The 244,878-nt window shown below is 46.5% G+C and overlaps 10 protein-coding genes across 38 annotated transcripts; 5 read left to right on the forward strand and 5 right to left on the reverse strand.

Annotated features, from left to right (window-relative positions):
• Positions 1-3,656: 3,656 nt before the first annotated feature.
• On the reverse strand, positions 3,657-35,514 carry GAPVD1 (GTPase activating protein and VPS9 domains 1). 8 transcript variants are annotated; one of them, XM_080401391.1, is made up of 28 exons: positions 35,125-35,216; positions 34,884-34,956; positions 34,568-34,696; positions 28,450-28,665; positions 27,202-28,045; positions 25,888-25,974; positions 24,771-24,905; positions 24,460-24,649; positions 22,700-22,860; positions 21,678-21,807; positions 20,640-20,765; positions 19,607-19,780; positions 19,190-19,330; positions 18,459-18,593; positions 17,770-17,889; positions 17,210-17,287; positions 16,711-17,084; positions 16,101-16,188; positions 14,933-15,013; positions 14,141-14,263; positions 13,509-13,638; positions 12,994-13,103; positions 12,204-12,363; positions 11,537-11,724; positions 9,966-10,179; positions 9,303-9,375; positions 8,223-8,420; positions 3,657-7,524 (listed from the first exon to the last, which is right to left on the reverse strand). In XM_080401391.1, exons 4-28 carry the CDS (start codon positions 28,632-28,634, stop codon positions 7,384-7,386), a joined length of 4,386 nt encoding a protein of 1,461 aa, XP_080257517.1. In that variant the 5' UTR covers positions 28,635-28,665; positions 34,568-34,696; positions 34,884-34,956; positions 35,125-35,216; the 3' UTR covers positions 3,657-7,383. The 8 variants fall into 8 exon arrangements, with proteins under 8 accessions (XP_080257517.1, XP_080257520.1, XP_080257515.1 ...); XM_080401394.1 differs by lacking the exons at positions 34,568-34,696; positions 34,884-34,956 and adding an exon at positions 23,462-23,542 and having other exon boundaries at positions 35,125-35,486; XM_080401389.1 differs by lacking the exons at positions 34,568-34,696; positions 34,884-34,956 and having other exon boundaries at positions 19,190-19,252; positions 35,125-35,484.
• Positions 35,515-38,560: 3,046 nt separating this feature from the next.
• Positions 38,561-42,801, forward strand: HSPA5 (heat shock protein family A (Hsp70) member 5). Its single transcript, XM_080401420.1, has 9 exons — positions 38,561-38,628; positions 38,718-38,848; positions 39,217-39,448; positions 39,748-39,885; positions 40,086-40,198; positions 40,282-40,672; positions 40,967-41,204; positions 41,385-41,552; positions 41,914-42,801. The coding sequence occupies exons 2-9, from the start codon at positions 38,733-38,735 to the stop codon at positions 42,471-42,473; spliced, it is 1,956 nt and encodes a 651-aa protein (XP_080257546.1). The 5' UTR covers positions 38,561-38,628; positions 38,718-38,732; the 3' UTR covers positions 42,474-42,801.
• An 870-nt stretch (positions 42,802-43,671) lies between these two features.
• On the reverse strand, positions 43,672-46,355 carry RABEPK (Rab9 effector protein with kelch motifs). Of its 2 annotated transcripts, XM_080401435.1 has the most exons (7): positions 46,196-46,355; positions 45,955-46,103; positions 45,724-45,876; positions 45,335-45,496; positions 44,610-44,759; positions 44,280-44,429; positions 43,672-44,061 (listed from the first exon to the last, which is right to left on the reverse strand). In XM_080401435.1, exons 1-7 carry the CDS (start codon positions 46,252-46,254, stop codon positions 43,769-43,771), a joined length of 1,116 nt encoding a protein of 371 aa, XP_080257561.1. In that variant the 5' UTR covers positions 46,255-46,355; the 3' UTR covers positions 43,672-43,768. The 2 variants fall into 2 exon arrangements, with proteins under 2 accessions (XP_080257561.1, XP_080257562.1); XM_080401436.1 differs by lacking the exon at positions 45,724-45,876.
• A 6-nt stretch (positions 46,356-46,361) lies between these two features.
• On the forward strand, positions 46,362-50,625 carry PPP6C (protein phosphatase 6 catalytic subunit). Its single transcript, XM_080401440.1, has 7 exons — positions 46,362-46,500; positions 46,618-46,713; positions 46,829-46,894; positions 47,393-47,534; positions 48,645-48,724; positions 48,876-49,085; positions 49,799-50,625. The coding sequence occupies exons 1-7, from the start codon at positions 46,426-46,428 to the stop codon at positions 50,045-50,047; spliced, it is 918 nt and encodes a 305-aa protein (XP_080257566.1). The 5' UTR covers positions 46,362-46,425; the 3' UTR covers positions 50,048-50,625.
• Positions 50,626-50,630: 5 nt separating this feature from the next.
• On the forward strand, positions 50,631-54,606 carry ARPC5L (actin related protein 2/3 complex subunit 5 like). 2 transcript variants are annotated; one of them, XM_080401442.1, is made up of 4 exons: positions 50,631-50,933; positions 51,114-51,189; positions 51,424-51,600; positions 54,043-54,606. In XM_080401442.1, the coding sequence occupies exons 1-4, from the start codon at positions 50,794-50,796 to the stop codon at positions 54,103-54,105; spliced, it is 456 nt and encodes a 151-aa protein (XP_080257568.1). In that variant the 5' UTR covers positions 50,631-50,793; the 3' UTR covers positions 54,106-54,606. The 2 variants fall into 2 exon arrangements, with proteins under 2 accessions (XP_080257568.1, XP_080257569.1); XM_080401443.1 differs by having other exon boundaries at positions 51,117-51,189.
• Positions 54,607-55,434: 828 nt separating this feature from the next.
• On the reverse strand, positions 55,435-75,139 carry GOLGA1 (golgin A1). Of its 3 annotated transcripts, none has more exons than XM_080401415.1 (23): positions 75,102-75,139; positions 74,363-74,670; positions 72,704-72,794; positions 71,319-71,393; positions 70,734-70,831; positions 70,217-70,249; positions 69,371-69,499; positions 68,897-69,054; positions 68,362-68,473; positions 68,142-68,237; positions 67,791-67,916; positions 66,550-66,645; positions 66,035-66,130; positions 65,629-65,781; positions 65,307-65,402; positions 64,469-64,558; positions 63,138-63,240; positions 62,072-62,229; positions 61,423-61,584; positions 60,860-60,919; positions 59,869-60,039; positions 58,816-58,902; positions 55,435-57,957 (listed from the first exon to the last, which is right to left on the reverse strand). In XM_080401415.1, the coding sequence occupies exons 2-23, from the start codon at positions 74,495-74,497 to the stop codon at positions 57,877-57,879; spliced, it is 2,406 nt and encodes an 801-aa protein (XP_080257541.1). In that variant the 5' UTR covers positions 74,498-74,670; positions 75,102-75,139; the 3' UTR covers positions 55,435-57,876. The 3 variants fall into 3 exon arrangements, with proteins under 3 accessions (XP_080257541.1, XP_080257540.1, XP_080257542.1); XM_080401414.1 differs by having other exon boundaries at positions 68,897-69,066; XM_080401416.1 differs by lacking the exons at positions 70,734-70,831; positions 72,704-72,794; positions 74,363-74,670; positions 75,102-75,139 and having other exon boundaries at positions 68,897-69,066; positions 71,319-71,348.
• Positions 75,140-75,142: 3 nt separating this feature from the next.
• On the reverse strand, positions 75,143-124,932 carry SCAI (suppressor of cancer cell invasion). 16 transcript variants are annotated; one of them, XM_080401410.1, is made up of 20 exons: positions 124,593-124,932; positions 123,904-123,948; positions 114,838-114,899; positions 110,488-110,589; positions 108,667-108,798; positions 101,074-101,169; positions 100,373-100,459; positions 99,699-99,797; positions 98,265-98,361; positions 96,613-96,711; positions 95,355-95,507; positions 94,408-94,509; positions 93,521-93,622; positions 91,892-91,970; positions 89,680-89,779; positions 89,129-89,210; positions 84,226-84,298; positions 82,503-82,676; positions 82,175-82,275; positions 75,143-81,076 (listed from the first exon to the last, which is right to left on the reverse strand). In XM_080401410.1, the coding sequence occupies exons 1-20, from the start codon at positions 124,929-124,931 to the stop codon at positions 80,927-80,929; spliced, it is 2,274 nt and encodes a 757-aa protein (XP_080257536.1). In that variant the 5' UTR covers position 124,932; the 3' UTR covers positions 75,143-80,926. The 16 variants fall into 16 exon arrangements, with proteins under 16 accessions (XP_080257536.1, XP_080257532.1, XP_080257524.1 ...); XM_080401406.1 differs by having other exon boundaries at positions 75,143-81,073; positions 124,095-124,932; XM_080401398.1 differs by having other exon boundaries at positions 124,095-124,932.
• RPL35 (ribosomal protein L35) lies at positions 124,801-126,662 on the forward strand. Its single transcript, XM_080401444.1, has 4 exons — positions 124,801-124,932; positions 125,162-125,298; positions 125,692-125,773; positions 126,442-126,662. Exons 1-4 carry the CDS (start codon positions 124,930-124,932, stop codon positions 126,589-126,591), a joined length of 372 nt encoding a protein of 123 aa, XP_080257570.1. The 5' UTR covers positions 124,801-124,929; the 3' UTR covers positions 126,592-126,662.
• Positions 126,663-135,634: 8,972 nt separating this feature from the next.
• On the reverse strand, positions 135,635-144,079 carry OLFML2A (olfactomedin like 2A). The gene is made up of 8 exons (XM_080401421.1): positions 143,947-144,079; positions 139,230-139,493; positions 138,820-138,927; positions 138,520-138,705; positions 138,055-138,316; positions 137,706-137,939; positions 137,347-137,532; positions 135,635-137,115 (listed from the first exon to the last, which is right to left on the reverse strand). Exons 1-8 carry the CDS (start codon positions 144,025-144,027, stop codon positions 136,514-136,516), a joined length of 1,923 nt encoding a protein of 640 aa, XP_080257547.1. The 5' UTR covers positions 144,028-144,079; the 3' UTR covers positions 135,635-136,513.
• NR6A1 (nuclear receptor subfamily 6 group A member 1) lies at positions 144,026-243,000 on the forward strand (the record flags this gene model as incomplete). Of its 3 annotated transcripts, none has more annotated exons than XM_080401417.1 (10): positions 144,026-144,917; positions 164,240-164,299; positions 218,570-218,800; positions 223,502-223,557; positions 225,669-225,826; positions 226,713-226,940; positions 227,650-227,904; positions 232,563-232,684; positions 234,938-235,090; positions 236,079-243,000. In XM_080401417.1, the coding sequence occupies 10 exons, from the start codon at positions 144,026-144,028 to the stop codon at positions 236,165-236,167; spliced, it is 2,244 nt and encodes a 747-aa protein (XP_080257543.1). In that variant the 3' UTR covers positions 236,168-243,000. The 3 variants fall into 3 exon arrangements, with proteins under 3 accessions (XP_080257543.1, XP_080257544.1, XP_080257545.1); XM_080401418.1 differs by having other exon boundaries at positions 226,716-226,940; XM_080401419.1 differs by lacking the exons at positions 144,026-144,917; positions 164,240-164,299 and adding an exon at positions 210,592-210,878.
• Between the last annotated feature and the right edge of the window lie 1,878 nt (positions 243,001-244,878).

The raw sequence follows: 244,878 nt of genomic DNA on the forward strand, positions 1-244,878 counted from the left end.
CATATCTGCTGGCCCTGGGCCACCGAACCAAGCAGCAGCTCAGCGAGCGCTTCACTTCGCTCTGGACTGGCACTCACCGGCAGCCGCCCAGCAGTGGACGGCACGGCCAGCGTCTCCTCCATCCCAAGCTCAGCTTGCCGCTGCTCGGTGCTGGGCACCCACAGAGGCTGGGCACCGGCTGAGGGTGAGTCCCTGGAGCTTCACAGTCCTTGGGTGAAGCCACAGCCTCTGCCATGGGTGACTGCTGGTGGTGGGGGACAGATCCCAGGGGCTCTGCCGTGCCGCAGCGCACAGGGAGCTGTGGTGACGCCAAACGCAGTGCCCGAGGTTATCAAATCCCCACTGCTCAGGGCGATCCTCCTCTCCTGCAGGCAGCACGGCAGGAACGGACCCTGACACCACTCACCATCCTCTCTCCTGCTGTGAGCTGCAGTTTCAGGTACCATCCCCCTGCAGCAACCGGGCACCAGTACCTGCTCCCGCCAGCCCCGCTCGCTGGGAAGCATGCCATTAGATCCCCGGTAACTGTAAATATTGCAAGTGCTCGAGTCAGCAGTCTTGCTGAATTTTGCTTTCAACATCTGCAGCCCAATAAATCTTTTGTCTCCTTCAGGTGAACTGTGCTCTCGGCTCGGGCTCCAATTTACATCCCTCAGCACCATCACGGCGGCGGTGGCAGCCCCAGCGGGGTCCCACCACCAGCCCCGGTGGGTGCCCGGCGGGGCCGTGGCTGCAGGGAGAGCAGGGGGCCCATGGGCAGCCCCGACCCCGCCAGCGAGCGGCTGCACCACGATGGGCCCCGCGGCCACCGCCACCATTTGCTTTGTGCCAAAACCCTTCTACTCACCAGACCTTCACTGGGCTGGTTTTTTTTTTTTTAATTGTTTTCAAAACAGATTTCATGTGGTCCCAAAATGAGACCATGATTGTAAATTAAAGTGTAATTAGCCTTTACGCTTTTATATTCATTAACTCTTCTCTGTTAATGATGCAGAGGCTGGAGCACAAACCCAGCATTATGAAACCACATCCAGGAAATAAAATAGTGATTTAGATAATGGCCAGAATGTATTGCTACTTACACATAATTAAACAAATGCTCAATTTACACTTGGAAACATGAATGAATGTTGATTAACCCCAGCCCAACGACTCTGCTGGCGGTGTGGTTAAGTGGCTGCGCTGCCGGCGGGGCTGGCGGCAGTGGGCAGCGGCAGGCAGGGCAGGGCACCCACTGCCCGCAACGCACCTGCCCAGCCCAGGTGCTGCCCACAGCCGCGCTGCATGGCTGCCCCTGCCCAGACCCACAGCCATGGCCACCCGGGCGGCTCCGGCTCCTTGCCCACAGCTGCAACATCCCCCTCGCTGCAGGGACTGGTGTCACTGCCACGGGGGCCATATCCAGCTCCTGGCAGAGCCGCGCGGCCGGTGCAGGTGCTGCACTGGCGCCAGCAGGGCCCGAAGTGGCGTCGCCTTCACTCCTGGCCAAGCAGCACCATGTGCCGGAGGGGTGCCCCGTGGGCTGTGCCATGGGGTCTGCCCACTGCTCCTGCACAAGCTTTGTCTCCATCCCCCTGCCCTGCACCTCTGCCCTCCAAATGTGCCAGTCACTATGGAGATGCCGCCTCTTCAGCGCAGGAGGAGCCTGGTGAAGTCCACTTGTGCAGGGCAGCACTGTTTTCTGCTGCAGATCTGGTGGCGAAGAGCCTGGGCAGGGGGGCAGGTGCCAACCCCCCGGCTCCCTGTGCCCAATGCCTGCGGTGCCAAGAGCCGTGGCTCCCACAGTCCTCGCCCTGGTTACTCCCTGTCCTGCGGGGTCGGGGGTGCCACCCACGGTGGGCTCTGCTGCCTGGCCCTAAGCTGACCCAAGGAACAGAGCTGTTCACAGGGATGGCTCAGGCACCCCTGTAAGGAGCTGCTGGATCCAGAGCCCGATCTGGTGCCAAGCGGGACCCCCATGGTGTTTCCCGAGGAGGTTGGCCATGGGCTCCCAGTCAGGGGCTCTCACCAGCAGCGTGTGACTGACATGGCCCCACAACGGTGTCTCCCCTCGCTGTGGTCACAGGGGAGCGGTGCAGAGGCAGAGCAACCCCTGGGGAACCCTGGGGTCTGGCAGGGCTGTTCCCCTACCCCTGCTCGGCTCCAGCCTCCCCGCTGGGCTCCACAGGGCAACAAAAGCAGGACATGGCGGCTGGCAGCACCTGCACTGCCCCCGCTCCCCACATCCATCCCTGCCCCGGCCCTGCACACCCCTCAGCCCTGCAGGACAGACAGGACGGCACTGGTGTGGCTGTGGAGACCTCTGCTCGCAGGGTTCATGGATCGTTGACTCAACAGGCCATAATGGCTCCATCTATCGGGGTCAATACGGGTGCCTTTGACACATGATAGACAATAATTGCTCCTGCTTAGAGACTTTTTAGTTCATGGATCATTGACCTGATGGGCTGTAACAGCTTTGAAGGAGGCTGCACACCCCTGCGCTTAAAACGCCCTCAGGAGCAAGCGGCTGTGTAAAGCCAGGGCTTGGGCATGGGGCCGCGCAAAACATGCTCTCTTGAAAAACACGCTCCCCAGCACAGGTTACCGAAGGCCCCGGCGCTCTGGAAGCCCTGCGGGTAGCACGGCCACGGAGGAGAGGCCGCAGCAGGAGGCGCAGGATTCTGGGAGGAAAGGCCAGCGTGCCCCAGCATCCCTCAAACACCAGGGGATAGGACCAGGGTGCACAAGGAGGGGCTCACCTCCCGCGGTCTGCAGGCTGGAGCTTCCCTCTCTGACGGCAACTTCCAGGTATATGATTTAATGAAAGGCACAATAAGAAGTGAAACAATTAGAATTTCTGCCTCATTATCATGGTAATCTTATCAGTCGGATAATGAGGTATTAATGGAGATTTAATGTGCCTCTCATAACAGAATCCCTTGGAGAAAACACATAAGGAAATTGCTGTAAATCCACTTAATGATGGAAAGGTCCCCAAACACCATATTCCAGAGGATGAAAAATGCTGGATGCAAATGAGAGAGAATCAAGGTCAATAACACTGTGGGGACCGAGCTCATGGCAGCACTGTGCCGCTGCCGCCCAGCCGCCCCAGTCCCGCCACCTCCCCAGCCTGCCCTGTTCAGGTGGGTGAAGCGGCCGGATTGGGGTGGATACACGGCAGCTGCCAAGATCCTACTGTGTCATAGGCAATGTGAATATTTCTTAAGAAATAAGATGACCTGAACAGAGTATTTTTGGACTTGACTGCTCCCATCAAGGCACTGAACAGCACACAGCAGAGGAACAGACAGGGTCCTGGTGCCTGTCCCCAGGTGAGCCACCTCTCAGTGCTCTGGCAGCAGGTAGTTATTTTTTCCCCTCAAGCTATTAGGACAGCCAAGCTGCACGATTAAAAAGAAAAATAACTGGAAAGCTCTGTGTTAAGCAGCCAACTCAGCAGCACATCCTTTCCCATTACCTGGATCTTGTTCCTTTTTTGCCACTGTCCGCTCCCCACGAGCGGTCGGTGCACACGAGAAAGGAGGTCTGAGGTGCCACGCAGCAGTGCTGCCGAGCGGGAGCCCGCGCCAGCTTTGCGGCAAGTTGCTCACACTTGCAATGCCATCTCCAGCAAGCCGCTGATTGCGTTGGAACAAGGCAGAAACATGAAATCCAGGCGTTAAACTGCTCTCCTTTTAATCAGTTTTTACAGAATAATACATTAATAATCACGTTAGAGACAAGATGGGGTTCCTGTATACAAGATTGTGCAAGCTCATTAATTTAGATTTATAAAGGCTTTACCAGTTTCAAAGAGGAGAGGCAGTACAAAGCTTTTAAATAGAGGTAAAGCACAATTAAAAGGTACAGAACACACACTACTAACTCAGCAGAGATTAATTCTCAAGTAATACAGGCTCAACCAAGTCACCAGCTGTTACCCAAACAGGGGTATCCTTCCCCCTCCTTCTCCACTGCTTCCTGCTGCTCCAGCTCTCCCGCCACGCTGCCAGCCAAAGGCTGCACGGTCCGTACTGCAGCACGGCCACACAGGTTACACCCATGCCAAACACACATGCTCCACTTGCCCGAAGCTTTGCTGTGGAACAGACCTGCCTCCTCCCGCTGCTCCTGCTCTAACCCCCTTCCTCCCCCACTACTCAGCACTAACGTGGCAGTGGGTCCTCAAACTTCTGTGAGAATTTGGCTTAACAGAACATTTGACGTTTTCAAGCGATATGAACCAACACTGTGCTCACCAGAAACTCACCTATAGGAAACAGGATCACGTTCGTGGCTTTTTTTCCTGAAATTTATGGCAGTTACATTCAGCATTTGGTAGTATAAGGTCTTCAAAACAAAAACTTTTAAACTCAAATACTTAATAGGCCGTACACATTCCAATTCTCCTTAAAGAGGGTTTAAAAAAGGTTTAAAGAGAAATTTCACTTAGGTTTAAGAGCAAAAAGAATCTCACAGGGATGAAAAAACCCAGCCCTTTCCTCTCCCTTATCTACCCAAAAAAGGAAAATACCACCTCTGAAATATTAACGGGCATAGCCATGCCATCGGTTAATTTGGCAGTTCCTCCAAACATGCCAACAACCAGCGCCAAAGTCAACAACCGAGCCTTAAGTCCGTGGCTGCAATCTGCTACTACTGACCTCTCCCCGCTCCCCTTTCCCCAAAACGTTCCATTCATCCTCCAGCAGCTGAAGTAATTTAACTAACAGAAAGCACCGAGTTTACAGCAACAGTGACACGGTTGGCTGGCACCTTTTGGCAGCAGTTCTGTTACTTTTGGTCCTTTATGCACTGTCTTTTCACCTTTACTATTGCACACCAAAACCTAACAACATCACTCCCTATACATGTAATTTATTGTTTTAAAACAAAATGTTACGGGACACCAGGGGAAAATAGTAAGAGGACATTATGGGAAGGGTTTTAATTCTTTGGAAAGCCTAATTCTCTAACTACACCTATCAAGACTATATAAAAGACTTTCAGAGTAGATTGAAAAAGAAGAAGCAAAGGACCAAAGGACCATCTTACTATGAAAACTCAGTTCATCTGGGGCTCATTGAAACACTTCCTGGTTTTAAAATAACTAACATTAAAAAAACCCCAAAACAACTCCAGTTCTTTTAAGTTGTTTTTCTACGCAGAAAAACAAAGTGATAACAACTGTGAAGGAAATGGTTCTTGCCCCTTCCATAAAGGAGAGGAAATCTGAAAGATCTGATGGTGCTGATCAAACCCTGCTTGCCGAGTTTGCAAACAGACGCGATGTGCGGCCTAATCACCAACCCAAGTGTCTTTGTGCCTTCTTTAAGGATTGTACAAATACTCTCCTCGACTAAAACTCAAAACTGCAGGACTAAAAGAACTTTCACACATTGGTCTTAACATCTCAGATATTCAAGTAATAATTAAATATTACAGGACACTTCAATAAATTTATATTGCTTTTAGATATGATCTGGCCATATCTTCAAGGGCATATTTGTGCTTCGCTGCTGAGTGTTATTGGTCAGGGCTGTGCTTGCAATATTAAGTTACGTGTTCAGCACCAAAAACCCATCAAGGCTAAATAACTAGAATATTGCAATGCTACACAGACTGAGTTACCACAGTAAGGCAGATCAGAAGAATTCTGTTTCTAGAGTATTGCTCCTCCACACAAGCAAGTCTCTAATAGAGGAGAAAGACTATAAATAAAAGAAAAAAGATACCATCCCACCCTCTCACCTGTGATTAGTTATGCTATACTGAATTACATATTAGAGTCCTAGATAGTAAGTTTCTTTAATTATGCCTTGACAAGTAGCACAGCCAAATCAAGCACTTGATACTTTACATAAATTGCTCTAATTTCAATTAACCAAATTATTTACCCAAGCTCTAGCTGCTTACAGGTTTTAATCATCAAAATGCACACGTGTGCGTGCACACACAGAAAAAATAAATTGTATTTTGAAAAGAATGCAAGATTTTGTTGTCTTTACCACTCACAGACACCAAGTCTTAACAAATCCCTCTGTCAGAAGTGCAATGAACACTCTGGAAAGAGCAAGAAATAATACTGACATGAAAAAGTTAAATGCTCGCTGTCCTTTTTCACTGTAATTCTAGCTAAAAAAGAACAGCAAGTGCTTATATACAAATAACAACCACTGGCCATCACTCAGACCATTTCACTCATGAAAAATCCATGTGGTGGTGTGCATAAAAACTTCTTTAAATTGGTAACTGTCAGTTTAAGGGAAAGGTGGGGTGAGAAATCTATAAAACACCCTGAACTGATGTCATGATATGTTTCATAAAGAACAGTGTTGTATTTTAAAATATTTCATATGAACAGTAAAACTTGCACTGCTGCATAGCAGACAACACGAAGAACATTTAGTAAAAACATTCACTGAAACCCCGGCATATGTATTTAATGTCACTAATCAAAATATATATTACAGTCCAAGGTTCTGTAAGGATCTCTGTTTGGGGTTTGTACAGTATACACAATATATCAGAAAAAATATTACAGTAAGGTATTTTATTTCTCCTTTTTTATATTAGACTTCTCTATTGTAACTTACAGTCCCTCTCCTCTATATATCCAAACCTTTATAACACCCTAATGCCCTAGCCAAAAAGTGTTTAGCTATCTAATAAGCCCTGTCTATTATAAATTCCAGTTTTAGAAATTTCAGTAATCTTAATTACATTTCAATAAATAGTTCAGTTTGCCCTTTTTTAATCTTAGCTTTTCGAGGAAGTCCTTTCATTACCAAAACACAGTATGTCATAACCTGTTAAGAGGTCAGAGAGGCTTTTGCTTGTTTATTCAAAGGATGATGAGTCCAAAGATAATTGCAATGCATTAAATATAGTTATATAATATTTACAGTGTCCTCTCAGATTTTAAATTTAGGTGAAATATAACTGATAACTAATGTCAGCTACTACAGACTTTCAATGTGGCTGGTGTCTTATTAATAAAAGGTGTATTAAGCTAGAAAGTATACTAAGTGGTTGCCCTGATTCTTCTTGTTTCAGTTTTCTATTAGAAATTAAATGAAGTGAATTATTCACGTGAGTAAGAATTCAGGAAAAGAGGTGGTGGAAAAAGCGTGAAGAATTTTCTGCATGTTTTGAGATTCCAAAATACCTGAAAACTGTGGTCCCTTTTGCAGTGCCAGTATCTATAGGGGAGAAAAACACAACCAAAAGAGAAGAGGAAAATCTGTTAAATTAATTTGATTAGTAAAGGTGTTTTAAAATACCTCAATTCTGTACAGTATTATACAAGAAAAGTCTCTTCTTCAGCTTTTGCAGCTGTTGTACATTCTTATATCCTCCTCTTCTACTAACAGTCTGCCCGTACACATGGTGGCCAAGTTACTTGCGATCGTCAATAGTTTTAATGAATTCAACTGCTGCCGTGAACTGCATCCACCAGTATGATTCTTCTCCAGATAAACAGTTGGCATAGAAACTACTAATGTACTGAACAGTGGACAGCAAGCAAGGTGGATTTGCCTGAGGGTTAAAGAAGAAAGAGATACTCACAGCTTGTTTGCAAAGCTAAATGTAAAACACTACAAGATACAGAACAGAAATACAATTCTATTTGTGCAGTGATCCTTGCACATTCGTAATACATGATTCTGTAACATATCTGTAGGGTAGCGATGGTTAATCCAGACAACCCCTATTTCACAGACTCAGAAAGCATCAGACTTCATGATAGGAGCATTTTTCCAACAAGGAAAAACAACTTGTGGGCCAAGAGAAAGAAGGGTAAGACTGGCCGAGTCTATAGAAGTCATCAAGGATTTAAACACATGGAAAAGCCTATTGTTTTAGCATCTTATACGTGACAGACATTTATCCAAACACTTATATGTCAAAAAAGGTCAGCCACATAAGTCAGTGCTAGTGTGGATCTTGGTCCTGAAAGAGGACAGCATTAAGCAGGCACAGATGATAGACACTGGTGGACATACCTCAAAAAAACCCACTCCATTACAACATCTGCACCCCAGTTTCCTTGATTCCAAATGCAAAGTTTGCTTGGATTCAAAACCATAACTGTGACCACATTTCTGATGTTTGTATTTAAACCAGCTGAACTAGATCTAGGTTTGAGTCTACACTCAGTTACTCAAACGCATTCTTTTTCTTCCTAAAATTTGCAAGAATTAGGTGGGGTTTGTGATCTTTCCAAAATAACTCACCTTTATGAGGACAAATACCAGAACAGGAACAAAATCATCTGCCCCAGGTACCGAATCTTCATTTGCCAGACTAAGCAGGTTCATGATGGTTGAACACATTCGCAGGATACACTGTACTTTATCTCGGGGGGTTTTATAAGCACTTATTGTGCGGATTTCAGACTGTGCAGATGGCCATGGTGCCTCCCGTAGATATACCTAGGAAAAAAACCAACATGCTGCCAGTTTTTGTTTGTCCAAACTACTGCTGTGCACCACAGAGGATCTGAAGTACAAGAGACCTGCAGGCAGGAGCAAAGCTCCAGAGAAATGGGAAGCTTTAAGCCAAGATGGTTACATTACACTCACAACGATGGTGGCTTCCTGCTGTGTTATAATAAAAAACTACAAGGAGCCAGTACTCTAAGCGCAACTAACTGACATAATTAGTCTGTACTTCTTTGCGACTTCTCCAGTACATCATTTCAAATAAAGGTAGAGCTGTATGTCGGAGTCTTCCATATCAGCAGCTTTATGAACACTCACTGTTTTGAATCACAGAGTTCAAGAGCTGAATTGAGAACTAGGAAAGCTGCTAACATCCAGCCTCTGACAGACTTCTTAAGCCTGCCAACCTGCTTTTAGTTATCTTAGTAACCATGAGAAAAGTGAAAGCACTGGGCAAATTCACGGATCTGCAAGGTTCCATTAATTCTGGCTAGTTCAGAAAGTTAACTTGACAGCTGTAAACCACAGCTGTGGCACATGAATCACATTAGAAGCATACAGAATTCAAACATTGCCTTTTGAAGCAAATTATCAGGAAGTTACTGCATCGTAGTGCAGCGTAGCATTAGTTCTTAAATTTTACTATCAGGACAGAGGTGGTAAAATCAGAAAAAAATTAGTTTGGAAGGATCAGTCAGTGGAAAATACGAAAGCATGGGTATAGCATGTTTTTCCTGCAGGATATTTCACCTGTCACAGATAGAAAAGCAATGGTTCTAAGTGTAAAACAAAAACAACCCTCTCCCCATCCCAAACACAATCTAAACCACGTGCCCCGACACACAAAAGAAAGTGAAGGAAAGGAGAAGTTACCTCCGGTATCTGAAGTGCTTTGTGGTTTGCAGTCACTACTTTAGATAACCTCTGTATGTGTTCATGCAGGACCCTGAAAACAAACACAAAAAATAAAAGTGAAAAGTAAGCAGCAGCCAGCCAGTAGTCTCCTGGGTATCACACTAGTTATAAGTTGGATACTGCAAGAGAGATGTTCAGGAATGCAGATAGTCATGATGGTCCTACAGCTAACGGACTCTAGGTCAGTAGGAGATGCAGAGCATATTGTCATGTGATCAAATACAACCACACAGCCAGTAGAGCAGTCAAACAGCGTATGTTCTAAAACACAAAAACCCAAAACTCCAAATGCATGGAAAACACTGTACCAAAACAGAATATGAAAGGAGTCCTGAGGTAGATTTTGATTATTCTCTCAACATACAGACTTTCAGATCTGAAAGTCTATAGCCCAAGCTGTTAGACTTACAATTTTATTCTACTCTGGCAGTTTGTTCCAAACACAAACTTTTGCACATGATGCTAAAGCACTTCCTTGTTCTTTCACAAAACATTCTAAATGAAAACACGAGTTCATATGGCGTGGCTGACTTAGTCAAGTCTGTCACATGAAGACTGCACAGCCTCCATCTGCACCAACTGCAAAAGAGAAACTAAGTGCTTGAAATTACATTGACTTACTGGTCACGCAAAATATCTCCATCCTGATTAGGATAGAACGCAAGTTTGAAAATACGATTCATCACACTGCGTTCTATAGCTAATTGTGCATCCTGAAGTTGTTCTTCGCTGGCATTCTGCCAAATAGCATCCTGAGCCATAGCCCCATATAAGAACTGAAGAAAATCCTCAACTTGGGCTGTTTTATCATCTGCCGCTGTGAGTTTCTGGAAATCTGTTAAAAAGAGAGAGAACATTCAGTTAAGTAAAAAACATTATTTCTATTAAATGTTCCTGGAGAGAGAAGCCCAGAATCCACTTCAGATGTCTTTCCAGGCAGCACTGAGGCTGTTTTGCCCATGCCCCAGTAAGGGAAATATGAGCAGGAACACTTGAAGTAAATGGAGTCATTAAAGGAAAAGCACATAGAACACATTTAGCAAAGCATATGGTCAAAATACTCTACTTGATTCTGTGTTAATCACCTACTCTGCAGTACCAGTTCTCATACCTTCTTCCCAGCCACCGACAGAGATAACACCCAGAACATCACTAGAAGAGCCGCTGGTAAGAACCAGCACATACAAAGTTGTTAGATGCTGAAAGGGGGAGTAGCAGAAGATACCAGGAAAAACAATCTGTACCATTTCCTACCCCTACCTTTATCAAGTATGCATAGCTGCACCACTCATATTCATCTACAAACTACAGAATGAGTGTTGACCTAATCACTGGTATTCATCGGCTTCATATTTATAGCACTCTGCACTAGAAGACAACTGCCACTCACAGATGCCAGCAGCCTGAACGCCACAGTTGCCAATTTCTCTTTGGTATCATCCAGAAATAGCTGTCTCCCCTCCGTCCATAGAAAGGCCTTTAACTCTTTCCTGGGTCACTGAATCTTTTTACCAGAAATTGAATCCCAGCATATACAAGTTCTCATATTAATTACAGCCTATTCAGGCACATTTAATATCCAGCACTATATGCTCTGGGAGCAAGAACTGACTCCAAATTTCTTATGTACTTCATTAAGTCAGCTATGTATATAGAGAACAAAGAAACAGTTTGTTTTAATGACTCTGCTTTGAGACGTTGTCCTCCTGGTGCTGCTGTCCCTTATGCTATGGTATTTTTGAATCTTTTGATTTTTTAATCATTTGATTCACACTACTATTATTCCCCATATCTTCTAAGGTGCAACCACAAGCTCCATACTGAGGACTGAGTGCTGCGACTTAACTTATCATTTATCAGTAGATCTAAAATAATTAATGTTATTCATGCTTCTTCCATGGGGCAGATGCTAGACAATATGATTTAGCATAACTTTTTAGGCCAAGTGAGGTCAAATTACCTTCATTCTCTTACTCCATGAAAAATGCAGACAGTTACCATGGCTCAGCTGCCACAACACACTGTTAAGTCACAGAAATCTGTCTATTTGAGCCATTAATTCACCAGCTGAAATGAAAGCCTATTTAGGAATCTGCTCCTTAGACCAGAAGTTGCATTAAAACATAACCCAAGGCAGCATTTAAATATGGAGTAGAAGAATATAAACATTACACAGTCTGCATTAATCTTACCTTGAATAAATTCCCTTATTTTCTTTTCTTTGCTTTCCAGCAGTAGCCTCACACATACTGTAGTGAAGTATCTGTTTGCCACTTCTTTATCTCGCAGAACTCTCTGCAACAGCCTTTCCAAGTGTGCTTGTGTTGTTTGCAGGCCTTGGCGACATCGAGTTAAATAAGCGATATACGGAGCTCTTTTCCTAAAATAAAGAGTACTTTACACTAGATTCATAATAAAGATAGAGACTAAGAGCTTCACATACAGTTAAGTTGTAGTGTCAGAGGAATCTTCAACCTGTTGTTTGTAAAGCAAAGATAATGCCTGAATTAGGAAGTTCTGCCTTACACAGATTTCTCTAACTGAATTCACTGCCCTTGCAGCACTCCTGAATGCCAGACTAAAGCAAGTTCCACACAGCATCTCTTGTGTGTTAGAATTGAACATTACCCACAAATTTATTTAACCCGAGTTTGTTACTATCTGGACCGACTTAAGGTCCAAGCTTTTTTAAGCCATTTTCAGATAGATGAGACAATTCCATCATTTTGTGGGGAAGCAGAGATGTAATAACCTGATTTGGTAAAGCACGATTTAAACCAAAAGGGATCTTCCCAATCTACTAGTGAATAAATATATGCATTTGGAAACCCATTAACAGTAAGATACTGAACAAACTACCTATAGTCCTCTGCAATAGATGCCAGCAGCTTTCGACAGGTCCTGTTATCAAAGCGGCTTACACATCGCATTGTCTCCTGCAGCTGGGCCATCAAGTTCTTGTCCTGGAGGTTAATAGCTTCAGCTAGCTGAACTTTCAAGAAGCACACAATTTCATTATCTAATAAAGAACAAAGGAAAATTATTATGGAAAAGAGATGTAGGCATTGGTTTTAAATATAGGAAACATGTAACAGTTCAAAACAAAACTTCTGTACCTTAGGTAACAAATGTTATTTTAAAAACAGTTTAGTAAGTCTTTTTGAATTTTCCAGCTATCAAGGGATACGTTTTCACACCAATATCTTATTTAGAACCATTCTAAAACGTGAAGAGGACCAGGTAAGGTGACAAATTCACTTGTCCGCAAATAAACCTAGAAGGAATGCAGGGATGCAAACGCAAGACATATACTAAGTCAACATAAAGACTCAGTAAATCATTGAAGTTACTCTATTAGTACTGTAGCACAACTCCCAACAGTACAAGCATTTTAGAAGTCTATTCTATAGTTACAGGCTATACCTGCACTATATCCAAGATACTTCATTACAAAAAAATTAGACCAGATTTTGTTGGCAGGTTTGTTCATGAAGAAAGAAAACATACTGGGGGGCAAAAGGCAGCCTATGCCTTCTGTATCTATGCGAACAGAAGTTTCCCATAAATGGTGCAGTAAGAGTGCCATTAGATGGGGGAAAAGAAAAGCCACACACAATACAAAATATCTGTATGTATAAAGAACATTTACCTTCAGGGTCTGTGTGGTCTGGTAGACCATTCCTTGTTGAATGTGTCAGCATCGGGAAGGCAACAGAATCTGCTGAACAAAGAGCCAATCTCAATTTCTTCTTCGCATCCCTTAAAGAGGAAAAATATTTTCTTAACAGTTGCTGCAAGGGCTGCTTCTTCAATAAGCAGTCTTTGGTATTTGTTTCTTTGGTTTTGTTTTTTTAAATACTGTGTAAAAGTTATTTAACATTATTTTAATATACCAGTGTTGTTGTGACTTCAGAATATCAGTTCTCTTGATATAGCACCTAGACCAGTTTCACAGGAATTTTCCTAAACACTGAACTGCTCTGTCCTCTCAGGTTACAAAATTCCCCCTTTACCAGTGGAAATACAACAGTTTGAGATGCTTAAGACTAAAAGCATGTAAAAGTTTACAATTGACCCATATTAAGATTTTTGTGGGAGCTAATCACATGGCTTCAGCTTTTAATTCTACTTTGTGGGTAAGATTAAACCTGCAAATATATTTACCTATAGGAGAAAGCAGAACTTTGTGGCTGTGCTACTTGACTTGCAGAGTCTGGGAGATCGTCTGCAGACATGTTTTGTAAAGCCTCATCACGTGGAGAGTCATGCATACTCTCACCATCCCCAATAGCCTCTATGGAAATGAAAAAAACAACATTACGCTTGAAGAGAGGAGTCAGAAGAAAAAAACTAGACTAATATTCTCTCTGCTTTTCTGGTTATTCTAAGGTCAGGGAGGGAACGGAGACAGCAAATAAAACTTGTTCTGGATAAGTGAAAAAAGTGTATTAAAAATACACAATCTACAAGTCACAAAGAAGAAACTGCATCAGTTTTGGAAGATAATATACTTCTTCAGTATCCATTAAAAAAAAAAACCAACACAAAAAAAGGTAAGTGATGTGCTATTAACAAACAGCCACCTCAACGGCAATATGAAAGAGCTGTCCTTGGGAATACTGATTTAATTCCCAGCCTCTGAGGGATTGTTCCACAGATTATTTGACACAATGTCCCTGGTTTAGAGCTCACATTGTTCAGCTGTTAGTAATAACATTGGTCTAGAATACTGAAGTGGTTTTATCTTTAAGGAGGAGAAACTATGCTGGTGATGGCTACAAAAGCCGGGTTCTCACCTGCACTGTCATAGTTTACTATGGCTCCTTCACTAGGACTGGTTCGCTTAATTGCATTCCTGTATTTGTCCAGAATGTCCTCTGCAGCTTGCGCCTGTGCATTGAGCCTTGGGCTGGGATCATCTGAAAAGGCCATTAAAAACAACAGGAGTTAACCTTGTATTGTGCCAACTGAATGCAAACACAAAAATTTAGACGTACACATTTGGACTCTGTTTTTAGCTGCATCAAACAAATAGCTGCTTGTGTTCCATGCAGCCACAATTCAAACATATTTATAAAGTCTGAAGCAAAAGCAGAAAGAAAAAAACAGCACAGTTTAAGTGAACAAATAAAGCCAGATCCTTAGCATATTTATACTGTATACACAAATGGTTCTTGTATATTTGAAGACTTCTAGAAATTATTAAGCAAACAGAAAACTAAACACCCAGGTTCAAATCATGTTTAACTTAGCACTTAAGCAATTATTACAGGAACGTGCCTGCAGCTATCCTAACAGCTCAGCTGTGATAAGGACATGAGCTTTATCATGAGAAAGAAAAAAAAAAAAAAAAGTGAAGACTTGAGTAGAGAATCCAGTACTACACATATTGACAGAAGCATGACAATTTAAAAACAGTCTTTTAAGTCAAGAAAAAAGTCTTCACCCACTTTCATATTCAGAAAGCCAGTTGGGAACACTAACTACAACAGCATATACCTTTCTGTAAATAGATACCTGGTGGGCACTCTGGAACTCTAGAGGGCATGTTATGAGAGAAGATTACTATGATGGTATTATTCACATACCTTGAAGTGCTGAGTACCTGTCAGGCACCATGTCATCTTTGTCCTTTTCTTGTTTTTCTTTCTTTCTAAATGGAATAGGAGCTGAAAATGCAAGGTATCCGATCAAAGACTATTCTGAGATAATGGCCAGATTGAAGAAACTTTAAGAAACTGGCTAATACAGAAGCTTGTCATCAAATAAACTTCAATAAAAGCATAACCAATCTATGGGGTGGAACAGCACTGTACTGTCATCATATGTAGTAAGCTCTACCTTTAACAGACATGCCACCATGAGCCAGGCAGAACAGTTTTGCTTCCAGGTACAGTACACTCTAGGCAACTACTAGCCAAGGGAGTCAGGTAGCCTCCCGTTTTTATTTACATATTTATCTATACTTTAGTTTAGACAATAGCCCTAACTCAAATATTGGTCACAAGGACACAGATCTTTTCAGGCCACTCATTCCCTCTAGTAAGCTCAGGAAGAAGATGCAAAGACAGCACCTTGTGAAATGGAAAAGCAAAGTGGTATTAAAATATGATAACACTATCTAAAGTCACACAGAGACTGCAAGGGTTACATTCGTTCTTTTCTAACTGAAAGTCTCTTTTAAAAATAGGCAAGAATATCTAATATTGCACCCATTGTTCCATCCTCAGTTGACATTATTCACAGCATGAAAGCCAAGTATCTTGAACAAGCTTTACTTCATAAATAGCCAAAGTCTAATTCCACTCATGCCGTGTAACAAAAGATATCCTAAGTTATCAATATCCTTCAACTAGCACACTACCATCCGTCGGGAATTAAGACTAGCTTGCTATGAAGCTGCGATGAAGTCAATACCATAAAACTATGAAATGACTAGCCTTACCTAAGGATTCCAAAGTTAACAAATGCTTAAGATAACATAACGCCTAATCAAATTCCTTTCAGCTTACACACCTCTTTATAGGCACTGCATATTTTGTATTTCAGTAATTCTCTCTTTACTGCAACACTTGAATTTTATAGATAAGAAACCTTTAGTTCTTAAAAGGAGAGCTGTTACCCTGTAACAGATTTAAGTCAGTCCGGTCTTTTCAAAGTGAAACTGTAAACATTTTCCATAGAAGTGCCTAAAGATACAATAAAGGCAGCATGCACTCTTACTAAAGTACTGCAACCAGACAGACATGACCCTACCTTTGGGCATGGCAGACACAAAACGTTTCCTCCACCAGGGCTTGTTTCTGTCAGACTTCTCATCATCACTGTCTTTCCGTTCCTCAATCTGTAGAATGGCAGTCTACATTTGAGCATTTACCATATCAAGTGTAAAGTCAAAATTTCTCCTTCATGTCAGGTTTTGCTACATTGACTGTAAAAACAGAACTACAGCAGAGCACAGAAAGCCACAGCAGATTAAATTAGAAATACCCCTCCTGAAGAGGGCAAGCCTGTAAATGCAACACCTGAAGAAACTTAAGACGTCACTTATTTCTTTTTTAAAGAAAATTGCTTTTCAGGATGGGATGCTGCAGTATGTTAAATTTGAGCACTATAACAAATTTATTTCTGCAGTCCCACCAAATCAAATAAAGCTCATCCAGTAAACTTAAGAAAAGCCAGAATAATTTAAGCCACTCTGACCATCTGTAGCTTTAGCTTGTAAAACATTACTGGCCAACATTTAAAAGGTAAATAGAAGTGCACCGTAATTCCTTGGCTAAACACATTTAATACCAGCTTCCTGGCATAGTGAGCACGCTAGGAAAAGAAAAAAAAAAAAAAAAAAAATTGATAGAAGCCTTACCTCTCCCCTAGAGGAGTCTTTGCTGGGAGATGAGGATGATGACTGAGATGCAGCCACCAGAACAGCTGCTCCAGTGTTGGTGGTCGGCATAGGAAGCTCCCTCTCCTCATTGCCAGGACGTCTGTTCCACCCAGGATCACTCATAGGTCTCCGAACTGATGATACTATATCTGAACTCCTACTGCGGACTAGCCTCTCTGGATAAGAATGCCTCTGCTTGAATGCTTCTAAATCAGTTGGAATTAAACTGTGAGACCCAAAGTTTGGTAATCGGGCCTCATTACCCCCCATAGCTCCTTCCAAGATTGGTGGATCTGGTGGTGGATGAGAGGGTCTGGCGTAGTGTACTTTAGGCCTTACTACAGCCAATACACCTGCGGTCACAAGCATAAAAGAAGCCACACACGTTTCTTTAAAGATTCTTCAAAATTAGCTGGTACTAACATAGAAGCATTGAAAATGCTCATTTACTAAAAAAAGCTTATTCTTTACAACTTACCATCATTTGATGACAGCGGGTCAAACAATGCAAGCAACGAATCTGTCTGAGAAGGAGGAGATGTCAAGTGACTGGCTCCTGAAATATGGGGAGGAGGGGAAACATTTAGTACTCTATCAAGAACTACCTACAACGTAAGGGACATTGGAAAAACAGCCTTCAGCAACAAAAGTTTACAAAACACAAATTGCAAAATATTTTTAAAGATACTCTTACACAGAAAGTTCTCTGTAATATGCCGAAATGATAAAAGAATTGCATCACAAAAAGTGGGAAAACATGAGCAGCAGACCAATTCCAAAATGTAAGAGGATGATCAATGTACTCAAAGTGAAGTAGGAAAAGGGGATCTTAGATCTAGTACTGAAGTTCCAGTACTATAAAGTACTCGAGTCTCTTTGTCAAACAGATACAGTGCTAGCAAATAAGGAAAATGTTAAGCTTAGCCACCAGAAATTTGAAATTGGGAGAAACTGTACAATATAAGGATTCTACAAATGTCATTTGTGAAACTTCAGTTATCAGAGATTCTAATTCTCATTCACAGGTAATTTACTTACCGTGGGCCGTTTCATCCATGTCAGGACTTGTCACAGAATCTTTTCCCCCAAAGTCAGAGCTACATTCGGACCTCAGATCCTCAATCTTATTAGGAATATCTTCAGATGTTGCACTAATACCTTACACACAACAAAAGAAGCATCTGTAATAGTCTTTCAGAGAAAAAGGAAGCAAAATGCTGAAGCTGTTAAAACATTTGGTGAACACTGTAAGAATCTGTCTTAACTCACAGTAGCACCTAGAGACATTACGAATTTATGTACTCCTAAAATAACATTTCTGCTCTACATCTTCGACTGTTTTAACATAGTCATAATACGCTTTAACAATGGGCATCAGAAAGACACTCCACTCTGTTAAATACTTTGCAGAAAACTACAACCTAAAGTAGATATATGCTGGTTTGCTTAAAAAAGAAGTTGTGATAATAAAACTGAATGTTAGGAGTTTCTTCCAAATCAGTACTCCACTGCTAACAATTGCTACTGCAGCATGGAGTATTCAACGCTCTGCCACCTTTTTTATTTTTTCTGTAAGATGAACAAAGTATTACTGCTTTAAAAATTCCAGAACAAGTGCAGAAAGTTATTATATGAGTGGAACGATGTGTAACTACAGCAAGTGCAGCAAAGCAGATGTTGATCATGTTCTAATAGAGCAGAGTGTTTTCAGAGACAATCAAACACACCTGATACAACGCTGAGGCCTGGTGTACTGGGTCGAGAACTGACCTCCCTTACATCTGTGTCATCAGATGTGCTACCCAGCCCAGAACAGCTTTCCAGTTCTTGTAGTCTTTCCTCCTGTTTTAAGTCTGGGGCCTCTACAAAAGGGAGACAATGGAGAGTAGAGAGAAAAAGTATCATTACTCAATGCCACGCTCCCTTAATATTCACATACAGAAGGAAGTGGGGCATGTGTTGATTCAGTGCATTAAGTTCTAAGCTAACTCAAACACTTCAGCAAGATTTTTCTTATATTCTTTTATACAGAATGCAGGACTCTGCACAGGTAGCAATGTTCTATCTGCACGGGCATTCTAAGAAGTTTTTACTTTTTTAAGTACTGTATTTCTTAAACGCAACAGTATCCAGTCAAACCTTCACTAACCAAAGTAAACTGTGCTCCTAGATAGCCCTACTTAGTATCACAGGGAAGGAAAGCAAACAGAAGTCTGCTTTGCAATCCCTTCTCTCCCTTTTTGGCACTTAAGAATTTCTCAAGTAACAGTATGTCTCTCAACTTCTCTCTGCTTCAGAACAGTTTGTCCTTTTAATATTGGAAGTATTCACAAACACTAACTTAACCCTAAGAAAATAATCTCTCAAAGAAAGGAAGAGGCTGTGGTTTTGCATTATATGCCTCTGGAAGAGTCTTGTTTCACGCTAAAGAAATAAGCAAAACCTGCACAATTCTGACCTGAATCACTTGGCAATACTTCCACACTCCATGCCTCACTTGTGGTTTCTGATATGGTTGAACCTGTGCAGGGATCAAGCAACACGGATCCTGAACCTGGTAAACACAGCAAGCTGCCTAGCATGTTCTCTGCAGCTGCACCTGCAAAAGTAAAGCCGAGGCATATAGCTAGATATAGGCTTCCTGAAAAATATGATCACATTTGAAGCGTCCTTAATAAAGCAATCATGAAAGGCAATGTTGAAAAGATAGAAATGAGCAACTAAATACAATCCAGGTCATGCACACAAAATCCTCCTACAGAAAAGTTCCAGTTTAATCAATGAAAAAACATTTAGAGACAGGAGGGCTCTGCGGCCTCATTATTTTAATGCAAGCGTGAAGCATTTTAACATACCAGATGTACCACCGAGTTACCTGCTATTTCTTGCAAACGATCTTCATCGATATTTGGATCAAAGTCACTTCCCAAGACATCTGTACTCCAAGTTTCGCTCACAGTTTCTGATATATCTCTGTCATCAGTCAAGCCCATCATATCACGGATTTCAAATTTACGGAGCTTGTCATCAAGATTATCCTGAGTTGTGGCTATATAAAAATTAAAAAATTCTCAATTTTTTGAAGGGCTTCTCCAATTACTTTGGATTGAAAATCTGTAAGAGTACATTACAGGGGAAAAAACCCAAACAAACAGAACAACCCCCTAATTCTGTCAGATAAGAGTGTTTTCAAGTAAGGCCCGTAAAGCACCAGTACACTATTCAAGAGATGTGCCTTAAAACAGTTTTTAAGCGTATTTGAGACATAAGAAGTAAAATCTTAAAATACACATGGTGACCTATCAACCAAATTGACAGACAAAATGAAGAAAACTTAGCTCACTATTGAGAAAATCATACAACTCCTGTAAGAAGAACTTATCACAGAAAAGCTGAGGCCTCCAGAGATCATTCAAGCCCAAACCCCCTGCACAGAACAGGGTCGATGATAGCAGGTTGCTCATGGTTATGCCCACTCATGCTTTGAATATCTGCAGGCTGGCAACACCACAACATCTTTGGGCAACCTATTCCAGCATTTGACAAATATATATTAAACAGGAAGATACCCAGATGCTTTAAGACTACTCTAATCCAGACCACCCTATTCCCTGAAGGAAAAAACTTGGTATCAAGCAAAACATCATGAGCAGTTTCCTATAAAGGACTTAAGCCTCAAAATCCCACGTGATTTCTTTTCTAACAACTGAATTGTACAAGAAATATTTTTGGGGAAAAAAAAATCCAAACAACAAACCAAAACCATAAATAAATGCAAGAGTGGTTGCACAAGGAAAACTTTTACTTATTTTTTTCTGAACTAGTCAATTTTTCAACTTTTTTCCACAGGACTTCAGGTTTATCATCTACAGCACCTCAGGCACTTGTATCGGAGAATTTGCACCTGCCTTGTTCGTGCTCTAACAGTTGCAGAGCTTCAACACCATTGCTCCCAGAGGGGCCTGCGCCAAGCTCTGACACAGACTCCCCTTCTAAATCCAAAGATGACACAGAGTTGGAGCGATTTGAAGGACCTGTGAAAACAGATTTTACTGTAAATCTGATTTGAATAATAGTTCCTAAATAAAGAGCATTAACAACACAGGACACAATTATCAGAAAGATGAAAAGAAACAAAGTAGCAGTTCCAATATAAAATACTAATTGATGAGCTAATGCGCATTTTCTCTATTCTTGATCCCTATTCTGCAGATACTTAACCTGCACTGTGAATTGCTCTTCTCATGTTTAACAGTACTATACTAATTATAATAATCTACAAATACATTACCAGAAATGACTGGAATTTCACCATTACCATATTTTAATGTAACTAAAACATCAATAAAGTCTTTGCCAGTAATTTGTTTACTTGTCTATTAATTTGTTTTCTTATTTTGAGGAGAGAGCGAGCAAAAACTAAGTTATGGAAGTTATACAAAATAATGCATGCTGAGCGATCTGTACAAATCTCTCCAATACCACACATGAACCTGTGCTTTGTTGTGTCTGAGGTTCATATAAAGGAGTTGTCCAGAGTCAGGAATTATTCTGAGATATGTAATAGCTTATTAAAACACGATGAAAAATAAGTCTGAGAAGTCGAAGTTTAGAGTTATGTTAGATTATCTTAGTAATTAGTGCTGCACATAAGTTTTAAAAAAAGTTTTTAAAAAATAAAACAAAATCCCTCTGTCTTTCTAAATACACTTAGGTTTTTCACTCCTAATTCTCAGACTCAGTTAGGCCTTTGCAGGTCAAAATTTAGCTCCAGACTTTTTTCTTTGAATGGCTAAGAGGAAAGACAGGCTCTCAGGGTAAAATAGCACAGTCTCCAAAATGCCAAAGATGACATGCTCTATTTACCAGAAGTTCCTTTTATAAAAGGGGGGAAAAAAGGAGGGGGGGAAGCACAAAACTTCTTCAAGACTTAAGTAGCCCTTCACCTTCAGATATTCCTTCCAGATTATCACTGCAGAGGGAAAAGCGCAAGGTTTTATCAGGTTTACCATGGAGTTTGTTTTCATCAACAGGGACATCTCCTTGCCCACCATCCGCAAGCTGCATATTTAAGACCTGGGGAGCAGGAGAAAGAAACAAGTCTTCCTTAAAATAGTCTATTTTTCGTATAATTAAATAGCCAACAAAACACTGGACACATTTTTTGCGCTGCTTTCACTAGAAGTTAATGGCACAATCAAATATCTAGCACTCCACTTGAAAAAAAGACAGCTATGTCCAAAGTCAGAGGCTGGAGAAAATGTAACCAAGACGTGAACATAAGGCAAGTCCTGATAATAATGGAGCCACCAGCTCTCTCTTCACCCCAGCAGACTAATATAACATGGAAACTGGTCGTTACGAGGCTGCAAAAGGAGATAATCCAAACTATCAGGCAAGGCACCAAAGATGAAAGCAGAAGCTGTGCTACAGCTGGTGAAAGAAGAGGCTGCCTTACCCTAAGCAACGTAAGTCTGAAAACATTCACGGCAACGTGACCACAGCTCCACCCTCACAAGAGGCTGGGCCTGTGCGTTTCAAGTCTGAGCTGCCAAAAACATCGGGATCAGTGTTCCAGTTCTGTCATTCACCTGCACCACTTGATCCAAAGGACAAAATATGCAGAGAGATAATTGAGTCAGCTTCTTCAGGCTCAGAAACAACAGCCCAGGTTTGCTCTGAGGCGTGCTAGATGACAAAGCCTCTTCATAAATCTGCCAGGTTCATTTTTCCTGTCTTAATACACTGCTTTTCACACCTTGCAGATATACAAAGTGAGGAAAAAAAAATCTAACAAAACAAAATTTGAAAGTTACAAGCCTCAAGTTCAGTAAAATAAGGCAAGGATTTTCATTCCCGTGCTAGATTTATTACCAAAACTTAGCATCACAAATTCATTGTTCTGTTATTAGAGGACACAGAGGCTGTACTTTTCAAAATATCTGTACTTTTCAAAATTTCTGCATACCTCATTTTCTGACATCATTCCTGGAGTAATCTGTGGACCTGTTCCCAAAGAAATCACCAGCACTTCTTCTGGCTGAACTTCTGGGATAGTCTCCTGGGAGGATCCTTCATGATCTCCGTGCTGATCCATTAGAATATTTGATCTACTTCTGCTGCGAGTTGCTAAGAAAATATTTTGAAATACCAACATTAGAAAGCTTTTCCTTGTTTAAGGAGGAAAAAAAGATAATACAATGCAAATACAGAACCGCAATGTTTTGAATTAGGAATGTGCATACTAAATAAACTTACAAAATGCAGACATATTGAACATTGACAGATGGAACTGCTGTTTAAATTTGAGTACTACACTGTGAAAAAGCAAACTTTCAACATAAAAGTTTAGAGAAACAAGGTATACTATGTCCTGTGTGCATACACAAGTTCAGTGTACTCCAATCACAGAAAGACCTTTAATAAATTATATGAGAAAATTAAGAGGTTTGTTACCGATTAAAAAAGTCTAGGTTTCTGTGGTTTAAAACTCTTAATTCATTTAGAATTTTTTTTTCTCCTAAAAAGCAGGAAAATCTTATTCTAACAGATGTCTCAAACCCCAGACACACAATTCAACATCAGGTGGTTTACTTTGATGATTTTGCAACCCTTTATTAGTCTTTTCAAGTAGCCTCATATTCCCCTGATTGCCAAAGTAAACCAAAGGCATGCTTAAGTCATGTGTTACACATTTCACAGAGAAGAATGGAAAGAGGGCATTACCCACCAAAAGGGGTTACTAGAGTTATATGAGCTGAAAGATTGGTTGCAGAAGTATCCCAGGCAGTAATGGCTGCCAATTGCTGTCCTGGATTTCGAAAGCATTAAAATGAAACAAAAGAAATAAAAAATTTGAGCAAAACCTACTTTGTATCATAAAATAAATGCTGTTGTGCCACTACTTCATAGGCATAAGACCAGAACCATTCAGAAGCAGAGTTAAAACAACATGGGATAGGTTTGGTTTGGGGTTAGTTTTGTGGGGGTTTTTGCCACTTAGTGAGCTCTACATATTTTCACCCTGTTGCACACTAACACCAAATCTCTCAAACAAACAAAAATATCCCCTGTGGTCACATTCATGTAAACATACGCCAAAGGAGTGTACCACACTTCCTATTTAAAAAAAAAATATTACTGAAATGGACAAGTTCAAGACCTGGAAATCCTCTTCAAAAAAAGGACAAAACTGCAAACAACATCAAACTGCAGTACGATACACTAACAATTGGAATTAGACTGGGCAAGTAATGGAGAAAGAAGAAAGCTCTTCTTCTCAGCACATATTCTAAAAGTTCTGCTCTTCCTTTTTCATCCTCTTCTGCATTTGCTCTCTTCCAAGACACAACAATTTAAAACTTACTCTATCCCACTAATTAAATGTCATCACTTCTATCTTACCACTTTTCTAAACAATCTTCCCTCCTTGATCTGCTTCCCATCTTCAAATTTTCCCTTTATCACCACTGCAAGTAACGTGGCTACCAAACACTCCAGCATTTTTCTCAAGTTCAACAGAGAGTGATGAAGCTCACCATACTTGCATCAGAAAGTAAGGAAGCTACCTGGCTTTCTATGCAAAAGAAAATCCTCCACCACCTACAGAGAAAAAGTAGGAACTGAAGGTGTAGTCCAAGAATAGCCCCAAGAGACGACTGAAATAACAGCACAGAAAATCTACCAAGGTATCAGAAATCATGCAAGAAGTCTGCTTGCTCTCCTTACCTATTGGTAATCGATTTTTTTTGTTAGCTGGAGTAGTTGCAGGAGAAAGTTGTGGGGTATTATATGGAGTCATTTCAAGGCTGCTGCTTTTCCCTGGTTTGTTCTGGGGTAAGTTTGCCAGCAAGTTTTCCAAAGCCATCCGATCTTCCTTAAGTTGATCACTTGACATTACATTCCGCATAAAGCCAACCTAAAAATGTACAATTAGTGTTGGTAAGAATGGCAGGGTAAACTATCAGCTGTGTTTACCCTATCTGTAAACATATGGCGTCAAGTTTATACTACTTCTTTTTAAGACCTCATGATATTACCAGAGTAGTTAGCTGGCTGTATGTCATGTAAACCACTGTTCTGCTCAATCCCTCCAGCAGGTTAACAGAAGACATTGGAGGAGTTTCAACTGCACGCCCATCAATAACTACGTCCAGGAAAGCAGCAACACAGCTCTGCAAAGAGAATAAACAGTTTTTGAATGACAGACCATCTACTAGAAGTTACAACAAGAGTTAAGTAGCTTACATAACAATATCAGTTTTGCTTCCTACTTTTAAAATCTTAAGATAAAATACCATGTATCATTAAAATCACTGAAGAACAAGCAAGGAAAGCATGCAGTTAGTTTTAGTGTTTCCTTCGTTCCTTTTCTGCATTCAAAAGTGTTACTTACTTAAGTGACGCCTTACAATTTTTAAAAAAATGAAAGTGTTTTATGGCAATTAAACTGCCCCTTGCTGAAGAATCTGGTGAGTGCAGACTAAAAGTGAAACAGGGAAGCAACACACAATACCACTTTCTAACCTGATTTAATGTTACTTATATAATAAACATGTAACTTTGTATGATGACTGTGTAATAATTATAATCATCAGAAACCTGGAAGTTACACAAGCAAATCAGCAGGTTTTTAAACATAAGATAATACATCACAGATCATTAGCTTCACTGTTCCTCTGATGAAGCTAATTTCAGTATTGCTATGGACTATTCATACTAACAAAGGAAAAGCTGAACAAAAAAAGCAAAACTACGCAAAAAAGGAAAACAAGTTACTTGTACTAACAAATTACCTGGTGTTAAACCAGATTTCATACAAAAGTTGTCTTCAGATCAAAGTGTTTTCTTTTGGTTCAGCGGAAAAAAACAGAGATGGTAATTCAGCATTTCAGTTTAAAAGGTAACTTCCTTCAATTTCTTTTTTGTAAATTTCTTTTAAGAAGTGTTATGTAAGGGTGAAGCAAGAATCCCTGACCCTTAATTCTAGTACTTAAGATTTTGTTCCCAGCTTTGTGCAGGATTTAATCTGCTTTTCAGTACATATAACTTGGAAGTTAAACACTTAGTAAGTCCTTTGCAATGTCTGAAAAAAAGAGCCTGCAAAAGAATGAAGTACACACAGGAGCCATAGCTTTTTTTAGCCTGGATTCTTACCTTGTCAAATTTAGCAAGGTTGCTCTTCATGCGTGGATCTCCCTCTTCAGAACCTGTCATTGCCAATTGCTGCAGAAGTCTCCCAACCTGAAATGAAAAAGAAGTATGAAGAATAAGCATTTCAAACCAACATCATGATAGACCTGATTATAAAAAAAAATAGTTAAAAAAACTCCTCGGTTCTTATTCTTTTCCTAATTAATACTCCAATAAATACTTTTGATTGAATGGACAGAGTCTTGTACTTGCTTTCAGGGCAGAAAAAAATGCAAGAAACTTTATCAAAAAAAGTAGTCATTGCATTTAACAAGAAAATCTGCACACCTAATATGCTATGAGCATCCATACTTCCCTCCTTCCCAGGAACAAAGTGTGTTTTGTTTTTACAGTACACCAGAATTGAGTTGAATCTAGGTCATCTTAAACTCAGAGATTTTTAAAGGCTGTATGTATTTTACTAAGAATATGCTGGAGGAAAAAAAATAGCGAGAGGGTTAACCCTTTTTTCAGAGTATATAATCCTTATTAATCTTCAACTGCACAACAACTTTCAGTTTTAAAGAGTCACCATCTGCAAGCTCTGCTACAACATGCAGGCAGTGATACAGGAGAGGATTGCTAACGTATTTCAGAAAAACACTGGCAAGTCACTAGAATGATTATACTGTGAGAAACACTCACTGTCCTCACTGTCCAGTTTATAGACAACATTAAAAAGTAGGCTTTTGTTACTTGTGCGGGGAATATTCTCAGACAGGTGTTGCTTAATACCTTCAGACTACACGTCTACATACTGTCATTAAATTGCCCAAGTACTTGCACAAAGACAAAAATTTGCCATGAGGACTGGGGAATACTCTAAGGTTTAATGAAAGGGCAGATAGCCACCCACCAGAAACACTGGTCATTACTGCCAGGCAACAAGGTTCTTTCAGCAAAATATTTCATTATTTTGTGCAACACCTGACATAATATTTAACACAAGCGAGAACAGCACAACATTCCTTTTCACACATTCCAGTATTCATCTTACAATCACTTTTAGACTTCAGTTTCCATCCCTTATAATAGCTTTTAAAATACATTCGCAACTCCTCTAAGAGATAAAGGAATATGCGCTATCAATTTTTAAGCCAATATTTTAAGCAAACAAACTTTAGAGCATGCTTTTTCAACAACGATTAACACAAATATTTTGTTAGCATTCACCTTTAGGTAAGAGGGACAGTACCTTTACTGTAGCAACATCCACTAGAAAGTGGAAAAAAAAGGTCAAGAACATTTCTCGTAAGACTACTTTAAAGTGAGTCATACCTGCATCAGATTAAATCTTGCCACCTCATTTATAGGAGCATCAGAAATTATCCCATACTGTTCTGGGTTAACAATTGCAGGACAGATGAAACACGCTAGAAGAAGATCTGTGCACATTGCTCTGACCTCCCCAACCTCCAGCCTGTCTACACACGACAGCGTTTTGTACATTTGTGACACAATCCATCTCAAGCTGTGAGGAAAACAGTACGTGTTTTGTTTGAGATAGCCAATGAATTTGTTCACCAAGGTCACCAGCTTGGCCTCATTAGAGTCAACCATCTCTTGGACTCTTTGCTTGAACTTTTCTGTGCCTTTTTCTCCAAACAACTTTTCCTGTTGTACTGGGGAGAATCTCTCAATTAATTTGTTTGGATCAGTTTCCAAGTGGTCTTCATCTTCGACCAGAAGCTGCATGATTGGCTCATGTAAAGTTGCAGTAAGAAAAAGTTTTGCAGAAAAGAGTCCTTCAGAGAAGAGTTTGAATAAGATGCTGAATGCACAGGTGCCTCGTCTCAACAGCCGCCTAGGGTTGTCACTTTCCTTGAGTTCAAATTCAATCAAGTACCGGAGGACCTGGAGGAGGTAGCTCTCATCCTCCTGCATGATGCAGTTGCCATAAATGGAGGTGAAGACCGTGTGAATGACGCTCTGAGTGTTGTCCTGGTTGAGCTTCTCTCCAGCAACCAGACAGGATGCAATAAGCCTAGGGTTCTCTCTCAATCTGTTTAGGAATTCTCCATAAGCAGTCTCCTGAAATCCCAACTGCTTATATCCGTCCACAAACTGCGTGTCCTCCAAGATTTTAGCATGCTGGCAACATTCAGCAGGAGAAGCTTCAGCACTTTAAAGAAAAACATTGAAACAGTTTAAGTAAATCTCAAGCAAACTTCATAAAAGATGTTACGTGGTCAATCTATTAACAAGACTACCACCAAGGAAAAAAGTCTTTACATACAGTTAATAAAAATGATTTGCAAATTCAGGAATAAGAAGAGTTTGTTCCCATAAATGACAAACAGAAGCCAAACACATATATGAAAAAAAAAGGTAGCTTAAACAGCCAACAAATAACTTTCAGGTGAGTCAGATCCCCTAGTTGAGATTTGCTTTAAAACCTTACTATTTTTATGATTAGTACAGCAAAGGACTTCAGATACTAAGTGTAAAAAATCTGATGGATTTGCTGCAATTCACAGAGGTTTAGGAGCTTGTTCTTCCCAGGACCACCCCACCCTCCCAAGTCACCTTGTTATGATAAGTCTGTCCAAGTTAATCCTTTGCTGCTTGGAAATCCATGCCGTGCGGTACAGCTTTTCAGCTGTCTTCAATACATCTGCATTGAGCCTTTGAATAAGTTGCTTTTCTGAGTTTACATACAGCCGTTCCTGCTTGAGGTGATGAGCCAGCGTGTGTATATCTAGCTTCACCATCTTGGGCAGCGAGTGGGTTACACAGTACTCACTAAAAAGAAGAAAGAAAAAGAAACAGGTGAATTTCAACAGGTAGGGAATAAGTTCTGCCAGCCCCAATGAAGCAATAAGCAGTTCATAAACTCACACTTAGCAGTAAATACTGCTGATGCCCCTTCCATGTCAGCATAGTAATACCTTCTCTCAAATCCACAGCCCACCCACTTAATGACTGAGCCACTCTTTCTTAATGCAAAGTTTCCTAATTACCAACTTCATTAACCCCTTGTTCTGTCAGCACATCAGGGACACCTGCAAATGGTATTTTCAACTCACACTCATGAACTGAAATAGTAATACAGTACAGCGCTACAGAACTCCTGCACCATGCCTCCAATACACAAGGTAAGAAACTGGCTATTACTTGGAGAGATGTGGCCCTGGCTACAGCTTAGGTGACCAGCTCAGGGAGATGAAGAGGAGTCCCATTCCAACTCACTGTCTTGTGAATTGGCAAAAAGATTTCTGTACTTAATACTTTGCCTGAAAGCATGTCCACATAACACAGCCCTATCCAAGTACAGTTATCTCTGGCCTGTTAAAACAAATGCCCTCTCTAACCTGTGCATAAAAAACACCAAGCTCCCAATATTGGTCTTTTCTGCTAAGAAAAATAAAAATAATAATATTACCGATTTTAAAAGATATTATAAAATCAAGACTTATCAACACCCAGATAAGGCAGAAGTTGGAAATATAGCTGAAGACTTTGCTCAACAGTAGAATTCATTCAGAAAAAAAATCCTCAAATATTTCAATTCAGAAGAATATTTCTTTGGACTATGCTCAAAAAATATTGTTTTAAAGACAGAAAATCTGAAACAACTGTGGGCTTTCATAGCACATCAGGAACGAAAATCTACACAAACTACTGTTATGTCTCAATCTAACATCAGCTCTAACTTCATAATTAGAAAACATCTTGGTTACCAGTTAGATAAACTAAGAGTACCACACCATTCAAAACAAGTTCAAGGAGCTAATCCATCTAAAAATTAACTCTACAGAAGAAAAAAAAAACATCAACTGTGTTAATGGTAACAAGGGAAGGGGCAGAATCATGCAGATCAGATTGTTTCCATGGAATTAATGATAAACTGCTTTATGTCTTCTTCCCCACCAGAACTAACAGTCATACTAGTTAATTTGGGAAGAAAAAGGGTTTGATCCAGATATTGTCTATAACAGCTGTCTATCAGTTATATTGGTAATGGACACAGGTCAGAGCTGTCACAGGATCTGGCAATGAACCCCTCAAAGCCATACTACAGTTAAATGTAAAACTTACTTCCCACAACCTGTAGCAACTCCAGAGAAGCCTTGCTTCACAAAACCATTTAATCCATCCTTGAGAAACCACAAATAATGTATCATACACCAGCCTAATGCTCTGCCCTTTAGTGTTTTAAAGATCTGTGGTTCACTGCCCAGCCTAGCAGGAGATGATCTTCTCTGAAGAATACAGATTAGCTCCCTAATTAGGCACAGGTTTTACATTTGTTGGGTTTTTTTCAGTGTGTGGAGAAAGCCTGATAACCAGGTGCACTGACAGCCATCACTGCTCCTTGTGCGTGTTAAGTTCTTTCATCTGTAGTTTTAACCCCACAACCAAAACCCTAGCAGAGACGAAAAGAGATGCTGTCACAAGTCTTTATGCATGAAATATTGCAGTCTTATTACACCTGATGGTTTAAAGACCATTCCTAGCAGATACAGACAACTGTGTATCTAATGCTCTCTCAAAAACAAAACCCAAAACCCCAAAAACAACACACTCAAAAAAACCAACCCAAAACCCAAACAAAAAAATCCAGCAACTCTAATCAGTGGCTACAGCTCATACATCCAAAGATGAGATCAAGCAAGGAACTTGAAGGATACACTGATTTAGACATTTTTAACTGGGACAGTCTCAGAGAAATGATTAGAAAAAGAAACACTGACATTACTGCCAAAGTTCTTCCAGAAACAAATAACAACTTCTTGCAACAAATTTATTTTTAGCCCCAGAATTTAAGGGCTTGCAAAAAAACCCTGGCATTAAACTTGACACTGCCTGCAAACACAGTAGTAGCTAGTTATCAGACTATGAGCTATTGATACCAGCAAGAAAAAGAAGTTGCATCCATAAAAATACACATACACAAGATGTGCAGAACTATCTTCTGTCTTTTCAGATGCTTTCTGCTGTAAGGCAGTTCTTAACAGTTGCTCGTAGTTTATCAAGCCTTAACAGTTTTAGTTGGCATTTCCCATTTTAAGGTGGCCACCCACAGGCTCCGCATTTCTGGACAGAGAGTTAGTCCAAGCGGCTCTCCTGCTTGTAAGCAGTTTTGGGAAGGAATAGAGGACCCACATGGGGTACCCCCTATGAACAGCCTTTTGATTTCGCCTGTGTCCCTATGCTTTTGCCTTGCCAAATTTCAAAACAAGTTTCTATTTTTGTGTCACTCGTTACAAACACATTTAACAGTAGACAAGCTGATTAAACAGCTTCTGAGGTGTCTTATATACCTAGAAGTGATTTCTCTGTTTCACTTTTTTTTTTTTTTTCTGTTACTAGAGAAGATGTTTTCAGCACCAGGGAAGGGCTAAGCACTCTGACAGCTTTCAGCCTCTGAGGAAAGACTGTTCTTTCTCCCCTCGCCCACAGGTGGGAGCAAACTCCAGTCAGCAAGAGAGACAAAGTGGAAACAATATACTTTTTCTGTTAAATTGTGATTATCAAAATAGCCATTAAATTGCTGGTAACCTTTTCTGGAGCTACTGACAAGTAAAAAAACAAAATATATATATAAAAATCAGTTAACACTCAGAAAGCAAATAAGACTCCCATACAGGTCAGAGTCCTAATAAGCATGCATATAATCCATCTGTCCAGCAAACAAAATGAACAACAGAAGAGCAGAAAATGTCAGACTACTGCAAAACAATACTGTACCATTTGCAATGCCACCTAAAAAACACCCACAAAGACAGTATGGGCCTCACACATACTCAGAAAGTGAAGTTACCACCTAACATACAAGTGATTTACACATCTCCTTACAACAGAGCATCACAGCCATTAAACAGAGACACCGAAGCACCGAGTAACTGTGAGAAGTTGCACAGTGCTGTGCATTCTGACTTTCTGTAAACTAATTGCCACCATGAACTTCAGGCCCTGTACAAAACAAGGCTCCAAAGACTACCATTACCTGCATCTGCACTTCTAAATATACTGGTCCCATGACTACTTGATAACATCCTATCAATTGGCCACTACCCATGTGTCCATCTTACCTGATCTCTACTGTAGAGCAACAGAACTAATGAAAGCAAGAGAACTGATTTGGAACTGAACCACAGCAGGTTAATAACTACCACTTAAGTCAAGAATGATAAAAATCCACAGGATTTTCCTGTCGATCTGCAGGAAGTCAACTGCACGACAGCAGTTTTTACCCTATGCACAGGAAAAAGGGATCAGCAGTTTCCCCATCTTTACAATCCTTCATAAAAATTAGAGTAATGTGATTGCTAGTGACTGCTACTGAAATATACCTCTGTGAAGAGGACCGCCTCATTTACTCTCATTTAGCAGTTTTTACAAATGAATTATTCTGAAGTTGCACAAGTATAGCGAGCAACTTCGTCTTCGCCTTAAGTTTCTGGCAGACATTTCAGAACACTAGAGATGTCAAGCGGGTAGTTTAATACACACAGTACTTCAGCAGGCTTCAGACAGGCTCGAAAGAAAACCTACACCACAGTAAAGAAAACAAAAAAAACCTAGTTAAGCAAGATGCACGTGCTATTACTTTCTTCAGATACCAATACTATTAATGCAGCTGTCTTAAAAGAAGAAACTATTGTACCACTGACACACCTACACAGCATGGGCTGCCCCCCTTTCCAAAAACCTCTTCCCTTCATGATCAGTATGAAAGAACAACAGTTGCATTCTCTGACCAGACCACACAACATTCACTCCCCGCCAGTGTTCAGGACAAGAGCTTTAGAAGCAATTAGCCACAGTTACATATTTGGTAACACACCACAGAAGGCAGCACTAGAGCAGAGTGAGCGGCAGCAGCTTCAACTGATACTAATTCCAGAATGTTGTTTGTCAGATTACCTTATCAGTTTCTGGTAAACAAAAAGGTGCCCATAATTACCCAGTTACCTGGTTTATGACTACCATGCACCATACTGGAAATAATAGATGTCTGTAGGTAGTTGTATAAAGGAGACAGTTTAGGAAATTTAGATATCCAACAATCTGCTGTGGCTGAAGGAACAACAGATATCAGCTCCTGCTATGTGCAAATTATTTTCCAATCCCAGTAATTTCATTTTGCTGTGAAAACATTTCAAATTTTCGGTCAGTTATTTCAAGACTACTTACTAACCTACTGAGAGCTGTGACGCAGTAGGAGAAGCTTGGCACAACAATCCAAACAATTTCACTTCATGATGTTCCACAACATAGGACTTGACAGCATCTAAGGTGTTTTGCCCTGCTGTCAGCATGACATGTTTGTTCAGCACCCCAGACAATCTATGCCTTTGACAAACGCAGGACACAGATTGCTTCCTATGCTTGAAAATCCTGCAAAGCACTACATTCAATCTTTAGGTACTGAACTCCATCTTACAAAGTATGTGGCTTTGTATTGCAGCATGCAGAAACAAGTGACATCTCCGTTGAATATTTCTGCAATTCAGTTGACAGAAAAAGAGACTAAGTGAAGTAGTAAATACTGCTAGTACACCACATACTTCTTCCTCCTCCAGAGTTTCCTGCTCAGGGTTATTTGCTCCTCCTGAGTCTCGCTACGCAAGACTCAACTTCCAAAGCAAGTTAGGGCAGATCTAACGTAGGCAGGGCAGGGCAAGGCAAAACTGAAATCACTCTGTCTTGCTGAAAATTAATACCTAAGCAAGCTCAAATAGCTTTCATGCTAATTCACCTCAGATGCAGTACCTCCTTCTTCATTAGTATTTATAGTAATAACTAACAAGCCTTATTTCTTTATACGAGCTAACAGCCTATCTCCCAAAGTTGAGCTAAAAAAGTCCATTTTTCAGTAGGACAGCTCACCACAACCTCACTTATCTGCTGAACTCTCACCTTATACCCACCGTCTCAAAACACGTGTACAACATGCAAAATGCATTTCAATTTGCTACAGTTCAACATCTAATCAATATTAATAAGAAACTCATACCTCAAGTTTGTTTCTGCCCAGTGGCTGTTCTACAACTAGCGTTGAACACGCTGTCTATCCTGCAAGATCTATGTGCAAGGAGCACCTCGTTTCTCATGCCTCTCAACAGAACTTACCAGTAATGCACAGGATCAGCTGGCTACTAATTACCCATTACAGTATTACCGTGTTGCATAAAATCAACAAAAGCATATAACCATGCTAAAATCTACTCCAATTGCTTGCGATGCTAGAAAGAGGAGTTTCCCTTATGTAAGGAGTTGCACTAATAAACTTCTAGTCAGAAGAAGTGCAGAACTCTGAGCTGCTCAAACTGACAAAAACAACCTGTTCCCAGACCCTTCTCTCAACAGTAGCTCCCTTCCTCACCCTGAAACATCCCATCCACGGGCCACCATGCAGGCTAACTGCTGCTAGAGCACATACTGACAGCGTAAATCCTCCAGGACCTGACAAATCTCACACCAAAACCCTGGTGTGGAGTATCTTAAATATTTTGGAACCCTCCATAGCAGCAGCAGTTTAAAAGTCTGCTTCCCAAGACCACCATCCTGCTACTTTTACAGAGCACGGTATTTCAGTTTTCATGTAGTGCCTGTGCCATTCTCCCCCCTCCATCATCTTTAAATTGCAGCTTCTGCTTGTGGGTCAACTGCACCATCCACAAAAATAGCATTTTACCTATCGGTGAGTGTAGTGTCACATGCTCGGTTTGAGAGCTTAATCGTAACGGCTCTCTCCCTTCAGAGCACGGTATCATGACTTTGCAAGAAAGATACTCGCTCGATCAAGTTCTTCAGCGTGAAGGGGCTGTTAGTAAGAAAAAAGGGAAGTCACGATACTCGCTGAGTTACAAGTTTTAGAACTGCCTAACGCAAAAGCCACGACGGAGATGGCAGCGACGTTGACGCCGAGTCACTTGGGCAGCAACCCGTCACCCAGTCCGGCGGCGGCCGAGCATGGAGGGCCCAGCCAAGGGCTGCAATTTTTCAAATACCTCCACAAACCTCCAGAACTACCGGTTCTCCAGCACTAACATGGCAGGTAGGGCTGGCTCCGGCCGGAGGCGGCTGACGGGGAAAAAAAGACACAGATAAACACTGGAGGAAAAATCTTAGGGCCAACTTCTCTCGGTCCACACACACACGCACACCCCCCGCCATACCCCGCGCACCAGCCTTCCCCCCCTGCACAAACCTTCCTCCTGGGAGCTCAACGGGAAGAAACAGCCCACCTACCCACGGTTCAGGGTCCCGCAGCGCTGCCCCCTCGATTCCCTGCAAAACCGACGGGTTTCGTCAGGCCCCGGGCCGGCGGGAGGGCTGTGAGGTGGCCTGGCCTCGCCTTCCTCCTCCTCCCTGCAACACAGCGAGGGGGGGGAAGCCAAGCGGTGCTGTGGAGAGGCGGGGGGGGGGGCGGGGGGGGCGGGTACGAGCCTGCCCGTACCCGGCCAGCGCCCCGGCTCCGCCGCCGCCCGGCTCCCGCTGCGGCCCCGAGCCAGGCGCGGCACGGCGCGGCACTGCGCAGGCGGCGGGCGGCGACGGCGACCGCGCTCCTGGGACATGTAGTCCCTCGGCCGGGGCCAGGGGGGGAGCGGGGGGAGCTCCGCTCCACCGCCGGCCCCCGCTCCCCTCGGCCCTGGCCCATGCCTCCCCTTCAGGCGCTGGAGCCCTCCCTCCAGCCAAACCCCAGCACCGAGCACCCCCCTTCACTACTAAACAGCACCTCAGCCCCTTCCTCACCCCATCCCTATTCAGAGAAAAGCTCTGCCGAGAGAATTCAGAGGGGTGGAGGAGGGCTGGGTGTGGAAAAATCAATCCCCCTCGCACCGGCATTGAGGTAGCTGGTACGTATCTATAGGACGTCACAATATGTATCTATAGGATATCTACGTATCTATAGGACATCGCTACATGTATCTGTAGGACACCTATGTATCTATAGGACATCCCCTATATGTATCTATAGGACATCTACATATCTATAGGACATCATTGACAAGCAGGTAAGGTATGTCAGCATTGGCTGTTACAGTGGTTCAAAAAAGCACCAGCAAAGTCGTTCACAAGTTATGTCAAGTGCGAAAGTGTTGCTCAGAACAGAGCAATCCAGTCTTGAGCGTAGCGATTGCTTCATTATAAACAGCAACAGACATCGCTCCAGCCTCGGCCGTGATGACTGCAATACAGGCACAGAAGTATTCTCACTTTGCCCTGCATTTCAAGATTCTCAGAAAACAAACAGCTCTCGCCAACGCATGACAGGGCCCGGTACAACCATACGAGAAAACAAGAGGCTCAGGCTGACGGAACATGGTAAAGTCACTGCAACAACCTTGCAACAAAACAATCTGCAGGGACAGGGATAGAGATGGAAAACCACAACTCCCAATGCATGTAACTGCTCCTCGCAACACACAAGTGTCAAATTTATACCCAGTAGAAATACCAGGGAAAACTCAATAGTGGAACATAATTTATTACACGAAAATTTGTCCCAACAGAGGTTTTAAGAAGCCTGTTCTCTGAGGGGAAAGTACTCGCAAGTACTATTTGCAGTCTAGGTTGGTTCCACATAGCTCACTTGGAGAAGAGGGATGCCTAGGCACGGTGTGCGACGCCAGTGCTCAGCCAAGGCTCTGAATGGTGCCCAGTGCTGCAAACCCTCCAGGACTGCTGAGTTCCCAGGCTCCCTGTGAAGAAGGGCACAATATCCAGGCTTGATAGTGATTTGAGTGGGAAAGGGACACCTCCTGAGCACACACAGCTGTTTGATTTTCATTCCCAAGTTATCTGCAAAGCTCTTCCCAGCAGGCAACTGGAAAGAAAAGCCGAACATTTACACTTTGTATCTCTCGCTCTCCAAAATATTGTCTATGTGCCTTTTTCTTAACTGACACAGTTACTGCCCTGAATTCTCTTCTCTGATAAAAGAGAAAGTCTTATGTAATTGAACTTTTAATATCCAAATAACATTCCAGAAACCACTACGGCAAACTGAAATATAACCAAAAAATGCTCAGCAAGCTCAAAAACACAAGGCACCAGCAAACTGTTATGCCTGGTATCGCACAGCCAGTGGTCATGCTGTATTCCCAACCACAATACAGAATACCGGCTGTATTTACCACATCACTCCCGCTGGAGAACTGAGGAAAAGCTGAGGGCCTACAAGTATGAAACCGCTCCCCCACCTTGTCTGCAGGAGGTTTCCTAAAAAGAAAAAAAATGCTTATGCCATTTATAGTTCTCAGGACACAGAGGTACACTAGGAGATAATTCTCTTTGAAGGACTAAACTCAATAATTTGCCAGACACCTCAGAATTTTTAAAAGGAGAAAATCAAAGTGAATGAAGATATAATTCAATTTTTAAAATGAGAAGCATGAACAGATATAAAGGATGCAAAATATACTTCAAAATAGAAAGAACAGCATCAAGACCAAAATGGCATTTCCAGGTGGGTCTTGAGTAACAACAGTGTTTTACAATGCCTCATTTCATAACCATAAGAAATCCAGGCTGCTGGACCAGGCCCCACTGGCACAAGAGATAACTCTTAAAATTTAAGTCATTTACACTTGCAGAACGCTGCCTGAACACAGCGGTGCCTCACTTTGTTTGCAGCCCCTTTTTTTATAGTATGATTACCTGAAATTGTTTTTGTTAAGATTTCAGACCTGGTGTTATATAAAGGTGGACGAGCAACTTTTAATTTCCCATCATATGCTACTCTTCCATCACACAAAACATTCATTTTTAATTTGGAGTTTTGTAGTATTGATTTTTGCTTTAAGATGTGATTTTAAAAATTAGCACGAAGGTAACAGATGCATGTGTGACCTGCAGAAGTGCAAACCAACAGGCAGCAGCGATGCAGCCAGGCCTGCTACCTACGTAAGGCAGGGGTGATCCGGGAGGCTCACAGACTGCGCCTTCGCCTTCCTGTGGAGCTTCCCAGCCCGCGCAGCCAAGGGGCTGATGTAACACGGTGTAGCGAGTTACAGGAGGGAGGGCACGGTGACTCAATGAGGGGATCCCGGTTCAGACGGTGGCACCTTCCCCGAGAGACCCGCTGGCCCCGCTGGAGCGAAGCCCCTGGCGCCTGGCCAAGGACAGCCCCTGGCTGGGCCCTGCGCCCCTTCACGCACAGGGAAGGCCGCGGCCCCTCGGGGCTGGCCGCCCTTGCTGTCACCCCGCGCCTGGCAGGCGCCGCCGCAGGGCCCTGCCTCCACGTATCTCCCGCGGGGGACCCGGCGGCGCTGGCAGGGCCGCTGCGGCCGGGGCGGGAGGCGTCGCGGGGACGCGAGCTGCCCCGGCCGCGGCCCCGCAATGGCGGGCTGAGCACCCCCCGGGATCCGTAACCATGGAAACTTCCAGAAGGTGTCCCTCCCCCCCGGCCCCGGCCCCGGCCCCGGCCCCGGCCTCGCCATGGCGGCCGCCGCCAGCCAATGGGCTCCCTCCGCTTGGCTCACGCTTCTCTGTTGATAGGTCCGCGACGCCGGCGGGGTGAACCAATGGGGTGGCGGGAGGGAGGCGCGCTGGGCATGTCAGAGGGACCGCCTGATTCTCCCCAATCAAGCAAGGCCAGCTTAGTAGCAGCCAACCAATGGGAGAGCTCCAGCGAGGGTGCCACAGCCAATGGCGAGCCTCCACGAAGGGGTAACGTAAGGTATATAAGGGCGGGCGGCGCGCCTGTGCTGTTCAGCAGCGGCTGGGGGCGCGGCGAGTGCGGTGGTGACGGTAAGGGCGGCGGTGCGGGCCCAGGGCGGGCGGAGCTGCCGGCCGCGCGGGGGGGCGCCTCCATTTTGTGACCGGCGGTTTCTCGGCAGGGCGGCGCGGTCGGTATGAGGCACCTCGTGTTAGCGCTGCTGCTGTTGGGCGCCGCGCGGGCGGACGACGAGGAGAAGAAGGAGGATGTGGGCACGGTGGTGGGCATCGACCTCGGTACCACCTACTCCTGGTGCGTTGGGAGCGGGCCGTGGGGAGGTGGAGCGGAGCGGCTGGGCCCTCGAGTGGTGGGGCGGTTGGGGGGGGCAGCTGGGCCTGTGGGTCCGCTGGCGGTGCTAGGCCTCGGGGTGCGGGGGGGAACGACCTGCGGGCATTGCGGGGGGAGGCAGGCTGTGGGCCCCCACCCCGGGCAGAGCAGCCCCTCGGAGTGGGGGTGGGGTGGGGTTGGTAGCAGGCTGTGGGCCCCCGGGTTGTGCTGGGCCTCGGGGCGCAGGGCGAGGCCGGCGGGGGGGCTGCGGGCCCGCGGGCAGGGAGGAGCGGAAGTGGGGGGGTGCAGGCCCCAGCACCGACTCATGGTTCCGCTGCCCGCCCCCCCCCCAGTGTGGGCGTCTTCAAGAATGGCCGCGTGGAAATCATCGCCAACGACCAGGGAAACCGTATCACGCCGTCCTACGTGGCGTTCACGCCTGAGGGCGAGCGCTTGATCGGGGACGCTGCCAAGAACCAGCTTACCTCCAACCCCGAGAACACAGTGTTCGATGCGAAGCGGCTCATTGGCCGCACCTGGAACGACCCCTCTGTGCAACAGGATATCAAGTACTTGCCATTCAAGGTGGGCCCCGAACGTGGGAGAGGGGGATGGGGGGAGGGGGACCTACACTTCTGGCCAGGAGAGGCTGCTGAGTTATGGTGCCCTTTTGAGCAGCCCGTTTGTTCCCTAGCCTTCCCAAGAGGGTTGGGGTGCAGTGATGCAGCTGTGGTGTGTAGCTAGCAGTTCCTTCTGTTGGCTGGCAGTCAGGTTTTGTTACAGAGGCTTGGCTTTCATTAATCTTCAGAAGGAAGGAAATGCTCAGACAAGTGGGAATAATTCTGTGAATTGTTGAATGGGACAGTATGCATTGTTCTCTTCAGGTTGTTGAAAAAAAAGCCAAGCCCCATATTCAAGTTGATGTTGGAGGTGGACAGACAAAAACATTTGCTCCTGAAGAAATTTCTGCTATGGTCCTAACAAAGATGAAGGAAACTGCTGAGGCTTATCTGGGGAAGAAAGTAAGTTCATGAGCACTATTAACAACTGCAGATTAACTGAACTAAACCATTCAGTGCTACTGGCCCCTTTGGTGGCTCAGCAGATAGTGGGCTTCCACCTCTAAAGAACAATAAGCTATTCATAAATAACCACAGCCATGATGATAACCAGTGATGCATTTTTACTTCATTCCTATAACAAAACTGTCTTACTCATTCAGGTTACCCACGCTGTTGTTACTGTGCCAGCTTACTTCAATGATGCTCAGCGTCAGGCTACAAAAGATGCTGGTACTATTGCAGGGTTGAATGTGATGCGAATCATCAATGAGCCGTAAGTAGCCTCACATATATCCTGCCTGCTGGGGAGGTGGGGGTGGTAGTCCCAGTTTTCTGAGTGGGCTGTTCCCTATACAGAACTGCTGCTGCCATTGCTTATGGATTGGACAAGAGAGAGGGTGAAAAGAATATCCTTGTGTTCGACTTGGGTGGTGGAACTTTTGATGTATCCCTCCTCACAATTGACAATGGAGTCTTTGAAGTTGTGGCTACTAATGGTGACACTCACCTGGGTGGAGAAGACTTTGACCAACGTGTTATGGAACACTTCATCAAACTCTACAAGAAGAAAACTGGAAAAGATGTCAGGAAGGATAACAGAGCTGTGCAGAAGTTAAGGCGGGAAGTGGAGAAAGCAAAGCGAGCCTTGTCATCTCAGCACCAGGCTAGAATTGAAATAGAATCCTTCTTTGAAGGGGAGGATTTCTCAGAGACCCTTACTCGGGCCAAGTTTGAGGAGCTGAACATGGTAAGTTTAGATGCCTTGGCTCTAGAGTGGAGACTTGTGCAGTATTTCATGCTGTGACATTGCACTCTGGAGTATAAATAACTGCCTGCTCGCACTAGAAAGTGCTCCTTGCCAGGGTAGCTGGGGCTGTGTGTATGTTAGTGACAGCTGAGGCCTCATCAAGGCTGGTCACAAACCAGTTGATGTTCCTCCTCTGTAGTGGTTGCCCTTTATACACTAAAGGCTGCATTATTGGGAAATGAGGCATGTGGGAATAGGGCCTTACAGTCCTGTTGGGGTGTTTTTGCCTTCTAGGACCTGTTCCGTTCCACTATGAAGCCTGTTCAGAAAGTTCTGGAGGATTCTGACCTAAAGAAGTCTGATATAGATGAGATAGTTCTTGTTGGTGGCTCTACTCGCATCCCCAAAATACAGCAACTAGTTAAAGAGTTCTTCAATGGGAAAGAACCTTCTCGTGGCATTAACCCAGATGAGGCTGTAGCCTATGGTGCGGCTGTCCAGGCTGGTGTTCTCTCTGGGGACCAAGATACAGGTAACGACACCTTTGCTGTTCCTTCAAGGGTATTGACAAAAATGCAGCAGAACTTACAGCTGGAAAAGATTGAAGAAGCTGTGTGCCTCTGAGGCCTCAGGATCCTGTGCGCAGTGATGGGGGTGGTGTTTCTTTCTAGTTGTAAACTCATGTTACAGCCTTACCCTTGATCTGTTCCAGGTGACCTGGTGTTGCTTGATGTCTGTCCTCTGACACTTGGTATTGAGACTGTTGGAGGTGTAATGACCAAACTGATACCAAGGAATACTGTTGTTCCCACAAAGAAGTCTCAGATCTTCTCCACAGCTTCGGACAATCAGCCAACTGTGACAATCAAGGTCTATGAAGGTAAGAATCTGTAGGACTTCAGTACTTGGCTACTGTCTTCTCACAAAGGCTGTAGATGCTTATGGATATGTCTTTATAGAAAAGAGCTCAGTAACAGTGCTAGCTGTCTGAAACGGCTCTGATCAGGCTTCCTGACCTGCATTGAAAGCTGTTGCTAGAATTTTTTCAAATGTCCCTTTTTCTTTTTACCATGGTTGCACCTCTGAAGAGCTCTTCAGAGTAAGAGGGAATAGCATATATAGTGTAGGAAGTGTCTAGACAGTTCCAAGTCAGGCTACACACTTTTTAAAGTTTTTAATTCCAGCCAAAGCACAAACCACAGCTAGGAAAGAAATAAACCCTGTATCTAATTGTCTTCTAGGTGAGCGTCCCCTCACAAAGGATAATCATCTTCTGGGAACTTTTGACCTCACTGGCATCCCTCCTGCCCCTCGTGGTGTCCCCCAGATTGAAGTTACCTTTGAAATAGATGTGAATGGAATCCTCCGGGTCACAGCTGAAGACAAAGGCACTGGGAACAAAAACAAGATCACTATTACAAATGATCAGAATCGCCTGACTCCAGAAGAGATTGAGAGGATGGTTAATGATGCAGAGAAATTTGCTGAGGAAGACAAGAAGCTTAAAGAACGCATTGATGCCCGGAATGAGCTGGAGAGCTATGCCTATTCTCTGAAGAATCAGATTGGGGACAAAGAGAAGCTGGGTGGCAAGCTGTCATCTGAAGATAAAGAAACAATAGAGAAAGCTGTAGAGGAAAAGATTGAGTGGCTTGAAAGCCATCAAGACGCAGACATTGAAGACTTCAAAGCAAAAAAGAAGGAGCTGGAGGAAGTTGTTCAGCCAATTGTTAGCAAGCTCTATGGAAGTGCAGGCCCTCCCCCTGGTGAAGAGGAAGCAGCAGAGAAGGATGAGTTGTAGATACTGGCATCTCTGAATGTGGTGTGTGTGTATATATTGGACTCAGGAACACTTGTTTAAAATATTGAACTCTTAATTTGGAATGTAACTTTGAATCTTCACTCGTGAGTGGAGCTGGAAATGCTAGCCCAAAGTGGCTGTATACTGCTTTTCATTAGCAGTTGCTTGATGTCTGGGGAGGGAAGGGTAGCAGGGGGGGAGTGTAAATGCAAAATGGGTTTAGAAGTATTGGCAGTGGAAGCATTCTATTTAACAAGCTGGTCATATGAATTTGGTGTAGAACTTTCCTACCTGAAGTGACCACAATAAATTTGTTATTTACACTGGACTTTGTTCTGGTTTTGTGCCTTCTGTTACCTAGTTAATGGCAGCTAGGTCTATTACATAGTTAACTGCAACTAGGTATAACCAAGATGCAAATTAAGCCAGAATGCTAGGGTTTGAGTTGCCCTTTGGTATGGTGACCCTTCAAGGTAAGCCTTTCCTAGGATTGTGAGCCTTCTGGCTTCCCTGGTGGAGGAGAGCACCAGGGGTAGTGGGGAGAAAGCTGGAAAGAAGGCTGAGAGGCCTGAAAGCAGAGGTTTATCTACCCCCATCAGTTATGATGCAAACTTAAATGCAAAGCAGGTGAAGAAGGAGACCAACTTAAACACAAATAGTGCAGGAAAGTAATAAAAGCTCCTAAAAATAGTTTCCATAGTCTTGTACAAGATAATGGAACAGTTAGCTAGTCTACACCTAATGTGATTTAAAAAAAAAGTCATCTTTGGAACTTGGGTCTTTTTATTTACTTAACTGAGATACTTGTCCTATCCCTGGGATTAGATAAGAAATGGAACAAAGTACAGAAGGAGCTTTTGTGGTGCCTGCTGTAGTACCTTCTAAAACCACTTGGTGCTTCACCTTTTCCCTGGCATGGGGGATGCTTCTGGCTTTTTCACTCACTCATTTTAAAAATGGTGAAGACTCTCACCTCTCCCAGAATATGCTGTTTCCAAGTACCACTGGCTTCGCAGAGGGTGTTCCTGCAGCCAGCAGGAAGCCCTCTCTCCTGACCCACAACCCCTCTGGGCTCTCCTGTTGCAGCAGCTGAACCCTTTCTGCAGCCACCCACCCCAGGGAACTCTGCCTCTGGCCAGCAGGACTGCATACAGAAACCATCCATTACCTTGGGGAGGTGTTAGCACAGCACTGCCTCTTTGAGGGTAAGAATTTCTTTATTGGAAAGAATCAACTTAATGTGATGTACTATAAAACCGTAGAAAAGGCTGGTGCTGTGCAGGACCACAGCTGTGCTATTCAATCAGACTGACCACACAGTCCCTGTATATTTCCCCCTGCGTGTCCATCCCACCAAATACAAACAGCAGGTGCACAACTGCACCCTCAGCACACCCCTTATCCTGGCCCTGCTGCAGGGGGCCACCGTTGCTGCCCACCAGCACAGGTGACTCATCCCCAGCTTTGTCCTCCCAGGTGCTGGTGCCTCCACTCTTTGCAGCCTGCCAGGGAATGATGCACATAGCATGGTCCAGCCTCCCAGCAGGCAGCGGGGAATCAAACTGTAGGAGCGTCCACTGCTGCCTCTCTGCAGTGCAAAAACACATTCACATCTTTAAATATGGCTTCCCCAGCTTACAGTGTGCTGGGGCTGTGATGCCATTAGATGACTTTTGAACATTATAGAGCATTTAGTCTTGTACTGCTGTAACCCCAGCGCAGCGGTACAGACTTTTGGGACAGCAAAGCCCAGGAACCGAGTGGGTCATGCACTTACCACTGCACATCTCAGAGAAGTCTCCCTACCTGTGTGATACTTGTATGTAGTGTCTAGTGTCCCAGCTGGCCCTATCCCACCAAAAATGTACAAGTGATCCTTAAACACGGCTGATGAGTGGGATGCCCGTCCTCCTGGGACATCGCCAGTGGCTGGGATCTTAACCCACCTCATATCATCTGTTGGAGAAAAAGAACACATCTGTGGTTATGCACATTAAAAAAACAGCAAGTTTTGTTGTTTTAAACAAATGGGATAGTATTTCAAGCATTTAAGAACTGATCTTTTAGAAAAAAGGTCTGCCAAAATCAAAACGCAGCACACAACAGCTGTAGCTCAGTACCTATCTCCATACTTACTTGTATCAATGCAGAACAGATCATTGTAAAAAGTGTCTCCAGCTAAACCACCGTGGATGAACAGTTTGGTCCCAACTGCAACCACAATGTGCCCGTGCCGAGGAGAAGGGGGATCACCGTGAGTATCCGGCTGGGACCAGGACAAGGTGGCTAAAAATGGGAGTACACATGCATTAGGAAGAAAACTCTGGAAGCTCTACAAACCAGTGACCCCAGAGCCCTGCCGAGGCATCCTAAGGAAGCAACTCCAGTGGGGTCAGAGAAGAGCTAACGCCACAGCGCAAACTGCAGGCAAGGCCTCCGACGCTGCTCTGCTGTTTTGGTCACCCAGTAGCACTAAAGATTAATTCAAACTGGAAGGCAAACGTGTTGTGGTGCACGTGGGGCTGTAAGAATGAATGGGACAACTCTGACAGTACCCGAGCAGCACAGGACAATATCACCACAGAAAGGAATCAACTGTTGGGCAGAAGTGACAAACTACTCCCACCTCCCATGGCATTCCTTATCCCAGAGCTTTACACTGCTGTTCTGGCCCAAGTTCCCAGGGACTACATAAGGACAAGTGTGTGTCAGCAGTGAGGAACACCCACCCACCCACCCACTTAAACTCGTAGCCAAAGCAGGGGGCCAGCATCTCCATGTCTCTGTGGAGCGCAGCCCTCCCACTGCACAGAGGAGGATTCTGTGTTTGGCGCAAGGGCCCTTCCCGCATCTGGAGGTACCGGTGTCAAACACATGCAGCTGCTGGTCTTGAACCGGTTCTGCTCCTTTCTCTCCCCCTCCAAACACATACAGACAGTCTCCTATAGCTGCTGAGGATGTGTGAAACGTCCTGGGCAGCGGCGGCACGCCTCTCACTTCGGGGCTCTTCCAGGTTCCCATTTCTAATTAAAACATTTGATTAACAAAGCAATCAACACGGTAACAGAAAACACCCTCTTCCCCTGCAGGTGACAGCCACCGTGGCGGAGCTTGACGGCAGCTTCATGCCCACTCGCTCGCGGGGCCCGTACTCCAAGGACAGCCCTGAGTGACTGGGCCGGCCCCTGCCACCGCGCTCCCGGGCCCTCCCCGGGGCCTGGCCCCGCCGCCGCGCTCCCCGGGCCCTCACCGAGGTCCAGCACCTGGACGCAGTTCCGGTTCCCCGCCGGGTGGGCGCCGCCGAAGACCCAGAGGCGCGGGGGGCTGCCGGCGGGCAGGCAGGTGGCGTGCTCGTAGCGCGGCCGCAGCCCGCTCCAGCCGGCCGCGGCCCAGCGGTGCGCGCCTGCGGGCAGCGGAGAGCGGTCGGCCCCGGCCCCTCGCTTTCCCCCCATCCCCCCCGGTCCCGCGGCCCGGCCCTCACCCAGCTCCACGAAGTGGGCGTCCGCAAAGGCGCCGGCGGGGTCGGCGCCACCCAGGAGGAGGACGCGGCCGGGGCCGCCGCCGGGCAGGAAGAGGCAGCCGTGGCCCACGCGCCCGCGGGGCCGCTCACCGCGCGGAGACAACCGGTACCTGCGGGAAGCGCCGGGCAGCGTCAGCCGCGCCGGGCAGCGTCAGCCGCGCCGGGCAGCGTCAGCCGCGCCGCGCCCCCCCGCCCTGCTCACCACTTGTCCGGCTGCGGGCGGCGGCCTGGCTCCAGCAGCGGCAGCGCCCGCAGGCCCATGGCGGGCCAAGCCGGGGGGGACCGCGCCGCTCGGCACGCAGCGGCCCCCGCCGGAAGCGGCTGTCACCTTCCAGCCCGCGCCTGCCGGAAGTGCCCCAGGCTTCCGTCGGCGTCTCGCCCCGCCTCCGGAAGTGCCTGGCCCCACTTCCGGTCCCGAGCCGCCGTCCCAAGATGGCGCCGCTGGACCTAGACAAGTACGTGGAGATCGCGCGGCTCTGCAAGTACCTGCCCGAGAACGACCTCAAGGTGCGGCGGCGGCGGCGGGGCCCGCGGCGGGGCGGAGCGGGCCGGGGCGGGCCGGGGCGGGGGCCGGGCGGGCCCGGGCGGGCCCGGGGCTGGAGCTGACCCGCTCTTCTCTCGCAGCGCCTCTGCGATTATGTGTGCGACCTGCTGCTGGAGGAGTCCAACGTCCAGCCCGTCTCCACGCCCGTCACCGTCTGCGGGGACATCCACGGGCAGGTAACGGACGGCTGCCGGCGCGGCCCCGCCCCGCCGGGGCCCAGCTGCGGCCCCGCCGCGCCCGCGCTGAGCCCCCCGGGGCCCGTCCCCCTCACGCGGCTGCATCTCTCCGCAGTTTTACGACCTGTGCGAGCTGTTCCGGACCGGCGGCCAGGTCCCGGACACCAACTACATCTTCATGGTGCGTGCACCGGGCGTGCCCCAGCTCCTTGGCCTGTCTCGTTTATAAAAAACGAGTTTGCGAGTTAAATCCTGCCAGGTGCATTGAGTTTCAGACCCTGGCCGGGAGCGTTGTCTTTGCTTTCACTGTTTGGCTGCTGCCAACGGGTTTTACTTTGTGGAGTTAAGTAGGAATTAGGTGGTGTAAAGCGATGTGGGAAGAGAAGAGCATGATGCCCATCGAGCGGAGCTGTGTGGGTGCTGCAGCAGCACCCTGCCTGAGCCAGGGGGGGCTGGGGGTCCGTCATGTCTGTTGGGCAGCTCTGGGTGAGTGTGGTGGCCAGCTCGAATCTGATACTCTGGGTGACCAAAGAACATGCTCTCCTAGATCGAGCAGACCCCAGCTTCCCCTTGGTGTTAGCGTTCGTTATGTACCGCGAGAAATGTAGAACGGGGTGTATCCCTTGGCAATTCTCCATTTGACTGTTTCTCTGTTTACGAATATTTTTTTGACTTGCAGGGTGACTTTGTAGATAGAGGTTATTATAGTCTTGAGACTTTCACTTACCTTCTTGCACTAAAAGCTAAGTGGCCTGATCGTATCACACTGTTACGAGGCAATCATGAAAGCAGGCAGATAACACAAGTATATGGATTTTATGGTAAGTCTTTATCCAAACAATTTCTGAGTGGGGGCTAACGTGTAATAAACGATGTCTTTCCCTTGGGAAATCCATTTTGAATGCAGCTTTTGCTGGGGCTTCCCTGGGACTGCATGGGGCGTGGGCTCGGTAGAACTTGATGTTGTCATTTGTTAATGTGATCGTTGTCTTTGTGAAGCAGAATGTGTTTTAGTCCAGATCTTGGCGCTCTTTTCCTCTAGCGTCTAGGTTTTGGTGCCACATTCAATTTTAGAGACTGAGCACGTAGTTATACAGAACTTGCTTTGCTATCTTGTAATGAAAGGTTCTACACAAGGTTATGATGTGACTGTAATTCCCCTTAAGTTTCAGTATAACTAAAAATCAGTGTCACATGTAGAGTTTGCTGTCGAAGCCATTCATTGTCAACAGTGAGGATCTGGGAAAATGCAACTGGCAAGAAATAAGCAGCAGAACAAGTGTGTGAAAACCTGAGGGAATTAAATTGCTTGGAAACTTATTTTTTTGTCATGTGAGGCTGTGATAAAACCTGGGGAAATCCTAGACAATGTCTAACACCTGCCACAAAGAATATAGCCTGTGACATACTTTCTTTTGGATAATGCGTCAACAAGAAAAGGAGGAATGTTCACAAGTTGCTTAGGAAATGCCTGCCTGCCAGGTTTACTGCCATGTTCATGTAGCTTTAAACAAAGATGCTGTGACTCCTCTTTGTGGTAGGAATATCTCCCACTAGCCCCGGTCAGTTCATGCTCTCTACCTACCTCAGTTCTTCTGTATAAAATTTGCTAATTTAAGCTCCTGGCTGGTCTGGTCAGGGATTGGTTCCCAGCTGCCCAGCCATGGGAATCAGTGAAAGCATCGCCGGCTCTGTTGCACAAGACTGTTTTCTCTGCACCACCTGGCATGTTGCTCCGTAAGCAAAGCCCCGCAGGTACCTTGGTCCCTTCTGAGGGGAGCCTGGCCAGCAGCAGCTTCCCTGTGGTGCTCCTAATAGGGTTTTTTATCGTACATCTGACTTTGCAACTTGTGCTTTATGTGTTTGCCTCTGATCTTACTGTCTGAATGTTTTCTGGTCCATTAAGAAGAAAAAAATTCTCTGTTTAACAGATGAGTGCCAAACCAAATACGGAAATGCTAATGCTTGGAGATACTGTACCAAAGTCTTTGACATGCTCACAATAGCAGCTGTAAGTGTAAACACCAAGTTATAAAAATACAGATAGATTACCTGAATGTGAATTCTAGAACTAGTGACCTTTAAGGGTCGCACTGGTAGTGTTCTGGGCTGGATGACAATACTGAGGATTTTGTATGCCTGTCTTTTTTTCTTTCCTGCAGTTAATAGATGAGCAGATTCTCTGTGTGCATGGTGGCCTCTCTCCAGACATCAAGACACTCGATCAGATTCGAACCATTGAACGTAATCAAGAAATTCCTCACAAAGGCGCCTTCTGTGACCTAGTTTGGTCTGATCCAGAAGACGTCGACACGTGGGCAATCAGTCCGCGAGGAGCAGGGTGGCTCTTTGGTGCGAAGGTGACGAACGAGGTAATGATGCTGTTGCGTGCAACATAAAGTAACTGCAGGTATGAAAGAAATGGTTTGGGTCAGTTTGTTATTTACCCCAGCAACAAACAGATCGAGGGTGCTGCGAGACAATGCTTTCTCATAAGACCACTGCCAGTAAGTCGTGGTGATGGAGAAGGTTCGCTTGGGCCAACTTGAAAACAAGCCATTTGAACTTAAAAGCATAAATACAGCTGCCGGATGTGGTCACGCTGATCTTGCTTTTAAAAAGTGTAACGCAGTGAGATTAACTACGCAAACTTTAGTGATACTAGAGTACTTTTCTAAGGATTTAGGAGAAAAAACCACCATTTTTCTTAGCAACTCTTGACTTAAGTTTCATTGCTTTGGGAAACAGTGAGCCAGTTTTTCAGGGCTAACATGCATTGACCTTTGCAGGCTTCTGAACTAGCTGTGTTACAAATGCCACGCTCATGTTCTGTGTTGGCTCTGCAGCCTTTCTGCAGTGCATTTGGGAAGGATTGGGTTTTGCGGACAGCACAGCCTTGGCCATTGCAGCTGTCGCCTGTGTTTCATCACTGTTTCTCACTGTTTGGGTCTCAAAACCCGAGTAGTTGTTTTTTTTCAGTGCACTGGGTGAAAAAGCTTCTGTGTAAGCCCTGCCTCGCTGGAGGGGGCTGCTGCAGTGGCAGTGGCTGCTCAGAGAGAACTGACCTGCTTTTTTTTCTTTGCAGTTTGTTCACATCAACAACTTAAAACTCATCTGCAGAGCGCATCAGCTAGTTCATGAAGGCTATAAATTCATGTTTGATGAGAAATTGGTAACGGTATGGTCTGCTCCAAATTACTGCTACCGCTGTGGAAATATTGCGTCAATCATGGTCTTTAAAGATGTAAATACAAGAGAACCAAAGTTATTCCGCGCAGTTCCAGATTCAGAACGTGTAATTCCTCCTAGAACAACCACACCGTATTTCCTCTGAGACCTTTCCCTGCCTGCTGTCTCCCTCTTCCCTTGTACTGTCCCTTTACAATGTACTTTTTATTGAGCACTTTGCTGCTGAAATGCTGCCTCTTGCCTTTTTTATTTTTAAATTATCTAAATTTATTGTGTATTATGGTGTCTGTAGCAAGTGGGTGTTGTCCCCCCCCCAGTTAATTTCAGAGTATTTGTAATATGTCCTTGAAATTTATACTACTGCATGTAGTTACTACGTATTTCTGGGTTTAGATGGAGCGTTTCCCCCACCACCGTGGCGGTGCCCGGGAAGCGGCTCGGTCCCAGTGTGTAATTCAGCATTTTGTTTGGTAAGTTTTAAGAAATTTCAGCAGCAAAGTTACTGCCTAGTGCGCACGGTGGGACTGTGAATGCCTTGTGTTGTGTACAGCTCCGCGGCCTCCAGCCGAGTCGTCCTCGTAGCTTGTTTTAAGTGGATAAAAAATAAAGTGGCCGGAAGGGCTCCTCCCCCTCCCCCCCCCCTTTTTTTTTTGTTAAAACTACACAAACCTGCTACAGCGATTGAATTTGTACATTAAAATAATTGTTCTGATTTTTTTCAGATCCCTTGCGTTTTTAATAAAGTCCCACCTTACGCGAGCCCCCGCCCCACGGTGAATAACGCGCTGCGCGCCCACGGGGCGGGGCCGGGCGTCCGCGGCTTCCGCGGCTTCCGCTTCCGGCCGCGCGGCGCTTCCGGTTCCGGGGCGGGGCGGGCGCCGGGCCGGCGGCATGGCGCGGAGCACGCTCTCCTCCCGCTTCCGCCGCCTCGACATCGACCAGTACGACGAGAACCGGTTCGTGGAGGAGCCCGAGGAAGCGGCGGCGGCCGAGCCCGACGCCAGCCCCGAGGTGGAGGCGCTGCTGAGGCAGTATCCTTTGGGGGGGGCGCGGCGGGCCCGCCGCCTCCCGCCCGGGCGGCTGCGGCGCGGGGCGGCGGGGGCAGGAGGGGCGGCCCCGAGCGCCGGTCCGTTGCCTGGGGGTGGCGGCAGCCGCGGGCGCGTTGGGCCGGGCGCTGCGGGGCAGCGGGTGAGTCCTTGACTGCTGCGCCGCAGAGGGGACGCGCTGCGCGCCTTCCACGCCGCCCTGAGGAGCGCGCCGGGCAACGCGAGGAGCCAGGCGATGAAGGTAACGGGGCCGGGCGCTGCTGGAGCGGCGGGGCAGTGTGCCCCGCTGGGCGGGCGGGCCCCGCGCGTTCTGCCCTTCGCTGGAACCCGACGTGAGAGCTGCGCACCCGCTCGGTTATGGCGCGGCCGCCTTTGGCGTAGCCACCGCTCCTCTGAGCGTGCTCTGCCGAGTGCCCGTCCTGGGATCGTTTCCAGCTTTGCTGGTCCTCACCTTCTCCTTTCCTTGTCTTTGCAGGAGCAGGCCCAGGGAACCATGCTTAAAGTCCTCACGTCTTTTAAAAGCAGTGAAATAGAACAAGCAGTGAATTCCTTAGACAGAAATGGCATTGACTTGTTAATGAAGTACATTTATAAAGGATTTGAAAAGCCAACAGAAAATAGCAGTGCAATATTACTTCAGTGGCATGAAAAGGTACGTGTTTGGTGCTCTCTGGGCGCCGCCCTGCTCTGCTGGGTCCCTGTCAGTGCTTTTGCGAGAGCCGCTGCAAGAGAAGCAGATGGTGTTTGGGGGCTCATCCCCAAGGAGCACAGGAACTAGCATTTCCTTTTACCTTTGGTCTCCGAGTTTGGACTCAGTAAGCCTTTGCCCATATTTCAAACCTTATCCACTGCCAGGGGCCAAGGTGAGACTTGTGGCAGGGCAGCATCTACTGGAGGAAGCATTGTACCACCTTCAACATCTAGCGAGTGCCGTAGCCCCACCAAGGAGAAGGCTGGGGGGGTGGAGATGGGTTGGTGGGATGTAGCTGCCAGCCTTCCTCTGGGGCTGAGCATGCAGCCGAGGGGTGCTGGGGCTGGCTCGGGGCTGGCAGTTTGCATCACCTGCATGCTGCTAGCAGCTTACTTGTTACGGCTTGGGGACAGGATTTAGCAAACCTGTTTGGTTTGCACAGGAGAGGCTTTTGAGATCTCCAGAAAGATACCAGTGGGATCTGGAGTGGTCCTCTGGTGTTTCCGTGAAATGCCCATTGTGAGACAGGGTGGGTAGAACGTTGTTCATCATCCTAGTGTTAGACCTTCCCTCTCTGTGACGTGGTGCTGCTGCCCCCAGGCAGGAATTGGGAGTGAAATCTTTCCCAGCTGCAGGGGCTTCAGCTGCAGCACTGGCTGTCGGTGCTTGGTGCTTCTCCTAGGAAAAGTGGTCACTAGGAATGCTGCAGCTCCCTCCCTGTACCACTGGCACCGCAGCAGCGCAGCCTGCTGCCAATGCCGCTGTCGTTCTTACAGCGTACAGGTTTTTTCCTGTGATATGTAACGATAGAACAGGTGTAGAGTGACTCCAGCTATCAGCAGCTGTCACCTGCTTTGCAGAACCTTGACAGAGGAGAGAATTTCTCAGGACAGCAAGGAACAGGCTTCCGCTTGATTTTTTATTTCCTTCTTTTTTTCCCCCTGTTGTTTCCACTGGAGACTGTTTTCAGGTAGCCATGGGTGGGTGCTCCCAGTGTGTAACATTACACAATACCACCCTGACTGGAAAGATGACAGTGCTCAGAGCATGTAGGCACACGTAAAGCATCTCGTCCTCTTTGTTTTGAAAGGAACAAGGCAGGTCTGGAGTAGGCTGGGCAGGGTTTAAACCCTTGTGTTCTCCTTTTTGGCACTACCGGTAAGACGTGTGGCTTGCTCAGAGGAGTCAGCTGCCCAGTGGTGGTACCAGTCTGTCCTCTGGAAAAGGGCTGCCACCCCCACACCTGTCAGGTCTGGTAACTCAGGAACGTTGATGTGCGTGCAGCGTGTGCATGTTCTGCTCCAAGTGGACGCTTTGCGTCCATGTCCCAACGACAGTGAGAAATGTCTGGTGCTGTGGATCATTGTTCTCATTTCAGACGCAGCAATACCCATCAGGCTTGATTTGAATTATGTCTGCAGAGTAAACATGCCTCATTTTAAGCAGTCAGCTTTAGTATTTATTTTTTCATCACATCCATAGTCTTCTAGTCTTCAGAGCGATACGTTCTTTACATTGAGGGATGCAAATGAAACTGAAACGAGCCCTTCCTCCTTCCCTGTTCAGGGATACGGGAGGTGAGACATTCTGCATCATCAGTGACACGTGACATTGGTGTCCTTTAGATTAAAAAGATGGTTAGATTTTGGAGAACGTAATTTCCCCTTCAGTCCCTTGGTTCTTTATGTCACAGAGCACATTTATAGAATATTACTATATATGTACTCCAGTACTTTAAGCCAAAGATCACTCATGTGTATTTACAGAGGGGAAGTGAGGCACAAACTTCCCAAGATGGGAACAAGCGTGGATCTGAGTTCAGGGCTGAGCTCCCCCATGAGCCCTGAACTGTCACCCTCAATCACTCAGCGCACATGCTGCAAGGTGGAGCCAGTGTGCGCATGTAGAACTCATCACTGCAGGAAGGTAAAGGCGTCAGTGGGGCAAGGAGGACACACAGAGGTAGAACAACCCCAGAACCGTGCCTGTTCTGCAGGCAGCAATCAGCACGAAGAGCTTTCTCAGGGGTGGGGGGCTGTGTGCTGGGGAGCCCCCGCTGCCGGCCCTCACAGGCTGGTGGGGGCAGCATGGCTTCACAGTGGAAGCTTAATGCTGCATGGTACAGCTTAGTGCTAAACAAAATGAATTAATAGCTTTAATGTCTGCATGTGCTAGAGAAAAATAAATAATTTCCCCCTCCCCCCCCCCCCGCAATTAACTGTTGTAAAGATTTGAGAGCAAAAAAGGACTGAGGTGGAAGAGGCCAAGCTGCCTCTGTGTGAAAAGTTTCTGGAGAAGAGTCATATACTGCTCTGTTATAAACACTTAATTGTCTGTTCTTTTAAGATGCCTTTTATGTGCAACACAGCAACTGTGTAACCTCTCCTTTTCCCATCCCCACAGGCATTAGCAGTAGGTGGACTAGGTTCCATAGTACGAGTTCTTACAGCAAGAAAGACTGTTTAAAAGACTATTAACTTGAACCATGATGACGATGAGTTTTGGACTCAGAAGAAGGAATTAGCTGCAATGACACTGGTCCATCTTTATTAGAGATCGCAATCTACTGAAATACTATGGAAACCTCCTCTTGGGATGCTTTTAACCTTAAAGGTGGGGGAAGAATAAAGCTATTCCTGCATATTCCGACTATCAAACACAGGAGCCAAGACATTCTCCTGATCCCTTCTTTAACAGGCAGAGAGAAGGCACACTCCTGCCTCCTACTTAAGTGAACAGGTATTTTCAGACGCTGCTTTACCGAAGTGTGGTGATAGAAGATTCTGCGTGTACTGCTTATTTAAGAGGTAGCTGTGTCTGTGGCAGGTGCAAGATCCTGACAGCCAATGGTGGGAGAAGTGTTCGTTAGAATGGTGATTTTGTACGTACGGTCAAAGGACTAGCTGGACTGGGGTTGGTTTCAGTGTAAAGTGCCTGCTGCATCAATAAAGTTCTTGGATCACATGAGTTAAGTAATTTATTTTTCACTAAATCCTAAGTCTGACACTTTACTCAAAAGCAGGTCAGCAACATACCGATTCTAAGCTAACTCTCCACTTTCCCATGAACGCTCTGAATTCCGCCTGTTCACAGAATCTGCCCTCAAATCCAGCTATGCTGGCTGCAGGGAGGGAGACCAAGCTCAGCTGTTCCATCAGGGCTTCTAAGATGCAGACACTAGAGTACACAATCACATGTGGTTTGATTTGTTCTCTCTCTAGGATGAACAAGAACATATACTTAAGAACTTATTATTTATGTATTAGTATATCCTCACATTCTGAAGGGCTTGAGTACAGCAACAGGAGCTGCTTTGACTCAGTACGCACAGGTGGCTTATCCCGATGTCTGGACAGAAGGGTGCCGCTACTCAAACCATCGCTGACAGCGTATTTACAGCACCCCTGGCCAGGGGGCTGTAGGGCATCCCTCGGTGGCGCACACGGGGAGTCTGGCAGCTTTTTACCTGCTGGCAAGGAGCCTGCCTTTTGGCACTAACAGCACATACACCAAGAGAAGCAGCTGCTCCGGGAGGCCCTGCTCCAGTCAGTGTTTTCATCAGCTGCTAAAAGTGCAGCAGCAGCTGTCCCTGGTGAGAAGTGATTTTAGAAGGCAGAAGCACTCTGCCTCATCATTCCTGGAGTAACTCCCTATGAGGAAGAGAGGCCTTAATTACATGGCTGACACCCTGGGTGGAAAGTGGTGTTTGGTTCATGCTTTAAAAGTCTCTCGATTTTAAATAGCTACAGCATCCCAGTGGAGAAAACCAGAACTATAAAGAGAACAGAATCAAGATTAGGGTTTTGATCCAAAATGTATTGCACCACAAATTTCATAGTGTTTCATAATACAATCCATATTTACAGCATAGAAGGAAAGAAATCCAATGGCCATAGAAAGGATTATGTATACCACTGTTCTTATACAAGGAAAAGTGCATTAGCTTTTTAATATACGTATATACACCATTCTTGCTCTGCTATCTAAAGAAAATTCAACACTTAAGAAGTAATTTATGTTAAGTTGATCCTGTATGAGCTTTGGGATCTTAAATTGAAGTGTTAGTATATAATCTAAGCTTTTATTTTGCCACTCTATTGAAGGCTGCCTGTACTGCTTCTCTTACTGTTCAGCAGTAACCTTTCAAGCCAGGATCAACATAAACCGATTAGTCATTTCAGCAGGCATCAGGGCGAGCAGAGGGAACCCTGTCCCCTGGTCTCTGGTCCCACAGAAGTAGGGCAGGGCAAAGGGTCATTGTAAAGAAAAAGACCTTGAAGAATAAAATCTTCTCAGAACCAACAGGGTTATCCTGCCCCAGCTTTGTTTCAGTAGAGAAACAATTGATACAAATCTATTTTTGATTGTCTCTTTTCATATTAGAGCAGAGTTGTGCTCTTCCCATAAACTTCTCTATGCTATGCTTAAGTGCCGTAGATCAGGTTACTGAAGACTGTTTGGACAAGCTTTAGTGTACTAAAACCACCCTGTTGGTTTTCTCAACTTCAAATAAATACAACCTAGCTCTAAATGGAGGAGTGTCACTTGTGCCAAGGTGATAGCTATGGCGAGTACCTGCGACTGGGTACAGCCGAGTAACAACGGGGGAGGGCAGCCAGGGCAGGGGTCTGCAGCACATTTACTGCTCTGGTAACGGGACCTCCCGTGGGAGGATCCTTTCACGAGCCTGCTCACGTGCTGGAACTCTTAACACTACATCTCCACTGCCGCCACCAAGGTCGTGCCCCTATTAGCAAAGCAAAGCTTAAAACCTGAACAGCGACTCTATCTCCACTAGAGGACAGCTTGAATTTTCTCGAATGTATTTAGTAAAGACATTGTTAGTAACACAAACCTCGTTGTCAGAGAATTACTAGAACTGCAGCCTGCTCACCGAATTCCATATGTGGTTTTTTAAAAAATATGTCCCATTTTTAAGAAGTCAGACTTACTGCTGCTTCCCATTTTCATCTAGATGGTGCAGTGTTTGGTATTAATAACTATGGGCAAAATTGTGCTTCCACTCCATGAGACAAATACCACCTTGGTCCCCTTTTCTTAAAGGAGAGGGAAAGCAAGCTGCTGGAACAAAGATTTATTCATTAAGAGTTGAATTTTGCCTTCAAACACAAAAACCTCATGAGCAGCGTTTCTTTTACCATGTAGTTAGGACACAGTTAACAGCCCACTACATGTGCATAACAGTTTTTAAGCATCAGTATTTGAAGTACAGAAAACCACAACCAAAGAGGCAGATACTGGTTATGAAGATTTGTTGCTAGCAGACTTGGAAGAAAAGAAGTAAAAATCAAAGTCTTTAATACCAATATTCTTCACTGTTTGTCACTAGATTATTATTATTTTTTAAAAATAAAAGGTATTCTCAGTGTACATTTACAATACCTGGAATTCAGCTTTAAAAATTTAAAATGGTTTACTACCCCTTCTTCCCAATGCTAACAACCTATGGTACAGGCTAATAGATTAGTTTTAAAGGCGACCGAGTATTAGGTACTATAATTAAGACCATTTTAAATATTATTTTTCTTTAAGAAAAGTAAAATCAGACAACTCTAAAGTTGTGCTCTCAAATTAAATAATCATCATCAACATGCAGCCTTCAGGACTGCAGGCCAGGATATATGCACCTTAAATTACACAGTGATATGAAAAAACGCGAACTATTAGTTATGTCAGTATAACAAGGCAAGGCAGATTTCTTTTTTTTGGTTAAAGCTCCTGCTCCTGTTCTTTGAAAGGCTTTTCAAACTGTCAAAAACTCAATACAGTACTGCCAACAATTACTTTTTTTTCTGCTTACTTTCCACAGCGAGACAAGGAACCTTTCCTGTGCCTAGAGCTACTCAACTCTGGCACTCCATAACAGAAGCCGGAATCACCATCATAACAGATGCACGTGTTAGAAGCTTGAACTGCCAGCACCGGTATTAGTGAGGTTAACGTTACCCTTTGGTGCCAAGAAACAAGACTGATGAGCACAAGGAGCTGACTTCCATTAAGACCATCGAGACGACAGTCCCCGAGTCGCACCCGGAAGAAGCGTTTCAGTTCGTAGTGAAAATTCTCCTTGCACGGTATTAATTTTGTAAACAGTGTCAGAAGTTCTTGTACAAAATACTGCAATGACAGTGATTAAGACACACCTGAATTAGTGTGTTCAGCGTTCTTTTCACAGAAAAAAGTGGCTAGATGCTGACTGCCCATTTTCAAGTTCCCTTAAGGCCACAGTGTCCTTGGGCTCGAGATAGACGGCCGGATACTGCCTTTAGGAGATGGCTTTGACCCGAACCATGACATCTAGGACAGGAAAGAACAATACACGTTATGCTACGTTCACACTTTTAAGAAGCTGAAGATCTGAAAAAGAAAGAATATGGTACATAGGCATCTCTCCATCACTTGATGGAAAGAACTATTTAGAAAACAGAACACTGCAGACTTCAGACTGCAGAAGCGAAGAGAGTTTCACACAATCAGACCTGGAAGAAACAGCATCCACCTTCCACAAGTGAAGATGACGGAAGATTACGCTTAGATATACTCCTTTAAAATAATTACAAATTTAGTCATTTAAACACAGGACCTTCAGTTAATCCAGCATTAAACTGTTCCCTGAACAAGATGGCAAGGGAATCTCCCTCAGTTGCAATCCCACGTAGGCTGAACACGTCCAGCTTACCAGGTGGGCAGAGATGAATGCAGGACGTGGAAGGAACTGAGGCAGTACTCAGTTACAAACACTCACTGAGAGCCACATAGCCCAGGATGCGCAGGAGATCTGATTTTATGGAACAGAAAGGAGAAACGGAGCTAGGTGTCTAGCCCAGCATCAAAATGACAAACCAAGAATTCGGCTTCCTGCTTTTAAACATCTGACTGTACTCTAGCAGGGAGCTCCCAGCTTCCCTCCACAGACTGAGTCTGCTGGGCTGTGTTGCCGCTCCTCTGAAGCACTACAAGTTGCTGTCTCCCTCACTGAAATGGACAATTTCCAACAGGTGCATATGTGATTAGCTACAATTTTAATAATATGTTACATTTATTATTGTAGCTAGTATTTGGAAAAGATACTTTTCATCAACTCCCAGCATCTAAGAACTGTCATTCCATCTGCTGGGCATCTCATTAGAGACTGTAAGTGGAACAAACCCTTACCTTGTACTCCAAAGTTTCTTTAAGCATGTTTTCTTCCTCTTGTGAAAAATTCAGTAACACAGACACAGCTTTAATTAGATGAAATGCCTGAAAGAAACCACAGTATTTTGTTGCTTATGGTGCTCTCAGGCACACAGGGTTTTCTGTAGGTTTGGTCACAGACTTCTCAGTCACAACTGCAAAGAGCTGACCAGCAGCCTTCCGTTATCCCCAGCTCCAGCAGACTGGGATGGCCAGTGCCTTACTTCTGCTGTACGTTTCCTGGCTTTCTGTTCTTTAACACTGGCTCGCATATTTTGGGGAAAGATGACAAATGGGGAGCCTAGCTAATTAGAGAAGAAGCTTGGCTCCTGTGGCACCCAAAGTTTTTTAAAAACTTTAAAACTTCAAAAACTTAAAAAGTTGATCAAACCAGCATGTAGGCAGGAAAGAATCATGGCATTTGTAATATACGCTTAAGTGTATTAACTCTATAGTGCTAATATTCTGAATGGGGCACACAATGCAGAGTTAGTAAAGGAGTCAAGCAATCTGGATACCACGGGGCTGCACGATTATTTGTTCATCTTACGCACTGACTTGCAATTAAGCGAAGTATATTGCTGGCATAATGTTTTACCTTTAACTTTTCTGACACAATGTGGCAAACGTGAAGGAGCTCCAAAGGCACTCGATATTGCCTCTTACAGATCAACAGCAAGTGGTTTATGTCTTTTTCTTGGGATTTTTTTGTCTTAAGTGTACAGCTACCCTAATTACACACTCCATATGCTTTACAGAGTAGCGCAGAAGGAATGTCTTGTAGCTTCAGATCTTTTATCTCCAGACTTAACAACCTCTTAAAAATTCACATTTCCTTTTCATTTAGTTCACAATAATCTGTGCTTCCAAACATATCATTGTTAGCCATTTGGCTTCATTGTCCTGAATCAGTCAACAACTTGTTAAGTGTAGAAGTATGGAACTGGTACAGAAGTGTCCTTAGCAGGTAACAGGTGGCAGTTTTCTAGAGAAAGACAGGCCTAGAAAGAGAAGGTCAGTGTACATCTTTACCTCAGATTCCCGGCAGGACATGAACTTTAGGACAACATGTTTAAGGTATTCAAAGTTTATCTCCCTTGAATCATTTAAATCAGAGTTGTTCGTGACAGTCACAGAAGCATTAGGCACTTCAGAATTTGCTTTTTCACGTACTTCAAGTACCTCACCATCAGGCCTTATTTTCTAAAAAAGGAAAAGAGAAATGCATTGTAGACTCTGTCAGCTTGACACTGGGAGAGGAGTCAAGTGCAAGATACCCAATACAGAGGGCTTGTATCCACAAGGTGGGTACAACCTGGGCATCAATAGGACAAGTGTCTCATCCTTCACGGGATTACAGCAGAGAAACATCTTCACCTGTCCCTAGACTCCAGGACAGAAGCTAATTGCCGTGAGCATTATGTGTACATTACCCAAACCAGCATGGAATTGGCTCCATGGTAGAAACTATCACCTGATGATTTTCTTTTTTCACTAATCTGCTCTGTGCCTTTCAAACATAGGCTCTGTTCAAAACAGTTTACTAGCTCAGAACAAAACCAACAATTTTTAAATCCTGTTAATTTTTTTTTAATTAGAAGATTTTTTTCTAGGAGAGGAAAACTGTTGTAATAGAGATTAAAGGGAAGCTTTCACTGGGGCAGGTATCACTCCCACGGTAAAACTTCGCTGAATGGCAGCTAAGTAGCAATCAAACTCCATTGTTCACTCTATGGAAATGTATTAAATGCCCAAGTTACCAAACACAGGCCTTCTGTAGCTAAAACTCTGTTGCAAGAGCCAAGTGGTGATAGACACCTGCACACCATCTGTTCAATCAATGATCCAGAATAATGTAATTCCTTAATTTAAGGGTTCACCAATCTGCCTGCAAACACAAGCAAACTGCAGACATCCCTAGTAAAAAAAAAAATGCTCTAGCTAGCAGTCACGGTTTTGGAATTAGTTGTGCAAGTAACTCATTAAATGCCACCTGAAGAGACTGAAAAAACATAACCCTTACCAACTCTTTCTGGAGGGTTTTCTTGAGTTCTGTCATTCTTTGCTGTAGCTGCTTTATCATCTGTAAGCACAGCAAAGGAGAGTGTTAATCCAGTATTCACTGTCAGCACACATTCTGAACCACAGATCTCTGGAAAAACCCATGACAAACAAGTGTAACGAATAAAACAATCATTAAACAATGCTGACAGCTCTAAGGAAGCAACATACACATCTTGCCTTTCTAGCTGCACGTGTTAGCAGGCACGTGAAGGATACTTGGGCTTTCATGTGACAGCTCAGTGGAAGCGAACTGAATTCACACAAAAGGGGTCTGCAGGAAAGCTGCGAACTGTATCATTTGGTGCATCAGGCCTCCACAATAGATAAGGATACCTGCAATTCTGGCTGTAGTTTTTATCCACTGTTCCTAGATCCTTGTACAATCCAGAATAGTGGATACAAATTGTATCTGCCATTTTGGTAAGCCTGTCCTTCTAAGGCTGCAGGATGGGCAGCACCAATTATTTGGCTTCCTACTTAAAATGGGAAAGACTAACAGCTGTTTCTGCTGTTTCAGTTCACCTTGTTCTTCTCAGCAATTTGCTGTTCCAGCTCTCTGTTATCTTTCTGAAGTTGAATGATGTCTGCAGCTGCTACCTCTCCATTCTGTTCCACCACACGATCTTCTGGAGAATGGAAATGCTTGTTGTTGGACGTGCTCATCGATTCCTCCAGTTCTAAAGCCTACAAAAAAACAATGAGTGAATTGGAGATGGATCACGACATTTGCAGCCCATGAACACTCCCCAGCGAGAAAGCTTGATTTCTTTTTGGTGGTGGTTTTTGTGGTGGGATGGTGGTGGTAGCCTTTTAAACCAGAAAGCATTAGTGGCAATCTAGCTGGCTACATCTCTCACTGGCCTGCTGACTACTTTTGGGTCTCTGTCTCACTGGTTTCATAATGATTGTCTCAAGACATTTTATGAGTCAAATGAAATAAGGGGTTGGCTTTCATAAACCCGTTGCAGGTCTGACAGGAAACAGCTTTCTGAGGAAGACAGAGAGCAACAAATAATGGTGGTTTACATTGCTCTGTTTCAGATCACGAGCAAGCTGTCAGAGGAAACAGCTCCAAGCATGTATCACCAGGCATGACAGAACTGGGGGTCTCTCAGACACCCACTTATCTTCTTGAAAAGTCTGAACAGATCAGATTTGCAACTGCACTCACATTTTTCTCATGTTCTCTGGCTAGCAGGCACTCCTGTATCTGTAACTTCAGTTCATCAATTTCCTTTCTTGCTGTTTCTTCTTTCTCCACTGCTTGGCTATTACTGGCTTCTATGTCAGATTGCAACTGACGCATTTTCAGCAAGACAGCTTCACGATCTGCAAAAGGAGAGACCTGCTTAGTATCAGTCTACTGAATCGAATGGGAGTTTCTAATTATTTTTCTTAAATGAAACAAGTTACAGTGATAGTAAATCCTGACCTTTTTGTCTTGTTCCATTGTAAAGACAGAAAGATGATGGAATTTAAGCCAACCAAACTCATGTGCATGTTTTTGCAGACGAGCAGCCTCTAACTGTCTGAAAGTCAGGGCGATTTTAGTACTTAACAACATAATTATCAATTAGACCTGCTCTAAAAGACCCCCGTCAAATGTCTGTGTGACTTGTGCTGTGACTGCACAGGAACACTTGGGGCCAAGCTGTGAGCACAAATGGCTAGCTGGCCCAAGTGGCTATCAGCACATGGCTAGCCGAGGGAATGGTGCAACAAGGGCTAAAGTTTTGTTCCCTTTCTAAATAATGGCAACACACAAGATAAACACGGTGTGGCGAGGAACTCAATGAAGATGACTGCACTTCATTTTTTAGTATTAGTGTGGAATATCAGTTTAAAGCTGTTCTGTAAGAACATACATAATCTTTCAAGCAAACACAGTTTTTAAAGCAGTGCAATGAAGTAGCAGTTTTTGACCTCTATCATTTATTTCACGTTTTGTGCAGAAAAATAATTTACAAAAAGTACAGCAAGAGTTTTAACTTTATGGTGTATAAACATAAGACACTGATTTTAAAAAGTGGTTGTTTTTAAGGACCCAGTAGAAAGACTGCCCAATTGTTATTGAAAGATAAAAGATTTTGAAAATGCTAGTAGATTAAATGTGGAAGAGAAATCTAGAATTATTTTATATATATAATATTATTATTATAATCTACCAGGCAAGCCCAGAACCAAAGAGTGTACTTAGATGAAGCTGTCTGGGATACAGTAGGCTTGCTGGGACTAACCTTGACTGAGTTGGTTTAGTTCTTCCTTCTGTTTCAGAAGCATATCACCTTTTTCCTCAATCAGCTGGTCTTTTTCCTTCATTAAGGAAGCCATATGTGAAACCTTCAAAGCAGGCAAACACACACACACACAAGTCATTTAAGATATAAAACTAGAAGGTGACATTGAAAGATTTCAACGTACCTCAGAGGTTCCGATTTTTTTTAATACTTTTTTCATGGGAAGAACTGCAGAATAATTTATGTAGCAGTAAAAGGCAGTGGCTGGTATCTGTAACCGACAGGGGCTGCCTGAACTTTGTGCTAGCCAATACAATACCTTGGAAAAGTGGTTTGTGCAGCATTAGTGTTACAGGTAATGTAATGTGGACGTCTGGGATCTATCCAGAGAAGGCATCACCTGTACAATGCTGACTTCAGTGCTTTTTAATGAGATCAGTGTGCTGTAAGAGCTAAACCACCTTCACTTCTGATAAGCCCTGTGCTACAGTCAGAACGGCCTCATCACCAGTGGGCAGCAGCTGTAAAACAGCTGCTGAACTAAACCAGCCGACCATCACCTCACAGCCTTCTACCTACAGCCAGACCTCCAGCAGCCCCAGGAGAACAAAGAAACCAAAAAATGGGATCAAATTCAGTCAGACTTGCTCAGTTGGCAGTTCCTAGCTTAAACAAACACAAGCTCACATTATCCACCATGACCGTTTTTAATAAGAGCAGAACAAGTGTATCTAGGATTTGCATTTGGTTACTGGATACAACCTCCTCCCTACGAGGAAATCTACAGTTTTACAACTGCTACGCTTCAGAGGGACAAAGATGTGATATAAGCACTGAAAGGAACAACAGAATGAATAGGTTTCTTTAAAACAAACTGCCAACTAGTCAGTCAATGGCTCAGGATGCCTGGCCCACCGGGACTACATACCAGCTTAGCGATGGAAAGGGCTCTGAAACACCAGTCACCTTCATTCCGAGCAACTTGCTGCTACCTGGTCTTCCAGGTTCATATTGTTGTTCATATTCAACTGCCACACCTTGCTATAACTCCTAAGCCTGCAAACTTACAAACATCCCCAACCCTGCAGTCAGCAGCGTTTTATATTCTTCCAACAGAATAACTCACAGAAGTTTATCACACTCTTGTGCAGGCATTTACACAGACACCATTAAGTTGTGAGTTTACTGGGGCAATCACTGCTGTCTTGCATGCTGAGGATATGATTCTGATTAATGTTCCTGACTCTTATGATAATTAAGTACAAATCTAGTCTGGTCTGTGAAAGGTGGGGAGCACCCAAATATATTTCAGACTGTTGGTATTAACCAACCTGCTGTTGTAATTCCTCTCTCTGTTTTCGTGTTTCTTCCAATGCTTTAGCAATTTCAATGCTGACAGTCTCTCTGCTGCTCAATTCGTTCTGCAAAACAAAAGTAATTCAGAGGTTACTTGAGACAACTAAAATCAAGTCAGTCTCTCATCTTTAAACTCAAATCTATTAGCAACTAGAATTGAAGGGTGTTCTGACACACCAGTTTATGCTTCTGAATGAGTTACTGTTTTGTTTTACTGCACAGCTGCTATCTGCACATGTAAGAGCAACACAGAACTGATGTAAGAGGCCATACGTATTATATTCAAATGCTTTAAAAATCTTTTAGCTTGAAGTCTCTATTACAAAGTAGTTCCTTCCTACAACCGATCTTTACTCCATTTGTGCATCCAAGAGTAGCTACAGAAAAAAACAGCTTTCAACAACATAAAACTACAGTTGAAAGTCTGCGTATGAGCTGTAAATACCTGACCAACTTAAGTTTTCAGCTTTTGTTTTGAATGCTATGAGTGGAATTTGATGTTGAACCATTCTGTATTCATTACTGCTAACAGGATTTAAAAGCTCTTCATGCCTGACAATACAGGAGTGTGTTATTTCTGCCTGATTTAGGCAGACCCAAGCATTCTGCTTCAGAAAAGGATGAGCCATTTGTAATGCTCCTCAAGTGCATTCCTACTGAGTACCAAAGATGACTTACAGCTGAATGTTACAGTACATGACACCTGAATGTAATGTGAATCCAAGTACTGAGAATGTAACACACTTTGCCGTTAACTGTTTCTCAAACTTGGCTCTGTATTTAACCAAGGTCACTGACCAATTAAGCCCTTACCTTTAGCCTGTTCAATTCAGACTCTTGCTTTGTTAAAGAGCTCTCATACTCTTCTCTGCTTTTGTTAAGACTTTTATTTTCTTTTTCCAGCTGGGTCTGAGAAATAAAGATTGTTTAAATAGTAGGTACAATTATTCTAATGCTTTGTTTAAACAATTAAACACATCAAATGCTCTGTATTTAGTTTCTTAAAAGTATGCGATTTTCTATTATAACACTAGGAGTGCTGAATAAAAACACTCAGACAACACGCAAGGTCTATGTGCCATGTTAACATTTTGAGAAGACTCAACATGGCCCACTGAACAGTTTCTGTACTTACGATCTTGTGCTGAGCAGCTGTTTTATCAAATTCCCAAGCTGTTTCAAGAGCAGCAATTTGAGACTCCAGCCCAGTAACTTTCTGATCGTACTGATGTTTCTCATTCAAAATCTCTTGCTGTAGTTTACTTCTTTCATCCTCTAGATCAGTTTGCTAGATCAGAGAAATAAACACTACATTAATAACATTTTGAAGTTCTGACAAGAATTGGACACCATTCCATGAGAGACATACTCAAACTGAAGCAACGCTATTCCTTTGGCAGCAGCATCACTTACTCATAGACAGACACCAGTTGAGGAGACAAACAGTAAGAAAACACTTGAGCAATGAAAAAAACAGGAGTGAGCGTCTCTGGAGATGCTAATCTGTTACTGGTCAGTGAAACATCCTGCAGGATACTTACCAATTTCTGGATCTTCAGATCCTGTTCAGCAGCTGCTTCCTTGCTCTTTTTCAATGCTTCTGCTGCAATTTGTAGTTTTTGTTCCAGTTCTTTATTCTAAAATATAACCATGCATTAAATTTCTTATCTGTTGGCATCTATGTTATTAGAATAAACATACAGAATGTGGGATGACCCAATAGGGGAAGGTAAACATTAAGAACACAACGCCAGTGTAGTTCAGAGACACTGCCTACTTGATACATGCTGCTTTTAAGAACACTTCACCACACCTGGTGCACTACCCCCCTGAAGTGCAATGCTTGCACTTCAGCTATTTGTTTCTTAGGATAGGGAAGATACACATGAAATCTCTAACTTCATAACCTCTAGGCCCTTCTCCACCACTGAAGGTAGCGAGATAACCAGAGACAATGATCAGTTAGACTGGCCTTTCAAGATTAAATGTGACATGCAGTCTCACTTTTGGCTGAGAGCACAAGGTGGAAATTTGTAGTGAAATAAAAATTACCTACCTGTGTTTCCAATTGGTTCACAGTCTCAGTGTGATGCGTTCTGTCTGTTAGTACCTGCTGCCTAGTTTCATCCAGTTTCTGCTCAAGAGTAGTTTTCTGAAGATTACATTGAGATGAAGAACAAGAGGAAGGAGGGACAAAGAGATACATTGTTGAGTTTTTTAATTAATATTTTTCTTTTTATTTCATTAATAAGGTCAAACTAAAATGGAACAGTTATTTTGATATGTAATGCAGCTTCGCTTTTGGGAACCAGCAAGCTACTGCATAGGGCTTCCACAGATCACGTTCCTGGGGATGACAACTTGCTATTAGGAATAAGAAATTCACTGGCATCTTGTCGTGATTCAGATGTAAACCCTAATCAGCAGCTAGGTCATAATTTTCTAACCCAGGCCAAGTTTAAGTGATCAAAAAATTTTTTTTGAAAGCTTAACTTCTCCTGCATCACAGCAAATACAAAACAGGGTAAAACATTTGCTAATTATGGTAGTTACTTTCCAAAATGTTTTACTACTGCTACATGGACTTTAAACTGGCTCGAGTTTCCTAAAGCAAGTTATTCTATCATAACAACATCAAGTTGATGCGTCTGGTAGGCAAGCCTGACCTCATCTCCCTGTCACCCAGCTGGGGAAACATTGCTCCAAACTGTTCCCAACAGGAGCATCAGTGCTTGGGAAAGAGTTAGAGAAGTAATGAGAGAAAGGGCATTAACCAAAGCCAAGTTCTTTCTGTTTTCAGCTGTTTCTAAAGAGTTCCGAGACTCAAGTTTTCAATATACAACATTGTGTTTGTATACCTATGTGCAAAACCAATTCCCCTTCCTGTCCCAATGCTTTGCAAGTCATGATAATAGAAGATAAAGAACAACGAGAAGAGTTTGCTGTTCTCTGTAAGGACTAACCAATAAAACTCTCAACTCATTCCACCTACTGTGGGGATGTTAAAAAGCTGCTCTTTTGCTTCTAAGCAGTCAGATGCATTGCCTAAACAGACAGGCAGAAATACCTATAGAGACATCCGTGAAATTATCTACATGAACCGGCTTGATTAGTCACCTACACAATTCTGTCCAGCATAGACAGTGTGCCAATATACATGGCAGGGACAAATGTGCCCGCATCACATCATCATATATTCTATGTGTTATGTTAAGTAATGTTATGTCCTAAATAAAAAATAAATAAATAATTCTCACTGAGATTGCACTTTTAAGCAGTCTATAAATGTATAATTACCTCTTTGAGTAGTTCCTGCACATGTTCATCCCCTGAAAGATTTCTTTCTAGCTTTTTTTCTAAGGAAGACACTTTTTCCTGCAGCTGTTCAGCAAGTTTATTCCTCTCAGCAAATTCAAGAGTCATCTGTAAGAACAAGAAATCACAGAATCTTTTCTGTAATGAAGCTTTCAGCTAATCCATTGTGGTTTGACTTTAAAAAGTGCCATTAGAAAGAGAAAAGTCCTCTCTGAAAAGACAACATGGTCCTAAAACACTTTCTAGACACCAAATGTCAAACTCTCAGTGCATTACCCAGATGTATACCCCTTTACAACCAGCCAACAGCAGGTGCATCTGAAAACACTTAACCTTTTGCTTGTGTTGTTCGTATTCCACCTTCAGAGATTCATGCTCCACCCGTAGCATTTCCAGTCTCTTCTCACAACCAGTACCAGCAACTCGAGCCTAAAAATTTTGAGAAATTACTTGCTTTGAAACTTAAGATTTCCAAAACCACATAACTGATATCTAATCTAACTTCTGCAGACAAGGAGCCCTTTGAATCAAATCTCACTTAACTCAAACTTACATTTTGCAAGTCTACAGAAAGCTGCTGAATGACAGTTTGTAGCTCCTGTTCTCTTAACTCCAGAGCAGTGATCTTATTTTCTGCATTTGTCTCAGCTGTCATTAGTTCATCTCTTCACAGAAAGAGAATAAGAAAAAGTGACATACCGTTGCAGAAAAATATAAACTTTAGCAGATAAATCTGCTGCTTATGAAAATGGACTAAGCAACAACAAGATTTTCTTGTCCTAAAAATCAGCCACTGGTTGATTATACATTTTCCAAAAAAAGTGACAGTTAAGCATTCAAACTATGCAAAAAAGAAATCATTACAACAAGCTTACAAAACCCTAAATAAGTACTACTTTAATTGACTTGAAAAGAAATACAAACTTGGCATTTACATCCACATCAGCATAGCAGAAGCAATTATTCAGTCAACTCGCTATATATATATATATATATATATAAACTCTTCCAAAAAGACAGACCAGGGCATGAAGTTAAAATATAGGGGAAATGCACACACTGCTCCTCATGAAACACCACACCCATACCTCTGTGCCTCTAGCTCCAAGAACTGCTGCTGCAACTCTTGAAGATCTTTCCTGAGGCCTGATGACTCCTTGCTTGCATCCTGAAGCACCTCTTTAGTGTGGGTTAGTTCTCGAGCGCACATCTCTAGTTCCTGCTCAGTTTTGCTCAGAGATTCTTCCTTTTTCAAAAGCTGAATATTAGAATGTTATCTTTGACAATACAGATGACCCAGTAATACTGATAAAGACTTCTCATTGAAACTTGTCTTTTTTATTAAGTTATGAGCTGAATTAAACGAGAACAAGTAACTACCAGAAAAGTCACTGCTGAAATAAACTTTGTAGCATTGCGTGCATGTATCTAGGATTTTGACACTGATCAATACTGTATACAAAGCATAAAGACTAAAAAGACAATTAATGCAGAGCTACCACTAACTTGGTATTTTAACAGAAATTTTTGGAAAAGGAAAAAAAAATTTTAAACAATCTTACCATGTGTTTAACTTTGGCAATTTCCTGCTGTTGAAAGCCCTCCAGTTCATCAATTTCATCTCTTTTTTGAAAGAGGTTCAAACTCTGCTCCCTCATTTCTTGTAACTGTGTTTCAAGCATTTTTTTTTCCTGATAAACCAACAGAAACAAAAGGAATCCAAGAATATCTGTATGCTCATTTCAAGTCAAGGAACCTTGTCTTGCAGCTGTAAAGTGCTCTGATGGTGCTACACATAGAACTAGAAACTCTTTCCACATTCATGTTGCAGTAGGCAATGTGCAGCAAATTACTGAACTTCAAAAAATCTCAGAAATATTTCTGTATTCATTACATCGCAGCCAAAGATCACCTAACCGAACTCTTAAAAACGGACAGCAAATAGTAGCATGTATAATGTCTTAATAATCAGAGATACGTTAAGATAGGCTAAGCTAACCAGCTGAATAACAAGACTGAAATCCTGCACTAAAAAATCCTTTCCAAACAGTTTCATTCATTTTGTAAAACAGACAACCTACTGCAATGCCTCAGCCCAAGTCGCTACCTCCTTCTGCATCCCAGCTGCCTCCTCTGTAATAAAGGAAACTATTGTTCCGTCTTACAGAAGTACATCTTCATCACAACCCATCATTCTTTACTTCCCCACTGAAAAATAATTCCAGAAGTATGTCCTGAAGCATTGGGGCTGGTAACAAAAGGAAATGTTTGGCCTCTTCCACTGAACAGTGATCAAATAATAAAAAGGGCTGAACAGAGTTGAGCTGTCAGAAGCGTGCAGGCTGGTGTTTACAAATACACATAAACACTGGGTAAAAAAAAAAAAAAAGCTCCCAAAGATTAATTACCTTTTCAACTTGACCCAGTTTTTCCATCCACTCCTGAACAAGAAAGAAAGGCGAAAAAAAATAATCAAAATCAATTTGTAGACTTTCAAGGACAGCAATTATGGAGGGAGGACAGAGATACTAACTTGTGATAATGATTGAAAAAATAATCAGCAAAAGAAAAGTAACAGCTAGTGTAAGGCTGAGGAATCGTTTATGCTACCTGAAGACATAAGCTTTGTGTATGTAAAATGAAAGTGACAACAGGTCTACTGCAATTGAATCTTACCAAACAAGTGCAAGCTTAACCTTTCATTACAAATTGTGTGCCCTCTTTAAAAACAGCAAGGACAGGCAGAACAATGGCACGTCCTACACCATTTCTGGCATTTGAACTTACTGCTCCCTTCTTTCCTCAACATTGACATGCTAAGCATACATGACACTGAACAACTATTTTAATTAATGGTGACACACCTGCTCCAAATATCAAGGTCATGCACTCAGATCAAAAGTCAAGCTGTTCAAGCTCTGTTACCTGGTCCTTTTTTTCTAAGGCCAAAGCCATTCCTTCAGCCATCTTGGCTCGACTAGCTTGATGAGCTTCATTCTGCTCCTGAAACTTCCTCATGGAGGCTATCAACAGAGAATCACCAGCTATATTAAAAACTCATCTTTTAAAATTGCTTCTCAATTTTCTGTAAGTTATTTATAACTTTAAAGAACTGCTTCTGCAAGTGATTAGACCCATCTTGACTCTCTAGCACTAACGCTGTACCACTTATTACTTCACACCGCTTGCACCTTGGACAAATACCAGCAATAACAGAAGACAGTTCCTCAGTGGATTATAATAAAGCTGCAGGTTTCAAAAAGGTCTCCTGCATGTCAGCCCCAAACTTGGCAAAAGGATTATAACAACAACTTTGTTCAACAGCCAACATACTACTGCTTTTGACACTGTAAACAAGAACTTGTGTTCCGATTCTTTGCAACCTAGAGGTGCAAAGTTTGAAAGAAAATGATTTACAACATCTGTACATCAAACCCATCCGTTTCCTTCCAACCATAACAAATTTCAACTTAAAAAAAGACAACAAAAAGGAGAAAGAAAAGTACGTACAATCCTGATGCTTTTCTAATGCATTTTCAAGCTTCTCTTTTATCTTCTGTAAGTTTCGGATCTGATCAGCATAATCTTGTGTGAGGAGGGAGAATCACAGACCAGGAATGAACAGACATTGGGGAAGGAATTTTTTAGGGGGAAAAAAAAAGAAAGAAAAAAAAAGAAAAAACGATGAGTGGAAAACGACGATGATTTTCTCAATCAGAAAATCATTGCTGCTGAGGAAAACTTGGGTGACCATAACAATGAACACAAGCAAATAGTTCCAATACTGTCCACAGGGTAAATGGTTGGTACAAACAGGAGGACCTGTCCTAAGCATGCCAGTTACACAAAAAAAGGCAGTACTAGAGAAAGGACTATCCCCACTTCTTACTTTAAGAACAGTGATCTATTTAACTCTGTTTAGGAAAGGTCTCTCTCATCAGACGATGCTTGCATCCTTGATCCATACTGCTTGTTGTTCGAGTCAGCCAGTATCTCTGAGGCTGAGCTGGTGCTCCCACTTGGCTATGCATTCTTACTGCTACTGTGCCTGCCAAGCAGAACTGACAAGGCAGGCAGATACAAAAAACCAAAACAAAATACACACACACCCCTTGGAGAAGTTTAATTAATGCAATGGAAAGGAGGATTTACTGACTGGGCTGCTTGCATGAGTCTCTTGATACTTAGAGCCTCCCTCTCTCGTACTAAGCCCCAACTGGCACTTTTAAGTTTGCCATATGCAAACAGACAAACACTTTGCCCTTTCAAATTGCAATGTGAAATCGTTTCTGAATCTTGTATTTTCTTGAACTGAACAGGAGCCTAATAAGTTTCCAGGATAAATAAAAACAATCCATGAACTTCCATGAACTTTGGGAAGCAGCAGCGTAACACAGTTTAACCAACACTCTGATCCACTCCACACAACAGGGATGGAAAGCAGCATCCGAGCAGAGCCCTTATTACAGCTTTACAGAACACTGTATTATCTTAGAAAGAAAAAAAGCCTCAAGACTGTTTCACATTGAATCCTTTGCTTTTTCTTCATTTCAAAGTTCACGTCTTTAAGGACAGCACGAGATCTCAGAAGAACAAAGCATTACATACGCAGAATAAGTAAAATAAAGATGGGAAAAGACGCTATTTGGAGCACGGGGACAGAAAGCTATCCCACCTGTTCAAAAGAACCACATAAACGTGTCATGAGATCAGCAGAAAAGAGTCAGTCGTCTTTATAAAAGACCAGTTATACTGGCTGCAACCTAGATGACAATCAACAGGTTTGCTACAATTCAATATTCAACAAAACCTAACGCCACGTGTTTTTAATGAATTAAAACACTTAAGTTTTTACCCCTAAAGTAACGGGGGTTTGTATGTATCAAGACACATACCAGACAGCTTGACCTCCAGTTTTCTTATTTGTTCATTTCTTCTGAACAACTGGGATGAAAGATCCTCTCTAGAGCTGCTTCCATCAGAAGCCTTGGTAGAAAAACAACACTCATATAACTTACAAAATTCAGAAAAAGTGATCCTGCCCTATATTAACCCTCCAATAATAAACACTATCGCACCTAGGAATAATGGTTCTGTTTTTCACATGAAGGGGCAAGTTGTACTAGCACAGCAGAATGTGTAAAAAAAAGAAAAATGCTGAAGAAGAAAAACAGTAAGGGCTTAAACAGTCAGCTCTGCAACGCTGGCCTGTCCCAGGAAATACAAAGCTGTTAATAGAATCTGTAGCTGAAAAGTATTTGCTCAAACTGATCACTGGGGAAATGGCATAATAGAACACCTAAGCGGGGGAAAAAATCCGGCTCTACAGTGCAGGTTTCAGGGTGGGTTCAAAGTGAAAGTCTTGAAAAACTAAGTAGAAAAGAAACAGTAACGCTCTTCAGGTGAGATAAGCTCGCTTAAGCACTAATGCAGTCTTTCCATGCAATGGTCTCTCCACGCAAAATCCACTACATAACCAACTGATTATTCTCTACAGGTTTTTTTGCTTCGCATAAATCAGTATTAGGAGCATTTAAATGAATATTGCTAAAACGACTAATTCTCAGATGTTTTCTGAAAATCACTCAAGACTTCAGCTGCCATTGTTATTTGTCTTCTGTTCTCTAAACTCACAACAAGGTAAATTAAATTTCTATGCAAGAACTTGTTAAATGCAAAAAAAAAAATCAGAAAAACACAACACTGATATATTTCCATTGTAGAATGTATTTAAACATTAGCAGCTCCTACTTTCTGCTTAACAGAACTGGAAGTTCAGCTGAGCTTCAGAAAAAATGAGTTGAAACTCCACCTTGTAAATAACTTCTCCATTCTACAGTCTGCAAATGAAGAGCACAACGAAAAGCTGTGCTACAATACAGCGGGTACTGTTGGCTCCAACAGTGGTGCAACACTGTGTCTTAATCCAGGTTTTCAAAAATACGATAGCCATCAATGGGCAGAGGTGCCAGAGCATTACAGGATTTCATTTAACCTATACACTCCTGGAATTATACAGCTTGCTTAAACAGTGCTTTGAACGAGATAATTTAAACCAGACATTGGAGAACTACGACAGCTGAGTGCAACAAAACTACATGCACTTTCTCATAAACAATACACTTGAGTAGGAAGAGTACCAGGAAGCCAAGAGGTAAACACAGGTCCGTACCTAGATGATAGCTAACCAGTATCTAGCTTGCTTTCCTACTGCTTCAGTTATTAATTTTACAAATAGGTATCTCACATGTTACCACAGCTGTATTCAATACTTTATGTCTGTTTAACAATGTTCTGTATTGAGATAGCTTTGCAACTCACGTTTACATGGGATTGCAAGCCTCCTGCCAAGTACTGTGGTTAACAGGAAAACATTTTCTCTTCAGGATTTAAGTTTATTCAAGCTAATGATTCATTTATGCATTAGGATGTACACCTACCAAGATACCACAATACGTTATTCAACTCATATGCTAGACTTAAAATGGCTGTCTGTAAAGCCATAATAGAAATGTTGTAAGAGGAATTAAAATTCAAAGCAAGGTGTAACTTACAAAGTCATCTCCGGAGTCTGCTCCCACGGACGTAATTGACTCCTTACTGACAGACCTGGGGATCCGGGCAGCTCCTCCTGGCCTGGGAGCAATAGCGGCCTCTTCTGCTATCTTCTTCTTCAATTTTGCAAACATTTTAATGCTCTACAGCACTGCAATATCCAGGGACTTCGAAAAGCCACTACCTCCAATATGCTTAATATACCAACACTGTTTAAAGCTTCCAGATGCCAAGATTTAATTTTGTGCCTCATCCACTGTTTTACTGCATTTCTAGTTCCATTAAAGCCTTCACAGCCTAACAGTACCTGCAAATTAAAGAGAAATGGTTTCCACACTAAAAATTTCGATGCGTATTAAACGCTTAAGGGTATCGAAACGCCCTTTAGCGTCACAGCTGCTGGAATACGCTACGACCACGCAGAGCAGAGCCCTTTAAAAAAAACCCCAGACGGACCCAAGCCGTGAGAGCGCTCAGAGGCACGGCCGGCCCCCACCGTGTCCGCTGCGGGAGCGCCGGGCGAGCGGGTCCCCGCACCCGGGCGGCTGCCCCTCCCCCCGCAGCCCGGCTACCCCCGCAGGCCTGGCGGGCTCAGGGCTGGCCCGGCTCGAGCCGGCCGGTCCCCGGCAGGGCAGTCCGCGGCGGCTACAGCCCCGCTCTGAGGCGGCCGAAAGCCCGCCGCCTCCCGGCGGGCACTGCGTCCCGGCCCCCAGCCCGCCCCCCGGCCCGGGCCCTCACCGCCCATGGCCCGGCCTGGCCTGGCCGGGACGCCGCCGCTCCCCCGCCGCCGCTGACCCGGAAGCGCCGCGCGGGCCGGAAGCGGCGCGCGCCGGTGCGCAGGCGCGGTGAGATAGGCCCCGCCCTCGGCGCCTCCGTACCGGCGTTTGCCACGGTTTATTGACAGTAAACTCGGTGGACAGGCCCGGAAGACGGCGGGGGGTGACTGCAGCCGGGGTACACGTGAGGGACGGCCAGGAGCCCCGGAGCTCGCCCGCGGCCCGGATACGGCGACACCGCGACACGGCAGGGCGGCGGGCCCGGCGGCAACAAGCGCGTACAGAAACGTGCTCGAAGTCACTGAGAGGGGCCTGCGGCGCCGGGCCTGGCCTCCCGGTGGGGCACTGCTGGCCTGGGGCGGCGTGTGCTCCGGAGCGCAGCGGCAGCGGCCCCGCCACCCGGCCCCCGCCCGGCAGCTCCCACACCGCCTTCCTCCCGGCACCGGAGCGTCGGGATCACAGCGCCTTGGCGGTTTACAGATCTCTTGCAAAAAAACCGGTTATTTGCACCAAAAAAGTTTATTTATATCTCTCTCACATTTTAAGTAAAATATCTGCTTTTACCAAAATAGGATATACAGGCACATGGCTGTAAAATAACTTTCAACCAATTCACTATAAAATTACTTTGGGTAATAAATAATCTGATTCTCAGGCAGAGCCCTCGGGGCCTGCGCCCCAGCCCTGGCGCCTCCCGCCTGCTCCCCGCATCCCTCCCGCCAGTGCAGAACAACTTGTGCTTCCCAGCCTCCCAAGGCCAAATCCTGCTCCTGAACCAGGCACCGACAACTGACAGTGGTGACAAACACATGCCGAAAGGAACCTGCTAAGTCAGTAGGGCAGACGCAACAGGGTTTCACCCTGGCAGGAACCGCTGCTGGTGGTGGACCTGGTAAGATCCGCACTGCTCAGGGGCTCCTCCGGGCCAGCAAAGTGCAGTGAAATCTGCTCTCAACCCAGATGAAACCAGGCTCTTTCAGCTGGGATAGTCGATACGAATTCAGAGATGGTCCTTAATCCCCCAAAAGATTTGTCAGATTCTGAAATCTTGAACTAAATCTCTGTCTTGACAGAGCAATGGTTTGGAGGGGGCAGGGCAAAAAGTTTACTTTCACTCCTAAATATAAAAGGAGAGACACATGTCCAATGCGCTCCTCCCCTGCTCTGTTTGTGGACATCCAGATGTTCAACACATTCGTCACAGAAACGGTATTGCTCTAAGAGTCAGAGATATTAAAAATGTAAGAGAGCCACCTCAGGAATGTATAATCTCTCTGCTCTGGAGATCTTCACCCTTGTCCTCTGTGCCAGTATCCCTCACACAGAGGCTGACTGCAGCGACTCTAACGTTACCAAGTTGCACAAAGCAGCTTTCAGCTGTATATTAGATTTCCCCCCTGCGTAGTTCGTAACATTACCCTTGCTGTTACTGCCTGCAGAGCTCCATCAGTCCCCGGGAGCTGCTGCAGCCACCACAGATCAGCTACTGACACGAAGCAGCCATTTCCCATGGAACGGGCTGGACTAAATGAGGGCTCTGCCACTGCTATCGTTGGTGGTCTGTAGTCAGAACAGTTGCTGAAGAATCTAACATCAATAAAGATTTTAAAAGAAGCCTCAAGACAAAAAATTTGTTCAGACAGATTCCAAGCTTTTTAGCTTTCAAGAAAAAGCAGACTTGAAGCACAGCATGAAGTTACAGCACAAGGAAGGCAGCAGGGCAGGGGAGGTGCTTCACAATAGCATGCCAGGGACGAATCTCAGAGCGGCACTTCCATCCCGTCCTTGGAGAAGCCTGACCAAAGCTACTGAAGTTGTAGCTTTTGAAGATGATTATTCAAAGCCTAATTTCCTGTCTCCCCCATCTATTTCTTATGATCCTTAAAAGACATCTCTGCACATCTCCCTGGGGAATAGTCTTGAAGGGTTTAGTAAGTCACCACTTGACAGTTATTATTCTGATGAAATACCCAAATAAACTGTCCTGAAATTTCTCAAGAAAACACTCCAGGGATCAAGTCCAGTTTGCACAGCTCACAGAAGTTAGTGCTCCATTTAGCTTGCGCATGAAGCAAAATGACACATCACATCCCAACAGTAATTAAAAAACAGAGCATTAAAGACTCATAACCCTGTATTCCCCTGTCATTGTTATTTTGAGAAGTCAAAGGCGAATAAACAGAAGACAACAGCAGTAACTTTGGCTAGATGTTCTCCAGCCAGTTTGAACGGGAATACAGAGGTGCCTACTGCGAGAGGAGGATTCGTTTGAACATACCACGTGCAGTAAGTAGGGAGCTTGGCAGCAGTAGTCCAGTAAGGACACATTCAGTCCAGTTCACATTCTTTTCTCGATGTATTACATACACAATTTACCGCTTGAATTCAGTATTGCCTGGTGGTGGCAAGTCATCTCTGCTAACATAAGCAATAAAGATATATGGAGAAAGGGAAAGCGAGACAAGAGGGGAGGCATTAGGCCTGAGAAGAAAAGGAATTTGCTCTCTTCTCACTTAAAAATGGTTCAGTCTTTGCTTCACTTCCACACTGAGGACTGTAGATACATAAACCGAATTGTTCTTCAATACATACAAGCATACATCAAGAAGGTACCTACGACCACAGCACACAGTAGCACAAGTTTAGAATGACTTAATAAGTTCAAACAAGACAAGCTTTTACTTGGAGGGGGAAATATCAGTATTTTCATCTTGAACGCAGTTGCTTTGGGTAGGAAGGGAGGGGGCTGGCTCAAAATCCAAGACCAGATACTCATCTCATCTACAGCTAGAGCAGACTGAGGGTATCAGCCTTCTGGTTACAAAGTACAATTTCATACTCCTACCCACAAAACAGGAGTTAAATCTTTATCTTCGCATATCCCTACCAGCAGCATACCTTCTGAACAAAAGGTCAGTAGGTAAGAAGAGAATGAGGGACCTCAAGAATGAATTTTTGACTTGGACAGTCATCGCTTGTAAGTTCAACCTCTGAACTAATTTTCATGGCCTTATATTCTCCTCCTACATTCTAGCTTCAGGTTTTTGTTTTATTTTTTTTACATGCATTCTCCTCTGATTAGATCTACCTTGGTAACAAGCAAACAGAACCTCTTTTTAGGGCTGCAAAGTGGATTAGAAGCCTCACAGATCATAAGCAAGGACTCCTCGCTTCAGCCCAGCTAAAATGAAGACTGGGTCTGCCAAGGCTTTCCCAGTCAGTTAACAAGCAACGTCCCACAGAGGTTCTCCAGCCCACACTTATGGAATCACCATCACTGCTAAACTTAGAAGTAGCATACTCTTCTCCAGATAATATGGAACCAAAATGAGAATCGCTTCATCGAAGCAAAAGCTAAAACAAAACAAAAGCATTTGGATGAAAGGCAGTGAGCTGGGGAAAACTAAATTCCCTTTTCCATGCAAGTTGAACGCTGCATGTGGAAGGACAGCAGCAGCCAGGGTAACAGATAACCTGTCTCTTGCCGCTGCATTAAAGGCTTTCTGTATATTCAGCTTCTACATGCAATCCCATATTTTAATAACTGAGGACCTCCTACCAGAAAGAAAGATCATCAGCTTCACAGTTAAGAATATATGAATCACTGTAATACATACAGGAGAACTCATCCCCCTGGCTAACTAAGGTCTCCTGTACCTGCAATCAATTATGAGTGACTTGAAGGTCCAAGCATAAGGCCCCAGAAACAGCCAATTACAATGGCAGAAGAGCCATAACCTTTACTACAACCACAGATGGTCTGCGACACCTTGTGGAATGCACCCAAAATGGCGTATGTGTGTATATATAAATTTTGTATATAGACATTGTAGTGTTTCATTCTTTTTAATACATATACAAGTACCTATACATATATACATATTTACAATTTACACCAGCCAGTAGATGTATGCGTATTGTACATATACACACAAACGCCTAGAATACACATGCACACACACAAACACACACTCTTTAAAATGAACTCCACATCCCAGGTAATGAAGTCCTGCCATAGTCCAAAGAGCAGCACCAAGTGGTGGGGGGCTCAATATATACCAGCGCCAAGACTGCTTAGAACAAACACTAGCATTCATAGAATTTTTTACACTTGGGAAATTAAAGAATGGATGGCATAAGCTTCAGCCCAGCTACAAAGAACCTTCATGCAAACTTCCCACCTACACTCCAGCAATTCTTGCTGTTCCATACTGTGCTCTCCTCAGCTGAATGGGGTCCGCCAGTGCTGACCTGCTGCCCTTCACTATTCTGGCTGACTAGATCATATACTTTGTATGACGGCATTGCAAACAGGCCTACTGTGACACTATGGTAGTCACCAAGTTCTACATTTTTTCCACCTGAAAACAGAGGCATGGCTGGTGTTCAACATAGAAGCACTGATTAGACTCGTCCTTTCACTTCTTTTCTAGCAGCCCATGGGAGAGTGACAACAGACTTTTCCATTTAACAGTTTAAAATATTTTTGTTTCCTTCTCCTTGCTCACACCATCGCTGTCAGGAGTTGCAAAAGGTCCTCTAGCTCTGCAAGGAAGGCAGTACAGTCCAAATGAGTCTGCAAGCACTTTTCCCAGCAGTCAGAATAAGCCTTTACAGAGGCTGCTGTACTCCTTAACACACCCAGACTCAGCATTATGGGCTGAGGGAGCCAGTAGCACTCCCACACGTAATTATGGCCCCTCAGTTTCACTGGTTCAAAGATAGGAATGAGATGCAATGGTGGGCATGCAAAAAATTTAACAGGGCTCTACGGTAGCACCCACTTTGTTTAACCTGCAAGAGGAGTGTCAGCATCTCTCTTAGGGCACTGGGATCCATCGCAGATGGGTCAGATAAAGGGCTTATATTCAGCACCCTATGGGACATTCTTTCAGCTCCTGTCAGGGACTGGTAACACTGTGGGAGCCACACATTCCATCCACACACAGAAAGGAGGGATAACACTAGCTGCAAATGTAAGAATTTCTATCTGGTACCTCAAAATGAAGAACACCCCCTCCTCCTGGAAAATTGCGGCAGCAATACAAATGGCAAGATGACCCATATTACAGCGAGAGATGGCGGCTAGCTTTCTTAGCTGTGTAATTTGTTAATCTGCTAACCGTCTGCCCAATCAGGCAGAGTGGAAATTGTGTCCTTGGCCAACAGTACAAATTTCTTACATAAAATCACTGCATTCAATTTATAGGGAGCATTAAGTATCTTTACAAGTTCACTTCAAACCCACTGCTCCAAATGCAACTTCATTGTCCACAGTTTTGTCTACTCACTTGCCTAAGACTGAAAAAATATATTTGTTATGAAGGACTCTGTTTTATTGCTATTGTTGGTTTGTACTGTGTGGTTCCATCCTTACCATTTAAAATCCAGACTCTTTGGGGATAAAATACTGTTTTTCTATTGATTTTTTCCAATTTCTTAAAATTGTATAAAAATAAAGGATTTCCACAAATGTGGGCTAAAGGTAACCAATAGTACTTCTATGCTTAGGATCAGCTGCTGGAAATGTGGTTGCTAGCCACAAGACCAGAAATAAACCTCTAGTGATTCTTTACCATTTAAAAGACATGAAAACCTCTGCTTATAAAATTGACCCCATACAGAATGGAACAGCTAAACTAACAGCTGTTTATTATTACTTTTTAAAATAACGGTCCTAAATTTAAAAATAAAATCAAGTACTTCCTTTTATGATTTTCACATTATAAAACTGCACCATTCAAAATCTGTGGCCAGGGAATCCCCTTTGCAGTAAGACAGTTTCTTTTAATAGTCATCGAGGGTGTTTTCCAGGAAAACATTCCTAACATCCAGTATGGAAGCCAGCTCCAAAATGTGCTTTTGGAGGTGAGGGTTCTCCACCGTTTCATCTCGTGGCAGCTGAGGATAAGATTCTGGATAATTTCGAGTCTCCTGCTAGATGACAGTGAAAACAAAGAGCATCAGACATTAATTTATTTTTTACACTCTTTATGAAGAAGACTGCAAAAGGCCAATTTCACCTAAGAGGTACCCTAATCCATTTAGCATGCCACATAGATTGAAAATATTCTAGCATTTTCGGTTTTCTCTTTCTTTTTTTGACTCAGAGATGGTCATAGTGGCAATAAAAATGCCCGTTCATCTAAGATGGGTAATAATAGCAAAAAACCAGGAAAAACACCAAAAAATAGATAAAAAGACTTCACACATACTTACCTGATAGGCTGGAGTTGATTTCTTGAAATTACAGACATGTAAGCATCTCCAGTGGGAGATTCATCTCATCCTAAAACAAATATCTAAGACACTGGGGGCAAATCCCTCCCCACTAACAGAAGACCTGCTTCTTTTCCCTGACACCAGAGAAGCCTAGGTAGCTAACTTAGGTTTGGAAAGCTACTAGATGTCTGCAGTTAGACAAGGTGAATACTGTACCTTTCTGTGCTTCAACTGTCATTTTTTTCTGTGGTGTTTAAAATGGAGCAGGCCGTTTATATGCCAGTGCTCACATATATAAAATGGTGTAGATCCAGAAGCCTACTTCATTGTTGGCACAGCATTAACCAACAGGGAGGGAAAATAACCATTTTCCTGTTTAACTTATTCATTTACACTTCAAAGACCTTTCAAAATCCATTCACACTAGAATACTTGCAGCAGTAACGTTCCACTCCTCCCCACTTCCTCTTACATTCTTGTTCTACACCTTTTTAGTTGTGTAGAAATAATAATCTTGAATTAAGAGGAATTTTTCTAGCTGACAAGGCTGTTCAGGGTGACATAAATGAATTAGAGCGTGTCTGCTACTTATGTAGAGGAATAAGGCTTCAGCAAGTCAAAGGCTTCATATGCCTTTGGAGAGATACAAAGGCACAGATTCAATACAAGCGGTAGGCATTAGCATGTGAGCATCAGTTATCTTCCTGAAGTCACAGTGATATGCTTAGCCCTAAAACCCTTCCATACCGAGGCACTGCAGTTCTGTATGCACTGGATTGTCGTTATCACAAAGGGATAGATAACCCTGCATACCCGGAAAATTTTGTGCATCCTCATAGTAGCGGAACAGAAGATAAATCTTGTTAGAAGCAAGCGAAGGAATTCATCCCCAAAAAACTGAAGAAAGGACTGATCTGTAGTGAAGGCAAAGAAAACTCAGTTTAGAGAGGCCTAATAAATAAATAAATAAACAAACAAACAAACACACACATTTTTAAAAAATCAACTTAGGGGAAACAGCTATGATTTCCTGTGCATTCCCCTTATTCACTATTCTGTCCCTTGGAAAGGCTGAGCAAGAAACCCCAGCATCTGCTGAAGTAGCATGCTAAGGTTCAGTTGTGTATTAGTAGGCACGTACCTATGGATCGGGAGTGGGTCAGCAGCTGGGCAATATCTCGGTTGATTTTTCTAAGGTAATCTTGACACTTCTCCCACAATCCTCTGCGCATGCTTGATAATCCAGAGACAAATAGGAATGCCATTAAAGGATTGTTCAGAAAGAGTGTGAAGAGGCTACCCCGCTGAGACTGATCTAAAAAAAAAAAAAAAAAAAAAAAAAAAATCAATAGACAAGGAGATACATTTGGCACATGAAGCCAAAAAAGCTGTCCCTGCCACTGAATGAAGTTGCTCACCCACTAAATTCTGTAACAGAGGAACTACTCCTTTGTGTTAGTTACATCTTCTCTCCTCTTTTGGCAGATCTGTTCTCAAGATGATGCACTGACTAGCAATAAAGGCTTACTGGAGATATGCATTAACACCAAGAGAAATGAGATTTTCTTGTGAATTTTGGGAGGCCTGTCTTCATTTTGAGCATAAAACTTGAACACAAAAACCGTAACTGAAACAACTGGTAGAAGATACTGGTTATAAATCCTAAAGAGGAGTATTAAACAAGGACATTCTTATTCCATTAAAAAAGACCAGGCAGTTGAACCTATACACCACAACCCCCAAGTCTACCAAGTTGCCCTTTTGTTGGGCACCACAATATCCTAAAGCCTAATTACTCCATGATACACAGCGTCCAAGATTCGTCTTAGTCAACTGAGAAGTCAAAAAGAAAGGCAATACCCATACGATCATGTGCCCAAACAGTAAGGCCACTTCCTTATCAGCCTGGATTTCTGACTTGTTTTGGTGCATTTTTTTTTCAGGACTTGGGCACACAGCATGGATGGTACGATGCCACACTGATGCAGGGGCTCAGCTACGAAGTCTCTGCACAGGCTGTAGTGTAGTGTAGCACCCCTCAGAACTACAGCAAGACCTTCCTGATTGGTCCATGAACACAATATAAACATCCAGTATTTTATAAAGTTAGTTCTACTTTCCAGAGTTTCTGCTTAAAGAGGATTCATTATTACAGTACTTGTCTTCTACGTCACTTTCAGCTAAATAACAGGAAGTTTCAAAACAAATTAGAAGCTTCAGCTTCTTGCACATTCTCTCATGATACTTGCATAACATCACTTTGTGTGGCTTAAGCTAGAGCTTTGTACTTGTCTTGTGATGGATAATAACCCTAACATGGCAAATTCCAATGAGAAAGTCTGGAACTATTTATATTTTATAGTAGTCACAAGGACCGAGGAACATCTTTCGTTCCCTGTTCCTACTACAAAAGCACGTTCCCAAGGCATACAAAGCCAATGGTTTTCCTTAACTTACCCTCCAAAATCAGAACAAGATGAGAAGGTTTTGCTCTACACCCTGCATTTAAAAGCCGATACCTTCACTGACTCTGCTCACTTTCTGGGACTAATAAAGCTACCTAAAGTCATCATCATCATCACCATCACCCCAGCACTGGGCTGGCAATTTTCTGGGTCTCCATGTAGAACAACTTTGCCTTCTAGCACTTGTTGAAGCTACTCGTAGAAATATCATCATTAGAATAAATTACTGGCCATAAACCGTAACTGAAGTTTATCACACTACTTCAGGGAACATTAATCTGATTTAGGGATTGCATAGCAATGAAAAGCTATCTCTTCCTGAAGAATCAAAGTTATATTCTTTTAGGATAGATATATGATGCAACTACAACTTGTTAGGAAATGCAGTATTACACATACCTTGTAATGCTTTTGGATATGCTGTTGGAGAAAGCAAGCACACCAATGGTTGTCCAAATAAGTTTGTGAAATTCTGTAACAGATAAGAATTTTGAAGTATTGATGGTCACTTCGCTTGCTTTTGAATATTCAGCAGGTTAAGGGTACAAACAAAGACTATTAATGACAGAGAACACACTAATGCCCATCACACAGCTCAGCATTGGCAGTAAGCCTGACAAGTTGACTTACTTATAGATCACAGCACAGAAGGAATATAACCCATTATATTTTAAAGGAATTATAATTCTCTCATTTCACTGCTACTGATAGCACACTAATTCCATGGAGATGTGGCTTTCAGTAGTAATACATTACTTGAGGAAAAAAAAATCATGTTCTGCAGTAAAATTGAAAGCTATTGGTTTTCAGGTCAAAAAAGATTTAGCATCTTTCCTCAATACCAGCTGAACTATCCAGTCAAAGTGATTTCTTTCCCTTTTTCTTTCTAGCAGGAGGAACTACTTCTGATGAGAAGAGCCCAGTGGACAGAAGTTTCAAGATAAATTTACTTTAAAGCAAGTATGTCATAATCTTAACATCTACTATACTGAACCCTCATTTTACAATACTCATTCCATGCACTTTCCACCAGCACCTTAAAGATTGCCTAAGTGTCCTGCTGCATAAGAATTTCTCCAGAAACCTCAAATACCACTATTGTCCAGTTTTACCAACATTTACCTGGTAACAGTCCTACTGTGTATCTGTCTGGCGGGTACAGCGATTCAAAAAGTCATCTACACAACCTCATTAGCTGTCATATGTCTCACCAAAACAGCTTTCTTAAAACTGAAGGATTGCAAAGCCATAGAAAATGTAAAGGATCATATATCTGCATCCCATCAGAGCACATGAGTGCAACACACGTGTCTGCAGGTTGTATTCTTACAATTTGGCAGGTTACAAACGTGAGGTATACATCACCAGAAGTATTTGCTTGTGTAGAACCATCAAAAAGCTAATTTTTTAATTCCTTCTGGCTTCTGCTTAATTCCAATGGAACCGTCCCTTCCAGGCAGTATATTTCAATTAAATTAGTTTCACTGAATTTATTTAATCTAAATCTGCTAAATAAGAGACTGTAATCTAGTCTAATCAAAATAAAACATCTCCCATATCTGACAGTGCTGACTAGTCCTAAAACCCCTTCTATTTCATTAAGAGCCCATGGGAGATTTATAATGCTAGATCCTAAGGTTTGGTCTTTAATGAAGAACAAAGACTATTACCACAAAGACACTAACTGCAGGCCAGACCAGTAATTAGTAAAACTGTACCATAAAGAAACGTTTAAATCTCCAGAAGTCACCCCAGACATCGCCAGTTTGAAATTAATACACACTGGCAGGTTACATGTGTTCAAGTAACATATATACTTAGTATTCATGAGCCGATTCACATGTTTAATTCTGTCTTGTACCACCCGGTTAGAGACCAAAGCACACTCTCCATCAGTAGAAATGACAATGCAATTAAACACAGCCTACAGCTATAAAGCCAAACCAAGGGTAACTCATATATCTCAGGAAAGGTATTACTCACTGACAGTATCTGAGATCATTCTGGACTCTGTCCCAGCAGAGGTTAAGTCAACATAGCTAGTAAGTCCTGCAAAGGGGAGAAACTACACTGTTTAGCACAGAACGCGCTCTTTGGAAGACAGCTCATGCCACTTGCTACATCTGAACTACAGATCCAGAAGGACCAGACTCTCAAGCTTCCGAGTAGCCATCTCAGCTCTTTCCCAGGCACAAAGGCCTACCATAGCCCAAGCGAACACCAGGATTCACTCACCCACCACCTCTGCTCCTGATTTCCACAGAAAAGCACTGTGGGCACACACGTAGCAAAGGCACAGGAGCATGTCACAGCCATGGCTGGGAGCTGAGGACCATAAGGCACACCAGGAAAACCTATCCTGCACTCTAGATGTGGATAGTAGCTCCAGGTAAGGAGTGCCCTACTTTTCAGCACATGGCCAACTCCAAAAAAGGTGAAAACATATTTTTGTTTCAAAATTGACTGGTTTTTTTACTTTATTATTCAATTCAAGTTTCCCAACAGAAGCATTGCTGCTTTTTAAAATGCGTATCATATACATCTCCTTTCAAAAAAAGAACTATCCATCATCTCCAAAAGAAGTCACTTCACATGTAAGCTTTACTAAGCTGAGTATTTACACCACATCACTGACAAGGCCTTGCATTCTTACTGGCCAGAGTTTTGTTTTGGTTTGGTTTTCTTAAGACTTTTCATTTGACCATAATCTCAGACAACCACAGCTGCAAAAAGATACTGATTTAAAAATATTATTTTATCCACGTATACAGTGGTAACCTTCAAGAACACAACCATCTATATTTAAATGGAAGTGTTAGAAAAAATTCACAGCTTTAAGTAGATATGCTCGATTTGCAGTTATCTTCCACTTCCAGCTAAATATATAGGGGTGGAAGCTATTCAAGCGCCGCTGATCTGACAAACTGGCAAGTCACTTCCTGGCAGGACTTTCAGTCATCACCAGCTAAGCCCTCCAGAGAAGGGGAGAGGATGAGAATGCATGCAGGAGAGCAGAAACTGGCTGTAGAAAAAGATGTGTGAGCAGTTGCTGTTACTGCCAGCATTGCTAGCAGTGACATTTAAATGTCAGGATAGCTACTGTCCTATCAGAAAAGATCAGAGCAGTGATGTGGAAAAAAGTCAGTCCACTGACTTCAACTTCTCAGGCAGTTGCACAGAACCTCTTTGTTTGTGCCACTGCCTGAGTCTACAAAGCATCTCACAACACACCCAGAGGACAACCACAGGACAGCGCTATCAGTATAGTCTGGTGACAAGGAACCAAGCACGTAAGAACGCTCAAAATGATGACAGACAGGAATTTACAAGGGCTAGAAAATACTGACATTGAGAGCTGTGCCATCTTCCTTCACCTGAAAACAAACAAAACACCTAAACCCATCCCCACACATTTATCTGCCTAGGTGCAGTAGACTGTTTTGAGTTTTCAAACACTGAATACATTTTTTTAAATAGGGGTCCATGCGCACACACACCCTCCCTTCTCTTTTTAGACTCCTCACAGTTGTACCCACACAATTCTGATCTGGGTTGGAATTCCTAGCAGCCACTTCCATAATCCTGCCCTGAAGTACTTCCAAAACTCACATTTCTATACTCCTTACAATACAGGCAGGGTTGGACTTCTCCCATGCCAGCTGCTCTGTGTGGTTAAGAGATGGAGCACTGGTGTATTTTACATTACTGATGGTCAGCTCACTGCAGAACAAGGACAAGAAACTAAATGGAGGTTAGTTTTTGCTTACTGTGCGCCCACAAAATCTGAAGAAAATTTAAATATCAAATTTAAATGCAATATAAAAAGCAAATTCTACCGTAAACACTTGAGTTATATTCTCATGAGAATTACAAATCTATGTGTGGGAATCAATCACCTCAAAAAGATCCTCTGCTCTAAGCTGTCCACAAAGCCCCAGTATGTCCAGAGCTGTATTTGAATTAAGGATCACCAGGAATCCCATACTCTCTCTTACAGGGCTGATCCACTTGACATCTTTCAGCAATTCTACCAGAGAAGAAGGGAAGGGGGAGGATACGACACCAAACCAAACCAAACCCAACCCACACTTTTTCCCCTGAAACATACACTGGAATGAATGTCAGAAAAGAGCACAGGAAAGTAAGTCCCTACCAAATGCTTGTTTTCTCAGAAAGACAAGTAAATCATTCTACTAATTGTGCTTCCCTCCCTTTAAATGAGGAAGGGAATTTAATAAAAAGCAGATTTGCACTGAAATCTAGTGCGGTGCAGTTAAACGCAGTAGTATTTTAAAAGCCCTTTGAAATGCATTACAACACAATAAACCAAAAGCCCTACAGAGAGGCCAGATCATTATTTTGACTGTCAGGTAAAGGTTGCCTGGCTCAATAGAGAACTATTCTGAATCATACCGATCACTGATTTAGCACCTCTTGTTGGCCAACAAATGCCTTTAAAACAAATGACACAGACTATGGATAATGAACAAGGAACAAGTTCATCTGGCCACTAGACGTCCCTATTCCTCCTCTGAAATGCAGCTGCGAACGTTCACTTTTCTCACTGCACATAATGGAGCTATAAAAAGGAAGACATGAGGAAGTGGCACTTTCCCCAGATACAGCACATTCTTAATATCCCATTCATGAATGAATAAATGTAATGCTATCCAGATTCAGCTGGCAACTAAGACTGAAAACGCCTGCTTCTGTATTACCCGAATTGCAGATTCCCAAAGGTGATTTGGCATGGAGTAATTCTACTGTAAGTCCATAGCACCCTAGGAGGGAGGCTCATTGTCCAAGCATATACCACTCTACAGTAACACTGGATGCTAATTTGAGTCTTGTTATGTCCTTGGTTCAGATACTTTTCAGACACAGACACCCTGTGTTTTATAAGATCAGGCTCAATGCTTTGACTCCTTTCTGCTGCTTAAAAGCAACTGAGTGTTGGATGACTGGAAAAAAAAAAAGCAGATTAGTTATCTCCCTCCCACATGCACACACACCAAGATTTGTCTTTGGTATATAACAAAAATAAACCTCCCACCAGAGACCTTGGAAATCTTGAACCTTTTTTCCCTCCAGGAGGATTTATTACTTTCCAATGAGCGGCTGTTCATGTGCTTCTCCTTCTTGTTCCTATTCATAGGATCAGATCCTGACTAGCATGCACAACCTCAAAAGAAAAGAAAGACTGAATACAAACTGTTTAAAAAAATTGCCTGTTAAAAGTGTAAGCTAACTAGGGGTTGACACTGTGTCCTATCACACAAGGAGCTGCCTTCAAGAGCCTTACCTTATAGGCAACACTGTTTGAAGAGTCCACAATGATAAACAGGGGCTTTCTTGTGAAAGGGTAGAGATCTCCAGGGTGAAGACTGAAAAGAGAAAGGGACACTTCACAGAGCACTAGAAATGCTGCAAAGCTGTGAGAGTGCACAAGTTTCTCAGATGCACAGCTGCCCGTGTCCAGATGAAAAGCAAGCAGATGCCCCACGTCCCATCCTCAGATTCATCCTCAGAGAGTAACTGCAAAACTAATTTGGTATTCTTTATATTATGGGCTATTGGACAGCAATAAGAGCTATTTTATCTGCTTCAGAAGTCATCCACCTTCAATTTGAAGTTTTCCCGTAATAAATAATTTACGTTACGTCACATTAATACTTTTTAAGTGTTTAAAGCATCATGTAGAGTTGCATATTCATTTCTAATTGTTCAACTTCAAGTCAATCTACATTATGATGTCCTGCACTAAAGAGTTTGAATTCCAGAGGCTTTGATACATGTTTCTCCATTAAAGACAATTTATTCTGAATTTGCAGTTGTCACACTCATGAAGCTTACCAGTGCATCTCCTTGTAAGATTGGTTTCGCTTGTGGATAGCATCCCCATTTATAATGTCTCGGTTACTGTTTGTCAGAACACCACCAAAATCATATGGACCTACACACAGAAAAAAGAAAGCTAAAATTAGTGGAGGCAACTCACCTCTTATGGATTTAATGACTATATGAAAGCGAGGAAGCAACCACAAATCCCAAAAAACTAAGTGAATCTGAACTACTGCAGTTGTAAGGAGTGGATGGAGGAATGTGGAGACTTTACTAACTACATATTCTATTTTATACATTTTTAGTAGTTTCAGCATCTATCAAATAGAAGCAAGCAATGCAACTTAATAACTTCTAATTTATTTATTCACAGACATAATACAAAAGATCCAAATACTTGTTCTTGTTACACTACATAGCTAAAAGACTAAACCCCATTACACATTTCATACAGGAGAATCAATACCTTTGTAAAATTACTATATGAGCTAGGATATTCCAGATTCAGAATCTGATCAAAAAATAAGTCTAAATCAATCAAAAACCCTGGAGCCTCTCAGAACAGCTATAATGCTATCATCTGCAGTTATAACAGTGCAAAGAGCAGAAGAGAGAGCGCCGAGAATGAAAATGTTTTCAATACTCCTAGAAAGGACAAAACAGTTTTAACCAGATTTTGAATCTGCAGTAAAGGTTTAAGATTTCAAATACAGAATTCACAATTTTTACATGCACACAACCTGGCCATGTGTACCAAAGGTAGGCTAAAGAAATACTCTGCTAAGTTTGCACAGCTGAGCTACCCATCTAACTGTCTGATGGAAAGCAAAGATGAAAATAATGGCTATAAAAAGTATCAAGTCCATATCAAATCCTACACAAGACAACATGTGCTAGAGATACCAGGAAACATTTCTGCCATCGGAATGGGTATGAAATGTCACTAACATTAGTAAAATAAAGTATTAGTATTTCCTTATTTTGTTGCACATTTGCAGACATTTGGTTGACCCGTATTTGGACACCAAATGCAATTTTTTCAGGTTTGGATACATAAGACACCTTTCCATTTTAAGAGAAGCTTTGGGGATACAAAATTAGGAACAGAACATACATTAATTTAGCACTGTTACAAATGTCTCAAATGATCTGTCAAACACAAATGGCTTACAGGCAATAAACAGTGCAACTTGCAGCTGATCTCCCTTTTAATAAGGTAGAACTTTCTGGTCTGTACAGACTACGCTACCTTATTAAAAGAATGGAGTTGTAATGGAATTCATTTAATGAGCTCTTCAGATGACAGCCTGGATGCCTCTACAGTAAGGTATCAAGCTGAAACAATACATGCAGTGAAGTGGACATACCACAGGCTTTAAAGAACACAGTTTAGTTAGAACCTATCACCAAGTTGCAGCAGAAAGGAAAATGTTAAAAGCTTTTTCAAAAAAATCACTGCCATAATCCAAAACTGACAGGGATTTTTTTTTTTTCCTTTAACATTTTCAGAGCTCTGTAAGTCATGCACTGGGATGGACAAGGCATGCATCTTATAAAGGAATGCAAGTCTCAACAGATGAGGTGTGTACAATATTTAGGATGTTAAAAACTCTTTCCCCCCCCCCCCTTAAATTATATAAACAGATCTTTTGACTTCTTTACTTCAGCTAACCAGCTTTCAGCTTTTAGATTGCAGCTGCATCCAAATATTCTGCTAGGTTGCAAAGAGGAGGAGGATGAGGTGAGGGGAATTGTCAAAAATCATGAGAAGGGCTTGAATTGTCAGGTTAACAAGCGTGCAAATAGAACAGTCCCTGCAGACGCTTCCGCCCTTTTACCACCCATCCCCTGACCATATGTTCTCATAACACTGGAAATTGGAAAGAATCACAAAGTGCCATTTAGCCATTTTATTAACTTTGTGCTGATGCATCAACTGAGCCATGTGGTCTTCAAAATTGATGAAGCTTTTAATACTTCAGATGCATCAAAAACTCAATATGCCCTTTAAAAAGGTCTCAGGTTAACACACACTAATTAAAACTAATTAAAGGGAATCAACTATTGTTTGTGGAAAAAGAAGGCTATCTTACTAAGTAAACAGGCGAATAAAATTGACTTGACTTTTTAAAAGGAGCTTTGTGACATCTTTCTTGGTCACTTGTCCTGGAACATAAAGAGAATTCAAGCCCTGTTCATGACAGGGAGCATTCCTTTATTGTACCTTCACTATCCGAACGACCTGATGGAAACACGCCCGTGGCAGACAAGTAAATCAGCAGTACACTGTTTGCAGGCAGCTCCTGAAATTCAGATAAAGAGAAGAGTGGCAAGGGAAGAAATATGTAAGTTTACTTTAATAGTCAATCATCACCTTCATAAACACACTGTCATTTAAGATTGTGCTACTCCAGCTTCTGGCTTCCATTCACTCTGTTCTTCCTATGTGTATATACACTTCTTTTTCCCCACACAAACCTCTAGGTTGATGTTAGAGGTTCAAGCAGCACTAAAAAAGCATCTGCTTCCACATAGACTCTCCTACTATCTAGCCAGATCTGAGGCTTTCCAAGACATGGAAACCAAAAGCTGCCAAGATCCATGTAGACCCTAAATCCCAAACAATTCAGGATCCTAAAGGAAGTTCTTTATTTCCAAATACTCCAGAGTCTGCAACATCTGCCTCTCTGCCTTGACCCTTCTTGGCTGGACAAGCACAACACATACACGTTTCTGTATAAACCTGTAAAAGAAATCTATTTTCCACCTTTCTAATGGGCTGTCTGCATGAGGAAACAGATGCTTTTAATTTCTGCAAAAGGCTGAGCATGCAGGCACCCAAAATTCTAAGTAGTAAGGATGCACTTCCTTCACCTCACCAGCCGTTTCTTTACAGTTGTTTCTCGAAACAAACTGAAACTTTTTTCTTTATAGGATTCATATTCTGTTTTTACTACTAAACCCTAAATTGCTGACTTGTACAGTCATAATTAAGCATAGTGAGATCAGCAACTTCATGAAATTAAAATAAGCACAGCAACTGTATTAAGAAAAGTCCACAAAGGTATAGATTACTTACATGGAAGACAACAGTAGGTAACAAAATAAAACAGGCAGACAAAAATATAATATGTGCAGGAGAGAGATACAATTTGAATGGGATACAGAACCGGCGACATACCACTCATACAGTGCTTAGAACATACTTCCCTGATTTTGGATTGTGTTTGGCACAACATGAAGTAGAAGAATATTCTTAAGATTTTTCTGTACTCCAAATCTCTTATCTCAAGAAATATTTCCCATATAATATATATACACACACAGAGAAACTAAGGTCATATACGAAACACTTATTTTTTGTATATAACTGTCTGTATATATGAATATAAATTCTGTGTATATGCATGTGTACCTACATACACACAAATAAAATTACTGGGCAACATTAAAATCATATGCAGCTATTACATTACATCACATTACTTAAGACTTTCTGTAGCATTGCCAAGCACCACACTTGATGCTGGACAACACAGGAGCTGTTCAAGCTTTGCTTTGAAGATGGCTACACTTTAGCAATGATGTAACTGCCGTCTAACAGCAAGCTGGGTTTCTGTCTTAAGGTGCAACTTTTTTTCTTCGCCTAACAGTAACCCACAGATTTGCCTTTATTATACAGTTTACACATATCTATAATACTTCCATCCTCTCTAAAAGTTCATATTGAGTATTTTAAGAAAAGGCTTCATTATCTTGAAATATAAAAGATTATCTCAGCCACATTTTATTCAGTATCACATATAAATTGTGGATATTTTTCTATTACAGAAAATTCACTGATTTCACAAACCTTAAATGATGCTGCTAAAAACGTATATAGCTGGCTAAAAGTTGGCTTATAAAGTAGATATTTATGGGGGTTTTCCCGCCTGGCTGGTTTCTCCGTGGATTCCTGTTAAAACAAACAAACAAACCCACAAAAAATCCAACAACTTTATATTACCACAGCAGTTTCACAACCCTCTAAATTTACATTTATTAGAACGTTCATCTTCACCATACTTCCCACACAAATGGTCTGCCCATGCTGCATTTCCTAGTACACAGTAAACCAAGATACACAGTATTTGAACCAGAACTTTCTATTATCCCTCATTTAAATCTCTTTCCTGAATCTTTTTTACTTTCTAAAGCATCACCCGAGAAAAGAGTGAAAAAATGAATTCCTCATCTCAAATAAATAAATGAAAATCTGTGTATTTCCTTTTGCCTCCAAATAAAAATATTTTTAAAGCTTTCCCTGAAGGGAGTATTTAACTTTCAGATGGCTTAGCAAGCTGGTGAACTTATCTGGCTGCATGATTGCTAGAGTGAAAACAAAGGAAGGGGTAAGTGTACACAGAAAAGGACAGGCATGGCACCCCTTCAAAAGTGCCTCAGCTAGAGCAACATAAACCATTCGTGAAACGATACCCAAATAGTTGTTTCTGCGATTCTGTCACTATTGAAGGTTTGCCAACAAGGAAAAAAAAAAGTGTGTGTGTGTGAAGACATTACTTGGATCAAACTCCACAGGTCTGAGCTACTCTTCACTAACTTCTAGGAAGAGTTACACCAGCTTTACTAGCCTGTTCTGTATACCAACAATACTGAAAGAGTACACTATTTAAAATGAAAAAAACAAACAACCCAGCTGTTAAGATCTGTTGCCAGGTTTATCACTGAAATAAAACTTACCTGCATTCCAGGTTTGTTCATTTGTGATGCTAAATTCATTGGTTCCCTTTCAAGTGCTTGTAGCATTCGGAACATATCAATTGTTAATTCACTGAACTTGACCTGCAAAGAGTCAAACAGTTTATTCTGCCAGATACGGATTAAAAAGTATTTCTTCGGAATTCTCCAGGTAAGCAATTCGACTGCATACCAGACAGACCATTTTCTGTCTCTCTAGGATCTGTCAGTGTCATCTTTGCATTTCTGAAGACCTGTGAATAACTTTTACAAGACCTTACAGAGGACAAAGTCTGTTTATTACTGGTCCACCAGGCCAGTTAACTGGAGCACGGACCCCTCCTTCACAAATTACAGATTTTTCTGGGGTGTTTACAAATCAAGTGCTGAAACCACGATGTTCTTTCAGATTTTGTCTAAATTTGTAAAGATACACAAACTAACTTAGATACAACTTCCTTGCTTGCCTGAAAAAAAAAAAAAACTCAGAGAGAAGTCACAAAGTCTGTACAACTTCACTATCATTACCATCTAAAAAACAAAACCTTGAATGTCTTTTGAAAACCCCTTCCCCTGTCGCAATTCAGTTCTAACAAGCCTAAGTGTGCCACGTGAAAGCCTAAGTCAAGCTTTTTCTAGACGTAACCCAGAGGCCTCTCATGCTTGGACATCAAGAACAATCAAATATATGAAAAATCATTTGTATCTACTTAATTGACATGATGAATATAAGCTGTAAGAGGTCAGTACCACAGGTCTAATAGCTAACATTTCATTTTTAGCTCTTAGAAATAAGAGCCTCCTCTTCTTGCTGCCACTGCAACATCATGATCAAAATATTTTAATGTTCACCTCAACTAGAATCTCTGTTGCATGATCAGAAGGGGTGTCATGGGGGCAGGACTCTGAACTCCAAAGATACAAACCCAAGACCCCAAAATTCCCTTTACCTGGTTGTTGCAGTTCCCAATAATCAGCGCATCTGCAAGAGCAAGCTGTCCCACTATCATCCCCTGCTCTAGCAACGGAGCTCCTGTTTCAGAAAGCCTGTTAGAGGTGATTACAATGGTGTTGTCGTCATTTAAAACCATGACAGGGTCTGCCTAAAAAAAGCAACCACAATAAATCAGGAATTCAAGAAGACATACAGATTTGCAGTCAGAAGATCAAAGGTCTTGTCACCTACAGTAAACATGTCATAACTTAGGCTCTTTTTTATTAATTTACCATACAGATCTTTGTATATTGGCATGCAGGCTACAGAGTAATGCCTTACCACTTGGAAAAGCAACAGCTCTTAGGGACTGCAAGCAAATACAAGGTATGGTAAAAGCACGTGAAGGTACAGCAAACAGGAAAACATATTTCCTCAAATGACATGAACTCTGCTTCAGCTTTTCTACACCTGAGGAACCAAATGTCATCAACAACCTACCTTACAAATTCACATAGAACAAACCAAACATTCCTACAGTACAGAAGAACCCTGCACTATTTTAGTTCACCTTCTCTTCCTAGAAATAAACAGCAAAGGAGACTAGAAAATGATAATGCTGCCATCCATTCCGCCAAATTTAAATAAATACTTGTGTGACATAATGACATCTTGTACAAAAGGAGGAAATTATAACACTGTTTCATTTGACAGAATAAAAAACATCTATTACCCTTGTAACAAACTTTAGAAGTTGGTCACATTACATCTGTGCTAATCTATCAGTTAACTGCCATGCTTACATCATATTTTCCACTATATACTGCTTATGCATTGCCAGTGGAACAGACCAGTACTCCAACAAAAGTACACCTTGAAATACAATCACAGCGTCAGCAAATTGTATTGGCTTCCACAACAACAGAATTGGAGTTGGCAGTCTCCAAAATATTGACCATGATAACTGCTGTGTTTTCAATTCCACCATTTTCTGAACACCAAGAGCAAAAACAATAAGGTGATCAAGTGTATCTCAGCTTCGTGCTTCAGTCTTCAACACGTTACATGACCACATCTGACTCTTCAGGCACTTTAATGGCTGTCACTGTTATGCTACTGTGAACATATTTCAATGATTGAATTGGACAGGAACGCTGTCCCTGCATGTGGCACAACTGCTTACCGCACAGAGGTGGTGATACAGAAACACTTCAGTGAACAAGTCAGAAAATTTTGCTTTTAAACTAACAACTAAGAGGGAACAGTTTTCTCACCTCAATAAATGCTGCCACTTCCTGAAGAACCAGGTTCCACTCCACCTGATCTTCAGTATTAAAACGATGTGTGTAGTCTTCAATTTCATCTGACAGCTCCTGATGTAAAAAGTTCAAAGACAGACATAGTCACTTCTTTAACTGAGAGCTTAACAGGCAGTCAGTAACTTTACAATTTGGTTAGCTGTGCTGGCCTTTAAGAATAAATAAATAAAAAATTACTTGAGAACATATGCAGCACACTTATGACTAACATGTCAGCCAAAACGCGCTCTTTCAGGAGACAGAATGCCAATGTTACACTGAGTTTTGGCAATGCAAAGTGTCTTTTAAGTAGGTCCAAACGCAGAGAATTTCTGGAGTTAAGTATAACTATCCCACTCACATACAGCTATGTCACTGGTTATTACCATTAAGCTACAGATACCAAGGATTCACATTTCAGCTTACAAGTAACTTTAAATACACTGAGGAAGTGAATGGTATGGCTTTTTTAGCTGCTACTAAGCTAAGCTAGCAGTTCAAGTAAGCTTAGACATAAAGACAGTAATGCAACCTACACAAAACTGTCAATACCAGAAGCTGCTTGCAGCAAGGTTGTTAGAAGGGTTTGGGAAGCATATGCTGCCAGGAGAAGCACCACAGAAGATCTTGAGTTGGAAGGGACCCGTAAGGATTGTCGAGTCCAACTCCCTGCTCCTCACAGGACCACCTAACACTAAACCAAACGTACGCCCGCTCCCTGCCATCCTCAGGCTCGGGTGCTTTGGGCTACAGCTGCCAGTTCATACTGGGAAGAGGGCAGGGGTACCTCTGTTGTAGTCAAAGAATACTTCCCTAGCCAGGCTGCAGCTATTGGAATAGTTTCACTTGGTGAAGCTCAAATCATTTGAGCTTCAAGTATCTTTATCGTATGTCTGATTCACAGAAGATATTCACTATGACGGATGTCAGGTATACTAGAAAAGCAATGATCCAACATTGGCCTGTACTCTTTATTTGCTGTAACTAAAGAATTGTGTTTATAGGCATTCAGTCTACTCCCACAGCAGAGGCGTATGCAGATCCAGCCTCCACAGTTTCATAGTAAGATCTATATCATTTAGCAAGGTTTAATTTTGATGGGTCTCTGGAAGGTGCAGAATGTATTTGGGATGTGTTCTAGACATGGGACAGAGCAACAGCAGTTTGGAAGGGAAGAGAAATAAGCGCAGTATCAAGCTAGGAGACACTGCCTTTCCAAGCAACAGCGCGTCATGAAGACTTGGTGAAGGGGATTCCACTGATGTCTTAAATCCACTACAGGAATGAATACATACTCAGAGTTATCAGATCATCCCCACGTTTTCAGATTAATTAAGAGTTTATTCCTAACTAACCATATAAATTTGGAAAGTTTTTCTCCAGCCAAATGTTCCCATCATACTGGACCTTTCCAAAGCTTTACTTCCTTCTGTGGCATCCAACAGCACAACGAATAAAATGAGGCAGAAAAAACAAAGGCTATGCTGCAGTAGCAGCTAACATCATAGATCTAATGAGTGGTATTTCAACTAAAATAGACTATATTATGGATTCCTTAACTAGCAGAAAAGTCCTGAATAACCAGCAACCTCCCACCCCTTAGCACCTTTATCCTCATTTTGACATACCTTTACAAGGTCCTTTACAACATCCATTTTGTTGAGCAAGAGACAAACCACTATAAACCTTGCATAGTAACGCAGCTTCTTAACCACTAATTCAGGCCTAAACACAACAACAAAAACACCACAGCCAAATTTGAGATTAAAATAGAACATAGGTATGCAACAGGGGTAAGGGAGAAGAGGAATTTAAGACCAGAGCAAGGCTGAACACTGCAGATTAAGAGTTCTAACTGAATTCACATGGAGATAAATAGCTGCCTGGCTGCTTAGAGGTTTACTTAAAACTGAAGTACAGAGACACAAAACACACATCAAGAAAGCCACAGTCTCCCCCTTCCCCCCAGTCTCCTCACATAAGAACAAGCATGGGAGTCAGATATAATCACTGGCTCTTCAAACTTTTTGAGAGTTCACAGGCACTATCTGACCCACTGCACCACATGATACACTCACAGCTGGCTCAGGGCTCACCCACCTGGGACAACTCAGAGATCAGCAAGTCAGCATAACCTATAATTACCCATCCATTTCTAAAATCTTCTGACAGCATCTAGAAACATGCTTGCTCAATCCTATCTTGTCTGAAACAGCTCAAGCACTCAGACTGAAACTGAGAGATTTTTAAGAGAGAAGATAATAGGATCAACAGGTATCAGCACAGAGCAAGGAAACTTCCATCTTTTTGTGGCACACAGGTGCATTTAGACATCAGCAAGACTACAGACATGCTATTAGTTTAAGTCTAGAGATCCTTGAATCCTTGGCAGGAAACTCCCTAACCAACCTCCTGCACTCATCTTGATTATGACTTCAAATCATTTCTTCTTTAACTATACTTTAATGAGAGAACCGTGGTTTACTGGCTAGAATGTAAGATCAGGATCCAGAACTGAGTTCTCTACCTATTCTTATTTATAGCGACGTTCTTGGCAGGCAGCACATTTTCTGCACTGCCACAACACGGCCCTGCTTTGAGTGTACCTTTCTCAGTATAGTGTCTTAAAAGGAAGATGTTATGCCTCTTGAAGCTCTTGGACCTTGTCCCAGTCAGTTACAGAGGGTTGTTGTACTGCAGTACTAACTGACGTTCCCCTGAAAAGCCTGATTAGAATCAAACAGGTTCCTCTGCTTTAGCCCAACTGACCTATCTTCAGCCACAGCTTACTAGGTCCCAGCACTGATACTGCTCAGGACATAAAATGACAAAGCTTTGGGCTAGTAGCTTGCTAGCCAGGACCAGATAATAGAATATTCCTCCAGTCATACAGTAAAACTCTTATTTATACTGAGTTTTTTAATCATGACAGGAGAATTAAAAGTAACTTCCTTCTACAACACTGATTTTATCCCAGTTTTGCTCCTACAGTTGATAATTATTTTGCTACTTTCATACACATTTCTAGTCTTTAAAAAACAAGGGCATTCATTCAGACATACCTGTCTTCTTTGTTGACTTGGGAGTAGTATGACCTCTGCCTAATTGCTGAATAGAAGGAGAAAGCTTCATTGAGATAGCTGGTTTCTGAAGTGCGCAAGCTGCAGAGGAAAAATCAGATTAGCTCACAGCTTCAGCTGGAAATCCATGCCAAACCCTCCCTTGCTGCCCCCTCAACCATCTTGCGCATCAATGGCAAAACTCACTCTGCAAGTAACATCATATGAAAGCCAGACTCTCATTCTTTGTGCCTGCTGGGAAGACAGATTTCAGAGCCTGGATTCCATTTCAAGCAACAATCAAATCTGCCCATCTTGTACCCATATGTACAGGTGACAGGTTAATTGAAGAGTTTAAATGAACATTAAGCTCCCAAACTTGTAAATCATGCTTTTGCACTAGAGTCAAATAAATGCAGTACACACAAAAGACTTAGAAACACTTTTGAGGTAGGAGATGAGTCCTCAGTATCAACATGACTAGCAATGTGGCATCGGGCTCATGGGTGCCTTTCTCTGCAGCACCCCTGTGCAGTCCCAAGGGCCTTCTCATTCAGGAACAGGCATCATGACTCAACTGATACATTCATTTCTCCTGACTGAGTATCCAAGTGCTTGGCATGGAGCTGCGACTAACACTGCATTCCCCTTCTGAATCCTTTTCTGTGCTTACTTACTAATAATGGTAATAGAGCTGCCCAATCTTGGAAGCAATTTCCCCAATTTGCCACCGCTTCAACCCATACCGATTGTCCAATACTTGTCTATTTTGCAAGAGAGAAAAGAAAGATTAAAAGGCATTCCAGAATTTCTCAGAACATCACACCAGACAAGATAAAGTGCCATCATAGGGCCAAATTCAGCTTTCATGACCAGTGTAGCACTCCCCTCACAGAGCAAACAGCACTGCATACACACACCAGAACAAGGACCATTTATCTTGCATAAGCTTGCAAGAGCTAGATAGAAGTATGTTGCACAAAATACACACAACAAAAGGTCACAACGTCCCAGGAGAACACCCAGACTGCGCAGCCAACTTAAGGTGTGAAGGATCAGAGCCCACGCTGCAGCAAGATGCTTCACACCATTCCAGATGGGTTCTGCACTGCAGAAGCCATCATCCCAGCTTCTCTTTGGTAATACATTAAAGCAACATGCATTCAAGTAGAGCAAAAGGTTTTGTTAAAAAAGTCACCCTAAAAACTCTGCAACATTTTAATTCATTAGGCTGAGCACTCTGGGACGTGACTATTCCCTCCCTTCATGCTTTAATAACACAGCGAATTCTCAATCTTAACCAGGAGCCCTACACATAGGAGAGATTAAAGTTAACGCTTAAATCCACAGAACATGTCTGCCTACAACATTCCCTTACCGATGTTGCTGTTGAAACTTCCAGAGTTTGGTGTAAACATCAAATGTTCTCCCAAAATAGGATTGCCACTGCTTTTGCCCATACTGAGGTAAATCTCTGCAACAGACAAGTAACAAACATGGAGTTAGGGAGCAGATTTCAGTCAGCCCAGCGTGACAGCAGCGTATTTGTGTCAGTGTCAGAATAGCTTTGCTCAGAATTGACTGAAATGCTTTAGAACTGCCTGCACCCAGAACTACAAGCACAGTGATTCCTGTAGTTTCTCAAAACCTGTTGTTACTGGAATCTGCAAGGAAATCCTGTTTAGCCTGTAGGAAGCACATATACCAAGATCTGACCATAGTATCCCTGAAAGCACGCCACAAGCCAGACAGCATATTAATTTAAGATATATGCAAGAAAATACTGCATATGCATATATATGAGAAAGAAGTATGTATTGGGGAGAGGAAGAAATTCTTCAGTGCTGTCTCCTAATTATCGCTTCCAACTTTCAGCCAAATTCTCTAGGCACTTTTCAAATGCAAAAGGATTGAAGTTATCAGTGTTAGTAAAAGTCCCATGCATTTTGCAAATCTTTCAAGTGATTGCCTACATTTAATCACTGGGGACACAGACAGCTAATGTCTTAAACTGCCTGAGCGAGCCCTGCAGGTTCCGTACAAAGAAAGGACAATGCTGCAACATCAAACTGAAGGTGCGCAGCTTAACCATAAGCAACTGAAGGTGTGCAGCTTAACCATAAGCTTTTGAAGTAAAACTTTCCCTACTAAGACAGTAACACAATCCTCAAATGCAAGAACAGCAGAATTATTCCAGTTTTTCTAGTGTCCACTGCCAGTCAATCTCCACAATCTTTAGTGTCCTACCCGAGAGGGCTTGTCCAGCTGCAGACGGACAATCCCCCCCTGCACAGACCCTAACGAAAGGCTGACTCTCCCTCCGCAAAAGATTCAACAAGATGGGTCCTGTCCAACAGCTTCCACCAGTTACACAGGTGGACATTCACTTCTAAGTTATGAAACATGTGTGTATTTATATGGTATTCATTATGAACATGTGACACACTGTACACATGATTCTGTTCTCTTCAGACATGCCTGGGATTCTGGAATGCCTACTCCAACATGCGGAATGGTAGCAGATGGAAGGAGTGCTCTCCACGAGCAAGTTAACATGACTCAAGTGACTAGATACATGCAAAAACATTGGTATTTATGAGCAAATACATTCTAAAGGGCAAAAAGGAATCCATGGTCTCTTAATCTCTGTAAACATGCCTTTATCAAGGCCCCTCAATATTAACAGGTTCTCAACAGCACCAGGAGAACAGGCCTACAAATAACGACTCCAAATAGGACCATGTTCCTACATGCATTTTTCAGCAGGTGACTGAAAACATCTTAATGTCTTGCTAAAAGAGAAGTAATTTTATGGTTATATGCACAGAAAGCTAAATAAGACTCTTAAAACATCGTATGAAAGAAAAAACCCAAACACCCTACCAAAGAGCAAGCAGTATAATCTAATGGAAATTCGTTCATTTAAACTGATAATATTTCTTGTTACTCATTAAGGAAGTAATCTTTTTGAGTAGATGAGGCTGTTCATTGCATTTCAGAAACAGACCCTGTAACATTGTACATAAATTGGCTGTCCAAGTGTCACCAGGTCAAGCAAGCATATGGATGCCCACAGATAACGTTCACTGGGTCAGGTTACATCATCACCACATTTGTCACCCTCTAACTCCTAGTGACATGTCAGAACCTGAGACCTTCTGTTTTTTTCCTATCAGTCTCCAGTGCTATAAGGTGAGTTAGTCAATCCAGTTCAGTTCCACTTTCCTACCTCCACGCTGTCATGTATCTCCTTCCACCTCCACCCAACTATGATGTAATCTTAAGGATTTTAGCTTTAAAAGTTTGTGCTCTCAATCCTAACAGAAGGCTGTCACCTGGGAGTTACTTGAATGTTGGAATAAATGCAATAGAAGACCAAAAATGCTTAGTCTCACTGAGCACATTGCCTAAAAATCTATGCTGAAGCTGATTCAAAGGAGGTATACAACTCTACAAGTGGAACAGCTTTTTTAAGACAGCATAATCTTTCATTTGATTCAAGAATGATTTCTTCAGGGAATGACCTCTCAAATCACTGCACTGGTTAACGTATCATCCAATACCTCAGTCTTCAGCAGATGGAAAAGCAGCTTATTTTGTTTCCAAGCCCAGGAGGTCAAGACTGAGGCAAACACCACCTTTTGGAAACCTTGCCATGCCTTCTGGAGGAGTAAGACAAGCAAAGCAGTACACTACGATTTCCACAGCAGCGTACTGGCGCACTTCTGCTAACTGTAATTGCTTTAACAGCACCCTAGGTAGAAAAGGAAATTAATATTCCTTTGCTCATCAGCCAACTGTACTTCCCACGCAGCTTGAAGGGACCTAGCTTAGTTACTACATGTAGAATGAATCCGTTACCAGCTATGACTTACCAGCCTAGAAAACCCTTCCAGTACTTGCTGCTGCTATTCTACAAAGATGCCAAGGAATCTGGGCAGGATTTTACAGGGGGTGGGGAGTCCCATCACACTTGCAACTGGCTGCTCAACATCTTGGAACATACTTTGGTGTAGTGAGGGTTAGACAGGAGTATAAACATGTGCTTCAGGGCACCAACATCTTCATCCAAATATAGCTTCATACTAACACATGCGAATTTAAATAATTTACTGCAAAAATAATTCACTACTTTCTATCGTTGTAACAGATGTATACATTTTAGGTAAACAAAAGTTAAGAAACTGTCCAAATATGTGCATAAGATATATTGCAGGCTTTGATATAGCAAGAGGTAGTGGATATGCTAATTAAATTTAATACAAATTTCAACATTAAAAAAATAATCAAAAGTGAATACAAAACAACACTAAAACTGCTCATTAAAAAACAAAATAAATTAAAAAAAAAAATCAGTGTTCCCTAGCACTAACTCAAAGAATGACTAAATTAGCAAGTTGACTCAAAGAATCCTAGCAGTAGTAAATTGGGCTTTCTAGGCCAAGTTGCTTAGGACATTTGAACAAAGGTCTGACATAAGGAAACAAGAAAACATACCCTTCTTCTCTCAAGCACCGAGAAGTAGGTGTGTCCACAAATTAAGAAATAGGCAGGTAACTACTCGCTGATCATGGTTATGCATATATCCCTCATCAGTAAATTAACAGGCTCTTTATACCTCATCTGTCATCTTGCCTCATGCACCTCTGTCACCCCCCTCGATTCTGTACCTTCCTCTGTACAAGCCTAAGCATTCCTGTAAAGCCGAGTTCAGTTCACCGGGCTGCATTAGTTTTGAATATATAAAAATTAGTGGCATTTTTAAAAGCCTCTGTTAGCGCAGTGTACACGTGCTTGGCTGCTGCTGTCCACAGTCACTGCTGGGTGTCCACATGTATGTTTCTCAAATAGCATGCTCGCCTAATTGCAGCTGGCATAGCTGCACAATACCATGTGATTCCTCGGCTCCCCAGGGAACAGAAAAGATCTCCATGGAAACAGACAGTAGCACTTGTTCTTTTGATAGTATTCTGACATGGCTGTAATAAAACTTCATTTATGACAATACATTACCATGGTTTCACCACAGATTTCTGCAGACAAGAGCTGCCATTGCTGCCATCCATTTACTGTTTTGTGTTCTAAATGTCATGCATGTTGCTCCCATGTATCAAGAAATTTTGCTGCGAGAAAATGGATGCATAAGCAAAAGAGGACACAGTGCAGTTTGGTTTGGGCTTTTTTTATTCGGACCAGAGGATTTCATTATTTGGTGAGGAACAGCCCAAAAGAATACTAAGGACTCAGCTGATTGCAGAGTAGATTAATGACAGAGCTCCTCCCACTGAAGGAGACAGGGAATATATGATCCAGAAGCAATTACACACCCAACTTGAGAGCAAAAGACCTATGTTACAGCAAGACATTTTGCTACTCCCAGATCTACAGAAGGATACTAAAGCAGCACAGAAAGCCAACAGCCTCAATTTCCTCCGGGGTGTGCCTGGCTGAGGATGCTGGGTACAAAACAGGCACTGGAAGGGGTACTCGCTCATGCTGTTACTGGTGGTGATCAGCTTTATAGGAGGGAGAAGGTGGCAGCAAGAAGGAATCCAGATACTTTGATTTAGGACAATTCCATCCAGACAAGGAAGACAGTTACACACTTCATTACAATAGCCTCCAACAACAAGCGGAAACTCTTCCCAATTTCTTGGCTTTTAAAACATTCCAAACTGGACATGAAGACACAAACTGAGATGTTCTAAAAGGATGGGCTTCTCACGTGGCACACAGAGGACTTGTTCCCTTGCCACACTAGAGTTGCTGGTGGATAAATTCCACGGACAGTCCAGAGTTTTATCCAATTCTTTCTGTATAGTCTTAGCAAAAACCAGCCCTACTTATGTGTCATAATTAATTTCCTGTCAGTAGTTCATTTCAGCCACACTGTTGGCAGAAGCTGGACAATACTGGCCGAAAACCAATTAAAGGTGCTGAGGTTGGTTTGGCCAGCACCACACGGAAGTTGTCACATGGGGACAACTTCCAGAGACATAAAGATGTTGAGAAACTCCTACAGACTCAGCAGTACACTTTAAAAAGGAAGGTTACAATAACTGCAAGTTTAACATTCAGAGCTTTAAATACATTCACAGTTTTGACAGGTGATAAAAAAAAGACAATTTCCTTTTATGTTCATAGCCTTGTAGTAATTACAGGGTCCTGTTCCCAGAACCTAAGCAGCAGCAGGACAACAGCACTGTGGCATAGCTTCCCCATCGCTTCTCCTAAACCACAAAGACAGTAAGCACACCAGTAGCACTCGAGTAACTTGCCTTCCTGATGCAGTCAGTGTGAGAAGCCAGTCCCTCCCCAGTACCAAGATAGAGTACGTTGCAGGGTACTACTGCAGCATTACCTGAAGGTAACAGGGTCCTGTTGTTTCTAAATCAGCATCAGCAGCATGGAAAAAAACTAAGAGGTTCAACCTGCATCTTACTAGAAGTCTACAAAATGAATGGTTAAACACTATCACCTCTTTCCATGAAAGGACAGTGATTCTTGCAGCCTGCACAATGAACAAGACCTTATAATCTGAGAAAGTATGATAAATGTGGACAGACTTTTCATTTCTTAAAGTTTCAAGCTTCTCTGTGATGCTGAACACATTTAAGCACTTTTGAATATTAGAAAGAAAATAATAACTGGTAACAGTACACCATGAAAAACTGCTTCCTAACACGCTCCCTCTTTGCAGCCTTTTTCCATGAAAAAAGCAAGTGGGAGCTGGGAAAGGAAAGAAGAGAGCAATTGGAACATACTTCATTAACAGTTGTTTCTAACTTACAGCTCAGGGTGTTCAAAAAGGGAGTACAGACACTAGAAAGACAACCTCCCCAATAAGTTATTCTAGCAGACATGGCCACAAAAGGATGGTATCACTGGTAGTGCGAGCATGAAGTATACTTTGGAGCAGCAACCTTGGCAGATCATCATATGTTTTCCTCAAATGCTGTATTTGGCATCTGTATTGGGAAGAGAGGAAGGAAATGCTACTGAAACAAAGACGTGGCAGGCTGAGCCCTTGCATTTTTGGCAGAAGCAACAGCTAAGCAGCTGCCAACACAGCTATAGGCTCAGTTCCCTGTAGCTGAAGTGCCCAGAGGAGGTTTCAGGAAATCATTGCTCTCCTCTCCCTCCCCCATCACTTCTTTTCCATGAAACTTGGTAGGGACAAGAGCATGGCATAAAACAGCAGCAAAGGCCATTATCTCAGAACAGAAGGCAGGCATGCATCAAATGCATTTATTATGCTAGACAGAAAAAGCAAACAACTGGACTAAGAATTAGGATACTTGCCAAGTCATTTCCAGGTGAGCTACCCAGAAGAAAACAAGCACTAACAGAGGAGATACTTGAAAATTATAATGCTGCTTTATACAATCATTATGCCCATAACAATCACAGGCCTTGTAGGTGAAAGAGTGGTCAAGTTCAGTGCAAGAAGCAACTACATTAATTGTACCAAGTAAGGACAGAGGCAGGCCCCCTTTCTGGTACATTCTTATTTTCACACAGTAGAGCCAGCTGCTGAAGCCCATCTCTCTATTTTTATTACCCAAATTTAATCCAAAGGTATTTTCCATTTTCTTTTCAACTAGCTGGATAAGAATGTTTCTTTTTTGCAGAATACCATGGATGTACACAGAAACTACATCTCTCATCTGGAAATCCGCTACAAGTACTAACTCCCTCCATGCCCAAAGGACAAACCAGAATGGCTGTAGGTACTCTGCCATCTCTGTGATCTGAACTTAAACACCACGCATCCAGACATGAACTCTGTTAATTTGTACTCTTTGGTGACTCAGGCCAAAATTTCAAGCAACCTATATCAGAAAGCCAGTGTAATGGCATATATGGTCCTGGAAACCCTGGCCTCGAGATTCTGGTCTTTTTGCTTCAAACTCTGTTTCATGGGGTGTCAAATGCAATCACCAAGAACTCCTTGTCTCTACTGCCCATTTACCATTCAGATTTTGGAGCACAAAATGTTTGTTTTGGATTTGGTAATCAACTTCTAAAGCACATGAAAGGATTATCAATAGCAGGGGGCAGAGGAATTAAAAACATCTTTGCTAACCATCTGTGTTTGAATAACAGCAAGCTATATGGGCCCAAACATACAGTATTACTCAGAGACCAGGAAGAGGCTGAACTGCCAACAAGATGAGCTAAACCCCATGTTGCTTAAGAGACTCTACAGCAAACCTTACAAATAAAACAGCTCTTGAATACGTAATCTTTAACTCAGCCTATATTGACATAAACAGGATGCCTATATCACTGTCCAAACATGAACTATTTTCCTTGAACTCCCCTTACTCTTATTCCCCTTATTATTGGTGCTGCTAGAACAGCTAGACTTTCTAGATGTTATTGCAGATGCTTTGTAGATAAATGCAGATTTCACCTTTCTCTACAGTTCGAGTATAAGCATGTTTCACCAGACACATACAGGCTATGGTTTGGATGTTTCCTAAATTTCTTCTCCAAAGTATTCCCTCCCCGCTTTTTTCCCACCTAGGCCAATCCTTTTCATCCCTTTTTTTGGTTGGATTTTTTTTGGTACAGAGACTGTGGGGTTTTGGACTTGCATGCCATTGACTGTACACAGCCGCACTAAGTCTTTAATTGCATACTTTGTAACACTCCAGTACAAATTCAATCAATTTAACAGAATTTCCAACTTCTAGTTTACTGTTAACTGACACAACAGAGATGTTTAGCTCGCCCTTCTCACGCTTCCTTCCCTACTGTCTCAGAAGAAATGCATGAACATCTATTCCTGCAGACATTCTTACATACATGGTCCAAAACCACCCATACATAGCTTTATCATCTCCTAAACAAATTTATCGGGTTTGAGTTCAAAACGTTAGTTGTACAACTGACTTCAGCATCACTCACATACTAAAGTGTATGTTCCAATGCTTTTCTGAAGGAATACTGTCAAAAATGCACTAACCTTAAGCCATTGAATAGCTGTTTAGATTTATCCAATAAGTAGCAAAAGTCTGTCACTGTTTTCCTCTCTGCTTGAGGAATATCATCTTCAGCTCCTCCTGATGACATGATTTCTTTTAGGGCAAACTCAGTCCTATGAAGAAGAAAATAGCCATATTACTCAAAAATTGAGGGCTACTATGAACTGATCCAGATTAGATGCATGTACGGTTCCATGGGGATGGTAACAAAGAGCATGCAGTTCTCCCACAGGTAACTCTTCTCAAGACTCATTAAAAGTAACAGCTGAGAATCAAAGCATTAGACTAATTATTGCACAATGCACTAGTTAAACAAAGCAAAATTAAAAATAACTGGCACAAGAGTCATTAAATAAAATAACTTGGAGGACTATCTTCACAAACACAAAACTGCCAACAAAAGGACCGTAACACAAACAGTACTTGGGTTTCATACTTGGAGAAAGAAACCTTCTCTAAATTTGCCTTTCTGCAGAGATGTTTATCCTGCAGCCATATTTAGAGAGACTAGCCTCAGTTCCATTTACATTTCATTTTCTTCTGTAACTGCTGAAAACCATAGCTCACTAGTTCCTAATGCTAAAATGTAGCAATTTTAGACAGAATGCTAAAAAATACCCTGCTTCTTTACCGCTTCCTCATGACTGTTTAATTCCATGGCTTGCACTGCCCACAATTATACCTGCAGATCTATTTTTACTGTTCATAGGAGCAAAATGTCATATTGTGCAGTAATCAGCTGAACAAAACCCGAAGATATCATGTGGATAATACAAGTATTCAATAAGTAAGGGAATATGAAAGCCTATAAAGGCAGAGTGGCTTTTAAAAGCTTACTTAAACATACGTAGATATAAAATTATCCTTTTGATCATCCTAAGGCAAGCTACAGATTTATCGGCAGCAGCAACAAAACATGTTCTCTCTGAAAATGGCTGCCAGTTTAGCTCTTCTGTGCTCTCAAAGAATTTTAGTGGAAGATAAACACACCTCTAACTGGGCAAATGCAGAGCTTTTACTTTCAGCAACTTCTCTACCCTAGTAAGCACTTTTGTTAAGCAACAAGTTTCCATCTGTGCAGAAACTCTGTTTGAATGCTATTTGCACAAATAATTACCTATAAGTCCCAATTCAAGCCAGGCATTGGCAAAGCTAATCCCTACAGTCACTGGGAAGTACCCAGAAGCATCTTTCATCAATGGTCACAAAAAACCTTCACAATAATCAAATACTTTCCTGAACAAACGCTGCATGCCTACTGCAGAAGGAATTGGCAGTTCACACACACCCATCACCACCACCTTTTGGGGATAAATTAGTGAGCATCTCCAGCCAACCAAGCAGTTTCATGATTTCCCCGTTTAGACAAGGTAGCAGCACACATTCACTTGTCTTTTACACACCCACATGACAGTGCACTAGAGTACTAGTGCAAGGACATGGGGTGCACTGCACAAACTATTGTTGAAGCCTTCCAGGAAAAGGTAGGAAGTATCTATGTATTGTCAGGTAACTGCAGTATGGGTGCCAGACAGTGAAAGAGAGTTCAGAAGACACCACTCAGATGTCAAAAGCTGTTGGCGTGAGCCTAGCAAGCAGGACGTGAGTATTGTGAGGACCAGCCTGTGTCTGCAATCCCTAAGCATTTACACACAGCATGAAACAAACAACACTGAATACTTAAAAGCACCAATGTATGAAAAGCACCAATGTATGAAATCGAAGTGAACAGTGACAGCTAAAAAGCAGATGTCAGAGGTAGCCAGGAGGTGATTCAGGAATTTCGGGAAGAGGGACAATACCCCAGGTCCTGTGAGCTCCGCAGCAAAGGTGACCTAAATCCTGCGGCGAGGCCCTCGGATTCTGCAGCACTCCACTGTGGTAGACCAGGCACTCTAGAGCAGCTTCAGATACATTTTCAAAAATTGAAGAGCTTGCTTAAATTGCAAAGTATATCTCATACAGTCTGTATATAATTTTATTAATTTAATGGTAAAGCCAATTTTATTTTATGCTACCCTCAAGTTATACTACCCACCTCCCCCAACCACTGCCAACATTGGCCAACTAAATCTGTGTTAGCCCTGGCCCAGGCAAGCAAAAACAACTGCAGTTCTCACGCTGAAGGAGTCCACTAGACCCACTGTGAAGACGGCCATTTATGCAATCAATAAAAGATATGCTAGAAAATCCATTGCCTGCCAATCTGAAAGGTATCAGAAAACAGGAAAAATACTTGTTGCAAAGAAAGGAGATGAAAAACCTCTTTCAGGTTATAGACAATTAAGGTGTATTTTGAAAGCCTACTCCAAGCCCAGCCAATTCTTAAATATTTAGCATAATACTAGTTTGTGGAAAGTGAGAAGAACTGAGAGGGAAAAAAAGAAAAGAAAAAAAAGAAAAGAAAAAGAAAAGAAAAAAAAAAGATATATTACCAAACTCAAAACAAAATATTGGAGAGTATTCTGTATGGTCAGCCTCCCGATACAGCTGTTGGCACATGGGTTTGGACCTACTACTGAAGCAAAGGGCAAAAGAACCTTTTCTGCTCATGGAAAGAAACTGCCAAAAGCAGAGAGACAACCTGTCTTCTTATCAGAGACTGCTGATGAAGGAACCTAGGAAACAAACCACATTTAAGCGCATTCTGACACTGCATAGAGACCTGAAAAATTAGCGTACCCTGGAGACGCTCCACCAGGACATTCAGTTTTTCCTTTATTCACAGGTTCAGAAATGAAAAAAATGATTGTTGCAATCAAGCCACACAGATGGTATTAAGGCAACCAGTAGCCTGAGTTTAGGCTAAAATGTGGTATTATATAGCCAAGCTGAGGAGTAGGAGGCAGAGACTTGGATGAAGCAGCATGCAAGAGGAGCACACTTAAAAGAATAGTCAGGGATTTACTTTTTGAAAAAGAGGAAATGTAGTTAAGTCTCAGTCACTCGAACTTCTCTCCAGAAGAGAATCCCTACTGGTAAAAGAGACCATTCCACATAGAAGACATGAAACTACAGTACCTGCAAGATTACATCATCACTGTACAACTGAGTAAGCTGAAATCTTAAAACACACATACACCAACATGTGTATACATACATCAAAGCTTCAGCTTGTATTGCTTTAGAGATCAAAACATAAATGTCTGATCAAGTTCCACTTCAGTGAAGTTGCCACAAGCACCAAAAGCAGAGACCTAAAGAAAAAAAAAATCCAACCAGAACAAACCACAAAACTAAAAAAAACACAAAAAGTGAAGTAGCAGAAACACAAATATGAAAGGAAGGAATAACTCTGTGTCCTCTAAAATGAGTTCTTAAAAAAAAAAATTCAGGTTCTTTTGCAAGAAGGAACCTTGGGTTTTATGTATAGAGGACCTGCCTGCCTTACAACAATAGAAGACTTCTGATACAACTGTATGTCACATGAACTTAGCAAAGACAATAAAAACTAGATTGTGTTGAAAAATTCAACAGTTCCAATGCATATTATTACCCCAACATCTGATATTATTTAAGCAGATGACGACCATCGCAAACATGGAATGTGCTCAGTGTTCCATGGAAGATTATCGTTGTAAAGCACTATTACCTATCATAACCAAAACAGTGGTTTAAAACAAAGACGTGTACTTAGATCATTATGGTACTACACCTCAAACTTTGCATGTGTGTGATGGCAAAATTTTCCCAGACCTTCTGCTAAAACTTCTAAGTTTATTCCCAATTTTAACTTCAATTACAACCAGTACTCAGCAATAGGGTGTTGATATAAAAAGACTGAAATACAGCTAATAGTAGTAAACTAAAAAACCTGATAACAATAGTTGCTGCTGTGAAAACATCCTTACCATTCAGCATTCCAAATATGCCTTCGACCCAGTTCTTATCTGGATTGCCATATGTATTTCATATCATATAAAAGAAAGACTTCCATGTTAGATGTGGAATAAAACATTCAATGCGTACTTTCATCAGCATGCTTTGAATTACACATTTAATGCTTACGCTAGAACAACCTTTGAACAGAACTCTGAGAAACTCAAAAAACTCTGTCCTGGATCATGGTCTGAAAATTGTATCTACCAGCTTTTCAGGCATGCTTAGCCTTACTTCATTGTTTGCCAAACACTTTGATGGTATTCCTCTCACTCAACCTGAAGCACTTAAACAGTAAGACAGATGCAAAAATTAATCTCATTTTCTACTGATGCTTCTAGAGGGAAGGAGGTGACCATAAGACACTTGAACAGAATGAATGGAGAAGATTCTGGGTGCTTATGAAAAGCTACTCCATTAGTACATAATAAATTAAACGCAGAAGCCTCAATATGCCCTCTTTGTTTCTGGGTTATTTCTTAATAAAACAGCTAAATCACAGTTAAAAGTAGAATTAAATGAAACCTTAGTTACGCAGACAGTTATGAAACCATCTCTGTTCTTAATGACCTGAAGATGCAAGCACAATTGCCTCTGGGATAGAACAGATGCAACAGACATAACACCTCCAGGATGACAGAACAGGTATGTTCCAAATAATCCACTTTGGACAGTGACAATGCATGAGATCAAGTTCCACTCTCTTGCAGGATAATTAAAGGCATGTTCTGGCTCTGCCACATATTACACTCAGAAAACAGGAGCACTTCTAAACTATCCAGTGTATTTACACATGTACACAGTACTGTGGAAAGTCCTACTGAAAAATCTTTAAAGGTTACACTTTTAACTGTAAGCATGAGTCCTGCTCAGAATGGACTGGGTCCTTACTCACTACATGTCAAATGTATCTTTGTGATGATTATAAAATAACACCATACAGAAAATACATTATAAAATATTCAGACTGAATCACATCATGGGCAAACAGTTTTCCTTCTAGGAAAAAATAACCAGGAAAAGAAATAAGGGTTTCAACCAAGAAAGAAATAAAAGCAGCAAAAAATTAAGTGAGGTAGTAATAAGCATGACAGTTTCCTTCTGTGAGATATCTTTAGAAAAGCTGCCAGAACGTAATTCTTCCACAGAGCTCAAATTCAAAGAAGCATTTTCGTTACAGACATGTGACAGCCGCTGCTGCAATTTAAACCCTGGTTTCACTCAGCCACAGCACATGCCTGAATATGAAGGAAAGATGGGAAGATAGAAAGAAAAGGACAACAGGAGACGTTAAATTATAGGTGAAGCTGGCTCTTCCAGCTGACTGAGAAGGAAAATAAAATTAGCTCCCTCATGCACTGGTTTTGGCTTATTATGCTCCGGAGGGGGTGGTATTTGGTGCTGTACAAAGGAAGAACTACTATCACGAGCAGCTCAGGAAAGGAGGAGGTCTTCCCTGCACTAAAGACGGTGTTGTAATGCAGCAGCATTACAGAGAGGAGAAAGAATTATTATTAGAAACAGCAAGTGGGCACAGCAAAGGGAGGAATATAGCTACTGACATCGCCCTTTCCTTGGGGACTACTGAGCTGCAAATGAAAAATATAAATAAAATGCAACCAGCAGTACATCCACATGTGGACCTCTCCTCTTTGAAAGCAACCCCACACATCTGTGCTCCTCTTCTGCAGACAGTTCTCCCAGTTCTGACAGCCCAGCTATACCAGAAGTATTACCTACTTAATTTTTTGTTCTTGTGTTTGACGATGCTTTTTGTTTTCTTTCATGCAAATGAAACTATTGAACTGTTTTGCATGACAATTTTTCTTCTGTTTTCTGAAGCAGCTCATGTTAAAAAATGATCTCCAGAGTCTGCAAAAGGTGATACTGAAACATTCGTTTAAAAGACTGTTAAAATAAGTCAGAAAATGGTGACTTCCAGCAGAACTTATTATTCTCTCAAAGATTCTGCCAACTCCTCAGGCCATACAAGGCAGAAAAATTGTGCTAGCCAAGCTCTGCACTTCGCCTGCCAGGTTCTTTCCAACACAGTCTCTCTGAATGTACAATTCCAGGTTTGCTTAGTACAATACATTAATAGATTTAGCAAATTCATCTCATTGCAGCACCCAGCATAGAACTTACAGGCACCCCAGAAGATGGCAAGACTATGCAAAGCAGTTGGAATTGAAAGGCAGCAGGAGGAGGGGTATGGGAAACGGATGAAAGTTTCGTGATGCTAGCCAGTATTTTTAAAGTTATGTGTCACTTACATCACACACGTTTCCACTTCCCTGTGGTTTGCCGTCTTTTGGCTAAGGTTTTCCAGGCTCAGCTGAAGGGAAAAAGAGTGCTGAAGTCAACAGTATGCACTTCCTACTGGTCCTATACTGGGACTCAGGCTTGCTAAGCGAGACATGCTTTGTGAACGGTGAAGGAATACTCTGGTTCAAGGAAATCAAGCTGACAATGAAAGTCAAGCATAGATATGTTAAATAACCGTATTACACACACACCTTGGCCAGACTTTATCACTTAGCCAGGATCACTATAATCTGCTGCCTGGTAGAAGAGGGTGGTCACAACATCACACCTGACACTTACAAGGAAGTAAAACCTTGCTCCACTGAATGGTTAGTGATACTGTAACTGCGTGGCATACTGTACAGGCAGAAAGAAGTTAGGAGTGTATAAACACTGTTGAGTAAAGACAGGTAGAATTAGGAGCAGTTTCCTAGAGCTGCACAGCAGAGTTGGCTGGACATGGCACCTTGACTTCCACTTGTACAATCTGACCTTTTTTAACCCCACTGCTTCGGCTCAGTTGTGGAATCTTGAGTGTCTCCTGCCTTCCAACCAGACAGCCTCATCTCATGAGTACTTAGAGGATAAAAGCTGTGAGTACCTATTAGTGGTTTATCTACTTCACCTAAATGGTCAATTGAAAGAACAACTCTCTCCTCACTAGAGCATCAGCATTATACTTAAAACTATCATCTTACATGACTAGAGGCAAACAATCTCACTACAAAGACTGGTACCTTACCAAGGAAACTGGAGACCATACTACTGAACACAAGCAGTATGGAGTTCAGATACTTCACATATATGTGATATACAACCTGTCTTTCATACTTCAAGAGAATTTAATCTTAAATTTTTAGACATTTGTATTTTAAACTATCACTTCCAGAAAAAAATGTATGATTTTGTAAGTATAAGCATGAGCACATATTTCAGAAGCAACTCTTCCAAAAATCAGAACACATCGCTTGTCGTGTCATTAACAGGTGACTTCACACATCTTACAAATACTTATCTCCATGGCATTGCAGCCTTCCAAAGATAAAGTTTGGATGTGAAACCTTCACACTATGCACAGGAACAAATTCATTACAATGCAGAGAACTGATCAATGTGACCCAGTGAAGCTTCTTGGCTAAAATTAGAATGAGAATCTGTATTTTATTTCAGGCTCCAGCTGTTTCGATCATTGAGTCTTCAGCTCTGTCCTTTAAATAACCCGTACATAACCTTCTGAACAGGACAGCAGATGCAAATCTAACAGGACAATCCAGGACTGTTAATGTTGGGGATGGGGACAGAAGGGAGAGGAAAAGCGTTCTCTGTTTTTGGAAGAAATGTTCCTGGTTTTTTTCACCCACCCACCTGAAGACAGCAAACTGCAAACCAAGCAGTGAACTAGGATGGGCTGACTGTATTGATTAATCTTTAGCCTGGGAATCAGAATTTTCTGTGACAAGACGTAATACAGAACAGTAAACTGCCATATCAACTACAAGTCCTAAACTCTCGCTGTTCTGGAGTTTCATTGCCTGCATCAAATACAATTGGCTTGGCGTTTACAGTTGAGGTTCTGATTAAAATTAAAATTCTGGAGTCGAGCAGGAAGTATGTGCTTAGACAACTGAACTAATGATAAGGGTAAGTGATAACTGCATCCCGATTCACAGTTTCATGGGCAGTTTTACCATCTTAATCAGGAACTCACAACACAGAAATATAAACTCTGTTTTTCAAATGCTTCCCACGCCTTACTTAGAGATGCAAGTGGTAACCAAAAAGCAAAGCAAACACACTTTCCACATCTATCTTGTTGGTAGTTTCCCTAGACTAAGACATTATTAGAACTGCTCTCCACAGAAACCAGTGGTGCAAAACACATTCCAATCTATCAGCATTTTAAAGGTCTCATATCTTGAGTCAAAGAGACCAGTTCTCACTCTTCATTCTGACACATCTCCCACAGCATCATTGCCAAAAGGAAACGTGATATAAAGCCAGATGCCCAGTTGGTATGTATTTCTTACCTGCAAATTAATAACATAACTATAACTAAGCTCTTGATCGTTCATACCCAAAGTCTGGAACCATCATGTCTCAAATCTCGACCAAGAAACATCTGATCTTACCTTCATCAAGCAGGATGTCTACCTTTGCTCTCTACTTGCCTCTCCTACAGACTGGCATATTCGCCTCGCCCGTCTTCTTTCAAAGCTATACTGAATGTTTTGGGAAAACCATCTGTGCGTTTCCCTATAATCTGCTCAGAGTGCTAGTCCTGACAGAGCCTCAGACAACACAAAATTAATTAGAACCCAAATTCATTCCTCTCACCAGAATACCTAATTTTCCATGGAGAGCCACTGTCCTGAAGTTTCTACAACATCACTCCCTTCTACTCAAGCAACGCTGAAATAAATAAATAACATCCCCTTCATACACACAGGCATGCACTGAAAGCTTCAGACTGCTGGAGTCAGTACTTCAGAGGCAACAGCAAGGAGTAGTCATACATCTGACCATTTTTTTATGGGGAGGAAAAAAAAATGGATTTATTTATTATTGCAAGGTTTTTAGTAGAAGCTGGAACCAAATACAGACATTTCTCATCCCCGACCACTGTTCACCTCAGGGCACGTCTGCACTGCAGTGGCTGCAGCTCTTCCAGACCTACCAAGCTCCTTTCACAGGCGCTCGCTTAGACACTGCGGGAAGCATCTGCGCGCAGGCTGAGACTACACCGGGACCCCTGGCAGGGTGTGCAGTCCTGGAGGACAGCAACAGCCAGGTCTAGCTTAAAGAACAACTCAAGTGTTTCTGTACCAGCTATGCTCACTGCTGTATAAACATGCACACAGAATACACAATGAAAAGGACTTGGGCAGAGCCCAGGCTTTGGAGACATTTTTTGTTTGAACACCACAATAAAAAGAAACTTAAAATATAACTTCAGTAAGAGAAACAAGTAGCTATTTTATTCAGCCGATAACCCCGGTCAAATCGTGTTCTCTCTGCCTGGATGTTTGCTTATTTCAAAAGGGCACTAAGGAGAAATGCAGCCTGAACTAGAGGGTGGAAAACTTCTGTTTTGTAAACAAATTGCAGCGCGGCTGACTGAAAATCACCTGCAAATGCAACTAGTTCTACTCCCGTTGGGAATTCGCCAAGGAAGTATTTTTCCTACTAAAATACACCATTATTACAGATAACTTGCAGAAGCTGTAATCTCTCTAATGATTAAGCAACAGGGAAGACATTTAAAAAAAAATAATAAAAACATACAAACCCAACTGAGCCTGTGACACCAGCCCACACACTTGTGCACAAGCAGTCATCCTCTCCTTTACAATGAGAGGAAGCCTGGTCCCACACCGACCTGCATGTGGCCCTGTTGATCTTTCCCTACCCATCACCCCAGCTCTCCCACACAGCAAAAAGAACTGCTTCAACTCTCCCAGGACTCCCCACATGCCGAGGGGCTGGCCAGATGCCTCCTACAAAGTATAACAACTCTATTCTGTCTGTCCTTCCCTTTCATAGATGCACTAAACACATCACTCTCCTTCAGCTTCCTTTGAGTTTTGTGAAGACTGCTTGCTATATAATCTTCAGGACCTTTCCCCTTACAGCAACACCAGTTACATCAGACAAACGACTTAAAAGCTGCTTGGAGAAGAAAAAAAGAGGAAGCCTCAGTGTGCAATTGCATAAATTTTATTTCCTAAAAAGGGGAAAGAAGAAGGAAGGGGATATACAAGAAAACAAGATAAAAACACAGATGCAATTCTCCAGATGCACACTGCTGTAGCAAGTGGAAGTGACAGACAGCAGGCACATGCAGTTATACAAGAATTTTATTTTTTTACTGCAAACTGAAAGTTTAATACTTTCACATAAATGTGTAGTTAATTTCTCAGCATATCAGAATACCAGAAGATCTGCAAACACTGTCTCATATTAAGACCTCAGAGTTAACGTGAGCTGCCACCTCTGCAATACCTTGGACACCTCGACAGGAACAGTCTCAAGGCTTCTGCAGGGAAGCAGCCAACACCACCAATTCGACTCCGTTTCAAGTCAAATCAGTTTGAATATCCAGCACGCCGTGTCAATCCTACTATTTTAGCTTCAAATAAGTGCTTATTCTATAGAATCAGACTTTTCATTATTATTATTTTTTACACATCTTCAAAAATCCTTTTATTGCTTAAAGTATACCTGTCTGTATCTAGAACTGCAGCTTTGGCACCTCTTCTTGCAGAACATCACGGATCTGCTCATTATCATCATACCATGGAAACAGAGCATTGTCCCTTCATGCCTTCTACACTGAGATCATCTAAGCCACACCTTTCCAGCAGACCCTCTACATTCACTATAGGCAGACTCACTTTAAATACAAGAGACACAATATCACCATGGGACACATGTGGCCTTTTTCAATTACCTTCATAAGACAAAACTTTTGCTTCTCTTCTTTATGTTTCTGCCACTGGCAATTTGTTCCACCTTTGTCCATTCTGTGCCCTCTGTGATCCCTCTTTCACCGCAGTTCGTGACCTTTTGTGTATAGGATGAACAAAGGGCAAAGGCTAAAAATGTCATCACAGTTGGGCCTCTGCTCTTCTTATCGACTTAACTAGTTTGCTACTAAAAATGAGCTGAAGCTCAAAGTCAGACCAAAGCAGAGTTTCTGGGTCGTCGCAGTCCAGGAATGCCCAGAAGATGGTTCAGAAGCAACATGGGAGAGGATGCAAGTGTTTCATCCAAATTCAAATCATGAATCTGTAGTGGTGCCTGCACACCACCTACATGGTACTTAGTAGTCATTTGTATTGTATGAAAGAGCAATAGAAAAAAGAACATCAGACTAGCCTACTCTTGGCAGGGGTGGGAGGGGAAGAAGGAAGATAGAAAAACACTATCAGCTGTGGCAGGCTGATCTGTGTGTATTTACATTTCACAAGCTAAACTATTTAGTGGTTTATTTACACACAATGTTCTTGGAGCAGCTAAAATGCCAGTTGTGTTTTATGTTGATTTTGTGGCAAAGCACACAAGCCACAAAAATCATAGGAGGAGTCTGCAAATGAGATATGAACCTCATACATCTGGAAAAGCATGCAAGCCACTGAGAGAAGGGAGATAGATTTTGGAAGCACAGGCACAACAAGGATTGAAATCCACTAGTAATGACAAGCCACCAAAATACAACCCAGGGACTCAAAAGCAACAATCAAGTAACAACACAACAGCTCACGCTGCAGGGACCGTACAGCCCAGTATACCTCTCATAGCCAAGCCAACCTACAGCAAGGCATACCGGGGCCTCAGGTCTCTCTGGGCTGCCCCTCCATGTTAGAGCGAGGAGGGAATTACAGTCAGCTCCATTTTATGCACATTTGATGGCAAGACGCCAACACAACTGTTGACTGAGCCAAATCTGGGCCCCCTTGAACTAAGCCATCACCTAAAGCAGGGCGGAAAAGCACATGCCTCTCACATCTTGAGCAGCCAAGTTCCTGAAAAGCATCTGAGTTACAAGATTGATTTTTTTTCTTTCTTTCCTCAGAAAACAACTGATGTTTTAACTCTTTGATGTACACTCGTTAATTCAAAACTGAATGGTTGCTAGACAACATAGCTTGATGCTTATGTGACAGAGAGACTTCCTTCTAGAAAATCAAATTATTTACTAGATGGCCCAAATGGCAGTTCAGGCCAGCGGCCAATCTGAAGGGCAGTTATCACACTCTGCGTCTTGTCAGCATTCTCAGCCAAGGTGTCAATGGCTGCTTTCCAACAGGAACCTTACTCTGACAAAAGAGAGTGAAGTGCAAGCTAGAGAAAGATTTTTAATCTGCTCAGTTCACTTCTTCCCTCCAAACTGGCATTTGGTGGTAAGCTGCCAGCAAGCTTGGGAACTGCACAGAGAGTGTCATCACTCTGGGAATTCACCCTCCTGAGCAGGAATTGCTCCTGGACCATTCCTCTGCCACACAGCAGAGAAATCCCTCTGCTGACTTCTCCTTTAATTATATTTTAAAAACTCAGCTTCTAGCCTGTGTTCCATTATAATAATAGCAATAATTAAAAATACTTCAAACGACGAGTCCTCTAAACCTGCTGTTCCATCCAGGCTTTTTGGCATCACACACTTCCTTTCTTGACTGACATCCTCAGGGAACCAGACTGATGGTTATTCTATCCTATTCCTGTTGCAGGACTGTACTGCGTTCTTTCAGCACATGTAAACTGCTAGGTAATATTTGTGTTGGCAACTAACTTACATACTTTATAGAAAGACCTCTATTTGACCCTCCATGCAGCTCCCACACACAATTTGGTCCATTCCTTTAAACCATTTCCTTCTGCTAGAGCACATACCCCATTCCATACCTCTGTTTCTAGACTTTTTAAAAACTACATATTCAGGACAGAGCTTATGTGCTTAAAGACAACAACTTGGCTACAAAAGCCAAGGCTGCAGAACGTTCTTATGCAAGAATACCAAAGAAAATTATCATAGAACTTTGCGTGTACAGGTCCTGGTTTTTTACAAAAGTTGCTCCAACTGAACATTTCTATGAAAAAAAACCACCTACAAAAAGTTCTGCAAAAGAAGACATCAACACACAGATTTCCATGATAAGACTCTGATAGCTGTATCATGCACTGGGGGGTTGGCGAGGGGGAGTTGGTGGTTTTTTGTTGTTTTGGGTTGTTTTTTTTAAATACTGTTAAATTTCAGCTATTTAGGCAGTAATATCACCTCAGAATAGACTTTCGCACCATAACTCTTCCTTCCTTGCCCAAAGCACACCATGCAGAATAAAAGATAAGCCAACTAACGTGTCCAGATGATCAAATGAATACTCATTATCCATTCACACCACATCAGTTTATCAACAACTCTATTTAAAGCCAACAGAGCTAAACCAGAATAAAATTGATTAAAGAAGAGGCAAAATCTGACCGGCACACACCAGGGCAAGCGCAGCTGCAATGTGAGCAAAGGACTGTGCAGTCACATCATGTGACAGGCGTGGCGCTGGCAGCAGAGGAGGGAGAGCTACAGCCCCCGTCCTCCCACCTGTGTATATCTATGCCTTCAGTGCAACGTTATGGACAACACAATTTCAGTGCAGAACTGACTCAGGTTATAAGCTTCTCAATGTTTTGAATTGTTATTCTCCATTTTTACTTCCCTCCACCAAATAAAATAGTAACACAGAAATGGCTAACAATACAGGCAAGCTAAGCATTCCTTCCACCACTAAGCACTTTCCGCATTCGATCACTTGTAGATCTAGTTTCTCAACTGAGCATGGTGAACACAGAACATGGTGCTGCTGTCTGTATCATTCTTACATGCAGAGCTTAGCTCAACTAGTCATCCTGATGATAAAATCTTCCAGTGTTTGTAAGGGACGTGGATTGCCAATTGAATTTTGGGCTGTATTGTACCTATATTTCAAGATAAAACAATGATTGCAATCTCCTTTGTAGCACAGCAAAATATTTATTCTCTCCATATAGTTTCTATGAATGTTTTTTATACTTTCTGGAGCAAAGAATCTGGCCATCACATTTGTGTATTATTCTGGCTGCCCAGAATGATTGGAGAATTATGCTCTTTGCTTCTAATTAAGTGACTCATTATTTCTTTCATGTAACAAACTGTGATCGTTTATCAAAACATCTTTGGAGAGACTGACTTATCTGATTTGAAAACATAGCATCTTTTTCTACTAACATGACCTGCAGTCAGGTGTCATGCCTCTTAATTGCTTCCTCAACAGTCTGAGCAAGGGAAGTTACAACTGTTATGCAACAGGGTTCACACAAGGTAAGAAGATGCACCAGGCAGTAACCACATCTGCAAACTTCCACAGCAAGACCCATACCAGGATGATCTTCTACACTTTCCAAAGGCTGCTATTAACACCACAGCTTTGCTGCTCGCAGGAATGGTGTGAGAGCATACACATGCTGGGAGACTCACTTATACTAGCGTTTTAGTCATCCTATGGTCCATCAGTGCTGCTCTACATTAGCTTAGACAAAACACTGAGAATTATGGATTGCGTTTGGATAGCTTTCGCAAAATCCAGCGATTTTTCATATTAAGGGATCCATTTTGCAGGTTGGAGGACTAGAATGGCTTAGCCTAGACACAGCCTAAGCACAGAAGTTTGGAGCCTGGCTGTTAAATTACAGAAGTGCAACTCAAACTTGACAAAAGCAGGTCCCATTCCATAGTGAGAGATTAGACCCAGACTCTGAAAACCTGCAGCTTTGATTCTGAATGTTTTAACTGGGGCAGCCTTTGGTTATTGACATTTTTATACCCAGTAACACGCAAGAAATCTTGGGGGGATGACTATGTAACAATCATCCAGCTTCAATCCCCAAGGGCATTTCACATCACCTATTGTCCAAAGCATTTATCAGGAGGAAACAAGAATTTGGCAAGAGGGAGCTGCCAAGATAGAAGTTTCAAATCAGGACAAGTCCATGATGATTCTGTCAAACCCGCAATTTGAATATCCAGCACTGCACGAACAGCTCTTGTAAAATCCAGCAATATTTCATGCAAAAGGATTCATTTGCTAATGCGGAAAAGCAGCTACCTGTCAGAGGTGTGCAGGACACCGACGGCCTGCCCAGCGGGGGCAGGCAGGGTGGCGAGAGGGGATATAACGTGACGAATGGAGAAGTTAATGAAGAGGGGGCCGTCTCCGCAATTATTGCGGTTACGTTGCGAATCCAGGCCTAAGCAGAAGACGTGTCACATCGTGTCTCCTCTTCTCCGTTAGCAGCTAAGACGGCGACGAGCGTGGCTCCGCACGCCCGGGCCTCGGCACTCCCGCCCCACTGCCCCCCACCTCGGCGCAGGGCCCCGGCCCCCGGCGCGGCTGCGGCCACCGCCGGGAGAAGCCCGCCGCCGGGGGATGCTCCGCGCCGCCCCGGCCGCCCCCGCCCGCCCCGGTCGCCCCCGCCCGCACCTGCCACGCCGCCCGCCGCCGCCTTACCTGGGCTTGCGCTTGCGGCACGGCTTCTCCGCTGGGCCGGGAGCTCTGCGGGGGCGAGACAGCGGTGAGGGGCGCGCCGCCGCCGGGCCTGCCCCGAGCCGCCCGCAGCCGCCGCCGCCGCTCCCGCCCGCCCGCGCCGCCGCCCCGCCCGCGCCCCGCACCCGCCCGCGCCGCCGCTCCGCCCCCCGCACCTGGAGGCCAGGCCGGTGCGGGGCAGGCGCTGCCGGGCGGCCCCTCTCACCATCCGCGCCGCCTCCGCCAACTCCCGGGCAAAGCCGCCAGCGCCGCCGCGGCGAAGGCTCCGGCTGCGCGGAGCGCGGCTGCCGCCTCGCGCTAGTCTGGGCCGGCCTTACCCCGCCCCCTCCCGCTCCTATTGGGGGAGCGCCAAGACTGACGGCGAGGCGGCCTTCTGATTGGCGGCGCGGACCGTCAGTCGGGAGCCCCCCGCCCTCCAGCGCGGGGCCGGTGAGGCACGGCGCGGCTGCCTGGATACGGCTGGAGGCGGCGTGCTGCGGCGCCACCGTGCGGAGGCCTGTCCCGCCGCGCAGGGCCCGGCCCGCCCGCCTGCCCCCTCTCTCCCTCCCGCCGGCCCTCCGGCCACCTGCGCGCACGGCCCTGCCCCGCTCCGCGGCCGCTGCCACCCCGCCCGCCGTCACGTTCCCACCGCTGCCGGGGTAAGAGTGCCGCACCTCGGCCAGGGCGAGAACACGGGCTCCGCTCTGACAGGGCTCTGGCGGCTGGAAGAGCGCGGAGCGGCGCGCAGCAGCACCAGCGGCCGCCTCCCGAGGGGCCGCAGCCCCAGTGCCCCGGGGCCGGCGGCGCTGCCTCGCCGCCTCCCACCGCCTCCCGCCTTCCCTGTCAGCACCCGCGGCCGCTACCACCGCGCTGCCCACGGGGGGCGCCGCAGCGCACAGGCCTCTCCCCCCGCCCGGCCGTGGATTGGTAGGCTCCGGTCGGCAGCGCCTCCGCCCCCCGCCCTGCCCGGCTTCCGGCCCTTCCGGCCCGCGCCGCGCCGCCGCCGCCATCATGGTGAGCGGCTCTGCGCCCGCCCCGCTGCGATCCGGCGGCATCCGCGGGGCCACCGGGCCGCCGGCCCTGGCGCCGGGCCCGCCGCGCCGCTGGCGCGTGCCGTCGACCTGGCGCCGCCGTCGAGGCGCCGTGGGGGGGATGCGGGCGGCGGGAGGCCCGGGGAAGGCCGCTGCCGGGCGGGGGGGTGCGGGGCCGGGAGCGGGCCTGACGAGCTGTCCGCCGCCTGCAGGCCAAGATCAAGGCCCGAGACCTGCGGGGGAAGAAGAAGGAGGAGCTGCTGAAGCAGCTGGACGATCTGAAGGTGGAGCTGTCGCAGCTTCGCGTGGCCAAGGTGACCGGTGGGGCCGCCTCCAAGCTCTCCAAGATGTAAGTGGGGCCCAGCCCGGCGGCGAGGCTGGGCTCGAGGGGGGGGGGGGCGGGGGTTGGACGGGGGCGGCGGAGGAGCCTGCCCGGGCCTGAGCCCCGCACCGGGCGGGGGTGCTCGCTCCTGCGGGGGGGCCGCGGCGCGCTGCCTTTCAGTGGTTGTCTCGCACTAGAAAAAAGTTAAAACCGATACGGAAGAGGAATAACTATTTGTATGCGTGGGGATGGGTGGTGTATCTCCGCTCAGAGATGTGAAGCTGGATGCGGCGGGAGCCGTCAATGTTTTGCTGCAGCGTGGTGCAGTGTCAGTTACTGGGCTGTAGCATGTACACACCATGCGTACACTGGGTGGTAAATCCAGGAGGCTCGTCTTTCCGTGTGTTGTTGTTTCTGCAGACGTGTGGTTCGTAAATCCATTGCCAGAGTCTTAACTGTTATCAATCAGACCCAGAAGGAGAACTTGAGGAAGTTTTACAAGGTAAGTGCAAACATCTTGCATAGTGGTCTTTTTTTCTCTGTAGTTCCTTCCTACAAACTATGTATTTGAAAAATGTTGTAGGTGGTTTCTTAAAAGCTTAGAACACAAGAAGAAAGCTCTTATTTATATTCAGTTTTAAAGTTTCCTAGTTGTGGTTCCTTTTTAAATGTTACTGCAAGACTACCCTGAATTCTGTAAGCTCAGCGTGAATCTGCTTTTGCCAGGAGAGCCTTGTGCTGCGCTGCATTGCTTCTCTGAAGATGCAGTTTCCAGAACTGCCAGTACTCCTAAATTTTAATCATGTTGGAAGTGACCAAATATCTCAATAAGTTTCTGTAATTTTTAGAGTATTACTTCTTGGGGGTTGAATTGCATAAATAGGGGGGAAAAGAGCTTTTCAGAAGGTATTGGATGACTGGGACTCTTAATCTTAAGTATGACTTAAACTTGAGTCAAAGCTACTACAACTGGTACAAAAGTTAGAATCAACTCATGTTTCCTAGTGGAGAGTTCTCTTAAACTTCTAGGCTGTAACAATAGTCCCAATAAAAAGAAGCTGAAAACGCTGCTGGTGATGTTCTTACAGGCAGTTGCTCTCTATGAGCTCGTGCACCTAAGGGGTATGTTGCAGTCTCTCCAACTCAACTGTTGTGTATTTTTGCAAACAGGGCAAAAAGTATAAGCCTCTTGATCTGCGGCCGAAGAAGACTCGTGCCATGCGACGCAGATTAAATAAGCATGAAGAAAATCTGAAGACCAAAAAACAGCAGCGAAAAGAACGTTTGTACCCTATGCGAAAATATGCCATCAAGGCATAAAACTGCAATATGCCGAAAATTCTTAATTATATTGGCTGAGTATGTCTCATTAAATAGAATTTTGTTTGGAAGCTGTCACTATTGGGGGTTTTTTTAGCGGTGGGATAAAGAAGTCATCAACTTTATGAGGAGAAATCAGGATTCACAGTTTATTTGAACTTCTGTTGCTAATGAAAGTACTAAACTTGCAGTTTAAGATTGGTTTCCTTTTTGAAGAACAGGCAAATGAGTACAGATCCATGGAGCTGGTTCAGCTTAACATGTAAAAAGTGTTTTAACTTGAGATTGATTTAAAATGGAAAACTGTACACATGTGTACAGTGAGTTGGTGTTCATCACTTTAGTAGTTTTAAGAGTGAATTTTAAAGTTCTTGTCTAGTTGCAAGTGTTTAAATGTTACAGAGATGAACTAATTTGCCAAGGTGTTTTAGCAGACTTTATTGAAACTGAAGAGTTCCATCAGCACTTGTTTGGGATCTCTGCACAGGTAGTAGCACCAAAGAGTCCCCAGCCATCCCAGGTCTGGGCAGATGCCGTAGGCAGTGGTTTGCCTGGTCCTGCCAGCGGACCGCTGCAGGCAGGTGCCGCACAGGTGGCTGGTCACTAGCCTGACCACCGCTGCCCGGAGCTGCAGTGAGATGGGCAGAGGGGCTGCTGCAGCCTCCTTCCAAGGAAGCTACTTTGGTTTCAGTCAGGAAGCTGGATTCGGGCATTGTCTTCCAGGTTTGTTTCTGCTTGCAGCTGATTTAATGTTGGCAAACAGCTGGAAGTAAGAGGGTGCTCAGGGTGAGTGTGAAGGCTCCACCCAGCATCACCTGTCAGCAGAGGTGCATTTCAGATGGAGGGTGTTTGGTCAGTCTGTGCCTGGCTGCACAGGGGCTGGCTGCAGGCTGGTGCTCCCTCACCCTGGGAGTTGGAGTGTAAAGAGGAGTTGTTTGTAGTGGTGTGCAAGCATTTCTTTTGGAGGGCAGTCCGGCCAGGCTGTTGTTGGCATGCAGCATGACATGCAGAAGAGAGGAAGCTCAGTTCCAGTTGGAGCGGTAGGAAAACATAAGGGCTGTGATAGTTTCAGACCAAGTGTTCTTGTGTGCATGTCAAGACTGATAGAGGTCAGGTAATCAGGAAACTGGACTTGAGGAAAGCTGAGCTAGAAGGGTCACCTGTAAAGTTTCAGTGCACTCCCTTATCTCATGGTTCCACACATTTCACCTGTGAGGCACAGAACTAGTTAAACATTTCGACTTTCTGCCACCCCATGGAGTTCTTTGGAACTCTGGCCTTTTTTGGTACTGCTGTAAGGAAGAGTTATGCAGTGCTGCTTGAGCATTAGTGATGCACTCATGGTTTGTGTTAGCATAGCTAATACGTTCTAACATGAAAAATTCTCTACCCATTAGGGAGTCCTTAGATTGGATCCAGATTCCCTTTAGGAAAAAGATCTTAATTCTGCTTGCTGAATTTAGATCTGAAGGCTTTCTAAGCCTCAAACAAGTTTTAGCCAGAGAGAGGTCTAATTATGTGTGGTAAAATGAATTTCCCATGTACTGAGCTATTACGAGGGATAGCTTTACAATGATGCTAATGCTGGCTGTGTGATAGCTTTGTTAGGAGCTTCATGTGGACCTGAACACGATAAAGTTTGGCAGTGAAGGAGCCCCAGCTCTGGGCACAGGCCCTGCATGAGTCCTGCTGGAGCTGTGCCATAAGGTGGAGCGTTACGTGTGGGAACTGGCTTTGGCTCATGTTGCCATGAAGGCAGGCAGCGTTACGAAATGCTGTGCATTGCTGCTTCCAAGTATCCTGCAGCGGCCTGCAGCACACTGCTCTTCCAGAAGCATGTGCTTTTCACGCAGCACCTGTGGCCCTCTGCAAGCACTGCCCCACTGCAAGGATCCCAGATCCCGTGCTCCTGTCCCAGCAGCCTGATGCTTGACAAAGGTGGAGGAGGGGCTGGTCCCCGGTGCCAGGAATCGGGCTGGCTGCCTCTGGTCGTGCCCAGCTGTATTTGTGCTTCTCTTGTACAGAGGCGTTGTGTGCCCGTGCTCTTCCATCAGCCCATCCGAGGAGAGCCTGGTGGCTCTTAACCCCATTCCTGATGCAGAAAAGCAAACACAGGTAACGCTGCCCTAATGGCCTTCTGGAGTCTGCTCCTGGATGGTGCAAGCTGTGGGGTGGCTTGGAAATGGAGGTGGGAAGAAGGTGGTTATGCTGCAGAGCCTCTGGTGACAACATCGGGGTGTGCCTCAGGTGAAACGGCTGTCACCTTCCATCCCCAGCCATGAGCAGCAGCTGCCTGGAGAGGGTCATCTGTCTGAAAGGTCCGGTTGTGATACAGCTCACTAATGTGCCCTTTACTAATCATGTAACAAGGGGTCGGGGAAACACGGAAAAATAAACCCTAATTACCAGGCACTGAACATCCAAGGAGAATTTGTGGCTTTAAATAGCGGCATCATGCCCAGAGAACACAACATGTGCCTGAACTGTGGGGACAAAACGAGTAGCAGCTTGGAGCTGGTACCTCTGAACATCCTGAAGTCACGAGCTGCGGGGCGTTGGTGTTACTTGCGTGTCTGCACTTGTACGGTGATTGAGGTGGGACTGCTCCTCTGGAGGTCTCTGGTGCAGCTGCCTGCTCACATCAAGGCCACCTTTGAAGGCAAATGGGTTTGTACAACTTCTCAAGTATCTAATGGGGGTTTCAGTTACAATCTGCTGTACTTCCAGAGCTGTTCTACACACCTATGTGAATGGAGCGTGCTCAGCTCGGTGTCACCTTGCCTGCCTGGCTGCGTGGCGCTGGGGTGCAGGGCTTGCTGAGGGCACGCTTTGCCTCTGGCTCCCGTGCAGGGGGCAGCTGTGCAAAGTGTGGGGCTGCTGCCCCGGGGGAGGGGGCTGTGGCACAGCACCCCACTGTTGGGAGCGGGTGACCTGCCAGAAGCTGGGCTGGGAAGCCGGGGCTGCCAGAAGTCATCCATGCACAGAAGCGGGGTCGGTACGGGGTGGGGGAGCAGCTCAAGCTTTCATTAGTGCACAACCCGCAGCAGCTACTTGAGGAGGTAGATGGGTTTCTGGCACTGCACTAAATCCCTGCCTCAGAGCTGTGCTACCTTCAGGGGGACCATGCAGCATCACCCCCTGCCGCTGTGGGCAGCGTGGACTGCGTCCCCCTTGAGCACGGTGCTGATGGGGTGCTGGGAGCCCTCTCCTGCACTGACCCTGTGCAGCTGCTGACACTGGCCCCGGGTTTAGCACTGGTGTTTGCAGAGCATCAGGGCCTCTAAGGCTCAAATTGTTTATTTTTCCTTGTAACTGAAGCTGTTCCTCGGCATCTGAGTAGACTTCCTGGGGAAAGCTGTTCTTCAGCAAATAAATAATTTCCAGGGTGGGGATGAGGAAGGAGGAGCAGCGGCTGGCTGGCTGCAAGGCACAGCCCAGGGCTGATGCCACTGCGAAGGCAGCGCTGGCTGCACGCCCTGGAAAGCGTTCAGCGGCACCAGATGTCTCTCCCCTGCACAGCAGGCAGTGGCCGAGTGCGGATGGTGTCTCTGGGAGCTGCCAGGACCTGATCCTGCAGCGCGGGCAGGGCAGAACTGCAGAGAGGGCAGAGGCAGATGAGAGTCGTGCAAGGTCTGGGTGGGAAAGCCCAGGTTCCGCGCGCCTCGGGCACTGTTTGCTGCAATGGACACGGACTGCAGCTCTTCTAACGCTCCTGGCACTGCTGCCACCTCCCTCCTCTGGGGACGGCTGCTTTGCTCTTGGGTGCTAGTGCTGACCCTGCCTGCAGCGGGGCATGCAGGGAGCAGCACGTGGTGGGGCGTGCAAGGCGCTGGGCAGGGCAGGGTGAGCAGGGAGCTTGGGAGCGACCACCCTGGGCATGCGCAGGTGTCCTCGGCCACTCTGTGCCACCCGCTCCTCTCAGCATGCTGGGGAGCAGCAGCCGCACGTGGCTGCGGGCGAGCAGTGTGCCCAGCACATCTGGCTGCTGAGCGCCGCGTTGTGAGCCCTGGGCCAGCGGGGAAACGCCACGTCCCAGCAGCCCAGGTCTGCCGGGGCAGCTGCCCGCTCCCTGCCCTGAATGCCCGTTTTGGTGGCCAGGCTGGGGAGAACTTGTCCCCGTGCTGCCCCAGTCCTGCCACTCCCATGAATACAGGCGGTGTCCAGACAGGCTCCCACCGCGTGAGGGGCTCCCACACAAAGGTGGCCCTTGGGCTCCCAGGAGACTGGGCGGGGGGCACCATGTGCTGGGGCTCCTGGCTCCCTGCCAGCCTGGCTGTGCACCCAGGGGTGATGGAGGAAGCCCCCTGTGTGGGCGTGAGCAGCACCTGGCCATGAGAGCAGCCCCCAGGCAGAGCCCCTTCCCCCCGCGCTGTGCCATGGGTGCTGCTGGGGAAGGGGTGTTGGCAGGGTGCCCCCCCACCCCCAGGGGCTGCTGTGCTGTGCCGGGGGGGCTGGGGTAGCTTGGGGCTGGTGATGGCAGCAAGCCTGGGAGCAGATCTCTGTTTCCACCGATGGTGAGTCAGCGGCCGCGCTGCCAAGGCCCGCAGCTCCCCTCCCTTCCCTCCGGCCGCTGCCACCTCCTGCTGCCTGGCCCTTTCCCGCTGCCGCTCAGGGTCAGCAGCCCCCGCACCCGCGGTGCCCTGCGGCTCTCCAGAGACTGCCCGCGGCCCCAGCAGTGTCCCACCAGACAGGTGCCAGCAAGGGCGGCCGACAGGCTGGGGGCACAGCATGGTGGCCGTGGTGCTGGCACTGACCCGCTGCTGGGGGACTGCCGGGCTCTGCCGAGAGGCTGCCAACACGGCTGGGCACCGCGTCCCCGGCACAGCTCCCTGCCGAGCCCTGCGTCCCACAGCCTGGCCGTGCTGGGACAGATCTAGGCGGAGCGGAGCCGTGTTGCCCCCAGCCCCAGGAGGCAGCCCTTGGCCGGCCGGGCCGGGGCAAGGCAGCGCTGCCAGGCATGAGGCCATGCTCCCTGTCACCCAGCAGTGACACGGCCACAGCCCCAGTAAATCTTTTGCTGGCCCTGGGGACAATCAGCTCTATCTTGGGTGCAGAGCAGGTGGGTGCCCTTTATGGCCCAGAGCAGGGGGGGAGGTGGAGGCAGGTGGGTGCTGCCCCTGCACCCAGTGCTCTGCCCCCGCCACCTTCCTCCTCCCCTGCAGCAGCTCCATGGTGGGAGCAGCAGGTCTGTGCTGGGAGCCGTGTGTCCATGCTGGGCCGTGCCCACTGTGCCTGCCCCAGCCCAGAGAAGGGGACATGGGGAGGAAAGGGTGCAGAGGCTCCCTGGTCTTGCAGGTGGGTTCATGCCTTGGTTTCCCCACTGCACCATTTCTGGCAGCCCCTCGCAGCCCTGGGGTGTTGCAAAGGTGCATGCAGAGCCGGCAGCGCCTGCTGCTCGCCTGACCAGCGTTGTTTGGGTTGGTCAGTGCTCGCATCCTGAGCCCCCGCTGCACTTCCAGACACAGCTTCGTCACGGTTACAAGAGAAACAGCTCCCTGCTATGAGCGCAGCCTGGCCAAGGGGAAGCACTCGAGCAGGTTTGGTGCTGGGCACCCCCACACTTCCCAGGGGAAACCTCACCCACCGTGTCCTCCCCAGCTCCCTGCTGGCCCTGGGTGCAATGAGCCGGTGGGTCTCAGCAGGGACGTATCCATCCTGCACTGCCCTGCAAGCCATGGCTTGGGGATGCAGAGAGCAGGGATGTCCTGGCAGAGTGATGCCAGCACCATCCTGCCACACTGCCACTGTGCCGGGGAGCCAAGGCATGTCCCTGGGGAGTGGGAGGGAGAGGCACAGCAGCAAATGCCTCCCCTCCCCATGTTGATGCGCTGCCAGGGCAGCAGGGACCATGTGGCAGGAAGGGTCAGGGAGGGCAATAAAAATAGATCCCTGTGACGCTCAGTGCTGCCGGCTCCAGCTTTGAAGCATGTTCGTGATGTGGGCACAGCCCCAGGACTTGCTTCCACCTGCTGCTGGACACACATCGCCTCGTTTCCTGGGTCAGTGGCCCCGGACGGAGATAAGAATGGAGGGAAGGGCCCAATTACCCTGCCAGATTCTCCGAGCACAGCTGCTCCTGGCCCTGCAGCCCCCAGGCAGGCGGCTCTCAGCTCTCTGTAGCCAGGGAAGGGCTGCGTGGCCATGGGCGAGCTGTTGGATTGTCTCATGTCCTGGGGCTGGGGTGGGCAGGGCCCTCCTGTGGCAGCAAACTGCAGTCAGGGTGGTTCAGCTGCACCAGCTGAGGCTCCCGGCACCCAGCATGGGATGAGGACCAATGGTTTTGGTGCATCTTTGGCAGGTGCCAACAGCTTGCTGCCAAGGACAGGCTCCAGACGGAATGTCACCTGGAGCAGGGCTGGTGCCATGTCCTACCCTCCATGCATCCTGCCTGCCTGCAGGCTGGCCACCCCCCCGGGCTCACCAGTGGCACCAAGCTGGCTCTGTGCTGTGCTGGCACCATGCCACGGTGCTGGTGGGGCCGGCTCAGCGGCAGGACGAGTGGGACAGCCAGCCTGGTCAGTGGGGCCAGGGCTGAGGCAAAACCACCACAACCCAACCAGCCCCAGCCAGTAACCGAGGAGGTAGGGGGGATGGAGGCTTCAGTGCCCGGCTTCCCCCGGGGCCACCGTGCTGCAGGAGGGGGTTTGGAGGGAGGGCTGTGGTGCCAGCAGCACCTGCCTGCATGGCCTCGGCTGCTCTTCCCCGGGCACTGCATTGCCGTCACAGGGCCCTCGGGCACAGCAGCCCCTCAGCATCCCTGTCTCAAGCTTCATTTGCTGCTTGCTGCTGAACTGAGAGATTTTAATCTTTTAATCACGTTATGAGCTGAGGTGGTGCCGGCCACGCACAGGAGGAATGTCTGGAAGTCAGCAGCGCCCAGCACGGCGGGAACCCATCCTACCCCCATCCACAGGTCCTCATCATGTCCTGATTGGAGACCCCCATCTTCAGCCTCCCTCATCCTGCCTGGGACCGGGACCAGAGACCAGAGAGCAGGACCAGGCATCAGGGACCATGGACCAGGACCACAGCCGGGGAGCAGGGTTGGGACCTGCACAAGGACCAGCTAGCGAAGGGATGCTGAGGCTGAGGGCCACGGGCATGGACTGGTTGGGCATGGGCTGGTCGGGGCCAGGCAGGGAGAGCTGGAGCAGGCGCTCACAGGCTTTTCCATGGACCCGACCCCGGGTGTGATTCCCTGACTCATAATAGCAGAGAAAGGGGATCAGGGTGACTTTGAATTGAGAGAAAGGCACGGAGCAGTGGGGGGTCCGGGAAGCCCAAGGACCCAACACAATAACCCCACTGGGAAACAAAAGCCACTTTGTTTTTGTTCGCTGCTGGTGTTTTGTCAGTGGGGAGCCAGAGGAGGCTTCGGGCAGAGCCCCACACGCTGGGGGCTGCTCGCACAGTGCCGGTGCCGTGGCTTGTACGGTGCTGGTGCCTTTACAGCCTGTGCTGCTGCTGCTGAATGGCCTTGCGCTGCCAAGAAACTCTCGTGAGGCTGCACACTGCTGCCAGCTCGCCACTCTGCAGCACCCCACATCACCCTGCGTTGCCCCACATCACCCCACATTGTCCTGCATCATCGCACATTGCCCCCATCGTCCTGTGTTGCTCCCTCCCCAGGTACCCCCAAGGCTGTGGTGCGAGGGGCTGCGGAGCCTGGCCAAACTGCAGGCTTCGGGGCCAAGGCCAGGCAGCTGTCGGGGGGGAGAAAGTATTTCATGCAATGCCTGTCATGTGGGCATAATTAGAGCTTCTCGTTATCACGGTGTTAGCGGCAGCAAGGAGCATGCTCTCAGAGGGGCGTCTTTGCAGGAGGCCCCATGGCTGCAATTAGGTGACGCTGCCCTCCAGCCACGCGGGTTTAATTACTCCCTTCCCGGTGTTTTCATCCCGAGGGGAGCGGAGGGGCGTCCCACAGCCCAGCCCGGCACAGCGAGATGGCTAAGAGCCACGCAGCCCCCGCCGAAGAACAACAAAGCCCTGGAATTAGAGATGCGCTGGGAGTTTACTTTACCGCAAAAAAATGTCAGAAATCCATATTGTTTGGACAGGGATTTGCTGGGGATCGCTAGATAAAAGCCTGGCAGGGACCCAGCTCGGGGGGAAAAAGTCAGCCAGCTCCTTTCTCGTGGTGAGGACTTGCAGCCAAGCGAGGGATGTGCTGGGCGCGGGGGGTGGCAGGGGCAGGGGTAGGCAGGGCTTGTGTGAACCAGAGCAGGACCCAGGTCTGGGTGCAGCATAGGGCCGGGGGGTGCTGAGCTGCCCCAGGCCCAGCGCTGGCTTTGGCTCTTCATGGTAGAAAACATTTCAGCTGTGCCGGCATCCTGGGACAGCGGGCTCAGCTGCCCGGTGATGGCTCTGTGGCACGAGGAGCCCAGTGGGACATGAGGCCGGTGCGCAGGGCCTCGTGGTGCTGAGTGGCAGCCGCTCTAGCACACACAGGCGGGAGCTGGGCGGGGGGGCTGCTCCCACCCGGGGGCCCCCAGCAGCCCCATGCTTGCCAAATTTTGCAGCAGAGTCAGGGCAGCTGCTGCCCCGTGCCCACGCTCAGCTGCTCCCCTCTCCCTTCCCTACTTGCCCTGGCAGCAGCGCCCAGCCCCGGCTGCCGCAGCTCTCACAGGGAATGCCAAACCCCCCATACCCCCCCCCCCCCCCCCCCCCGTCTGTGCTGGGGACTCACCTGCCTCTGTGCTGCCCAGCCGGGGCTGTGGCACAGCCGGGTGCTGTGCCAGGTGCTGCGCGGGATGTTGGGTGCTGCCCCAGGCTCAGAGTGGAGGATGGGGAGGATGTGGGGTGCCGTCCCCAGGCTCGATGCGGGTGCTGCAGGGGATGTGGGATGCCATCCCCAGGCTCAGGGTGGGGGATGTGGGGTGCTGCCCCAGGCTCGGTGTGGGGAGCGCTGCCCAGAGCCACACCAGATGTGCAATGAACAGCAGCCACATGTGCCAGCAACCCCCGGGCATGCCTGGCTGTGGGACAGGGACGGCGAGTGCCCACCCTGCCCGGCTTCGGGAGAAATGACAGTGCACGCAACCCAGTTTCACATCTGTTATTTTTTTAATACTGTTCATGTCTAAAATGACCAAACCCAAGCCAAGCGCTGCTGGCCCCTTGCCCTGCCTTAGGCGGAGAGCAGGATGGCCCCGGGCTTCCTCGCCGCATGTGCCTCCTCCCCACCGGTGCTGGGTGCCGGCTGGGCACCCCGGCACTGCGGCCATGCTGCTCTGCACCCCCTGCCAGGAGAGGGGACTTTGCACGGCTCTGGTGAATGCATTTAAATAATAAGCTAATGAGCGGCAAAAGCAAAGGCATCTTAATCACGTCTCCTAAAATAGCAATCAGCAGCTGTTCCTCCTGCCCCGGCAGCGAGGGGGCCCTGCCCGCCCCGCGGCACTTGGCGCAGGCGAGGGCACGGAGCCCTGCAGCCGGCACCAGGCTGGTAAGGCACTCACACCTTTACGGTGACGGTGAGTGTGTGGTCAGTGCGGTGTGCAGAGCGGTGCTCAGGTGGGGTGCAGCACAGGCGGGTGCTCAGTGCGGTGGCATGGGGCGGGTGCTGCCATACCACCGGTGGTGCAGACTCGGCTGCCTCCCGGTGCTGCAGGGACACAGGGCTGAGATCCTCTCCGGTGTCCCCAGGAAGGCAACGCTGGACGAGCTGCTGGCTGTGGGGCAGCCCCATGGGCCCTGGGGCCACGTTGTCGTGGGGGTGTCGGCTGGGAGCTGCGCTTACCGCATCCCCTGCCCTGCAATGCCACAGGCACGGTGCAGCTGACTGGGGCACAGCAGACGGGGAGGGTTCTGGGGTGGGAGCCAGGCTCTTGCCGCAGCCCTGGCCCAGCTGCATCGGGGTGCCCCGGCTGGGCATGGTGGAAGGTGGGCGCAGGGATGCGGCTGGGACCTGGCCGGGTGCTCAGACCACGAAGTGCAGCCCGTACGTCATCTGATGGCCGTTGTCCCAGGCGTAGAGCACCTTCTCCTTGGGGTTGTAGTCAACCTGTGTGGTGAAGGCATACTGGTTGAGGAAGGGCAGCCGGAGCTCTGCCTCCGTGTCCGTGTGCGTGTCAAAGGCGTAGGAGATCTGCCCTTCCTTCTGGCTGTAGGTGTCCACAGCGTAGAGGATGCCGCAGATGATGAAGCAGTTCCCATAGGCATTGCGCTTTAGCCCTGTCTTCCAGGTGGTCTCCCTGCGCACCGAGAGGTCCCCGGGGTCGAGTCGGCTCAGGACGATCACCTCCTGCTGCGAGTAGTCGTAGTCCACGGAGGGGTAGATGACCCAGAGCCCGCTCTCATCCACGGCGAAGTCAATGTCCGAGTGGCCCCTCCATTTCCAGGGTGTCGTGTCCTCGTACACCACGTCATGGAGCAGCGCCCAACCCGCCACATACCGCTCCTTCAGGTCGTATTTGATGATGTTCTTGGTGAAGGCGCGGTTGTAGTAAAAGGCCCCCCGGTACACCACGTGCCCAGTGCCGATCCAGTTGTAAGGCAGCTTGTAGAGGTTGCTCCAGCGGCCTGCGAGCGGGTGGGAGGTGTGTTGGGACACCTCGCAGCACTGGGGTTCCACACACGGTAGCCCAAGCGTGCTGTAAGCGGCAGGGGACTCATTTCCCCCTCACTGCCCCATGGGTGCTCCCCATCAGCTGCCCACCACCCCAGGGCCCAGCACAGCCGGTGCTGCACGGCACTGGGCGCTCCCCCAGGAGGAGCTGGGGCCCCTGTGCCCGCTCAGCCACCAGCCCTCACCCTGCTTGAAGTTGTCGAGGCTCCTGAACTCCACCAGGCTGTTGCCGTAGTAGTAGTTGGTGACATAGATGCGGTCGTCCTTGGCTGCCGGGTCCTTCATCCAGGCTCCCTCGTTGCGCCCGTAGCTGTGGTGCTCCATGGGGGGCTCCACGGACTCGATGGTGCCTTCACACTCCACCTCCTTCACTGGGTACCGAGGAGGAGGAGGAGAAGGAGGAGGAGGAGGAGGAGGAGGAGGAAGTCTTACCCCTGCCCCAGGCAGTCTGCCTCCTCCAGGGTGGGAAGCCCTTCCACACAGCAGGGCTACTGCTGACCCAGCCTGGCCACAGGTGCCCCCTCCCAGCCCCCCCCTCACCCACCTCTGTTTGGTGTTTCAGGGCCCCCGGTGCTGTCAGCCCCCTGCCCGAGGATGGTGGCGGGGATGACGCGGGCAGTGCTGCGGGCGGCCAGGGCGGTGCTGGGCACAGCTGTGGTGCTGGGCACAGTGGTCTCTGCCCGCATGACGGCTTGGGCTGGGGTGCCCTCAGCTGGGGGGGGTGGGGGGCCCCTCTCCTCCTGCCGCTCCAGTGCAGCTGCCCCCCTCCCGGGGCTCTCTGCAGGGGGACGAGCCAGGGGGTCAGTGCATTTGTGAGGGCAGCCCCTGGCCCTCCGCCTCGGTGGGAGGATGCCCCCAGCCCCCCACACCCCTGCCCCACCCTGGGGACTCACCGCGGCTGCCAGCTGGTCCCTCCACTGTTCCCGCCTGCCCAGCCTTGTAGTAAGTGATGCCTCGGACCACAGTTTGCTGATGCACAGGTGGCTTGGGCTTGGGCGTGGGCTGTGACCCCCCCCTGGCCTTTGCGTTATCCTTTTTGGGCTTCTCGGGCTTCAGCTGCTTCTCCTTGGGTGCTCGGGGGGCTGCCTTGTCCCCCAGTGCCTTGCGGGTGCTGGGGTACCGTCCCGCCTCCTTCTCTCGGCCGCCCGCTGTGTTCTGGGGGGCACAGCCCCGTCAGACCCCCACCACGCCAGGCAGTGGGTGCAGGCACCAGCCCTCGGCTGCTGGCTGGTGCACCCCGATGCACTCCTGGGAGCTGCCAGCCCCCGCCACAGCCGTGGGGGAGCATGGCTCTGCCCCATGACAGCAGCCCAGTGACACCAGCTGGGGCTGCGAGGGGCTGGGGTCGTGGGGGGTACCTGTGCCTTGGTCTCAGGGACGGCAGCAGCATCCTTCTGCAGCAGCTGGTAGCCCAGTTTGGAGATCTCCTTTTTGATGCTCATCATGATGTCGGAGTAGTTCTCATAGCGTCTCATCTGGTTGGTGAGGTGCAGGACACTCTCCTTCATGAAGTCGTTCTCTCTGCTCAGGTTGGTCTTGATGGTCTGGAGGAGAGGAGAGGTTGGAGCCCCACTCAGGGAGCCCACAGCTCCCCCAGATGGTCCCAAGCAGCCAGATGGGGCACACTGTGGGGATGGTGCCTGCTGCAGCTCACTCACCTCCTCCAGCGTGTTCATCTGGGCCACCACCTTGCTGATGTAGGAGTGCACCTTCATCAGGTCCATGCTGTAGAGTGTTCCCTCCAGCAGGTCCACCATGGACTGCAGCTGCACAGGAGAGCAGGGCTGGGGCACGGAGGGCTAGGGCACAGGGCTGGGGCACGGGGGGCTTGGGCACAGGGCATGCAGCGTGGGGCATGGGGCTGGGGCACAAGGCTGGGGCTGGGGCAGGGCTGTGCAGCCGCTGCTGATTGCCCATGTCCTCGTCCCTGCTCACAGCCAGAGCGCAGCAACCACACTGCTCCATCACCCTGTGGGCCTGCCGGGGCAGGGACAGGGAGTATGGGCTCCTGCATGCAGGGAAGGGGTCTCTGGCCCCCAGCCCACAGTCCCATCACATCTGCAGATACCTTGAAAAGCTCGGGTGCCTGCTTCTTCAGCTTCTCCATCTTCCACTCATTCTCACAGGGGTTGAGCGAGGAGGGGGGTGCAGTGCAGGAGCACTTGCAGTCAGCCCCCGAGCTTACTGTCTCCACTGTGTAGAAGTCCTCCACCCGCAAGCTGCCGTTCCTGACGCGGCTGCAGGCGTCCTTGCTCAGCGGCCGCAGGATGCACTTGCAGCGGCAGTCGGAGCCTTCTGAGGTCATCCGGACCTGGTCCGCCTCACCCAGCGCCTGCGGTGGGGCAGCCAGTAAGCTTGGTGTCCCACCCGGCCACCCCATGGGGCCCTGTGACCCCAGCAAGCCAGCACGGCTGGCTCCTTCTCTGCTGCGTGCCCAAAGGTCTCCCACCGCCTCTGGGGCTCCTGGCCACGTCCTGAAGACCGTGGGGCATCGTCTGGCCCAGAGCACCCTGCACCTGGGTGACAGTGACAAAACCCAGGCAGCTGCTCGCCCCCACAGCCACCAAAGCGCTTTGTACCCCGAGGTACTTTGGTCCTATTTCTGTTGCTGTTTCCCAGCCTCCAGCAAGAGCCGAGTGAGCAGGGACGGTGGCGAGGAGACCCAGAAGCGCCTCTGTTCCCCCACGCCCACAGCCCCAAGCCCACACAGGGTCCCTTGTTCGTGGTGACATCCAGCCACCTCGGGGCAAGCTCGGCCGCTCCAGACTCCGGCAATGGCCTGAGGCACACATTCAAGGACTCCCTTGTTTCCACACACGGCCCGGACTCACGCTACGGGGCCCAGGGTGCTTTTTGGCTGCTTTCTGCAGATAAGAAACCATTCTCCCTCCATCTTTGCGTTGTGCTTGGGAACAAGGCTGCAGCTCAGCCTGCCCGGCGGGATGGGGACCTCCACCCCTCTCGCCCCCTTCTACCGGCTGTGCACCCGTGGGGGACATCTGGGCTGGCAGGGAGCATGGCCAGGCTGCCGGGTGCCCTGGCTGCAGGGATGTGCCTGCCCCGAGCACACAGGAGGGTGGCAGACAGGACAGCAAGTGTGGTGACCCTGGAGGGTGAGGGCTCTTCCTGCAGGGACTCTGACTCACCCTGGGAAACAGAGCGGTGGCAGAGCTGGGAACTGAGCTCAGCCCCGGCTCTCCCATCCTCCCGCAGAGCACCGCGCGGCCTGGGAAAGGGCAGAGGCCCACGGGCCCACGTCCTGCTGCGGGCAGCACCCACGGCCACGCAGGCACCATCCTTCCAGTGCCCAACCGGGCTGACGTGCTGGTGGCACTCAGGCAGCAGCTCTCCTGGGCATTGCCCGCGGGGCAGGGACCCCCAGCTCCCCACAGCCCTCCAGCCAGGGCCAGGGGCTTCCCTTCCTCAAGCAGCAGCAAGACCTCCTGCATTTTGCATTTCAAAAAACCCTTTCTCCTTCAAAGGAAAACCAAGATCCTGCTGGCTGGGAGGAAAACCCCAGGCGGCTGAGAGGGCTGTAAATTGAACAGGATCTAATCAAGCTCTGTCTCGGCAGGGAGCAGCAGCGCTGGGAGCAGGACCCCCTCCCCAAACACGTCCTCTCCAGGCTCTCACATCTCCCTGGGCCCCCTGACCTGCCCATGGCAATGCCAGCACTTGTGCAAACAGGCAGGCCGATTCACAGTCCGGCCAGGAGCTGCTGGCCCCTCAGCACACACCGGGGCAGCTCCCGGGCCCCCAGGCTGGGCTGCTGTCCCTGCCACGAGTTCTGTCTCTCTATGCACACGGCGCTGCACAAGGTCCCAGGGTGCACAGGCATCCCTGTGGGAGCTCTGCACGAGGTCCTGGTGCACACAAGCATCCTGTGGGAGCTCTGCATGAGGTTCTGGTGCACCCCATGGGAGCCCCACTTGAGCTCCCAGCCTGGGTCCCCTGATCCCACCAACGCCCCAGGCACTGACCACCGGAGAAGCTGCCCCCGTGCAGCACCACCCACTGCCCTGGCGCAGGCTGCGATCCTGCCTGCCCTCAGCGCCTTCAGGAAGGGCTGCAGCTGCCTGTGCTGGAAGCTCATTCCCCCGGGATCCCGTGGGAGCAGCGGCCATTGGCCGCGTGTTCCCTCCCACCACCCTTGGCAGCGCGGCTGCGGGAGGCACGGCTGGCGTGGGGCCCCGCGTGTCCCGCCGAGGTGGGTGCAAGTGGCCTGGAGCTGCGCAGGCAGTGCTGCCAGCGGCTGCTTACTCTGCGCCATGCATGGGGGGCCGCAAACGGAACCCACCTGGCTGCATCAGGGGGCAACCCCTTTCCCCAGAGACCTCCTGCTTCCCACCGCTTCCCTCCTGCGTCCCAGCGAACGGCCCCTGGCCCAGGCAGCGGGCAGGCAGGCAATGGGCCAGGGGGGTGGGCAGCGGGCCAGGGGGGTGGGCAGCGGGCCAAACAGGCAGGCAGCGACCCTGGAGCCCGGCAGCCACTTTTGTTTCATGGCCATGCAGTGACAGACAAATCCACTCACCTTGGGTCAAGGTGTAGTGGGTGCAGGGGGCCGGGGGGGAGTCTGGCTGCCCCTGCCCAGGCGCTCACTGCATGTGCCCTGCTGTACCACAGCCGGGGCAGCTGCCCACCTCCATGCAGGGTAGTAACATTAAACCTCATTCTGCCTTTTAAACGGCTTCCTTAAACAGGAACCGTATGTTCTATTTATATGGAAAGGACTATAAACAAGGAAGTCTTAAAAAAAAAAGTCCCCCCAAGGTCCATTCTGCCGAGGGTCACCCCACTTTGGTGCACTGGCTGGGTGCCCTCCATCAGCCTGTGCCTGGCTGCACCCCCCGGGCAGGGGCAGCCCGCACACCCTGGCACATGCGGACCCGCTGCCTGGCAGCGTGCGGGTGGGTCGGGACGTGGGGGCACGAGGCAGCCCCTGCCGAAGGCTGGCACACTGCACTGGCCACTCGGAGTGGGAATGTGACAGCTCCCTAAGAAACCGTCCTGGGGGCCGCTGCAGTGCTCTGGGGGCTCCAGGTGGGTCTTTCCCTGAAGCTTCTCGCTGGCTGAAGACCCCAGCCCAGGGTGCAGGCAGGTGGGTGCTGCCCCTGCTCTGGAGCCGGGTGCCAGCTCTGTGGCAGGGCCGTGCACCCATGGCTGGTGTGGGAGAGCATCCCTGCACTTTGTCAAGGGTTTCCTCACTCCCAGTTTTACAAGCCGGGTAATTTTCCCAGCGCTGCCTGGTTTCTGGGACCTCTTGCAAGAGCGTCCATGTGAGCACTGAGTTTGTGCCATTATTTGGAGAAAGCGGGACCTTTGACAATGAACCTTGGCCAGCTTTTAGGCTGTTCTTTGATTGCTGCCAGAGGACTTGTCTTGGAGGAAAACACGCTGCGTTGATAAGCATGCTGCTGCATGGCGTGCCTCTCACACAGCTGCTGGAAGGCATGTCCCCGTCACAGGAGGGAAACCATGTCACCCTCCTCTTCCTTCTCCTCCCTGGCTTGGCACAACACGTTAAACACGTTCTGCAGCACGGGGAGCCATGGCAGAGTAGTGCTGGCAGAGCGGGGCTGGGGCTGATGGTGGGCAGGCCCCGGGCGCTGGCACAGCTCAGGCGTCCCATGTTAGTCACGGGGACACGACCAGGCGAAGCGCTTGGGTGGCACATGAATGCCCACTGACAGGACCTCGCCCCAACGGCAAGAACTGAAAAACTCACCCTCAAGCACAGCCCTGGTGCAGAGGGAGGGATGGAGGTGGTGACGGCACCACGCGGGTCTGTGGGCTGTGGATCCCAGAGCCCTTCAGACAGCATCACCCCCGAAATCCTGCAGGATCTCCAGCGCAGGGCTCCCCCAGACATCACTCCCAAGCCAACCGTTGCCAACAACAGCTGCGTTTTCATCTTACTCCACCAAATGACTTGGAAAATTTTGGCTTTTTAACGCTTTGGTGATCCTGGCATCTGCACCCTTGCTCCCTGGGGGCTGCTCCCACCACTCTCGCCCTGGGCTGGGTCCCCATGTCCCGGCTCCAGCCTTGCCCGGGCACCGGCCCCACGGGAGAGCGGCGGTGGGGAGGGCTGAGAGCGAAGGCCTCGGTCCCACGGGAGAGGCCGGCTCCCACGCGCTGCTGCCTCCCGCTCCCACGTTCCTCTCATCTCCGCGGGGGAGTCTTGTCCGGGCCGCGCTTTTCTGGCACGGAGGCGCTAATTGCAGAGCTCATCACGGCAGCGCTGGGCTTTGGGCACCTTCCAACCCACCCAGCCCGCTCGCGGTCGGACCCCCCCGCGGCGCGGGGCGCCCCAGCCCTTCCCTGAGAGCATCCCACGCTCCGGCCCGGGCCCGGCGCGAGGGTCTGTGCCCGCTCCCCGGTGTCCGGGGCGGCCCGGCTGCTGCCCGTGGGGGGCTCGCCGGAGCTTCGCTGCCCCAAAAGCTGCTCCCGCAGGGAAACACCGTCCGTGCCGCTCAGAGCGGGGGCCCGGCCCGCGGGGACACGGTCCCCGGCGCAGATTGCGGTGCCGGCCCCAGCTGGAGGCGGCGGGGATCGCTCCCGCCCGCTCCGCCGTGGGACTCCCCCGGAGCCCGCCTGGGCACGGCAGCGACCGCTGCCGCCACCGGGGCCCCCGCCCCGGCTCCGCCCGCCCCGACGGCCCCAGCTCCGTGGGGGAGTTGGGGGGGCTGCCCCCGCCCGGTCCCGGGCACCCGCGGGTTGGCGCAGCGCCGGCCCTGACCCCAGCCCCACTCCCCGGTGTCGGTGCCGGTCCGGCCGGTGCTTACCGTGGCGGCCCCACGCGCCGCGGCCGGCGGCGGAAGCAGCAGCGCCGGGAGCAACAGCGCCGGGAGCAGCAGCGCCCGCATGGCGAGAGCGGCGCCGAGCGCCCGCACCGAGCGCCCGCTCCGCCCGGCCCGGCCCGGCCCGGCGGCGGGGAGGAGCCGCCCGCCCGCCCGCTCGCCTGGCCCGCCCCGCCCCGCCCCGGCGGCTGCACCGGCCCCAGGAGCGGCGCCGCGGCGACGGGGGGCGGTGCGGTCCCGCCCGGGCGGAGCTGGCCCGTGCCCGCCCCGGGGCCGTCCGGGCTCTCCCTGTACCGGGGCTAGCCACTGGCCCGACGGCGCTACCCGCTCTCTTCCCGGGCTGCCCACTCCCCCTCCTCTGCCAAGGGGGGTGCCCCGGGCGGGCCTGTCCGGGCGCCCCCCGGTGCCTCCCTGTTCCCCCGTCCCGGGCTGCCCGGTGCGCGTCCCGCGCTGGGGCCGCCCCGTCCCGCAGGCAGAGCTCCGGGGCTCGGCCGGCAGGTGCCCCCTAGCGCCCCGCCGCTCCCGGTGCGCCGGCCGCAGCGAGGCGGAGGGGAGCTGGGGGCAGCCGCCGCTGCCGGGACGGGCCGGGGCGCGGAGCCCACCGGGGCGGTGCCCGCGGGGAGCGGCAGGGAGCAGCCCGCAGCGCGGGGAGGGCGTGGCCCGGCGGAGGCGTGGCTGCCCCGCGGGTACATCCGGGCGGCGCGGGCGAACTACGCTTCCCGTCGTGCCCCGCGGGAGGGCGGGGCGGCCCGGCCCGGCCCGGCCCGAGCGCGGCGTCCGCAGCGGCGGCTCTGGCTGTCAGCAGCGCCCGGAGCGGCCATGGGGCAGCGCGGCCGCCGGGGCTCCTGAGACCCGCCGCGCCCCGGCCCGCCGCGGCCCCGGCGCCGCCATGGAGCTGGAGCCGCCGGCAGAGCTCCCGGAGCCCCTTGCCGCCGCCAAGGGGCCGCCCCACAGCGGTGAGTGGAGCGCGGGGGCTCGCGGGGCCGGGGGAGGGCGGGGGCCGTGGTGGGGGGGCGGCAGCGGTGGCTGGGCCTCGGTACCGGGGGGTTCCGCCTGCCACCTTGGGGCTGCCCCCAGCGGGCGCAACTTTGCGCGGCCGCGGGGCACAACAAAGGGCCGCGCTGTCAGCGCCGGCGGGACGGGGGCGGCGCGGGCGGGGGTCCCTGGGCTGCAGCGGCCGCCGGGCTCCGGGGGCTGCGCCCCGCTCTAGCACCACCCCACACCCCCGTCCACCCGCGGAGCAGGGGGGCTGCGTTCGTACCGAACCGCGCTACGCGGCCAGTGGCACCGGGCCGGGGGCCCGTGCCCCGTGGAACTCGGCCCGGTGTGCACCCCCCGGCCCCTCGGCCTGTGTCCGGCTCTCGCCCTCGGCGGGCGCCGTGGGACACGGCCCGGCGCTGCGGGGGCTGTCCCCGGTGGCGCGCCGTGCAGCTCGCCCCGCCGAAGTACCCGGTCCCGTCTGGTTTTTTCCTTCTCCCCTACAAAGGGTTCGCGCAGACAAAAGACGCCGCTGCTCAGGCCGCGGCGGCGGCACTTGGAGGCACCGGCCTCCCCTGCCGCGCGGTGCTGGCGGGCCCGGGGCCCGGCGGGGCCGCGGTGGCTCCGAACCGGGGCCCTTTGTGCGAGGCCGCGGCCGGCGCTGCCGCCTCCCTTCAGCGTGCTGCCCGTCGGGTGGATGCTCCTTCCCAACCCGGATACTTGCAGAACTTTCTACCTTAATTTGGGAAGCGCCTGTTCCTGTGGTGCGTAACGCAGCGGTAGCTATACTTTGAGTTTGCTATTTCCCCCCTAAGATAAACGAGGGGAATGTGCTTCCTCAGGTCAGTTTTAAGAGTTCTTTGCGTGTTTCGAGTAGCTGTTCGTGGGACAGACGTTGTATCTGCGGCTGCGGTTTGCCTTTTCAGTGGGTGATGTAACAGCCTTTTACTGCTTTGCCTTCAAAAATGTGAAATACTGGCACAGTGTTGAGACATTGCTTGACCTTCAGTCTTTCTAAAGCTTCGGCCACCGGGGGAGGAGCAGAAAAGGTTGCCTTGGTATTTTGTTGGTTTATAAAATATCTTCAAATGGTAATGGCAAATGAAGACTCTTAACCTTTCCTCTTTTTAAGGAAGATTCATAGCACTTTTGATACCTTGAGCTACAGTGTCATCACTCTTTACAAAAGTGGTTAAAATGGTACGATGTTGTATCTATATACACAGGAGATTATATAGAGAGGTATATATAGAATTATAACCTTGGTGGCTGTGTTAAAATCACTAATGAACTTAAGCTCTGCACATGGCTTCTGTGTTAAGCCACAGTAAACTGCCATAAGTTTATTGGCATCTTCACTGAAAGAAGCCTTAGAATAACTTTGAAGTGCAGTTGCATGTTTTCATTTCGGCAGTTACAGGCAATTGCAGCCTCATGATTTGAGGGGGCATTTGACATTCTTGTTTTATAAGATGATGGTTTTCCTTTACCAATCTGAAGTACATCTACATCCCCTTTGATGCGAGAAGCATATTTTGTCATCAAGTGAGTCAATGGCAATGAGTAAAATGAATTCTTTCTAAAAGTAATTTCATTACGGTATCCACTTTTCTTGCACTACTGCCAATTATTTCTCAACAGGGCCCATTTAAGACTGTTTTCCCTATAGCTTCAGTTGGCATTTTTTTACTCTGAACGAAACATGATGGCTTTTAGATGGCTCTAATTATTTTGTTTTAACTAAAATAGCAATAAAGCAGGCTACCTAGAATTAAGGTAATTTTGGACACTGTGTAGCACGCTCTTGAAAGACAGATTTAAGTATCAGGAAACTGCTTGAATTTTGTGCTCCCTTAATTATCAGAGTTTCAGATAGGTAGGTTACTAATCTGAATGAACCAGGGAGAAGAGGAAAGCTGTAAAAGTGCAAAGAATGTAAGGTTTTCGAAGAAAAATCCCACTGATTGCATCCCTTCCCTTTTCCACAGTGCTCTCAAACTTTACTGGCGCACAACTGACATTTTTAGTGGTTCTTTATGCTTGATTGCTTTGCCTCTGATGAGATAAGCCTTTGCTTAACAAAGACTATTTCATTGATATAGTTAGGTCTTAGTTTACTTGCTATAAACATTTCTTTGAAGACTTAGAAGAAAAACAAATTGAGTTGTCGAATGGCAATGCTGCTAAAAGTCAAATGTCTCTGAATAAACAAGAAGCTACAGTGTTATTTTGACTCAGTATTGGCTTGTTGAATGTGGATGGCTCTTGCTTTTGTAAATAATAATAGATAAAAATACGTAGTAGAATTCTGAGCTTGGGTCTGTGATGGGAAATAAGACTTGTAACTTAGAGGAATTAAGTTCTTCCGAATTTGATGGGAAGACTGGGAAAATACCTCTCGGTATAAAGTTGGAATTTGGTATTGATGGCTTCTGTAGATCATTAATCAGGAAAATGGGTTTATGCATGCCTTTTGGTACTAAAAACAGGGCTAGCAATGCATGTTTAGCAGATGCAGTGTGTGATGTGACACTACAACAGGAATTTTTTTTCTCACTTTGCTATAAAGCAGTATGGAGATACTGTATTATAGAAAATGAGGGAACTTTTCCATCTAGAAGACTGTTTCTTGATTGCTGGGAAGCAATAGTCATCTTTCTGTCCTGTCTCTGGCAAGTCATTGGTGGTATTTTTCTTTGGGGGGGTGGGAATGTGCAAGCGTTTTGTTGAATGACTGTTCAACTCTTACATGGTGGTAGCTTTGAACAAATGCATTTACACTAGCATTCTCCAAGAATGAGAGCACAGTTTATCCTGTTGATATACTGGCTATTTAAATAAAGCCTTCAGCAGTGTAATCTGGTAATTCTAATGAAGTAATTTACATAAAGAATTGGCCCAGGGTTTCATCAGATGGTTGCTGGTGAGCTGAAATGCATTCTTTCCTTCCAGCTGTATTAAACTAGCCTTTTGATCCTTTCCTTTTTTTTAGCCTTTAAGCCAGAGTGGTTATCACTTTGCAGAGTTAATTGAGAAAGGGAAGTTGAGGGACAAGAGGACCCTTCGAGGTTTAGCTTTAGTCTTAATTACAGTTCTAATTACCTAATTAGAAGGCTTCCAGATTTTTTATGTTGATAAAAATGGTTCTGTACTGGTTTTCTTAAAAAGAGGAAATGCACCACTGACAGGTTAGCTTCAGTGAAGTTCGTTACAGGTAAATGATTACCAGTACCTTATCTTGAAAGCAGTATATGTCTGGAGTATCTGAATTCTACTCCAGTTCTTTGATAAAGAGGTTGCATTTACAAAGGGTGGACACCATGTCCTTCAGAGAGCATAAGTTGCATGTCTGCCTTCCATTGCCTAATCATCCCAGTTACAGGCTTGTATAGGCAGTGAAAATTAAACTTGGTGAAATGTCTACTAGTGTGAAAGATTGATTATTTTTTAAGCCCTCTTTCCCTTTGTGGATGCGTCAGGGAAAAAGATTTTTGCCAAGGCTCTAATGCCAGGCAGACTACAAACTGGTGTGATGTCCTTGCCTGGAAGCCTCTCTTAGCTGAAACTTGATGGAAACATGAAATATTCTTCATGGAAATATAACCTGGAATTGTGAGGCCCTTGGGACTAAACCTCAGAATTCTTTTGTCATATAAAACAGCAGGAGATATGAATTGCATGGCGGTACATGTTTCTGAAGGTGTACGTTGTGCTCGGGTCGGTGTGGGGGGTTCTCTGTGCTGTTCGGTAGCCAGTGAGCGGGTGTACTCATTCTGAAACTGTAAACCAGCATGGCGTGCCTGTAAATGCTAGGGTTTCATCTGTGCCGTCGATGCGGGCTCTGGTGCTGCTGAGAAGCACAGGGTTTATCTGTGGGAGTGCTCAGATCCTAAGGCCAAGTGATTGAATTATGGCTGTTGTGGTTGTAGTAAAAAAATCTGAAAAGAACTTCTGGTCTCTGAAAGTTCTGCCAAAAACCAAGACATCTTCCAAAAATCTCTTCATTCGGTCTCACAGCTGTAACTTGACTTTATGCTGTTTGGCAATACTTATAAAGGATTATTCCTAAGTATATTGTTACTTTAATGTCTTGCGTATACTTTTGCCAGGAGACTCTATATCCTTTACAGCTGTTGACAGAACAGGCACAGAGATGCCCTTTCCATGGAGTGCAAGCAGTGATTATTCTTAACTGCAAATGATTCAGTACAGCATTGCCTGTTACTGCAGCTTTGGCTCGAGGTGGGTCAGAGTCCCACTGAGATCAGGGCTTATTTTGCAGTGGAGCGTGAGCTCTGGTTTGATTATTAAGATAGGCTTTTTCCAAGGTTAGGTCTGGGTGCCAGTTCAGCAGGCTGCTGGGCTCAGCCCGCATGGACAGAGCAGTTTGGGCACTAAAAGAACTTGGGTTGGATCTCTGCATATGACTCTACCTTACTCAAATCCCAGATTTGTTGAGAGAGTTTCTGTGTACTTTTATAAACCAATGGTATTTTTTTAGGGGGTAGATTAATACTGAACACAGAGCATCCAGCTTCTTCCAGCAGGCTCTGTTGGGGCAGTGTTCTTTGGTAGGGGCTGGGCAGGGTGCTTCTCCCAGACCAGTAGAGCTGAGCTGGCCTTGGCCACTGCAGTTCCGTACCAGTTTCAGTGCACTGGCATATTAGCTTAAAGCACCTGTAGAATGGTCACGAAGGCTTGAGTCTTTTCTACACAGCAGCAAAGCTAGAACTGGTAGCAGGAATAGCTTTTCTTGGTAGCATTGTATAAACTAGTTGAAATTATAGCAGTTGTGGTAGAGCTCTGTGGTTTTGTGATCCTCTCCTGCAGCTCAGTCAGAAACACTCAGTTGGGTAACTTTTTTGGTGTCAGGCTAATCAACTTTGTTGAGCACCTGTAAAAATTAACTGGTATTTTATTGGTTACACTGTCTGATTTTAAAGGATGAGTCTGTGCTAACTATGCAGTGCTTGGAGATGGGTTTGAAGATTCATAGAGCTCTGGAGTGGGTTTATGTGGGTGACCCTGGGAATTCACAGCTTAGCCTCATTGTTGCTGTCTTGTTAGAAATTCTTGGTGCTTGCCAGCCAGAATGCTCAGAATGCTCTTTGAGCTTTAAAGTTGTTTTTTCTTGAAAGTGTGTGTGCGTGCATCTAAAAAGAGGAGAAACCCAAGCTCCCACCAGAATGGGTCTCTGATGGGCCTGTTGCAGTGTTTTACCAAATGGAAGGAAACTGAGGAAACGTGTGTTCAGTGCTGGTGTTGGGTAATACTTGCTACTACCAGTTCGCAGTGGCAAGCTAACAGTGTAGTTGCTCAGTGCCTCCTGCTTTGCTTGCTGGCTTTGTGAAGCTTTTCCTTGCCCACCTCTATTTTCCTGCTTACCTGCTACGTGCTGTGTGGGTCTGTCACCTTAACACTTGAGTTGACCTTTAGTATTTCACTTTGATTTACTTAGGGCCTCTGCTCAGTGAACTGTCCCTATTGCAGGATGATATCCATAAAAATGACACTTCCTAGTCTTGAAAAAATCCCCAGGCCCATTGGAGACATGTGAAAAGGACACCCAGCAGGAAGAGAGGCCCATGGCTTGAAATATTCATCAATCATTTTCCTGGCACCAGGAAACCAATCAACTCTTCTAAGGGGTAGAGCGTAATCAATCACACAATGTGGGAAACAGGGATTGCTTGCCCTACCAAAAATGTTCCTTCATGTTGACAGAGGAAAGAAGTCTTGTGTTTGTACTTATTCACAAGTAGTAACTTACGCCCTTGGTATAAAGGACTCTGTCTGTTGTGAGAGACAGTCTGTGAAGAAAAGCATTTAATGTTGTATAGGCAACTTACGCTTGAACTAAAGATTTTGTTTCCAGTGATGATATTGGGCTATGTTTTTGTTTTGAGATTTTTTCATTACTTTTCTGTAGCTGATAAGTAAAGGTTTGTTCCCTGTTCCCAAGCCTCCATGTTCTGTAAGCAGCAAGTACAGCAATGTGATGTTTTTATCTAGAGGATCAGAATTTCAAAGTCTTGTGCTTTCTTCATGAAACAATCTTAAGTTTGAGATAGCTTTGATTGTGAACTGATACCGGGGAAGAAATACACATCTGGATGCTTGTCATCTTCTGTCTTTAACTTCTGTTTAAAAAAGTATATAGGTTGCCCAATAGTAAGTTAATAGTAGTTGTCAACATCTATAGGATATTTTATTGTAACAAGTGGATGGGGGGTTATTTGAATTCCTATTTTTGAGTAAGATGCTATAACTGGAACAAGGGAGTTTAACTTTGTTCTTTCTGTGGAAACCTCTGCAATAGCTGTTACATAAGAAATGCCATAATATTTATGGCAAAATAACTGGCAAGTAGATTGCTAGAATTCCTTTACCAGGAAAGCATTTCTTGCATGCCTGGTAGGAGAAAAGAGGCATTGAGCTAATGGCCCTAATGAGCTGTGGCTTAGTGTTGCTCTGCTGATGCCTGATCTGAGTGTGGCTTGGGTAGCCGTGGCTAATTGCGAGGCAGGGCTAACCTGGGTCGGCTGCTGGCCAGCTGCGGGGGTCTGGGTGCTGGCTCTGGTGCTGTGCTCTGCTATAGTGGGTGACTTGGCTGCATGGCTTGAGTGCTGTGTCTGTTTTCCTTTTCTATTTCAATAGTTATGGAAACTTGAAACAAAAGGTGTGACTTTAGGATGTTTAGCACTTTACTCCTTGACAAATAAACCCGGGAAGTGCCAGTTTTTCCCTGGTGGTGGGAGGCCAGAAGCCTCTGTGGCAAGAACCTTTTGTGCACCCGCTCCCACATGGGGCTTCACTGCCAGCTGGGAGAGCTGGGCTGGCAGCTGCTCCTCGGGGCAGAGGCTCTGTGGGGTCCCCAGGGCTTGGGGGTGGCCGGGGGGAGCCCCAGCCTGGCTCGAACTGTGGGCAGCCTACCCTGACAGGCACTGCTGGCGGGGCAGGGGGAACGCCAGCTGCCTCTGCGCTGCCTTTGTGGAAAAGGTGTCAGGACTTCAGCGGCTCGTGTAAGCATTCAGTGCGTTTTCCTGGCATGTAGCAGCCTTCTGCCAAACACCTTTGGAACAACAGTTCCAGTTCCAGTGCATCCTGTGTCTGCCCAGAAGGAGCATTTCCAACACTTAAAACTTGAAAAACACTGCATCTGAAAATACTCCTGACTTCTTTTTCTAACTTAGCCAAATCCTGGTGTTTAATAGACATCTCTAAATGACATGGTGGGGTGGTTTACTGGGCATAGCAAGGCTCAGAGCTTGTGAGTGTAGCTGGCAGGTGCTGGGGGTGAGCCAGCAAGCCCTGCTGCAGTTGCCTGAAGTATTAAAGATGGCTTGCCTGCAATGTGTGTGTAGCAGTTAATAATGAGTAAGATTGCCAGCTGCTCTTAATGCTGAGGACAAAATCCCCAAATCCTGGTTAGTAATTAAAAGCTTTGAAATGACCTTGAATCTAAAGCTGTCTTGAAGTAAACTTAAGACTTTTCTCCATTGTGAAAGAGGTTAAGTACAAGAGTGTACTGTGCTGTTTGTAAAATGTTTCATGGCAGTCTTTAATCTGAAGATCTGAAATAATCAGAATGCAGTTGAGGCACAAAATGACTGTGTGGAATGGTTGCAAGTACATATCTAAAAAAAAAGTAAAATGGCCTATGTGTAGAAGTAACCAGAAAATAAACTGCATGCTCACACCTTGGAAATTTAATTTTCTTTTAGAGACTTACTGTAATGGCTTACCCTGCTTAAATATCCAGCTGGATTTCTCATTAATATCTGGTTTTTTTAAAAAGCAAACTCCCTTTTTCCATAGTCAGTGAAGGTACAGAGTTATTTTTTGTTCCATTAGTGTATGAATTTGAACAGCTTCATGTCTACTGTCAAGAGAGGATCATTGCTGTGGGTTGTTGCTCTGAAAGGGTGCTATTCTAGCTTTGCAGCTTTCTCAGGGAGCTGGTGGTATCTTTGGGGTTTTTTCGTAGTTCAGCATTAGTCTGGTCTAAAATGGTGCTGAAACCTGCTTTCTTAGGCTCTTTTTGAGCAGTTGCTTTTTGGGTAGAGCCTTGACTATTAGGAGTTTTGAAACCTTTTCTTAGAAAAGTTGTTCTATTTGTCAGTAAGGAGGGTAACTCTGTCGCTGAAAATGATAAACTGTTAAGGCTAAGCCATAATGTATATACCTAGATTTCTCCTATATCTAGGAGGTTTATATCAACTTAAGTACCTGCAGCTTAAAAATGGAGGATTTTCAAGAACTAAGCTTAAGTGAAATCTGGAGTGGAGCAGAGTTAAGAGTGCCAGGGCAGTGCTAGAACCATTTGCATCCTGGTCAGTCCACTGAAGATCAGGTCACACTGGGATTTTTTTTTCTTTAGTAAAAATGCTTTCAATCGTGGACAGGGGTTGGGGTGGGGGTGGGGGTGCAGTAGGCTTGTACTCAAATGACAAGCCTTACCCCAGACCACTGGCCAAGCAGAACATGGCCATCTGTGAAATGCAGCAGTGATGGAACAGTGGGGAGTGCCCAGGTGTGAGTATTCTTATTCTGATTTTTAGTGAGTAATGTCTAATTAACATATGAGGCAAGAACTTGAGTCTCTGGTTTGTAAGAATGAAGATGCTAAGTGTTGAGACAGCTGTCAGAGCAATAATGTGAGGACAGATGTGTGCTGTGGTAGATTTCTGCCCTGTGGAGCCTTGCAAAGGGAGCGCAGGAGTTGCCCACCTCACAGGGCAAGCTTGGCAAGCGCCACAGGAGCAGGGCGAGGGGATGCTAAATCACTCCTGGATTCTGGCAGTGCTGCTGGACACTTATCTCTGCTTGGTTTCATGGATAATTTTTACTCTTTTATTCATTCAGTGGAGGTACCGCCACTGAAACAATGCCAGTTGTCTGCAGCAACTTGTTCTGTTCCTTGCTTAAATTTGAGAACACTGTCAAGAAAAAAAGAGGCTATATTCTTGAGGGTGTATGTATAGTGGTTAATTGCCATGCCTATGTCTTGTCCTCCCTTGGCCAGCTGGTCTGAAGCCTCCAAGAACGGCCCTGTAGAGAGGGAGCAGTCCTGGTAGCACTGATGCCTTCCTGAGGACTGCCGTGCTGTGTGGATGTTGCAGCATCCACCTGCGGAGCAGCAGGAATAGAAGCCCTCGATGGTTCTTACCGCAGGGATTAAAAATTAAGCTGCAGTTTTAAAAACATGTTAATATTTGTTGTGACTTTCAGCTGAAAGTGTGCTCTGCCTGTGCTGAGAGGCTGTGCAGGTGGGCATGCTGCAGGTCGGGGAGCGGGAAGGCTCACATCATGGATCCCCAGCAGACGCAGTGAAGTACCGAATCTCTTTCCTCACCCACACACAAGACTAGCATCAGCCTGAATTGCCCCTTAAATGAAATGTTGCCTGACTTCTAATTTGATTTGCAGCCCATTGAAATCATAGGCTTTCTGTAGTGCTTGCTTTGTGCTCTTGCATGCTGAGGCGTTCAGGAGAGAGCGCAAGTGCCATATCGCGAGCAGTAGCTCCTCTGCTTCGGTGATGGTTTGTTTGTAAGTGGCTCACCGGTGAAATGTGCACACTGAAGTGTTGGGCCTGCCTGTGGTCTCTTGCTGTGAGTGTGGGCTCCTGTTTGTTGCTGGGCAGGTGCCCTGGGTGCGCTGGCTGTGGGCTTGGGGTGCTGGGGTAGCTCGGGGGGGGGCCTGGCGAAGTGTGGCCAGGAGGGGTGGCAGCCTGCTGGTGAGCAGGGCCTTCCTTTTCTGAAGGGGATGGGGAACAAGCTGTACACATACAAAAGGGAGATGCTGATACACTTCCCATCTCCAGCTGTCAGTACAGTGGGAGATGATTTGCTGGAGAGGTAATTCCTTTAAGCTGTATTTTTGCTGCTGCATAAAAAGATGGAAAGGTAAATCACAGCTACCGAATGGTTACCCTGGTTTTGAAAAAACATGTATAAAACACTGATCTTAAAACATCCTTTTCTGCTCAACTAGTAGCTTACCTGGCTTCAAAAGGAAGAATATAAATAGATTTTCCTCAGATGTATGTAACCATTACTTTAGCATTATAAACCTTGTAATTGTATCTCTTAAAACCTGAGATTAAAAAAGCAAAATTGTGTTGCCTTTTCATGGAATCTAGCAAAACGGGAACTCCTGTATTATATTTATAAAGTTAAACTGTAAATAAAATTTCAGATTGCTCTTCAGAGAAACAGTGTATACTAAATTCACTCCAATGATTTTTCCCATTAAGAATGACAGCTTCCTTCTTTAAAAATGCAGGTATTTTTCTGTATTTAAGGTGATCTTTTTCCTAGTAAAAGTGGAGACAAATATCCACAAATATCCAAATGTTAGGAATGATGCTTCTATCCTTAAGAGTATTTTCTAGCTGTCAGACAAGCTTCTGATGTGCTTTTTCAGATGGTTAAATGTGTATTGCCACAATTAAGAGCTATTAAGAGATGTGGCATCCTGCAAAATGAGATTATAGCAGTAGACAGACATGGCTGGAATGAGTCCAAGGAGCAGTGGAGTTGTTCCTGGAATTGCAAGCAGCAGGAGCTGATACAGTTGGCAAACCTGGTAGACAGTAGGCATAGAGGTAGATGGGGAGAAAGAATCAAATTTCCCTCCATTCTTGCTTGTATGTGATCCCAATCCCTGGGAGGCCAAATGCTTAGTGTAAGATTTTCATGCCAACAAAACCCAAGATGCTGGTGGTATTGGTAGGTCTGAAAGGGCTTAATGACTGGAAGACTGTAGATCGTTGAATTTCATGAGCAAGATGCTTGAATCAATAATGGCAGGAAAACACTTGCAACAGGGTATAAAACTGCTATTCCATAACAGGCGTTGTAGTCATGGCAAGCTGTGAGCGCTCTTTGGCCCAGGTAACTAAAGTTGCAGCGTACTGGCTGTTTTTAATCTGTCTTTGCGGGGGGAAGTTTGGGGTGCACACTGGCCTGGCTGATGGGAGCTCGGACACGGGATGCTGTGTTAGGCTGTCTGGCATCTACTCTCCTGCAGCATCCCACACCTGCAGAGTGCCTGCCCTGCTCCCTGGGCATCCCACCTGCGCAGGACACTCTGGGTTGATCCCTTGCCTCTGAAGGACAGGTCATGTATTGCAGTTGAAAGCATTTTGTGGCTCATGCTGACAGGTGGCCTGTAGGAAATGACCTCACAAATGCAAGAGCAACAAGCACAGCTATACCTGTGCTGACACATCAGCTGTTAGGCTCATTCATTGATTTCGTCCTCATGTGATAAGCAGGGAGAGCTACAGCTCTGGTGATTGATTTGTAGAACATGGAATATATCATGTGCCTAAAACATGTCACTTCTGTGTACTGAAGCATAAGACTTGCAGGTGTAAACACAAATGCCAACAGTAGTTCTTACATGATAGTGAGCAGATTAGTGGCTGGACTTGATACTAAAGGTCTCTTCCAGCCTAAATGATTCTATATTTGCTGCAACCCAACAATCTCATTTCTTAACTGAGCCTTATAGGAATGTGCTGTACCCAGATGTAAAGCTTTCCCCCTCTAATGCTGTTTTGATGTTGATAATACATACATTCAGTGGTTGATTGGGGTGATTCAGTGTGTCTGTGTACATGTAGTAACAGTGAGGAGGCTTGTTTCAATGTGTAGTGCTTACACCTCATTTTCACATTCTAGGATTCTGTCAAGATCCTCCCACAGAGCACGATTCATCCACTAGTAAGTACTAGTTAGTCTTCTCATCTTCAGGCTAGTGCAGCGAGCCAAGTCCTGGTAGGCATTGGCAGTGTGCAGCTGAAGTCTATTAGTTAGAAGCTGTAATACTATCTCCCATAATTAAAATGTGAAGATAAATGCTGTTAAATTAATTAACCCTGAGGTTAGGGGAAAAAAGCTGTTTTCAGACTTAGCACGTGTCAGGGCTTCTCCAGGATCCCAGTTTGTCAGTGCTGTTCAAGCACAACGTGCCCTTTGAATTCAGCAGCTTATGTGCTTTGTGGCGAAAGGGTCCACTTGCTGTAGTGCTGCTAGCCTGGCACACCAGTTGGCATTGGCAGCCACTCACCTCTGGGAACGCTGGCTAACTTGCAGCATGATTTCTGGCACACTCTGTATGTCATAATATGTTATTACTTACCAGTACATGAGTTGACATCAACCCAGATTAACACTCTTAAATTTATCAGTGGCATCTCTCTGCTTTTATAATACCAGTTAATTCTGTTTAATGTAGGTAATTCTAGTGGAATTAATAGATGGCTTTTGCTATAGCAGTATGCCTTGTGTTGTCTAACACTTTATCAATGATCAAAAAGCAAATAATTTCCACAGAATGACTGCAATTGATCTTTCAATATTGGAATAGACTGGGCTGCCTAGCAGGCAATATCCTATTCAAACAAAAGGTACTCCAGGTATAAAAGATGCAAAATCTCATGTCTAGGGACAAAGACAGTACACTTGTGGCATGGGGCACTGCATAGTGCAAAGTGCTGGCTGTGAAAGATAGAGGTATTTATGACTAAGTGCCTGTTGTTGCAGTGCAAGTAGTAAAAAGCACTAACATGGTCCTTCAGAAATTGCAAGTAGGTCTCTGATGTTTGCTGCCTATCTAATACTGCCAGTGCTGCATTGGAATGCTGATGCTGTAATGCTGCATAAAACCCTGATGCTGATATCTAAAACCACTGGAACTGGCCCAAAAAGACTGATGCAGCCTAATACTCTTGGCTTATTCGCTTATCAAAAAGATTGAGAGTAATTATGCTGTTGAATTACAGCTGCAGAGGGAACATCTTGGATAGGAAGGGGCTCCTAAAGAGAAGACCCATCATAAATAATCAGGCTGCAAACTGAAACAATGAATTCAAATTAAATACAAGTTTGACTGAATATAATTTTTTTATTATTGGTTGTTACTTCATTTTGTAGGCTTTTTTGGCCTCAGGTCAGGCCAGAGTATCTTTTAAAAGCAGATGAGCCATGTGAATAAGGGAAATACTGTACTCTGAAATCCTAATTTGTGTCTGATAACTGAATGTGAACACACACTGTGGTACTGATGAGCTGCCTCAATGCTTAAAAGCCCACCTTCAGGGATTGTTTAGTATTTCAGAACATGTAATCTGGGTTCTGAATAAAATGCTTTGAAAGTGAAAGGAATTGTCGCCTAAAAGATTGTAAAACACTTTACTGTTGATCTGTGGAGAAAGGTTAACCTAAATCTCCATTTACAGGCAGAGAAACTAGATGTTTTAGTAAGAGGTGTTTTTAGGCACAATTATTGTGATTTCAGTCCCCTCTGAAGGAATACCCTGCGCACCTTGTGGAGCTCTTCTGATGGCCTGCGCTAAGGGACTGAATGTCACTTCATTTGGGACATGCCTGGAGGCTTTCTTAATCATAATTATTTTTCTAAAAAGCTTTGCTTCTTGACTATGTACAACGTTTTCTCATTTTTAGTTTGAAAGTCTAAAATAAGATGCCAAATGTATATACCCCCTTTAGAGGGATGAGTTGGCTGCTGCAGTTGGCTGAGAGCAGCCCTGGTGAACTTTGCTGTTAGTAAGTGGTGGCTCCAAGAGCACGGCCATCCGCATCACCCCTTTTTGCAGAAGAAGAGCTGCTAAATCTCCCGCTAAAGCCACCATGGGCAACTTTCAAGAAGGGCACTGCATTCAGTTTTGGAAAATGCAGGCGACTTTTGGGAATCTAGCCCATAACGTATGTGGTGAAGCTGATACTGCAGCAATATTCATCTCTGTTCTGCTTTGATTTTTTTTTTTGTGTGTCTCAGGAGGCATTTCAGGAATCCTGTGACTTTTGATGGCATCAATAAATCAGATACCATGCTGACAGAATTTTACTGGAATGTAAACAGGCATTTGAAATAACAATGTCTGTACAGTGTTTATTGAGGAATACAGCGCAGGTATAGCTCTGTAAAGTACATGGAACATTAAACTGCTGTGAATGTTTGTTTACTCTGTTATGCTGGTAAGCAGGAACTGTGATTGTTTTCAATGCTAATGAAAATAATTAATCTTTATCATGAGATGACCTTACTTCCCACTCCTCTTTCCAAGCAGCATGTGTTTTCAGTGTTGAGGTGAGACAAGAAGCTGTACCCAATGTAGGGGAGAGGGGAGGAATGTCTCTGTATAGTAAAATTTAGCTGATAAGGGATAATGAATTACCTTAACCTGCCTCTGCTGAGCAGTAGCTGTTCTGGGGAACTGCAGGCTGGTCAGCCCAGTCTTGGTCCCTGGGAAGAGTATGGAGCAGATCCTCCTGAACGATGTTTCCAGGCACTTGAGGGGCAGGAAGGCAACTGGGAACACTCCCCATGGATTTACCAAGGGGAGATCATGCCTGACCAGTCTCGTTCCTTCCACGATGAAATGACTGGATCCCTGAACAAGGAGAGAGCAATTTTGTAAATTTACCTTAAGCAAGGCTTTAGATAGTCTGCCATATCATCCTTGTAGCGGAGCAAATGTAGGTGAAAAGCTAACTGCTGTCTGTTCAAAGGGTAGCAGTCAAGAAGAGTTCAAATGCTGACTGGTGGCTGGTTATTCTGTGGTTGTCCTTGGGAGTCAGTATTGGGGCTGGTACTGCTTAGCAATTTCATCAGTCATCTAGATGATGGGATGGAGTACACTCATCAGACTTGCAGATGACACTAGATTGATACTTTGGAGGGCATGGCTGCTGTTCAGAAGGGCCTCTAACTTGAAGGAAAGGGTTGATTGAAACTTCAAAGTTAAACAGACAAATGTCAAGTCCCGCATCTGGAAGGTAATAACCCGTGTAACAGTACAGGCTGGGGAGCGGCTCTGCGGACCAGACCGGGGGAGCCTGGTGACTCTGAGTCAGTAGTGTGGGCTTGTGGTGATGACAGCTCATCATGTGCTGGCTTGTGGATAGCCAGGGGGTCTGTGGGACATGGTGGAATCGCATCTGGAATACTCTGTGTGGTTCTAGCCCTCCTGGCAGAAGATGGGTTGAACTGAAGTAAGCCCACTGGAGAGGAGCTGAGGTGGCTGGGGACTGGAAGGCGTGACAAATGCAGACAAGCTGAGGGAATTGTTTAGCTTGGAGAAGAGAAGGCTAAGGGGGGGATTAACAGGCAGTCATCCAGTTTTTTAAAAGTGTTTATAGGGAGGAAAAAAATGGAGCCAGGCTCTTCAAAAGTACATGGCAGAAGGCAGATACAATGGTAAGGAGTTGCAACAAAAGAAATTCCTACTGGGCATTTTTGGGAGGGGAATAAAAACTTGGTGGAAGTGATGCAGCCCTGGAACAGATGTCCATGGAGTCTCCATCCTTGAAGAGTTTCAAAGCTTGAGTGAACAGACCCCTGACCAAGTTGATCCAACCTGCCAGTCTGCTTCTTGTGCAAGGTTCATCCAGAGCTGCCTTCCAACCTGGATTATTCAAAGATGATAAAAGTATAATTCTACTGAAAGGTCTTAGGGATGTTACTGCTATCTTGTACCTGGAAGTTCTAATGCCTCAGTCTCAGCTTTTGGAGGGAGAAGTCTATAATCCTGTGTTAAATATCTGCATTTATTCAGGGTCAGAATTGCTATTTTTAGCATGCATCTTTCAGAAAGCCTTTACTAAAATGTTATCCCATTTACTGAGATTTTACTATGCAAATGTCCTTCTGTTTGCAACCCCACAAGCACTGCTGCGTTTTTACCAAACGGATCCATGTGTGTGATTGATCTTCAGCAGACTAGCAGCTGGTCAGAAGCAGTGGAAGGTGATGCAACTTGCTGACTCAGCATGTTCTGCTTATTCTGATCTCGGGTATCCCTGTGCTTATTCAGGGTACCACGTTTTACCTGCTGTACTCCTCCTGTATGTAAGATGGCAGCCTTTGGGGAGGGGGCACCAAAACTCATGTGCCGATACCTTCAAAGTCCAATGCTATATGACAGGTTCAGGCTAAGTTCATTTCTAGGAGTAGCCCATATACCCCTTCAATTAGCATAAACAGGGACAAGGGCAGTCAAAGGTCAAGAGGAGTTCAAAATAGCATAACCTCTTTTTGCTAGTGTTCCCAGATGTTCCTAATCCTGCAAAGTTCTCCAAGCTGTCCATGTGTAGTGTTTACTAGACAACTGTAAAAGTCAAAAAACAAGGCCTGGCTTGATCCAAGGGAAGTCAGAAATCGAGTGGTTGAGAATAGGTAGCATTGTTGCTTAAAACGGGAGAAATAATTGATTTATGTTATGGTGGCCAATTAGGCTGTAAAGTGACAAACTCTTAAAGAAACCCTGTGGCTTCAAGGCAGCTTTCTGCTCTGATTTCTGCTCAGCAAATAGGGGTACCCCAATAAAGGTCATCAGCTCCATGAGCTAAATTATTAATTCCTTTCATGCCACTCAGGGCTTGTAAACAGTATATAATACAAGAAAACAATTGGCACTGTTCACTTACTGGGCAGAGGAGAGGTCAGAGGGTAAATAGTTGTATTGGCAGCAGCTGTTCTTCATAGCTGAGCAGACTTTTGTCCTTTTCATCTTTGAGAGCAAACCAGTTTCCAAAATCTTAGTGGGTTGTTAATCCATATCTCCTTTCTCTTGGCTGAATTGTTTTTAGGAGTTTAATGTGTTGCATGTAATTATGAAGATAAAAAGGGCTGGAGGGGAGGGTGAGGGGTTATGGATAAGACAACAAACCCAGCATTGCCATGTTTCATAAAGAGCAGTTTGAAATTTTTTTTGTATTAATTTACATGGATGAGAGAAACTTTAAAATCAACCTACTCAAGGCAAGTAGTAGGATAAGTACTTGCACTTTTATGTACTTTGTAAAAGAATTTTTTTGAAGTATGATTTTGAGATTAATAAGTTATAAATACCCATCCACCAGTAGCACCAAGACAGAAACGCTGAGGTGTTGCTACTCACCTGATGCTGGGCATGGCAGTGCTTGACAGCACATCGGGGCAGTTCTGCAAATTTCAAACTTGAACTGGACAGCTGTGACCGCAGTGACAGCCTCGGTGAACATACTAGAAATAGCAATTCAAATACATAATTTCAAGTGTGAACTGAAATGATCTTTTTGAGGTATAGCTAGGAAATACTGCTACACTTCTGTTGTTTACAGCCTTTAAAATGGCATTATAGTGAACAATCTGAAACTACAGGACCTAAAAAAATTGACGCAGTGTCTCCCTAAACACTTACCACTCGGAAATCTCTGTTCAGAAGGCACATGCATTATTTGTTTGCTTTTTGAATGATACTTGATAAACTCTTCCAGATGTTTGCAGGTGTAGCTTACTGCCCTAAGTGACTGTTACTCACACAATGGCTTCTCAAGTGGTCGGGCCCGCTGCTGGCCGCCTGCTCCTTGCCATCTGGCCGCCTTGCCGGGCAGCTGACCTCCTTTTGCCAGAGAGCAGCAGGTAACCTTTAAATGACCATCTGCTGATCTGTTACTTCAACCTTTCTGAAAGCTGAGTTGTGCTCTATGCTGATAGTCATGCAGGCTAAATCCTACCACTCTCAGAAGAATAAAAGTAACTTTAATGCTGCACTGACTTTTTGGGTGATTTTGGCTATGTGTGGAAAGCGTATGTAGCTTTAAATAGGAAAAAATACAAACCCCTTTCCAGGTGTCTGAAATTGCTATACTGCATATGAAGAATCTTTTTTTACTTACAAAAATGGGTATAGTGTATGACCTTCTAGCTCTCTCAGGGGGTTAACTATTCCCACATTAAGGTAGCTATAGTATTAAGATGGAAAATAGGAAAGTACAAAATCAGTATTTTTTTTTCTCTAAGCATACCAGAGACATGTGAAGCGTACTCTGGAGTGTGACTGTCAGAAATGCTGCAGTCTAGCATGTTGCATGCAGCTTTCAGAACACTGGTGCAAGATCTGCAAGGAAGAGCCAAGTGAGATCACAAATTACATGTAGACATTCTAGGCAGTAAATGTCTTGATAATCCAATGGAGAATAAGATGGGAATAACCCAGGGCATTCCCAAATAAATCTGCCACTGCGTTTGTTGCTGTTCCTGGCTGTGGCTGGTATCTAGTGTGTTAAGCTAAAGCTGCTAACTTTGTGCAACAGCACTGAGAGCACTTGCTAGGTGCAGCAGAGAAGCAAAGGAGGATTAACTTCAGCATGGTGGTATGTCTGCTCTTCACATTCTGTAAAAACGATCTGCTCAAGTGTTTACATTTGTTTGTGGTTTGCCTAATTAGAGCAGAACTTTGCACTTTTCAGTGTAAACAGTGGTCTTCAGGGGCTGCCTGCTGCCAAAGAACTGGGAATTGTAAGAATGTGAAACGCTGGATTTGGACTGACAGCAAACCCTGGCTGTGGGCTGAAGTTATGCTTCTGGAACTGTGTTCTGTGGTTAGGAATGTAAACTTGTAGTATGCATTTACTAGGTCTTAAAGTTAAATGAGAGTTACATAATATGTTATTGTGTGGTATCTGCCAGTGTCAAAATGATGGAGGTGGAGGCTGATCTGTTTGACTTGGGTGTTTGTGGTGATGTGCTAAGAGTGAATGTGGGTTTTTGAGAAGGAGATCAAGCCGCAGGCAATATATCTTTGTTTTACCTAATCTTTGGTTAAAACTGACCCTGTTACTAGAAGATGATTCTTTCCTAGTTTGGGTCCTGGAAAGGTGGACCCTTCCCAACATACAGAGGGCATCTGGTTCAGATCATGCTCTGACTTGAGGGTTTTTCGTTTGTAAAACAGAGGAAGGTAGTTCTGTTTCTTCTTTCAGCTCTCAGAAAATAATGCTTTTGGAGTGTCTTGTGTTTAAGACACTTGTTTCTGATACTGCTCCAGATCAAATGCCAGCATTTTGTGTGCCTTTGGAAGGGGGTCTTTCTTCCTACCGGGAATCTTTTGAAGGTGCACTGGACACAGATGGGAGATAATCATGTCCTTTTATCCCACAGTAATGCTCTAATTATAAGTTAATACTGTATACAGTTTATAGCTGATATAATTCAGAGTTTCTTTGTGCTGGAAGTTGTTATGAATTGATATTCTCAAACCATCGCAAATTAGATTACTAATATGACTGCTTGGAAAAGTAGATCTGCGGATAACATGTATGAAATGGAAATATCTTAAAAGAGGGAAGGGCGACACTGTTAAAAATTAACTGCTTCTCAAAGCAGCTTCCTCAGGTGATCAAAGATATGCATATTCAATTTAGATGTAAATGAATGTTTTAAAAATTAAAGACTTCTTGGTAACATGCGCATCACAGCTTTCTCATTTTCACTTTCCCATTAGCTACAGATGTGGAGCAGATGAGTTCCTCCTCTCCTGTCCTTCCTATGAACTCCATGGGCAGTAAGTACCCCTTTTCTTCCTACGTGTGATGAGGTGGAATTTCTCATTCTGAGGTACTCCAAAGAGATGAAGTCATACTTCACAGTAGAGACTTTAGGAAGTTTTAGAGCTAATGCTTACTCATGGAGGTGGGCATTCCTATATCTGATAGCTGATCAGATTGTTCTTGCAGAAGTAGCTTAGAACAGGTCTGTACATCACTGTTTATACCAGTAGAACGTAGGTTGTGAAAGATCTCTTGCCACCAGAGATACATTGGTGAAAGCTGTGAGGCAGATGCCTGTATGTTAGTGATATAAACACCTGAGGTGCTGGTAAATTATGTTGATGTTAAAGTATCGGTCTTAAGTGTTTCAGTATTGTACTTGGAAATCTGTAGCCTGGAATTCTTCATGAAACTGATAGCAGTTGGTGAAATCCTCTTCAATTTCACTGTAATTCTGGGCATGTAACTTTCAGATACTCTGAAAGTCTGAGCTGCTGGTCACCTAAAATAATATGAATTCAGATTTTTTCTTAATACTCCATCTAGTGGTATTTGCTCTGTCGAGGGAGCCAATGTATTTTCAGATTATAATCCACTAGATGGCAACAAGTCCTTGTCAGATGGGGTATGTTACAGGTATAAATACAGAATAATTGTGTTCATAATAGAGAGGGGTGAGCCCTGTACAAATTTCTCCTTTTAAAGCAACTTTTCATGTCTCCTTTTTTTTTTCGAAACTCTGGATTTTTCAAGTGTGGCAGACTTTAAAGTGAGCTGTTAGTTAATAAATAATGTTTGGAACAGCTAAAAGCCTTCCAGAGTAAGGACGCTGTCCTTTCCACATATGTCATCATGCTGATGGACTTTCGCTTTTGTTGGAGAACTTTGAAGCTTTGGCGAACTGTGGTTCCTCTACAATAGGAATATATGGTTCCTTTCTTTATAATGAGAACAGTCATGTGCAATCAATGTACAGTAGGCTCAGAGTTGTAAATATATGTGCAGTTGTTTGCCTGTTGATTAATAAAACACATTTTTTGGAGGCATCTACCTAGGCTTTCATGTAGTTGATCACTTTTATATGGAAACAAATTCTACATATGCATGTGAAATTCTAAGTTGCTGTTTAGACACATTTATAGTTTATGAAGATATATTGGCTAATATTCTGTTAATTCTTTGTAGCCTGACATAGTTGAGATTTACTGCATTCAGGCCTTATGCATTAAAAGGCACTAAAACAAAACTAAATTTCCACAGTATTCTCATATCAGAATGTATTGGCAAAATACTAAAAGCAAGGCTGTCTAACGTGAACTGAATGACCCTCTCTTTTTCCCTTAAACAATTGTATATTATTGCTCATCTGAATTTGTCTAGCTACAGCTTTCATGTCTGTTACCTTTTGCTCAACTGAAAAATACTTGTCAAACTTCTGTTCCCTATGAAGATATTTATATAAACTTTTGATAAACTAAATAAACTGAGCTCCTTGATTGCTTTTGATGTCTTCCTGTCTTTTGATCAACCCTTCAGTGCCGGTGGGCATGCTGAGCTGCAGCAGGCATGGTGTGGGCACACTGGTGGGCTTCCAGGGTCCCACGGGCCAGCCCGAGTGCCAGTGGGCAGCTGGGCAGCAGTGTCCTTAAAGTGCTGCAGCGAGATTCGCCACCGCTGGGTGTTGATACATGAGCCCTGGCAATTCCTCCTGGGGCAGCTCCGAGACCTCTCCAGCCCCAGCTGTCCCACTTCAGTAGTGGCAGCACTGAACATGCCGGTGCTCAGCACCACCCTGAAGTGTTCGGTTTGGCTACGGGCCGGGCAGGCGGTTGGGGGTGGCCGTCTCTGGTAGGCAGCCAGCAGCTGGTGCCAGAGACATCTAAAACTTCCCAAGCATGGATTTTGAAAAATCCTGAATGTGTCTGCTAACCTGTCTTCCCCTACGAGTGTTCTCCCCTGCTGTCTTGTTATCAACCATGGTTGAAGGGAAAAACTTGATTTTCACAACAGAGTAGAAAACTGAATTTTTAGGCTTAATTGTGCATCCAGAGCACTTGAGATCTGTAAGCGTCTGCTTCAGCCTCTTGCTTGTCATGTGCTAGTGAACTGGGGGGTGGCCCTTTGCTGTAGTTCTTCCTGTTTGCCTGAATTGCAGTGAATCATTTTCACATTTCCTTGCAGTAAAGATGAGCACCTCTATCAGAACCTTCGTGTTTTGTATCGTCTTTTCTATTTTCATACAGGTCTGTGGGGAAAACCAGTTGGCTGAAATGTCTGCTTAAAATACTACATAAGTGCTTTCTTATACATCATGTAAGATGCCACTGGAAAAAATCCAGATTGTGTACTCTTGCTTTTGAATGAGTCTTCCAAACATGCTGAAAAATTTGAAGTTTGATGCAGTTTGACATTTTTGCCTTTGAAAAAAGTCATTTGTCTAGTTTTCATAATGTTTAAACAATTCAGCTTGCATGCTTTCAGGCTGTTCACTTTTGTATTACTGCAGTAAATTCTCACTGTCAAACTGCCATGCTCACCAAGGGTTTTAGTAGAAATGCTTGCTATGAGTGACTGAACGGAGCCCTTCAGTCCTGTCAGACTTGAGGAGAGGTGACACTTTTTTTTCTAAAGCCCATTTTGTGAAGAGTTCGGTCTGTTTTGTTTGCAGCTGTGGAACTCAGTGAAGCTGTGCCTGTGTAAAATTGAAGAAATTTAAGTCTTTTAGCGGGACAAGCAAATGGGGATTTATTTTGAATATTCACCTAACTGGAATTAAGTCATTAATAAGTTGTTCTGACTTGAACTGTGCAGCAAGCTTGGAGACAGTTATTGTGGGTATTGGCACAGCATGTCTGAACAGGCTGCTTGAAAAGAATCTCATAAGTGACTGGAGGAGGAAACAAGGCATAAGAGAAGTGCCTGGACCCTTGATTACATGGTGGATTGACTGAGCAAAATGCCATCCCTTTCCCCTGTTTGGCCACATAGTGTCCCTCCTCACTGAGCAGGGCGCTTGGAGAGCGGTGGGGTGCATCACAGGGGGCTCTTGCCTTTACTGTGTGTGGGTCTCCACCTGCTACATTGCTCTGCCCAGGGCCAGTGGCATTCTGGGCACAGGCATGTCATGTGAATCATTAAAAAAATGTCTGGAGAACAGCTCAAGAGGTGGTTCTTCTCTGACCGAAGGCAGTATCAGTTATGCCTGTCATGCAGACCAATGTGTGACCCTCCTGGGACACCCACAGAGCAGGGAGGTCTCTGCCTGCCCAGGGCAGTTAGCTCTGGCGTGGCCACCAGGCTTCCTCCTGCACAAATGACTTGAGTTTTCTGGCTTCAATCTTTTCGACTGTAATGGAAGCCTGCCCTGCCCACTGCAGCAATGAAGCGTGCTCTCTCCAGTATCATCTGAAATCACTGGCCATTTTCTGCTTTGCCCCCTCCCTTTTTTTATCCCTGTCAGCCCCACAACTTCAGTCCTGTCATCTCTCACCGACCAGCAGCTGTGTTGTGCCATAGCTTGTTTCACTCGGGAGGAAGTTTCATTTCTTATAGCCAGGTAGAGCTGTAGGCACACACCTTACTGATAGTGAAAGTAGGTATTTACTAAAGGACTATACAGTTAGGTGCCACTTTTATTTAAAAAGAGTTACTTGATCAACTGTTCTGCCCCCTCCTGCCCCTTCAAAAATGCCCGTGCAGTTCATGACTTAAATCATGCTTTTGGCATTCTTACCAAACCTGGGCTAAATAAGACCACTGCAAGTTAACCAAGTAACTTCTCAGGTGCCTAGGAGAAAAAAAAAACCTTGAATCCATTTAATCAGTACTTGAAATAGTAGTGCAGTAGGGCTCAGTGCCTTCCCCTGTGTGTAGCTGGCAGCTGGCTGGAACTAACTTGGGCTTCCCTGGGCTTGAAGACTCCCCTGTGAAGCTCCCTGCTGCTTTTGCTTAACTACCCTGGCTCTGCTCTGCCCTGCAGCTCCTCTTCAGCTGATGGAGCAGCTCTGCCACGTGCCCGATGTGCAGAGCACAGAGCAATCCTGTGGCAGGCAGGGAGGAAAGCAGAGAGGGGCAGGGAAGAGTTTCTAAGGAGAAAGACCCAGCAGCAGAGGAGGGACCCAGTACCACATCACACCACACAGTCCAGCACGGTGTGAAGTCCTTCAGGAGGATCTGTCATGAGAATAAAGTGGTTTGGGAACAGATTCTGGGAATCCGGGGGGAGAGGGACAGAAGAAAGAGGCTATTGTTTTCAGCCATCATCCTCTGAAATGCGACCCCTTCCCAGGCCAGGAAGGGTCTTGTTCAGTAAGAATGGGATGGCTTTGCTGTGTTATGTTTGAGGGTGCTGTGAAGGATTATAATGATGCTGTCTGTGGAGGTGGCTCCATTGCTATCGCTTACATGCTGTAAAACAAAGAATGAATTTAGTGGGTGGCCGAAACATGAGCAGTGAAACATGGCTAGGGCTAACAACCTGACAAACATCTGTAAGTACAGAAGTACGTTCTCTCTTTGCATTTCTTCTGGTATTTTTCTGATACACATGGGCCTGTCTTGGCTCTAATTTCAGGAAGATGCGTTGTTATAGTAGCAGCTCACTACAATCTTTCAGCTTCTAAAGGTGAAGGCTGAAAATTCTGGGATGGACATCACCTGGCTGGAGATGCTTAGGGTGTATAACCTCTGACAGGCATTGGGTTTGTAGGTGTACACAAGCTGTTCTGGTGTGTTGCCTCTGCAGATCCCTTTTGCTATGTGGCTAGAGGCTGGTTTTCAGGGTTAGGAAGAGGAAAGCTGTCAAAAAAGTCACCGGAAGCCAACACCACAGCTTTACAGCCCAAATTATATCAATGTTCCAATTACAGAATTCAAGTTAAACCTTCATTTGTGCTGTAAAACTGCGGTGGAAGTAATACATAATGTTCCAATCTGTAGTATAAATGCAAAAAACTGAAGTTACTGACTTTGCTCAAATAAAACTTTCTCTTTTAAAAAAAGACCTCACAGCAAAAATATACCTAGTGCAAGATACTACTTTTAATGTGCTTCAGTGAGCAGTACAGACTTGTACAGAAACACACCTGACAGTTGTTGATTCGATTTCCATGTTTAAATGGGAGGCTTTTTGTATTCTTTGTAAAGTATTCAACATGGAAGCACCTTCTTTTGAAGCTGATAAATGTCAGAACTCGAATACAGCACTCCAGCAAAAAGGTTAAGTCACTTTTCTTGTTGGAAAGATGCCCTGAGCAGCGTGGCTGCACGGTCTCTTAGCTAGCTGGTCCGCAGTTTGCATTCATTGATCAGTGAGTTGATAGAAATGAAAACCCACCGACAGCAATGAATGTTGGTTGCAGCCATTAGATGCTGAAGGTGTGCAGCGCTCTCCCTTCAGACCGTTCCGCTGTTCACCTGTGTCCCACGGAATGGTCGGTATTGTAGTCTTGACCTCAGGACGTGCAGTTATTTCAGGGCTTCTTAAAATCTTGGTGACTTCTAGAAAGTACACTTCCACACGGAGAGTAGTAGAAAAACATTCTTTTTTTAGGAACCACATTAAAAATATTATATGAATTGCCTTTTTGGTTTTTTTAAAGGCAGTTTGTTTTGCTTGGATCCTCTGCTTATACTACAGATTCTGCAGTCAGGAATATCTGTTTTGGAATTTAGGTGGTTCTTGATTCTGTGTGCCCCAAATGGTGCATTCAGTGAACCTTTTGTATTCTTGCATTTAAATTATTCTCCAAAAATTCTCAAGCAGCACATTGTCCTCTAACTCAGCGAGGTCTGGGCCCCATCCCAGAAGCATTCCTATTACACCAGTATAAGACATCCTGCTTAAAAGCATTCATCACATCCCCATTGAGCCTACTTCTCGGCTGCCAAAAGCACTGCAACACCCGCATGGTGTGTTTGCTGGAGTATCTGCTGCTGTTGACAAGTGGTTTATCACTTCGAGCAACCATTTCAGATGGTGAACTTCTGCGTGGTTCATTTCTAGACCTTCGGGTAGGAGAGCTCTAACGGTCTATGTAACTATCAGCTGAACCACCTTCTACTGGTATGTGTTATGACAAAAGCCTGTGTGATATTTTAATGCCACTAGGTCATAGGATACGAGCATATAAAGGTGCAGAGTGTGCCTGAAGGGAACAGCCTTAACTTGCAAGAGCCTATGCTTTCTCTTGGTCCTGAGGTGGGCATGTGTGTTAAGTGCTGCCCATCTGTGACCGCATATAGAAGTAAAATTATACGTGTTACAAGACCTCTTCTTCTAGAGCAGCCCAAGACAACATTCCCTGGTATGTGCTTTGAGTCTTGTCTTTTTCTACACGTTCTGCGGTGCCTGTGGGGGCAGAACAACTGCCCGCAGCCTCGCGAAGGCACATGCTGCTCCAGCCCGCTGTGTGCAGTCCTACATCTGACCACCCGGGTCAGGGGCAGGAGGGGCACCATGTCAATACTGCTGAGCTGCCTGCACGTTTGGCTTTCTGTTCCATTGCAAGGAAGGATATTTTCTTGCTTGCCTGGTTGTAAAAGCGACAGCATGAGTCGCAGGAGCAGCTGGACCTTGCTGGGAGGGATCTGGTCCTCGGTCAGCGTTCCCGGTGAGCAGCTGCTGAAATCGAGCGCAGGTTCCTGTGAGCAAATGAACTGACATTCCAAAGCTTTTTCCAGTGAAGCTCAAGTTGCCAGCCCAAATGGAAACGAGGTTTCCCTCCTGATCTGGCCTGTATTCTGCTATTTTGAACATATACCATGCTCAGATTTGTTTCCAAGTATACCATATGGTGTGGATACATTACTGCTTTTGTGCTGCCCGTACAAAACCTTTCATTACTCAGATACTTTTGTTTTGCAGCAATTCTGCTCTAGTATAAAGTTTTAATTATTTTTTTTTAAGAAGAGAAAACAAACATTTCTTATACACCAACTCATTTTTGGAGAAAGTAGAAGAACTGGAAAAACTCAACCTCTGTAGCTCTTAATATAATCTGTAAATCATGACCTGTTAATGGCAACCACATGTGAAAAACTATGAAGGTTCAAGCTTTCCATTTAACAGAGGGTTTGTGATAAACCTCAAGGTACAGTCAACGGTCGATGGTTTTTTCTAGTTCTCAAACTCACCGACAGCGTTGAATGTTCACTGAAGCTATCCAAAGATGGCTGTATACATGCACTGTACATATTTTCCATGCATATGTTTTCCATAGACTAGCAGTGGAAACACTGCTGAGGACTGCACATTCTTTATTTTAAAGTCTTAAACTGCAAGTATTTTAATTACAAAATGGAACCATGAGGACTAATGAATTGCAGAAGTGTAACGCTACAGTTATAGATGCTAAGTTGACTTAAGTGTTTCTTAAAACAGCTTTGAATGTATCTGAATTGCATTGTGAAAAAGCCTTTCCTCCTGTGGATATGCATATTCTAAAAAGCTATGCTAAGGGTGTTTATGTTTCAGATTGCTTTATAAAGTTCACTTTAAATACATAATAATAAAAAAAAGCAGGGGGGACACCCATAGCTGTAAACCTACACCAGTGAGAGCAGGTGGGGGTCTACTTCTTAGTGGAGTGCATAATGTTTGTTTGTATTTCTACAGCTCCTATCCCCTCTCTTCTTGACCTTGGGTTTTTAAAAGCTTTATCTGTGCCATTGCTTTAAGGCACGCAGATTCTCAGCAACTGCTTGGCTGAACTAAGGTGACCCTTCAATGGCAGAACATCTTACTGGGCAGAGCTGCTGGAGAGTGGGATGGGGATTGGTCACGCTGCTTCTTCAGTTGCTTGTTTCCAACTGGATTAACCTGACCCCAGGATGTTTTTTGTATTGGCTGCAGCATGGTGCTCCCAGCCTGCCCAGTGGGTAGGCGGGCAGCGCAAAATATGCCGCACCTGATGGCTTCTTCCCTCCGCTCACTTACTTGTCTGATACTCAGCTCCTGAGATGCTGTGGCCCCACGTGCTGCAAAGAACTCACAGGTGAAATCTCCTGGAGTTGCCTGTGGCAGCTGAAAGCATCAAAGGGTGTTGCTGAACACCCAGTGAGCTCGTACTGTGGGTGTTGAGCATCGGGCTTGGGTTCCGAGTCCCCGCGCCCTGCGGTGGAGATGGAGCAGCCAGGTGTTCAGGACTGTGGGAAATCCTGCCCAAAGCCAGTCATGGAGGTCCTGAGCCTCAGATTATTTTAATGTCATCTAGAATATTATGGGAGCAGCTTAATTGCAAGTGTTAAACTGAATATGTAAACACCTGCCTAATAGTTGCACTATGTTTTCCCTGAAAAGTGGAAAAAGGGATTTAGTCTCTTGACATCTCTGTATTGCATCTGTCTAATTATCTTCACTTTTTCCACCTGGCTTGCATGGTTTGAGAGAGAGGAATTACCTGCAGCTTCTTTGTTAAAAATAAAATCTGCTGTCGTATCTGAAGTAACTTTGCTGTGAGTAAAGCAGAGCCTACAGTTAGTGGGGATAATTTATCACTTAAATTCTACGGACTTGCTTTGAATTCAGAGTATTTGCTCTTGTTGTAGGGACTGTTAAGTGTGTCAGAGTGTCCTGAGCTGATGCACGTAACTTAACAGTAAGTGTACTGTCTAATAAAGTACTTGAGACAATCTCCTATATTGAGTAAGCTGTTTGAGGGAGAAGCTTGTTTCCTGAATACAGTTGGCAGTCTGCACTTAATGGACAGATTTAAATGGTATCGTTAAATGTCAACCGATACTGAAAATCAAAAGAATTCTCTGAAAATTAGTCTCACCTTTTTCTTGCCATCTTTTGGGAGTAGGAGCTGGTGGAAAGAACAAAGAAAATTTGAATTAATAACAAACAGTGCTCAGCCTGGAGTGTTAAGCCTCGTTAACGTCCCAATATGAAGGGTGACTACATGTGGGAGGTATAACAAATCAAGGAAACTAAGTTCAAGTCAAGCATGAAATTTTGGTTTTAACAAACCAAAACAGTGTGTTTAAATATAAACTACATTGTGAGAGAGGCTTTTCCTCAGTTCACTATTTCTTCCTCCTTTTGTACCTCCACTGACCTTCGGCTGGGTAACTTTCATCTTCTTATTGCACGATTTGAGAGCTTGAATTTCTTCTGAATGTTAAAAACAAACTGTACATGTTATTTCTATATCCTGGCTGTATGTTCCTTCCCTCTTGCAAAGTTCAAAGCTTTCCATCAGCTAGATTTTTGGACAGATTCCGAAATGATAAAATCATTCTCTGGAAACTGTAACTGGGCAGTATGTGCAAGGCTCGGGGCAGGCAAAGATGAAACCTTTACAGCCGTTCTGTTGCTGGGAGTTTTACCCCCAGGACTACGTACAAAATCCACGTTCTCTTTTCACTCGCCAAGTCCTTTCTCTCTCGTGTGTGTGTGTGTGTGTGTGTATACATGCATACATATGTATATATCTATATAGTGAAAGGAACTTTAAAGAGAGGATTACCTTGTTATAGCAAGAGCCATCAGAAAACTACACCAGTGAGGCTAGCAGCACGGAGACAAGATTTCTCTGCCACATAGTCCTAGCGCTTTCTTTTCTTACTGTTGCTCAAATGATTGCCTGTGTTTTATCACAAAACAGGTCACGTCATTTTTCATCTATTTTCTTCCCTGTTTTGCTTCCCTACTGGAGTGTCTTTATGCCGAACGGAAGGCTCAGCTGTGGGGAGCAAAGCACCCGTGGCAGGTCGGAGCTGGGCACGCCAGGGGCGGCTGGAGAACCCCGTGCTCAGCCACTGTTGCCCAAGCCTGCTGAACAAGAATGTTTGTTCATTTTTTTTGCATTAGCATGGCAGAACTGGTAAGACACTGTGGAGGTGGTTAGTATGTGGGCTGCTTAGTTTGGTCTGACACCCTGAAAGCTGTTATCTGCCCTGAATCTTCAACGTACCTTCCTCTTTCACCTTCGAAGCACTGAAACCAGCCCATAGTTGGCAGTTGCCACCTCTATTGTTATTGCTTAATTACTATTTTCCATCGTGGAAAAAGGATTAAGTGGACCCGACACCCTCCCTAGATGCTGAAGGCAGCCAACCATGGGACATGGGTCTCTGAAAGCCCAACTGTTCGCTCGGTACGTGGAGCGCCTTATAAACTGGAATCCCTGTGAGGTCGTCAGCGTAACAATGTGAATTGGGAAGGTAGCGGGCTGCTAAATTAGAACTTTGCAATGAAAATGCAGTAAGTTCAGGGCATGTAAGGTTTTCCTTCAGCTTACAGTGGAAAGAACGGGTTTCTGTATGAAGAAAATGGTTTCCTCAAAATATGCATATGAACCCTGCTGAAACAGAGGTTAACCTGTTAATTGCCTGAAATATGGGGACAGGATTTAGTTAATTTTTTGGATGTTTCTGGTACTTTGTGTATTTATGGTGCCTGAACAATTCTTACACCCCAATTCAGTCATTCTATTAGCTCCTCACAAGAAGGCATTTATGTGTAGCAGGGCAGGAATCCTAACGGCACTACTCTAAAGTGTCACTAAATAAATTTAACATATGCATCTGGTAGTGAAAAAGCGGCCCCTTCCCTTTGTCCCGCCGAGCCATAGCTGTGCCTCGTCCGAGGGAGGTGTGCAACCCCAGCGTATGGAAATCAGGCCTAAGATCGTGCTCGGCACCAGACCTGGTGTCTTCGTGCCTGCCTTGAAGCATCGATGGAAATGCCATGTGCAAGCATGCTTCCTTTGTCCTGTAACAAGCTTTAATTGTACTATAAAAACGTGTTTTCTTTGTAGATGTAAATGACCTCAGCAGTGTAAGCGTGCAAATACACCTTGACAAGACAACGGGGAGACAAAAGGATGTAACCACTGGCAGTATTTTTAGTTACTGCTGTTGTTTCATTGAAATTTGGGTAAGCATTTAAGTAGCAATGCCATGGCCAATCATTTCAGATTCAGCAGTCTTCTACAGTTAGCATTGCAGACTTTTTTTTTTTCAATTGTCCAAAAGCTCCTTGGACTACTAGTTGACAATTCTTGGGACTACGGGAAGTCAGAGGACAAAGTTACCAGCCTATTCCATTTGCCCTTTTATAGAATAAAGTGCTGTGATGGTGATCCTAAAGAAAATAAATGCAGATCTCTTCTGGGACCTGAGAGAAATGCTGTTAATACCAGCTTCCAGCGATTTATGGAGGACTTACTGAGTTCTATGGATCTCATTTTGAGTTGACAAGCTTACTCTTGGATGCAGCATACCCTTGACTTTTATAAGGTGTTTGACTTAATACCGTATGACAACTTAAACTGGTATGATACAAATTTGTTGTGGCAAATGTTAAAAGGCTTATAAAATGACAAACAGGTAGGTCTCGATGCAATTCTGAGTGGGAACTGGATCAAGCTGGCGCAGTCTTAGTTGACTGCCATGTCCTAAAACCTTGCTGTGTGACCGGCCTGGGAGAAACACGGTATCAGGTGCTGTTAGCAGGTTTGGGGGGTTTTAGACAGAGGTGACGCACATCTGGCGCTCTAGACAAATCAAGCACAAATGAATGCTTTAGCACAGTCAGATGCAAAGTTACATGTTTGGGAACAAGGAATATAGACCATGTGTGAACATAAAGGGCTCCACTGTATGAAGCGGTACTTGCTATGGTAGATAATTAACTGCATGTGTGTTTCCTGACTTTCACTACTGTGCAAACAATGAAATACTGAATAGGAACAGAGGCTGTCGCATGTGCATTTAGTTCTCCTGTAACTGCTGAAATACTTTGTCCAGTTCTGGTCCAGGCTGCCCTAAGGACACCACTGAGCTGAACAGGTTTCTGCAAAGATAAGTGGAGGGCAATTAAATAATGAGAAAGACTTGTTACCAGAAAAATAAATGTTCTCTGAAGTAAACCAGTGAAGGTTAGGGAGTTTTGTCCTGCCTGTTGGTGTCTTTCCCTGCAGAAATGAGCCAGTTGGAGCACAGCAGCCCTGCCTGGGGCTTGGTAATGGGGCTGGGTTTGGACAGGGGAGCAGAACCTTGAAGATGGGTGTTATCAGGGAAAAAACGGTTTAACTTGCTCTTAGAAACCTGATGTGTGAACTTCCGTTTCAAGAGCATATGGAAGAATGGAAAGCTTTTTTTGAACTGCAGGGAGGTAATTTTGCCACAAACCAAATTATTTTACATTATTCGCCCCTTGTTGTTGGAAAATACAGGGCTAAGTCTCAGCAAATTATTTTAGCAGAAAAGTAAAATTATTTTGGTTCTGATTCTTTTTGCCAAACATGGTAATATTTTAAAATAAGGCATTTGTGAATGAGCTAGTCTGGATGTTCTTGCAATCTGACATCCCAGGTTGAGTAATCAAATGCCCTATGTTTTTTTAAGTACATTACTGAACGCTTTCCAAGCCACTGAAATAGTTGTATTTTTTAAATGAAACTTGTTTCACCTTTCTAGAACAAACACACAAGCTCTCAGAATCAAACCATCCATCTCCTGGTACCTGCTAAAGGAAGTATTTATCAAATTTCCTTGTAGCGAGAAGGGTGGCTGGGGCTAGAAGACACTGCCATGGGCAGAAGCTTCCTTGCTGACCTACTTACACAGGACTGATCATAGTGGATTAGGCTCCAGCTCGCTATCCTGTCTCCAAAGTTGTTTTTGTGCAAGATGAAGGGATCAGATGCACAATGTCGCAGGACCCGCCTGCCTCTTCACTGAATTTTCCAAAGGACTAAGTACAATTTCAGCCAAGCAAACCGGCGAGGAAGATAAGGAGCTTCTTCAGGACCGTAACAGCTTTCCAGCACCCTGAGGGTGGCATAAAGGGATGTTTTTCTGAGTAGACACAGCAGGGAGGGTTTTTGGAGCAAGCTGCATTTATGAGCTATTTCTACCTGCAGCGTATAGGGAACAAAAATGACCTCAGCCCAGGATGTCTTAATAATAGTGTATCTTCATCTCATTTCACGTAACTTCAGAAATTGTCTTTGTTAGAAAAAAACTACCTTGATGCTTGGGACCACTATTGAATTGTAGCTGTTGGCTGCAATCAATAAAGCAGTTCTGAGACTAAAATAAAATCAAAACAGTGGCTAATGGATGTTTAGAAAAGGATACAAGGAGGAGAAACTTGCAGTTTTCCTACTCATCATCTCCTGTCTTCCAGACACTTTTCAGCACACGGAGACTTGTGGAGACAGGCTTCTCTGCGGCTGGTAACCGTGAATGCACTTCTCCTTTAATGAATTTGCACAGCTTCCCTGTGAACCTTTCTCCTCCATCTTTTCAGATAGTATTTGTTGCCATGAAGATTATTGTCTGTATTGGATTCATCATTGTTAACAGAGAGGAATCTCGGGTGTCCTCCTGATGAATTTCTGTAGTTGTACTATGCCCTGACACATCTAATGCTGGGTAAGCAGCTTCTGTAGATATAAATAACGTTGTCTCTTTCAGTATATAAAACACGCTAGCAGTTCTTCATCACTGGAATACTGCACTGCTCTAGACCTAGCATGCTTTATTACGGTGGTGAATTTAGGGTAAGTACTTCTTCAGAAGATACTGCCTTGCTGACTGCTGCTCTTGGCTGGCAGCTCTGTGTCTCTGAAGATCAAAAAGATTTCCCATTAGCTGTGAATTCAGTGCACAGCTCCTGTGCCTCGGTTTCAGGAAGGAGAAAGATGATCCTAACTGCAGATGATTCTGCTACAGAGACTGTTTTCTGCCTTTTAGCATTTTAGAAATTGCTAGCACAGTCATCAGTATGACAGCCTTCGCAAAAATTAGTTGTTCTGTTGCACAGAATTGCCTTTTTGCTCTGAGGTTGGAACTAGTTGGACTTGGCCAGTCTTTTTTTCAGGGTAGGGAGGGCAGAAAATGCCTTCTGTTCTCATACTAGTCTCAACAGTTGAACTGAGATTCCCTGGTTATTCTTTCTGAAATGTATGATGTAGCTGCAGACAGTACTGTTAAGAGAGAATCCCGTTGTTTTCGAATTAAGGTCTCCTTTGACGAGCCAGTGCATGCCACAAAGCCTGCGCTTGTGTGGGCGCATCCTCAGTGGTCTGCCTGCCCTTCTGTGTGTTTTACAAGGAATCATTTTAGTTTTTCAATTTGAGGTACTGAAGAAATGGCCAGAACCTGTGTGTGCAACCACGAACATGGGAAAATTCTCTTGCAAAGTAATCAGGAGAGGAATTTGAGGTATTTGTTTTGTTTAGCTGGCTTGATCTTTAAAGACAATCCTAAAACATGATGCCTGCTACAGAAGGGGAGGTCCATTCCCGAGCAGGACATTTCACAGGTGTGTGACAGGACCCCCATTTTACCTGCTGCAGTGTGCCCCTGCCCACACATGAAGCACACTTAACAATACAAAAATATACATAATTACATATATATATATTTATACATGCTAATTGGGACTTTACATTTGACTCACTGTTTGGAATGGATAAAGGTTGCGTTATCTGCTTGGGAAGCAGTATGGATGGAGAGGGATCCAATGAAGGATTTTCTTTTCATAATCATGATGTCTCCTCCCAATTCATGGATAACTGTCCCTTTGAAGATAATTAGTTTCTGGTTTTCAGCTTTGTAACCCAGCAGTTCTCATGTAATAGACTTCAAGGCTTGGAGGTCTTCTCAAAAGAAACGCCTCTAAAAATCTCACTCTCTGGTTCTGTTTCAGCAGCATGGCACCCCCAGGTCAATGTTACGCTGCCATCTTGTAAGGCTCCATTTCACAATACGCCTAGTACAATAAAGATTTTTACTTCCAATAGCTGTAAATAACTGAAGCAAAGAAAATGACATTGTAATGACCAGGAAAAAGACAGGTGAAGATCCATCCTGTCATCCCCCCAGTCTCCTCCTCCCAGCCGCTGTGAGATTTCTTATCGCTTGCCAGCGTCTGGCTTAGCTGCAGACGTGTTACTCTTTCAACAAGACGCATGTCTTCCTCGTGAGTGGCATGAGCGCTGGGCACAGAACAAGTGCCCCCATCTCGCCAAGCTGCCACAGGACGCTGGCTTCCCCGTCCTGGGGGCTGCCGCTCCCGGTGCAGCGGGTGCTGCTTGCCGCTGGGCAAAACCGTGCCTCCGGCATCCTGCGCCGTGCTCTGGTCCACACGGTGGGTGAACTTCCACTGTACTTCATTACTGTTTGTTCCTGTTTTCACACCAAATTCGTTTAGCCTTGTTTCCAAATGACCTGAACTACAGCGTGCACATGGACCGTCGACTAATTTAGAGCGCTTCAGCCATATTTCTGCGATAATTTTCTTTCCCCTGCTTACGTATGCTGCTCAGCCAGCAAGCAGCAGCACCTCTGTAGCTGTTCTTCAGGTGTTAAAATTTAAAATAGAAGTATCTTCAAAGGCTCTGGTAGAACAACCAAGTATGATTGGGGGCGGGGAGGCTTTCTCATATCTGGTTACCAGGCAAATATTCTGCTGGAAGAAAGACTTCCTTCCCCCTCTTATATATTTAATTTCTTTGCTTCTGTGTGCTTTTAAATATTGGATGGATGTGGATATGACCCCCAGGTGAGCAAGACTCAGCCATTCTTTTCTGAATTATACATTTAGCCTATTTGAATGCAGCCATCAAGTGAAACAAAAAGGAGAAAATGTACTTGTGTTCATTTACAAGAATGATCTTTGGATAATGTCACCCAAATATTGCTGGGTTTTTATCTTGCCTATAAAGTAAATTGGTCCCAGTGTGCAGTGAGATGCACATAAAAGTCTGAATATGAAAGTAGTATAAAATTCAGATGAGTTGTAGAACTGGCTTTAGAATTTTGAAAAAAAATTGGAGCAGATTTATTAAGTACAATTTATGAGGGAGTTACATAGTTATTTTTTAGAGGTTTTAATCTGTGAATCTCAAATCTATTGGCACGCTGCACTTTTTCTCCTGCCCTTTTCACTGCTCTTTGATTGTATTACCTACCTTTTCTCCCGGGGTGTGATGAGAGCACAACTGTTCTAGATGTGTTTTGTACCACAGCACGATAAGCCACAGAGACTGATGATGAGATGGTAATTCTCAAATTTGGTTGGTGTGCTGTTCTTTGAATTGCAGATTCTGCAATCACTTCATTATTTTTGTAGTTTTCCTTTTACACTGAACTTATTGGTGCTTAGAAAATATTTTCTAGTATTTTAAGAAGCACCTTCTCCCCTTCCCTTTCCTAAACACAAACTGGTGTGTTTGCATGATCTATGTAGAAAGTAACTGCTTTCTAACCGGAACAATTAAGAGCTGTGAGAGGAGAGGAAATTTGTCATAAAATGTTCCAAATGGAAATCTACTTTTATGTGGTTTCAGAACAACAATCCAGAAAGCAGAGGTGGATATACCGCAACGGTGTCACAATTCAGATAGCAAAATCCTTATACTCAATAAGTAAACATCAGGGGTTTAGGAGGGAAGTCTGGTTCTGCTCTCAGGCTGAGCAGTCCAAACCAACTATCCTTTGAGGGCACCACAAAGCTCACACAGATGATGCAAATGAAATAGCCTCACTTTACTCAAATATTTCAGTATGTTCTTCATTTCCAAAGCAGACTGCAGAAACATTGCATCTATCCACTGGTTACTGCAGGGGGAAAAAATGAATTAAATAGGGCAAACAAAGCTGAAGCTAAGCTATTATGTATTTCAGATTGCTTAGTATTTGGCATGTGGACCAAATGCTTTAGATTATAAAGCATAAGCCTTTCAGAACCTTAAGTTATTTTAAAATTAAATGGATGACAGGCACAGGTCTGCTGCATGGATTTGATTTTCTTTGTGTCTTAGCAGAAGTAGTAAGCAATGTCTGTAAGTATCTAATAAGGCTATTTTCTGCTATTATGGAGAGGTTTGCTATGAGAAACAGAACTGAGAGCGTACCACATTTTCAATAAAACAAATTGAACAGATTCTCAGAAATCTAGGTCACAGTAACAGATGACCTATACATGGTCCTAGTTTTTGATGCAACTGTCTAATCTGCTCTGAGAGTACTAGCCAGACATCATTCCTAATTGACCTTGATATTCAGTGAACAGAAAGAAAGCTAAAGCCACATGATATTTAAATCTTTAGCAGAAAAAAATATATGGCGAACCCAAACGCGTTGTGTTTTATAACTCAAATGTGTATTTGCCTTGTGAGCCTTGTCCACAAATGTGTTGATGATCTTAAAAATCTGAATTTGAGACTCCACCTAACAAACTAAATCTGAATATGAACAGCCATTTGTAACACCCAGTTCCAGAGCAGCATCCCTTGTATAACTCATTTTGTATTGCAGCTGCCCTGTTGAGAACCCCCCCGACTGTCTCGGGAAGGTGTCGTGCTCTCTGGCTGGGTGAGGGCTCGCTCCTTGCCTTGCACGAGCCGGTGCGGCTGGAAGCACAGCACCCAGCGGTACCCAGGTTCCAGGCATGGTGATTATGTAAACGGCACTGCTGAGGCTCCGCTCCAGGGTGCTGGCATGCGTGCAGCTCTCGGTGTAAGTAAATATGGGAGACTGCAAATTACAGTATGTGTGGTGGAACCCTAACCACCTCTTTTTATAGACCAGGCTGATCCTTTTTGCTCATGACATCAGATTGGAGATGTAGCATTATTTAAAGAAGGCACTACAGACTTTTACAAGAGGAAAGATGGATGTGTACTTTTGTGCTAAGGTAAAGGTAGGGTCTGCCAGTAAGCCCAAAAGAAACTAAGCAATACAGCCTTGAGTGCTCATATGGCAAGATACTTTTCAAGAACACTATAAACTGATGTAGGCTACCAAACCAAGAATCAGTAAAGGTACCACAGGAAGGTTTTGGATTGATAACCTACGGCTTGCTGCTCTTCTATTTGCCAATGTGCCTCTATTTGGCAAGAAACAAGTGTGTCACTTCTGAGGCTCATCACGCCTAGCGCGGGAGCCACCATCGGAACACACGGACCATGTCTATCGGGCTTTAAAAGCAGTTGTAAGTCGTGCTGTGGGGCTGCCCCTTGGGAGCCGATGGCAGCATCCCCTGGGGAGCCACATCCACACACCCCAAGCCCCGCCATGCCCCACCATGCCCTGCCGCGTCAGCATGCCCGCCCCGAGCCTTCTCCTGCCCTTAATCGCATTTTGGCATCTCATCTCAGACAGTCTGGCTTTTTTGTGTGAAACACGGGTTTAACCGCAGGCCTCAGCAATGTCGTGTTGCAAAACCAAATCGTGTACAACTGAAGGCAGCGAAGACTGAAAGCAACCTGCTGCCAAGCAGGCAGAATTCCTATTCTCAAGCTTACTGTAATATTCATTCACAGGCACGCGTATTTAGGTGGCACAATTAACTGTTAATGCAGAAGGGGTTTCAGTATTGAGATGCAGCACTTCAGCACGCTCAAAATCTGCAGTTTTATGCAACGGTCATTCGTGGTGATTGTGTTCATTTCTTTGTGTTATGGTTCAGGACAGCTGCTGACGGTTCAAACTATTTTCAGGCAGTACAGTGAAAGTAAGAATGACTGAAGTCTATTTAAAAAGGTGATGTCATCAGTCTGTACGTCCATGTTGCTTCTTATGAAAGAAAAAAACGTAACCAACCAACATGCTTTCATGTTACTCTTAACATAAAAATACCCAATTGTTGTCTCTTGAGTTCTTAATGTTGGAAACTCTTGAGTGATATCAATCAATACTGTGGTTTTGAAATGATTACAGCATCTGCTGGCTATTACTAAGATAAAGTGAAATTCTTGGGATTCCACTTTTTTTAAAAAATTGCCAAGCATACCACTAGATTTCAGCATACCTGATGCATTTTTATTGGCAACTAACCTGTAATGCAATATTATGTATTAACAAATAGTCAGATTATATACACGTTGGTCTTTTGTGTCAGTTGTGACTTCCAAGTCTGTTAGTGGTTAATAGGTTTCTTCTTTTTTGTGAGCCTTTATAAACTTTCTAGTGGAATAGCCATAACTGGAATTGGGAAAACTGACTTTTTGAATTATCTGTTATTTCTATGTGCAGCTTGAAAAAGCCAACCCACACAACAACAGCCATCAGCATCCTTTTTGTTGCTGCATGACGGTATTATTCCCATGTCCAAGCTGAGTATGCAGATGTTTACAGGGGCGGGCTTTGCCCAGACATTCTTTTTATGGGTATTTTGATTAGGCAGAAGCTCTTTTTGCCAACCTAATGGTCTGGTTTCTGTTCAAAGTGATATGCTTAAACAGGTATTCAAACTGTAAGACCCAAGTGCAAGAGCAGAATTTAACTTCCCAGCATATATATGTTTTTGGTTTTCTTTATAGGCAGCACTTTCAAAGGGTAGGTTTTAAAATCAGCCTCCAGATGAATACTGAGTATTAGCAGTCTAACAGGTAATGGAAAAGGTTGCTTTATTTTAAGAATAATACGGTCTGCAGTTTGAAAGCACTTTGTAGGTAGAGCCATCAATATCCTTAACCTTTATTAAAAATAATCCATAATGCTTTTGTTGAAAGACTTATTTTAGGTAGGTCCTTCTGGGTTTGTAAGTACCAGCAAGAAAAAAAAATGAAAATAGCTTGATTGTAATCTAGCCTGATTCTTATCACCTAAGTTTTACTGAGAAGTAATACACCCAAGCCATTGTGCTACATCAGGAAGAGAATTAAAGGAAATTATATAATTATTCAGACAAAACTGACCTGTGAAAAGTATTTACATTCACATTTGTATTTCTAGTGTTCTGGAATAGCAGCTGAAAATTACTATGAGTTGACTGCCTCACACAGAGGGATGTTTTGTTAATCTTACGAAGTAGCACCTTAGACAGGATTTTGGTTTTTTCAAAAATGGTGGTGGTTGACTCATCCAGTCTCCCCCCCACCCCCCAACGTTGCTCAAAGGAGCAATGGAATAAAGTCTATCAGCTGCCTAATAGGCTGGTGCAGAGCATCAGCATGAATCTTCGCAGGTATCTCCCAGATGCCTTAAGTAAGGAAAACAGGCCCATCTTTCAAAATTCTTCCCCTTTTTCTGAGGTCACAAGGGCTACATTGATAAAACATGCTTAAAAGCAGCAAACAGCCCAACCTTTGTTTTCTATGGTTTATGATACTTTCTATCTCTGCAGTTCATAATAAAGACCCACATTTCACAACTGCAATATATTACAACTCTCAATTTCATTGTTTTTCCTGGGTGAAGAAGAGAGCCAAGTCATTCCTGCTGCTCCTGTGGTGATACTTGCATGTAGGGATGCTCCTGGCTGCTCTCTAACACCGTATGCCTGTGCATATTTTAAGCATCTTAATATCTAGTCGGATAGGGTATTCTGTCTGATGCTAAGGTGGTAGGGTAGGTCAGATTTATGGAAAAATACGGAAAACTAGGAACTGCCTAAAGCTTCCTGCTATTTGGGTGAAGACTGCACAGACTCCCACCCCTCAGCAGAGGCACCACGCACAGTGAGGGGCTGGCTTTTCATCTCATAAAACCCACTGGTTGGTTTTCTAATCTTGATAATTTCTGCTCATTGGCTCCAATCAGCAGATTAAACCCCTGTCTCTGAGCAGTCCTCATTTTAACTCTAGACCGGGGGGGGGGGGAGGGGATGGCAGGAGGGAGAAAGTAAGGGAAATGGGAGGTACCAGACACTGAACATTTTGGTTTTGTTTTTCTTATTTATTATGGTATTTGCCAAGTTGACAGAACTGGATAACATCCTCCTACACAACTGATACAGGAGACGCACGGAATGAATTTACTGACCCTTTTAGGATGAAATCAGCTGTCCAGCCTCGTCCCCTTACAGCCACCACTAAAATGAAGCCCATTAGAACACCACCACATCTCAGGCTAGACATCAGCTGCCTCAGTAATGAATCTCTGCTTTTTAGAAATGCTTTGATGTTTTTCTGGCCTCAAATTCTTTTAATTTCTTCTCCTTTCCCCCCCCCCCCCCCCCCCCCCCCCAAATTAAAATCTCCAGCCAGATCATGCTTCTGCCTTCCAGACACAGGGCAGTGACTGCAGCTGAAAAGTAACCATATGGACTTCATGATTTTATGTACTGTGACAATAAAGCTTTTATGACATTCTAGGTGGTTAAAAATGGCAGTAAGGCGCTCTTAAAGATGGCACAGTCATGTTGCTTTTCTGAACCGGCAGACCTGCCAACAGCGCATCAAAAGCTGTAATTTCCTGTGCACTGAAGCCCCTATCTCTGCTGCCTCCAGCTTTGTGTCCCAGGGCTTGTGCCTGTGTGCTAACAAATCTCTATTGTCCAGCGGGGCGAATAGTGGCTGGGACGAAAGAATTGCTGTCTGGTTTCTATTCAAATCCAGGTAGTGGGATATATGAATGGAGTTTCTCGAACAGCCATGTGAATAACCTCTGCTCTGCGTGGCGGCTGCCAGTGCCTAACGGGCCGGACCCGTGCCCGCACTGCCGCCAGCACCGGCGTCTGAAATACACTTTTCATGCTCCTCGTAGCTTTTAATACTTATTAACTTTTAAAATACGCTATCTGGCATTCCTGGATAAAACAAGGCGGGGGTAAAGCATCCCCTTCGCAACTTTCTGAAGTTGTCAAGGAATTCGACGTGTGGCTTTACACGCAAATTGCTTTTGCCCAAGAAAGGGCTCGGGAAAGTTGGTGAACATTATTTTCTCGGAGCACACTGGGGCCCCCGTGCTCATTGTGCACCGAGCCGGTGGCCAGTGCCGCGCCCGGTGGCGGCGGGGGCGGGCAGGCGCCTCGGCTGCCGCCAGCCCCGAGGGAGACCCCCGGTGCGGCAGGAGCGGGCAGGCGCCTCGGCTGCCGCCAGCCCCGAGGGAGACCCCCGGTGCGGCAGGAGCGGGGCACCGCCAGCCGGGGCGGCTCTGCAGGCCCTGGGGCGGGTTCTGTGGGCCCCGATGCTGTCGGTAATTCCCGCGGAGCGCCCGGTGGCGGCCAGCCCCGCCCGCAGGGCAGCGCCCGGACCCGCCGAGCCTCACACACACCCCTCCCCCCCCGCCGCCACAACAAGTCGCCGGTCGCGACACCGGCCGCGGAGCGCTCGCCCCGTCTGCCGCAGGTGCCGCCGGGGGAGGCCCGGGGCGGCGGGGCCAGACAAAAGCGGGCACCGGAGGCAGCTCCCTCCGCCCGTCCCGCGGGGCCGCCGGTGCCGGGCGCTGCCGCCGCGGGGCGGGGATGGCGGGGCCGGGGCTGCCCCCCTCCTTTGTGTCCCCGTCTGGCTCAGTTCCTCCCCGCCAGCCCTCGGGCCACACGCGTGTCTGGTTACCGACCCAGACCCGGAGCAACTTCCAGCGCTGCGGAATCGCTCGAGTTTCTCCTTCTTCTGCGGGGCGGGGGGCACTGCCGCCTGCTCCCCCCGGCCCACCCCGGCGGCGGCAGCGAGCCGCTCCCTCCAGCTGCCTTACATTAGCAGATGTATATATTAAAAAAAAAAAAGCTTCTGTTCGGAGAACAAAGGAACACGTGCAGAAATGAGACTGGAAAAAAAAATACATAAAAATAACCCGCCCCTGGCAGCGCGGCAGGACGCAGGGCGGCCCCCGCCCCCCCGGCGGCTCCCCCGGCGGCGCCAGCCCTCCCCGGCGGGTCCCCGGGATGGAAGCCTTACCTGCGGGGCGGCGCGCTCCGGGGAAGGCTCCGCGCTCGGCTCGCTCTCCAAGAAAGTTGCCGCCGGTGCGGGCGGGCCGGCGGCTCACCAGGGCCGGCAGCGCTGCCTCGGCTCGGCCCGGCGGCGGAGTTGGGTGCCGGGCCCCGCCGGGTCCCCCCGCCGGCCGCGCAGCGCCAGCCGTCGCCGCCCCCCGCCCCGCTATATAGGGCCCAGATGACGGGCAGGGGCGCAGCCGGTCATGTGCGCGCTCCGGCGGCGCCGATTGGCTGTCCCGGCGCGGGGGCGCCTCCTGATTGGGCCGCGCCCGCGCACCGGAGGGCCCCCCCCGGCGGCGGAGCGCAGGCCGGGCCGCGGGGCCGCTTGTTTGGGTGCCGGGGTGTCTGACGGGGCCGCCGCCGCCCGCTGCCGCCTCCAGCGCCCGACGGCAGCGGACCGAGATCCGGTGCGGCCGGCGCGCACACCCCCCCACCCCGGGAAGCGCATCGCTTCAGCCCCGCCGTGGGGCTGTCAGCCCCGGTCCCGAAGAGCCCGCTCGGGGGTGCCCGGCCCCGGGGGGCCGCGACCCGTTCCTCAGCGCCGCCCGGCCGCGCCTGCCGCCCCCCGCGGGCTCAGCCCGGCCCTGCTGGGCCACCGGGCAGCACCCCGGCCCGCGCCTGACTCGGGGGTCACTCCGCCAGTGCGGGCCGCGCCGCCTTTACACGGCGGGGCGGGGGCTGCGGCGGGCGGGGCGCGGGGGGACACCGCGAGGACTGTCCCCCTGGGGCGGCTGGCCGGTCCCCGCCCCATGCCGCCGGCACAGCTGCCTGGGGACGGTGTGTGGCAGCCCGATGACAGCCGGTGACAGCCCAGGGACGGCCCGGTGATGTCCAGTGACAGCCCGGTGTCAGCCCGGTGATGGCCGGTGACAGCCTGATGACAGCCCAGCGGCCTCGCAGGGCCCCGTTAGCGGCAGCGCTGCCGGCGGGGCGCGGCGGGAGCAGCCCTGGCCACTGCTGCAGGGCCGCCATGCGGTGCCGAGGGCGCAGCCCCCAGGGAGGCCACCCGCTGATGAAAGGGTCCCGCTATGTGGCTGGTGTCGGTGGGTTTGGACTAACGAAGGGCAGAGGTGCTGCCAGGCCTGGCCCGTGCCGCGTCCCCGTGCCGCGTCCCCGTGCCACAGCAGCACCGCAGCTCACCGGGTGGCTCCAGAGCTGCCAAACGAGGCCACACCAACTCAGTAAAGTGTTTTCAGTGGCAACATGAGACCATGGAGATGAGTGGGGAGAAGTTAACGTACTTGCCATATCTTCTCATTCTTTTGCAGTCTTTTTAGTCTGCTTTTGGTCCTTGGCCTTTTCTCTCCTCTCTGAGGACATTTTGACACAGGGAGACCAAAGCAGTGGCCTGCCTCCGGGGAGTGGAGGCAGGGCTGGGTGGTTCCTGAGGTGCCTTCCAACCAATGGAACATGCACCATAGCAAAGGTTCTCTTTCTCTGACATTCTGTCTCTGTTTCTCTTCTGCTGCTGTTAAAATGCTTTTAACAACGCCTGCAATAACCCACTGCTGGTGCCGGATTCCTCTGCTTTGGATCTTTGGCAGCCCCAGCGCCCCAGGGCCGGGGCACACGCTGGGGAAGCTGCAGGTGACAGGTCGAGAGGAAGGTGCGGCGGCAGCAATGTGGTTCATGCCCCCTTGTTGATCTGGCAGAGCCTGGGTTTGTTGAGCATTTTTGGATGTGTCACGATGCTGGCATTAGGAGCCCCTCCTGATGGTGGGTCAGAGGTCCCTCCAGGCACGCTGGGCATGGATTTCCATAGAATTCACCCTCGAGAGCTGGATGAATGCAGAAATGGAAAATGAAATTAAAAAAAAAATTAGTTACATGGAACTCATCCAAAAGGAAGCAGTTTGTGGAGGGAGGAAAAAAGGTTAATATGGTGCTTTAAGGGTGACCCAGGCTCGTATCAGTGTCACGCAGCTGCTACTGATGTGGATGAAGAGGTTCCCACCTCCTTGTTGTGAGTGTGAAGGAGATAGCTCCTATCTGCTGTCTGTTCTGCCCACAATAACCATTCTAGTAACTTCTCCACTTTCTAGACAGCTTCCTTTCTGCCTCCCCTTTCAAAGATTATCTTCGCTTCTTGAGTCACTTGACAATTCTTCTGAAATGTAGTTGATGCTGTTGTTAAAATACATGTTCTTGTGCTTGCCGGGGTATGAATATGCTTCTGAGTGGTCAGTTATGGGTCACATTGGCTGAACAGCATACGGTATCTTTGATCCTATTTATGAAAAATAAAAAATGAAACTGTAAGAGTGTCCTTGAGGGTAGTGTGGTCCTTACAAGCCATCTCAACAGCTACTGAACTCTAGGAGCTTTTACAGACTCCCGTGCATGGCTTCATAGACCTACTTCCCAGATCCCATATGGTAGCCAAGTAATGAAATCGGTTTTGTTTAATGTAATATCCTTGTGTTTTCTGCTAATGCTTTATTCTCAAGACTTGCTTTAAAAAAGCAAACAAGTGGGGAAAATTGTACTGAAGATCATTCAGGTCTATAGCCTAGCCTGGATTCCAGCCTAGTGCTCTTGCTACGTTAGAAATCCTGAATTAGCAGTTTTTCAGTGCTGTCTGCCTAACACAAGACTGTGATAATTTTAAAACTTCGGCAACTACGAGTCAGAAGTCCTCTGGTAAAGCAATTTTAAGATCTGCAGAAATAATATGGAAGTCCTGAAATATGCAATGTTAGGGTCTAGAAGAAGGAACAGTGTTTTGGCGCAGTGTAGAAACGTAATCGTGTGTCAGTCTCCAGATGCCTCTTTCTGTCTCCTGTGTCAGAGGGGGTCTGCAAATGGTTAAGTTACATGAATATTTTGAGGCCTGTCCTAATTATATTGCTCTCATTATCAAAACACTAGGTCCTGTTCAGTTGGATGTACATTACGATGACTAAATTAGAACCGCGTTTCACTGAATCTATGGAAAACATCATTTCCCATCGGGAAACGAACTGCTGGAGCAGTCGTGAAGAACAAGCTCCCCAGGCAAGGGCAGCGCAGCCAGGGATGTTCTGCTGTGGCTGTTCCTGCGAGCAGGAGCCGGGCCCTGCAGGACCCTGTCAGTGACAGTGGGGCTGGGAGGAGGAGGTGGGGGGTTGACCCAGTTTTCCACCCTTACGCCATTTTACAGTGCTGTAATCAACTTTGTGTGATATTTTGCTGCATAAAATTTAGCCAAGTCAAAAGGAAAAAGCAATGGAGGCCTGTTGAGGCATCTGAAAGTGGGGTAATGCCGCGGCACTCCCTTGTGCTTCTCCCAGTTATTCTTGAGTCTTTCTGGCAGTTCCTGTCTTGGAGAAAGGCAGTGACAAGACAGGGGAAGGAGGAAAGAAAAATCTTCCAGTGAGTTTGCTCAGATCCAACACACTTGACCCAGACGGGCAAGCATCTGGGTCACATGTGTCTCATTTCACTTCATACCGTAAAGCCCAGCTAGCTAAGAAATGGGGGCTTAAATGATAGATACTTGTTTTTTCCTTCCCCTATATCATCTTTATTGTAGCTACAGAGAAACTCAGAGCATTAATCTGAGCGTGGGCTTTTGGGACTGTTTGGGACCCGCTGCTGGTTGGTAGAGAATCGCGTGCCTGGCTGTGCTTCTGATGGGTGCTGGTGGCCCCGTCACTGTAGTGGCATCAGGGAAGGGGCAAGACTGGCTTAGTGTGGTCATCGTGCACAGTGACGTTAGCTTTGCTAACAGCTGAAGCGTGTGTGAGAAATGTGGGAGCAAGAGTATGTAGAAACGAGAGAGCTGGCTCTTAGCGGAGACACAGTTTGACAGGGCGGTGAAGAGAAAGCAAAGGGGCTTAACTGACAGAGATGCCTTCAGGCAAATTCATGATGATACAGTGTTTTACCGTCCGTTCAGTGGACTCATTGCATTTTATTAAAATGTTACAGCAGCCCTCAGTGCGAAGGCCAGCACTTCTTTTACTCTAAAGTAGTTCCTGCAGCTGAGTGCTGTGCTGAGCCAAGTTCCTGCTGCTCCATACGGGGTGGAAGTGCCATCCTTTTGGTAGTGTGGTATGAGGTCCCAATCGCTGTTTTTCCTTGCTCTTTGTTTCTGAAGAGTGTGAATTAAGTCGTGCCAAACTAAAACCCAGTAACTGAGTGAGCCGATCCTGGCTCTGACAGAGGAGCCTGGAGTTCTGCACCGCACAACCTTGCCTCTTCCAGTGACATGCTGCGTAGCCCTGCCCTGGTCAGACCAGCCAGGCTCTTCCTACCCCTCCCCACTGCTGTTCCTCTTCCCTTCCTTGGGTGATTGAAAGGTGTCTATTGCTGAGTTCATTCAGGCAAGACTGAAACAAATTATTTAAGAAAATAGTTTGGAAAAAGTTAATTTGGGTATGAGAGGATCAACTGAGGAAACTGTTTCTACTTGTACATGCTTCTGCTAAGAGGGAAGGAAGGAAAGGCTTGAAAATAAACCTTGTTGAGCCCATTTTTGGGAGTTATTTTGTATGTGCTCTGTCCTTTTGGTAGCTGTCATTACTTAAATCCATCTAACTTGATGACGAAGGAAGAAGATTCAGTTTGAGAGCAAATTCAAAGTGAAAAGATTTGGCCAGTGCCATGATGGAAGGGATAAGTGTAGGTAGAATGGGATTAAACAGAAGTATTCTTGGTATTAAACACACAGTTCAGAGGCCTCTACTTTAACACTCTTTGCAGTCTTACTTAAAGCTGGCTTTGTACCTCTTTTGCATGAGAAAGGAAGGAGAAAATTTATTTTTAAAAAATCAGCATGATGCTGAGCGAGATAGAAGTCATTTGACAGGATTGACAGAGATTTATGAAGACTCACTACAAAACTTCAGGCGCAGCATCAGGGAAAGACCATGTCAGGAAGGACACTTGAATTTGCAGTGGGTAGGCTGAAGGAATTGTCCCTGCTAGCCCTGTCGGCAGCTGGCCACTCTTCGGGCACCGCGGCCGGAGCTGCCCGGCTCTCCGGGGGCAGCAACTTAGTGCTGGCATCCGGACTCTGCGTGGGAAGAGACCTGGCGGCTGCCTTTCCCCTGCTGCATCGTGCAGGGGGCAAGCAGTGACAGGCAGCAGTGGATTTTGTTCTTGCTTTTCTGTGCGTATAGTTTCCTCTCTGCTTCAAAACCTCATTTAAAAAAAAAAGTAGCCTGTAAAAGTGGGATTGCACGGGCCTTCCAAAGTATTCCTGTTTACTACCAGTAACATGCATTCTGAACACAAACCAGCATAGCATGCCCTGCTACGGTGCGGCGCAGAGACAGTTGTGCTGCATGTTGTGCAGAGTCCATTATCCTCCCAACACCGAGTGCCAGGGAGCAGCCTGAATTCTCTCACTCAGGGAGCAAACAAGAGGGGAAGAAGAAGGCATAAGACCAAAACCAAGCAACAAGTCAGTGGAAAAGCCAGAAACGGGGTCTGCTAACTGTGCATGTATTTGTTTATTAGGGTATGCTGCCAGTATTAATAACAAAAGAATTGGCTCAGTTTCCACATTTCAGCTATGAAAAATGCATGTCTGTATTCTTGTAATCAGGGGAGCACTTGTACTCAAAGAGAGGAACGCTGCAGGTTAGCACTCCGACAGTGTCCCTGTGGCTGTCTTTTTCTCGGTGGCTGTCACCTTCTGTAGTCATCAAGTGGATAAAGAATTTTTGTCATGCTGCTTCATGAATGAAGTCTGTGCTCTTAAAGAGCATAAGAATTAGCTCTGAAGTATGCATTATCACAAAGCTGATGATGTTGAAAATCATAAAAACTAAAATACACTTTCACTCTGTTTTCCATTTCTCTTATCACGACTCTGAGGAGGTACAGAGTCTGGTTTTAGTTTGTCATGCTTTTTTTTTTTTTCCTGGCTGCTGCTAAAATGCTTGGGATCGTGGAGAGCTACCAGCCCTTTGCTTTTAGCATCATTCAAAAACCTTCCATTTAGAAACCATTCTGATATCTTGAGGTTTTTTTCTTCGTCTTTTTTTAACTACTAAGGAAATTTGCATGAAAATGGAATCATTGTTTCTGAAGAGTTCCATCTGCTCCTGCTGCTTATTCTGTAGCTGAAGTCATAATCCTCTGTTTGTGAAATTTCCCATTGAAGAGATTTTTGGCTTGTTATAGTTTCAGCACAAGATTTCAGAATGGAGGAAATATAGATGCTTCACCTAGGAAAAAAAAAAAAGAAAAATCCTGGAGATGACATCAGAACTGCAAGTGCATCTGCAGTCAATAACTGTAATTCTGTAGGGACTGAGTGAATAGGGAAGAGGACAGTAAGTGAGGTGTGCAGGGCTTGGGGTGGGGAAAAACATGTTTCCTCGCAAAGCCAGAGCTTTGGCTGGGTGTAGTGAAGGAATAATAATTTTCTGGTGGGCTCAGTATGTTAGGATTTCTTTCGGTCAAAGTCAAAGGTCAGGGTTGATTCGGGGTAACAGGGATGCTCAGACCCACTGGAGAGAAACGAGCAAAGTCCCTTTAAAAGAGCTTTAGCCAGAAGGGAACCGCCAGGCTTCTCCCAGGCACTTAGGGGCATCCAGGCTGGATATTCATTTAGCCGCTCTCACAGCCCTGCATCGACTTCAGAGGAATATTGTGCAGCCGAGAGCAGGATCTCCTGTTGTTCTAATTCCTTCTCTTCCCCGGTTGTACGCGTTTCCCGTACATTGATGCATAGTGCCATGCTTGTGTGTGCCTGCATGTAAATGCTGAACACATTCTTCCAGTGGAAGCCGTAGGAAATGGAGAATCCCGTGGGCTGGGAGGTGACACTTGTCCTGCTAGGACCTCTGTCGCTATGCAGAAATACTGCAGGAAAGTGGGTCAGGGCAGGCAGCGCTGGGAGCAGCCGCACGCCGCAAACCCACCGCAGCGGCCTGACAGCTCCCACCGGCTGCGCCAGGAGGGCAGCGGGGCACCGCAGGGCCCGAGCATGGACGGACGGCGGTGACGTGCGTGGCTGCAATGAGCCTTCGCTCAAAAGATATTCTGAGAGAATTAGTGACCTCATTTTGCATCCTCATTTACAGGATTGTTTTGTGCACCACATGTGGTATTTGTGAACAACATTGCATATGTATGAACTAGGCTGTGCCTTGGAGTCGGTAGTACGCATTTCTGCTCTGGAAAGACAATTAATCTCAACCATTTGGCATTTTCTGTATTAATTACATTGTGGTGTACCCCTGTGTGCAGTACCTGTGTTAGAGGGCTGCCATATTAACCCTTCCCGGTACTAGCAGTTCCCAGAACAGCCTTCCCACCTTCCTCACTGCAAACTGGGGTCACACACTGCTCCTGCTCGACCCCTGCACTCTGGCCCGTCTCATTCCCCATGGGATGGCTATGATGCCGTGTTCCTACTTTTCCCAAGCAGTGTCACATGCGCGCTGCTCTGACACTGCAGCGGTGGGAGGTGGCTGGACGGGTCACGTCCCATGAATGCCGTGCCCTGGCCAGACCCTCGCTGGGCTGCCCACGTGGGTCCCTCGCTGCGTTGTTCTACCTTCTCCCTGCTCGTCGGCTGCTGAGCTCTCTACCCCTTGTGAAATCGCTCCATATATTATCCCTTCATAGGAGCTGGCTCCTGGAGGTTGTTGGTCCACAGCTCGCTCTGCAGCTCAGGCACAACCCTTAACAGTTTTTCAACTTTGTATACAGATCAGATATATAATTTACCTCTTTAGGGACAAAAGATAGCTGATATCAATAAATCTGCATGCTTTGCATGCAGTTGTGCTTTGTAAGCTCCACAGGAAACATACTTAGCTAAACAAAGTCGTAATTATGTGCACCTTCCTACCTCTGTTTTCTTGCTGTTCTCTATCACGTTGGCACTCAAGTACCAGTTATTTAGGAAAGCTCGCCATGTATGCCTCATCCCAATCAGCCTCTTGCTCCCTTGTTGCCAGTTTCTTTTTCTGCTCCAGCTTCTATCTGTCCCTGGCCTTCAGAGCCTTTTACAGAGATAACTTAAGTCTTCTTGTCAGGTAAAGCCTGGAGCTGGGTGAGGCACGGCTGGGCTGCTCCCCGGGGGGGATGGAGTTCAGCTGGAGGAGGCTGTCCTGCTCTGCCCAAGGGCCATCTTTTCATCCGCAGGGTCCCACTGCATGCAAAGCCCTTACCCGCTAACAGCTCCGTGTAGTGCTCCCTGGCTTGGTGCCTTCCGGAGCTCTGTCTGGAGCCGGGAGAAGATGTGCAACCTCCCGGCTCAAAGCACAGCTCTCACGCCGGCGGTTACAGACCCTGGCATCCCGCAAAATTAATTAGTTGGACACAGATTGCAACAGTAGATATTGGCAGAGGATAATGGACTGTATTCTGTGGATATTGAATGCTTTTAGAGGAGAAGCTAGTACTGCACTTCAGGCATAAAGAAATAGCAGCAAATTTATACATAGATACTGTTCTGAAAAAATGTAAGAACATCACTTCTTCACGGGGGAAGAAGCCTGTGCAAAAGCTTGTTAGAAGTGTTGATACCTTCATTTTTGAGGAAGGCTCTTTCCTTTACCTGACAACCATGGGAAAACCATTTTTCAGATACGTTTCGCTTGCTAACGTGTTGGTTTAGTTTTTTGGTTTGTTCTGTACTGGAGGTGAGGCTGTGAGCTCGGCTTGTTTCTCAGGCAGTGCTGTGGCTTTTCTGTTTGTCCTCAAGAGCCAGATAGGAGACTGCCTATAAAACCGTGCTTGAGCTGCAGGAGCATGTAAACATTGTGCAAAACATAGGTGTGCGTATTGTTGTTTGCATATAACTCCTTTGTTTTTTCTTTTAAATTTTTTTTCATTTTCCAGTTCTGTGTGCAGAAACACAGCAACTCACATGTATGACCCAAGTACCAATTCTGCACGGCTACATCTAAGTTATAAATGAGACTAGAAATTACATGTAGCTCTGTGATTTAATTTTCTCTGACATATTGAGTCTATGTTTTAGCCTACAGAACTCCACAGCTGTGCCCTAATTCTCTTTTCCTTGTGATCTCAACATCGCTGCCTTTTAAGGCATTGCTATTCTTGGATCTCAGCAGGACACCATGTTAGACTGTCACCCTGCACTCGCTATATTGCCATTGCATAAAGCAGCTTCTGCCTGGACTTCTAGCTAATATGTGTGAGGAAAAGTTTGGAGCAATTTGGTGGGTGGATGAGACTAGATCAGTGTGCTTTATATTCTACACGGTAGTGTGCATGAAGGTGTGGGTGTGGCGATTCCTCTGGGATTGCTGTCTGAGGGCATAAGGAAAATGTTTATATTCTGTTACAAATAATAAGCAAGGTTTTGGTGAGACTCCTATCAGGGATGACAATCCACGCAGGAAGAAGTGGATGTCTTTTTTGCTTGAAATAGGGGTGTTGCTGCCCTCTGGGTATTTATATTCTGTTTTGTTAAGTGGCATTTGAATCTATAGAACTCTATGTGGCTAATTCTTGATTTAACCAAATATTGACTGTGTTTCAATTCCAGTGCGGCCTTCATCTAACATCCTGCATTTCCTCATATAAATGTAGCGCAAGCACAGTTTGCTAAATCTGGTGTAGGAACTTGCTAGATGTGATTTAGCCTGTTCTAACACACGGTATGCCACCCTCGCTGTGCTCAGATATGTGAATCTGATTGCTGAGAGCCTCTCCTGTGAGCAGCAAAGTCTGCTTTCTGTAGTACGTGTGCTGCAAAGTCATCACAACACAGCACAAACAGCCCCGTCTTTTCTGCTGATAAGATGCCTGGTGGTGAGCACTGGGAGTTTTTTGTTTGCCTTGTTTTCAAGATAGATGATAAAAACACTAGTGCAGTTTTTAATTTTTAACTTTTGGAAAATGAGTTGGCTTATCTTAAATAAGCAATGTGAAAATATAATACGATTGGAATTTCAAAAATTTATTGCCGAAATCCAGGAACGGTTGTTGGGGCAGGTAATTTTAATTTCAAATCTGAATCCTACATGTTTTCTCTAAAATCATCTCCCATTTCTTACAGCACCTCGCATTGGAGAGGATCCCTCAGGCTAAACCCGGGTGCGCTGCATCCTGGGAGTATTTATGGAGACGGCTGGCAGGCAGTGAGGGCAGAAGGCAGTGGTGGAAGGGCAGCAGTGGAAGGGCAGTGGTGGAAGGGCAGCAGTGGAAGGGCAGCAGTGGAAGGGCAGTGGTGGAAGGCAGCGGTGGAAGGGCAGCAGTGGAAGGGCAGTGGTGGAAGGCAGCGGTGGAAGGGCAGCAGTGGAAGGGCAGCAGTGGAAGGGCAGCAGTGGAAGGGCAGTGGTGGAAGGCAGCGGTGGAAGGGCAGCAGTGGAAGGGCAGTGGTGGAAGGCAGCGGTGGAAGGGCAGCAGTGGAAGGGCAGTGGTGGAAGGGCAGCAGTGGAAGGGCAGCGGTGGAAGGGCAGCAGTGGAAGGGCAGTGGTGGAAGGCAGTGGTGGAAGGCAGTGGTGGAAGGGCAGCAGTGGAAGGGCAGTGGTGGAAGGCAGTGGTGGAAGGCAGTGGTGGAAGGGCAGCAGTGGAAGGGCAGTGGTGGAAGGCAGTGGTGGAAGGCAGTGGTGGAAGGGCAGCAGTGGAAGGGCAGTGGTGGAAGGGCAGCAGTGGAAGGGCAGCGGTGGAAGGGCAGCAGTGGAAGGGCAGTGGTGGAAGGCAGTGGTGGAAGGGCAGGAGTGGAAGGGCAGTGGTGGAAGGCAGTGGTGGAAGGGTGGCAGTGGAAGGGCAGTGGTGGAAGGCAGTGGTGGAGGGGCAGCTCTGCCTGCCCTGCTGGCCATAGCTCATGCTGATGCACTGCCACAACCATGTCGCCAGTGCCACTGCTTCTCGGCCCCTGGGCAGAATGGGGAGGGTTGGTTTGCTTTAGGTAATCTGCCAGTTTCACATTCCCAGCACAGCAAGACTAGTAAACCTGGGGTAGGAGCAGTGGGTGTTGTGACATTTTAGTGTTTCTCTTGAGTGTGCAGCGCTGGCTGTAAAGAGGATGGTCATTTCAGCAGAGTGCAGCTTAGGACACGCTTAATGAGGGGAAATCAACCCCCCTAATTCAGGGGCTGTTGTCCCTGGGCAGTCATGGAGAAAGGTGGATTCCTTCAGCAGGCAATTTAGAAGCATCTGTTACGAAGTAATCACTGTCCTAACTTGGTTTTCCTCTGAGTACCAGGTTCCTGCACAAGGCATTAAGGTCCCTGACTTCTGCCGGGCAGCTGCGTCTGAGACAGCTGCTGGAAGAGATGCTGTTCTTTGCCGGCTGTACAGGGAACTTGGAGCCTCTCCACTTGCAAGGCATAAAAGCTGGAAAACTCTACGGTCTTGGCTCCACGTCTGGTGGTCTGTCGCTTTTGGTCCCATATAGACGCGCTGTTTCAGTAATTTACTTAGGCATTAACCTGCTCTTGCTATTAGATGTCATGCAATATACTAAATATTACTAAATTATTACTAAATAGCCACATATCAGCTGTGCTCCAACACAGCATCACCTCAGGCTCTTGCTTTTCCAGTTTGAGATGGTTTCCACATCATTTTGGGATCTGGTGAAAGGAAATGTAGGACTTTGAAAAGTCACTGAGCCTTTATGGACCTGGTCCCAGATCCTACAGAACCTCATGGCAAAGGCCAGTCTTGGGCTGGTTTCTGGTTAAAATCAATGGCAAAGCAGCAAGAGCTCCCCGTGAGCATCTCTACATCTTTGAGGGTACTTCATTGAGGATGGTTTAATTTCTCGCCTCTGGGATCTATTCCCCAGGCAATCCGTCCAGCAGTTTCCAGCTGGATCCAGGGGTGTATAAATTGGTACCTGGGTAGGCTTAAAATGCTCTGAGCTCTCTCCTCAAGATAAGCCTCTGCTTGGACTGTCAGAAATCAGCCAATTAACCCTGAATGCTCTAGAAACAATTTGCTGGATAACTTGTATTTGCAAATTGCAAGTATGTGTATTTGTTCAAGCACAGTCTGTGCTACTTGTTGCCTTTAAGGTGTAGCTGCCGCTAATTTCTTCTGATGATGCAGCTTCTCCCTCAGCAGACCTGGCTAGAGCTTCCAGGCCGGGATACTGAATACTGTGGTGCAGTAACGATTTTACAGACATCTTCAGAAGTGAATTGCAGATATATAAAAATAAAATTAAAAAGTGAACAATGATGGAAGCATGCTGTTGGTAGTGGAACCTGTTGGGGAATTCAGGATGTGGTGTAGGATTATGGTTGAAAAGGACAAATTAAAAATATAAACCACTTTCACGCACCCTGAATTCACAAAGGCCCCCAAAACATCTGTGTTTGTTTTGAGAAGAAATGTAAAGGCCAAGAAACCCTCCTGACGGTGACAAACTGCGTAAAGGGAAGCCATTTGGCTTTGCTGCCAGCACTGCATTTCAGAGGACGTGGGAGACTGCTGGTGGTGGTCCGAGTTGCGTTGGACATGGAGAACTGTTTTAAATAAAGAATTAAAAATCTTTCTCAAAAATAAATATAAATTTTACTTAAGGGGGGAAAAAAAGAGTTAAAAAGCAAAAAGGGTTAGTTTTAGTATTTGTAAATTGTGGTTTGCCCTGCATCTGCCCGGCCATTGTCTGAGACCAGGCTGGGGCTTGCAGGGAGCCGACCCAGTGCAGCCGACCCAGCGCAGCCCTGCTGATGTTTGGGTTACCTTCTGCACGGGGGCACCACGGGAACACTGCATTGATTTTAGATACACTATTAATACAAATGTGAGTGAGGTCACAATAATTGGTCATTATTATTGTTTGGCTAATGGACATCCCAGGTCTGCTCAAACAGCTGTATTAAAAAAATAAGTTGAGAAATAGATATGAAAAAATGAGGAAGGAAGAAAATAATCACTTTACAAACCAAACAGTGATGCCAGCAAAAAGTGCGCTTCTGGATCTTGCAGAAATGAAGCCTGGAGATGGTGGTGGGTGCCCATCCTCTGCCTGCCCATCCCCACGAGCACACAAAGGCAGAGCTGTGAATGCTGCCGTGTCCCACTCGGTCCTGCCGCTTCCACTGATGGGGTCATTCGGTGGCACATAAGGATTTAGGGGCTCTACAGAAAGGCATGTTGTGAGCAGACTGGTCTGGTCCTGGATCCATGGGTCCCTTCTATGTTTAGATGCCGTAATGAGACAGGCTTTTGTGGTCAGGGCTGCTGACAGGAACTGAAAAGGAGAAAATAAAAATGTGCGTAGGGAAGTGTCATGGGAAGAGCTTTCCACAACATTCATGAGCTCTTAATGTCCTGAGGTCAAAGTTAGGGGAATTCAAAGAAATAAAATCTGTTGGATGGCTGTGACAAATCATAGCATTGTTACATTACATTTAATATATTTTAATTGACTCTGGGTTTGTCCCCCATTGGTTTTACAGTGCTGTCATCTGGAAGACAAAATACAGAGCTATGCTTTCCCAGCAGAGCAGTGCTTGTTTCTGTACCAGTTGTATCTAGAAGACTAGACTTTGTGTGAACTGGATAATTACCCTGTAAATGAACCAGAGCGAATGTAGGTTTGTGAAGGATCATCTAATGTGAGTAAAATAATGACTAGCTACCAATTAAGTTAGCATGAGGCTGGATCATGTGGAAAAGAGCATGTGAAGATGCAGTTAGACTGTGTTGTGAGACATACGTGCACAGGGATCAACTTGATACCCAAAAAATTAGTTCCACCGTGTGGAATAAGTTCTTGACTCCAGAGCAGACACTTGGCACAGTGCAGATCCTCTGCTGCTTCAGCCGGGGAAGTAGCTGGTAATTAGAGGCTCATCTTCTGTGAATCAGACACAAAAGAAAATGAGGGCACATTTTTTGAATGGGCTTGAATGAAAGCAGAGGGATATTGCACTGAGAGAGTCTTGGTTTCTTCTCCAGGTTTGGAGAAGTGTGGTGTGTCATGCTTCCTTCTGAAGCGCCACTGTCGGTGCACCCCGCTTGGTCCTCTTCCTGCCCTCAGTCAGTTTGGTGGCTGTTGGGGTTCTTGTTGGCAAGATGACCGCTTTTCTCAGTTTTGCCTGCATTCCTCCCCATTTGTGAAATTAAGGGAAATTCCTTAGTACACAGAAGACCCTGTTTGCCTTTGAGCTACCTAGTTATGTAGAACAGCGTTGTGACTACAGGAATTTCATCCTGAAAATGTGTGGCAGTCCTGGGGACTCGTGTTACGAACAGCCAGTTGTAGCTGTTACCGATATGTAGTAGCTTTCCTCCTCAAGCACATTATCTTATTACCATAGATTTAAATATTTGATTTACAAAATGTTGCTGCCTGATACTCCAGCAGTATCATATAAGACACATCACAATAGATACTGACTTTAAAGATTGTTTTAAATGGCTTTAATACAGACAGAGGTCAGAAAAGGCAAGATAACAGCAAAAGAGGCTATGTCAAAAAGTAATTAGAGCAGGACAAATGGATTGTGCAGGCATGTCGAAGGCTGTTATTTCTGTAGGCAGTGAGTAGGAAAGGTGTTAATGTAATGTGACAGATCTGGAGCAAAAATGAGGGTGCAGGGAAAACAAATAGGAGCTGACCAATGGAATGGTTTAAATTATGAGGTTTGCTTTAACATAATTTGATTACACATGAAAGAAATGTTTAGTGTAGTTTCTTTGAAAACCTAATTGTCTTAAATACTGCATGTTCGATTCAGTCTTTACACCCAGAGAAGCAGTCCCGCACTGTGGCAGCCTTGCTATCTGTCAGTAATAAGCATGTGAATGCTTTGCCCTGTGTAGCTTCACAAATGGAGAGGAGGATGGAAGATTTTTTTCCCTAGTGTCGGTCTAGTAAAATTGGCTCTTATTTGCAGTCACGTACATCTTAATTTGGGGCCTCGTGCTATCTGGGGTGGGTGGTATCTGGGGCCGAGGAGCTGCTGGTAGTGATGATGTGACAATTGAGAAACTAGTTTATCAGAAGGGAAGGACTAGGGTCGGCTGTAGCAGAAGGAAGATGGGAGGGAACTGTTATTTTTTCGGCACCCAGCTCTTGCCCTATTCAAAAGTGAGAGCAATATTAGGAGGATATACTATGAATATTAGAGGAGGATAGCAATGCAGAAGTGCCCCGGTTTTCCAGACTGCCCCAAAGGAGTGGGCAGAACACAAGGATTTAATTCCTGAGCACTGTCCTCCTCCGTGGTGTCGTGTGGAAACTGCGCTGCCTGCGGCACATGGCACAGTTCCACCTTGCAGGCAGAACAACCCGTATGGTTCGTAGGAATGTTTTCCTCACATCTGCAATAGCAGAAACTTAAAAATTATGAAAGCACCTTCCTTAAGGAGCCAGTGATGAGGCTTTGAGCCGAATGCTTCACGTTATGCCTAAACAACAAAAGGGAACTCAGAGCCCATGAAAAATCATGCTTGTGGGCAGCTAGGCTTGCATTGACCCCTCACCCCTGCAAAACAGCACCAGGCACATCGCTGTGCCACCTCTGCCATACTGGGGGCCTTCCTTACCACTTTGAGTCCCTCTAGAAAGGAATTAGAATTTACACAAGGCTTTTTAGAGTATGGGATTTTTTTCCTGCCCCATTGTCCAGTGTCATCTTCTCTTTCCTTAATTGTCCTTGAAATTCTAATAAATATATTTTCCATAGATTTTGACATTTTGCAATTTCATTTAAACTTGACATCATCTGAAGCCATCAACTGTGGTCTATAAATGGTTCAGGTGAGATGTGTTAAAGGTGGTAAATCATTATGTCTTCAAGCTGAGGAGGTGTTGGCAGAGGTGCTTAGAGAAGCTGGGAGTTCTGGTGATGTTCTTTTTTTCGGCGGAATATGCTGTTTTCTGAATGGATGTGTTCTTGGCCAGTCACCTGGGAACAAAAGGGAAGTCTGTGGGTATTGCCAGACTATGCCAGACAGTTCCTCGGTGCTTTTATTACCATTCTTGTAAATTCTGGAAGGGCATTTCTCTTCAGCTTTTCCTCTCCTTGTGAGAGTATTACAAACATCAACAAGTTTAGTGTAATGATACTCTAAGACAAATGGCAAAAAAAGACATTTCAAATAGCTGTTCCTAATAACAGAAAAAGTAATTGCAGTAAAAATAAACCCGAAGGGCCAGTGTCTTGGTCTCCTGTGGGGCGGCCGGGGCAGATGTGACGTGGGTGCCCGGGGGGGCTCTGCCCTCCAAAGCGTATCTCAGAGCTGACGGCCTTCTGCTCCGGGGGCAGAAAATGGGGTTTAAAACCTTACTGGTATCCCTACAGCACTCGGCTCGGTGCGATTCGGGCGTTGCAGACCGCGGTCCGTGACTAGCGGGGCGCGCTGTCGGGCCGGTCCGTCTGTCGGATGCTGCCCTCTCCCGTCCGGCCCCCGGCCCGGGACCCTGCTCCAGCGCGTGCTCGGCCCCCCCGGCCCGGCCTGGGGCAGCAGAGGGTGCTGGGGGCGGCGGGGCAGGGTGCTGGGGGCGGCTGTGCCCTCCCGGACCGGGATCCACCTCGCCCCAGCGCGTCCGCGTAGCGCAGTTTGTAAACCTGCTGTAAATCCCAAGGGTTAGAAGCTGCCGTGTTCCGTCTCTCCGTAGGTACCGGTGTTTCTCTCTGCTCCCAGGCAGCCCTGCTTGCAGCGGGAGATGCTCATGCTCCTGCCCTGCGTCGCCCCCTGTCATGCTCCGCTCCGCGCGTTCCCCCTGTACCGACACCAACGTGCCACCCGTCCCCTCTGCCCCGTCCCACCCCGCTGCGAGGGGCACAGGCGGCCCGTTGGCTCACCAACAGCATTTGCCCCATACTCCTAATGATCTAAAACAGCTAATTAACAATTGCAGTCATGACGCAGCCATGACGACGTGTTTGATACAGGTACAGAATCTGCAGCTTTAGTGCTGATGTTTTTTCTTCTTTGTTTTGCTGCCTGACCTGAAGTTTGGGGAAATGCCCTCTTGCTGCTCGTTGGGTTTTTTTTCCTGGGGATCCCAACAATTGTTGCTTATCCACCAAGCTGCCTATTTAGAAATAATGCTCAGAACTGTAATAATAATAGTTACAACAAAATGTTGGTTGGTTGTTGTTAGTATTAAAAACTGCAGCAGACCAGCATAGCCGTATGATTGCAATTTATGTGTAAAATAAGTCAGGTGTAAAATAATCTTTCGGCTTTTCAATTTACCACTTAAATGCACAAAACTTTTCCTGCCTCTTCCAATGCAGGAGATGCTCTCTGCCTTGTCACCTACATGTGTCTCCTCTGTTCCCACATCCTGCTAAACATCTGCATTTTCTGCCTGGCATGGATGACACCAGGTTGGGGTGAAGAGGCTTCTGCTCATTTGTACGTGTGCTGGTGGTGATGGGGTGCCCGGCTTCCATAGGTGGGAGTGGGACGTGCTGGGACAGAGCCCCACTGTTGCACCCAGGGTGCGCCTGGGGGATTCTGTGCCTGCATGTTGACCCCGTGGGAGAAACAACTGGCTGCAGGAGGGCGCGAGGAGGGTGCTGGGGCTGGACCCCGTCCTGGGCTCGCTACTGCCCAGCCACGCAGGGGCTGTGGTGAGCAGCTGGTGCTCAGGGCACTGTGGGGCTGTCGGTGGTAACAGGGACCCAGCTCAAGGACTCCATAGAATCATGGAATCGTTTAGGTTGGAAAAGACCTTTGAGATCATCGAGTCCAACCGTTAACCCAGCACTGCCAAGCCCACCACTAAACCGTGTCCCTAAGCACCACATCTACATGCTTTTTAAACACCTCTGGGGATGGTGACCCCACTGGGCAGCCTGTTCCAGTGCTTGACAGCCCTTTCCTAAAGAATTTTTTCCTAATATCCAAGGTTGGTCCGGAATGATCTGATGTTGTGTGACCTGATTTGGGTTACCGGGAGTTACAGGACATGCGCTCCCAGAATGGGATGGAGTCATCCTGTAGGAAGCGAAGCGCTTGCTGCTTGCTGCGGAAGGGTTTAGAAAGGAGCTCGATTGCCTGCTCATAGAAATGTAAAGCTTCTCCCTTTGCAATTCCCCTTTCTTGTACTTGTCCACTAAGGCAGTAAAACCATATACTTCCCATGCCTACAATCCCATTTGTTTTCCTTTTTTCCTCTGAAGGTGACCTCTCTAAGGAGCCCTTCACCTCCCCCCTGCTTTTTCCTCTGTTATACAGAGCTGGTCTCCACTGTTTGTCACCCATCAAACAAGATGCAATGAAACACCTCTTGTGAGCCATTCGTGGGCTGGGGTGGCAAATTCAGTAGCCAAGCAAACAAAAATACAAAGAGATGGAACTGGAAATGGATAGAGGGATTAATTTTGCACAATGACCTATCGGAAGTAGTAAGAAGGAGGAAAATGCTTAATTATATGTGCACCAAGTGATACCTTCACCAGGATTAGTGACACCACATTCCTGGTGCGTTTAACGGTAGGGAGCAGAGGAATTACCCGCGTCTGTTATGAACCCTTATTGCAGAACTTCTCAGAAGTCAGGCAGATGGTTGTAATTTATTGCAGTTCCTTCCATAGCTTCTCTAAACAATTTTATTTTATTTTATTTTCTCTGAAATATCTGTACACATAGAGTGAGAGGAATAGATTTTTGGGGAAAGCATGTGCTGTGTTTACCTGCAACCTGTTCTCTTGCTGCAGTGGCTGGAAGTGGTAACATCCACAGTCCTGAGGTTGCTGAGATATGCTAGTCCACGTTCACGATGTTTCTCCAGCTACAATTGCAAACCAGCTCGGTTCTGGGGCACGGGCACAGGGTGCTGTTCCTGGCTGGGGCTCCTGTGCCTGCCGAGCCGCCGAGCTCAGGAGCGGCGGCGCTGCAAAGCAGAGATGCTGCCAGTGGCACCGTCTTGTTGGTAAAATAAAAACAAAGCCAGGAGCCTGGTAGCTCCTTACGTGCTGTTTGTTGCTCGAACTCAAATCGACTTTACTATTTCAGTTTGGCCCATGGTAAGCTCGGTTGTGTTGAGGCAGCTCCTGGTTTAGTTGCCTTCAGCACCGAAATGTGCTCAGTTTTGTTATCCGCAGCTTGGACTTTGTTCGTGCCACAAAGGGGCCGATGTCTCAAACTGCGTAAACACAACAGAGCCCCGATTGTCATGAAAATCGGCGAAGCCTTTCTGGAGCCCCAAGAATTATGAAGCGGTGGCTGTGAGTGGGAGGGCAAGAGCATGGGGAAGGGCTGCCTCTGTCCTGGGTCCATGCAGCTCTGCTAGCCTCTGTCTGCCCAAATTCTGTTTTTTTCATGAAAGTTTTTAGGGATTGGCTGTGGCAAGTGACAGTGTCTGCAGACAGTGTCCTGGAAGACCTCCACTTTCCTGGTCTGGCAGCATCTGACCTGTTTCGGCACTGGCTTACAGCTCCAGTGAGGATCTACATTTCTGAAAAAGTCACATCTTCTGAGAATTCCTTCTCCCTGGAACTGTGGTCTCGCGCACGCCGGGGGAGCGCCCGGGAGAAGGGGCAGCACATGGCGGTGCCCGCGCTTCTCCTGCCTGCAGTCACTTCCCACAGGCAGCCCAGGTGAAACACCCGTGCTCCCAAAAGGAAATCCAGAAAATGTTCTTAAGAAAAAGCTCTGAAAGTACAGGGTGCCTTTTAAAGCCTTGCACAACTCAAACACTTATTTTCCTTTTCTCCTGCCACATTTATAGCCCGTCATCTTCTCCACACTGTCTCCTGGCTGGTTTGCCTGGCATCACAGTTCGCTGTGGACAAAGGGCAGCAAAACGCAGCATTTTTCCTGACCTCGTTTGCAGACAAGTGGCCACGTTGGTAACGGGATGAGCCAACGCTCAGTGCGCTCTGGAGATCTCCCTCCCGTTTCACAAGCCCCTCCCTTACGCCCATAATGTCAAGACAATAAATCCGTTGCAGGCGGCAGCATCACTTGTATGCAGGTTTTGGCAATGTTTTTTTACCATTACAGGCTTTTACTGTGATGAACGGGTGTTATTCAAAAATGTTAGATGTCAGTTACAATAGCATCAGCTTTTTCTGTTTGGGTTGGGAATTGGCTGATTCGGGCTAAAATAAGAACCAGCCACTTTATTTTTCCTTTTACCGAGCTTGCTTTAAGGCTGTTTGGTTCAGAGAATAGGATTAATCTTTCTTGTTTTTTGCCTGTCCTGTGCCCATTCCTAGTTTGGCCTCTCATTTTACAGAATAGTTCCAGATCTCTGCAATTATTTTCTGCCCTTAAGGATTTATTATGGACAAACTGTGACGTGTGTACTTAATGTGACTTTTGAATAATTTGGAAGATTTGGGTTGTTTGGCCAATTACCCTTTTTGCCAGCCAGCTTTTGTCTATAATTGCAGTTGTTTCTGAATTAGCAGAGTGTTTTTTCAGTGTATCTCTGTTTTGAGTCCCAACAACAGTTGTGTGAGCAACTTCATGTCGGTGTGTTCTCCTGAGATTAATTTGCTTTATTTCAGATTGCTGTGGCCACATTGCACTGTGCTGTTACAAAATAAGCACTCTGCATTCTGGTCACACTTCTCCGAGGGGTGCTGGGAGCGAGCAGAGTGCTCGCATGGGATGAAGAATGTGGAGCTTTGGGAGCAGGCAGAATTGCAAGCAGCTGTGTCAATAATGCAGCCAGGGGATGGCTTACCTTGGCCGTGCATTGCGAGGGCCGTGTAACAGGCTCCTCACACAGCCCTGCTTTGGTGACCTCCAAAGTAAAAAGAGAGAGGTCAAGCTGCAGAGCTTGTCAAGGACCAACACAACAACTTTGCAGATTTACAGCATAAGCAAAGCGGAGACCTGGCCCAGTGCAGGGCTGGTTGCGGCACCTTTTGCTCCTGCATTGTGCACCTGCTCCCGCAGAAATGCTAGGTTAAAACCAGATTGTGAACAGACAGACTCACAGGAGGGTTGGCGGTGGCAGGGACCTCTGAGGCCGTATGGTTGGACCCATCTGCCCCAGCAGGGGCAGCCAGAGCAGGGTGCCCAGGCTGCCAGGAGGGTGCTGCTGAGCTCTGCTCTTGTGTGCACTTGGGGTCATTTGCATTGCTGAATGTCACCAGAAAGCCATAAAATTTGAGGCTTGGGATTGAGCGAAATATGACCTCTTTTGTTGCCTCTGAGCCTTGTTTATTTTAAGTCAGCCATTTCTCAGAGCATGGTTGAGCCCCACGGTTCTCAGCCTGAGGAACAGAAGCAGACTGTGGCTTTTGAACAGAGTCAGTGTGGACATCTGGAGGACAGGTGGAATTGGGCACTGGCAGAAATGTTTTTGGCTGTGCCTTGGTGTGGTGAGCAATGGTCTGGGCTTGGTCAAACGCAGCTGACCCCTGGGACATGTTATCAGGCATCTCATGTTTGCAGCGCTAAGAACACATGAACTGCACAATATCCAAGGCTGAGTTCATCCCAGGAGCAGGGTGAAGGAGCAGAAGAGCTTCAAGAAAACATTGACTGGTGCAGAGAAACGTGTCGCTGTATCAGGCGGAGAGCTCACCATTACCAGTGCTGCCATGGTGGTACCTGTTTTGAGGCGGGCAGCTAAATCAGTCATGGATTTGTTGTTCTGAAAGTTTGCAGAGCCACTGAGTTTAGAGGCAGAGATGATCTGCCTCGAGGGGGATGGGCGACATGGAACTTTTTGAGTTGAGAGAGAAATTGGGCAAAGTCAAAATGCCCAATGTCTCATGCAGTTTATTTACAGTAGAGGTTTTCTTGTTGGAGCTAGTGCGATGTTAACTCCATCCTAGCAATAGCATTACTGCAAGTTACTTGCAACCCATTAGGAAAGGGAGTGCCCGCTCACTGACGTGCCGGTGTAGGTTGTACTGTTAAGTTCTGATCATTTGACTGACCTCCGCACTTGTCCATTGCCAGCTGCGTCTGCACCGGCCCTGCCCATCCATCGCCTGGTGGCACACACTGCTGTACTTAGACCATTGCGTGGCTCAGGCGGCCAGAACGGGGCTGCACAGCTCACACATCCCCATCCTGCCCGTCCTGTGGGCTGTGCTCTCACGGGGGCTTGGGCAGCCCTTGTCCCTGCTGGTGGCACACCTACCTGCGTTTCCCAGTCTTGCTGTATTTCGTGCAGTGGTTTGTCTTTTCCCCTCTCCATCCCAACTTGAAAATGCGGCTGTGGTGCTGGCAAAGCCGATGCAGTGTCCCTGCAGGCACAAGGCAGGAGCCCTGACTGCCCAGCATGGCTCGGCTGCCCCTTTTCCTAGAGCCACGCTTTGTTTTCCGTGTTAGCCTGGGTACTGATCTTCAAGTCAGCTTTTGTGAGGCTGATGACAAAACCACAAACTGATGCTGAAATCACTTCTCTAAGCCACGCCTGTGTTAAGCAGCCTCAGAGGGCAGAAAATGAGTTATGCGGCAGTTTCTTGAGCTTTCCTCCGGCGTGCCAGCTTTGGGCATGGCCAGGGGGGATGCTGGAGCAGGCTGTGCTCCGCTTGTCTGGCAGCTACTGCGCTTCTGTTGGCGAAGGCGATGAAACAGAGCGTGAGCTCGCACCGTGCTGACTGTTCACCCTTTGGAAATCTCTGTATGGTCACAGACGAAGTGCCGGCGTTCCTTGGGTGAGGAAGCTGAAGCAAACGCCCAGTTGCCAGTGTCCCATCCCCGTAGGCTGGCAGGTGCAGACCTGGCAAGGGGGGCTCTGGCCCCCTGTCCCATAGCGACCACCGCCATGCAGTGCCCACAGTCCCGGCCCTGCCACACGTGGGGCTTGTGGGCAGCGTGGGGCCCCCCTGCCCACCCTGCATGGGCAGCCCTGCCTGCTGCCTGCTGCTGCCCACCGTTGCCCTGCCTTGCTGCCTGCTGCTGCACTGCCTCCTGCTCCGCCTGCTGCCCACTGCTGCCCTGCCCCACTGCCCTGCCTGCTGTCCACCGCTGCCTGTGTCTGTGTGGCTGCAAAGCAGGACCCATCTGGCCCATGCTTGCATTTCAGTGATGATTAAAACTAGATGGAAGTCCTCAGCCCATAGTTGTCAGCAGCCTAAAGAAGCAGCTCTCATGCTGGCAATCCCTGGTTTCTCTCAGCGCGTGTCCAGGCGTTAATTCAGTACCGGCTCCCTTGGCCGTGCCGGGGAGTCGGTGGAGAAACCACACAAGGTTGTGGCTGCACTCTGGATCCTGGGGCTGGGGGCCGGTGGCTGGTGGTGGCTGGGGGTCACCGGGTCAGCGGCTGAGGGCTGAGAACTGGTGGCTAGTGGATGGGGGCTGGTGGTCAATGGCCAGTGGTCAGTGGCTGGGGGCTGGCAGCTGGCGGCTGGTGGCCAGGGGCTGGTGATTGGTGGCTGGTGGCCAGGGACAAGGGGTCTGGTGGCTGGGGATTAGTAGCTGGGGCTGGTGGCCAGGGACTGGTGGCCAGTGGCCAAGGCCTGGGGACTGGTGGCCAGAGGTTGGTGTCTGGGGGCTGGTGGCCAGGGGCCAGAAGTCAGTGGCTGGGGGCTGGGGGTCAGTGGCCAAGGCTTGATGGCTGGAGGCCAGGGGTCGGTGGCTGGGGCCTAGGGGCTGGGGACTGATGGTTCGTTGCCAGGGGCCAGGGGTTGGTGGCCAGGGGCTAATGGCCAGGGCTGGTGGCCAGGGGCCAGGGGTTGGTGGGTTGCGGGCCAGGGGTTAGTAACCAGGGCTGGTGGCTGGTAGCCAGGGGCTAGTGGCCAAGGGCTGGGAGCCGGTGGCCAGGGACCAGGGTTTGTTGTCCACGGGTTAGTGACCAGGGCTGGGGACTGGTGTCCAGGGCTGGTGGCTGGTGGCCAGGGGTTGGTGAGCTGGTGTTCAGGGACTAGTGGCCAGGGCTGGGGGCTGGGGGCCTGGGGCCGGTGGCCGGCACCGCGCCCTGCCGGCCGGGCCGGGGCGGTGTTCGGCGGGGCCCCCGGGCGAGGCGCCCCCCGGCGGGGCCCGGTGCCCGGCGGAGGCGGCGCTGACATCACGGCTCGTTAGCATAGGGCCGGCCCGCGGGCGGCGGCGATGGCCGAGCCGGGCTGCCCGCCCGCCCGCGCCGCTGCCCCGCTCCCCGCTGCGCCGCCGCCATGAGGCGGCCCTAAGGAGCGGCGCCGGGGGGATGAAGCGGGACTCGACCTGCATGGAAGGTGAGCGGGGCCTTTGTCCGGGCCGCGGCCGCCGGGGGGAGCGCGGCTGCCGGGGGGAGCGCGACCCCCGGGACGCCCCTCGGCCCCCGCCGGGCCGGGCCGGGGGGGCGGGTGCCCCGTGTCAGCGCCGGGGCGGCGGGCAGCGCGGCGCCTGCGCCGGGGTCCGGCCGGGGGCGCTTCCCCGTGCCCCCCTCCCGAGCGCGGCGGGGCGCGGTGCGGGCCGTGGCCGCCGCCTGCAGCTGCGCACGGGCGCGGCAGCGGGGAGGGCGGCGGGCCGGCTCGGGGCTTAATTTGTTTATATTTTAAACTTCCTAATCCCTTTGACCATCTGGAGGAGCTTTTTTTAGTATCGTTAATTATTGATAGTATCGGGGTCATGCCGGCACTTGATAACGGAGCTCTCTCCCCGTAGGGAGCAGTGCCGGCTCCGCGGTGTTACAGCTGCCACCGCGGAGCGGGGCGAAGCCCTCCGGAACCGAGGGGACACCGAAGGGCCACCGGCCCTCGGGAAGCCGGGGTGTGTGGCTGTGCCGGGGACGCTGTTCGGTGGCTCCCCGAGGCTGGATTGCCCTGGGTGGCGGGGTCACGGCGGGGCAGCCGCGGGGCGCCCCCAGCCGCAGCTGCCCGGCTGCTCGGGAGCGCATCCGTTCCTAAAAACAGCCCAAAGCGACCCTGGCTCGGGGCGTGTGGCCGTGCCGGGGCAGGGGCCACGCAAAAAGCTGTATTTTTGTTAAATGGCGTTAGAGAAAGTCGGGGGCCTGGGGGAGCGGCTGGAGGCGCGGGGTCGGCCCGCGAGCGGCGCGGGTGGAGCGATGGGGACCCCCGGGCGGCTGCGGCGGGCTGCCGGGCACGGTTCGGGGCGGTGGGCTTTTGTTCCAAACTCTTTGTGCAACAACTGGCTGGAGCGGAGGATCGGGCCCCCCGTCGCCCGTCCTCCCTGTGCCGCACAATGGAGCGGGGCGAGCAGCGTCCCCTCGCCCCTCGGCGTTCCCTCGCCCCTCGGCCGGCTCTTGCCCGCGCCGGGCCCCGCGGGACAGGGGTGCGGGGCGGCGGGGGCTGGGGTGGGGGGCAGGCAGGGCCGGGGGGCACCCAGCCCGCCCGCCAGAAGTTGGATTTCTCAGATGAGTTTTTGATATGCAAATGATGGGTCCCGGCCCCGGGGAAGGGCAGGGCGAGGGTTTCATCAGCTGCACGCTCTTGATTTATACCCACCCAGACAGAGCAACCGATCGTTTGCGATGGGTCTTTCCTGGGGGCTTTCTTTTGACTGAACTCTTCCGTGGCAGGAACAAAGCGGCGGGGCTTTCGGGCCGTGGGTTTCGGCTGTAGGAGCGGGCGGGTGGCGGGGCCGGGCCGCAGCGTCCCCCCGCTCCCCCGGTCGGTGCTTTGCTTCGCGGCCGCAGCGTCCCCCCGGTCCCCGCACCCCGGTCGGTGCTTTGCCCCGCGGCCCCGGCAGCACAGCCGCTGCACGCCGTGCGGGGAACAAGGGCGCCAGCGGCCGCTGCCCCCCACCCCCTCCTTTTTTTTTTTTTTTTTTTTTTTTAGAGGACTGGAGGAGGCTTGTCCATTTAAATTAACCTTTATCCCAGCTGGGCACACAATGTTTTTGTTTCAGTTCACAGAGGGTTAATTCCATTCAGGCTCCTACCACGACCGGCACAATCTGCTCCTTGGGCCAGCCTAGGCGCTGGTGCTGTCGCTCGTGGCCAGCGTGGGGCTGGGACCCCCATCGGCGGGGTCGGTGGAACAGGGCGCCCCGGCCCATTGTGGGCTCGGCCGCCGAGGTCGCTGCTGTCCCAAGGAGGGGCCGCCGAACAGAAAATTTAATCCCTGTGTTCATCGATTATAAGTTAAAGAAAAGCCCCTTAAGCAAATGTGCCTCGTTTTGGGGTGAGCTTCTTGGGACAATGCAGCACTCCGCAGTGAGAGGGGAATTGCTCCAACTCTGTGTCTTGAATTTAACAAGGTGGTTTTCTTGAAACTAAAAATGGACAATGAAAAAAATTGTTAGGGAAGGTAAGTGGGAAAAAAAAACTTAGCACGAGGCATCATCAGAGGCGAGTGAGATTTTGTTAGGATTTAAGTAACACGTGTGAGATCTCCCCCTCCCCAGGCAGCTGGTATTTAGCAGCTTGAGATTTAAACCCAGCTAAAGGGTACTGCAGGGTGTGTGTGATAGGGCGAGTTAATCGTGAAGCAAATAAATGATACACAGTTGAAAAGACATTGAATATATTAATGAATTGCAGTGCTGAGTGTCGTCTGTAATCTTTTTTTCAGCTGTGAAAGATTTTCTTAGCTGTAAATCACATTCTGTTGTATAAATGGGCAGCTTTGCAAACTGCAGCTTTCTGTGTCTTCCCTCTTGCTTTTCAGCAGAACCAAATCCCAGCACTGTCAGCTCTGGGAGTTTGGCCTATGGTTTGTACCTTCGCTTTTGGCCTCGCTCTAGGACATAAAGTCTTTGTTTCAGCTCTGTTATAAAACACCGATATTAGAAGTCACTCAAGCTGGCTGCACTGACACACGGTCTTATTTCCAAGGTAAATCTCTCGCAGGGAGCTGTGGTTGCTGTACAGCTTTAAACTGCATCTGCAGGGGTGGGTGCGATCCTTCTTGCAGCCGTGGGGAACTGCTGAGGTGAAGCCAGCATCTGGTCCCCTCCAGGAATGTGGCCGTGCTGCCTGCCCGCTTTGGGAACACCGGAGGTGCTTCCCTGTAGCCTGCTCAGGGTGTTTGTCCGCAGGAGTGATGCAGGTGGGAGCAGCAGCGATGGAGGCTTGCTGAGGGCTGGGTGTATGTCCCGATACTTTATTTGCTGTGTATTTTATATGCTTATTCATGCGCTTTCATGTTTTCTGTATGTGTCTTTGCCATGTGCTTCAGCAGGATCCTAAGGTATTTCCTTTTGGAAATTCATAAGAATTTTCTTCTAAAAATTATCAAGACTACTCATTTTGCTGAGGGAAGGAGCAGGTCTTTTAAAAAATAAGTGTATTGCTTCTACCGTTGGCCTTAAAAAACATAGACGAGGAGAGATTTCTTCTTTCTTTCTCTCGCTCCATCTTCGATGACTCTTGTGTAACATCATAATATTCTTGGAGAATTTACATTGTATTAAAATGTGGTATGAAACCTACCATGACCTTTGAAAACAATACAGCCTTTAATGTGGCTTTGGGGAGGGGTTAGCAAGGGAGTAGCCATAAAAATCTTCAGGGTTCAAGATGAGGTTGAGATTTTTGTGAGTGCTTTTGTCGTAGCAGCAACTGTTTGATTTAGTGGCCCCTGCTACAATGGCTTGTGAGAACAAAGCCAGAATATCCTGTGTATGAGTTCGTTAAATGTTAAGGCCTATCAGAAAAACTGGGAGGGGGAAGCTTCTGCAGCCCTCTTTCTGAAATAAAACATGTGCAAGGTATTTGAAAATTGCTTTGTTTCCTAATCTATGTTGTCTTGTATGGCTTTTGAAACCAGAGGAATCAGTGAGACAAGATGTAACAGAGCCAGGGAGGAGGGATGGAGGGAGGGCTTATTAGCTTAAAAATTATTATACTTACTGTGTTTTGATATTCTAGTGAAATTTCAAGGTTAAGAGAGTTCAGAGCAGCTCCAGCACAAAACTGCTTTCAATTTGCCCATGCTTTACCATTTCTGTAAAGTTTGCTGCGTTTCTGCCCCAGCTGTCCCACTGTTCGCCTACACAAGGCGCTTGCATTAAGTAGGGTGAAAAATAGCAAAGGTCAGGAGCCAGCAAACCCGTGGGCTGCAGGAAGAGCGTCTTGGGCCTGGTCACCGTTCCTACAGGATTTTTTAAACATCTTAAACCCTAATTTTTGTAGATAATTATTTCTTATCTACTGGTTTTGTTTGAGTGGCATTTTAAGGGGTGTACAGGCACCTCTCCAGTCCCTGGAGGTCTGTGTCTTTGTTCACAGGGTGTGCTGCTGTTCTACGGTGAATTTTAATCTGGAAGCACACTCCATTAACAGTTTCTGCGGGGAGGCATGTGCCCTTATTGTGGTGATGGGGCCACTCACACCACCTCACTGTCACCCTGCTAGCAGGGAGATAGGGATGGTGAGGGAAGGATTCTGATCCCTCCTTGCTTTAATCATCCCGGCTTCCCATGTTCGCCAGGCGAGGGGCCTATTCTTCCCACAACAAAAAAGCTGCGCCTGGAAATGAGCCCTCATTGACATCCTCGGCCGCCGGTGTGCTCCAGTGAGGAGGGAGCCTCGTGGTCCGAGGGAGCCCTGTGATGCTGCGGGGCACCGTGCCATGGTGCTGCTGCAGCCCACAGCATCCCCCTCTGCATTTTGCCGTGTGTGTAAACCAGTAGTTTCGTGGCTCCCCAGTTCCGCCCTGGCCTGCCTGGCCATGGCACAGTGTGCCCGGCAGCGAGTGGCTGTTGCTGCTGACCCCGGGATCCCCCAGCGCCCACGATTTATGGCACTGCTGGTGGGAGCAGGGGGAGGGCCGGGAGTTAAGCTGAGGCGGAGCTAAACCCTGCAGATAGAGGACTCTTCTGTCCCAGGCTAATCCCCTGGCCTCCTCCCAGCGTTTATCAGATAGCTGAAGGTGGAGATTATGCAATTGGGGACTACAAAGTCATGTTTAGTTGCCTCCTTTCAGCGAGATGCTCCGATAGCCCCAGTCCTGATCTGTACAAGCATTCCTTTGGGTCTGCATGCCTGAGGTGGTCTGTCCTGTAAAACTGGGACTGGTTTAGTGTGGTGATGACACCGTGAACGTTTCTTTAGCTAAAGTTTGTGTTTCCTTCATTCATCCCTTTATTTTAAGGTTTTATAACAATTGCAGTGCATTTTGCAGAAAAGTGCAGATTTGCATGCTGTGCATTAGCAAGTCATTTAAAGATTATTGCAGACTGGTTACGGTTGCTACTGAGTTTAAACTGTGAAGAAAGCTGCTTGTGAGTAAGAGCAGCTGGTTTAAATTTTTACTTGGCTTGTGTGAGTGCAAATTGGTTTCATTACCAATCCTAATACATTTGGCTTATTTATTTCTATGGTGTTCACAGGTTCTCCAGTAGTAAGCAGCTACACACTGGTTTGTCAGGTTGCTTAGGTTTTATCAAGATTGGAGGGGACTTGACTGTAACTTCTACCTCCTGCTGCTTCAAACCCCCTGTAGATAAAACCACCTTTGTCTCGGAAAACTGCTTGCTCAAATCTAAGTGAGGAAAACCAGGCATGGTGTTGTCCTGCTGAAATGAGTTCGCAGCAGCTCACCTTCACAAGCCAGTGCCCTCCTAAGGCTGGGTTTTTTCAAGGTCTGTCATTTTGCTGAGTGATACAGAACAGGAACAGCAGGGTGTGGGCAGCACACCAGGCACGAGGCAGAGTTGTGTGGTTCCCTCTGCCCAGCCCGAGCTTTCTCGTTAGCTCCGTGCGCCAGACTGTGGGTGCAGGCAGCTGCCCTGCCCTGCTCCATCTTCTGTGGCTTAAGGCAGCGGGTCAGCCCCTGCCTGCTCCCACCACCGTGCCAGGCTTCCTCCTCCCTCCCTGCTCTGGCCGTGCTGTCTTTTTTTAGAGTACTCATGTCAGATGATTTCTCTGTTTTGAATTTGTGCTCTTTTCCTTCTTGCTCTTTAATGTTTTTCTTATTTTTTTATGTCCCTTATAGCATCTTGTCATTTTTCTGACCTGGTCTGTCCCTGTCCTTTCTCTTACTGCCCTTTCCCCACCTCCTGTTACTCATCTTCTCAACCACTTTTCTTTACCTGTTGAGACCCATCATCTCCAATGCTGTATGATCCTCTGCCACGCACACTGGAACATCGCTGTAATTCCCTCGTCACCTGGACAGGTCGCTGTTGTGACTGCTCGGGTGCTCTCTGGAAGAAGCCTTTGTCCCTGCTAAGGTGTAAGGGTGCTGTGTGGGTCATTCTCTTCTCCTGTCACCTGGATGTACCTAAAGGAGCACTGGCCTTTGGGTGCCTTTGCTCTGTAGCTCCCAGCCACCTTGGATGAAGAGAAAAGCAGCTCTGGCTGCTTTCCTCCCTGGCTCCACTGGCAAGGTCCAAAACACCATGTGACATGGCCTGTCCTACCTTCCCCTTCCCAAGGGACAACCTTGACTGCTTTGTGGTGTCTCCCCCAAGCGCTGCCACATACTCCTGACTTCCCCATTAATTTGATTGTAGCTATCACATGAGCTCCTGCAGCAGAGAAGTTTCTCCTCTGCATTTTGAATGGTTTGCCATAGAGTAATTTCCTACACAGCACAGCCGGCATCTGTGAAGCAGGTCCTGGAAAGCGTGTGCACATCTTGCGTCTCCTAAGCAGTTTGCCTTTAAATCATGTCATTGAATATATGTATCACAAACTCCAGAGGGAAGGGACTGAGACACTGAAGTTAAACTCTGGGCACCTGAGGCTTGCATGGAGAACCACATGCAACATCCGTCCTCAGGACCGTCCTCAGGTTGCTGCAGAGAACCGTTGCCACCTCCCGGGTCCTGCTTTAGCTGTGGGTCTTTCTGTCTGTTGGAGATTGTACCATGGTGCGTTCAAGCCACAAAATACCAGAAATAATCTGGTTTAACCAGCACCCATAGGAAACGTGTGACTGAGTGAAAGACAGAGGTGTGGTTCCTCAAGTCCCATTGCTCCAAGCAAAGCAATGTCCTTGTTCCTCGGTGCCTCCACCTTGCTCGGCCAGGGTGAGCTAGTCATCCAGGTAATGAATATTTGACATTTGGGAAGGCAACCCCATGAAGTATACTGCAGATTTGTGTGCAGCCCTGAATACACTTGAGTAGTGCCCATCTTTGAAGTGCAGCTCTGTTTGCCACTGTTGGGATATTAATAGGTTAAAACATTGGGGCGGGGGAAGGCAGCTTGGTGTGGCGTGTGAGGGGTTAAGCTGTTCGTTGCTAAACATCTGCTACAGGAAGAGCTTCTGGTGCAACTTGCTGGCATTAAGTGTAGCTGGCTGTTAATGTGAAGCAAGGTTTAGGCCTCCCTGTGCGGCTGCCAGGTAATGAGGATCCATCTGGGTTAACTACCTGGGTCTCTTAAGCCATCATTTACTTTCTCCTTTACATTTGACATCCATGTCTATGGAAATCACGGCCTGCTCACAGGTTCTCTGCCGAGCTGTGCATCCTCCCTGCTCTGCCTCAGAGGCAGTGTTAAGAATCTTAGAATGCTGAATTTAATGTGACAGCTGCTGTTGCTGGGAGTCCTACCATTTACATTTTTAGCCATCCAAAGGCCTTCCAAAGATTTGGAAAAGGAACAGTAAAATCATATCATTGTGGCTTAACCATATGATTGTTTCTGTAATAATGTTCACTTGGGTTCTGGGCAGTGATTGTGCTGTGAGGCTTTTGCTGGTGCTGCTGGAGGGAGCAAGGAGGTGCTTGCCCTGGGAATATGGAAGGTGTGATGGTATTTCACGTTGGCTGGTGTCTGCCAGGCATGATTTCTGTATTTGCACACCCTGGTCTGTGCAGTTGAGGTAGGACACTTTCAACCCTTTTCCCCCTCAAGGTTTCTGTTCCTCTCTGCTGTTTCTGGATGAGCACCTCTGCCATGCTCTGCTTTGTGGGCGTCTGTCTGGGCAGGCCACCGGGCAACGAGACTTTCCCAGTCCCTTCAAGAGAGTTTCTGATCGCTTGGTGAAGCCGTTTTATTGACCGCAAAGCGTTTCTTCTTCTCTTGCAGATGAGCGGGTGGATCAGCGAACCTGCCTGATCTGCGGGGACAGAGCTACAGGGCTGCACTATGGGATCATCTCCTGCGAGGGCTGCAAGGGGTTCTTCAAAAGGAGCATCTGCAACAAGCGGGTTTACAGATGCAGTCGAGACAAGAACTGCGTCATGTCACGCAAACAGCGCAACAGATGCCAGTACTGCCGGCTGCTCAAATGCCTCCAGATGGGGATGAACCGAAAAGGTAAAACTGGGCTTTTTACTGGTGGAGGTACAGACTGGGGCCAGTGTTAGCAATGCATGCTACCCTTCCTCAGCTACCATTTTGTATTGCGATTCTGCCTCTCAAATTCCTGACAAGAAAAAGTGAAACATCAGCAAAATTGTGCATGGATAAAACATTCTTCCTGAACTACTTCATTACTGTATTGGAGAAAAAAAACCTGTAAGAACTGAAAGCCGGTACAAATATTTGGAGAACTGATTGTTGTGATCCTTTTTTTCAAGGAAGGTAACAGTTTGTTACTGTCCTTCCTGATGGATGTCCTTGCATTTGCTTTGAGTGAAGTGGTCACCATATCTATTCAATATTTTATATTGAATATATATTATATATTCAATATATTAATGTAGCAAAAATAAAGGCATTTAAGTAGGCTTTTAAAATGCCAAGCGATCTCAGTCAGACTTTACCTGTTTGTTGTCAGGGGGGAGCTTAGACCTGCAGTTGCTGCCCAGTGATAAGGTGGTGAGGATGTTCACTTAACTGCCCATCTCTGGTTGATGGCGCATGGCTCTGGGCAGCAGCATGTGGAGCTGGGGAATGCCAAAGGTGCCTTTGCCTGGTATGAGGCCACATGCAATCTGGATTAGGGACAGACACCCCTTAGTCCCCATGTGTGCGGAGGTGGTGAACTGCTACGGTATCATCTTCAGGATGGCAAATCTTCAGTAGCTCAGAAATTAATAGTAAAAAATAGTCTGGGATTTATTTCAGTGTCATGTTTCTACTCTTCATTCCAATCTTTTGACTTTTTAATCTCTGGAATTGTTGTTAACCATTAAACCCAGAGATTTCTTGGTTTGATGGCAGCAGACAGGTATATGAGCAGAAACAGAGGCTGTTCAAGTCCCTCCTGGATGTGCAGCTAGGATGGCGGGAGGGACCCTGTCCTGGCTGCAAAACAGAAGTGCCATCTCATGTTTTTTCAGATGTGGCTATGGATGCCTTCAGTGTCATCATTCATATGAAAGCCGGCTGTCAAGAGCACTAAAACTTCCATAAATTTACTGCAAATCCACCAGGATCTTCCTTAGAAAATATGTCTTAGAGCTGAGATGGAAAGCTTATCTCCTGACTGCTTTGATTACAAATTATCTTTGGGAGTTTTATTTGATGGGGAAGGCAAGCTAGTTGCAGGTAGCTTTTAACCTGAAGCGTAGTCCTGGGTGACCAGGAGCGCTGCCTGGGCTCGTTTATTTTAAGTGTCTGTAGTGTGAAGCACTCAGCGCTTGTCATCAGGCATTCTATAAATCAGGGGAAGTTATTTACATTTTCCTAAGCTCCCTCATCAGCTCCATGTGGGTGTCGGAACCAGCAGGGCAGCCAGCCCCTCGGAGGTGCCTGGAGCTGCTTGGAGCTGCTTCTACCCGCTGCTGGCCCGGTGCAGGGCTGCCTGCCTGCTGCTCCTCACCTCTAGCTGCCAGCCTGTACCTGTGGGCCTGTGTGCCGGGCCTGGGCCTGTGCGCCAGGCCTGTGCTGCGGCCTGGGCCTGTGGGCCTGTGTGCCGGGCCTGAGCCTGTGTGCCGGCCTGGGGCTGGGGGGCTGTGCCCCGGGCAGTGTGCCGGGCCGGGGCCTGCCAGTCTGTGTGCCGGCCTGGGCCCGCCGGCCCGTGTGCCGAGCCTGGGCCTGCCTGTGTGGCCGCCTGCGGGCCCGGGCCACGCTGGCGTTGGCGGTGCAGGCAGCGCGCTCCGGTGGCGGCGGGCGCGGCTCACCCGCGGGGGCAGAGCGCCACCTGGCGGCCCGCTGCCCGCCGTTCTCTCCAGCCCGAGCAGGGCAGGGCTGCGCTGGCAGCCGGTGCCCCCGCGGGGGGCGAGGAGGGCCGGCGGCGGGCGAAGCAGCGCTCGCTCCCTGCCGCGGTGCCCGACCGTTGTGCAGCGGGGCTGGGAAGCGGCGCCGGGCCTGAGCAGGTGGGTTTGAACCACGACGAACCATGCGCGCCCGAGGGGAGGCCAGAGCTGAGGGGGCTGTGGCCTGGGACCATCCGGGTCTCTTGACGCCTTTCTGTGTGGATCACCAGCAGAAACATCCCTACATTTTGTTGCAGGCCTTGGCTAGGTTCTGCAGCTAGCAGGATTCCAAAACTCCCATTTCCAGGCTGAGCTGCGCAGCAGGACCCGGCCTCGTCTCTGCCGATACCCGAGTCATTGCAGCAGATGCGGGGCGTTGACGAGCACCTCCCAGGTCTGGGGGGTTTTCTTCCATCTCGGCTAGGTTGTAGGAATTTACAAAAATAAACCAAGTCAGTTTGCATCCTGTAAATCTTGCTGTGGGACACTGGCCGACGAGGCCTGGCCAGGCAGCCTGGGGAGCATCAAGCTGCTGGCTGGCAGGGAGCTGCGTCAAGAGCAGTGGGGTTCGATTAACCTCGGGTTGTTGAGAAATAGCAGCAGTCGTAAAGATAATGTGTGTGAACTTGGGTACTGTCTCGGGTACAGCCGCGGTCTGAACGGCACCCGCTGCCATGGGGACCTGCCCAGCCAAACTGCCAACTCCTCTTAGCACGCAGGGGTTAAGGGTTGCGCAGGCTTTGAGCTCAGGACACAGGAGTTCATGCACAGTGTTGCCCTCAGCAGTAGTTGCCAATTTGAAAGGCAGCTCTCAAACCAGTTGGGCAGGGAGGGCAGCTCAGCTGGGGTGACTGGAGCTGGGGACAGAGCCGTGGCCCTGGCTGTGGGCAGGCAGGAGCAGACAGACCAGCCTGGTGCCCACCAGCTCATCTCTGTGGCTGAGCACTGCAAACTGCAGAGGCATTTCTCCAAGGCATTCTGTAAAATGATGGGGATGTAGAAAAGAAAGATGTAAGCTAATGTCTGCTGCAATTACGCTTCAAAATCAAAAGACCAAGGCAATTTATGTCCTCAGCTCGTAGCTGAGAAGATTTCCAAATTACAATTGGCAACAAAATATCTTGGAAAACTAGAGAAATTCCCCTCAAACTGGAAAAGTGTTACTGTATTTCCAGTAAATTAAAAAAACCTAAAGGGAGTAACAGAGGGCTAACCATGATGGCTTACTTTTACATCAGTTGCATCTTTTTAACAAGAAACTAATGGTTTTTTGGAAAGAGTTTTCATAGAAAGTAAACAGCTTTGTTAAAATTACCTGCTTGTTTTGCTATATCTTAAGAGATTTGTGTGATGTAAGAGACAATTATAATTGTTTTATATCCGATCCTTTGTTTGTGGCTTCTCCAGTGTGCTTAAATGAATGCTGACATTTTAAATAAAAATACTTGCTGTTATGGAGAGGTGATAGAGTTTGCGTTAGAAGGATTAAAACTGGGTTGCTGATCTCAGAACGCATTGTTGTAAGGTGCTGCAGGGATCACTGTGCTGCTGCTCACGGGTTGCCTGAGTAGTAAATCATCGGGGGGCTTTTGGGTGGTGATCTGCATGGCCTGACCAGGTGGTAATGGTTCAGGAAGGTGCAGTTTAGGTGCAAGTGCAGGGTGTGCATGGCTCTGCCTTGCTGCAGTTGCCTTAGCTGAACCCACGTATGTAATCCCTGAGCTGCAAGTGCAGCACTGAGGCAGAGGAAGATGACTTGAGCTGAGGATACCTAAAATCAAGCAGCTTTTCTGGTCCAGAAATTTTTCCTTAAATTTTGTGTCATTTTCTGCTTCGGGAGGGCCTCTAGCAGCCCCGTGTGCCAAGCGGGGTGAGGCTGGCCAGCAGCAGCAAGGTCACCGTGCAGCTGGAGAGAGCCTCCTGCCAAGTCTGGCCAGGTAGTGGTGGGAAAAAGATCGGGACCTGATAAACAGGAGGACCCGGCCCGGGAAAGGAGCTGCACAAGGAGCAGGATTGATCCTCAAATGCTGACAGCTTCTGCGGAGCTGCTCTGCCAGTAAAGAGAAAAGCAGAGGGAGGGGGAAGGTAGAGAAGCAGCTCCAGCATAATCCCCATAATTGGGCTTCACTGAAGCTCCCTAGAAATTGTTTAAAGTCTTAAAAATGCAACTGCTGTATGGAGGAGCTGGACTGCCCTTCTGAAATGCAATTGCATTGCTCGATCTTGGAACTGAAATTTTAAACAACGGTTTTGCATGCAGCTGGCTGGGTAGCATATCTCCCCTCTGTTTTCTGTGGTAGCTGTAGGAGATCTGACCCTCTGCAGCAACAGCAGTGCCAGTAGTGACCGGTGAAGTGCTTTCCCTGTGTGCTGCCGGCAGCTGTGGTTGGGGTCTCCCCAGATGGAGCCTGGCTCATGGGGGTTCGCAGGGCTGTGGGCAGTGGAGTCAGAAATGCTGGAGGTCACGGTTCATTTTCTAGCTGTCGTGGGCATTTGTTAGGTTATCTCCAGGGGTGAAGTAGGGTTGCTTTCCGGGTGCCACTTCTCAAATTATGCTGGATTTAATTGTGGTACAGGATTGCTATTCCTTCATTACCTGTCACTCAAGGGTCACATGAAGAAACTAACCATCCTGAGGGACGCTTGCAGCCCCGCTGATGTGTTTGTGCCCTTTGGGGTGAGGGTCATGGAGTGTACTGCTGGAGCTTGCCAGTGCCCTGGAAAACACTGCAGGTTTCTGCGTACACTGCTATGGTGAACAAAATGAATCTTTTAAGGTATAAAGATTTTTTTCAAAATGGTAAATACCTTCTTATGTATTTGTGGAATATTGAACAGTAGTGTTACTCACCAAGGTTTGGTTGTTTTCTTTTAGCAATCAGAGAGGATGGCATGCCAGGAGGCAGAAACAAAAGCATCGGACCTGTCCAGGTGAGCATGTCAAGCCGTTTCTCAGTAGTTCCCTTCAGCCTTTGCTCTCCTGGCCTTGGCACAGAACTCCTCTCACGATGGTGGGCTCGGACCGTGCCAGCAGCTCGGAGTGGGACGGGGCCACAGCTGATATGATTGAGCCTTTCTCAGCCTTGCCTGTGCCTCTTGCTGGCGTAGCAGGGCTTTGACTCTCCACAAGTGTTAGAAATACATCATGAACTGTAGATTTGTAAATAAAGCTCGGCGCTTGCTTATCCCTGGCAGGGACATGGTGTGGTCCTAGGGTGCCTGTGTGAATTCACAGGCAGTCTTGTGGTGCTCTGTCCTTTGTGAGCCGCACAAGGACGTCCGTCCCTCTGCAGCTCCCAGTAAATCTCCCAAGCTGTCTGCTGCAATTCCTTCAGTTGTTCCAAGAGGGGCACCCAGTAAATGTCTCACTGATTGATAGCACAGCTTGTCTGGAGATGTCTTGTAAAGCGCAAGGTAATTCAGCACAACAGCTTGTACTGCACGTGTGAGAAATGATGGCCATTTCCAGCTTGCTTCTAGAAGAGAAGTCTTTTAAAAGTTTACTATTTATTTTAATAAAATAGAAATAACGCTGAAAGCATTTTCTGTGACTCTGTGTGCCTGTGAAAAGACTACTCGCTGTGGTCCAAAACCTAACCATGAGAAGCCAAGCAACCAGATGCTCTGCCTGCTCAGTAAGGTCCTCCATAGCGAACAGAGAAAAAGGCAAGAATTAGACAGTGCAGCTGTCCCTGTGGTCAGTAGCAGAAAACCTAGCTCAAAGAATAAAAAAAATCTCTTACTGATGGTAGAGCATTTTCTGCTGTTGGCAAGCATCATATTTATAACAGCATTAGTTACTGATTCTTAAAGCGTGTGCGGGCCTATCAAAGAGCAAACATTTCATTTCTGGCCAGGTAACAATTTTTACTGCCTCTCTGAGCAATGCAGCTGTAGTAAGGGCAGCCTTTGCTAGCCAGAGCGGGCCCTTGCTCATCTGAGACTCACGTGATCGGTCAGTGTTGGACCGCAGGTTATGCCATCGACTCCATTTCTTGGGGTGAGACTATTCAGCAGTCGCACTCTTTGCATGCTGTACTGGGTAAGCCTGCTGAGGTTTTTTGGCACTTTTGCAAGACTGGAATAAACTGTCTAAGCAATGTTTGGCTCTTTAAAATGTTCAGAATTCACTGCATTTCTTTGCAGCATGTTAACTTGAGTGGTTTATGTATAGTTTTATATATAGTGTGTGTGTATATATATATGGTATATGTCTACAGTATATATCGTTTTATATATATATATATATATATATATATAACTTTCTATTTTGTGACAGCCTTGCTTAGGGACATGCACACAATTTAAAAAAAAAAAAAAAAGCCCCAAAATTTTATGTTGCATTTTCCCTGCTACTGATACAACATTTCCCCAGGAGCATGACCAGCTCCTTCTTGAAACTTTATACTTCAGTGCACTCAATTTTTATTTTTAGTCCATTTTAACTTCATATGTATTACTCTCTAATACTTGTTTTAAGTATTAGATGCTTGGTTACTTCTTAGGGTGCCACCTGGTTCTTATTTGGGGAAAAACAGTGAACAATGATTCCCTGTAAATGTTTTCCTGACTGATTTTATATATGTCACCTTGCCTCTCTCAATTGCTTTATCAAACCGGAGCCTACCTCACCTTCCGTTTGGCTTTACCTCTGCTGAGTTCTGAGTGATGTTCCCAATGAACTGGCCTCAATTACTCCCTGGGTTTTCACTGTGTGACAGTGCCTGATTTATGGCTTGTTGCTGTGTGTATTTGACATCATCTTTCCATGTGTTCATTCCTGTCTGCTGTGTTATCGTCACTTGAATCGTACTGCAGGAACTGGAGGTCACCACAATTAGCTGTAAATAGAATTTTTCATGTGCGTTGTTATATGTAAAGGACAGATGTGGTATCTGCAGGAATGGCAAAGCGTTTCTCCTGCTGCCGGGTGGTTTCAGCTCTGCGGGATGTGACTGCTCGGTCAAGCTGTTCAACAAAAGCAAGGCTCTGCCTGGTTTCTGTTCTCAGCTGAAATAACCAAATGATCCTGTATCTGACAGATATCGGAGGAAGAGATTGAGAGAATTATGTCTGGGCAAGAATTTGAGGGAGAGGCAAACATGTCATGGAGCAACAACGGAGACAGTGACCATAGTTCCCCTGGAAATGGAGTTTCTGAGAGCAACCAGCCTTCACCTGTTTCTACTCCATCTTCAAGGTGGGAATGACCCCTGGAAGAATTTTATATTACTGTAATCTTGACTGTCTTTCCCTGAGTGATACTTTGTGGCAGTGTAGGAAAAATACACTGTGAGTGCATCTTTGTGTAAACCGAGCATGCTGCAGACTCTTTCATCTCTTGATAGTGCTTTAAGAAAGACAGACGCTGGATTTGAAAAGAATTGAACTGGGAGGTGAAATGCTCATGAGCAAATTAAAAAGGCAGCAATGCTGAGTTAAAATTATATTTAAAATATATCTCTTCATTTGTATTGATAGAGTTTTCTGCAGATCATGGAAACTTGATTACATTTCACTGGTCATTCTGCAAAAACTCTTTTTCTGCAGCATGCTCAGGTTTTGAAAATAAGTTACTCTGTTTAGGTTACTGGTTGATGGTGTTGTATTAATGCCAGTTACTGTTAGTGCTAGCCTCCTGATGCGGCCTTTGACGGTAAGCACAGTGAGAATCTCAGACTTGCATTCCATCTGCTTTCCAGTTGCATCTTAAGCTAGGAAACGTTTGTGTTCACTGGCTGTGTAAATACTTAATTTAAAATCCCAAATTCTGGCCCTTTAAGGAAGCTGGGGTGGAAATGCTTTTGTACGGCTGGGTTTCTGTTTTTCTCCTGAGTGGCTGCTCAGCAGCAGTTCCCAGATCTCCAGTAAGAGGAACTAGTGCTGAGCCAGGCTCAACGTGAGGCAAGCATAAGGTGTCTGGTCTGCACACTCAATTCTTTTCAGTGTACAGTTTAAATACAAAGGCATGTTCTGTTCTGTCTTCTTTCCCTGTTTTTATTAACATTTCTGATGGAGCTGGGTGCAACATTTTAATGAACCAAATGGAATTTTTTGGGTATATTAAAAAGCTTTTCCTTTTCCAGTAGGTCTGTGGAGCTGAATGGATTCGCTGCACTCAGGGATCAGTATATCGGGATGCCAGTGTCCATGCACTATCAGTACCTCCCACACCTTTGTAGCTATTCTGCTCACTCGGCTCTGATGCCCCCTCAAATGCGCAGCCTGGACCCTCAGTCGCACAGTCTTATCAATCAGTTGGTGTCAGCAGAGGACCTGGAGCCGCTCAGCACACCGATGCTCATTGAGGACGGGTGAGTGTGCGTGGCAGGGTGCGAGAGGCTGTCCTTTCAGTCTGGATGTCCCTGCCGCATGCACGGCTGCGGCTTGTGCTGCAGGGGATGCTGACGACTGACGACGGGGGTGGTGGCTGGGTGCATGCATGTGTGGCCCGATCGGTGCGAGGAGCACGTTCCCTGGGAGGAGATGCAGCCATAGTGCAAGCAGCAAACCAGAGCCCGTCCCGTGGGCGGCCTGTGCCCTTGTCTGGGGCTGGAGCTGGCATGCATGGACCTTGCGTGGGGTTCCAGGCTATGAGGCCAGGCTGAGCCTGTGCAGGAGTGCGGTTCGGTGGGTTTCAGTCCTGAGACCGCGTTAATTGTGCATAGGGCCCGGTAGTAAGCACAGTGGCTGGAAAAATACACACAGGTGGAAAAAAAGCTGTGTAGTCTGTCTGTTGGTGAGAGCTGCAGGGCTGTCTCAGAGGCTGAGCTGCCCAGCAGACTGTTGATGGCCAGGTGGGTGACCACAGCAGTTAGAAGGGCTCCCCTCATGGCCCCTGGCTGGGCAAGCTGGGTGCTGGCCCTGTGGCTCCTGCTGCCGGGTTACATGCTGGGCACCAGCACGTTGGGCACTTGAACATGAATTCCTGTGCTGTTTGCTTTGCTTTTTGAGTGCCTCGTCAAATTATGTCATTCAATGTTTTTAATGGCTTCTATGCCTTCATATTGACTGTGCCTGCAGGTATAAAGTGACTCAGGCAGAGCTGTTTGCGTTGCTGTGTCGTCTGGCGGATGAATTGCTTTTCAGGCAGATTGCTTGGATCAAGAAGCTGCCATTCTTCTGCGAACTCTCCATCAAGGACTATACCTGCCTGCTCAGCTCTACGTGGCAGGAGCTGATCCTGCTCTCCTCGCTGACTGTTTACAGCAAGCAGATCTTTGGTGACCTTGCTGATGTCACCTCCAAGTACTCTCCCTCCGATGACGAGCTGCACAGGTGAGACATCAGGCTGAGCTCCTGGGTAGGGGCTAGAGATGGAGGACCCATTGGGAGGATGGCAGTCAGGCACCCTGTGACCAACTAACCACCTCTCCTGGGACAGGTCACTTCACTTGTGGCTGTTTTCCTTTTCTGTTTTTTAGGGAATGGTTGTTCCAGGCTTAGAAAGTGCCTCATGGTTAGTCAGTATTGAATCAAAACTTCCTTCTGCAGGGGAAGGTGCATGGTGCTCTGTGGTGCTATTTGAATTTTCTGTAGCAATGCTGTCATCCTCCAGCACAGCCCTACAAACTGCCTTTTTTATGAGGAGTGTAAAACTAAGCAAAACTCTGGGTAACCCTGAAGTATAGGATGGAAGGTCTTATTTAAAAACCCTTTGGGCCAGTGGAAAGGTTGTTCACAAAGCTAGTTGTCTGTATTATCAAAGTGTTCATTATTAATTGCTATTTCATTGTTTTGATTACATAAATTTAAAGATGTTGCAACTTAGTTCTTGGTTTTTACATAGTACGTACTATCTGATGCTCTGAGGAACCTGCCTTTCATTTATCATTTTGGTCAGAGTGTTTTTTGGTTTGGGTGTTTTGTTTTGTAGCCTTGGTACCAGACAGATCCTCCCTTTGTAACAGGCTCACGATCTCACCGTATTATGGCAGAATAGGTAGGACTTACAGGAACTGCTGCCCAGCTCCCTTACAATATCTGCCCCGTTTGTGGTCTGCCCGTGCTAGGCTTAGCAATTTTGCAAGAGTCGCCAGGGGATCCAAGTGTCTGATGAGTGGACATTTAAAATGCTATTGTGGTCCTCAACCGTCACAGTATCTAACGGTTCTTTGAGGTTCCTTTGTGCATCTGTTTTGACAACTGGAGGGGCTGGCTGGCTGAGACCACGGTGGAGGAGTGCAGGAGCTGAGAGCTGGACCCAGGTGTCTTATTTCCTGAGGCAGGTTCCTCTGCAGCACTGTTCTACCCGGCCATTCATCATGCATCTGGTGCTGGTCCTGCAAGGAACAGTAAGGGTCATAGAAAACCACAGTAACACTTGTTCCTGCATTCAGCTGTCCTTTTGTTCCTGCTGTCCTGGTCAGAGCCTCAAAAGAGAAGTGTTTTGTTTCATTTTGTGTTTGTGATAAATACAAGCGAGAGGTAAAATGACAAGACAAAGGAGGAACCCTCACCCTTCAGAGGCCGGCAATTTATTGCTGGTCGCCTCGAAAGTCCTTCAGGGAAGATCTGTGCACGTGGCTGAAAATAGGTGTTCTTGGGAGTGGAATGTCTCTGCAGTCTCTTCTGATTTAGCTTTTCAAGTATCATTAATTGTCATTAGTAACATGGGAAAAAGCACACCAAAAAAGCCATTTAGCGGGAAGTTGCGCAGATGAGGGGTCTCAGGCTGCATGGCTCCCTCCCAGTTGTCTTTATGGTAGTTGAGCCATAGCTTGCCTTCTGCAGGTGGCGGTGGGGTAGTTTGTGGGTATCGGTCTCCCTGTCCGATGCAGTCGTGGAAAAGCTGGTCACTTTGGATTTGAGCGGAGGCTCTTTTGGAGAAGTGTCTGACTTGAGGACTTGCTCAGAGGCCCCTGTTTCCTCTGGCATTGATCAGTAATGATTGCAAACCAGAGTTCATTAGATCTCACAGCTCACTGAAAGAATCTTGCTGAGCTGTGATAGTCTGGCACTTTGGGGTTAATTTCTGTTCTTATTTAACAAAGTGACGGGAGCAATGCTAATACTTAGGTAGGTGACAAATGAAGGCATAGGATGAGCTCCCCAGTCCCCATGTTTTAATCACTTCTAACAACTGGCTAAACGTTCTGTTTGCCTGCTAGATGAAATGTTTTCTTTTATTGTGCTGTTTTTCTGGAGATGAATATGAAATGAATAGATTCCTGACCTCCCCCAGCACTCCTGATAGCGCTTCCCTTCCCCCTCCCTCCCCAGCTGATGCCGATAACTCCCAGCCAGAAACTTGCCTGGTGTAAACTGCGAGGAAAAGTGTGTGGAGGAGTCAGTCCTCGAGAAGAAATAGGGCTGTGAAAAACAGAACAGCTTTGTTTGAAGGGGGGAGGAAAGTATGCACAGAAAAGTAAGACAGTTCAACTGCAGGAATGAGAGAAGAGCTCTCCTGGATTTACGAAGTGATGAGTGGCTGGTAAAAATGTGCATGCTCTAAAAACAATTAGACCCAGCAGACGACTGAGTGGTCTTTGTGCTCATTAACTTCTTGAGCTTTGCAATCTTGCACCTGCAAGATTTTTAATGTCAACTTGAGAGCAAGAAAACTTGTACAACTTTAGATTAGCCGACAAGGCTTTCATCACTTACAATATTACTTTCTTGAAGAAGTGACCTGGAGTTCAGATAGCTTGTTTTCACTTCTCTGAGGTCAAACTCCACCATGCATTTTACAAATAACTTTGAAGTAAACAAACACGCATGCCAAAATAAGGTATTATTCAGTGAAAAAGGTTCTATTTTTGTTCTATTCAAAGATGGCTTTCTGGCTGTGCTCTTATTCTTTCTGCTGTACAATGCCAGAGCACAGCTGAAGCTTCCCTAAACACTTTTGTCCCACTTCTGAGCATTTTTGCAATACGTGGTTTCTTTGAAACCAGGGATTTTGCTGTGAGATGTGTTCCTGAGAGCCCACTCTGGCTGTTGGCACGTATGGGATGTTCCCACAGCACGCCTGCAGGCACCAGCAGCCCCCCATGCCCTCCAGCTCTGCTTCTGCCTGTTGCTTACACTGTGGCTTTTCCATGGGGCACATGCACACATCACTCCTGAGGAAGCAGCCTGGCACCCTGTTCAGCAGTAGGACCTCATTCTGCACCCACAAAATCTCCGTCAGGCAATTTCCCAGGAGGTTTTGGGGGGATTTGGATGCCCTGTGCATCAGCATGCCCTCTCCTGCCCGCCTCTGTCGCAGGCTTCCCTTGGCAGGGGTGGATGCGGAGCTTGTTTCTAGCAAACGGCACAAATTCACGATGAGTGCGGCTGTGCCTGGGGAGGTGCTGTAGGGATGGTGGGTCTGGATCCCAGCAGAGGATCCCTGGAAGTCCTCACTACCAGCAGTGCTTTCCTGCTTGGATCTTGATAGGCATTTATTAAGTGCAATGAATCCTGCACGTTCTGTTTGAGGGGGGAAGTTTAGAAGGAGGCAGCATGTGTTCCTTGGCCTGTACGATTCAACCCTAGACCATAGGCTGCAGTTTCGCTCACTTTAACGTTGGCTATTTGTGGTTTCATGCATACTCCTATTTGTGAGAAGGATCACAGCCTTCCTGCACTATGTCTTACCCCAGAAGTGCTCCGCTGAGGAAAATTAACAAACCATAATGAACAGGAAATAAATATGGCTGTGTGGAAGTACGGAATCTCTTTGAGTCACTCCTGGGAATTTTCGGGAGGTGAGCTTCCTCACCTGCCTGTCAGATAAATGAAGTGTGTGCCACTGTTGTACATGGGTCGCTGTAATTCCTCAGTGTTTAAAACAAGGCTTTTCCCAGCGGCACCCTACAGTTATGAGAAATTGTAGGCACTTTTGTTGTTAGAAATGGGAATGTGCTGGGGGCAGTCTGTGCGGCAGGGTCTGGGGTCGGTGTTCCCGCAGTCCGGCACCACCAGCGCAGCCCTGTTTGGGTGCTGCTCTGCTCAGCTGGTACCGTGACATGGTGACATGTGCTGTACAGAGCCAAAGCCTGGGGACCGCGCTGATTCTATAGGGAAATTATAGGTTAAAATTAATTTATTGGCATTATCGGGTGGGCTGTGGGGTGCTGTGCAGCTGTGCAGGCCCCCAGGGGTGCGTTGGTGTTTCTGCTGGCGACCAGTGCAGGTTATGTTGGGTTGCTGCAGATGGTGGAAAGCACAAATGGAAGAAAGGTGTGAGGAGGTGAGGGGCAAGAACATGTGAAACACTGCTGGGGGTGGCTTGTCTTCTGAATGGGAGGAAGCACTCCTCTAGCAAATTCTAGCCATTCTAGCGAATCCAAGGATTGCTAGAGGTTACTTTTATCCTGCAAAAATATCCATCAGGAGTAAAGTGCAGTGCTGCGTAATGTGGCTGTGAGCTGCTTTCTCTCATGGATGGAGACAGTGCAACACGAGGCAGAGGGGAAATACTTGCTGACCCCTGTGTCTGGCAGGACAGGGGGTGTTTTGCAGGATATTTTCATGTCCTACAAGAGAAGTACCACTCCACATTTCTGTGAAATCTCATCTCATTCCCCAAACTGCTTAGTTAACCCGCCCATTAGCCTAGTGACATGCAAAAGCACAATCCTCACTGAAATCTGGGAAAATACAAGCATAGAGAGGCAAAGCAGCATGCCTACAAGCACACAAGAAGTTTTTGCGTATTGCTGGCTCCATCAAACCTTTTCCTCTATCAGAGCAGGCTGGTGATGAACTGGATCACCAAAAGATGTTTTTTTGCTAAAATATCTATCAGTTGAGTTTGTAACTGAGTCCATTTTCCTTCTTACTTCTACTTTTAACGTAATGGTGCCAGCAGACTTCAAGCAGTTTGGATGACAATTTTTTTCAATTCTCTTGCAAAATGCTTCAATCTGTGAAGTTATTTTAATAAGCTTCCTGCCTTTATTGTATGGTCTGTGTCCTATATAAGTTGATGTGTGATCTCTGTCCTCCAGATTCAGTGAAGAGGGGATGGAGGTGATGGAGCGGTTGATCTACCTCTTTCGCAAATTTAACCAGTTGAAGGTCAGCAATGAGGAGTATGCCTGTATGAAAGCCATTAACTTCCTAAATCAAGGTGAGTCAATAAAGCAAAGGTATTGACCCCACTGGAGAAATTCTCTGAAACAGTCTGAGCACCCTTTGCTTCCCTGATGAGAAAAGGGAGGAAGGGTCCAAGGCCCACAAAGAGGCTCGAGCTCTGAGCCCTCTCTGTATGTGTTTGCCATCATGCAGACCATGTGCCATGCTGAGTGGGATACTTGGGTACCCACATGAAGAAATCTTGGAAGTGAATGAGTTCATTTACTTAGACAATGTTTATTGCCTTTAAATATAGGCAGTAAGGACAGTAGGTGTTTCATTTCACATATGTACCGAGGGTACCAACACCAGAATAAGAACAGACAGAGAGGCTGGTGAAGCCTTTGTGGGTAAGGTTTGGGTGAGTGATGACTTAAGCAGCTGCTAACAAACTTTTCAACGGACAAAGATGTTTCATCTAAAAGTATTACTACTGTAGGTAACTGTTTAGGCAATAAACTAGACAATACTTTAAAACCAGTTAATTTCCATGACTTTTTTTTTCTGAAGTAAACATTGACTATTTGCATGACATCCTTCCAGAGATTCCCGACTAGAAAATGTGTTTGTTCATTTCTCTGCTTTAAAGGGTGAATTTGTAAAACCAGTCCTCTCTTTTCTTAGAGCTTTTCTGACTTGAAAATATTTACCTTCAGGATATATACTTAGGTCATATAGCTAGCTGGCTTCCTGCTTTTTAGATTCTATACCTAATGTCTACTCTTCAAAGTGAAAAGTAATCATGAGTGAAGGATTTACGTGCAGGCAATGAACTCTGCCCAAGAAGGGACTATCCTGCTGTTGATTAACCAGTGTATGAAGGCTGGCAGTCCAGGCTGCCACGAGACCTGGGACACGTCAGAATCCATGCAGAGTAATTCTTCAACGTGTGAGGAGATCCTGGTTATTTCCTAACAACTGTAGTGGGCTGAAATAGCTTGGTATAGATCGGGTTGGTTCCTCAGTAGTGCTTAGCCCTGTCTCCACTCATACACTGTCCCAACCCACTGCTTGTGGGTCCTCTTTCCCAGTGGCTTGTTGTGGCCCTGCATCTGTTGGGCCTCGCAGGACATTTCTTCATGTTGTAAATGAAGAAAACTAGAGAGGCAGATGCTTAATGGAAGGTGTTCAGCTGTAATTTTGGAAAGAAATGTCCCCAAAGTCTTTTGTACCATGAAAGATAGTTGCAGTTTGTAAAAATGTGCCACAGGCTCTCTCCTCCCCCACTCATTTCCAGCAGGAGATAGTGCTGACACTTCAATCCCTGCCGGGATGAGGTTCCGGTTTGCTTCCCTGGGCAGTTTCCTGACACTGGATAATACACTTCTCGAGCTGTCTCCATTGTTTTCCAAAATGTATTTTCATTAACTTCCTGTCTTCTTTTATTTTTAGTTGAAGTTTGCAATTTTTTATGTGAAATACCTGAGAATTATTTTTAAAAGTCGGCTTTTGAGCAGTAGATAAATGCCTCTTCCGTCAGATGGTCTTACAGCACGGAGCCTGCACCAAGGGTCCGCAGCTTCCTTGTTCCACCGTGCTGGATCCTTCCCGTGACCCCCAGCAGCGTGCTGATGCTGTTGATCATGCTGAACGGTGGCAATGGGACTTCCTGCCAGGGTGATAGCTTGGAAACGTCCATTTTTCCTTTGTGTATGTTGCCTGACATTGGCAAAGCTAAATTTAAAAATAAGAAGTTGACAAGTTTATAAAGCTCATGTGACATAATTCATAAGCAGATGGGGAGAAATATGATGATACCTTGAATTATAGAGTTGAGTGCTTTCCTCAGCCAAGATGATATAGCTAAAATCAACACGTTACTGTCTGAGGAAGTATTACGCTGAATCTGCTGTGAGGACTAAACCTTGACACACAGCTGCTTTACACCAGGCAGGCAGGGATTTAAGGTTGCTGGAGCTGTTATGTCCAAGAGTGTTCGTTGAGCTCTGCAGATGAGCAGCTTAGGACATTAGTTGTTCTCATCCTGGCCTTTTGTGGAAGGAAATCCTGTACCCAACATGCACGTAAAGACGCATCCGTGATGCAGACATATCCTGTGATGAGGGGAGATGGGAATTTTGGTATTTGTCTAACTGGGCACTGGAAGCCAGTCTCCAAAGCAGGGACCCAGCTTAGGGTTACAGAAATCAGTCTGTCTTTCCTGAAGAAATGGCAATAAGTGTGAGGCTGCTGCTCTTCTAGGATGTTTTTGTCATGTTTTCATTACTCTAATCATATTCACTTTCAGACATCAGGGGTCTGACTAATGCATCCCAACTGGAGCAGCTGAATAAGCGGTATTGGTATGTTTGCCAGGACTTCACAGAGTACAAATATCCACAACAGCCAAACCGTTTTCCGGATTTAATGATGTGTTTGCCAGAGATACGATACATTGCAGGTAACTTTTTGAGCTCCTCTCCCACTGGGATCAAGTGCAAGTTACGAAATTTGCTTTTAAGAGAAAATTAGTTTGTAACAGTGAAATTCTTGCTGACTTTGGTGGAGGATGTTTGTGCAGCCCTTTCTCTATGGAAGCTTCTCTCCCACCCAAAGCTGACCTCCCATCACTCCTAGCTCACCCAGCCAGACTGGCGCTTTGCAGGTTGTCCTTGGGATGCTGGTGGACGCGGTGTTAACGTCCCGCTCCAAGAAGACATGCCTTGCCCTGACCTTTTAAGTACTTTGGTTGGGATCTCCTTTTATTTTCTTCCTTTCGGTCCCAACTTGGAGGTGTTTTGTCTCAAAAGTGTGTAATTCTGAATTGAGTAGTTATAAGGAACAGAGAGATCCCTGAAATGCTGCTTAATTAAGGAGCAGGCGATAAGCAGAGCAGTGGGCAGACCTGCAGCCTAGCCCCCTGGTTTCAGCTCGTCTGGAACTCTGAAATCTGCAGGTGAAATTTCAAATGCACTTGTGTCACTAATTAGATCTACGGGGTCTGATGTTACTAAAACATTGTTTGTTCCTGACTGTTATGGCAAAAGGAGACACTTGCCTTCCAGTGTTAGGGCTCCATATGCTTCATTCTACTCCATTGTAATGAGCTAGATAATAATCACAGAGTAGCTCTCGTAATTTACTCACTGAGATTGACAAGGGAGTTTGAGGAGAGACGGGATTTAGTCTTTCCCAGTATATATCTATAAATAAGTCTCTGTTGTGGAGAAATCATTTTGATCTGACTTTGCCCATTTATTTTGCTTTCTATTCAAGTAAATAATAAATCCTGTTGTGTCCAAATGAATATCAAATGTCTAATGTAGCAGTGGGATGATTAACTGTTTCTCTGAGAGGTTCAAGGTAAAACCATCGCCAGCGTTGCTGGCTTAGGTGTCTCTGAAATCTGATTCAGGAGTGGCTGCTAATTCCGTTTTTTTTCTTACCAGGAAAAATGGTGAGCGTCCCCCTGGAGCAGCTGCCTCTCCTTTTTAAGGCCGTTCTACATTCCTGCAAGACAAGTGTGAGCAAAGAGTGAGCCCAGCTCGCCCTGGCCAGTGCCTTATGCTGTGCCTCAGGCAGGGAGCTGGCTCACCCCGGGAGAGGGGCAAACGCGATCCAGGCAGGAGACAGGGCAGTGGGTGTCCCTGCCATTGTAGCAAGAATCTTTTTTGTTTGTTTTTGGTTTTTTACTCTTTTTCCTATATATTTATTTCACGACAGAGTTGAATGTATGATCTTCAACACGATGCACATGGTTCTGTATGAATGCAGCAGATGCATTCTCCAGCAGTTTACAGAATGTGAAGATGTTTAATGTTACAGTGTTTGTTAGGGTTAGTTCTTTTGTATTTGGGGGCTGGGGACCGAGATGACTAAGACTACCTCAAGGAGAAGATGCTGTTCGCGCACTGCTCTTTCCATGATTTGTATCCAAAAGCGTTTGTCGTAGAGAGCAAACGGCCTCACCTCATCGACAGAGCTGTTAGTATCCCAAATGGATGATTTTGGAGAAGCGGGTGTTAGAGAAGTGCCAAGCTTTTTTTCTTTAATTATAATAATAACAATTTTAAAAAGGCAGGGAGTGGAGAAGAAGGAAAAGTCTGTCTAGCCAGCTGGTTTCTTTTTCCCTGACAGTTTTCAGACGCAGGTGGTAGCTCCTGTGGTTTCCCTGCATCCTGCCCCAGCAGCATCATAGTGCTCCCAAGCTGTGGGGGCCCTGCGGCCCCTGTCCCCTCCTGGAGGCTGCAGGAGCGGGCTCTGCCCCCAGCCCCAGCTTGACCAACTGTCCCCTTGCTATTACTGCAGCACTTTTCCATTTGATTGAAATTGCATTGCTGCAGTTTGTGGCAGGCTCATGGCGTTACACAAAGCTACTCTTGTTGCTAGAGAACTGCAAGTAATTTCTCATCGCCTCCTAAACATCCATTTTAGGTTCACAAAAGCAGGAAAGACCTACTTAGAGAAGAGGCAGGACTGCCCCTTTCACTGTGTTCCTCCAAGGTGGTATCTGACCGCTGAGGAGGCTTCTGCATCGCAGCGATCCCAAGCAGCCCATTTCTGGGAACAGTTAGCATACCCTGTGATTAAATGTGACCTGTGTAACGGAGTAAGGGACTCCAGTGTCCTCTGGTGTGGCTTCCTTTGCTGGACTCGGGGAATGCGTGATGCATAGTCATATCCTGCCAGGACTGTTCTGCTGCTTGGGGAAGCCCTCCTTACCAGGAAAAATAGTATTAATGCAGTACTCGGTACTGGTCTGTCCTAGGTGTTGCAAGGCTTGAATTTTCCATCCAGCAGCCTCCACACCACTCCACTGCAGGGAGAACTGGTTTAGCGGCAACTGGTTAGCTCTTTGAGCAATTGCTAAGTGCTGGTGTTTATCTAAACTTGGGCATTCTCACGAGTAACCTCACAGGTTCCTGCTCACGGTAGTGGTGGGGAGGTTGCATGAGATGCTCTTGCTCTCGTCTCCTTCGTTAAGAGTTAGTGTCAGATGACTCAGTCGCTGTCCTAGGCAGCTGTGTCACCCTGGCTGGATTTCCTTCCCTGTGTCCTTAGGTGTGAATCTGATGGTTAGGTAGCAAGAGGGTTCATCAACAAATGTTTGAATGCTGTTTGGAAAATGTTTTAGGAAGCAACTTCTATTCCTTCAGGGCAGGAGGGACCAGTTGCTACCTTTTTGTCTGGCTGTGATGACAGCTGTGTGGCACAAAGCGAGTACTGCTCAGAGGTGCTGAAGCTGCTGAGATGAATGTGGTGGTGGACAGGAGAAAAATCTCATTCACCAAAGTTGTCTTTCCTTCCCCTTCACCCCGCGGGTGCTCCCTCCGTCGCAGCCCAAGAGCTGCTCTGACCCACTGGCTTGGCACATCTCTCGGTTAGTCAGCGGCTGCGCCGGGTGCTGGTGACCGCGGCCGGACCTCTCCCTGGAGACCCGCTGCTGGCTGACTGTGCCCCCACGGTGGCATCGCCGCCTTTGCAATCCCACTTGGGCATCTTCCAGCTTGACGGTTTCCCTTTTCTAAAAGTCCGCTAGCTGCTCATTTTTCATTATTTAAATAGGATGTTACGGGTAACAGCTGCTGGGCCCAGCAGCAGTTCAGCTTGATAGAGCTTCACAATCCAAAGGCAGTTCCGTAAATCTCATTTACTTTCCGACTGTAAAATGAGACAAGCGCGTATTTCTCAGGAAAGCCTTCTGCATACAGCCTATACCTCAAGTGTAAATGGGAAGATTTTAGTATATCTGCTTGTAAGTTAGAAAGTATTTCTCAGCTTTTAAGTTTGATTTCCAAATAGCTTGATATGATCTTTTTATTACGGGTTATCTTCTGGCTTGCTGTTTTATACACTAAAGAAACTGTTAAAATTGCATAGGAGTAATTTTATTCTACGGTTACTGAATTATTATAATCTGTTGATGAATAAGAGTTTGTTTTAATTAGTGTACGTAAAAGTGGTCATCTTATTGCCAAATACACAACAAAAATAATTTGTTAGGTATTCTGTGTTTATCCAAAATAAGACTCCCAAAACTATTGCTGTACTGACAACAACGAAACACCTAAATTCATTTATGATGATGAATGGACGAGAATGTTCTGCTTTCTGTTGTATAAAGCAAACTTCACAAAGGTTGATTGGCAGCAGTATCCATTACCAAATAACCCATTTGTTGTAGGGAGTAGAAAAGCCTTACTAAACTGACAAGTAAGGAAGAATATTCCGAACCAGAATCTAGTTCACTGGACAGTCATTCTTAATATCTTCTGCACCAAGTCCTCTAATGACTTGTATTTTTTAAACAGGGTAAAGTGAATGTGTTGCATTGCAAACTCAGGTATTATGAGGAGGTAGAGATGTAGCTAGAGACGTAGAGACGTTAGGTCAGTCACTAGATGTATTTGTGAATTTGGTTTGAAGGACACCCTGGAAAGGCTGGAATTTTTGTTCCATTCTTCACGTAACATTCGGTTTACAGGGACTCATATTTTATTTGTGCTTAATGCTAGTAGGGGGAAGTTCATTATCTTTGATATCTATCTGCTCTTGCTTATCTGACCTTCTGTCATAGAGGAATCAATCAACAATAATAGTCTTTGGTAGAATTTTCTGCCATGACAAGTCAATTTTTATCCCCGATTTGAAAGATAAATTGGCTGACTGACCCCCTTCTTCTCCTTCATAGCATTTGTGCAGATGGAAAGCTGAAGAGTTAGTTTTAATCCGAACAGAGATTTGGGACATAAATTTGAAGTGTTCAGGCTCACGTACTCAGAGGGACTCTGCCGAGGTGTCCTAGTTGCCATTTTACAGCTCGAAGCTGGTCACCCAGCACAGAGAACAGGGCAGAAATTGCTGCTGCCGGGGCTGAGTCCCAGAGTGGCAAGACCCCAGGACCTGAACAAAGGCTTTTTGAAAGCGACTGGGTTTTCTTCCACTGCCTGCCTTTGGCTCGGGCTTCTGTCCTGTGAGCTGAGCCTTGACCCCACTGTGTGTGGCAGTAGCAAGTCCTTGTCCTCGGCATGCCCGGCCCCTCGAGAGGGCTGGGGGTGGAGGGACGACCGGGGCGCTCAGAGATGCCGGGTACCACAGAACTGATGGGCCCTAGGCATGGCACAATCGATGCAGCAGGAGCTCTCTCTCTGGCTGTTTTGCATACGCATTAGCTACTTTCTAATTGTTAGCGGTGCCGGTAGCGTTTGTCGTTCCCATTCTCATCTCATGCCTGCTAGTCCACAGTGCTGTGCAGAGGCACTGCGTGCTTTGGGTCATTGAGGTGCAGCTCTGGATTTTCCTGTAATTCTTAAATCCTGAGCTTTTGCTGTCTCCCGTCACGCGAAGACCAAAGGGGGAACGTGGCGTTTTCAGGGTGATCAGTGCAAAGCGGTCAGTCAGATTGCCAGCTGCAGGGCGACCTGTGCTGGCGAGCTGCTGCCCCAGTGACACCTGTGTTCCTCGTGCTGCGGTGTTGCTTTGAGTGAGCCAGAGCAGGCAGTGCCAGCACAGCGAGCAGGGCTCCCGGGCGCTCTGGCAGGGCTGCTCTCACTCGCCGTAGGTGGTCTGGGTGGCCGTGCCCCCACCCTGCAGTTGCCATGCAGAGCCTCGAGCTCCCATCGAGTGCCACTGGCTGCCCATCTCACTCTGCCACGCACGGCAGGATCGGCCCCTGCTCTTCAGGCTTCCGCACAGAACCGCAGCCACCTCAGGTTAAGGAGTTTGTCTTGTCCTTCAAACCAACCTTTTTTTAAAAAAAACTTGAATTTCTTTTCTCTTTACTATGTTTTTTGAAATGGGGAAAAAAAAAAAAAAGATTCTCCTGTGAATGTGCTATTTACCGTTCATTCCTTCTGCTTTCTTGGTTTTGATTTGAAGCTATGAAGCTTGGTGTCTGTGAAAATGTTGTTATTTCTCAGGATAATAAGCGGCAATCATCCCTGCCACATAAAAGGCAGGAGAAAGGGGGAAACTTGGGGAACTAGTTTAAGTATGAAGCTAATTTTTAAGTTGTAGATGATGTGTAAATCGAGGGTAATACATAGGATGTCAGTATCAAGCTGTGGTGTTTCTCTGGGTTCACGGTGTGTTGTTTGCAATGCACAGAAGCTCAGGGATAAGTATTTAAAATGTGACCCAGAGAAACCCTAGTTTTGATGTTGCAACAGTTGCTTTCTTTCACGACTTGTGTGGAGGGCCCATGGAACGCTGAATAAAGCCCCATATGGAGATCTGGGGGGGGAAACTTTTGGTTTGGCTTGTGGGAAGTTTGCCTCCTGAAGGCTTAGATGTTGTGTAATGGGAAAAGCATCCCAAAGGTGCATGCTGCCATTTGGGCTCTGGGCGAGCAGACAGGAGGGTCTGGGCAGGGCTGCAGTGGGGGACCTGGCTCTCAGGCTGCAGCCCCCCACCACGCGGTGCCCAGCCTCCCCCCCCCCCCGGTGCTGTTGGGTGGGGAAACGGTGAAGTGTAAATGCCATCGGTTTTGGTAACCTCACGCTTTTGTTGAAGGCGCATCAGCTCCTAGGGCTGGGAGAAGTTTGTATTTCCACATTACCTCATCCTTCAGCCTTTGGTGTTAAATGTGTTTGAGTGCTTGTGGAAAAGGGGAAAATGGGAATTTCTCTGTATCTCCCTGGCAGCCACTCCCAGTGTTCTGTGCTCTGTTGGTTATGAATTAGAGCATCTTAATTTCTGGTCAGTACATATTTCTCATCGTGGGTTGGTAAGGTAGTAGACTCACTCCGACTGCTTGAGAAAGGTACTGATGTGTGAAACCAGCGCAGTTACAGCTGCCAGGAGTATCCAAAAGGCCCCGTCTGGCCCGATGCAGCCACCAGCAGTGCCAGCACTGGGCAAGAGTCAGCAAATTTTGCAGGGCTGAAACCCGCCTTCCCAGCACTCTCACTGGGCAGGATCTACAAATCTGGGTGTAAACCAGCCCTGCAAAATGCTGGTGAGGCCAATCCGGGAGACATCTTCCCCTTTAAAAAAAAAAAAGAAAAAAATTTAAAAAGAGCTCCTGTGCAGCTGATCTCTAACAAGTCTATGAAAGAAGCAACATGGTTCAGTGGAAGAAATGCCCCCAAGGGCAAAAAGAAACAGAAATTGAAACCAGATGACGATCAACCTTAACAAAGCCTTTTGTGATTCATTGTTTTCTTTCAATTTATAAAATGTCTTGTAATAGTTGATAACATTATTGACTCAATTTCCATAACTAAACTACCTCGTGTGACATCCTGTTTATCATCTCAAAAGGGATTGTGTGAAAAACAAAATACTGCCAGTGTTTGTTGCCAGCGAAGAAGAGGGGCTGTGATGGCTGGAGTTTTGTTTCCCTTCCCATGGGTTGTGGCTTGTTGCTGCCGCAGTGTTTCAACCTGCGGGTGACGGTTTTGACTTTGCATCCCACCTGTCCGCCCGGGAAGGCGTTAGGCTGTGCACACCATGCTCTTGCCCAGCACCGATGTGCCGTGGCAGTGACCACTAATGCACCGAGCCGCTGTCGGCAGTGTGGGCGATGTCCTGCGGCTGCAGCCGCCTGTCCCCGCACGGTGAGGCAGAGGCTGTGGTGCTGCAGGGGAAGGCTGAGCTCTGGCATCTCTCCTGCTGGAGCGCAGCCCCCGCCTGCAGCCACAGGGCAGGATGTGGCTCTGGCCAGTTTGGTTTTTGTTGGTGCCCATCAAGCCGCGGGCCCGGTTCCGGCTCTGTCCTGGTGCAGATGTGGTGCAGAGGCTGTATTTGTAGCCCAGGACCTTGCAGAGCCCTCACACATATGTCCTGGGTGTAAGTGTGCTGGGCAGCTCAAGGAGGGAGCAGGTCCAGTTTGCTGCTGTGTCTTGTGTTGGCCCATCGCTGTTTTGCGGGATGTTTCCAAGATGGGTTGGACCCCATCTTCGGGTCCTTCCGCTGATGTTCTGGTAATGGTTTCTCCCAGCAAAACACTTCATTTTTCCCACAATCCCTTGTGTAAATCAGGGAAGCAGGATGTTGCCTCGGCATGACACATGGTGAACGTTGGCACGCTCAGAGCTGGGGCTGGGGCAGGACAGTGTATCTGGCCACTGCTGCCCTCGCCCCGCAGCGCCCAAGGAGGAGTGGGCACCGTGCTGCGCCTCTCGGGAGCTGCCTTTCCGTCACTACGCTACGACCAAATGAATGTTTCTACTGGCATGTCTCGGGCGCACCGTAGCACAGCCAGTCCCCCTTGCGTGGCGGGACCGGCACGGGTCCGTGGCAGCCCAACCTGCCCCTGCTCCGCTGCTCTGCTCTGTGACTTGACTACCTGTGGAAATGTGACCAATAAGTGTTGAACGCATGTGTAGCGAGTGTTAGCTGTATGAACTAATAAATGTGAATTGTTCTGCACCGGCAGTGTCTGCTGTTCGCTTGCACCTTCCCCTTCAGCAGTGGCTCGCCCTTGGCAGGGGGAGGCGTCATCAGGGTGATGGAGCCTGGTGCTGGCCCGGGTGGCTGCTGCGGCACTGCCCTGCCTGCCGCCATCCTGCGGTGGAGCAGCCGGGGCTGGATCACTTGTGGGTCTGGGGAAGGCCTTGGTGCTGGCGGCGCCGCTGGGGACCTAGGCAGGTGCGCAAGCGTGGGGACCTGGGCAGCGTGGCCTGGCAGCGGCCTCTGCGAGGGTGGGGTTGGCTGGGGGGAGCCTGCTGGTGGCAGCTGAGGGGGCTCCTGCGCCTGAGCGAGGAGCGAAGGCTCGCATGGTCTGGGCAGTGGGTGCATGGTGGTCCTTTCCCCTGCCCAGGTCCCAGAGGAGAAGGCATGACGACGGGTTTTCTCCTCTTGGCCATTGCAGCACTGCAGTCCAATGCAACCCGAGGTGCCCGCCATGGCACGCAGAGTGTGGCCATACCACCACTGTCACCCGGGCTGGTCCTGCCTGTGGGATGGCCGCAACGCAATCGCTCGGGTGGGTTGCTGTTGCTGTGGGGTGCAGCAGGAGGAGGGTTTGCACCAGCAGTGGGAGGAGACCTATGGGGCAACGGCTGCTGCAGGCAGGAGGAATAATCCAAACAAGCAAACACACCGGAAATCCTTGACCAGCATGCTCCAAAAGAGAAACTGCAGAAAATCATTTAAGAATCTCTCGTGTCACTGAGGTGGGTACATGTTAAAAGACTTAAGAAGCACTTTGTGTGTTTACATTTCTGTCCGTATTAGAGAGCGCCCACTAAGCCCACTCATGGAGCTGCCGCGCTGTCACAAAGGCAGCACCAAGTGAGCAGCTGGCCCCACTCCGCTGCTCCCTCCCGCGGGGCTGCCGGCACTTTCTGCGCTGCTAAACTCATAAAAATGGAGATGTTTAATATTTAGGAGCTCTGGTGCTTAAGAACATTTAGGATTTTTTTTCTCACTTATTTTAATAATGGCAGATCCTATGGCAAAGAAATAGCAGTTCAGTGTCTGCCTTCTGGCACGTAGGGATGCAGCCTCCCCCATATTTCTCCTGAGCTCAAGGATTTTGTGGCTGATGGAGCTCCTGGGTTTGAACACGGAGCTGCGGGATTGTAATAAGCACTTTTTGTGTGGGGCAGAGCCGGTCCCCAGCCGCAGGGGAGAAGGGTGCAGGCTAAGAGTCTGCTTTCCTTTGCTGGCTGTTTTTGGGGTGTTTTCTTGTATTGTTTGCCCCTTTGCTGTGAGCCCTGGCTGTGGAGGGGGCCACCCCCCAGCTCTGCTGCCCCGTTTGGGAGGTGAGGAGCCATGCTGCCGGGTCTCTGCCCTCAGCCCCCTGGGTGGGCACGTGTCCCCCTTGGGAAAGGCCAGTTCCCTGGGCAGGGGGTGTGGGGGAGAGCTCAGCACCCCCAGCCATGCTTACAGGAGAGACTTGGTGATTCTGGGTCCTGCATGGAGCAGATGAAGGTCACCTAGGTGGGCAGGGCTGTCCTGCCATAGGCTTTCATGCTTAGGAAGTTCCCCAATGTCCTCAATCCACAACAGAAATCTGCTTGTTCAGACCTGAAAAGGTCTGGGGAGCAAGGGATGGGTGGAAGGGTTGTCCCAAAACTCGGGCCACGCCAAGGACCTGGCGGAGCAGCGATCTGCCCTGACCTGGGCCCATGACATTCATTTGCAGCCAGGTGAACAGTCGTGCCCCCCAACTGGAGCATCGCGCTTGCAATAATCCCTCACAGCAGCTGCAATGAATGTGTTGGACTGTACATCAGCACAGCTCACCTCTGGGGACGATGCTTGTCCCAGCCCTGCGCCACGGCCTCGTGCTGTCCCGCAGTC

Source organism: Falco punctatus (genome assembly GCF_963210335.1).
Source record: "Falco punctatus genome assembly, chromosome: 9".
Lineage (NCBI taxonomy): Eukaryota > Metazoa > Chordata > Aves > Falconiformes > Falconidae > Falco > Falco punctatus.

Coding starts and splice junctions, on each gene's coding strand:
- GAPVD1 (XM_080401394.1), bottom strand. CDS start 35,450: ATGTCCCAGGAGCGCGGTCGCCGTCGCCGCCCGCCGCCTGCGCAGTGC. Junction 18,594..19,189: donor AGTATTGCCAAGTGATTCAG/GTCAGAATTGTG, acceptor TCCCTTTTGTAG/AGGCCCCAGACTTAAAACAG. Junction 16,189..16,710: donor AAGACTCCTCTAGGGGAGAG/GTAAGGCTTCTA, acceptor GCCATTCTACAG/ATTGAGGAACGGAAAGACAG.
- HSPA5 (XM_080401420.1), top strand. CDS start 38,733: ATGAGGCACCTCGTGTTAGCGCTGCTGCTGTTGGGCGCCGCGCGGGCG. Junction 40,199..40,281: donor ATGCGAATCATCAATGAGCC/GTAAGTAGCCTC, acceptor TTCCCTATACAG/AACTGCTGCTGCCATTGCTT. Junction 41,553..41,913: donor GACAATCAAGGTCTATGAAG/GTAAGAATCTGT, acceptor ATTGTCTTCTAG/GTGAGCGTCCCCTCACAAAG.
- RABEPK (XM_080401435.1), bottom strand. CDS start 46,254: ATGGGCCTGCGGGCGCTGCCGCTGCTGGAGCCAGGCCGCCGCCCGCAG. Junction 45,877..45,954: donor CGCCCACTTCGTGGAGCTGG/GTGAGGGCCGGG, acceptor CGCTGCCCGCAG/GCGCGCACCGCTGGGCCGCG. Junction 44,430..44,609: donor TCTGTTCTGCATTGATACAA/GTAAGTATGGAG, acceptor TTTCTCCAACAG/ATGATATGAGGTGGGTTAAG.
- PPP6C (XM_080401440.1), top strand. CDS start 46,426: ATGGCGCCGCTGGACCTAGACAAGTACGTGGAGATCGCGCGGCTCTGC. Junction 46,714..46,828: donor GCGGGGACATCCACGGGCAG/GTAACGGACGGC, acceptor ATCTCTCCGCAG/TTTTACGACCTGTGCGAGCT. Junction 47,535..48,644: donor ACAAGTATATGGATTTTATG/GTAAGTCTTTAT, acceptor TCTGTTTAACAG/ATGAGTGCCAAACCAAATAC.
- ARPC5L (XM_080401442.1), top strand. CDS start 50,794: ATGGCGCGGAGCACGCTCTCCTCCCGCTTCCGCCGCCTCGACATCGAC. Junction 50,934..51,113: donor GTGGAGGCGCTGCTGAGGCA/GTATCCTTTGGG, acceptor ACTGCTGCGCCG/CAGAGGGGACGCGCTGCGCG. Junction 51,601..54,042: donor TACTTCAGTGGCATGAAAAG/GTACGTGTTTGG, acceptor CCATCCCCACAG/GCATTAGCAGTAGGTGGACT.
- GOLGA1 (XM_080401414.1), bottom strand. CDS start 74,497: ATGTTTGCAAAATTGAAGAAGAAGATAGCAGAAGAGGCCGCTATTGCT. Junction 67,917..68,141: donor ACGAACAACACAAGCAAAAG/GTTAAGTGTTTT, acceptor TTGTTCTTACAG/ATGACTCTTGAATTTGCTGA. Junction 60,040..60,859: donor AAACCCTCCAGAAAGAGTTG/GTAAGGGTTATG, acceptor TTCCTTTTTTAG/AAAATAAGGCCTGATGGTGA.
- RPL35 (XM_080401444.1), top strand. Junction 125,299..125,691: donor GCCTCCAAGCTCTCCAAGAT/GTAAGTGGGGCC, acceptor TTGTTTCTGCAG/ACGTGTGGTTCGTAAATCCA. Junction 125,774..126,441: donor ACTTGAGGAAGTTTTACAAG/GTAAGTGCAAAC, acceptor TTTTGCAAACAG/GGCAAAAAGTATAAGCCTCT.
- SCAI (XM_080401398.1), bottom strand. CDS start 124,931: ATGATGGCGGCGGCGGCGCGGCGCGGGCCGGAAGGGCCGGAAGCCGGG. Junction 96,712..98,264: donor TTGTAAAGGACCTTGTAAAG/GTATGTCAAAAT, acceptor TTTTTACATCAG/GAGCTGTCAGATGAAATTGA. Junction 93,623..94,407: donor TGAACAAACCTGGAATGCAG/GTAAGTTTTATT, acceptor TTGTTTTAACAG/GAATCCACGGAGAAACCAGC.
- OLFML2A (XM_080401421.1), bottom strand. CDS start 144,027: ATGCGGGCGCTGCTGCTCCCGGCGCTGTTGCTCCCGGCGCTGCTGCTT. Junction 138,928..139,229: donor AGGCACCCGAGCTTTTCAAG/GTATCTGCAGAT, acceptor TCTCCTGTGCAG/CTGCAGTCCATGGTGGACCT. Junction 138,706..138,819: donor AGATGAACACGCTGGAGGAG/GTGAGTGAGCTG, acceptor CCTCTCCTCCAG/ACCATCAAGACCAACCTGAG.